Raw genomic sequence first — 243793 nt, 5'->3', positions numbered from 1 at the left:
AAAATAAGGCGTGTTGATATTTAAAAACATCTTGTTACAAAAAAAAAAATAGATACACCACAGTTTGGTGGGACTGTACAGCCATTGAGCTGTAGTAGCCCCCAAGTAGGGTTAAAAGCTTTCCAACACTGATCAGTCTCTGTCAGACTAATTTGGGAAAGTAAATAACTGAAACTAATCTCCTAGCTCTGAATCAATATTTTGTGATAACTTTAATTTATTTTTTTGCTATACGCAAGCAAATGGATAAATCCCTGGAAAGAATTCTGCCTGTTTACACCAGTTGCTCAGAGTAGGCCTCTGCAGAGCTGTCATGCTAGGGCAGGAGGGGGACAGACATGTAATGTTTTATCCTGTCATCTTGTGTTGCCATATGTAACTAAGAATAATGTATGAGTGTAGATATTGCTTTTACTCTTCACTACCCATTAAAAAAAACACCATGATTCTCACCCAGCTGGCATGGCTCAGTGGTTGAGCCTTGACCTATGAACCAGCAGGTCACAGTTTGATTCCCAGTCAGGGCACATGCCCAGGTTGCAGGCTTGCTCCCCAGTATGGGGCATGCAGGAGGCAGCTGATCAATCATTTTTCTCTCATCATTGGTGTTTCTATCTTTCTCCCTCCTTTTTCCTCTCCAAAATCAATAAAAAATATATATTTAAACAAACAAACAAATGACAACTCTCCTTGATTGCACACCACTATACAAATTACCGTGTCATTTCAGTTGGTCTCAGTCCAGTAGTTGTATCCTCGTGTGCCTTTTTGATCGCTAATAACTGACTCTATATAGAGTCCATGGGGATGAATGCAGGCTACATGGGATAATTACTTATCTTAAAGGTAATTTTAGAAAAGATATGCTATATGAAAAGAATTATCAGGATAGTTTATCTCAAAGAATAAAAATAAAATTTTAAGTTAATAAATGACCTAAATGATCTCCCTTTCTTCTATGATTAATAGACTAGAAACTAGCTACCTACTCCCACTCTCTGCTGCTTCCCCTCTGCTTTCCAACTGGGACACTGATACAAAGACTTTCCAGTCTCTTTGAGCCTGGTCCCTGGCTAAGAGATAGAAGACAAAGGTCAAAGGTCAAATTTGGCTTTGCATCTCTTTTCTTAAAAAAAATAAATCTTTATTTTATGGGAAGATATAGTAGGGCTAGTGAGTGCCATCTGCTAGGAGCTGATACTAAGTGGTACTTCTATATCATAGAGTCAATAATGAGCTTAATCAACATTTTCAGTGCTTCCTTTTTGTATCCCACACATCATGGAACACAGGTCTAACCTAAGGTTGACCTGTAATAAGTATGTAATGGGTTGAAATTGGTGTCCTCTTCCTCCTTTATCTGTGGTACGCAGAGAAATGGATTAGAAACCAGGAAAACAGAACTGTAATTGTGGATCTTTTATTAGTACATGATTTTTGCAAAATTATTTCACTATTCTTATTGTTTGAAATTATGTTGTTTGGATTAGATGAACTTCAAAATTCCTTTTACATTCATGATTTGTAATCTATAGATAATATAATAACCATGGAATGGTTAGAATAAGTGGTTTTCTGGTAAATATTATGGACGGGCTTTCAAAACAGAGAAATAAACAAATGGGTACAGTCAGCTCTCCCAACCACTAGGAGCCAGTTCCAACACAACATATGCCTTAAAATACTAAATTAGTCTACCTCAAAGAACTGAAAACTATGCTAATAGAGTTGTTGTGTGTCACAGGAAGTGTAAACTTGGATCTTGGAAAATTTAGGATTCCATAGTTAGATTGTGATATTTATAGCTTAAGGCTTAATTTCTCCTCTTAGATTGGCATTCTGTAATATACTTTCTCGTTCCTTTCACAGGACCCATTTTTAGTTTACATTATCTGCAGCATTTCAATAACGCTGTTCTATTCTAATGCTCACTGTGACCGATAAACCATGTGTAGATGGGTACCAGGGCACTGTATTGCCATTATCAATTCCCTGGGCAGTGAAGGTTAAACACTGCCCTGTCTTGGCTTAAGACTAATTTGGGAGCTATAACAAATGCATTTACAGCATTAGATCATATTTCTAAATATTGCTTTCTGCCACACTAAAAGATTCAACTTTTGAAAATATTACTGACTGTCCTTGTATATATCTGTAACTTAAAAAAAAAATAGTACATATTCTATTCTTAAAAACTGTAACAATGGAATTGCAAGTTAAAACATTACCACCTGAGATAATCCATATGTTAATTTTTTTATTAATCCTAGAAACTTATTTTTGTTTCCCATTAGTAACAAGAAAATTACTCAGAAAATATAAAATGCATGTAACTTTTAAAAAGGATAGCTAACATTTTTTTTAAAAAAATCAGACTATAAACCTTCATCTACTTTAAAAAAAAAAAAATGAAGTTCTTGCCCTGACTGGTTTGGCTCAGTGGATAGAGCGTCGGTCTGTGGACTCAAGGGTCCCAGGTTCTATTCCAGTCAAGGGCATGTACCTTGGTTGTGAACACATCCCAGGTAGGGGGTGTGCAGGAGGCAGCTGATTAATGTTTCTCTCTCATCAATGTTTCTATCCCTTTCCCATCCTCTCTGTAAAAAAATCAATAAAATATATTTTAAAATAAAAATTTTGTTCTTTATTGTTTAATGTATTACATAAGTCTCCTTTTCTCCCCATTGACCTCTCCTCAGCCACCCCTAACCACCAGCACATGCCCTCACCGCCCCTCTCCCCCATTTGTGCTAATTGGTTATGCTCATATGCATGCATACAAGTCCTTTGGTTGATCTCTTACCCCTTCACCCCCTGCCTTCCTTCATAGGTTGGACAGTCTATTCAATGTTTTTATGACCCTGGTTCTGTTTTTGTTAATCAGTTTATGTTGTTTATTATATTCCACAAATGAGTGAGATCATATGATATTTATCTTTCTCTGACTGGCTTATTTCATTTAGGATGATGCTCATCCATGCTGTTGCAAATGGTAAGAATTATTTCTTTTTTTACCGCAGTGTAGTATTCCATTGTGTAGATGTACCACAGTTTTCTAATCCACTCATCTGCTGATGGGCACTTAGGCTGTGTCCAAATCTTAGCTATTGTAAATTGTGCTGCTTTGAACATAGGGGTACATATATCCTTTCTGATTGGTGTTTCTGTTTTCTTGGAATATAGTACTAAAAGTGGGATTATGGGGTCAAATGGATATTCTATTTTTAATTTTTTGACTCCATACTATTTTGGTCCTTTGCCCATTTTTTGATTAGATTGTCTTCCTTTTGTTAAGTTGTAGGAGTTCTCTATAAATTTTGGAGATTAATCTCTTATTGGAGATAACACTGTCACATATGTTTTCCTATGCAGTGGGATTTCTTGTCTTGTTGATGGTTTCTTTTGTTATGCAGAAGCTTTTTATTTTGATGTAGTCCCATTTGTTTATTTTCTCTTTAGTTTCCATTGCCCTAAGAGCTGTATCAGTAAAGATATTGCTATGACAAATGTCTGACATTTTGTTGCCTGTGGATTCCTCTAGTATTATTATGATTACCCATCTTACGTTTAAGCCCTTTATACATTTTGAGTTTATTTTTGTGAATGGTGTAAGTTGGTGATCTAGTTTCATTTTTTTTTTTGCATGTATCTGTCAAATTTTCCCAACATTATTTATTGAAGAGACTGTCTTGACTCCATTGTATGTTCTTGCCTCCTTTGTCAAATATTAACTGAGCAAAATGGCTTGGGTTGATTTCTGGATTCTCTGTTCTGTTCCACTGGTCTATATATCTATTCTTGCGCCAGTACCAGGCAGTTTTGAGAACAGTGGCTTTGTAATATATCCTTATATCTGGTATTGTGATCCCTCCTACTTTGTTCTTCTTTTTCAAGATTGGGTAGCTAACTTTTTAAATAGCGTATTTATAATATTTACTATCTATAATAATAAAAGTGTAATATGCAAATTGACCGAATGGCCAAACAGCAAGGAGATGGATTAATCAGGGGGTGGGTCCATGATTGCCCCAAAGAGGGAGGCCCAGGCTACCCTGCAGCAGCACTGTGGTGGTGGTGGTGGTGGGGGGGCAGGGCCTACCTCTGTGGGGTGATCCATTGCTGAGCTCCTGGACTGTAAGAGGTCACAGGCCAGTCTGAGGGGACCCCTGCCCCCAGAGTGCAAGAATTTGATGCACCAGGCATCTAGTTTCTAATAATAAATGAGATAAAACTGGATTGCAAAACCTAAAGATTGTGTGAGAACAACTGCATATGTTAAATTGCTAGTGTTTGTCAGTTAAGGTTGTAACATTTCTCTGTTGCTCTTCCATATAATATCTAAATTGGCAGTTGTGAAGGGTCTTTGTTTAAATACACACCAAAAATATATTTCAGATACAATCATTTGCTTCCACTCTTTGGCTTACTTAATGTTTATTCATGTAAAACTGCATTATTTGGTTAGCAACAGGCATTTGTAAAGCCAGCATGTATACCAGTGGGAGCACTATGACTCTGATAGAAGGAAACACTCCTCACCCTACAGCTGTCATCTCCCCTTAGAGTGGATTTGGCCGAGTGAGACCACTGTGTAAGATCCATTAGAGAGGATGCGCCATATTATTGTTTTTTGTAATTATTGGGAGGAGTAAAGAGAGGAGTCAAACAAGATCTGGCACCATCTACGCTTTCCACACGTTTGATGTAACTCACTGTGCTCATTTTTAAATAGATGAACACATGCCCTAAAGCCTGTTCCAATCCGGAGACTTACCTCAGCCTTTCCATTGAATACCTCCATCTGTCTACATCAGATCTGAATTCCGTCACTCAGAATACCAGACCAGGACAACCTCCCCTTGTAGCTTCCCGATTTGGTGGGAAGTTATTTCTAGTCATTTCAAGGAACAGAGTTCTTTGAGACTGTCACATTGTGGTCCTAATACCAACTCAAGGCTCATGGCTGTGTCTTCCAGGCCCCTGTGCATGTTAAAACCTCAGTTTTCAAGGTCTTATATTAATATCGGTTATCCTATGGGCCTGATAGTGTGTCAGTTTCTCTTTTGATCTGACATCAAGGAATTTCTGATTTTTTTCAACTTTGGTAATATTTTTAATATTATTTTTTAATTTGGAATTTCTTTGTTTTGGGAAAGGGATGCAACTAGTTTAGCCTACCCTGTTGCTGGAAGTTATCTGTTTCAACTTCTAGGATTATAACATGTTAGAGCTGGGTGGTACATTAGAGATCCTTTCTTCACTCAGTGAATTGAGTTTTAATTTATTTTTCTTCATTAGATACCAGGTAAGTTTGACACTTGAAAAAAATTACCTGGGTTGCTTTAATATTTTTCTATTTATAAGAGATCCTAAAATCCCAAAGCTAGAGATTCCATTCAATTCACTTTTACATTTATCAAGCATCTCCAATGCAATGGTTGGTGAAAAGAACAAAGAATTGTACATTATGGTCTCTGACCTTAAAGGAGCTCATATTTTAATATCAGGCCCAAATGTGAACAGATAATTGCAAAATAATGTAATAAGTCTATTATTACTAGGATAAATGAAACACTTTGACAGATTTGAGGCACTTAAGGTAGCATGGGAAAGTCTGCGTCTAGAGGAGATGCTGCTGATGAAGAATTATGAAAAGGGAGACAGGGTGTGTGTGTTTATGGGGCTAGTAAAGGTCTTAAGGGCATTCCAGGAAGAAGAGACTGCCAATGCTAGAAAAATAACAAAAAACAGTGACAATGATAGTGTAGAAGTCAATAATATAATTATAATTAACTCTATAAATTGTTTATACAGTTTAATTCAACAAATAATTGTTGAGGTCAGTCAATATTGTTGAAACCATCTGTTATCAAATACCATGCTCTGTATGTACACCTGGCAGTGAGTTTATGCTATTTCTTATTTTACTGTTGAGAATATTAAATGTTTTTTATAATATGAATGTTTAGTAACCTTCCATTTTTTTCAGCACGTATCAAGTTTTAAGAAAGATCAAATGCAAAGTTGTGATGGTTAGTTACTATTATCTTCTCACACAGCTCTCCTCCAGCACAGGGTCTTTAATTCTCTCTCACTACCTTCCACCCATGTAATCCAAATTCCCACCCCTCTATCCTTCTGCTTCTCCAGTAAGGCTAAGTTAGGACTCAGACCCTCTTTCTAAATGATCACCAGTGCTGCCTTATGACCATGAAGCCACAGAAGTCATCAAAGATGGAAGGAAAGGATAAGAGGATTTAACACTTCTCTAACCAGGGAAGATGACAGTCCAAAAATGATGTTAGAGAAACTGTGGCAAAATTTTGTTTTCTCATTTATTCTTACAATTTTTATTTGTATATAATGTAGGATATCTCAGAATAATTATTAGTTATGTCAGTGTCTTGCATATACTACTAGTAGATATCAAAACATATTTGGTGAATTACTATAATTTAATTGAGAAAAACAAACAAAATGAAATGGCCTACGGGGCAACTTGATACCCACATGCAAGATTAAAGTTGGAAATCAATTGCACTTTATATACAAAAATTAAATCGAAGACCTTGGAAAGGGTTAAGGGGGAATGACTGCTAATAGGTACAGGTTTTCTTTATTGGGGTGATGGAAATGCATTGGAATTTGGTGGTTGCACAATTTTGTGAACATACTAAAAAACACTGAGTTGTACGTTTTAAAAAGTGAATTTTATGGTATGTAAATTATCTCAATAAAAAAAAAAATACAGAAACTCAATAAAAACAGCAACAATAAAACCATGCCCAGAAAGTTGAAGTGAGGCTCTTATTAAAATATTGTGCATAGGTAGTTCTAACACTAAAGAGGAACATAAGTTAAAGATGAAAGAACATGTTTTAGTTAGATCAGTGGTCAGCAAACTCATTAGTCAATAGAGCCAAATATCAACAGTACAACGATTGAAATTTCTTTCGAGAGCCACATTTTTTAAACTTAAACTTCTTTTAACGCCACTTCTTCAAAATAGACTTACCCAGGCTGTGGTATTTTGTGGAAGAGCCACACTCAAGGGGCCAAAGAGCCGCATGTGGCTTGTGAGCCACAGTTTCCCAACCACAGAGTTAGACTATATTCCTAGTTTTCCTTATAGGTAGGTGTGGCCATATATCTAAGTTCTGGCCAATGGTATATAAGTGGAAGTAACATGTGCAACTTCTGGTTTTTGTTATTAGAGAAGCACATTTCCCCTTCTTTTTCATATTTTCTTCCTTCCTTCTTTCTCCCCTCCATATTTTTTTTCCTTCCTTTCTTCCTTCTAAAATGCAGATGTGATGGTGAGAGCTGAGCACCCATCTTGATCCATGAGATGGTAACAGTGTGTTGGGGGTGGTAAAACAATGAGAAAAGACACTTGAGTGATTATGAAAAAGTATACTATCCCTAGACTGACTAAGCAAGAAAGTTCTAGTTCGTTTAACTCACTCTTATTTGGGGTTTTCTGCTACAGAAGCCGAACAAATATTTTACCTAATTTGAAAGGTTTCATTCTTTCATTTTTTTTGGTAAGTAGATTATTATTACTTTCTTCAATGAGCTACATTCTTTTTCCTCTAAACATGCACACACACACACACACACACACACACACACACACACACACAACTTGTCTGGGCCAAAAATGAGTTACCAAATGCAGCATTTACTTATAAGGAATGCATTATGAACAGCCTTTCACTTTTCATTACCATGGAACGATGATTTCAGCTCACATTCAACCTATATTTCCAAATGCCCTTGTTAGGGCTGTCTCTTCAGTGCGATGGGAGACAGCTCTTTTAGTGCAAGTAAGATTTCTTGATAATGCCAAATCTGCCTTGTCAGCCAATTCCTCTGGCTTATTGTCGCAATGTGCTAAAAATACATGATCAGATTTCACTGTTAAGAAAATTCTTTCAACACATGTTCAGTCAAGTTTGTTGCTTGGTAGTTGAATATCTGGGTCATGAGATTAAAAAAAAAAAAAAAGTCTCCTGACAGCACTATGGAAAGGTAACACTCAGGAAGCCGACTTCTGTCTTAGAGTGGCCAGGCTGTGAGGGGCTGGGCTGTGCTGCTGGGAGCTGATGCCTCTCCGTCCTTTTGACGGTCATCCTCTGGGCTCTTCATATTTGAGGAGAGGGGACGGTGAGGAGGCCTGTTGGCTTGATCTTATTAATGCCACCATCTAGAATACAGATTCTTGGATATTTCATCTTCACAAGATGTGCTGCAAACTGGAAAAAAAAAAAAAAAAAAAAAAAAAAAAGAGGCCGGTTTTATAGGGGATATACAAAATTTGTATTTGCCCAATCCCATGATTTTTCTCAAGCTGTGAAAAACAAAACTAAAAATACTATTTCTGTCACTGTGGCAACGTTAATTTGGTTTTAAATAAAAATTAAATTACCACATGTTGACACACAACTTCTTTATGCTATGAAATAAATGTATCTCTTTAGTTCTCTTTTAAACTTGTTTGGATAGGCAATAAATATTCATGTAAACAATTCAAACAGCATAAAAGGGTATACAGTGAGAGGTAAATTTCTCCTACTTCTGTTCTCAATATCCCTTTCAAGAGGTGATTAACATTCCTATTTTTCATGTATGTTTCCAATGACAGTCAAAAAATTCTCAAATCTATATTTAACATTTTTTTATCCTCATCCAAGGATATGCTTTTATTGATTTTTCAGAAAGAGAGGAAGGGTAGGGGGAGAGAGAGATCTACATGAGAGAAACATTGATTGCATCTCATACACAACCCAACCAGGTATCAAACCCACAACCTAGATATGTGCTTTGACCGGGAATTGAACCTGAAACCTTTTGGTATATGGGATAATGTTTTAACTAACTGAGCCATCCGGACAGGGGTATATTAAACAATTTTTTATATTATTGCCAACTTGTTAGTTATGGAAATTGAACACACAATGTCCCAGAAAGAACCTATAAACTGGTTGTAATATGTTTTTGGAGCAACTGCAATCAACAGTTTGAGACCATAAACTTGAATGAATTTGAAGGGATTCTTCTAGATGTCTAGCAAAAAAAGGACTTTGAAGTTATGAAGACATCCATATGTCTCCCCAATCTGGATCATGTCTACTTACCCAGGATCACTGATTCTTTTTCTCCATTCCTCATACCTTTGGTTGTGCAGGTCACCCTGTTGGGAACATGCTCCATTTCCCACCAACTCCTGGCCCCACCTTTATTTCCTCCTCAAAAGCTCCCCCACCCTTACCTGTCTACCTAACTTCTTCCTTTAAAAAAAAAAAATAATAAAATATATATATATATATATATATATATGAGTGTGTGTGTGTGTGTGTGTGTGTGTGTGTGTGTGTGTGTTTTCTTTATTGATTAAGGTATAAGGTATTACATATGTGTCTTTACCCCTTACCCCCATTGCCTCTCCACCTGCTCATGCCTTCACCCTCCTAGTGTCTGTGTCAATTGATCTCTACCCCTCCCTTCCCTACCTTCCCTCCAAGTTTTGACAGTCTGATCGATGCTTCTCTGTCTCTGGATCTGTTTTTGTTCATCAGTTTATGTTGTTTATTATATTCCAGAAATGAGTGAGATCATGTGATATTTATCTTTCTCCAACTGACTGATTTCGCTTAGCATAATGCTCTCCAGGTCCATCCATGCTGTTACAAACGGTAGGCGTTCCTTCCTTTCTATAATACATCAATGTAGTATTTCACTTATGTACCACAGGTTTTTAATCCACTCACCTGCACTTAGGCTGTTTCTAAATCTTAGCTATTGTAAATTGTGCTGCTATGAACATAGGCGTGTATATGTCCTTCTGATTGGTGTTTCTAGTTTCTTGGGATATATTCCTAGAAGTGGGATCACTGGGTCCAATGGGAGTTCCATTTTCAGTGTTTTGAGAAAATGCTATACTGTCCTCCACAGTGGCTGTGCCGGTCTGCATTCCCACCAGCAGTGCAGGAGGGTTTCTTTTTCTCCGCACTCTTGCCAGCACTCGTCATTTGTTGATTTCTTGATGATAGCCATTTTGACAGGTGTGATTTGGTACCTCATTGTCGTTTTGATTTGCATCTCTCAGATAATTAGCATGTTTTCATATGTCTCTTGGCCTTTTGTATGTCCTCTTTTGAAAAGTGTCTATTTAGGTCCTTTGCCCACATTTTGATTGGGTTGTTTATCTTCCTTTTGTTAAGTTGTATGTTTGAGAATAAATGTTGGAGATTAAACCCTTATCGGTGATAACATTGGCAAATATGTTCTCCCATGCAGTGGGCTTTCTTGTGGTTTTGCTGAAGGTTTCTTTTGCTGGGCAGAAGCTTTTTATTTTGATGTAATCCCGTTTGTTTACTTTCTCCTTAGCTTCTGCCAGAAACCGAAACCGAACTTTGTCACTGGTAATAAAATGTAAAGGGAACTGGCCAACCTTGATGGCTCTGAATGGCCGAAGCTATTAACTCATTGACTCTAGTTTGAGTCACTAGTGGTAAAATGTAAAAAGAGCTGGCTAACCAAAACCAAACATTGTTCCCTGGTAGTAAAATGTAAAAAGAGCTGGCCAACCTTGATGGCTCTGAATGGTGGGAGCTCTAGGTAGTTGAGGCAACTTTGTCAATCATATGTAAATTATTGTTGATTTTCTGTTGTTGGAATTTTCTGTCTAAGAGATGTCTTTGTCTCAGAATCTCAATAAAAGGAATGGTAAAAGGCCAGAGCATGGAGTAGTCCTCCCCTAGAGGTGGACTCCTGCCTGGCCCTCATTTTCCCAAATTAACTATTTTCTAGCTTCTTCATTTTAGTGTGTGTCCACCACTATACTGTTCCAAAGCAGGTAGTCCATGGACAATATTTTGAAAAATATTTTCTTAAGCCAAAAGCATAAAGGTATCGGCATGTAGGGTGACTAGATGCTGCTGGACTGGGACTCAGTAGTCTTTGAAACAACTCACATAAACGGGTCCCCATACTCCTGACCCTGCCAATCTTCTCCATCTTCTCCAGTGCCTTTGCAGAGATTCAAATGGCTGTTCACACTTCAGATCCTATACTCCTTACAGCCACAGAGGGAATCCTTAATGGTAATTAATGCTGAACAGCAAGAATGCATCAGTATTTCAAAAGGTACCAAGTTACCTAGAGTGAGCTGCTCTTCATCCTGTTCTCGATATTTCTCTTTCTACCCAGTCCTTAAGAACAGAGGCACCGGGCTCAGCGGCCCGAGTCATGTGCTGGCAGCACAGCCTCTGGCACCATATGATTATTGAAACACCTTGGCTTCTTTCTCCCATTTGTGTCAGTACAATTACCATTGAGGGTGGAATTCTAAGATAAACATGCCATCACTCAAAATGCCTTGTGGATAAGCAGTCTTAGTGCTCAGTACTTTCACAACACTGAAGAAGTCTGAAAAAGAGTAAGCAAGGACTTGCTGCGCATTTACCTAATCTCCCTTAAACTATGCGGTAGAGCTGGGAAGGGTACCCCCAGTTGCTGTGAGGAGGACAGAGGATGGGCTGCAGAAGCTGGAAATGGGGAAGACAAGGGCAAGCAGGGCGCTGCTGTGTGGGGTCTAAGAAGAAAACCAGAGACGGAGTATAAAGACGTAAGAAAAGGTTAGGTGCCTTGAAGAAGAAAGCAAAGTTGTGCTCAAGTAATGAAAAAGAACAAGCGTTACTTAACAAAAAGATAAACAACCTAATCAAAAAATGGGCAACTCACCGGGACTGGTTTGGCCCAGTGGATAGAGTGTCGGCCTGCGGACTGAAAGGTCCTGGGTTCGATTCCGGGCAAGGGCATGTACCTTGGTTGCGGGCACATCCCCAGTGGGGGGTGTGCAAGAGGCAGCTGATCGATGATTCTCTCTCATAGATGTTTCTAACTCTCTATCCTTCCCCTTTCCTTCCTCTCTGTAAAAAATCAATCAAATATATATATATATTTTTTAAAAAAGGGCAACTGACCTAAATAGATACTTTTCGAAAGAAGACAGAAGGAAGGCCAAGAGACATATGAAAACCTGCTCAAGGTCGCTAATCATTAGAGAGATGAAAAAGAACAAATGTTGAGTTTTCAGGTTAAAATTGTGAGTTCTGCTCCTCTGATCCTCTGCGTGTGGTTCCATATGTGTGTTCCATATGGGCTTGAACAGCGAGGCCATCGCTTCATCTTTTCCACTCCGATCATGCAACAGCTCCTCTTCTCCAGCTTGTCATTCATTTGCTCATTCAGTTATCAATCACACATTCAGGGAGCACCTACTAAGGACCAGGCGCTGCTCCAGTTTTTGCAGTGCTTGTAGTTTAGTGGAGGAGCGAGTAACAAGCAATATCGCGTGGAATGGATGGCTACTACGGAAGCAGTTCAGGACTTCTGAATTCATCAGGAATTAGAAGAGACGTTCCCCCTTCTCCATCCTCTTTCATTATTGACACCTGAAGGGAATGAGGACCTGGATGTGGTGGCCATGTGCAGTGATTAGGTCACTCGTCTCTGTGGCTATAGCCTGGCAGGTCAGGGAGGAAGAAAGGGCTGGGAATGTACGGGGGTGGTTTCCATCTTGTGAAAAAAGCCACGTTACCCATGGAGAAGATATGGCGGAACACAGGCGAACCAGGCATGTGGAGTTCAGGCTGCCGTCTACCTTTTGCTCTCCATCAGGCAGGGCTTTGGCAGCGTCAGTGAGTGAGCCTGCAAGGTACCGGACTGGCTGGTTAAGGTCCTAGTGTAGACTACAAAGCTGCAGCTTTGGGAGAGGCCTGAGGGCAAATGGCAATGATGAACCTAGAGGCACTGAGCATGCTCCTGGTGGAAGTGGCAGGATACCATACTGGACCAGGGGTGATGAAGTCACAGGATCATCAGGGTGCTTTTGGAAAAGAGTGATACTCTGGGCCAATAAACAGTTTCTTAGGATGGAGCTCCAGGTTTTGTTCTTCTTGTTGTTTGTTTGTTTTTAAAGCCTGCCAGGTGATTCTATTGTATAGTCAGCATTGAAAATCATTTTATTAGATAACGGGCATCATTTGCTGGTTGGGTGTGTCTGGGACCTCAAACTGCAATTTTTATAGGTATAGTCCCGTGTGGAGAGTAAGTTACTTTGCACTAAAGAGGCTAACAGTTCGTAGGGCTGGGATTGGTGAGAGCAATCCTAGGCGGAGAGAATGGGGCGCCTCAAAAGGCACAACCAGCAGAGACAGAGGGCCACATCCATGTGGGTCATGATTTGCTGGGACAGGTTTTGGGATCACGACTGCAGGCTCAGCTGCATTTGTGGGTGGCACACCCGGGTGGAGGGGCAGCACTCTTGCATTTCTGTCATTCCTCTGGTTAGTAGGCTTTGGTGGTAGTATTCATGTCTAGGGCTGGGGTTGGCACACCTCAAAACAGCGCTGTCTGGAAGTGGCAGGCTCTCGTGGTGCCACTCCATCGTGTTTTCTGTGAAGAGGCTGGTAGGTGTGTCCAGAGGAAGTCAGGAGAAGGATGAAGGAGAGGGATTTCTGATCTGCCACAGAGAAGTGCAGGGTAAGGCCAATTACCGAAAAGCTGAGAACAGGCGAGGAGAAACATGTTTGTCTCCGGGTGTCCTGGGACTCAGGTTCTGGGAGAAGCAGGAAGCTAAGAAAACTGGGCTCAGCAAGATTCTGCAAGGAGCACGAAAAAGATAGCTAATTTTCTTGATGTGAAATTTTGGCCTTCGTGAGTTTTAAGTTCATAATGGGGACTGAACAGTTGGCGTGAGTCTGCTAATGCTCTGGTGAAGCTCAATCTAAGAAGTCTTTTTCTCTCTCCCATTTTATTTGTCCACTCCTTTTTCCCCCCAAATAATGCTAAATTTTGGATATTGAAATGATCACTTTTGGTTGGGCATGGAACTGAATACGGGAACTGGCAATTATCATTTGATAAGCAGCTATAGTAATTTTATTTTTCTTGACTTTATGGATGTGAAGCTGATGCTACATTGTCTTATGTGAGCTCTTGACCCTATGAGATACTGGAAATACGGTGCACATTTATTATTTCTCACACTGTGTGGTTGGGGCTAGGCTAATAGATGCAAATCATGTATCTATGTCTAAGAGTTGACTTAGCCAATTCAGATAAGCATATTTGAGATAATAGAATATGAGGTAATTTTTCCATCTAGACAATAGTGTGGTCTTGGGTTAATATAACTTAAGTGCTGTCATGTCCTAATTATTTAAGATATTTCTGGGGTCATTAATAAAATTTTTGATCATTTCCATTTCCCAACTCCGAGATTCCAATTAGGGTCTAGTAATAATTAATGTCGTTTTTAAACATTCGTTTAAAATCTTGCTTGGCGTTGACTTGTATTGACACAACCTTCAAACACGTGGTATCTACAGAACGTGTGAAGTGCAATTAACAAGTTTTGCTTGAAAAAGTTTGTGTTTGGTTTGGTTTTTGTTGCAAAACTAGGGCTAAGAAGATGGCGGATGAAGAGCATATTCGGCACTGTATGCTTTACGAGTTCCAATTAGGAAGAAAAACAAGTGAGGCTGCAAAAAACATCTGTAGTGCTCTTGGTCAAGATGCAGTTAGCGCCAGAAAATGCCAGCATTGGTTTGAGAAATTTCGCGAGGGAAATTTTTCGTTAGATGACAAGAGTGGTCGAGGCCGTGTGTCCAATTTTGATCAAGAAGCTCTTCAAGCTCTTTTGGTGCAAAATCCTCAAATTACCCAACAAGAGCTTGCGACAACTTTAAATTGTTCACAAAAAACAATTTCCAATCAATTGCGTGCACTTGGCAAAGTCCAAAAGTTTGGAAAATGGGTTGACCGACAACAACCGTAATCCGAGTCACAATTTGCAGTTCGCTCCTCTCTCGTCAAAACCGTTTGCCGTTTTTAGAGCAAATTGTTACCGGAGATGAAAAATGGGTGCTGTATATTAATTTGAAAAGGCGGCCTCAATGGTTGGACAAAAATGAGGCTCCGCAGCCCATGCCAAAACCTGACTTGCATGCGAAAAAAGTGATGTTGTGTGTTTGGTGGAATTTTAAAGGAATTCTTCATTATGAACTTTTACCATCTAACCAAACCATTACAAGTGCAGTGTATAGTGCCCAATTGGAAAGGTTAGCCCAAGCTTTAAGAGAAAAAGAACCCACGCTGATTAATTGGAAGGGCGTAATTCTTCACCACGATAACACACGACCGCATACTGCAAGAATCACTGCTGAAAAACTGCGCCAGTTGGAATGGGAAGTTCTCCCTCAGCCTGCATATTCTCCTGATATTGCCCCTTCCGATTACCATTTGTTTCGTTCTTTGCAAAACTTTCTTCTTGGAAAAATATTTAATAATGAAGAATGCCTCAAAAATGCATTGACCGAATTTTTTGCATCAAAATCACAAGAATTTTACAACAGAGAGAATAAAATGCTTCCTGAGCGTTGGGCACAAGTAGTAGAAAACAACGGCAACTATATTGTTGATTAAATTTTGTTGTATTGTTTAAATAAATTCGATTTAAAAAAGTATTAGAAAACGACATTAATTATTATTAGACCTAATAGAAGCACAAGAACTATGGCAAAAATTATTACGAAAGAGGAAGGGATTATTATCTAATACTTACTGATCTCTTCCCTTAATGATATAGTTAAAAATAATGTTGAGGTTTATTTTAAGAGTACTATCTAAGATTATTTTCTTAAATAAACTACATAAAGAACCCTCTCGGTGCTGTTGGTGGAAGTAAACTGGTGCAGCCACTATGGAAAACACTATGGAGGTTCCTCAAAAAATTAAAAATAGAATTACCATATGATCCAGCAACCTACTAGTGGGTATAAATCCAAAGGAAATCAAGTCTGAATCTTTTTTTTTTTTTTTTTTCAATGTCTCCCCATTCACAATTCAGACCAGACAAAGAGCCTGAGCTGAGGTGTATATGGGGTAGGTTTACTCTGCCTCCTATTTCTGTACAGTCAGTGTAAGCACACAGCCTGTGGTAAGCACCAGGAGGCCCAAATCTGAATCTTGAAGAGCTATTTGAACTTCCTTGTTCACTGTAGTATTACTCACAATTGTCAACATGGAAACAACCTAAGTGCCCATTCATGGATGATGGATAAAGAAAATATAACACACACACACACACACACACACACACACACACACCCCATAATGGAACGTTATCAACTTAAAAAAGGAAATACTGCCACTTTTGACAATATGGGTGAACCTGGAGGACATGATGCTAAGTGAAATAAGCCAGATTGGCAAAGACAAATACTGCATGATCCCACTAATATATGGAATAAAAAAAAGTCCAACTTACAGAAGCAGAGCAGAATGATGGTTGTCAGGAGCAGGGGTAGATGGAAGAGATGGCAGATGTTGGGGAAAGGGTACAAAGTTTCAGTTATGCAAAACAAAAAGGTTCTGGAGAGCTAAGGTACAGCAGGGTGACTGCAGTTACTACATACAGCAAGTGTAACAATATTGTATTGTATACTTGAAGACTGCTAAGAAAAAGGAAAGAAAACAGTAACTGTGAGGCGATGAACATGCTAATTAGCTCGACTGTGGTGATCACTTCACAATGTAGTCATATATCTAAACAAAGCTGTACACCTTCAATTCTCTTTCATTGAGTTGTCTTTATCAGGTTTAGGTATTAGAGTGATGGTGGCTTCATAGAAGGAGTTTGGAAGTGTTCCTTCCTCTTGAATTTTTTGGAATAGTCTGAGGAGGATAGGTTTTAGTTCTTCCTTGAATGTTTGGTAAAACTCTCCTGTGAAGCCATCTAGCCCTGGGCTATTGTTTGCTGGAAGCTTTTTGATGACTGTTTCAATTTCTTCCCAAGTCACTGCTCTCTTGAGATTTTTAGATTCTTCCTGATTGAGTTTTGGAAGTTTGTATTTTTCTAGGAATATGTCCATTTCCTCCAGGTTGTTCTGTTTGTTGGAATAGAGTTGTTCGTAGTATTTTGTAACAATCCTTTGTATTTCAGTGGGATCTGTTGTTATTTCACCTCTTTCATTTCTGATCATGAACATAGATGCCAAAATCCTCAACAAAATTCTAGCAAATCGGATCCAGCAGAGCATCACGAAGGTCATACACCATGACCAAGTAGGATTTATTCCAGGAATGCAAGGTTGGTACAATATCCGCAAATCAATAAACATGATACATCACATAAACAAATTGAAAGATAAAAATCATATAGTCATATCAATTGATGCAGAAAAAGCATTTGATAAAATCCAACACCCTTTCCTGATAAAAACTCTCAACAAGGTGGGAGTACAAGGATCATACCTCAACATAATAAAAGCTATATATGATAAACCCACAGCCAACATCATACTCAATGGGCAAAAACTAAAACCATTCCCTCTAAGAACAGGAACAAGACAGGGATGCCCACTCTCGCCACTCCTGTTTGACATAGTACTGGAAGTACTAGCCATTGCAATCAGACAAGAGGAGGAAATAAAAGGCATCCAAATTGGAAAAGAAGAAGTAAAGTTATCCTTATTTGCAGACGACATGATATTGTATATAAAAAAAACCAAAAGACTCCATTAAAAAACTAATTGACTTAATAAATGAATTTGGCAATGTAGCAGGATACAAAATTAATGCCAAGAAATCTATGGCATTTCTAAACAACAACAGCGAATTTACAGAAACAGAGACTAAAAAAGCAATTCCATTTACCATCGCACCAAAAAAATTAAGATACCTAGGAATAAACTTAACTAAGGAAGTAAAGGACCTATACGCGGAAAACTACACGACACTGAAAAAAGAGATAGAGGAAAATGTAAACAGATGGAAGAACATACCATGTTCATGGATTGGTAAAATCAACATAATCAAAATGTCCATTCTTCCTAAAGCAATCTATAGGTTTAATGCACTCCCTATTAAAATACCAACAGCATATTTCACTGACCTAGAAAGAACTCTCCAAAAGTTAATTTGGAACAATAAAAGACCCCGAATAGCCACAGCAATCCTGAGAAAGAAGAGTAAAGTAGGAGGGATCTCAATACCAGACTTCAAACTGTATTACAAAGCCACTGTTCTCAAAACAGCCTGGTACTGGCACAAAAACAGACATATAGATCAATGGAATCGAATTGAGAACCCAGATATCAATCCAAATCACTATGCTCAATTAATATTTGACAAAGGAGGCACGAATGGAATCAAGACAGTCTCTTCAATAAATGGCGTTGGGAAAATTGGTCAGATACATGCAAAAGAATGAAACTAGATCACCAACTTACACCATGCACAAAAATAAACTCAAAATGGATATAGGACTTAAACATCAGATGGGAAACCATAAAAATACTAGAAGCATCCACAGGCAACAAAATCTCAGATGTATGCCAAAAGAACTTCTTCACTGATACTGCCCCTAGGGCAAAGGAAGCTAAAGAGAAAATAAACAAATGGGACTACATCAAAATAAAAAGCTTTTTTACAGCAAAAGAAACCATCAACAAAACAACAAGAAAGCCCACTGTGTGGGAGAACATATTTGCAAATGTTAACACTGATAAAGGTTTAATCTCCAACATCTACAAACAGCTTATACAACTAAATAAAAGGAAGATGAATGATCCAATTAAAAAATGGGCAATGGATCTAAATAGAATATTTTCAAAAGAAGACAGAAAGAAAGCCAAAAGGCACATGAAAACATGCTCAAGGTCACTAATTATCCGAGAGATGCAAATCAAAACAACAATGCGGTACCATCTCACACCTGTCAGAATGGCCAACATCAACAAATCAACAAAGGACAACTGTTGGTGAGGTTGTGGAGAAAAAGGAACCCTCGTGCACTGCTGGTGGGAATGCAGACTGGTGCAACCATTGTGGAGAACAGTGTGGAGTTTCCTCAAAAAACTGAAAATGGAACTCCCATTCGACCCAGTAATCCCACTCCTAGGAATATATCCCAAGAAACTAAAAACACCAATCAGAAAGGATATATGCACCCCTATGTTCATAGCAGCACAATCTACAATAGCTAGAATCTGGAAACAGCCTAGGTGCCTGTCAGCAGATGATTGGATCCAAAAACTATGATACATCTACACAATGGAATACTATGCTGCCATAAAAAAGAAGAAATTCTCATCATTTGCAGCAACCTGGATAGAACTAGAGAACATTATGCTGAGTGAAAGAAGCCAGTCAATAAAAGAGAAATACCACATGGCCTCACTCATTTATGGACATTAAAAAACATTATAAACTGACAAACCAAAAGATAGATATAAAGACAGTAAAGCAACAAGCAGACTGTAAAATTACACCAGGGAGAGTAGGGAGATCTGGAGGAGATAAGAGATCAACCGAAGGACTTGTATACATGCATATAAGTACAACTAATGGACACAAAACTCTGGGGAGGAAGGGTATGGGAGGGCAATGTTAAAATATGTACAGAGATAATAATTTAATAAATAAAAAAAATTAAAAAAAAAAAAAGCTGTACACCTTCAATATATACAATTCCTATGGGACATTGTACCTCTTTAACACCGAAAAGAGTACTGCCGGCATAAGGTGTGAAGCCGTTTCCATAGTAATAAAACAGTGGCTGCCTTACTTCCTTATTTCACTCCCAGAAGTTAAACCAGCAGCAGGGCTAAAGCAAGAAGGTGAACACAAGGTGAGTAATCATCTTGCATCCTCCTACAGGCACTTGTGACAAGGAGTACAACAGGGAATTCCAGGAAGTTATACACTGGAAAATGGTTAAATTTGATAAGAAAAAAATTGGGAGTTTACAAAACACTATTATGTGGTCCAGGTTTTCTAAACACTTAACCATGTTTATTTTAAGGACAACTATTCTCATGGTGCCTGGGATATTCAGAATCCATGCTCTGGTATATCTATAGTCTTCTATTTTTGGAAGCATTATTTGAGATTAGGAAATTTGATAGTGTTAGAGATCTTAATTTTTTTTTAATTAAATTATTATCTTTGTACATATACCATTGCCCTCCCCCCCCCCCCCCCCGAGATCTTAAATTTTAAAAATAGTTTGTGTTATATAAGGGAATATATAACTAATTATAGTGCATTAACTCAACTGTTTTCTGTTGCCTATAGTTTCTGTCTCCGTTTCATCTCTTCCCATTCTGTCTCTTTAATTTTTTATTAGAAAAAATATAAATATATATATATATAAACCAGACAATCAGATGCTAGCCCTGCATGTGCTGTGCATATTGTAATTTTATTAAAATAAAAAGTTGAACTGCATATTCAAAAAGAACCAGACAAGAATGGTAACTAACACCCGGTTTCAATAATTATAACTCATAGCCAGTTAATTTCCTTTATTACTCCCATCACTCCTCTCAACCACATTTATTGTTTTCATGTAAATCCTGTAAGTCATTTAGTCCATAAATGTGTCTTTGAAATAAGACCTTTAAAATATATCCATAGTACCTAGAAAATCTTAACAATAACCACTTAATATAATGAAATATTCAGTAAGTGTTCACATTTCCAATTACTTCACAAATATCATCTATTCATCTATGTATCATTCATTCATTTAATTATATTTACAACCTGTTTATTTGCATTAGGATCCAAAAAGTTCCACACACTGTGATTAATCGATATCTTAAAATCTCTTTTAATCTATAGCTTTGTGCTATCTCTTTTCATTTCTTTGCAAGAAGCCTATTCTTTCTCAAATCCATCCTAATCAGACTTTTGTCTCCAATCATTCCCCCCAAATACACATATAAAGCTCAACAATAACCCTTCTATGTCACATTGCCAAATCTAATTTTTAAAAGTGAATTTGAATCTGTTTGACCCATCAGCATCATCTGACACATTTGATCATACACCTCCTTTTCAAAATCCTCTTTCATTAGCCTTCAGTATACCACTCTCTCCTACTTCTCCTGCCTTTCTAGTTGGTCTTTCCAGTCTCCTCTGGTGGGTTTTCCTTATTTTCTTGACTTCCACCCCATGCCTGTCTTCTGACTTTTTCTTTTTTGTCTCTGCATTAATCCCCTGTTAATCTAGTCCCATGGGCTTTAAGTCCCATCTATACATTGATGACTTTAAATTTATGACTTTGGCCTCTAATTAAGCTTCTCAAATTTAAGCTTCAAAAGAGAACAATTGCCTGGCCACTGTGGCTCAGTGGTTAGGAGATGAGAAAGAGAAAGAAAGAGAGAGAGAGAGAGAGAGAGAGAGAGAGAGAGAGAGAGAGAGAGAGAGAGAGAGAGAGAGAGAGAGAGAGAATGTCCATGTGAGAGAGAAACATCCATCCTTGCCTCCCGTATAATGGAACCTGAAGCCTAAGTATGTGTCCTGATCAATATCAAACCTGTGACCTTTATAGTGCACAGGACGACACTCAACTAACTGATCCACTTGGCTGGGCTCCACTTTCAACAGGCACACAGCTGAGTCAGTTCTCTCTGTGATTTGTCTTGGATCCATTTCGTCTCTTCCATTCCCTGCTTCTACTCCATTTTAGACCCCAATTACTCTTGAACCACTTAAATGGCTCTTATGCTTTCAGTTTACCTGCACTTTGCTACCTACATGAGAAAAGACCCTCGGGAGATCTTGAGACCCCGGTCACTGTTGTATACAGTTTTTTTTTTTGTTTTTTTTTTTCCTTCTTAGGGCCATTGTCCTTAAGCAAAGTGAGTCAGGACCTGTGGGTCCCTCCCAAGAAATGCCTTGCTTATTTACCTTCAGAAAGAACAATGGGTAGGTAGTATCTAAGAGCTCGTAGGGGAAGTTTCAATAAGAAACTTTCCAATGGTATCTAAAGTTTCTTTGCATTTTGAGGACAGAGAAATTCTTTATTTCAGACCTACCATAAGTTGCTTATATAAATACATGCATTTATATAAATACATGCCAAATAAGAAAGAGAGGACAGTACCAGGATGCGATCAGATGCCTTGAATCCCGTGATTCAGCAGTGAGGCCATTTCCCTAATCTCCTCTAAAAAGTTGCAGAGCTTTGGCTGTCAGTCTCAACAAACCCCTTCTGTGGTCTTTCCCCTGAAGTAACTGGAGTTTGCTAGCACTGGGAGCTTAGAAACTATTTAGATAGTGGGAAACTGCAAGCTTCTGACAGAAGATCAACATAAAGATAAAATTGGAAAGAACCTTCATTGAGTGAAATTCTTAAACTGATCTTTAGTTTTTGGCGTTTTAAAATTCCTATTTCACTGGGATCAAGGGTAAAAGGGAGAGAAGACACTTTAAAAGTAATTTTTCAAATGACTTACTAAAATATAGCTGATTGTCATGTTTCTTCTTAAAAACCTTTAATAGCTCCCACTGTAAAACCATAAACTCCTTAGCACAGCTTTCAAGACCACCCTTCACCTGACTCTCCACCCACCTGCAAACAGCCTTACCTGCGGCCTGTGCTCTTTCCTTTGCCTGGAATGTTCCCTCTTCACTTTGGTCCTTGTCCCAACACTTTTCCTTACTGAAATTCTACCCATAATTCAAAGGGTAGGTCTGTCATCACCTTTTTTATGAAGCTTTAGGAATCCCTCATTTAACTGGAAGAAATTTTTCCTTTCTCAATGATTTTCTAGGACTTTATAAATTTCATATAGCACATGCCACATTCTGCTTTAAGTTTTAACCAGTTGTACACATGTCTTATCTTATTAATTAGATCGAAAGTTTACTGAGGGCAAGGGACTATGTCTTTCTCATTTCTGTTTACTCAGTGTTTGCTGCCTTGAGTTAAACTACAATAGTACTGATTTCAGTGTATTTTTCTTTTGTCTTCCTCTTTCTATCAATTTCTGCAAATGCATATTTGACAGAAAACTACTGTTTTCATGTGTTTATTTATGAACTTAGTCATTAATTAAACCATCAATATTTATTGAGTGCTTACTATTTGAAAAGCCCTATGCTAGGGGTGAGAGGGTGTAACAATGAATATAACATAATCCCTGTCCTTCCTGACCCTGGAGTTTAGTGGGAGAAGCAGATGAGTGAACAGGCAATTACAATGCCATTTGACAAATGTTACACAGAACCACCATATGGCTGTGCAGACTGTCTGCATGAGAGAACACTGAAAAGGGGCAAGTGGAGCATGAAGTGTAGCCCATCCTCTCCAAGCACTGTGCCCTTACACAGTGCTCTTGTTCTTACTGGTAAAGGAAGGATGGGTTTTTATCTAACAAACAGAGAAACTCTACATGTGATAGTAGTCCTACTGACATTATAAGAGTAAGTAAAAGGTTTTCTATGAGCACTTGGGAAGGGTACTTAGTTTCAGGCATGAGGAGTTAAGAAAGAGTTCCATGAAGAAATGCTATATAAACAGCCTTTCAAGACAAACAGGAGTTACCCAGTTGAACAGAAGTGGGAAGAATGCTCCAAATAGAAGTGCAAAAAAAACCCCCACATACATATACTAAATTGCAAGTAGTTAATTATGGCTGGAATCTAGAGGGTGAGGGAAGCGGTGAGGGATGGAAAACAAAGCCGAGTCCGGATCACAAAGAGCCCAGAAACCACGATTAGGATTTGAATTTTATTTTGGAGGCTGTGGGAAGTCGCAGAGGCATTTTGACAATGATTGTATTTACTTTGAGAAGGTTCACTCTGGTTGTAGGGTACAGCCGGAGGAAAGAAGGGGACTGCAGGCAGGGACAATGTGAAGCTGCAGCAAGTCAGGCAGGAGATACTGGCGACTTGAGTAAAGATAGCTGGGTGCAGGGGATGAGAGAATTTCAGATCGAATTAACAGGGTGATAAGACAAACAACAACTTTTCATATAATTTGTTGCCATTAGTCAAGCAGCTGAGAGAATTCACTGTTTCATTCAAACAGTCTGGGTGGCAGGAGGAAAGTGGAGGAACTTTGTAGCTAGCACAGGGTTTGAACCAGGGTTCTGTCACTGTTTAGCTGTGGGTAAGTCACTTATTAGCTTTTTGGCCTTAGTTTCTTCACCTGTCAAATGTGCAATAATACTCCACTTCAGTGGCGTACTTAAAGCATTTTGGGGTGGATTGGATTAGATATCATATGTTTAAATGCTTGACTCGGAGCAAATACTCACTATAAATTAGTTTCCTACTTTCCCCCCAATTAATTCTTGGATAGGAGAGCCACTTACACCTTGCAAATATATAGCTTAAATCTTAAGAAGGAGATTAGTCTGCAATGGGGACAAATCAGTGTTTATGTGAATTGCCATTAATGGAACAGTAATTGATATGTGACTCTTACCATTTACTAGATCACAGATACTTTTGGTAAACAGATGATAGCTATAGATGTATCCTCTCTATCAATAAAAGGCAAATATGCACAACACTTTACATATAATTTCAATTATATCAAAGGCCTTTTAAAACTCATGATAAACTCTAGGTTAAAATTTTTTTCCTTTATACTAGTTCATTTAATTTTAAAATTTATGATAGTTGATTGTGACCTAGTGTCTAGGCATTGGGATCTTCCTATAGACTTACAGATTAGTGTTTATCAATATGTTATGCTGTCAAACAGTCCTACCAGGAAAGGCTACCTGGAAAAATTTTAAAGTTCATATTTAAAAAGATAAAGGAAAATTTTTAGATATGACAAAATTTGTTCTAATAAAAAAAAGTACCCTGGCTCACAGTAGATAACAAGCCTCTTCTGATAAAATTCCATCATCTGATACCATCGTGGGGCAGGAACTAAAGAGCATTCTGTACATTTTCCTCTGATCTGTGATATATGGGGCTAGAATTTCAGCAACCATCCTTCATTAACTTCTGTTTACACTAGACAACAGAGAACAGTAAACTCATACTACATCCAAGCCACTAGTTATATTCCATGCAGTATACTATGCTCTGAAAAGAATGTACCGTATTTTTCAGACCATAAGACGCTCCGGACCATAAGACGCACCAGTTTTTAGAGAAGGGAAATGAAGAAAAAAAGATTCTGAAACAAATAGTGTCCTTAAATATTTTATGTGCATTAAAACCCAACATCACAGTCATAAACACATGTAATCAACCCTGTAAAGTAAACAGCAGCATTTAGAACCATTTTAGAGCCGGGCAAGCACACAGAGACCACACATAGCCGGGCAAGTAAAAAAACTTTTTTTTTAAAGTATATGTGTAGGCTATATTTGGACCATAAGACGCAGGGACTTTTCCCCCCCACTTCTGGGGGGAAAAAAGTGAGTCTTATGGTCCGAAAAATACGGTATATAATAAAAACTCAGATTCAAAACAGTTACGGCTACGATGGATCACAGCCAAGTTCCAACCTCTGTAGGGTCAAGCGGGAGGGCGACTATGGTTAGTTTTTATTCAGCCACAAACATTCCTGCGGTAAGGAGTAATTAATTAAATGGTGGGCTGTGGAGGGCAGGGTGGGTGTGTGGAATAACACATAATGAGACAACATAACTTTCATCCTCTGATGGGTCATGAATATAGGTGCCAGAGACCACAGCATTCACATGATGACTTGGCAGTTTTTCCAGGGAATTGGAAATGACCTCCCTCTGTCTTTTTAAAAAATTCTTGTTCACAAAATAAATTTAGTAAACAAGTTAAAAAACAGACAACCAAAGTCAGGATTAGGTGTTTTAAAGTCCTCTTTATAACAACTCCTATCTTGCCTTTTATTCACATAATATTTGAAAACTATGAGAATAGGGACCTACGGGGCAGTTCTTAATTTAGTCCATGGGTCTTTTAAAAGTTAACCCCCCTCACTTAACAAATGCAGTTATATAGGATAATTTGTACTATAAAGCCTCATATGATGTCCAGTGTGCTCAAATTGCACTAATAGGTAAAAGGTTTCCTTATAATCTGACATAAACCCACAGACAAAAACGTTTGCTGACAAGAAGACAAGGAAAAAGTCAGGAAGAAAGCCAAGTTTAACCATGGCTGGTGATTATAGGTCTAACAAGACGGGGAAAGAATTCCTTGCATATCTGGAACTCATAAAGGAGATTCACTTCCTATTCCTTATCAAAATGCAGAAGGTACCATTATAAAGAGGCCTAATACATTTTCTGACAGGAAAAAGTCCTCACACAAAATATCACATTGATCTGAAGAACTAGGTAGATACTGTCTGGAGGCAGAGAAGTTTACTGTAGAGACAACACACACGATTGATTGGTTTTCAGAGACACTTGGTCCCCTTTGAGCACATACCGGATTACGATTGTCTCTGATGCTCAGGACCAAAAGCTAGAGGAAGCGCTTGAGCAAAGAGAGACAGCAGACAGGGCTAGAGAGAGAAAAAGGGATCATAAAACATGATTTAGCTTGGTTAAGGGATTCGGGAAGTAATGGGGTGGGACTGCAAGGTGGCAGCCTCCTATTACTGCTGTATAGACAACTTCCAACCTAAAATCCAAACTAAATTACCTTGGCCCTTAGAGGAGTATAAAGAAACACAACTGGACTATTATCTTATTTTTAAAGTAGCTTCAAAGGCATGCTTTATTGTAAATCTGAAGATTTTCAGTTGAAAACGATGCCATATTTTAAATTTAATCCTTACATGCCATGTGTAGAAAGCACCAGCCACTCACACTGTTTAGTCACAGAATCTCCACAAAACCTTTCTTTTATCTAGGTTTTGGAATCAAATGTTAATCAGAAATATATGTTTTGTTCTTTTCTTTTTTTGGGGGGTGGAGGTGAAGGGTTGCTTTCCTTTGTTTTGAAGGAAAGAGTAATAACACACATGACATTACTTGGCATTGACTTTTATGTTGTCAGATGAATATTTCTTTAGATGACAAAAAAAGTGTTGATTTAATGCCAAGAATATAACATTTTAAGGGTAAAATTAGCTGTGCCTAATATTTCCCAAAGGATTGACAAGACAAGTACAGGCAAGGAAGACATCTTAGTAGTCAGATAACCAAAAAAAATATAATCTTATATAGAGAGCAATTATTTTTAAAGTCTTGTGAGTTTCTGTGACCAACACAGCAATATGATGTTTATGATTTTTTCTTAAAGACTCAATAAAGGTGGAGAAACACCAATTGGAGTTGCATTCTGTGCTGGTCCATGTGGTTGGCCATTTTCCAGTCTGAGACCTATCACTAGCTCTGGAGATGGATCCATGGGGGAGAAAAAATAACTCAATACCACGTTACCGTATGCCATCGTGCTAAGTTCTCATTCTTGCTAAACATTATAATTTACTTCTAGGAAGGAGGCGGGTTCATTATGGTGTTTTGTCAAGCCAAGATAATATTGCCTTCCTCATAGTTAGATACGGGCTAGATTAATTCAGCACATTTCAGTTTTGTAAGAATTATCTTTCGTGGGGCTTTCTGTACATATCATGCTGGCATGTGTTCCCTCTATACCCAGGGAATGTAATGCTAGTTTAACAATCAAAGATGCAGTTTCTCATCTGAGTTTTAAAAACTCAATGAGACAAGAGTAAGTCCTTGACACATTTTCCATTTAAAATGTGATACAGAGCTTGAATTGGCTCTACTCTTGTTTTGACACAGAGGTCTTCCTGCTCCCATCAACCCTACCAACAGATGAGGTCTATATTTGTTTGCCTTGTTCAGTTAAACTTGGCCAGGCAGCAGCAAGGATCGGCACAAAACCTGATCCCGCCTTCCGCACACCATTAGACTCGGGACTCCACTTCACCTGCATGAGACTGTCAGACTTTCCTTGATGCGGACTTAACATTGTTCACAAAATATCTGAATATGCTTTATTATCTAATAACTCACTGCTTTATTTAACCTGTTGGATAATGTGAATTAGATATTAACTGACAAGTGATCTTTAACAGGATTTAATTATGGCATAGAGAAGAATCTACATGGGACCCTAACTAAAATGAGATCTTTGTAGTCCTCCTTTTTTGCCCTCTCCTGGGATTTCAAAACTATGAGAGAATAAATTTCTGTTTTTTTAAGCTACCCAGTTTGTGTTACCTTTTACCATAGTTCTGAGAAATGAACAGATATTCCAACTTTGATATCTTTTATTTATTTTTTCTTGCCTAATTGCTCTGGCTTGAATTAACAGCAATCCTTTCAAACTCTTGCAACACACATAAGAGGTGGGAAGACTTCCTCATGCTATGAGGCCAGCATAATACTAATACCAAAGCCAGACAGACCCAGAGGGCTTCAGACAAGTACCCCCAGTAAATACTGATGCAAAAATTCTCAAAAAAAAAATACTAGCAATCTGAATTTAGGAGAATATTAAAAGGATTATACATCATGACTAACTGAAATTTATGGTAGGAATGCAATAGTTGAACATATGAAAATCAATCAGTATAGTATACCACATTCATAGAAAGAAGAGAACAAAAACTCATAATCATCTCAGTTGATGCAGAAAAGGCATTTGAAAAAATTCAACAACACTTCTTGATAAAATATTCAATAAACCAACATGAGGAAAAAAATTTTTTACATGATAAAAGCTATATATGAAAAAGTCCAACTAACAATACTCAATGGTGAAAAGCTGAAAGGTTAGGAAGAAGACAAGAAGGCCAGCTTTTGCAACTTTTATTCAACATAGTACAGTTTCTATTTGCTAATGTTTCTACAAAGAAATAGGATAGCTCTGCCTACTCTGCCATTTTGTTGGTGTTACTTCCAAACTCTAGAACTTTTATATTGTCATCATACATAAAATAGTACTTAAATTCAGATATATGTAAATAATAGCACTGGAAAATAAAATTAACTATTAGCTAACAAATCACATAAAAATAATTTAGATACCATGTCTTTATTTCTAAATTAAAAGATGTTTTCGTTTACTTAAAATTGCACATTAATCATTAATTATATGGAGTTTTTCTGAAATAAGTGTGTTTAGATTTTTCCCTGTCAGACACTGGATATATAAAATAGGGGTGAGAGATTCATGATTTTTTACTAATCATTAATGAAACTTGAAGGATGACTTTCATTTAGTGTCAAAACTCAATATTACCATTAGCCCTGTACTTGTGAGATAAAAATGGCCTACGTCCAAAAGTATTAAAGTTCTCATCTGATTACATTTCCAGTGTTCACATTTCTGGATTATTCTGTTTATTCAGACATAAAGGAATGTACATTTAGAGGGGGAAATTGTAGCTCTACTGCTAATTCCTTTGAGGAAAAAAATTTTCTAAGTATATCGATATTATTAACCTTTCTTTTTGTCTATTTTCTCTGCTCTGGGAAGTGGAGAGATTGGTAAATCTGGGAAGGCTCAGTCCTGCCTCTCTTTCTCTTGGGAATAAGCTGCCTGCAGGGAGAAAACCACCTCTTTGACTTTTCAGACTCTTCCTTCCCTTTAGAAAAAGGGCTGTCCTGGTTTAGTGTTGCCTACATCTAGATGTGTTCTCTAATTCTGGAGGCTTTGTGAGTAGGCTCATTTGGCTCTCATATTATACTATATTTTTCAACTTGTCTTTTATAAAGGTGTTTTTTATTTTTTATTACTACCTAAAATTAAATCTCCTCTGTCATCATACAATATATTTGACCCCCTTTACCCTTTACTACCACAATGTAACTACAGATGACATATTATAGAACTGTATACACGAAACCTATATAATTTATTATATATTAACCAATATTAACCAATGTCATTCTAATACATTTAATAAAAAATGAAGGTGATATCTTTGACCTTCACATTCTTTGTTTTTCAGTTTGTTTAGAACATAGCCAGGGAAGAGGGAAGTCATTTTATTGTTTCACTCACTCCTCTCTAAAGTTGATATCTTTGAGCCTATAGTAACAAACCTGAAAATCCAACCAAGTCTACCAAGAGTTTTCTTGACTCTCTTATCAAGCTCCTATGTTTTTCTCCATTCAAAAGAATTGAGGCTACTTCTTTGCAATTTTGAAAAGTAATTTTTTCTTTGAAGAACACTTTAGGCTATTAGGTTATCATTTGGATCTTTCTAAACTTACTACTGAACCTGATGTTGCACACTGAGGAAGAAAGCTTGAATCCTTTTACTGGGAAAGGCTGACAAACTCTTCTATGTAAGAATATAGGTAGATCTTCAAAGTTCACTTGATATGCGATCTACTCTTGAAGAAATAAACTTTTAGACAATCTGTTCTAGGCAGGTAAATAACTCATTCTGCACATATGACATTTCTGAGTACACTTACCTCTGCTGTGTACTTTGCAGAATTCCCCACGATGACAATGACCTTTCCTTTGAAGCTTTGGAGCACAGAGGTGTGAGGGCCCTGGGTAAGTTCCCCTTCCGAGGTGAATGCAGTGCTGAATGGAATGTTGATGCTGCCTGAAATGTGACCCCGAATAAAACTGAGAAGGAAAGTATAAGGAAAACACTTGTGTGCAGATTTGAGAGAGACAGAGAGAGAGAGAGAGAGAGAGAGAGAGAGAGAGAGAGAGAGAGAGAGAGAGAGAGACAGGTAACTGATTCCCAGAAGACAGTATCGTAAAAATCAAACACAGAGACCAGACTTGAAAATTCCCTGAGTGGACAAAACTGGTTTGGTTTAGTCATACAAGTATACTTAATTTAGCTTATTTTCCAAGACAAGTGACACTAACTTGACCTGGTTCACTTCTTGCCTATGTCTCTGAAAACCATAAGTGAACTCAATTTGTTCCCCCAAATTGATAGGAAGTAACCCAAAGTTAAACTATTCCAATTCCCTTTCATTAAAGAAAATTTGAATACTGTGACCAATAGACAGTTATTGCCTCCACACTGTATAAGCTGCATTATGACAATAGACTCTGAACCTCAGTATTTGATGTTTTTGTCTGAGTGTTCTTGGTTTGAAAACTCTTTGGTGTGCACAATAAATTGCTACTAATTACTATTTTGATGATTCATTGGCTTTATTTATGAACTTTTGGCAGTTCTAAACATCTTCCATGCTTACATGAGTATTTTATCCTCCAAGGGGAAATAAAAGTTAAATGTGAAAATGTAATGAAAAAGAGAAAGGAAGATGACTAGTCAAAGATGTAAAGAATTTCCTGATTAAATGAAGCATTGTGAAAGTGGTCAGGATGCAGCAAATCAAGGCAATCGCATGGGCCACATAATAATCATGCCTTTAAGTTCATTACTACTACTATGATTACTCCTGAGCTCTGAAAGTAATATAGCCAAGCAGATATTCCCAGATATAATTTGATACTGCAAAAGCCTATCTACTTTGAGTAAGCGATTGCTAAATGGAACTCTATTTAGAATTGTTAAGGTCAACAGCACTGGTTAGAAACAGTTCTGTTGTTAGTTTACTTCTCAAGTAAATTTAGCTGACATTTCCACTCTTCAATTTTATGGTCTCTAAATGGACTGATGCCTATTATATTTGTGCTTTGGCAGGGTTCTGATGATTTCATCATTGACTATAAATTTTATTTTCGGAATGAAAAGCATATATTTGCTTAAAATATTTAGAAATACCTTAATATTTTAAAGAAAAAATATATTCCCTCCTTAGTAAGTAAAAAATACAATTAAAAAAGTACAACTAAAAAGATAATTATTTATATAGAGTCTATAAAGATATTCTTAAATATTATTATCCATCTAATAACTATTCATATAAATAAAACAACTATAAAAATAGGTCTAAAGGAGATATATATGATGCCTTGGTAGGATATGTCCATTTGGAGAGAACAGGGAAAGTTTTCACTGAGAAAGTAAGTGATGGCCAAATTAAAATTTGAAGAATTAATAAAAGTTATTTAGGTAAAGAAATTAAATGAAGGCAGAAGAAATTTGAGACTCCTATTCCCAAAAAAGATGGTGTAGACTGACCACATACTTTATATTTAAAATATTTAGGTCAGATGCTTCTTCCTCATTTTTCCTTTAAAGAAGAACATTTGGCATTAATAAGGACTATAAAGAGTTCTGAAAATGAAGAGAAAGATAGAATAAACATTAGTATCTCATTGTTTAGAGTCTTCTAGAAAGGAAAGAATTTATGACCATTGGCAGATCTTCCTTGGTTTTCATCAGTACTACTCTCTCAAACATTTACAATTATCCAATGTTCTCAACTTCAGGTTTTTTTTTTTTACTTTTTTTAAAAAATTAAATTATTGTCTGTGTACATATTTTACCATCGCCCGCACCCCCCCCCCCCATACATAACCACCCTCCCCAGAGTTTTGTGTCCATGGTTGTACTTATATGCATGTATACAAGTCCTTCGGTTGAACTTCAGTTTTCATGACCAGTAATGACTTTGTTCTCAACATGTCACTAGTCTGATAGTACCTTTATTTTCAGTAAGAACATACCTTAAAATGAAAATTTTTGATAACATAAAGAACCTAATGACTCAAATATCATTTGCAAATGTATATACATCTACCAAACTGAATCAGTTGCCATATATTTTATTTATAAAAAAGCCTTTAGCCCTTATCAACAATGAAAACATATATATATATATATAAGTTTTCATATATATATATATATATATATATATATATATATGCAGTGTTTTTATAGTAGCAAAAACAATACAAACGTATCTTGGTCAAATACGACAGCAGACATGCTTGATGCCTGTCCCCCATTCTCTTGCTGAAAGGGCGTCAACTACTGACCCTGATGAAAGGGTGAGCCTCAGCTCTCACGTTTGTATCAGATGATCCTGCCACAATCATGACTGACAGCACAGTAGGGAGAGAAAGGGTGAAGGGTTATCTGATGCAGGCTGAGCCAATCAAGTTCTCTTCTTTGAAAATCAGAAATAAAGATAAAATACAATGATTAGACTATACTAAGCTCTACAAACTAATGCCACATTTGAATGTCTTCTATACAACTTGTTCAGCAACATTTTAGAAAATTGGTGACTATGGAATAACAGTAGCTATAAAAACATCTAGCTATTATAGCAGTCATCTGGTCAGGTGTTTTTAAATAGAGCTGTTTACTACTCTGATAGACTCTGTGATCTGCAAACATTTTTCCTCTGGTAATTGGAGACTTTATGCTATTGCAGTAAGCTGTTTATATATATATATATTTAGAGGCCCAGTGCATGAATTTGTGCATGGGTAGGGTCCAGCCAGCCTGGGCAGGGGTCGGGGCCATGGATGATTGGCCAACCTGCCTGCTGGTTGAGCTCCTGGGTGAGGGGACAATTTGCATATTAGCCTTTTGTTATATAGGACATACACTGAGTGGTCAGATTATTATGTGTTCAGAGATCATAATAATCTGGCCACTCAGTATATCTCTATCCAAAGCATACCAGCATTTTTAACTTGTTTGTTGCTATGTTAACTAATTACAATTAGTTAAATAGAGCCAGCCCAAAGTAAAGGTTACACCTTTAGAATATCAACAGGTACAAGGCATATGGAATTAAAATCATGCCTTTCTCATATATAATGTAACTAAATAGCATTAACTGATGTAAAAATTACATCTTTAGATATCATCATTTTTCCTTTCTAAATCTATTGCTGCTTTCTTTGAATGACATCACCATCTCCCATATCAGCCTAAAACTTCATTTTTGACATCTCACCAGTGGCAATATCTAACATCCTGTTGCATTAATAAATCCCATCCTCTCGCCTCTCTATTCCCATTACCACTTACTGGCCTATTTCAGACACTCATTTATCTTGAACTTAGACTACCGCATCAAATTTGTTTTTTCCCAACTCCCATTTTGCCACTTGGAAATCCATTTTATTGGATTAATTATTTTAGTAATAGTCTTTAAAATGAAAACAAAGCATATGCTAGAATGCTATGTTTTTTGATAATTTTATTAAAAGCTATAACTAAAGTTTCAACCAAAAGAACCATAAGCTAAAGAATTGAAAGTATTTTAAGCCTTTGAAGTAATGAATAGATCAGGGGTCCATGACCAGTCAAATTGAAATTAATGCTTGTTTTGGAAGTCAGTGCACTCACCTACTCTGCCAAAGAACTTCCAGTATCCATGAAGCCTAAACAATCAGATACATGAGCATTTATACTCTCACCATACTCAGGGAACTCACAGTTTTGGGAAAATAGAAAGTAGTAACTTTTCAAAAAGGGGTGGGGATATATAATTTGAATTAGTGGCCTCTCAGATTATATTTTCAGTAATAAAAGACTCTATGACTTGCTTCAGAAGTTCTGTAAATGTATAGTTTGAATTCATTTTAAAATTGATTAAAAATATTCACATGAAAATTTACATGACAATTTTAGAATATGAGAAAAACCACTAACCTGCTAACACTCACATATTAGCCTCATTTATAGTTAGGAAATGCTATAAATGTTAATTTATAAAGAATCCTATATAATAAAAAGCCCAATATGCTAAGTGTCCAGTCGTCTGTTCAAACAATCAAAGTGCAATATGCTAATGATATGCTAAGATCGTTCAACAGCCTGCTATGACATACATTGACCACTGGGGGCAGATGCTCCAAATGGCAGGTAGGTTAGCTTGTTGCTGGGGTATGGCTGATCATCGGGACTGAACTAGATGGGCCAGATATGCCCTGTGGTCCTTCCCAGGTTGGCCAACTTCCTGCATCCCTCCCTGGCCTTGATCATGTACCGGTGGGGCCCCTCAGCCTGGCCATGCCCTTTGCAATCCAGAACCCCTTGGGGGATGTTGGAGAGCCGGTTTCGGCCTGATCCCACAGACTAGGCCGAGGGACCCCACTGATAGACGAATTCGTACACTGGACTTCTAGTATTAATTATAAAAGTCTTCATTTATATTTTATATATTGAGTTTCAAAAAAACTTTATTTGAAAAGGGAGTTGCTGTGTTCAAAAACAAATTTGAAAATCTACTAGATGAAAAAATAAGGAGAAAGATTGAATTGTTATTATTTTATACCTGTTTATACTTTAATGCCAAGCAAAATCATCAGAAATTATAGAACATTTAATGTCAGTGAAAAATACTTTAACATGTTCTCTATAAGTCAATATTTTGAAAATTATAATAAATTTAATGATGAGGTCTGGCAAACTCTCTCTAGCCTATGAGTTAGACCAGGTAAATACTTCTCATCTTTGCTAAAATTTTAGCCACAGCAAGAAGGATTAAAATTCCCCAAGAACAATACACACCAGAGAAACACAAAAACTAACAAAATACCCCAACATTCTGGTTTTGTTTGGAAAGCATTTTTGGGCCTCTGGTATGTAATATTACCTTATGAAACATTATGCAAGTCTACTCTGGCATCCGGTTTGAGAGTTACTTAGCTATTGGAATTCAGAGGAATCCCAGATACGTTCATTGTTTTTACCACAAGCCCTGTAAATGGAAAGGATGCAATATGAATAAGGCAGGACCACCCTCTAAAACCGCATGCACAAAGGATACTCTTCGCTATTCCGGATGTCAACCACCAGGAGCTTCGGTTTACTGGACTTGGTCTTCTTGGTGGGTGTTTTGAAGTGGCCCGTCACTGTGAGCTCACACAAGTCAATCAGGTCCTCTGCTGAAATCCGGGGAGAAACTTCTGACTTTAGGTCATTTAATGGGATGGATTCTCTTGACTGAAAGAAACATACAAATCACACACATATTGAGAATATTAAAGAGACAAACTGTAGCCAGTAAAAATATTTTCAGGCTCTTGATATCAACCACTACTGGTATAACATACAGAACAGGAAACGATCTCCCAGTCTACAGTGTAACTGTGCTCTTACTGAGGTTTACACATTCATTAGTCACAGATGTAGAAAAACATTAATTACTTTTTGACTACCAAGCTCTTGGTTCAAATGTGATAGAAAGAGGTGAGGAAGATTTTTCCTCATGAGAGAACTGTGTATCTTTAAAAGCAGTTATTTTATTTTATTTTATTTTATTAATTTTGGCTCTAGCTGGTTTGGCTCAGTGGCTACAGTTTCAGCTCATGGACTGAGTTTAATTCTGGTAAAGGGCATATATCCTAGTTGCAGGCTCAATCCCTGAGCCCCAGTTGGGACATGTGTAAGAGGCAACCAATTGATGTGTCTCACATCAATGTTTTTCTCTGTCTCTCCCCTTTCCTTCCACTCTCTCTAAAAGTCAATGAAAAAATATCCTCAGGTGAGGATTAACAAAAAAATAAAAATAAACAAAAGAATCTTAAAAAGTGATTTGAGCAATTTATTGATGTAGAAACAAAATTCTAGAGGTAGGTTGGGCTTCAGGAACAGGCCAACCAGGGCTCTGAGCCCGTTTCACAGCATGCTCAGATTTGCCCTTCTCCATGTTGTTGTAATCTTTAGACTGGATTCTTTCATACTTAAAAAAATAAATAAATCTTTCTTTTTGAAAGTATTACAAATATCCCTCCTTCATTCCACCCCACCCCCACCCCCACCCCCACCCCAGGCCTTCACCACACTATTGTCAGTGTCCATGCTGTTGCAAAGGGTAAGAGATCCTTCTTTTTTATAGCTTCATAGTATTCCACTCATGCTTTTTTATTCCCTCATGTACCGATGGACATCTGGGCTGTTTCCAGATCTTAGTTACTGTAAATTGTGCTGTTATAAACTTAAGGGTGTTATAAACACTGGTTGGTGTTTTGAGTTTCTTAGGAAAAGCAGCTCTTTTAGCACATTCACTTTAAGTATAAATGACTGTTATTATGAATTGCATTAATTACAGCTCTGCTAATATGAGAAATTGCATTGTAACTCAATATACTAATTAAAGAAATTAGTTCTAATATATGCATTGGGCATTGATAACCTAATTCGTGTTACATATAAATGGTTGAGTGGAAATTAGATTATCAGAGATGAATGATGTTTTCTTGGATAGTAAACCAAATTGACAATTGTGGACAAAAAAGGTACCACACATCTGGTATTGTGATCCCTCCAACTTTGTTCTTTCTCACATTGATGTGGCTATTTGGGGTCTTTTTTTGGTTCTATCTCAATTTTTGCAATATGTGTTCTAAATCTGTGAAATATGCCATTGGTATTTTAATAGAAATTACATTGAATGTTTAGATTTGGGTAGTATAGACATTTCAATGATATCAATTCTTTTAATCCATGAACATGGTATATTCTTCTTTCTTTCTTTCTCTCTTTCCCTTCCCTTCCCTTCCCTTTCCTTTCCTTCCCTTCCCTTCCTTTCCTTTCTTTCTTTTTCTTTCTTCTTTCCCTCCCTCCCTCCTCCCTCCCTCCCTCCCTCCCTCCCTCCCTCCCTCCCTCCCTCCCTCCCTTCCTTCCTTCCTTCCTTCCTTCCTTCCTTCCTTCCTTCCTTCCTTCCTTCCCTTTTTGTATATTCCTCTGAGATATCACCTCACACCTGTCAGAATTGCTATCATCAACAAATCCTGGTGACGATTTGGAGAAAAAGAAACCCTTGTGCACTGCTGGTAGGAATACAGATCGGTGCAGCCACTGTGGAGAACAGTATGGAGTTTCCTCAAAAACTAAAAATGGAACTCCCATTTGACCCAGTGATCTCACTTTTAGGAATATATCCCAAGAAACTAGAAACACCAATCAAAAAGAATATATGCACCCTTATGTTCATAGCAGCACAATTTATAATAGCTAAGATCTGGAAACAGCCTAAGTGCCCATCAGCAGATGAGTGGATTAAAAAACTGTGGTACATCTATACAATGAAATATGTGGTAAAAAGAAGGAATTCTTACCATTTGCAACAGCATGGATGAAACTGAAGAGCATTATGCTAAGCGAAATAAGTAAGTCAGAGAAAGATAAATATTACATGATCTCACTCATTTATGAAATACAATGAATAACATAAACTGATGAACAAAAACAGGTCCAGAGACAAAGAAGCATTGATTAGAGTAGACCATCAACCTCATAGGGAAGGTAGGGGAGGGTGGGGGTAAAGAGGAGAGATCAACAAAAAGACTTGTATGCATGCATATAAGCCTAACCAATGGACACAGACAATAGTGGGGTGAGGGCATGAGAGGGGGAATGGAGGGGGGTAATGAGGGGATAAGGGCACATATGTAATACCTTAATCAATAAAGAAAAAAAAAGCAGACAAAAAATTAAAAAAGGAACTAATGATATCAATAATAATAATAATAATAATAATAACAACAACAACAACAATAATAGAAAAGGAAACCCTAGTATACTGCTGGTGGGAATGCAGATTGGTGCAGCCACTATGGAATTGAGAGTGAAATTTACTAAAAAAAAAAAAAAAAAAAAGGAACAACCGTTTGGTCCAGCAATCCTACTTCTAGGAATATATCCTAAGAAGCCCAAAACATGAATCAGAAATAATATATACATCCCTATGTTCATAGCAGCATTATTTACAATATCTAAAATCTGGAGTGCCCATCAGTAGATGAGTACATAAAAAAGGTGTGGTACATTAACACAATGGAATACTACGTAGCTTTAAAAAAGGATAATTTCTTATCCTTTGCAACAGCATGGATGGACCTGGAGAGTATTATGTTGAGTGAAATAAGCCAGTCAGAGAAAGACAATATCACATGATCTCACTTGTAAGTGGAATCTAATGAACATAATAAACTATGAACAAAAAGGAATCAGAGACATGGAGGCATGGAACAGACTGACATATCTCAGGCAGGGGAAGGGTGGATAATAGAGGGAATGGGAAGAGAATAACTTAAGAACTCATATACATACAAGCATAACCAACGGACACAGACAACAGTGTAGTGAAGGCCTGGGGTTGGGAAGGGGCTGGAAGGAGAGGAAAAAAGGGGGAAACTTGGAGGACATCTGTTATAATATCAACAATAAAATGAAATCAAATAAAAAATGTGGATTTTTATCAAGATCTAGATTAGGTGAAAATTGAGAGGTTTGTTCTATTCATTATCCTCTTTTTTCTTTTAGTCTTTCTCTTCTCACTACTCTTCCTTGGCTTACAAAATATCCAATATTTTTCCCATCCACAGTGGAAAATAAATTAAAATACTATAGCAAATTAAAAAATTACTCTCCAAGAGGTGGGTTTCCCTTTGCTACTAATCCTCTACATTCTCATCTTTACTTTGGTCTTCCCATCCACTCCTGAATCACTGCAGCTTGGTTTGTGTCATGATACAGAATAAGGAGTGGACCACTGACAGGGGAAAGGAAGAAAGACCCAGGAAAGGCACTAAAAGGAAACAGATAGAAGATAAAGGGTAGGGTTGAATAAATGATGGTTCTTATGTGCTGAATATGGATGACTGGGGAAAAAGGAGATAGTAACAGTGACAGACAGTAGATAAGGGGAAGACAAGTTCATATTTAGATATGTGAAATTGAGATTGCATAAGGTCTACCAAGTTGAAGTGTTGAGAATACATTTAGAGACAGAAACTGGTGTTTGGGGGAAGTCATGGCAGGAGGATCATATTTCTGGAATTATAAGCATAGAAATCGAAGTTTAAGTCGTGAGAAAGAGTAAGCAATTTGAAGAAAAATGAAAGAAAAAAAAAAGGCAGAAAGAAATCCTAAATTTAGCAGGTGCATCTATACAGTCTGCCAAGAAAATTATGCAAACTATTAACAGGAGTGGGAAACACATAAAGTTGAGATTTTTAAATGAAATATCTATCAATTTTTATTTTTCCACAAGTCTATAATACATAGACTCTTCTTTCTTAGTGCTAGATACTTCAAGCTCACATAAGAGAGACAGAGTTGTGAATGGCACAGACATTAACTATCATCTCAAAGGAATTTTAACAGTGAAAAACACAGAAACTATCAATCTACAAGGATCTATTCATCCATATACTTAAAACAATAAATTGTTTCAGTGGCATGTTGGTGTTTTTGTTTCTCCCTCTTGGTTTTGGAGAAAATAGGGGGAGCCTGCTATTTCTATTATAGAAATGTAGCATCTGAAATGGAGTTTGAAATAAAACCATCATGCTCTGGAAGCTGCATAATGTAGTTCTCACACTAGAGAGATATTTCTCTCCCTCAAATAAAAGAGATCATGTACATGAATATGAATCCCAAAGAACAGTGGAAATAAAAGTTTTTTTCAGTGATAAAGAATTTTATGTTAAATTTTTCACAGATGTAAAAAATTATGTATAAGCTAAATTTCTGTAAGGAGAGTAATTTTCCCTTTGGTATATAATAACATTTTAGAGATATTTCATCTCTCTAGCTCTCAATTATCTCATGTATAAAAGGAAGGGACAGGGGTAGGTATCTTATATATACTTTAGCTACAGAATTCTATGGCTTTATTTCTGATTGATTTTTCAACTAGCAACAGGTGCAAAAAATTCCTGCTTACCTCCTGGGACAAAAGTTAGAAACCTGTACCTAATACTTAACATCACCAGAAGAGTTTCTATTAAAGGGAGTCAAGAGCAATTCAAATTGTGAAGCTTAGCAAAATGTTGTTCAAAAAGCATAACATGCTTATATAATCTCAAATTGAAAAGAACTTATGCAAGTACCTGGGGAATATTTCATAGTTTTAAACTGCTTAACATGACAGCAACTCCATTCAGCTGAACTAAAAGTGGATTTTGTGATACTTCCTTCAGGAATGCGAGAGAACTGCAATTCCACATAGAATGTAATGATCAGCTTTCTTTTTTTTTTTTTTTTAAATATATTTTATTGATTTTTATACAGAGAGAAAGGGAGAGAGATAGAGAGTCAGAAACATCGATGAGAGAGAGTCATCGGATCAGCTGCCTCTTGCACACCCCCTACTGGGGATATGCCCGCAACCAAGGTACATGCCCTTGACCGGAATCGAACCCGGGACCCTTCAGTCCCCAAGCCGACGCTCTATCCATTGAGCCAAACCGGTTCCAGCTAATGATCAGCTTTCAAGGTAGCAGAGATTCAGGGTACAGCCAGCTGGTGACTTAAGAGGTAACAGTATTTTAATAGTCTCACTGACATTTTCATCCAAAATCCTGACTTTCCAAGGTAGAGTCTTTACTTGAATTGGGGTGTTTATTGGATCACCCTTCTCTCTTACTCCTACCCGTTTCCTAGTAGTGATACTAATAAATGCTACCATTTGTGTCCAGGTTTTCCTTGTTACTTGGGAAATTGTCCCATCACTTCTCTCACTATATAACCAGAGAATGTCAAATAAATGACCAAATATTATATGGCTGGAAGCCTCAGTGAATCCCTGTGGAAGAATGTGTGGACATCTCCCTCTCCCACAAACATAATGCTCTTCAAGTCTAGTCAATTGTTTTCTAACTCCTTCCCAAATTCACAGGGTTGCCCATTTTATGAACTCTCATGCTATTTCCATCCAATGGCAAGCAAAAACCTTAAATATAACTGTGGCTTAAACTAAAAATTTGGCAGTTTCTGGGAGGACTGATGCCCTCTGCATAGAGAGACTACATTTAGAGCTGGTTCCCAAAGCTGAAACATAAGACAGAATTCAGGAGTCCAAAGTTATGGCTTATCTTAAACTCCTACTGAATATCAGAACATATTGAAAAGACATTTAATAAAACTCAAGAAATCAGAATTCATGATCTTTTCATAAGATGAGAAAATTTCTCCAACACAAAAAATAGCAAAACATTACAAACATCCTAAGCATAATATTAAGATATCCACCATTATCACTGTTCTTTAACACTTTTATGAAGAATTGGGTGAAGCAATTAAATAATAGAAATATATAAAATTGGAAAAGAGGAAAACTTATCAGTAATTTGCAGATGATACATAACTAGAAACACTGAAAAACTTATAAACAATGGGAACAACAATGTGCCTGACAAATGACAATGATGATAATTAATGATAATAAAAACTTACAGTGTGTAGTATATGCCAGCACTGTTCTACATATATTAACTAATTTAATCCTGTATAATTCTATTAAATATTTAATATTATATCTCTATTTTATGTACAACAAAGAAAACAATCACATAACCACACAGCTGGTGTGGCAGAGCTGAAATTAAAAAAATCATGTCTGCATTCTTAATCACTACACCAAACTTCTTGTAAAATCAACAATCTTTCTATCCATTAAAAAACTAGAAAATATAATAAAATAAAATATCTCAATAAAAATAGCAACAGAAAAGCTAAAATATGAATAATACTAATAAGCATAAAAGAAAACTATAAAATAAACAGTTTATTTTCTCTACATATATACATTTAATTCAATCACTGTATACATATATATATAGATATATACATATACATATACATATATATATATATATATATATATATATATATATATATAATTTTTCCCCAGGGGAGTGAGAAAAGACATTCTATAATTCATGTAAAAACATAGTGCCAAATGTATAATATTATTTTAAAAACTTCTGGGTACTAGAAAGGAAATAAAATAAAACAAATATAAATGAAAAAAAGAATTCAGAAATGAATAAAAATACATGTGGGAATCTAATTTATCATAAGGGGTATTTGAATTTAATGGGAACCATTTAGTTTAGAAGAGAAAACAAACATATTAATCTTAAATGAATTCAAACATATATTTGATAAGTATAAATTTTAAAATCTATCAATTAAGTCAATTCTGTAAGACCCTGTTTGACTACTGTTTGTGCAATGTTTACTTTACTTAATTTACTGAACAATAAACTATAATTCATACTGATATATTCTGGAATAATTCCAGTTTAGCAATTTAAAAAAAATTAGTAATAACTTTTCTTTTTTTTTAGCAAGGTTTTTTTTGACTTTGGGGGAAAGGAAGAAATAACCTTCAGCAATGATTCTGTGGAAGATGTGAGAATGTTGCAGATAAAAGCTGTCTTTTCTTTTTTCCCTCTATACCTTTGTTTGTTAAATCCTGTGTTAGTACCTGTAGAAATCAGGTTAACAAAATGAATTTTTAGTAGCAGGTTTATTTCCCATATAACATGGCTTGTTTATCTAGTTTGCATATGTTATAGGGGAGAAGAGCTGGAATAAACAGGACATTTATACCTTGGGGTTGTAAAAGTCATTGCAATGACTCCTGTATATAATAACTATGTCTGTTGTTGCTAGCTTTTCTGCAGAATTGTGCCAGAATCCATTTCTTTCTAAATGCCATGGAATGTCATTGATACACAAAAGGACATCCCTGTATTTTGGGGTTGCAAAGAAAGATCACAGTGCAAGACCCAGAAATACATTAGAAGTTGGAATTATCCTATCTGTGCCCAGGACTCTTCATGAAGAAAATGTATTTTATAAACGCTCTGTGGAAAAAACATTGCTACAGAAGCTATCTCAAATCAATAATGAATTAAATCTGCTGCAAAGGAATAAAAAAACTGTCATAACATAACCTTCCTAGCAACTGTTATGTGGACATGCTAATGCTGATTCAAAGCATCCTGTAATGTCTGTTGGAAGTGTGAGCTGTCCCCTCAGATCAGTTCAGCTACTAGCTTGGGCCAATCCTAACCAGGATATATTATACCAAATACAACAATTGTTATTTTCACCAAAGATGACAATATTTATTTCCTTTTGTGTTTCCCATCAAGAACTTCACCCCCAACATCCTCCTACCAAAAACTTCTAAACATCTCTCTTTTCTTCCCAGGACCGCCCCCCCCCCCAAAAAAAAAATCATCAATATAACACTCTAGACATCTTCTAGTGCTCATTCAGTCACAATTCAGTTTTTGTCTGGCTCTGGATGTTTTTCTCTGCTCGTTTCACTTGCGATTTACAGGGCACTACTCCATTCAGAACAGACTTGTGCACAACTGAAATGTCCACATTCAGAAAAGTGGCATTTAGTAATTTGATGAGTTAGGATAAGAAGACCCAGAGATTTCTATAACTCAGAGGAAGAAACATTTTTAATATGCAACTACAAAATTTGATTTCCCAGGATAACTATACAAAAAAAGGATAATAATAAATGTTAAAAACATAGTGACATGTATTTAACATATAAATGTTTCAAGCTTTATACTAATGCAGCTAAACAATTAGATCTTTACATGTGAAAAGTAAGGATAAAAATGCATCACTGATTTACAGTTTCTTTACCTAGAAGTAAAGAATGACCCTTGTGTGATTTCGGTAATTGTATTTATTTTTAACTCTTTCATTCTACGAAGGATTTGAGATTTTGGTCCAGTTTACCCTTTCAAACAACCTAAGACATGTTTTTACCTCTTCCCGATATAATATTTCTACCTGCCAAATAGTTTTCTGGTAAGTTGAATTACATTACACCCCAAATTTGAACTTATATACTGGGGAAAAGGCAGTTTATATAAAATGGTAACAACTTTGCTAACTCTGCACTTGGCAACCTCTGTTTTAAATGACATTTGGAACTGGAAAATGAACATTATGGTGATCATGGGGACAAGGCTGGGCATTGCTGATTTTCTTCCCACTCGTCTGAACTGAAGATCTGTTCTCAACCACCTTTCTTCAAGCACCCTCAATCTGCAGTCCACACTACTAGGAAATGAAGACCTCTCTATACCTGTAAAGGCCTTAAATTAAATTACCAAGTGCTTGGGTAGGTGCTTAATAAATGTTGCGGAACGAATAAAACTTAGTAAAAATTCTTTTAAAATGATGAGGAAAAATGAAAAAGAAAAATTAAAGACTTAAAAAAAATCATTGTCCTCCTGCTTTTCCTTAATCCTTACGAATATTTCTCTCGCTTCTTCACATTTCTTCTCTGGAGGCAAAATTGCTCACATTATTAAGTTTTCAGGAGAGAGAACAGTTTATCACTTTCAATTACTGATGCCTTCCATGTTATATGCCAACTGTGTTTATACTCCTATATTAACACCCTGCACTTATTACCAAGATCACTATATTCATTCTGACTTTATATAATAGGGCTACCTTTTACTGATTTCAAGAGGGAAGTCATAAAGTGTAATGTAGTAGGAAACAAGTTTTTTGAGTCCTGGGTGAGTTTCGCATTCTAATTTCTTTCAACATGAATAGCTTTCGAAATACGATGTTGTAGGTAAGTTCCTCTGACTACAGGACAAGAGGGGTGGGGAAGCCAGGAAGAGAGAGATTTAGAAGAGAGCTTGTCCTTGGCAGTAAAAACAAAGAGGGGTTCAGAGAGCGAGCAGGCTACGACTGCAGAGTTGTGAAACAGGTGGTGGTTTTGGTTCAAGAAAGGAGAGTTAACTTGCCAAAAAATGTTAGATGTAAATAACTATAAAACAAGTAGATTAGTATAAAAGTATGCAAAGAATAAATACAAAAATAACAATTAACCATAAATATGAATATCTTCTCACTGAGTCTCCTCCCATGAATAAACATTTCTGTTTAGCTGTAAAGGCATGAGAAAATTGTGTGCACATATGTTATGAATTGTGCCAGGACCTTAGTAAAAACAGAGAATCCATGAGTCAACCCTCAGAGATTGATTTAGTAGATATGGATGTTTGTGGAGACTCAAACATGCATTTTAACAGGTATTATGGAACATTTTGAAGACCATCTTTCAGAAACATTATCTATGGAAACAAGAGCTCGAAGAGGCCAAGGAGGATTCTCACCTCCAGTTCTGCCAACACCTGGTTTTGAACTTTTAGCCTCTACAAGTATGAGGCAGTGAAATTATTGTGGTTTTAAGCAACAATAAAAAATAAAAAATAAAAAGGTTAAATGTTATGCTAGTTGAAGTCTGAAGAATGGATCCAGGGAGGAACAAGAATGGATGCAGGAAACTGTTGTAGAGAAAAATGCAGATAAGAGATGATAGTGAACTTGACTAAAATGATGGCATCAGAGCTAGCAGGAAATAGAGATTTATGAAAAGGGCTTTCTGATTGATTGAATATGGAAGGAGAAGCAGGAGTCAAGGATGAATTTAGAGACTGACTTGAGTAGGTTGGGAAGTGATAATGGTGATTATTCATACAGGGAATTCTGAAGGAACAATAGCTTTAAGGGGAAAAGAAAATAAATTCCATTTGGACATGTTAATTAGAGCACGCTTGTGTTGCGTAGACATTGGCTGTATGGGTCTCCTAGGGCTAACAGGAGAAGCTAGAGCTGGAGCTAATAACGGGCTCAGGGCAAATGTAAGATGCAAGTCTATAGGACTGTCTAATAGAACCCTGTGGGAGAACAGGAGGTCTGCACAGAACCCTGAGGATTACGACATATAATGATATGGAAACAGATGAAGACAGTGAAAGATACTGAATGGAGGTAACAGAGGAAAGAGGAAAACAAGATCAGGGTATACCAAAATCCTAGGAAAAGTCATGTTTGTAAAAGGAACAGTTAACTGTTCTGAAGGTTCCTAAGAGATCAAGTGGGAGCACACAGTTGAAAAGAATAATTTGTGACATCCACTCAGGTGAACGGAGAAGATAGAATGTAAAGTGAAGTGGCATAAAAAGAAGGTTATTTTTGCTCTGGTTGGTGTGGATTGGTGATTAGAGGGTCAATCCATGCACAGAAAGGTCACGGATTCAATTCCTGGTCAAGCCACATACCTGAATTTAGCCACATACCTCTGGTCCCAGTGGGGATATGTGCAGGAGACAACCAATCTCTCTCCCTTTTTCTCTCTTTCTTTCTCTCTCTCTTCCAATCTGTCCCTTCCTCCTTCCCTCCCCTTTTCCATTCTCTCCCAAAAAGATAAAAATGAATGGAAAAATCTTCTGGTGAGGATAACAACAACAAAATAAGGGTTTTTTTTTTGTTTGTTTTTCTTGCTTGTTCATTTGTTGATTTCAGTTTTATGTTTCTTAACCTTTTCACTTAGTGTATAATCTTATTAACAAACATCACCCCAATAAATGAATAAAAAGAAAAAGCCAAAGCTGCAATCATGTTAATGGATAATGTTGAAGAAAAAATACTTTTTCAATTAAGTTTTCCTAAGAGAAAAAAAAAAAAAGTTGTACTAGAGGGTAAGATACATAGATTTTGTATATGTGAATGTGTATACATAACAGAATAATTTAGCCATGCAAATATAAGCCTATTGTAGAATGGTGATATTCTCTATCTTTAGATTTATATGTAATTGAGATAATAATGTGATATTCTTGCAATCATTTACTCCTTCTTTAAGGATATGAGGATATTTAGTACCAACAATTTGTCTGGAAATTTTAATGCCGCTCTCAGGATGAATAGTTAACAATAATAATTGGATAGTTTCATAATCTCATTAGCATGAAAAATGGATAAAATATGACAGGGTATTATAAATAATACACAAAAGACAAATAATATGTAAATAAAGCAATTGGCTAAATTATTAAGCACTAAAAAATAACAAGCACCATAAATTCTAAAAATAATAAGCCTATTTCCATTAAACATCATTTTCCTCAATATGATATTAATAGATACAGCTTTTCCACATAATTTCAAGCCAGCCAGTCCTTGATTCTGACAGACTACTCAACATCAGCTATTTGATTCCTTAACTTGAGAAACAAGTTATCACTAGCTCTATCCAAGTTGGAGGAGTTCTTTTACTGACCAACAGAAATAAAGCCCTGACTTAGCTTAGAGACAGGTCAAAGATATTATCCTCTGAGGATCAGCTCTGCTTATAAATTATTGTTCATAGCAATATTCCCTTTTTAACATTAGATGGACTTTTGAAATCTTGATGGTATGCTGTCCTCTCAACTAGCCAAGGCATTTCTTGCCAAAGACTCAGCTTCCACTAACACCATTCTTCTCAGTATATGGGCTCATAATTAATTAAAATACAGAATAATAAATCAAATTAAATTCACAGAGTTTAAGAATATGCCTCCCTGGCTTTGCCATTTCTTTTGCTCATCTTCCCCCTTTCTTCCTTCAGCTATTTACATAGTCTTATTTTATATATGGAGTCATATATTTTCCACCATGATATTTACAATAGAGCAGAATATATCAACGAAAGCACCGATAAAATGTAATAAAATTAAATACAACTTGTATATTCAATATGGTGATATCAATAATAAGAAGAAAGGATCTCTGATAGGCTTAGACTATAAAACTCAAGAAAGGTATATTCAAAGTAAAAGATGATTACATATATGATTAGAGTAACTACATTAAGTTATTTAAAATATAACTTTAGGCCTGTATATTTAAGAACTCCTTTATTTTACAGTGAATAATTACAACTGCCCAGCTTCTTTCAACTCTTTAAAAATTAATATTCTAAGTCACAAGCTGAGCGTTATCATAAAATCTTGGCCCCTGCATACTTAATACACCAAAACATTAATAGTAGAACTCCATAGTTTTGTAAGTTCCCTCATTAGCAGAGGAAACGTGAACAATTCCAGTGAATGGGCTCTTTACCAAAGCACAGTATACACAGGAAAGAGCAAGTAAAACAAAATTAGATAAACATGTATCATTATTTTTATTTTCTATGAATCTTTTATTAGGGTGGTGTTAACATGTCTCATGGTGATTAAAAACAAATTATTTTCTCTATATCATCACTAGCACTAGTACACTACGGTGGAAATGCAGATTGGTACAGCCACTATGGAAAACAGTATGGAGTTTCCTCAAAAAATTATATATGAAACTGCCATTTGACCCAGTGATCCCACTTCTAGAAATGTGTCCTAAGAAACCTAAAACACCAATCAGAGAGAATGTATGCACCCATATGTTCATAGCAGCACAATTTACAATAGCTAAGATCTGGAAAAAGCCCAAGTGCCCATTAGTAGATGAGTGGATAAAAAAGCTATGGTACATTTATACCATGGAATACTATGTAGCAGTAAAAAAGAAGGATCTCTTACCCTTTGAGGAACCTGGAGGATATTATGCTAAGTGAAATAAGCCAGTCAGAGAAAGATAAGTATCACATGATCTCACTCATATGTGGAGTCTAATGAACAAAATAGATTAAAAAAACATAAAAGCATGGACTGACAAATCTTGGAGGGAAAGTGGGGTTGGAGTTGGGGGGAAGAGATTAATAGGGAAACTTACATGCATATATGCATAGCCCATGGAGACAGACAATAGTGTGGTGAAGGCCTGGGGTTGGGGGGCAGAGTAAAGGGGATTATTGGGGGGGGGAAGGGGAGGCATCTATAATACTTTCACAACAGTAAAGATAAATTAAAAAATTACTGACCTCCTATCTATCTTCCAAAAGCTAGTTGAAATAATATAACTTGCTAAAGACAATAAATATCTACTATGGGTAAGGCATTGTAAAAGTGATGAGAAATACCTATATTAGCTGTATCCCATAGGTTCTGATGTATAGGGTTCTCATATTATTTTCTAGATATTATAGAAATTTCATTTGGAATTTTCAAATGGGAATATCCTCCATTTCTGAAGAGTTAAAAAAGAGGGGATTGTGTATATTCTACTTTGTTTTATTTTGGAATTTGTTTATTTTTAATTTATAGGTGATAAGAAATATTTTTATTTTTACTATTTCCAATTTGACTAGATAATGATCTGAGAAATATTGTCTGTGTTAATTCCACTTCTTAATATTATTTTTGTGAAGCTCCATGATCACTTGAAAATTACTTCTGAATACAAATGATAACAATATCTTAAACATAACCTCTGTTCAATAATTATTATATAAATAGAACAACAGTAATATCTTTTCACCACATGCAGGTGGTAGTATTATGAGGACTTAAGAACTGAAGGACTGCATTGATTCTGTAATAACTGCTAAATGATTCTAAGAATGTTTTGAATCTCAAAATAAAAATGGAAGACTATAGCAAAAGTACAATGCAGTAGCTTTCACTGTTATAATATTATGTACTCTCAAAAATAATCGAAATCTGACAAGTCTATGTAACCAAACAGAAAACAGCAAATTCAATAACACAAATGACCTCTGGACAACACACAGCCACCCACATGCACAACAATTCTATTGGGTTTAAAGACCTAATGTCTCTGACATATTTTTTCTTTAGTATGTCTATAAACTTGAAATTGAAAATCACACATGTAACTCTAGTGCTATTAAAGCTTGTGTTGAAGTGGAACAAGAAGCAGTTAATTCATCAACAATTCAGTGGTGTTTATAAGGCACTGCCAGGCATCTCACTTGAAGAATTCTAAAAATTTCTCTCCTTTCCCTAAATCTAATGGTCACAGCATTGGTATAATGTCTACTCCCCTTCCAATAATTCTACTTAATGTTTAAATATATATCTGAATAGACAGGCATATATATGTTTAAAAGAACAAAGCAGAGCTTTGGTAAATAAACTTACCAAATAATAATAAAAGCATAATATGCTAATTAGACCAGGCAGCTGAATGACCTACTGGACATCCTTCTGGACAAAGCTGTGACAGCAGGAGCTGAAGCAGAGGCAGTTAGAGGCAAGCGAGCAGTTAGGTGCGATCAGGCAGGCAGGCTAGGGGTGATTAGGCAGGCAGGCAGGAGAGTGGTTAGAAGCCAGCAGTCCCAGATTGGGAGAGTGATGTCTAACTGCCGGTTTAGGCCCAATCTTGCAGGGATCCCTGTGAGATTGGGCCTAAATTGGCAGTTGACATCCCCTGAGGGGCCCCAGATTGTGAGAGGGTGCAGGCTGGGCTGAGGTTCTCCACGCCCCCTCATGCACGAATTTCATAAACCGTGTCTTTAGTAATGAAAATAAAGGCCAAAGAATAACTAAAGGATGAAATTTGCTCTTTTAAAATGTAGATGGGTAAAAGGACAGGAAGAAGATGTTGGTCAAAGATATTAACAACTACAGATTATCTATATACCCTAGGGAGACTTTGGTGGTGAGAGACAGAGGTTCTGTTACAAATTGACAATCACTATATATCCTTTGTACCTCTACTAGCAGAGAATATAATTTAAGTTTACTCTCATTGTTTGAATCACAAAAATTTTCCCCAGATTAGGAAATTATTAATCTAATGCTGGGTATGCATCTCCCCCTCATTAAATGTGCCCTTGAGTACCATTTTTCCATTCCTCTTCCCATCTCAATTCCCTTATAGCCTAAGCTAATTTTCAACATGATAACCAATGTCATGATCCATCTAGTTCTCAACCTTTATTTACATAACTAGGAATTCTTGCCTCATTTAACCAGCAACAGTTCATTAGTGAAGATGGTTGCCATCTGTACAGAGAACAAAACAAAAAGTGAAGTGCCAAAGTCAAACAATGTTATTGGTTAACTAATTTACTGATTATGTTTATCCTGCAATCAACTATTTTAAGAATATAGAAACCTCTCCTTTTCACTAGCAAATTTTGCCCACTATAATTTTAAGAGGTGATACTGTTAAACCTCCAGAGCAAGGATAAGGGGGCAAGTATAGAAACTCACCAGGATAGAAAGCTCTGGATGTCTAGCAAGGGGCAAAAGTGGGAAAACAAGAACCGCACCTGCAGACTAACCTATCCTCCCCCAGCATATTGCTGGTCATGTAGTTTGGACCCTAGATCTTTCATATAGCTGGTCAGGTGGTTTAGATGCCTGACCTTTTCCTCCCTAATGATAACATTTAAGCCTCAGTTATATTTCATCTCCATGGCCAGAAAAGCAGCAAAACCAGACATGTGGCGCCATGGCTGCCTCAGGACCAGCTACATTGATTAATGACCTCCTGCCCTGGCACCAACCAATCAGTGCAACCAGGATCCTGATAGAGCACACCTGGAAAGCTGATGAATATTCTATTAAGACACTCCCCTGACACTTCCCCTCAGATTTCCAGGACATAGGTCCCAGTGTTTGCTCTCCCTCCAAGGAGCATGCTGTGCCATTCCTCCATAACCATGTATTCCCTAACCTCAAGAGACCCCACACGATTTGCTACCAAGGGAGCAATAGGCAGCAGCAGCTTATCCCTGGCTAAATCCTGAACCTGTCTCCATGGCCCCTTTTTTCTGTGTAGTCCTTCCCTTAGGATATCCTCATCTCCCATACCCTTTTTCTTAAATAAATTTAATTTTCTTTAATTACCATCTAAGATATCTATTTAGCCTGCCCATACACCACCAACTTTAACCTTTACCCATTAAAATTTGATTTTTTTTTTTGTGATCAAAAAAGCAACTGCCTTTCTACTGCTGTCCATAAAGAAAATCCTCTACTTTTATAGAAGATTTGAGAGGAAGCAAACATTCTATGCCAAAGATGTTCAAAATTATAAATTTCCAAATTATTTACTGAATTCTTTTCATATGTTATAAATTCAGCAGTACTTTGAATATATCCTATATAATAAAAGCCTAATATGCTAAGTGTCCTGTCGACCAGTCAGCTGTTCAAGCAATCAAAGCCTAATATGCTAATGATATACTAAGACTGCTCAATGGTTTGCTATGATGTGCACTGACCACCAGAGGGAAGACTGTTTGACCAAAAGGTTAGCTTGCTGCTGGGGTCTGGTTGATCAGGACTGAACGAGATTTGCTGAACATGCCCTCGAGCCCTCCCTTGGTCCCTCCCCAGCTGGCCAACCTCCTGTGTCCCTCCTAGCCCCAATCGTGCACCAGTGGGGTCCCTCGGCTTGGCCTGCACCCTCTCTCAATCTGGGACCTCTTGGGGGATGTCAGAGAGCCAGCTTGGGCCCGATCCCACAGGCCAGGCTAAAGGACCCCACTGGTGCACGATTTCATGCACCAAACCTCTAGTAGTAAAAATAAATAAAAAATGCCCTTGAGAAATGGAATCAGCTGCTGTTTGTTTCTTCTTAAATCAGTACTCAACAATGCTTTCTTTCCTTCCACTATTAAAAAAGTAAATTCTCTAAAGACTATCCAAATTTTATTAGTAGACCTGTACACAGAGTATATGAAATATATACTAAAGTCAAATAGAAATTATTTTTACATTATATTTCAGATTGCTTATTTGCCTAATACCTTTTTTCCATTATTATTCATATAATTCAATGTTGGTATTATATATACATAATGCTTTGTATGTTTATGTTGTCATTTAAAATGTGAAAAATATATTATGCAAAAATTAATCTTTGTTATTTGGTATCAAGTTTAGAGTTTAAAAATATTTTAAATACAAAATTATGTAATAGTATGTTGCCATGTGGCCCACTCAGCTGATTGTTATAGGAGTCTAAATTATAAAAATAACTGTTGATAGTGTGCTTTGAATTTTTAATAAGTTCCTTAAGATGTCAATCTAAAATTTTTTTTGCCTTTCTTATCTAAAGTTGGACTATGAGAGAAAAATTCATATTTTAGCCAAGTAAATAGAGTTATTTATATATCTTACCACAAAATTTCCACTACCCCTTATTGTCTCATGCTGGCTTTTTTTTTGGCTTACTTTTACTCTGAGGGTGGGTACTAAAATACATTATACACATTTATGGCATAAAAAAAAAAATTTAAAAGATACTGCTTTCTATCAAACTTCTTTATTTTATTTACCTTTTATAGGTCTGACCAATTCTATATTTAGCTACAAGGATTTCCAGTCTTCATCTTTTACTAAAATTATATCAACTCTATTGCTTAAAGTTCCAGATTGCTTATCGATAGATCATTGGATACTGATATTACAATATAAACAATAAAGGAAATAGATGCAAAGCTAAACTTTTTGTTCTTGAATCATCTATTGCTCTGAATAACTTTGGGAGATGGTATTTAGCTCTCCTTCAGATTTGCATTCTAATCTCAACATAATCTATAAGTAAAACATATCTGTTTCTCCTTATACCATATTGTAAAAACATTTCAACTTATTTAACAGCAGGAATGTTGGTGATTGCATGAGTATAGCAAGCATAATATGCATTAGGAAAATAGAAGAAAATAACAAAAAAAAAATGCTTGAAATTTTATGACTGCAGTGATGTATATTAATGTTTACATTTCAATAAATACCAGGGAGTAACACAGCATGTACACTACTGATAAAATGGCAACTTAAAATTTAACTTGTATTAAGTAGTCTTCTGAATTTCCTCAACTCTAAAATGGGGGCAAAAATACTTTCTTCAAAAATAAAATAATGTAACTGTACCTGAAAATTATGATGCACTGTGGTATTATTTTTAAAATATTCAAACTATAAAAGGCAGTGGTGTTACTACATATATTAAACTGTAGACTGGTATTTATATTAGACTTCTAAAAGCTATTCCAACCTACAGTATACAAATGTACTTTAAAGTTTTTATCTATAGTAAATTTATAGTTAATCCACATTTAAAGTACAACTGTAAACTGAGGATAACTAAATGACCATTTTGTTTACTTTATGACCGTACCTGCAAGCAGTTAACATTATATAAATAAAATAAAATTTACTTTATTTAATAACATTCCAGGCTAGTGTTCATAATCAAGAACTAAATAATTCTTGTTTATTCATAGTGTACATATAACTTATACCAGTCCTGAATAAATTAATAGGGTGACTATAATTTAACAAAGAAACATGAAATAGTTCCAGTGTTGACCACATCCTTTTTTAAAATATATTCACTATAATAAATCTATTTCATTCTATTTGTCAGTTATAATATATTATATGTTATATATATATATTTCAATTAATAAGCAGTGGTAGGATTGTTGAGCAGAGTTTTAGCTACTTCAGGAAAAGTCGATTGGATAGACACTAGCACTAGATAAAATAATTCTTTTGGCAATTCTGTAGTTTCTTCAAGATCAAAATAGTTAAAACTAAGATACAAAGGTCAAAGTGAAATCTTACCCTAAAATTACCGAGGTAAAACTGCCTGAAAGATTCCTTATTGAAGAGCCAGCCTCTCTCCCTTGCTCCCCTTACTTCTAAATGTGCAGTGATAGTAATAGCTGAGGGGAAATAGAAGAATACCAGAAAATCTCTTCTTTTGTACAAATTCTTTAGATACAAAACACTGTCATAAAGTTCTTGGGTATTTTTCAAAGTTGAAACATTTAACCATCATTTATTAAAAAAGAAATGATGATTATTACCAGGGTTTTACATATATCATTCTTAAAACAACCCTGCAAGGTAGGAATTATAATAATTATGCTCACTTTTACAAATAGGGAAATAGAGAGGTCATATAAATGATTCAAGAGTATAAAACCAAAATGGAATAGGGTTGAAATTGTAAACCAAGTCCATGTAGTTCAAAGTTCATACTTTTTCTACTACAATGGTCTGCTTCAGGGAATAAATATGATAGATGCATGTAAAAATTAAAAGTTAACTGAAGTTTTCTTCTCATAGAAGTTTTCAAACTTCTATTATACTAGGTACAGAATGTAATTTATGTTTCACTTTACAAAAGCTATTATTTTAGCTGGTATAGAACCTAACATAGACTATATAATATATAAATCTACATTGTGATGAACCTAAATTTAATGAATATGTTTTTATAGGGCATGCATGAATTAATTTTCTTGTACCTACTTTCTATCATACCAAGAAAACTTCAAATAAACAAAATTAGGAGAAAAGAGGGACAAAATTTCAGATAAAATGCAAAAAAATAAAAAAGCTATTTTGTATAAAGAATTATAAGAATATAAGAATTAGAAAAATAAATACTTTAAAATAGGATTTTGATAAAGTAAGCATGGTAGTTAAATGGATATTAAAAAACCTCTCAGATGTAAAAACTGACTCAGAAGAATAATTAAATATCTCTCTGATTAAAAGACATTGGTGTCAGATAGTTTTATAGATAAGCTTTTTACTCTATAAGAAACTTTATAAGAAAAATATAAAAATCAATTTTTATACAAATTGATTACACAGCAGAAAAAAGAAGAAATATAATTTTAAGATCAAAAACTGACAAGGACAGATGAAAAGAAAATTATAGGTTTATCTCATCTATCAACATAGATGAAAAAATTCAATACCAGAAATACTAGCAAATCAAATACAGTCAGTTGTTTCTTTCTCTCTGTTTCTCCCCCTCCCTTCCACTCTAAAAATCAATGAAAAATATCCTTAAGTGAGAATTCATAAATACAGTAAGTAATTTTTTTATTAAGTAGCTATTTCTTTTGTCATTCAACAATCAGTAAGTGTATATTCTTATTTTATCAACAACTCTTAAGTCTTTATTTTTATAATTCTTTCTTTGCTTTCTGTAATTTTCTCAGTATAAAACAAACTGATATATAAACAGATATGATTGCATAGAAAAAAAATGAAACTTGTTACTTAAAGAAATATGTTAAACCAATCTTTCTACCCATATAACCAAATAGACACAAAAATTTTCTGAAATAGTTGCATGAATAAAGTCAAATATTAGAAAATAGCTATGTTAAAAGGACCTAAGTGATATTATTAGGAGCAATAACAATACTGCAGTTTATTAACTTTAACATACATTTTTTAGAATTCATAAATCTTCAAATACAAACCAGATCTGTTTTTGGAGTATCTGGACGCTCCGAGAAATAAGATGTTGAACTTCTGACTCCACTGTTATCAGAAGTTGGCTTTGGAAGTTGAGCATGCTGTCTGTAAGTAGCACTTTTAGGAGTCCAACAAAACAGGTTGATTGATTCTCGTACACAACGTTCAATGTCAATTTCTAGATAGAAAATTGAAAAAAAATATATAAAATTTGGATTGCTATGTTTATTAAAAAAACACAACCTTTCCTAACTGCATATATTGAAACATGGCTAAAATTATAACTAATTAGAAAAGATTTCAACAAAAAAATCATGTATGCATTAATTAACATATTTTTAACTGAAATGTTAGGGGTATTTTGTATTATAAACACACATATTAATATATATTTGCATATGTCAATTCATGCATATATCTATGTGTGTTTCATTTGGTACTATCAACACACACACACACACACACACACACACACACACATATATATATATATATATATATATATATATACACACATTTACACATATAGGTATATTTCAGTATATAATTAATTAAATTCAGTATATAATTGATTAAACATCATGGATATAACATAGCTCCTACTTAAGAATCTGCTTCATATATTCTGATTATAGTTTTACTTTTCCAAAGTAAAATTGAGGTTGAGGAATTTGGGAGTGGGCAGGCAAAAGATTCAGAAGGTGATTCATTATGACTTCTAGTAAAATGTACTAAAAGTTTCATTTCCAGTTATTAAAGAAGATATAAAATAATCAGGGAAAAATTTATTAAAATCTCAATTCAGTACTTCTCCTTTTAAAAATAATGAGTTAAATGCAGAAAGGTTTAAATAAAGATTAAATGAACTTGATTAAAAAAATTTCATAGAAGATTTCCTTTTCTTTTTCAGATTTGAAATATAAGCATAGTTTTAAAAAGTAATACATATTCCAAACAGGTACAATGTTACATTTTGCTGATATGTTATGATGGCAAGCAGCTCTTTGGGAGGTCACTATTCTGATGAAGAGTAAGCCAGTCCTGTAGAGGGAGTGGTGACATCACAGAGGGGCAGTAGAAATTCAGCAAGTTGACTAGGATAAAGAAGTTTAGCATGGACTAGCTTTTCCATTTCTGTATTCCTAACATCAGTAAATGGCAGATATTCTCAATTCCTCTGTGAAAGTCCACGTGTGTCAGTTCAGATAGGCAATGTAGAAAAATTGAGCATGTGTTTTAAATTACAAAGAGATAAAGTCTCAATTTCTCTTTTGAAATAAGAAATGCATAGATACACTGATTGGCCAGATTATTATGATCTCTGAATGCATAGTAATCTGGCCAATCAGTGAAGGCTAATATGCAAATTGTCCCCTTGACCAGAAGTTCCACCAATAGGAAGGCTGGCCAACTGCCCATATCCCCTCCTCTTGGCCAGGCTGGCTGGAACTCACCCATGCACAAATTCCATGCACTGGGCCTCTAACACACACACACACACACACACACACACACACACACACACACACTGAGTGGCCAGCTTATTATGAGTTCAGAGATCATAATCTGGCCACTCCGTATATATAAAGGGGAAAACAGCCACTCAAATTCTGTGGATGGTACATGAGCCATGCATTTAGAATTGCCTGCTTTTTTGTAAGGTGGAAAATCCTTGGAGGAAAGGGGGAAATTGCACACTTTCTGAGCATCTGTTATGTGCCAGGCATTGTATTCTTTCACTTAGCTCATTTAATTCTTACAATGATTCTAGTAGACAGGTATTGTAACCTTCCTAACTTCTGCTGAAGATGAAGAAAGTAAGACAAACAAGCATTGTGAATAAAGCATGTACACTGGATTATGGTTTCCCAGGATTCATTCCAAGCTTTGTGAAGTACTTTGTGAATCTGACCGAAATAATGCCTCTAAATCTTAGTTTCTATATCCTCATGCATTTAGAGCTGTCTTTTTGTAAAAACCCAAGCCTCCCTCCTGCTCTCTGTGGCCGCAGCCATCTTGGTTGGTTTATTTGCATATTTGCTCCAATTGGATGGTGGGCGTGGCTTGTGGGTGTAGCAGAGTGATGGTTAATTTGCATATTACTCTTTTATTAGGTAGGACTAGGTTAAACTTTTTTTTAAATCAAAATTTTATTTGCTTATCACTGAGAAAGGGCTCACACAAATGAAAAATGGCTAGTATTTTACTTGAGGGTTTTATCTACTATCAGTTATTGCCATTTTTGTAGTTAAAAATAAGCTTCTGAGGAAATCAGAACTGAACTGATGAAGCTACTAGATTGAACCATTTGAAACTACACATATGGAATTGTTCTGACCTACAAAAACTTACTTTTGTAAACAAAATAATACACTATCTTGTATAGTGAAAAGTACTGCATTTGGACTCCAAATACCAGTTACTAACATATAATAACTAGTGACCTGTTGCTGGAAATTGCATGAGACCCAGGACCCCTCAATCTTGCTGTGCTAAGGGACCACCTCAAGTCCCGGAGTCCTACTCTACATGGCTGGCACGCAGCAGGTTGGCCTTGAGTCCTGGAGTGCTGCCCCAATGCCCTGCCTCCAGGCTGCATGCAGTGGCTGCCCCGCCCCTCCCCTGCAGTGCGCACATGAAGCCGAGGAAACCCCAGCAGAAGTCTCACAAAGTGGCCGCTGGGACCCCTGAGCCCCCACTGGACTGCAGGAACCCGGATGGATGGCGTGTGGAGTGGGTGCTGGCCCTGCCCCTGCTGTGTGTGCTGCCATCTTGTGACGGTGTTATGGCATGAGGTCAATTTGCATATTACCTATTTATCATAAAGGATGAGCATTCCACTAGATCACTGTATCTTGTTACCTCAAGAGCAAAATGGAGATAAGAAAACCTTCTTATTAACATAGCTGCGATATTTATACAAGATAAAATATTTTAAAATCTTTGTAAACTCTAAAAGTGATCCAGAGTTATTATAACTAGAGATTATTGACATTGCCCAAATTTCCTACTCACAATCTAGCTTCTGAAATGAACTCACTACATGAGACTTAGCAATGTACAAACTTAGATTTAGGGCCAAATGATATTTCTCTATGCAAACAGATCCATTAAAGCCACCCTACTGTTTATTGAATTTAATTAAATAAAATTAAACTTACTATATTTAAGGAATGGTAAGTGCTGAGGGATCATAAAGATGAGTAAGTGTTGAGAGGTGCTGGAGTCTGGAGTAAGTGAGATTTGACATTGATCACCTTGGGGATTTAGTTAAAGACCTCAATATGCCACATTGATGAATTAAGGAAAGAATTAAAAGATGCTAAAACCAAATTAACATAAATAAAAGGACCCACCAATTATTTTAATTATCTAGAATAAAACTTAACACTCTTTTAAAAGATACTCCTTGAGATGTATCAATATGCACTATATAATAAACAATAACTAAATATGCAAAGCAGAAGAATATGATTTATAATGAAGAAACAGAAGTTGATAGAAATAGACCCACAGGATGATCCAGAACTGTAAATAGCAGACAGGACTTTAAAGTAATTACTATAAATACATTCAAGGACTTAAAGGAAAATACAGTCAAAGTGAATAGTCAGAGAAATACAAACAATGTATTCTCAACTGAAATCCTAGAATAGGAAAGTATATTATTTGAAATAGATATTTACTGAAAGGACTTAAAAGCAAGATAAATACAAAGAGAACTACACTGGAGAACAACCTGCTAAAAACCAAAATATAGAAGAAAAACAAATCTACAGGAAGGAATAAAGAGCATTAATTATGGTAAAATGTGGTAAATACAAAAGATTTTTTTTTTTGCTTCTTTTCATATGTTTAATATATTTTATTGTTTTTGTACAGAGAGGAAGGGAGAGAGATAGAGAGTTAGAAACATCGATGAGAGAGAGTCATCGATCAGCTGCCTCTTGCACACCCCCTACTGGGGATATGCCCGCAACCAAGGTACATGCCCTTGACCGGAATCGAACCCGGGACCCTTCAGTCCCCAAGCCGACGCTCCATCCATTGAGCCAAACCGGTCTCAGCTCTTTTCATATGTTTAAAAGACAATTAACCAAATAACATTATATTGTATAACTTATTATAAATGTAGACATAAAATATATAACAATGGTACAAGATACATAAGGTAAATAAATCACACTTTTGCAAAGTTCTTACATTTTCTATAAAATTGTACAATATTGACTCTAAACTGTTATAAATTAGGAATGCAGATAAAAGTCCCTCGAGCAATAAACAAAATAATTCAAAAGGTAAAATTCAAGAAAGGTATTAAAATGAAATGTTAAAAATATTTAACCCAGAGAAGTCAGAAAAGGAAAAAGAGAAATACAGAGCAGGCAGGACAACTAGAAATAAACCCAACCATATGAATAATCATATTAAAGGGAAACAGACTAAAACACTATCTAAAAGGGAGAAAATATTGGATTGAATAAACAGCACAGGAAATAGCTACATGTCTAAATTAAGATATGTTTAGACAACTATATATCAACTATATATCTTAAAGTACTTTGAACATCATAAAGGTCTTAAAAAATACCTTCTTCCACCAGAGAAAATGGAAAACCAGGCATTTACAAATATGCCCGGATCATCCTGTTCTCCTTAACAAAGCCTCCACTCACGGGAAGTATTTTACCCGAGCCTAAATGACCCAGGGGAAGGGAAAAGCCCAACTCTGGCTCCCTCCAGCCTTCCGGTCCCATCTAAGGGGCAGACGCTAAGAAGCACCTGAGAAGGTCACAACCCAGAGACAGTAGCTTCATGAAAGCCTGAGACCTAATTAGAGTATTATAAAACACATTCCCTTCCCTAGAGTTTACCTACATATCAATAGGGCTCCTGTTTAATAAAGGGTAATACAAATGAAAGAACTTATTTAAAAAGGAATCTCTAGGGAAACCCAAAGATAACAAGGGAGACAAAAAAGGATACTAGAGGAAATTTTCATCTGACTAATCTTCAAATTATATTTGCCATTTTGTCATTCAAAATCTCTAATAGGGCCTCAGTTTCTCAATCTAGGTCCCATAAACATCTTAAGCACACATCTAAAACTTTATTTATCTTTCCTAGTGCCATGCCCACTCACCGATTTCCTAACTTACTCCCCACTCAGTACCTTATTTAGGGCATAGGAATATATCCACACACCTAACAATCCACTGGATTCCAAATCCTATTGATTCTACAGAGCAATTCTTGAGAGGGAAGCTGAATTGCCTCACTGAAAAATTAAAAAGAACTAATGCATCAGCCAGGCAAGAAACTTACTGGAAGTAGAAGGTAATACCACATGTAATTAAGATAAACAAAGTTAGAAGTGTCAGCCACAGTTACAGGAAACCATTAGATCACCTTTAAATGATTATGCATGACTGCTTTGGGTCAGTTAAAAAAAAAAAAAAAGATAAACCAGAAATGAGATTATTAAATTATAGACTAACACACACATAAACTTATTATAAACACACATTCCTTATGGAAATTGTGTGAGTATTTGTTGAATAAATGAATGGATATATTTAAAAAACACAATCTTGGTTATGTAGTTTAAAGGGGAAAAAATGATAGAATATGTTACTGGCTCCCTTATTCACTCAGCCTTTTAAATCCATGATATATCATGCCATTAATGGCACAATTTCCTAAGCATCTATGATCTCTGCTACTTAATGCCTACAATGAAGTGAGAAATAAATAGGAAATGCAATAAGCATTAAGGAATAAAAAACCAGGAAAGGCAGCAGGATTTTTCTTTCTCTTGAGAGTACTTAATAAATATATACCTTAATGTACTTTTGTTTTTTTTTGTTTTTTTAGACAAGTTTATGTTGAGTAATTTTAAGTGTTTATTATCAGCAGTCACTGTATTTGCCTGAAAATATAGAGATCAGAAATAAATTCAGCAGAAGGACTGGAGCCAATAAAATGCTTTTTGAATAAAGTAGAATTCTACCTGAAATACATTTTGGTTTAGTATTTTCCTCCACAGATTATTATATCTTAGGTAACCATGTTACTTTCATCTTTTCAACCATTTCTATACTTAAGCATTTAACTCCTAAATTTATAAACTCCTCACCTGTGAACACAATATATATACCTTTAACTTACTATCCTGTATTATGGATGGAGTTTCCCTACACTGTGACTGGCCCTCCCAAGAAGAAATTGTTTCCTTTCCTAAATCTGTCAAATTGTTAGCAAGACGCTATCAATAGGAGAAAGCAAGTTTCAAGTGATTTACATCTTTGTATACACAAAGATTCTCAAATACCTTCCAAGTGGTCTTTATTTACTCTCTACCAGCGGAAGTTAAACAGGTCTGTCCTAAGCAAAAAGGAAAACAGGGCACTACTCTCGGCTCTTGTACCCGTTTGATGATATCACCGACATGAAAGTAAACCAGAGTGAGCTGGAATGCCCCTGTTTTGTATCTACAATGCTGGGCCCGTGGAAGAGGCAGTATTTCAAGGGAGAGACTATACAGACTCTGCCGGCAGGGGTCCTCAAACTTTTTAAAGTGGGGGCCAGATCACGGTCCCTCAGAGAGCTGGAGGGCCGGACTATATGAACTACTAATTCCTACTGTAACACCTCGGCTGCGCTCACTGCCCAAAAAACCTGGCGGGCCGGATCAGACTCCTCTGTGGGCCGAATGTGGCCCTCGGGCCATAGTTTAAAGACCCCTGAGCGATGACGAGGCTCAAGCAGAAGAGCTTCTGAGGGCTAAGCAATGATTATGCAAATTGGCATAAGAAAGTTTCATTATCTTATAATTAAATTTCATTTAGTGATTCCATTTATTTCTAGATTACCTGGTAGATCAGAGAAGAGAAGAATGCACTCATTAAAGCCATTGGCCAAAAGCCGGTCCCGCAGCTGCTGAAGAATTGCTACTCCGATACAAAATGGGAAAGAGGAATTTCCAAGTAGCAAGGTATCCCAGAGGTGAAAAATTTTGTGCAGTGGAAATACATCTGTACAATGACAAAATACAATAACAACAAAAAAAAATTATTTACAATAAAAAACAAAATAAAAATTAAAACAATAACAAGCAGCTTTACTAGACATATGACCATAACCTTATGGTAAAAATTATTAAGAACATGTACTATCAAACTGTTTTATAAAATGTTTGTTTGGCTTTGTAAATTTATTGCTTCCTTGGTCAAAACATGACATTTTCTAACCTTTATTATGAATGTTGGTGTAGTTGTCCCATACAATATACTTCTTCCTAGAATTTTCTAGGTAGTTATATTATTCTCATAAGTTTATTCAGCCAATTGAACTTTAATATTGTTTCATTTCTATTATGTGCTCTAAATACTTTCTTTATTAAATTCACATTAAAAACTCAATTAGCAATTTTCTATTTTTCGCAATTTTTTTTTCATTTACTAATACTGTAAATATTTTCTAAGCCAATACATACAGACTTATCATGTATGTATATTTAAGCAGAATGATCATTGCATTGATATTTTTAATTAGTAAAAGCATTACATATTTATATAATTTGTTTAATTTCTAAAGGAATTCTAGTTTAGGAAATAAGATAATTGTTATTAGAGAATCTGTAAAAAATTAAGCCTAATGTGGTTGTAAAAGTAGCCTTCCAAAACTTAATGTAAATCTTATAGTTAATATTAATTGCTTTTTCAATAGAAGGAATAAATTATATGAATGTCACAATATGTAAACTAGGTTTTAATTTAATAAAATACTTTTTTATATTCAGCAGTCAGATTAATATTATTTTCTACCAGGCTCTATTACATTAGAAATACATATGAATGATTATGTAATTAAATCTGCTGATACTACTATTATATACTATAATATACTGGAGAAGGATGGAATTATTCTTTAGCTAACACAATAGCAAAAGGAAAGGGAAAATGATACTTACGAGTAAACATGGTAAGAAACCAAGGGATAGCATAGAGCTGTAAGTGGAAAAAGGGGTAATGGGGACGGATGGATAAAGAGGAGATAAGAGAGATAATTAGAATGATTACTAATAAACTGAATGGTAAAGAAATATCTATTACATTAATTAAAGTAAAACAGAATGTAGATCACTATAATTATTTATATATATTATATTAAATAATGGTATCTATTACAAATGCTGCATATAACACTTATATTAAGGATTATTCAACATAATGCCTTCATTTCATCAAAGATACACTCAAGACCATGCCTAATCCAAACAGAACACTAGCATGCTAATTTCAAAGGTGTGCTTTTCAGGTAGTACAAAAATATTCCTGAGATTTAAGTGGTTCTCATTATTGTTAAGTTACCTTTACTATTTTTGAGAATTAATGAGATATTTAATAAATGCCCAAAATGTCTTATAAAAAGGTGTTATAAAGTATATGCTTTCTGTTATAACTTTTTAAATTAATAGGAAGCTTCAAAATATAATAGACTAAAAGTAATAAGATCTAGGAATGAAATAGTTTGGTTCTTTAGCTGAGTGACAAATTTATTTTCCTAAGTTTATTGTCTAGGAATAAAAATAAATACATAAAAACACACTTTCAACTAATTTTGTGAGATTATGGAAGTGATAAATCATTTTTAATTCTAAAAGTAGAGTACAGTCTTCTTTGTCAAAAGCAAGTATCTAAAATCAACAATAAGCTATTAAAAATCTGAAAAAGCTCCAATTGTACTTTCTTTGTCAATATAGGCTCCTATTAAACAAAGATTTCTATGCAATTTCTAGAGTTAAAATAAATATTTTACCACCTACCTATTATGAGTTTATGAGTACAATTGCAATATGCCTTTGCATTCCACACAATTGAGTATGTATGCTTCCAAAATGCTAGTCAAGAACCATAAATATAATGACATGCTACATTGATATCTAAGTACTGTACATGAAAGCCCACTGCTCTCCACTAGATCATCATTTTTATATGTTAACACATAGAAATCCTTTCAAGTGACATCACAAGTGGTGAACTGAGGAGTACAAAGATATATGACTTCAATGTAAAGAGTATGGACTATAGAAAACAATAAAATATAACAAAATCCAAACTCTTCAATATAATTTAAGTTAAAAAAAATAAATTAATTACATCACTTGTATTCAATTTAATTTCTTTTAAAGACAGGACATAAATTAAATTTCCCTCTACCCTTCTGATCAAAGTCAATTGTTTGACAGTAGGAGTTTTTCTGGATTACTTTAGCAACTAGCTAACAACCCATTTTCCCACATACTGAAGAAGGCACATATTTGAGGAAGATGTACAAAACAGGGAAGGAACCACTTCAAAGACTCAGAGGGAAAGCTTGCCGGGCCCACATAAATCCAGGAATAGTTCAGTTTATCACCAGCCAGGATAAAAATAAATAAATAAATGAAACAAAACGCTGTAATACAAGGTATCAGGGTACTGACTTAGTAATGGGGAAAATTATACTCCCAAATTATGCTACCATGGTCTCACTTAATAAACCTTAAAAGCAAGCCTGGAAAGAATCATACTGTTTGAATGTTACTTAACTGCACCCCAAAATAAAGCTCAAGAACATTTATTGTACAATAATGTAAAACTATCTAATACACAACAAAGCAAAATTCACAATTATAAGACTCCAAAAAAAAAAAAAAAGAGAGTAATGCAAAGCAGCAGGAAAAATGTTTTATAATGAGGACCAAAATCATTTAATCAAAATGGACACAGAACTGATATATTAAACATTAAAATATTTTTATATCTGTATTCCATATATTTAAAGAGCTAAAGAATGATTGGATATATTGAGTAGATTCATAGCAGGTACAAACAAAAAGAAGAAATAAGTCAAAATTTTAGAGATGAAAAAGAAAATGTTTGAGATTAAAAAAAATACACTGAATGAGATTAATAGATCAGACATCCCAGAAGAAAAGATTAGTGAACTTTAAGATAAAGCAATAGAACAAAGCATTAAAACAAAGAGGAGGGGGGAAAAAACAAAAAACATATGCCCTGTGCATCAGTGAGTCTCCTTTGGAGACTACAAAGGAGCGAAGACAGGAGAGGGAAATAATAGCTGAATATTTTTAGAATTTGATGCGGGGGTGGGGGGGGGGGGGGGGTGGGGAGGGAAGAGAGTGGAGGGGAACATACACTAATAGATCCCAAAATTTCAAAAACCTGAAACATAAGAAACATGAATAAAACTACACTTAGTCTCATTATACTCAAAGTTCTCAAAATCAGTGGTAAAGGAAAGAAACTTACAATTTTAGCCAGAGGGAAAAAGACATCAATGAGATTAATATTTTTCATTGTTTTTGAAAACAGTGCATAACAAATGGCAGTGGAGCAAAAACTTTAAAATATTATGACTCAAAAACATATCAACTTCCAATTGTATGCCCAGCAAAATATCTTTCAGAGACAAAGGTAAAATAAAGGCTCCTACACATAAATGGAAAGAATTAATCACCAGCAGTTCTGCACTACTAGAAATGCTGAAGAAAGTACTTCAGGCAGAAAGAAATGATATGAGATAAAAATCTGGATCTACATAGAAGAATGAAGAGATTCAGGGATTATAAATATGTGGTAAATAAAAAATACTTTTATTTTAAGATATTTCAAAGTAATTGACTCCTTAAAGCAAAAACAATTCATTGTGGGGCTTAGAACATATGGAGAAATAAAATGTAGGACAACACCACAAAGGCCAGGACAACTGTTGTAAGGTATTTACACTATATGTGAAATGATATAATATTACTTGAAAGAATAAGTTGAAGAAGTGTAGTACAGACTGGAATTTCTTAACCGCACCATTATTCACATTTTGGGTTGGATTAACTCTTTCTGGTCAAGGAGTGGAGTCACTGGACTTTGCATTTTAAGATTTTTGCAGTAACCTTGCCTCTACCTACTAGATGCTAGTAGCACTTGTGCAGTTTTGTCAAAAATGTCTGCAAATATTGCCAATAATCCCTGGGGAGGAAAAACTGCCCCTGTTTGAGGGCCACTGTGTAAATCCTAAAGAAACCAATAAGAAAATACAATGAAGAGTTATGGCTAACATGCGAAGCAAGGAGATAAATGGAATCACAGGGGGGGAAAAATCCAATTAATCCAAAGAAGGCAGAGAAAATGGAAAAAGAACAAAGAACTAGTGAACAAATAAAATAAAAACAGCCAAATGGCGGGTTTAAAGAAAGCAATATCAATAATCACATGGTTCTATGGTGATTAATTTTATATGTCAAATGACTGGGCTACTGGATGCCCAGATATTTAAACATTATCCTGGGTGTGTCTTTGAGGGTGTTTCTGGAAAAAGCCAACATGTGAGTCAGTAGACTGAGTAAAGCAGATTGTCCTCTCTAATGTGAGCAGGCCTATGCAATTTGCTGAAGGTCTAGGTAGAAGAAAAGTCAGGGTAAGGGAGAATTCAAGCTCTCTGCCTAACTGACAGGAGTGAACAAAGCATAATTCTACCCTGAAAGGTACTTGCACTTCATTAAGAGCAGTAGTTGTTCATTAAATATTCTCTCGGTTCATTACAATTACGTTCTTGCCTCCACCTCTGCTGGAAACCAAATCAGTTTCACTGAAAAAGAGATGTTGACAGGAAGCCAGGAAGGCTGGTCAACAGCCTTAATTGCTCTAACTTTTAGTTGAGATTTTGTTAGCTGAAGCAGAATCTACCTTATTTGTCCTGTGTTTCTGTTATTTCCTGCCTAAGGGCTACATGTAAATTTCTGTTTATGTTGCTTAAGATGTTTTCCCCAAAGCCTCAATAAAAGGGGATGGCAGGGCCAGAGCAGTAGTAGTTCTCCCACTAGAGTTGGACTACCGCCTGGCCCCCCAAATCGCCAAATTGAATTTCTTCAAGTCTTTTCATTTGTGTGCGGCCCTTCTCCAGAAGCTGAACCCTGAATTGGAACTCTTTCTACGCGGGCCGTGAAAGAGAAGCCTATATCTGGTGCCTTCAACGCGGGACTTCTGGAGGAGAAGGTATTTTTCGCCTAGAGCGAAGGAGGAAAAATACACCGAGAAAAGGTGTGGAAGATTCACCAGAAAAAAGGTGAGGGAAATTCACCGCACTCAAAGCCCACGGCCAGCTGCAGAGTCGCGAACTGTAAGTAGGGTGGGAACGTCCTTTTTAACCAGGCTAATGGGGAAGAATTAGGTTATAAATTTAAAGTAAACTTTATTATAGATTTTTGTTTTGTAAACTTAAAGAATGTGGTTTCTTGTTCAAATTAAAATCTTAGTTTGTATTTGGAATTTAAAATCTGTAATAAGAAATGAGACTCCACTGCTGAAACCGCCTCTGGTGCGGAGAAATTCAAAGGTGGCAGGAGAGGGCAAAGCTATCTGCTCTCCTGCAATGAGATTACTTAAAGTTTTCTTTAAAAATTATAAAAGAATTCGCAGGGAAATGCTGATCTTGGCCAAATTGGGTGCTAGTTATTACTTCAGAAAGAAAAAAAGAAAGAAAAAATTTAAGACCTGTCTTTATCTTTTAAGCATGAAAAAATGTGTGGCCAGATCTGTTGAAACTTCTCCCAAAGTAAGCTTGATGTGGGGGAAGGAAAGAGACACAAGGCAATCCTATAAGGAAGACCACTCTCCCAGTAAGCTAAGGAATGTGGTAACTTGCATTTGAATGGCTACAAACTTCCTCCAAATTCCTGTGGCAAAATTTTTGTGGAAGTTTGCTTAATTATAAAAATAAAGTTTAAATTTGCCTCATAAAAAATCTAGAGGACAGAATGGAAGTCTTAATTGATTATGTTTTGTATTTTTCTTAGAAATGTAAAGTGTCATTAATCTAGGACATGCAATATATATTTGATTTGCCAGCTTTAAAAGTTCAAAGTGCAAATTAAATTGGAAGAAATTATATAGTTGTGGTAATTAAAATACCTAAAGTATAACTTGTTTTTGAGAAAATAAAAAGTGTGTTTTCTCTAATAGGAATTAAAAATAAGTTGCTTATTATTGGTCTAATTAAAAAAGAGGATTAATTCTGTGATCTCCTCAAATATTTGTGATCAACCAAATATTTTCTATGCAAAAACTAGTCTAAATTTAATTGATATTTTAAGATAATAATAAAAGGTATTAAAATATTTAAATCATATATGGATATAGATATTTGTTTGATGGTTTTTTTCATGTTAAAATTTCAAGGCCTTAACAGAGATGATTCTTGGAAAGCTCCAAGGGCCCGGAGAAATACAAGAAATTTATTCTCTTCTTAAATGATTTAAAACAGATTTAGTAAACTTGAAATTGCATGGAAAGCCTTATCAAATAAAAATTAATAAATATAAATATTTTAGAAGGTTTATAGGCATGTATTGTTACTGGCAAAGGAAAGCAGTTAACTTTCCTGGCGCATGGTGAAGAAGACGGTACAGACACCTGACATCTGAGAATGTCTTTCTTGCCATGTTAGCAGTAATCATCTGTACGGTAATATTACCTGGGACAAATGTGGAAGTGTTTAGAACTTAAGTTCCTGACCGTTCATGGGTAAAAGTCCTTATGTGGGCTGATCCCTTGCCTAATGTAGTCACCAATAATACTAAACACCTTGGTCATCCAGGAGGAAAATGGGTGGGGCAAGGAAGTATAATTACACAGGTGTTGCCACCCAGCTTCCCTTTTTGTATGACACAAAATCAAACCAATGTTCCTTTGTGTATGAAATTAAAGAAAGGTTTCTGGCTTGCACCAAAGTAGAGGAATATCACTACTTACTCCTGGGAAAGGTGCAGAGAATGTAACTAAGACCTTGTCTATACAAAAAGAAATTGACAGCCAGTTTGAATTTGAATTGCCATTGGCTTAGAACAAAGAATATCCTTGCACGGTATTATTCTACAATGTCATTTATAATTTTTGATATTTTACAACAGCATATTGTACAATTATTCCAAACAAAATTAAAAATCTAAATTTTCGAATGTTTGGCAGCAATTTAAAAGGACATGAAAGGATTTAATCCCTTCCACTGTGTGGAGGGCCTCACTGGGAAGGCACTTGAGCATTCTATATTGGCCTTTCTTGCCTTATTTGCGAAGAGGGACCCTCTTGTCACAATCCAATTGCCCACAGCTGTTGCCAGAGTTTTCAATTCATACTGAGGTTAAAGCCTCGTGGTGGCTGGTACCATGGATCCGTCTCTCACAATGGCGTGAGCTGGGACCTCCCTGGAGAAGAAACCTGGGTTCCCCAAGATATGTGATCAATGCTGGGGCCCCGCCAGCAGGCGAGGGGATCCCAAGGCAGGTACTGGGCATGGAGGCCATAGGGGCATAGGCTACAAGGAGACAGAACTGAACCTCACATCACACTGCTTGGCCCTGGAGGATGGCTGGTTAGCCAATGACGGGTAAGATTCCTCAAGGGAGGGACAACCTAAGACAGGCACAGCCGCAGAGGGCCATCAGGAGAGAACTTGGGGACCAACAGAGGTGGGGCACAGATCCTCACCCCCCCCAACGCTGCAGGGGCTTGAACACTTGCCCTTTTGAGGGATGTCTCCTGCCCCTTGGCTGTTTCACGCTTCCCATACCCAGCTCAGATTGGAACCCAGGCAAAAAACAGATTTGGTCCAGCTCAGATTGAGACCCAGTAACAAACAAGAGACTTGGCACAGCTCTTATTGAGACCAAGCAACAGAGAAGTGGCTAATGGTGACTGTCCTACATCTAAATCCAGCCTAAATCTACGAGTGCTCAGGGCTTTCTCAAGGATGCATAAAATCCTTTCCATTAATATTTACAGAGTAAACTAAAATTGTTGTTAAGGTACTAATTTGACAGTAAAATAGTCAAGTTTTCAGATTAATTTAAATTGGCTAAATAAAATGAGTTAATATTCAAGAAAATTTAATTGTACAACAGGCTGTTCCTAAAGTATTAACCAAAATTTCTATTGGTAGTCCATTTCATGGTAAAATTGTTTAACATACAATAATCCCTAAAGCAGTCATAGTTTATGTACAAAAAATTAAAATTTAAAAGTTATCAAAACAGCATTATAAAAATTTTTCCAAAAGCCTCCTAATAATTAAATAGAAAAAAGGGGGATAGTGGAAAATACCATGTAAGAAAAAATGTCCTGTAAGTAAGTTACATCTAGAAAATTTTTTCTTCTTTTGAAAACCAATTTTCATTTGTAATGATAACAGTAAGATAGCCATGAAAAACACACATAGTACCAAAATAAGTCAAAGAAAAATTGTTTGGGCAAAGAATTAAAAGTATCCCAAGTAAAATTTATAGAAAAGATTCCTTTATTTTGGTCGAGATATGTTTGTATATTTTCAGAAAAAAACTCCAAGACCATGTGGATTCCTGCAACAAAGAAGAATTGACAGGAATACTCCAGCCATAAAGATGAGGAAAAACAGACCAGAGATGGAAGATGCTGACGACGCCTTGCCATACTAGCAGTCGGCAGATGTGCGTCGCTGCAGGTTGTCCAGGACCAAACCAGAGGTCGGACCTGCATTGCCACCATTTTTCCACCATCCGGATGCCATTGCTGACATGGACTCAGAACTATTGGACATTAAAATTTGGACTTGAAACTTTTGGAAATTGAAATTTGGACTCAAAAAACTGTTTGACATTGAATCTGGGATTCAAAAACTGTTGGCCCAGAAAGAAATGTACTGCAGACTGATTTCATTTGACTCTCAGCATAGCCATTGTTGCTTATTTCATTGTTTATTTCTAGTCTGCTTATGTAAAATTTTTAAGGAAAGAAAACGGGGGAGATGCTGGAAACCAAATCAGTTTCACTGAAAAAGAGATGTTGACAGGAAGCCAGGAAGGCTGGTCAACAGCCTTAATTGCTCTAACTTTTAGTTGAGATTTTGTTAGCTGAAGCAGAATCTACCTTATTTGTCCTGTGTTTCTGTTATTTCCTGCCTAAGGGCTACATGTAAATTTCTGTTTATGTTGCTTAAGATGTTTTCCCCAAAGCCTCAATAAAAGGGGATGGCAGGGCCAGAGCAGTAGTAGTTCTCCCACTAGAGTTGGACTACCGCCTGGCCCCCCAAATCGCCAAATTGAATTTCTTCAAGTCTTTTCATTTGTGTGCGGCCCTTCTCCAGAAGCTGAACCCTGAATTGGAACTCTTTCTACGCGGGCCGTGAAAGAGAAGCCTATACACCTCACCACCAAAACTACTCTTATTTTGTACACGAAAGATTTGCTAAATCTAATGGCCAATTTTCATTCTCAATCTTTCAGCAGTTTGACATAATTGAGTACCCTCATCTCCTCAAAACATCCCCCCCACCCCCGAAGTCTGCTTCCAAGACTTCACATTTACCTAGTTTTCAGGTTTCTTTTTACTTTTCTGGCTGCTCCTTCTCATCTCATTTGGTAGTTCCTCTTCATCTCCCTGACAAATAATGATGTGCCCATGATCAGTGTTTGAACCTTTTCTCTTTTTCTCCAAATTACTACATAGTGTGAGAACTCCTGTATTTATAGCTCCATCCCAATTTCTCCCCTGAACTACAAACTCTTATGTCCAAACTCTATTTGTATGTCGAACAGAACATATCCCAAACTAAGCTCCTCACACTTTTTCCATAATCTGTGCCTTCAAATACAGTCTTATCTCAGTTAAGAGCAATTTTATTCTTCCAATTGCTCAGGCAAAAAAATTCTGGAATCATTCTTGACTATTCATACTCCTACACTGTACATTTGTTACCAGTAGTTATGTGGGCTCTACTTTCAAAGTATATCCAGAATATGAAAGCTCCTCACCACCCAGACTCCCAATTTCCTGATTTAAGCCACTCTCATCTCTTGCTCAGAGTATTGACATTAGCCCAGGAGCAGCCCCCTAGATTCCATCCTTGCCCTCCTTAGGTTTCTCTGACCATAGCAGCCTGAATGATCTTATTAAAGCACATGTGTCAAACACAAGGCCCGAGGGCCAAATCCGTCCTGCCAGGCCTTGCAACGTGGCCCGCACCGCGCTGTCATCACTGCATTCCACTGCGTTTCCATCACAATGACAGTTTATGACTGTTCAGTAAACCATTCGGCCCGCGATTTAGGCTGGATTTTAGATTTTGGCCCCTTCTCTGATTGAGTTCGACACCCCTATATTAAAGTGTTTAGATCAGAACATGCCACTCCTCTGCGCAATGGTGTCCAGTAGCTTTCTGCCACTGACAATAAAAGCAAAAGTCCTAACTCTGACCTATAAGACTCAGTGTAATCTGGCCCTCCAATTACCTCTTTACCTCACCTCCTCCTTCACTGGGCTCCACTCAGTCTCCTGGCTGCTCCTTCCATGTCCCTGGCATGCTACCATTCCGGGCCTGTAGCACTTGCTGCTACTTCTGCATGAACTACTCTTTTCCTCAGTTCCTTAAGGCATTTATTCAAAAGTCACCTTTTCTGTAAGACTTTCCTAGACTACTATACTTAAAAATTCAATTCTTCCATGTGAGTATTTAACATTCATGTTTTTATTTTAGTTTATTCCAACCTCTCTTTAAACTTACCACTATCTTTAAACATATCACATAGTATGTTTATCTTCTTTATTGTCTGTCCCCCACTAGGTTATGAGGGTAGAGATTATGTCTTTTTTTTTTTTTAATGATGTACCCAGGGTCTAGGAAAATACCTGGCACATACATAATAGGCACTCAAATATTTGTCAAAACAATGAATGAAATCCTATATAATAAAGAGATTATATGCAAATTGACCATCACCCCAACACAAAAGATGGCCACCCTCATGTGGTCAAAGATGGCTGCCCCCATGTGGACACAAGATGGTCGCCTCAAGATGACCAGCAGGGGAGGGCAGATGGAGGCAACCATGTCAGCAGAGGAGGGCAACTAGGGGCAATTAGGCTGGCAGGGGAGCAGTTAGGCATTGATCAGGCTGATAGGCAGAAGTAGTTAGGGGCAATCAGGCAGGCAGGCAGGCAAACGGTTGGGAGCCAGCTGTTCTCGATTGTGTGAGGGCAGTCAGACATCCCTTGAGGGGTCCCACATTGGAGAGGGTGCAGACTGGGCTGAGGGACACACACCTTCCCTGTGCACAGATTTCATGCACTGGGTCTCTAGTATATAATAAAGATAAACAAAAGGGATAAATTAAAAGTTCCAAATAACCATGAAATTATACATTTTCTTGAGGAATTTTCAATACACATCAAATAATGAGAAAAGTAGCAAATCTCCCTTGGTCAATACACTTAAAAATCTTTTATATTAGTCAAAAGTATTAAAAAAAAAACCCTTGAAATTTTAAGTTATATACCTAAGTTTTGACAATAATTAAAAAATATATATTTTATTGATTTTTTACAGAGAGGGAGAGAGATAGAAAGCTAGAAATGTCGATGAGAGAGAAACATCGACCAGCTGCCTCTTGCACACCCCTACTGAGGATGTGCCCGCAACCCAGGTACATGCCCTTGACCGGAATCGAACCTGGGACCCTTCAGTCCACAGACCGATGCTCTACCACTGAGCCAAACCGGCTTCGGCTGACAATAATTTTAAAAAGAATCATTAAAAGTAAGAGAAATGAGGTTCTGGCAAGGTAGCTCAATTGGTTATTGGTTAGAGTGTCATCCCAGTACACCAAGGTTAAGGGTTTGATCCCAAGTCAGGGCACATACAATAATAATCAATCAATGAATGCATATAGAAGTGGAACAAATCCATGTTTTTTTCTCTCTCTCATTAATAAAAAATAAACATATAAGTAAAATTAAGCATATTTAATATTTGAAAACTAGTAATTCGTTGAATTAATTTCTTAAATATAATATATAACAACTCCTAGATGTTTAGCAACAAGTCACCTCTTACCAACTAAATTACTGTGAGATAAATACATAGCTAATATATTCTGTGAGTTTGTAATGACTGTTATTTATTCTTTCTATATTTCTTTATTTTAAATTCTTTATTGTTTAAAGTATTACATATAGCCTGAATGATCTATGTTTCCTTTTTTCCTACTGACCTCTCCCCAGCCACCCCTACCCCCTATATTTTTTTATTTTTAAGACTGAAACAATCTTAACTGATATTTTCATTTTAAATAATTTCTTAAAATCTTAGTTATATCTTCATAAAACAGTTTGATACACACAAAAACTCCAGCAAAATAAGATAATATTGAATACTAGGCTGGTTCAGGTTTTAATTTTTTAAATAACAAATAGTAAGATTTTTATTGCAAATACAAAAATATATAAAATCAGTCTTATCAAGTTAGAGATATTAGCTATTTTCTGACTTCAAGTTGGAAACTGAAACCCAGTGAAAAGATATCATACAGACACTGACTATTTTCTCTAGATTATAAAATTAGATACGCTTGCTAGTCAGCTAAAAAAGTCAGCTGAGTAAATACTGCCCCCTAGCAATATCAAGAAAGAATAATGATAGTTAGCATTTCATGATGTCTTTTCCATATGAGCTGGTAATATCAAAATCTTAAATAATACAGGGAAAAGAAAGCTGGGGGCTCATTAATTTGATTTTGAAGAGAAGAAAGTTGTGGCTCAAAAACTATAAATGTATAAGAGTGAAAGATTTAGACAATATTTCTTATAAACTCTGTATGAATCTTTAAAATTTTTTTGTTATTGTTTTGTTTTGTTTAAATTTTAGATATGTTTCCTTTTCCCACAATTGATCCACCCTCTCAGCCATTCCCCCCACCCCCCGCAAGCTCCCACTGCCCCAGTGTCTGTGTCCATTGGTTATGCTAATATGCACGCATACAAGTCCTTTAGTTGCTCTCTAACCATCCCTCTCCTACCATTTGTCTCTAGATCGATCTATTCTTATTCATCAAATTATGTTCATCATTATATCCCACATATGAGTGATATTTATCTTTTTCTGACTGGCTTATTTCACTTAGCATAATGCTCCCCAGTTCCATCCATGTTGTTGAAAATGGTAAAATTCCTTTTAAAATTTCTGAAGGGAGACGAAAAGAGAGACAGAAACATTAATGATGAGAAAGAATCATTGATGAGCCTGTAACCCGGGCATGTGCCCTTGACTGGAATCAAACCTCGGATCCTCCAGTCTGCAGGCTGACACTATCGGCTGAGCCCAACCAGCTAGGGCTGTGCTTACTTCTTAAAGAACTGACACACAGTTTTCCAACAACTTTACCTTCTGTTATAAATTATTTTGCTGATAACATTTTTTCATTTGGCCTTTACTGTGTTTGTTAACCAATACCAAAGAAACATCATCATGAAATTAGTTCTGTACATTTAATTAATGGAAAAGGTCTACCTTGCTCCTACCTTGGTTGGAGCATCATTCCGTACACCCAAAGGTTGTGTTCAATTTCTAGTCAGGACACATACCTAGGTTGCAGGTTGGATCCCTGGCTAGGAAGCATCCAAGAGGCAAACAATCAATATTTCACTATCTCGCCACACCTTCCCCCCCGCCCCTACTGGTCCAGTCAACCCTAAATGCCCTCTCTTGCCAGCCTGGTTGCCCTTAACTGTCCTCCCCTGCAGGCCTGGTTGTCTCCAACTATCCTCCCCTGCTGGTCAGATTGCCCCTAACTGCCCTCCCCTGCAGGCCTGGTCCCCAGAAACTACCCTCCCCTGCTGACCTGGTCACCGCTAACTACCCTCCCCTACTGGCCCAACTGCCCCTAACTGCCCTCCTTGGCAGGCCTGGTCCTCCTAAACTACCCTCCCCTGCCAACCTGGTTACCCCCAAACTGCCCTTCCCTGCAGGCCTGGTTCCTCCAAACTGCCCTCCCTTGCAGGCATGGTAACCCCCAACTATCCTCCCTGCAGGCCTGGTCACCCCTAATTGCCCTCTCCTCCAGGTCTGGTCCCCCCCAACTGCCCTCCTCTGCTAGCCCAGTCACCCCTAACTGCCCTCCCTTGCAGGCCTTGTCCCTCCCTACTGCCCTCCCCTGCTGGCCATCTTGTGTCCACATGGGGCAGCCATCTGGGTGTTGGAATAATGATCAGTTTGCATATTAGGCCTTTATTATATAGGATATGTTCATAATTAAAAGATTTATTGTAAGAAAGAGAGCTCAACAAGCCATACGTATTCAAGGGCCTTGAAGTATCTAAGGCACATGTGTCAAACACAAGGCCCGCGGGCCAAATCCGTCCAGCCAGGCCTTGCAATGTGGCCCGCACCGCGCTGTCATCACTGCACTCCGCTGCGTTTCCATCACAATGACAGTTTATGACTGTTCAGTAAACCATTCGGCCCGCGATTTAGGCTGGATTTTAGATTTTGGCCCCTTCTCTGATTGAGTTCGACACCCCTAATAAGGTTAGTAGAATGGGGTTAAGACTACTGTGATGGTCCCTCTAGCAGCGGCCAGACAAAAGGACACATCCTGGCACTCTTCAGATGAGGTAGGACAGATTATTAGGGACTCTTGTTTTGAAAGATTCTAAATAAGGTGCACTTTCTTAATTTATTCTGTAACCACATCTAAAATGCTCATTGTCAATAGTTTAAAATGTAAAATTTCTTTATGCAACAATAACATGAAGGTCAGGAATAAATGAACAAATGAGTAAACAAAGCAAACACTAAGTACATAAATATTTCTAAGCACTCCTTTAACATTGTCTATTAGCACAGATTCAGCTGAATATAATTTTGAAAATGACAATGGTCGGCTTTTAAGGAAGGAGAAAATCAGTAGTAGAATAGACACCCATTAAGCCCTAACTGGTTTGACTCAGTGGATAGAGTGTCGGCCTATGGACTGAAGGGTCCCAGGTTCCATTCTGGTCAAGGGCATATGCCTGGGTTGCAGGCTCAATCCCCATTATGAGGCGTGCAGGAGGCAGCCTGTCAATGATTCTCTCTCATCATTGATGTTTTTATCTCTCTCTCCCTCTTCCTTCCTCTCTGAAATCAATAAAAATATATATTAAAAAAAGATTGCAATTAAGTAAAAATGATTATGCCAGCCTATTTGTTAATTACTGAATTTATTTGCTTTATCTTTACGAATAATAATCGGTTCGAAAGTACAGAGAATACTGAGAAATAGCCCTTATCATTTCTCTTAAGGGCCACCTGACAACTTATCAAAATTTACAAGTTAAATGCTATTCATAGATTTCATGAAAACAGTATCTTTGAAAATGAAGAAGCATACTTTCCTGTTCTCATCTCAAAGGCCTGGTATATTTCCAGAGGCAGAATCATATACCAAGACAAAAATGATAAAAATCACCCTGGCCTCAACCTTGCCAAATATAGATTATTCACCCTATTTATATGTAAATCACATAACTACCATGACATATAAAATCTAAGCATCACATCAGTGCACAATATCCCTAACTATTCAGGCTTCAGCAGTGCTCAGCACTCAGAGCTCTGTGAAATGGAAAGAAGCCAGAAATTACCATCTTTCCTGCATGGGAGCCTGCATTTCAATGACGGAAGACTAATGAAGGCTTACTTTGAGAGGATTAGTTATTGAGCAGGAAACTCAGTTTGGGATCATATTACCTCTTCCCTTAATGAATCATTTGTATTGTTAGAAGTAGAGAAAAGTCCCCTAAACAATTATTTTAAATGTAAAACAATGAAGTCAATAATTCCAGGGGGGGAAAAAGGAAACATAGCACATATAAATTAATAAAATGCAACTAAAAATAAGTGATTACAAGAATAAGAACCTTGTTAGAAAAGTTCACCATTTCATCACACCCCTTACACTATTAACTGTCAACAGTTTCTTATATTTAAAATATCAAACCCCTCCAAAAATTAACATCAAGTCTGTTTTCAAAATTCAATTTAAAAATTGTTTTAATATTTTCAAATTATCTACTGATAAGAAACAGGACAATAAAACTCAATAAAACAAACAAAAATCAGGATGAAAGATTTCAAAAACAGTCTTCCTATTACAATTTAATGTTCATTTTTAACTACCATTCATTTGCCATTCTCTCTGACAAGAGAATAGTTACAGAGGAGAGAATTTTCTCCAACTTAAGATATACACTCTGTCCCTTCGTTTCTCTTTGTTTATTCTAGAATTCTCAATAGTGAGACAGAACCATTCCCTACAGGGTGTTTGGAAATACATGCAGAGTCATTTTTCAGAAATAGGTGTAAGCATTTCATTGTTACATGGTTAGGGGAGTGCTATAGACAATCAGTGGCTGGGGCCAAGGAAAGCACAGCATTTGCCACGTTCTCCTGTCCCACATGACTTAGTAATGTCTCATAAGATTAATCATACTATATATTAAAATCAATATTATTTTCATAATAATGCTGGTATTAAAGCATTTTTATAAGAAGTTATGCAAATATGTAAAGCAGAGAGGGAAGCATGAAAAGAATGATGATATTCTATCAAAATTATTAGATGATTAACTCACCCTGCATGCACATCTAACAAACTTCACTGTACTCAGCTATCCAGATTTAACAATGTTTTGCCATAACAGCTTCAAAAAAATTTTAAATCAAGTAATATATTATCAATAGAATGGAAGGCTTCTTTGTACCACTCTTCTATTGAAATTCTCTCTTTTCAAAATGTGTTGTACTTCGTACGAATTCTGCAAGAATTCCTTCCTAGATGGAAACTATAAAAATGGCATTCCACATTCATGTATTTCAGTCAATCTAGAATTTATTATATATGATGTGGGGTTGAGCTTTGATTCCCATTTCCTCTCCAAATAGCTACCTAATTTTATCAGGGCTATTTACTCAATAGTCCTTTCTTTTCTAATTGATTAATAGATCCCTTTCTGTCACATACAAAATTTTATATATTAGGGGGTCTATTTGTGTTTTCTTTTCTGTTTTACTGGTTTATATTAATATCATAGTATTTATTTTCTTTTTGGTTACCATTTGCCTGATATTTTCCTTATCTTTTTGGCCAATGTCTTTGTTTTTATCTTTTATGAATAGCACATACGAATGTATCGGTTAATAATGTGGATTTTGTAATAAAAGAAAACGCAATAATTTCAAAAGAAATATCAAAGGTGCTTTATTCAAAATAATGTCCATTGCTAGCTACACATTTCCCCCATCTTTCAAGTAATTTGTGGATACCGTCCCAATAGAACTTTTCTTATTTTGAGGCAAACTATTCACAGACCCAATTTTCCACTTCTTCAGACGTTTTGAAGTGCTGCTCAGAAAGTGTGTGTCCCATCCATCAGCGGTAATCTGAAGGAGCAACGTCTGGTGAATATAGTGGGCGGGTTAATATTATACTTCCCAGGCAAGATCTTTTAATGTGTCTTTAACTGGTTTTGAAGTGGTGATGGTGCGTCATCATGAAGAAAAATTACTTTGCCATGTCTTCTGGCACATTCTGGTCATTTAACCATCAAAGAGTGGTTCAAATTGATTATTTGTTGTCGGTAGCAATTAGTATGAATGGTTTCATTTGGTTTTAAAAGCGCATAATACATCACACCTTCCTGATCTCGCCAAATGCAGAGCACTGTATTTTTTCCAAAGCGATTTGGCCTTTCAGTTGATGTTGATGGTTGACCTGGATCAACCCATGATTTTATGAGTTTGGGATTCTCAAAATAAATCCACTTTTCTTTTCTTTTTCTTTTTTTTTTTTAATATATTTTATTGATTTTGTACAGAGAGGAAGAGAAAGAGATAGAGAGTTAGAAACATCAATGAGAGAGAGTCATCGATCAGCTGCCTCTTGCACACCCCCTACTGGGGATATGCCCGCAACCAAGGTACATGCCCTAGACCAGAATCGAACCCGGGTACCTTCAGTCCCCAAGCCGATGCTCTATCCATTGAGCCAAACCGGTCCCGGCTAAATCCACTTTTCATTGCCCGTCTCAATTTAATGCAAAAAAGACTTTCTTTCATGCCATTGAAGCAATATTTTACTGATGACTTTTCGGTTTTCCATTTGTCTTTCGTGCAGTTGATGTGGCATCCATTTTCCTTCTTTTAAAATCTTTCCCATTGCATGTAAACAACCGAAAATTGTTTGCTGAACAATGTTCAATCTTTCTGCAAGTTGTTTTTGAGTTTGACACACATCTTCATCCAAAAATGCTTGTAATTGTTGGTCTTCAAACTGTTTTTGGTTGACCTGGACATTCTTTGTCTTTCACATCAAAATCATCACTTTTAAAGCATTTAAACCAGCGTTCACAAGTATCTTAAGATGGAACATGTTCACTATAAGCTTCCTGAAATGTATAACTTTTTCTTCAAAGTAATGAAATAAAACTTCTCGCAAATGCTCTTTTTTTACACAAAATTAGACATTTTTAAGCTTAAAAATATCTATGATGTTAATACCTTTAGCAAATTTGACATATGATGTTTTGAAGCCTGCTGTCAATATAATAAAATAGCATATATATAAAATTGCATATATATCAACATATGTGTAACCTCATCTATTGAAAAAAATCCGCATTATTAACTGATACATCTAGTATATGGATTTATAAACTATCTGAAAATGTCTTTTATTAGGCAGTCTAATATTCCTTACATACTTTCTATATTTTTTCAGTTTTTTATAGGATTGGTTCACTTTTCTTTGTTTCATACCCCTTCGAGTGGTTTAAAAGTTATGTGCTTTCAGAGGGGCAAAAGGTGGGAGGAATGGAAAAGATTAGCCACAGAACATATATACATAGGCCATGGACACAGACAACAGGCTGCCAGTAGGTGGGGGAGGGGGGGAGGAAGGAGGAGGGGTCACTCCATGAAGGAAGCCAAGGCAGGGGAAATGGGGGACATCTGTAATAGCATCAACAATAAAAAATGTTATACCTTCTCTTTCTATTCTTCTAGTGAATACAATTAACATTTTAATATGCATTCTTGTACTTCTGCATTCCTTGTGAACAGAGACCCTGACTGTCCTTTATTCTTGATTATCTTTTTAAATATGAGTACACAAGAACAGCCTGGGAAAACTGAAACAGAATCTCCCTTTGCGGCAAAAGACAAGTTTGCTTATACCCTTGGAAGAAAAAGAAAGTGTTTTTCTCTCTCCAGAGGAAAGAAAAGGCATTTTAAGATTTCAAATTCCCTAAACTCAGAGTTTCTCTCCTATAATGTAATTCACTGCATATGCAAGTATCACCTAGACCCGTGGTCGGCAAACTGCAGCTCACAAGCTACATGTGGCTCTTTGGCCCTTCAGTGTGGCTCTTCCACAAAATACCACGGCAAGTCTATTTTGAAGAAGTAGCGTTAGAAGAAGTTTAAGTTTAAAAAATTTGGCTCTCAAAAGAAATTTCAATCATTGTACTGTTGATATTTGGCTCTGTTGATTAATGAGTTTGCTGACCACTGACCTAGACCCTTTACTTTGTCTCAATGGGATTTGTGGGCTAGGGCAATGGTCGGCAAACTTATTAGTCAACAGAGTCACAGTTTGCCGACTGCTGGTCGAGGAACCAACAGAAATATGTGAATGTTCAGGCCACTTGCTCTGCTGTCAGTGCAAATCCTTTGTCTCTGACACAGAAGTCTTGTGTTTGTCACCAACCTCCATTAAACAGTAACAGGCTCATTTATTAGCTTTTAAATAGGATAAAATCAAATAGTTTGAAAAACGTATTAGTGTTATGTTAAACTGTGCTTTGAAGGGTTTTCTCTTGGATTTTATGAGACTTGGGCCCAGTTTTGTAGAAGTAGGAAATCTGAACTTAGTGGATTCTTAAGTAGCTTCTGTGTTTTGCTTGATATGTTACCTTGGGAGCTTTGCCAGATTTTGGCTTAGTTCATTAACTTCTCTATAGTTCATATTAAGCTGAAAGTCAGAGTTGACTTGCAAAGGGTAGCAATGGTATGGCTTAGCCATTACTCACATGTAGTATGTGACAGGGAGTCAAGCCTCTTTTAAGTGGAAGTTAGACTACAGTATCATAGGTTTTTGAAAACCTCAAAAATTCCTTTTGAGATAGAGATCTCAAGTTCCTGGAAGGTAACCACACAGACTTTATAACAAAAGACTGTAATTAGTAGCAGGAACTTGTTCAGATTGGACTTCTAATGACAACAAAAACTTTAAAAACAGCACTCTTTCATGCTGCCAATTACTCTTTCATGCTTCCGATTTCTGCTTTATCTTGACTTGATGTTAATAATGCACCAGGTACTTACATCTGGAATAAATCCAATCTCATTGAGATGATTACTCAGCTCTGGATCATGGAATGCAATCATCTGAGAGAACACCGTCAAATACTCTGAAATGACAATCATATTTAAGGCAATCGTCATTTTCACCCAGTACCTCAAATAAAGCATCAAATTTATATACATTACAGTTTATTTATATTTTGAACGAACATAAATTTCTCCATGAATAAAACATACTTTAATAGATAATTTTGTTTTGTTACCACTTTAATCAGTTACTGCTAATCACCAAACAAATGTATCAACAAACTATGATATAGCTCACCTGCAGAGATCACAAATTATTCACTTGATGAATGATGTCTTCCTATTAATATCTACAAATACATTTAACTTAGTAATGTTAAATTGAATTTCTTTTATGTTTGGAAAGTGTAACAGAAAAATAAGCAGTCCCAAATAGAATAATTATGCCTCAAAATTGCTTATATATTCAGATATAGGCATTTGTTCCAGTTCTAATTTATGTCCACCTGAGATTCTACATTTGGCATATTTAGAAATAAGAATTAACATCATGTTAATAAGAAAATAGGAATACAGTAGACAAGTGTTAATTCTAATCCTATACTAAGTCATAGGGTTCAGTTACACTGTAAGCAATATTTTCTTACTTTTTTACATTTTTTCAACAATTTACTATCATTCCAATTTACTCACTATGTACTAATCTAAACAATATACTTGTAACAATCTACTCAAGGGGAAGTAAGAATCATTTTGTACATATTAAAAACAAAACAGAAGTAAAATGTATTTCAAAAATGACAGTAATCCAATGAAAGATTCTTCTTAATTAATAACCTCAACTCCTTCTTTCAATAAAGTTATAAATCTGTTTTCAAACCAATTATTTGGTGAAAATAACCTCTTAATATAATATCTACTATTCTCTTTTAGTTTTTAAAGTTCTTTACTTTTAAGTTTCAAGAACTAGTGTAAATTGTTGACAATCTGTTAGTACAAGTAGCCTTCCTCTATTTCCACAATTAAAATTTTGCTTCTAATTATTTTTATAACTAGAGGCTTGGTGTATGAAATTCGTGCATGGGAAGGGGAGTCACTCAGCCAGGTCTGCACCCTCTCCAATCTGGGACCCCTCTGGGGATATCTGACTGCCTCTCGCAATTTAGGACCACTGGCTCCTAACTGCTCACCTGCCTACCTGCCTGATGGTCCCTAACTACCTCTTCCTACATGATCACCCCTAACTACTCCACTGATGGCCTGATCACCCCTAACTGCCTCTGTCTTGCCCCACACCTGGGACTCAGAATTCCCGCCTTCAACCATTGCAGGCACCTGGGACCCGGGCTTCCTTCCCTCTGGCCAGCTGCAGGAACCCAGGACCCAGGTCGGCTTCACCTGGGCCAGCTGCAAACACAGGGGACTGTAGGCGGGCAGCTTCTCCAGGCCACAGTCGCAGGCGCTGGTGCCCAGGACCTGGGCAGCTTGTCCCTCTTCTGGGCCACAGTTGCAGGTGCAGCTGTTGTCGCCCGGGACTACAGGGACCACGAAGTGTGTGGCTTGTCTCTCTCCCGGGCCGCAGCCCCAGCCGCTGGTGCCCAGGACTGTGGGGTGGGCAGCTTGTCTCTCTCCAGAGCCACAGCCTAGCTGGTCTCCACTCCTCTCTTGCGAGCTCATTTGTATCTAGCTGGTCCCTATTCCTCTTTACCCAGTATTGAATGTCTAAGATGCTAAGGTGTGATGGAGTGATAACCATTTGCATATTAGCTCTTTATTATGTAGGATTATTTTCTTACTAGAGGCCTGGGGCACAAAATTCATGCACTGGGGGGAGGGGGGCGGGGTTCCTCAGCCCAACCTGCTGGGGGAGGGGGTCCCCTTAGCCCAGCCTGCCCTCTCTCACAGTCCGGGAGTCCTGAGGGGGATGTCCTACTGATGGCCTAAGCTGCAGTCTGGCCTCCCTCTGCGGGAAGCGACCAGCTGATCAGGAGAAGATGCCACCCCCATCACCCTTCTGCTGCTGCCACTGCCAGCCACTGCAGCTGCCAAGGTGTTTTCATCAACACAGATTCCAGTCCCTTCACCACGAAAAAAATGACAACTTTCTTTAGGCATTTTCAAGATGTCTCTTTCATAGGATATGACATTTCTTTCTTTTTTTTTATCCTCACCTGAGGCTATTTTTACATTGATTTTTAGAGAGCGTGGAAGAGAGAGGGGAAGACAGAGAGAAACATCAATGTGAGAGGGATACTTTGATTGGTTGCCTCCTGCATGATCCCTGACCTGAGCCCCGGCCAGGGAGGAGCCTGCAACCCAGGCACATGCCCTTGATCAGAACTGAACCCGAACCCTGTGGTCCGCAGGCCTAGGTTCTATCCACTGAGCCAAACCAACTAGGGCAGGAAATGGCATTTCTTAGCCTCTCCAGCAGTGGACCTTTGTTTTTTCCTCCAGAAGTGATGTAGAAAAATGCTAGATTACCTTCTTGGATTCTTATTACCCAAGTTTCTAAGAACACTGCCAATGGCATATAAGGAGCTTAGCCAATGAGCAGTAAAAAAAGGTGTTTCCTTTGCAACTCAAGTGCAGAGGCAGGACTGCTGGTGTGCTGTCTCCCAGCGGGGGTGGGCTCCCCCTGTGTTGTGTCTCTGCTCTGTGAGGGCTGCATGCAGTCCCCTCCCACCCATCTGCATGAGAGGCCTCCTCCTGAGCCAGTCGCGACTATTACAGCATCCTGGATAATTTGCATATTATCTCTTTTTATATATCCATATATAGATATAGATATATAGATATAGATATATGTAGACAGATAGACAAGCACTGTCACATGTTTTACAAAGAGAAGCTCCAAAACCAAAGAGAAAAGATGAGTAAGTACTGTATTCAACACCACAATAAAGCTAAATTCTATATCTAATGTGAAGTTTTACCCATGGGTACTAAATAAAAAATGAGTTAATACTTTGGATTAATACTTTTTCATGATTGAATGTTTATTTTACTGCAACAAAATTCTTTTCTCTATCCATTGTCTCATCTTTTCCTTTAGGAGAAAAAAATAGTACAATTGAATCAGGCTCAAGAGTTCCAGACTAAAGACCCAGGACAGCTACCAAGGTCCCAGGAAACTTTGGGATTTAAATGTTCTTTAACTACTTTTTTTCTCCTTCAAATTAGTGATGGTATATTTTTAGTCTTAATTTATACAAAACCCAGAGATATGCAACATCAACAATCATAAGAACTCAACTGCATGTTGATGAAACCATATAATTAGTAATCTTTTAAAAAGCACAGATGAGGCAATTTTCCATAACTAATCTAATTTACTAAATACCATTCTTTTTTGAGCTTGATAAAGGTAAGTACTATGTGGCATTACATGGCTAATTGAAGATTTAATGAAGAAACCTAATTTACCATGAAAACATTGTACTTATGTTCTGCCAAACGTTGATGGTTGCATTTATATATGTGTCTATAATATACTTGTGATATAAATAATATATACAAACAAGTACATGTATATATTTATTTTATATTATTATATGTAATATATTATTTAATATATAAAAATAAGTTGCATGTAAACGTCAGTTATAAATTTTGGTTGCTTGGGGCAGGCTTTAGATCATTTATAGCATGGCTTGTTATATTCAGAAAAATGTCTTGCTTCAAAGAGGTGATAAGACACATGATGCAAGACATTCTTGAAAATGTCAAGGCTGAACACTCAATGTATTCACTACTATTTCCTAATATCCCCAATATCAGATCATTAAGTCATTCATGACAAAGATGTGCATTAAACATTAAAAATATATACTTCACTGCTTTTCCAAATACATAACCTTTATAATAAAGTTGCATATTTCCCCTCTTTGTTATTGTTTGATGAGAAAGAAGTTTTAATTTCACATTTGACCACTAGACTTTGGACTTTGACATCTGTCCTCTTTCCTCCTTTTCCTCATAGACTTGCTGAATGTAGTGTGACCGTACATCCTCGTTTACCTGGGAAAGTCTCAATTGCCACGCATAGACTAGCATACTCAGTGCCCCTTTTAACTCTAAAAAATGTAACAGTTTAGGTTTATAGTCATCCCAGCTTTGGGTGGGACTAATGGAATATCACAAAGAAAAAGATACTGCCCTTGCCTTCAAAGGATTTAAAAAGACATGCAGGGAAACAAAAGATTAGAGAAATATTCACCCAATTTTCTTTCCCAGGTTTATATGGTATCCCCCTCCATCTTTTCTGTCCTGACTTTATATAGTATCTCCCTCCATCTTTTCTTTTCTGACTTATAGCCACCACATCTTACCATGCTCCAAATGTGAGTATGCCTTGGTTTTATAAACAGTACAAGAACATGTTTAATGTTGTGCCAAAATCCCTATTATTGTTTTTGGGAACAAAACCTAGTATAATGACTTCAAAGAACAGCGTAAAAGTTTTATAGAATAGTTTTCTAGGTTGCTCCTTTCTTAAGTGCAAAATGACATTAAAGTATAGTTGGGTTTTCCACAAAGGATTTATTCCCAATAATACTAATAGCTAAATGTCTGCCTCTTTATTCACTTGCCTAAAGCTGATATTTCTTTCTTCAATGGCAGAAAGTACGTGTGTCCTGCAAGTTATAAGCCTATTTTTCAATATCTCTAAAACTACATTCAATATATCTCTTTCAAGTACCATCTTTTACATCCACTCTAAGGCTTTATAACTTAGAATAATTTTAGTAATGTTAGGTAACAGAGGCCAAAACTCTGAGTTGTTAAATTAGTACATTAAATTTTAAAGTACTGTGTGTTGATATTTCATCAATTCGAAAGCAACATGCAGGGGAAAACTTGATAGTGCTTAGAATGATGAATATTAATTTAGGCTAGAAGTAACTAAATTTATTATCTTCTTAAAAATGTCTGCAGGTAAACAGTAAATAACACTATGGTTAACAACAACAATAGAAAACCCGGGATATCTTGAATAAATAAATTTTCTCTCATCAAAAGATGCAAAGCATTCTATGGTCCTATAAATATGCAAATTGTATATATTATATGAAAAACTTTAAATAAAATATTTAAAGTTGTTACTGAATACAGAAACTTTTGATTTCTGTAGAGATGCCTAAATAAATATGTAATTCTACAATCAGCCATTAATCAGTTTCATATGACATGCAAACTTTCCAAAAGTTGTGGAAGAAAAGGGTACATGTAATATTTATGTCAAACAAAGTCAATGCTACTTTAAAGTTTAAACCTTAAAACACCATAAAACAAAATGGTGGGGAAGGACAAAGAGGGAAACCAATAAAATGAGATTCAAATATTTCTAACCTCGAGCCTAAAATAGACACTTTGTAGGAAAATAAACCACTATTCTTCCATAAACTTTAGAAACCAATAATCAGTGTACGGTTTCAGCTCCTTCTTTTGCTCTCCATTGCTCTCTTTCCAACTCCATGTATCAGATTTGACTATTGGCTCATTTTCATGTTTTTATTGCAATGTTCTTACTTGTTCTTTTTATAAAGAATGTCCTTCTCCCTTTTCACCAAATTCCTACTCAAATTTCAAATTCATAAAACTTTCCAGTCTTTGGGACCAAAAAAAAAAAAAAAGGTAAAAAAAAACAAATAACATCTCCTCTTCCTCTGTTTTAATACAATAATATGTCAACTTATCTCATTACTTAAAATTAATTATTTTCACATTTATTTCCCATATTGTGCTATGAAATCTTTTGAGAAAGGATTAAATATTATTTATCTTAAGAACCTCAATTCCTTAAGCAGTGCCTGGCACAGAGTTAGTACAGGGCAATTATTTATTAAAAGATTAAAGTCACTGAAACTAGGAGAGGATCCAAGATGGCTGCTCGGGTAGACATCTAACCACAGCAGCACACAACAAATTCAATGGAATACAACTAAAATGTAGAGTGGACATCGCCCAGAGCTACAGGTAGTTGACTGACTGAAAATTCTACAGCAAGAAGGAAAGAGAAAACCAGAAGGAAAATCAGAGGAGCTGAAAAATAAAAGCCTAAGGTACAGAGACATGCTGCGCGCTCGCACGCACGCGTACGGAGAGGTCGCAGCCGGAGAGGAGGAGAGGGCTGGGTGCTGCCTGGTGTTCCCTAGCAGGAAGGAAATAAAACCCCCAGCCTGGGCTGAACCCCGGAACCGGCAGCGCTGAGCCCCAGATATGAGCCAGACCCTGGGGACCCAGGCTCCGGTGGGGGAGACAGGGCTGTGAGGCGGAATCTCAAGCGAGCAGCGAAAAGCAGGGCCCCCGGAGTCGCGTGCACACTGTGTGCAGAGGACTGAATGTTGACTCTGATGCTGGATTACCCTAGCGGGAAGAAACAAAGCCTCCGGCGGCGCTGAGCCTCAGTCCGGACTGCTCTGAACCCCAGTCCTGGACCAGACCCTGGGGACCCAGGCTCGGGCAGGGGGAGACGGGGCTGTGAGGCGGAATCCCAGGGGATCGGCGAAAAGCGGAGCCCCCAGAGTCGCACGCACTGCGCGCAGAGGACAGTCTGTTGACTCTGATCCTAGACTCCCCTAGCGGGAAGGAGAAAAAATAAAAAAGCTCCAGACTGGAGGAATGCGACAGGGAGCAGGAGCCCCTGCCGGACACAAGCCCGGGCCACTGGGCCCCCAGGCGGGGGGAGGGGGAGGGGGGGGCCGGGGGGTGTGCCCTTGAGCCTTCGACCTCTGAGCGCGGGCAACGGAGCCAAGGCCGGGGGCTGCTTCCTGGGCAGCGCCGACCCCGGCAACAGGCTGAAGCAGCGCAGGAGCCCGCGGAGAACAAAGGGGTGCCACAGGCCAACCTGCTGAGCTCCCAGGAGGAGGAGGAAGAAACCAAAGTTCTCAATGTGAAGAAATCAAGTGAGAGCAAAAGATAGTAAAATTACTTAAGAAAGAATACAAAGAAGATCATGAAAAATCAAAGACTAAGTCAGAACTCAACTCACCAGCCAACATTGCAACATAAATGCGTTTTTATTTTTTTATTTATTTATTTTTTAAATATATTTTATTGATATTTTACAGAGAGGAAGGGAGAGGGACAGAGAGCCGGAAACATCGATGAGAGAGAAATATCGACCAGCTGCCTCCTGCACAGCCCCCACCGGGGATGTGCCCGCAACGAAGGTACATAAGGTACATGCCCTTGACCGGAATCAAACCCGGGACCTTCCAGTCTGCAGGCCAACGCTCTATCCACTAAGCCAAACCGGTTCTGGCCATAAATGCGTTTAAAAAAAAAAAAAAAAAAAAAAAAAAGAAGGACAGAATGTTGGAACAGCAGCGGCCAGGCCTAGAGTGCCCAGGCACAAAGCAGTGGCAACCGGGCCCGGAGCAGCAACGGCCAGGCCCCAGAGCAGCAGCAGATAGAACCAGAGCAACAACAGCCAGCACTGGAGCAGCCAGACCTGGGGCAGTGGCAGCCAGGCCTGAGGCGGAGGCAGCCAAGCCCAGGGTGGCCAGTCCAGGAACACCCAGACCTGGAGTGGCCGGGCCCGGAGAAGCCGGGCCCAGAGCAGCTGGGTTGGGAGCAGCCAGGCCCAGAACAGCAGTAGCCAAGCCCGGAGCATCCATGCTGGGAGCGGACAGACTCGGAGCAGCCGGGCCCGGGGCAGCTGGGCCCAGAGCAGCCGGGTCTGGTGCGGCCAGGCCCGGAGCAGCGGCTGCCCCGGAGCAGCGGCTGCCAGGCTGGGAGCGGCCAGGCCCGGAACAGCTGGGTCTGGTGCGGCCAGGCCCGAAGCAGCAGCTGCCAGGCTGGGAGCAGCCGGGCCCGGAGCAGCCGGGCCCAGAGCAGCCGGGTCGGGTGCGGCCAGGCCCGTAGCAGCAGCGGCCAGGTCCAGAGCAACTAGGTCGGGAGCAGCGGTGACCAGACCTGGAGCAGCTGGTTGTGGAATGAACCAGAGCCACAGAGGCCAAGCCCGGAGCAACCAGGCCCGGAACAGCTCGCTCCTCGCCTGCCCCTGCCCCACAGCTGCCTCTCAGACATGGCTGGAAACTTTTGTGGGAACTTGAGGGTCTGCTGAATCAAACGATGAAGGCTTAGATCTGGATGTGTTGAGTTAGTATAGGACTGGGGTGTGGATCTGTGAGTGCCTTGGGTGGGGCCTGAATGAGGCTGGTTGACCTATTTGGAAATGTCTTTTGTGTGAAGTGTATCATTGGGCATGTGGAGGTATTATTGATATGAGAAAATGCTAAGTAACTGATTTACTATCTGAAAAGGGATTTACTATCGGGGAAAGGGAGGGAGGAAGAGACTGAACATAAACTGCACCTATGGATGAGGACAATGGGGGATGGGGAGGGGGCGGAGGGTGGGATGGGAACCTGGTGGAGGGGGGAAGAAATGAGGAACCTTTGTAACAATATGAACAATAAAGATTGATAAAAAAAAAAAAAAAAAGTAAGATGGGCAAAGGGAAGTATGAAATATGGACTATGCTTGACAAGTCTGTCCAGCTCTGGGGAGTAGGAAGAGGAAGCTTCATTAAGGATAACCCAGGAGATTTATTAAGGTGGAAGAGGAAGTATTTAACTCTGTGGGATCACTAATTTCTTTGGCATTCTGATGGAAAGGGGTGGATCTTGTTCCCCAGGGGAATAAACAAAATACAACAATTTTGGAAATTAAAAAAAAAATAATAATAAATAAATAAATAAAGTCACTGAAACTATGCTTTTTCTTATGTAATATTATATATATATCTGTATATATACACACACAGAGAGAGACAGAGTCAACATACAGAGTCAATATAAAAAACTGAACAAATGATTTAAAATACTATGTCTATTATTTTTTGGGAAAATATACATGCTAAATTTTTCATAATGTTAGAGAACATTTATTGTGGCTGTAAAAAGTTTCAAAATTAACTACCAATTCAAGATTTTAACACAAATTTATACAAATTATAACTGATAAAAGTATTAATACTTAATAATTATAAAGAGGTCTTTTATCATAATATTGAACTTTTAAAGTACATCACTGATTAATGAATCAAATTTAAAAAAGTTTTTTTTGGCCTTTCTGATCAGTCTCTCCAAATTCATATGGTGTACAATATGGTGTCTCTTGCATTTCATATATTAAATAAGATCTTGTACTAACAAAATCTGTAGTTAAAAAAGTGTGAAAACTTTTTTTGTGTTGAAAATTCATTATAATTAGATAATAAACACATTGATCTGCAATGTGAAACAATTACAGGAAAAATTAAACCTTTCAAAGGTAAATAATTTCTGTATTTTATTATTTATTTATTTTTTAAGATATTTTTTATTGATTTTAGAGAGGAAGGGAGAGCGAAGATAGAAACATCAGTGATAAGAAAGAATCATTAATAAGCTGCCTCCTGCACGCCTCCTACTGGGGATTGAGCCAGCAACAGGACATGTGTCCTTGACCAGAATCCAACTTGGGGCCCTTCAGTCTACAGGCCAACACTCTAGCCACTGAGCCAAACTGGCTAAGGCAATTTCTGTATTTTAAAATAGGTATCTATACAGAGCCAAAATAATAATTACTGTAATGGAAACTATTTCATATGACCCTTGAAAACTGGTCATCCAGATATTATCAGCCATCTAATAAATACTATAAATAATTCATTTTATTAGTTCTGTTTTAATTGGTTTTTGAAGGTTCTCCAAATGGCTACATCTCTCTTAAAGTATAGAAATCTAGCTAGACACTATGCTTTAATAGGGGCCTGACAAATTTGAAAAAAATATTATTTCCAGGCTTTTATATGAGAAAGTTCAGCTAATATTACAAGTTCACATTAACTTTAAAAATAACAGCATTCTATTGCTGACTTACATTTAACTGATGATTAAAGAATCACCTTTTTTGTTGCACAACTACTAATGTGATTACTTTTACCTTTAGTGCTTTCAGTTTGTCTTCAGTCACTATTTGACAAATTATTTACATTGTATATTGCCTCTGGTATCATCCAAGATGCTTTAAATCTACTCTTTTTTTTTTTCTACCAGCATAATATAATTTATTGCAAAATCTCTAATATTGTACAATAGCTACCCTCACATTTCACTCAAGAGTATTCTGGGATGGCAGAAGCAGGAGGTAGGGAATACAATAAAAGCGTATCATGTGAACACAGAGTGCTGCAGGGTAGACTTCATGCAATAGCCTACTGGTGTCCAATTATAACCAACTATGCTACCTTGGGCAGGAAGGAACTGAACGAGGCCATGAACCCTCAGTTCTCATTTGGCCAGTGCACCCCAGGTTTCTGGTGCTCCTTTGTGCTTCCTCACTCATAGTCTTATGGGGATTTGATAAGATCTCTAGCTGTCAGGCTTGTGGTGATACCAATTGATCATGAGGTCCCCAGTCTACAAGAGAAACCCTACAAGAACTTGGGCCTTCACTGAATCTTCTTTAGACAGGAATGGCTGGAATCTTTCAGAGTACATCGTCCATTGCAAAATAAATATCACTGATAAGCATAATAAGGCAAGTATGAATAAATGTGGAATGCATACCTATTAGTAAGATATAAGCCATGCTCTTAAAGTACATCACTTCATAAATTCTTAGAAGATAACACTGCATGACTCCTGAACTAACCTACAAGAAAAAAACAACTTCCTCCCCCCGAAATATACATTATCTTTAATTATAAAAAAAATCAAAGCAAAATCTTGTTGCTCTCTAGAAAATATCCTTAAATTAATCCCAACTTTATACAAGTCCACATTCTAGGAACATGCAGGGTATTAGGCATATCCATTTCAAAACATTTCTAAATACAAATATAAATCAATAGAATTTGCATTTCAAAATTAACAGAGAGACGCTGGGTCATTATACCAATTTCTAGTAACTAACTACATTGTAGATACAGAACACTGAACATGACTTGGTGTGCTTATAAACCCAAACAATATTTTATAAAAATTTAATTTATTGCCGAAACCGGTTTGGTTCAGGGGTAGAGCTCGGTCTGCGGACTGAAAGGTCCCAGGTTCGATTCCGGTCAAGGGCATGTACATTGGTTGTGAGCACATCCCCGGTAGGGGATGTGCAAGAGGCAGCTGGTCGATGTTTCTCTCTCATCGACCTTTCTAGTTCTCTCTCTCTCTCCCTTCCTCTCTGTAAGAAAAATCAATAAAATATAAAAATAAAAAAATGTTAAATTATTTTTCTCTATACTCAAGGTAAATGATGCTAGAAAATGTTTTTATGTGCTGCACTATTTATCCATATTCTTTTCTTCCTTCTATTTTTAGCCTCTTGATCTATTTAATTTACATTTCCATTTTTACTACCTTCCTAGTTATTTTCTCATTGTATTTATTTCTGATACTCTAACTTTATACTCATGCTAAATAAGTGAAAATATTTCTGAGATTCCACTTATTGAGAATGTTGAATTGCACACATAGCCTGTATTTGCTGCTTCATACATTCAAACTAAGTGAATTATATCAAACCATAATTATATAAATATAAATAAAACAAAGCAACAGTTTCAAATGTTGAAATATAGTTGAATTGATGACATACATTATAAATAAAAAGTTTAAATGACGGCAGTATCTGAAAAGTAGCATACAATTAGTAAATGGGAAAACTATGTGACCAGTTTTGTAGTCAGTCCCAAAGGAAATACAAAAGTATACGAAAATTTTCTGCCCTTAAAACATTTAGATTCTTATTTAAAGATAAGATTCTTATTTTGCTAATATTATTATCATGATAATAATATTAGCAAAATAATTTTAATAACAATAGCAGTAAAATAATAGTAACAATAGTAAAAACAAAATAAAAGTCATTAGTGTTATCGAAAGTTTCTATGTACCATGCATTGACATGTTTTATGTTTTACCTTTACAAGAACCTTTATTTTAGATATTAGGAAAATTATACATAGCAAACATACGTTATTTGTCCAAGATTACAAAATAATTAACCCAATTTACATCTGAAACAAAGTTGCCTGATTCAAAAGCGTTTATTATTAACTTTGGTTACATTGTACCAAAAAGGAGTTCAAAGAATTATATTAAAAGTTTGACTGTGGCTAGCGAGCATAGTCAAGTAAGAATGCACAGTGGGCTACGCTGTGACTTGAACTCTGAAGAAAGGTGTGTATTTTAAGAAAGTAGAAGACAGGAGAAGCATATTTTGGACCTGCGAGCATGGGGAATGAGATGAATGAGAAGTGTTTTTAATATTCTCTTTATTTACATAATTAAATACTGTTTTAACTTTTTACTAATTCATAATAAGCTTGGTCCATGGTGAAAATTTTTATGGGGAATTTTAATTGTAAGAGAGAGAAATAGCAAGACTTTTATTTTCTTTAACTAGCATGCCTAAATTTGAACTGAACTGAGATCAGATATTGAACAGTCATTGGGAAAAAACAACAACCCTAATTGAGCTTGGAATAAAGACTAAACTTAAGATCTCTTCACTGCTTTTAGTGGGCATTATCAACAAATTTTATTGTGTCAAAATCATACATTTAACAGAGTATTAGTTACAGGACATAGTATATTCCCTTAAAAAGAAGAAAAGACATTTAATGCTTACCTTGTATTACATGTGAGTTGTCTTTCAAGAAGAAGTTATACAGGTATTTGGGAATAAAAGCAGACATACACGCATATGCCAAGGCTAAGAAAGAATAAGGCAAATGCATACAACAAATTATTTAACTACTATTAAATAAGTTTATGCTAATAATTAATGGAAACACAAATTTAAAGGGGAAAAAAAAAAAAACATTTGCTCTTTAAAACAGAAAATAATTTGGACAACAAAAGATAACCACCTAGTAACTTTTCAATTTCAAACTACTATAGAAATTGTTATCCCACAATAATAAAAACCTTTATTATCAGAACATTACAAATTTTAAAAATATCTAATCATGGCCATTATTAATGAGCTATACAAATCCAAAGATCCTTATTTTTTGTTGACGCAAATAAAAAAAGCCTCAGAATTTGGATTTAGGAATCCTAGTCATAAATTATTTTTTCAAACACAGATTGCTTATTATTCTTAGAGCAATATGTGTAATAATGGCCTATGCCTAACTAAACATAACAAACTTGTAGTCTAGATAATGAGAAATGTCACAGAATAGTGCATTTTTAAACCAATTAAAATTACAAAATTTTAGTTCTCTTGGATTATGCTATTTCTACTTATTTCCAGTAACCTATGCAAAATTTGATATGAAATAGAATTTGAAAAAACAAAGATTTCGAGAATGAGGCTTCTAGAGGGTTACATAATATATGTGGTAAATACGTTCAATATGTGATATCATTACAGATTTGAGTCCATTAAGTATAACAAATATTTACTGAAAAATCTACTATAATAAAGGCATTATAACTGGGGAATAAAAAAACAGAAAAAAAAAATTCAATCATTAAACAAAGGTGCTGCTGCCCTGGTTGGGCAGCTCAGTTAGTTGCAGTGTCATCCCATATGCCAAGGTTGTGGGTTCCGTCCCCAGTCTGGGAACATACAGGAAGTAATCAGTAAATGCATAAATAAGTGGAACAAGAAATTGATGTCTGTCTGACCCTCTAAAATCAATCACTAATAATTTTTTTTTCAAAAGCTGCTAACCAAAAAAAAGGATTACTATAATAGTAGTAAGTAACTATAACACAAAACATACACAAATACTTTCCTGAAATACAAAGTGCTGGGTTTAAGAGGGAGAATGAGAAAAGTTTTCAGTAAGAAGGTAGTGGTTGAAATAATAGGCTTTGGAGATATAAGATTAATATGAATTCCTTTATAAACTGTTTAGGAAATATATATAGGCTAAACCTAATCTCTAAAGAAGTCAAAATTTTCTCTTATGTTTATAAAAATGGTTGCGAAAGTAGATTAATTTTTTAAGAATAATTAGTCAGAGTCTTTCTAAATCTCTAGTCACTGCCCGGTCACAACAGAAACTCTCCAATAATAAATTCTTCACATCCTCTAAAATTATACAACGGATTATCTCACAGATATTTATACTATCTCCTAGAAAGCAAACAAGATCCTTACAATAAAAAGAAAAACCTTTCATTGTTTGAAAAAAGTATTTTAGAATAATATGCACCACAATTATTTATTTGATAAATAAGCTTACCTTCATTATTGAAATTTAAATATAGGAATGGAGCACAAAGTGAGTCAAGACCTGATGGGGAGGGGTTGAAGAAAAGAATTCAAATAAACACAATTAAGTAGAACTGTAGATATATTCCTTATTCAGTTCTCTGCATTACCTCTTTATAGATTAAACATTATAAGTACTATTCATCAAGAAATATATTATCTATGGGTTACTGTGGGGAGTAACCGATAATGACTAGCACATAGTATGTGCCCAATAAAAATCAGATTTTATTATTATCAATATTATTATGAATTTAAGAAAGAAATATATTAATAGCAAAATATAAAGATGATAGAAGGCTTGGTAAATAGTCCCATTTCTGACCCTGTGTGTTCTTGGCAATGACTTAACATCTCCAGGCATATTTCCTCATCTTAGAGGAGATTTGTCTTATATGTTTCTCTGGTATCATGAAAAAAGACCCTTTAAAAATTGTGCAGTGAAATACAAATATGTGACATATTCCTTTTATTGATACTAATGCTGTTCATATACTGTCACACTGACAGACTATATAAATCTATCTATAATTGTTCAGAAGACACAGAACTCCTCTAAAATGGACAGAGCATAGAAAAATAATATCTTAATTTTAAGTTCGGCTAGAAATAGAGAATTTAAATGTTAAATAAAATAACAACACTGTCCATTACAATAAATTCAAATATAAGACTGGGTAAAACAGATTTCTCATGCATGAATTTATCAATGACCATAAAAAATAATGAGAATGGTAAGAATCAAGGATATTGAACATTAAAGATGTTTTTTTAAAGAGATAACAAAATAGTTTATTTGGTATCCTATTTCCTAATTTCCAATAAATAGGTTAAGCATAAATTGTAAGTGAATAAATGGTAAAATATCAACTAGCCCCAAACTATTCATGCTATAAAATTATTTATTTTCATATACACTGAGACAATGTATCCACAAAGATTACAATCACACAAAATATTCTTTCTACTTTCCTAATTAACATGATAGTAAACTGTCTCACTAAATATCAGGCCTTTAAATGATCTCTACTTGGCATTTAGGCAACGTTTTTTTAAAAAGTTCTCACATAAACCTTTCAATAAATGGATCATAGCTTTAGTATTGATTTTTCTCAAAGCCAAGGATGTTTTGATTATTTTAATTTTTAAAACTGTCAGTCATGCAATATGCTCCCTATACTTCAAAAAGAGTCTTAATAATTGGGGGAAAAAGTTACCTTGCCAATATACAAGATCAGGATGGGATACTACCCAGGCTTTTAACACACGCCTAAATTTTGCATGACCTTCTGGTGATGATAACAGTTCATCATACTGATGACAACGAGGAATATCCACTTCAATCTGTAAAATAGCAAAACAGTAAGATGAGACTGTGATTTCCAATAAACCCCAAGGTAAAGAAAATTTTTTTATTATAAATTTCATAATAGATCAATTGCATAATCCTGGTATCTAAAGTATTTGAATTTTATGTTAACACTCTGGAAACGATATAAAGGTTGTGCACTTAAGAAAAACAGACCATTTCTTTTGAAAAAGTACGTATCCAAAAAAATCTTCCTTTACAACCTTGTCTAAATAAAGGGTAAATTCTACAGATAAAAGAGTGCAATTACTAAGAAAAATCACTTGGCCTATAGTCCTTTTAGGGATAGTTCTAATTCTAACTTCTGATAGAAAAATTATGCTTACTCAAACAGCATATGAATATGATGGCTGCTGAGCATAATGAAAAGAAAATTCCCTCTTGCCTTTCTATAATTTAAAGATTTGGCAAAATTATCTTAGATTGTTTAAGAAAATCTAAATCATACTTGTCTATCTGTAGGAATTGGAGTATCTTTATCAATTGCATCATATTTGGCATGAATGGCCCCCTGAAAAAAATAAAAAGAGAATAATATTAATTTATCATATCCTCGATAAATTATTAATGTATATAAATATACTTTTTATAAACATCTATCTTTGAAAACCACCCAATTATAGATGGGAACATTAAAAACCAAAGTATACCTCTTGGAAAAATTCTTTACAGTTTTGGTAATCTGTGATGAAAATCTGGACAACTTGCCATTTTGTTCCAAAAGACAAAAGTGTTGGATGAGTCAAGTAGCAAATGAACACACTTAGTCACACACCCTAGCCTACACAGCACAATACAGCCTTGTTACTCTCTACTCATTGTTACTTCAAACATCCTCAATTTTGGGGGGGAAGGAAGCACAGGAGGCCATCCCACAAGAAATTTTCCTGTTAAAGTTGGTAATAAAAGCAAATAAAATGGACCTGTTGAAAGGAATGCTAGTTCAGCACAGGAAGCAGAAGTTTGAAATAAATTTAAGAGTAGAACATCACATAGGTATGGAATCACTAAGGGATTAAATGGATCATTTACACTTTTTAGTTATACTGGTATAGAAGAAATAACTGAATAAACCATTTCAAATTTAGTCATGTTCAATAGGACCAAAAATTGAACAATTTTTTAAACTTAGGTTTACTGTAATGGTGTAGAAAGAACCTCTAATTTGGGGTTCAAAAATTATGACATTACTTGCTGGTACATCAACTACTATGGTATGCCTATTTAATGACAGATGGATAACCTGACCTCAAAAGTCCTCTTGAACTTTACCATTATGTGGCTCTACAACTCTACCTATTAATGTATTATATGGAACAATAGGCATTCTTGTAAAGCAACCACTCAAACTCAAAGATGTTTGTAGAATCTCATGAAAAGAATTAGGAATAAATAAATAAAGTTCTTTTAACAGGGAGTTGAAAAGAATTAAAAATAGCTGAGGGAATTCAGGAAAAAATGCATGATTGGCTATTCATAAGACATTGATTGATAAGAGAATATCTGAAGGCAGGATGACAAAGAAATTGTCTGGAAAAAAACACACAACAACAACAACAAAAAATGGGGCGAGAATGTGACCCCTTATCATGACTGCTGTTACCAGAGTTCTCTGTTAGTACTGTAAGTCACTGTAATAGTTTTGTCACACTTCTCCTTTCCTCACTGCCAACAGATTAGGTTTTATACAAGACAAAGTAGTTTGTCTTGGCAACATAGTTCTTGTGGGATAGATGTGCCAAAAAAGTACTAAATTATGTTTAAAATACATATATTTTTATTAATTTCAGAGAGGAAGGGAGAGGGAGATAGAGATAGAAACATCAATGATGAGAGAGAATCATTGATTGGCTGCCTCTTGCACATCCCCTACTGGGGATCAAGCTTGCAACCTAAGCATTTACCTTTGACTGGAATCAAATCAGGGACCCTCCAGTCTGTAAGCTGACGCTCTATACACTGAGCCAAACCACCTATGGCTGTTAATGACTTTTTATAAGGTTCAAATTGATGGAGGATTTCTCCAAACTTAGAGCCATTTATAAATACGCAAGCCTATTCCTAAATAAACATACTTTATAGGCAGGATAATATGCTTATAACTGGTATATATAGTCTTAAAATAATCTGATTTAAAAATTAATAATCAAGATAATTTTTATGAGCTCCATTAAATGAAATATTAAATAATATAAATCTAACAAATCTTCAATTAAATGTTGCTAATCTATTCTTTTTCTTTAGTCCTTTCACTCAAAATTTCCAAATATTCTTAATGCTTATATTTTACTACATAACTTCCTAACTATTTGAAAAATATGTATTTGGAAAGTACTTTCCTACTTCTTCCTTCTTCCTTAGTACTATTATAGCCAACTTCTAACTTTCTCTTTTCTTTCTTACCTCAACTCCCAGAAGAGCAGCCCAGGTTAAACCTCTCATCAGTGGAGGAATGTCAACTCTTGCTTCTTTCCAGATTTGATTTTTTTTATATGGATAAGCCTACAGATGAAAGAAAGATATGAAAAATGTTTCAAATTATCAAATAGCATATTTTAGTCTAGAAAGTCCTGAATATAGGTCAGTGATAACGTTGAAAGAGATCTTAAATAAATTTCAAAGTATCTCTGTTGTTATTACTTTGGTATTATTAATACACTAAGTGGCCTGGTGTACAAAATTTGTGCACTTGGAGGGTGGGGATGTCCCTCAGCCCAGATGGAGAGAGGGACAGGCTAAGGGACCCCATCAGTGCATGATCAGGGCTGGGGAGGGACACAGGTTGGCAAGCCAGGGAGGGACCGTGGGAGGACTCCAGGCATGTCTGGCCCATCTCGCTCAGTCCTGATGGGCCGAACCCCAGCAGCAAGCTAACCTACCAGTCGAAGTGTCTGCCCCCTGGTGACCAGTGCACATGATAGCGATTGGTCAACTGGTTGACTGTCTGCTCTCTTGTGGTCAGTGCACGTCATAGGGAGCGGTTGAGCACCCTTAGCATATCAGTAGCGTTTTACGCTTTGATTGGTTGTATGGACGACTGGACACTTAGAATATTAGGCTTTTATTATATAGGATATTAAGTTGGCAGTGGAATGGTTCCCTATATTCTGTAAATCTTCTATAATACAAACAAAGAGGTGAGCTGATTCTACTGTTTTTAATTATTTCTATTTTGTGATATAAATTAACAAGGAGTCATGTGTAAATAATACTATCAGCTTCATATGGGTTAAATAATTTATGCATATATATATATAAAATATAAACTATTTATGCATATTTGTAAAATATCAGGTCATATAGAAAGTATTCAATAAATGTGTTATTATTATGGCTACTTCTATAACCTTGCATATAAATTTGTCCCTTTATAAATTTGTACTTTAGGAGAGAGTTCTAGAAAAGAATTATTAGGATAAAGGGTATGGACATTTTTAAGGCTCTTCATATATACTTTCAAATTGCCTTATGCACTGTTTCAATTGACACTTATTCCAAAGGAATAAGAGGTCCAATCTCAATATGCTTTGTTCACTTTACTAATTTGGTATAAAAAAATATATAACATTTTTCCATTCCTAGTGAGGATAAATATTTTGAATAGATTTACTGACTAGCTGTATTTCTATTATATTCTTTATCTTTCAATATTAGTACTTTTTCCTGTAGATTTTTAAGTGTTCTTTAAACAGTATGGATATGAATCTATTATTTAATATGATTTTACATATAACCCTACATCATTTTTACTTTTTTACATTTGTTTTTACTTTTAAGTTTTACTATGAACATGCATCATTTTTGTAATTAAATGTGTTTTTAAAAAACATATATTTTATTGATTTTATACAAAGAGGAAGAGAGAGGGACAGAGAGTTAGAAACATCAATGAGAGAGAATCATCGATCAGCTACCTCTTGCACACACCCCCACTGGGGATGTGCCAGCAACCAAGGTACATGCCCTTGACTAGAATCGAACCCGGGACTCTTCAGTCTGCAGACCGACGCTCTATCCACTGAGCCAAACCAGTTTCGGCTTTGTAATTAAATGTTAATCAGAAAAGATGAGCTATAAAGATTAGTTTTCTCATGACATCAAGATTCTCTAATAATTACAAATGAAATAAAAAACAAGGATTGTATATGGGCTCTTAGAACACTTTCCATATTAGAATCTCTACCTTGAGCAGCCTGTCGAAGAGAATGATCCTGTTAAGCTGGTACTCGGTGTCCCTCTCCCGGATGATTAAAGGCAGTGTGGCAGCAGCAGACAGTTCATTGCTGCTATTGGAATGAGGTAAATTAGACTGGCTGTAAAAGAGAAACAAAAGGTATAAAATTTAAAACAAACAAAACTCCATATTAAGTGTTTTATTTAGGAAATGCTCTTCATTGAACATATATGTTTGTTACCAATCTAACATAAACAGTGAAGAATATTAAGTGTAAAAGAAGACAAATATATACTCACTCATCTTCAAGTAGTGGGTAAAATGCTTCTCCACCAACATCTTTTAATCTCTGTGAATTAAAAGAGAAAATATTATGTTTGAGTTTCTGAGACAGAAACGCTGAACTGCACTTAAAAAGCAGCATAATATAACATTTATGAATTTGTGGGAAGTTCTGAAAAGTATAAAATTTAAAATCCATTCCTATCATAAATATACAAATATATTATGCCCCTAGTGATTAAGTTGAGCTCTGAAGAATAGTTTTTGTATGTTGATTATTTTTAACACCAGGTGTCTCTTGTGTAAGATATCTACTATGATATTTCCCAAATACAATTCAGGATTTCTGAAATTAGTATAAAATTTAATACATGGATAATATAGTTTTGAATTATACCAGAGGCCTGATGCATGAAATTTGTGCAAGAGTAGGCCTTCCTTCTCCTGGCTGCTGGCACTGGCTTCCCTCTGGCACCCGGGGCCCGGGCTTCCCTCCGGCTGCTGGAAGGCAACCTGGACCGGCTTCTCTCACAACCAGGCTTCATCTGGAAGATTGTCCAGAAGGACAGGACATCTGGTCTAATTAGCATATTATGCTTTTATTATTATACATGAAGGTTATTTTAAAAAGTACTTAAAAAATATAAATCCATTAATTTAAAACTCAATTTAATTTACTTATTTTTACTTTGTAATTAATACAAATAAAATAAAATTCAAAAAAATTTCACAACATATTTTGAATATGTATGATTCAAATATTAATGAGTTCAATTCTCTTAATTATCTTTTTTAAAAGTCATCCTAATAATGTTTCTCCAATAATAACATAACATGCAGGATGATAGGTATTCTTCAAAAACAGGCCACAGGGTAGTAAAATGAGACACATCTTAAGAGGGTGATTAATGTTATCGCTACCTTGCCTGCTGCAATGCTCTTCAGTGCAACTTCCAACCAGAAGGCAGAGTGCCTGCTCCTATGGGATTGACACAGAGGTACAAGCTCTGTGTGCAGCCGGCCCTGACCTCCTATTGATTAGAGTCCTTATGCACTTACATTAGCATTATTGCCAGAATTTTTAAAAGCCAAAGAAAATCTTTCATCCAACACTGAGAATCTGGCAAACACTGATTTTATGCGTGGCTTCTCTTTAAAATTTTGACATGCCATATATGCACTTATCCTATTTTGCCTTTAAATCCTTAGGTATTTCTTTCACAGATTAAAATTCTAAGTAGAAAACTAGTATTTTCCCAAGTTTCACTGCATTATTAATATATAATTTTTAAAGTTTGAGTTTTACTATTCTTTAAATCATAAATAGTACTCTTAAATATATTTTCTGCTGTTTTTATTAATTAAAATTTTAGCATATCAAAGGCAAAAAAGGGAAAAAATACCTGTACAGAAAGTATAAGGTAAGAGTTATTCTTTGGTTTCCAAATTACTTTAAAAATCAGCAACGTTAACATTTTTTCTAGTATTTATAGAAAAATGTTTTTATTTATTTTTGTATTTTTTGTTTTTGCAAATAAATTTTTATTGAAATCTTCTAGAAGAAAATATAGAACATTATACAAAATATATTGATAACTTTGGTATAACTTTAAATAAGTAACAGTAAATAAAATATAACAATTAAACATAGTTAACTATAAAACACTGATAAAAGAATCTAATTAATTAAAAGATACTATTAAAAAACTTAAAGAAGCCAGAGATTAAAAAAAATTTGCACCACATATAGCCAACAAAGACTCTGTATTTGGAATACATTTTAAAAGTCCTCAACTCAGTAAGAAATGACTCAATAAAAAAAATTGGCAAAAGATGAATCAGTCACACATAGAAGAGGTAAGCAAACAGTCAAAAAACATGAAAGAACTCATATCTATACTATAATCATGGAATTAAATATTAGTATTTAATTAAATATTAGTATTAGTAGTAAAATACCATTCTGCTCCTTTTGGAGCAATAATTTTAAAAAATTTGATACTATGTGTTACCAAATATGTGGAGAAATGAGAACTCTTATGATGGTAAAAAGGTAAACAAAATCACCTTTTAAGTAGTGAGACAATATATATACTAAAGCTGAAGATGTACAGATGCATTTCCAATATCGCTGTACATGGCCTCATACACTAAAGAGACCCTCTTTTAAAAAAAGAAAAAAAAGAAAAAGATCTCAGGCAAATTTGCTAAAATAGCAATCTTACATTTCTTAGCTGGCATAGTGACAATGTCACAGTAGTATCATCCAATAGTGAGCTTCTATCTCGACCTTGTCCAAAGCTTTCACCATCTTCAAAGAGAAAACTAGAAGAAATTTAAAAAAATTATTATTTTAATGAGTACACAAAATCCAATTTAGTGTTTCTTCTACAAAAGAAATTTTATTCTAAATCATGAATCCTTTCATGAAAGAAATTTAATGGGTTTACAAAAAAATACAACTGCTATTTGAAAATTCTCTAAACAACTAATTTTAAAATATGTGTTGAGTAAGTATGAATATAGTATATAAAAATAAAGCATTTTAGCAATATCAGAGTGTGACTTACACTATTTAAGTTAGGTTCAATACAAAAATTACTTTGCTACCCAAATGTGATCTTGAGAAAGTATGTATAAGTGAAGAATGATAAAGTGAGAAAAAAAGAAAAACCTTACATAATGATCGTGATTTCACAGGGGAAAGAATATCGAATATTAAGTGTATGAAATTTGTTTAGAATATCAGAAAATTACTTTGGAGAATTTATATACCCTTTAAAGTACTTATTCTTAGAATTTCTCTTATTTTATTTCTTAATTTCCACCTAATTCAATGTGAGCAGTATAATTGAAGTTAATATTTAAAATTAGTTTAAGAGAGAAAAAAAGTAGAGAATCAATGGTCTATTCAAATAATTAACCTAAAATTTAACATGTGAGGAAAAGAAATGATCAGCAGGTTATTTCTACAATAACCTACAATGACAAAATATAGTACAAAAATCTAAAATTAAAATGTTAGATAGAGCATTGGTGGAAACTCAAGAGATTCAGATTCTTATCTATAATATTATACACGAATAAATGTTAAGAGCAAGGAAACAGCAATAACCTTGGCCCTCAGGGTTGTCTTGTTATTTGTAGACTGTTATGTTATTAGATTGTATTCAGTCTAACTTACAGAATGGTGTCCAGGATCTTGTGCAGTTGTGCAGATTTTTCTCAACACTGATCTAGCACCTTAATAATCTCTAACGCAAGCAAGTACCTTTACATGTACGATTTGTAATTGGTAATAGAAAATAGTTTCTCATAATAAGCATGTTAGTTGATTAACTCTTGAATATTACTGTTCTTTCTGACTGGTATCTTTTTCATTTATTGAACATCAATTATTACAAGGTATTCCATAATAATAACTTCAAATGGAGGATAAGCATATTACTTGTGAAAACAAAACAAAACAAAACAAAAAACCAATACACCCTATCTGGTTTGGCTCAGTGGATAGAGCATCGGCCAGCAGACTGAAGGGTCCCAGGTTCAATTCCAGTCAAGGGCATGTACCTTTGTTGTCCATACATCCCCGGTAGGGGGTGTATAGGAGGCAGCTGATCAATGTTTCTCTATGATCGATGTTTCTAACTCTCTATCCTTCTCCTTTTCTCTTGTAAAAAATCAACTAAAAAAAAAAAAAAAAAAAAAAAAGGCCTGTGGTCGTGATGCTGTGGTCGTGATGCTGTTATAGCATCATGATCACAAGTGTTTTAAATAATATATATGTATTTATTAAAACTAATAAAAATATTGATGGGAACTTAATAATTAGACACTTCATTGAAAAAAGTAAGTTACTAACTTCCAATCGCTGTGATAAACACTTAGTTGTAATGGCTATCAAAATTGTTTTTAAAAATTCATTACTAATTTTTTATTTCCACCATTTATCTTTTCTTACTTGGGGAGTGTGCAGATAGGTGGTTTGGGCCGAATAATTTCCTTGTTCACAAGCTCTTTCTCCAAGTCACCTCCAGCTAAACACCAAAGGTAATACACTTCTTCAATTGATCTTTCTGCCAGGTAATCACTGCTTATATCTATTAGTGGTAAATTAAGACAATCACAGTTATCTCACCTTTTGTTTCTATTAAAAGGCGACAGACAATAATAGCTGACATTTTAAAACAGTAAAAACTTAAAAGCATAGTAAGATATCCTTAAGAATATACATACTATAAAATGCACAGAGTATGAAATGTACATGTAGTTTCTTGAGAAAAAGTGGAATTTTACCCTCTGGCTCATAGATATATCGGGTATATCTAAGATATCGAATTCTATGTAAAAGGATTAAGGGCAGAAAAAAACATAGAGTAGGCAAACACCACAAACTACTGTATCTTTCGTGTCTTGAGTCAATTGCTGCTTCTCTGGAGAAGTGATTCTTGATATCTCATGCAGGCTATGCTTCCATTCTGCTATGTTCATATAAACCTTCATTTGTAATCATAATTATGTGACTAAATTTCTGTCTGACTCACCATTTGGCATTAATGTTACTTGAAAGCACAGTGTGTGAAACAAAGTAGGAACTTAATAAATATTTAATTGAATGATGGTTAGTAACTATTTCTTGCTATGACTTATTTCATGATAACCTTCCAGTATACTAGTAAGAATAACTTACTAGTGTCACCAAAGCACACATTCTGAGATGTGTAATTGTCATAGAGATAAAAAGACAAAGCTGATATTCTCTTAAAATGTTAAGTATAATAGTATGAGTGTTTTATCAACAATACAATTTTCAACAATACAATTTTCAGAGATCATTTATAATACATTATCTATATATATAAAAGCCTAAGTGACCAAACAATCGAATAACTTGTCGACTGGTCGCTATGACGCGTACTGACCACCGGGGGACAGATGCTCAATGCATAGGATTGGGCCCCTTCCTGTCTGGATAGGGCCTGGGGGGGTTGGGCTCCCTTCTGTCTGGATCAGGCCTATAGGGATCGGGACAAAAACCGGCTATCTGACATCTCACAAGAGGTCCCGGATTTCAAGAGAGCACAGGCCAGGCCGAGGGACCCCACAGGTACATGAATCTGTGCACCAGGCCTATAGTATAATATATAAATGTAGATGTAGTGAAAATTCCATTGCGAATTAAAAGACCCAATTGTAGTATAAAGATTTGAGATGAAAATGGGACTTTGTTTTGCATAGTAAATTTTTGTGTGGTGCCACATCCTCTCCTTGATTCTTAAAGTTCTTGCTCAAAAGTAATTTGAATGGAAAGGATTAAAAGTTAGGTTAGTTATATAAAATGCTATGTTAAACATGCCTGGAGTTACCTCTTAATTTCAAGATAAGTGTCCATAAAGTCTCACTAATGTATTATATATATTGTTGATACATTCAAAACTAGGATATGGATACTCACTTTAAAAACAAGGCTTATATTATTGCTTATGTCTTATGTATCATTACCTTTACACAGCTGACTGATATCCTCAGGCAGAGTTAAATCAGCACATCTCAGAGAAGAGGAAAACAAACTGACAGGTTTCGTAAATGGGGTGTATAAAGGTGACACTTCACTGAACACCTTGTCCTGCATTAATTCATCTGGGGTTGGCCTTGAGAAACATTTAAAATACAGAGCATGAACGAAAGTCATTAGAATTTTCCTAGAATAATGGCAAGCATTCAAAGGAATAGTTAAAAGTCTTAAATACCTCATTAGCACATCCTATGTAGTAAAAGCCTAATATGCTAAGTATCTGACTATTCATTCAACCGGTCGCTATGACGAGCACTGACCACCAGGGGGCAGATGCTTCAACTGGTAGTTTAGCTTGTTCCTGGGGTCTGGACAATCAGGACTGAGTGAGATGGGCCGGCCACATCCTGGGGCCCTTCCTCAGTCCCTCCCTGGCCCCCATCATGCACAAGTGGGGTATAACCCTTAGGGAATGACTGCAGGCCAGGCCGAATCAGTGCACCAGACCTCTAGTAATATAATAAAGCCCTCCTTCAAGGAGTCTATAAGTATCCTATATAATAAAAGGCTAATATGCAAATAGATCGAATAGCAGAACGACTGGTCACTATGACTTGTACCAACCACTAGAGGGCATGAGCTTCCCCCTGATGGTTAGTGCACCCCCACAGGGGGAGCACTGCTTAACCAGAAGCCAGACTCTTGGCTGGTGAGCTCAGCAGTGGTGGCAGGAGTCTCTCCCGCCTCCGTGGCAGTGCTAAGGATATCTCACTGATGGATTAGGCCTGCTCCATGCCTAAGCTGAGGGACCTCCCCCCAAGTGCACGAATTTCATGCATTAGGCCTCTAGTATGATTATAAAACAATCAAGTGACTATAGGTAGTAAATGCTGAATTTTTTACCTTTGTTATACTTTTTACATTTTGTGATCTACCAAAATTATTACGAGTGTCTCAATTTTAGCTTGATTACCAGGTGTCTGCTTTACTGAATATATCTATACTAATAAAAGAGAAAGATGCAAATTGACTGTACCTTCGCAAGGCCCATCAGCCAATCAGAAGTATGCAAATTAACCAACAAAGATCGTGGGTTAATTTGCATACTCAGGTGCCAACCGGCCAGGGGCGGGACAAGTGTTCCACGCTGTCCCAGCTTCTCCAGGCCTCTGGGCAGGGTGGGAAGGTGGAAAGGCGGCTCCTGCCAGAGCCAGGAGAAGGAAGGCCCATTCTAGCACGAATCATTGTACATCAGGCCTCTAGTTAAATAATAAAATTGTACACTAACAATATCTCTTATTATAGTTTCTTCCTACCCTTAGTTTAATATGGCATATTTACCCAAAACTATGCTTCTAATATCATTACTTTCTTCCTACTATCCCTTGACAAAAATGTTTGTCTAAAGGCAAATTAGAATACATTATTATTATTTTTAAATATTATATACCTGAGGGGGTTTAGGGATAAGTGTATGGCTAACAGTGATATCATCAAATGAAAATAAATAATACAACCTCTAAGAAATCCTTTTATGTAATCAACAGTTGTTAGCTTACTTCACGGTTTATCCAAGTCTTTTGCTATAATATATAGTATACTGCCAATAAACTTTTGTTCTCATTTCTCTTCTATCATTTTAATTGAGGAATATGTATATCTCACAGTTTAGCTGTTTTTTTGTTTTTTATTTTTTATATTGGAGCCTAGGAAATGAACCAGTATCTTCTTTTGCTATATTCCAGTTTTCTGACTATAGCTTAATTATTTTTTCTTCTTTTCTTAACATATATTAAAGCCATTAATAACAGTTATTACTACATACTGTATATAAATATGCTTATTAAATACATTGGCATTATAACCATCAAGAAAAAAAGATTAACTACTTATATGATAAAGATCTGTGTAATCCCAAACTCTTAATATCAACCTCTTGGAAGGGTGGAAGGTGAGACATTTCTTCAAAAGATCTATCACATTTTCAGGAAGCTCCTGGGAAATCAAGAGAAAAACAAAACTATTTAAAATGATCAATTTTAAAAATAAATTTTAGGAGAGGGGCCCTAGAGGGTGGAAATGAGAGATACATATAATATCATTAACAAAAAATACATTAAAAATAAATTTTACTCAAATGTTTGCTAATGAAGGATATTTTGGTTTATTTATTTTTGTTCCAAAGATTTGTGTTTATCTGACAAACTCAAATGCGTTATTCTTTCATCTTTATTATTTTTTCTTTTTAATTAAATTTATTGGGGTGACACTGGTTAATAAGATAATACAGATTTCAAGTGTACACCTCTATGATACATCATTTTCATATTGCATTATGTTTTGATTTTTTAAAAAGTCTTTATTTGGACTTTTCCAAATAAACACAGCTTTAAAATAGCTTGCTATTGGATCCTAAATATGCAAAATGAACAAATTTTCAATAACAGATTAAATTACAAACCTTTATAATGTCCAGGCAACCATGTTCTTCAGCCAGAACTGTTATAGTGTCATCCACGCAGTCTATAAAACAAAAAAATTATAAGAATAAATGCTGCTATTCTAATTTATCAGACATACCGAGTACTGAGCTCTGATACTTTTAAAAAATATTGAGTAATGCTGTTATGAAACCTGGAATATTAAAATTTGTGACTTTTTAAACTTTCCTTAGGTATAGTGATAAAAATAAAGACTTCAAACACTAAATTTTAATTGAATCATAGCCTAATGAAGCCGCCTAATTGTAAGTGAAATAAAACAGTGATCAAAGGAGATAAATATTCTTGTTCATGTTTTTTTCACTATAGGTGTGTACTTTAAATGGTTTTATTATCTTTTCATGACTATATAACTTATTTTTATTATATACAATTTGGAGAATGTATACATTTCTCTGAGGACTTAAAGTATAAGTTTGGTCTGTAGATGACATTTAGAAATCTCAAAGACTCCTTAACAGCTATATTATCAATCTTTAAAACTAAATGTGGTAAATATGGTAAAATTTTATTTATAATTCATTATTATTAATATTCTGTACACATTATTTGTACACTCTATTAACCTGTATACCAATCTATTACTCTTTTACATAAAGTGCTCTATCACTCTTTTCTCTTCTTTTTTACTGTACATGCTTAATTTATTCCACTCTAAAGTAGATTACATTTTTATAAATTTGAATTGCAAATATTTGTATCTAATATACATGTAAAATATATGAACTTGTTATAAGAAAAAATAAACATTATTCTTGACTAATTCACATATGAATCATCAAATAGAAAGCTCCAAAGTTGATATAATATGTCAAAGCAAACTGCTAGAGAAAAATATAATTTTATATTCTCAAGTTTTGATTTCACATGTTAGTTTACTGGGCTAGATCATAAGGTTAATTTTACATCCATCCACAGCATAATTCCTCAGTAAATAAGGAAAGCTGTACTATAATTCATCAGATGCACTTCTTAAATTGTCCTGTTAACGCTTACCACTGAGCATTAGAAAATTAAAGAAAGCTAGGATATTTTAGTGTATTTGATTACTAACTCTCAGTAAAGATTATATTTATATTTGAAAGATAACTGCTAGACACTTACCCAATGTAAGCAAAAATTTTAGTCTTTCAGAAACATCCAAGCTCTGAAATAATTTTCTTCCCTAAATAAAATGGGAAAAGAATTTATGTAAACATTTGCATGTTTTTTCTTAGGAGGTGTTTTTTTCAGAGCTGAAAATAATTTTATCAGGTACTTCTATTTCTCTTCAGAGTTTTATTAGATTTTTAAAGTTAGTTCCATTAAAGAAAAATTATTGGTTAGGTAATGATTTTTTAAATATTACATAATATTTAACACTTAAACATTTTAGTTTGATCTCAAGCACTGTTCACTTTTGAGACCATACATACTTGAATGGATTCCAGGCTACCAGGAATGTTATTAAGAGTACAAGATTCCTCCTAAGAAAGATTCAGATTACCAAACTAAATTCTTCCTTACATATTATGATCCAGGCAATCTGTTATCTCTAATAAGACACATTCCATGACACTCTCTTTTCCGCAATAACTTGGCCATCCTTTGTACTCACAGATAATCTGGTATATTTATTTTAAGACACATACATTATATTTATTTTAATACACATACATTTATTTTAAGACACATAAACTCTTTAAAATATATATATATATATATATATATATATATATATATATATATATATATATATATATATAGTTTTATTGAATTCAGAGAAGAAGGGAGAGGGAGAGAGAGACAAAAACATCAATGATGACAGAGAATCATTGATTGGCTACCTCCTGCATGCCCCACACTAGGGATCAAGCCTGCAACCCAGGCCTGTGTCTGGACTGGGAAGGCACACTGGCCAGGCTTTAACTGTTTTCTTTATTGGCTTCAGGGGGCTACTTGGAATGCACTCTGGAACCAAACACTTAAAACTTCAGCGACTATATGCTGAACAACTACCGTATTTTCCGGTGTAAAAGACGACCCCCTAATTTTACAGTTAAAACACAGGTTTAGGCCTATATTCGCTGTATAAGACTACCCCCCACTTCCGAGGCAATACCAGTTCTTTTTCTAATAGACCGCCTCTTTGACTCTGGCCAATCTGAGCAGGCTTTTTACTAGAACACAGTGTAGTTTCGGGTACAGAACATGTATAATTTGCATGCATAAAAAGCCTGCTTGGATTGGCTGAATTAGAGAGGCAGTCCGAGCAGCCTTGCAGTGATTGGTGTGGGATCGAGTTGGAAAATTCGTTTAGCGGCATATTGAGATATACTCAGTGTATAAGATGACCCTCGATTTTCGGTTGACTTTTTCTCGTTTCAAAGACGTCTTATACTCCGGAAAATACGGTACTAGAATTGTGTGCCGAATTTGATATTCTACTACCAGTTATACACAACTTAGACAAATTGCTTAACCAGCTAAGCCTCACTTTTCTCATCTATTAAAATTGAATATTTACAGTAAGGGTTATTTACATATGTATAAAAATACATAGCATTTTTTGCACATAGCACAACATGGTTAGTATTATGTTTCTCTTATTATAAACAAATTAAAACTTATATGTCCCTTAAAGTAAACTTAGAATAAGAAAGCTTAAGAGGAGGTAACATGGCATTTATATAGAGAAGATCAGACTCTGATTTAAAAAGAAAAGAAAAAATTTTCTCAAATACTTATGAAATTAGAAATGCAGCCCTGGCCAATTTGGCTCACTGGCTAGAAAGTTGGCCCTAAGACTGAAGGATCCAGGTTCGACTGAAACTTATGCAGGCTCGATCCCACCACAGTCTGGGTGTATGTGGGAGGAAAACAATTGATGTCTCTCTCTTTCTGTCTCTCCCTCTCCCTTCCACTCACTTTAACAATCAATAGTGTAAATTCTTGTTTTTGTTTTTGTTTTTATTGTTTGTAGAGGTCTCCTATAGATGTTTGGTATTTCTTAGATATATAGTACTCATGTTTTAATATAGGATTCTACACATCATGTAGACTATGGGACTTTCTGGGTGGCAAAGTGGCTATAGTAACTTTCTGGTGATATGGCCAGAGATTCCTAGCAAAATGGTCTTGGTATAGCTTCTCATCTATTTCCCTAGAATTTCTAGTATAACCAAAGTTGCCTTTGTTAGCTGTTGGTATGTCGTTAATTTATACCTTAGTATTTGTTTGATGATGCAGAGGAAGATTTAAGCTCATGTTCAGTTTGCCATGCTTAAACTGTATAAACTTTGAGTAACACTTAAAATGTCATAAAGCTCACATAATGAAATTAATACTTCCTTTCTTGGTATTCACACAGCTCTCTGAGTTTATCTTCAAAGTTTATGGATTTGAATTAAATTATAAGCTCCTTCACAATGTGTCTTAATCACAGTTTATTCCTTGTTGCATTTGTCATGATGCTATACATACAACATATACATACAGTAAATACTTTTTAACATTTTTTAAATTGAAATATTCATATAAGACATGCCCAGATCATAAGAGTTTAGATATAGTTAGTGGTAATAAAAATAAAAAACTGTATATTTTACATTTATTATACTTTACTTTTATATTCCAAAATAATTTTTTAATTTGTCTATGATTTTAAACAATAAGATTTATTATTATTTTATACCAATGAAAAAAGTAAGATGGTCTAAACAAAGGATAGAAAAGAATCAGAAAATCTGACATTTTCCCTTAAAGAACTGCCAATATGTAAATAACAAATATAACTTTTATTACTATTATTATTTAATCCTCACTTGAGGACATGCTTAGAGAGGAAAGGAGGGGGTGGGGGGAGAGAGAGAGAGAGACAGACAGACAGACATTGATCAGTTGCCTCCATATGTGCCACAACCTGGTATTGAACTTATAACATAGGTATGTGCCCTGACCAGGAGTCGAACCAGCAATCTTTCACTGCACAGGACTATGCTCAAATAAATAAACCACCCCAGCTAAAATATTATGCATAATCCTATACAATAAAGAGCTAAAATGCAAATGGGCATCATGCCCTCACACCATAAAGGCTCAGACACTCAACACTGGGGAGAGAGGAATGAGGACCAGCCAGGCACAAATGAGCTGATGAGAGAGGAATGGGGACCAGCCAGGCTTCAGGCTGGGAGAGGGACAAGCAGCATGCCCCATGGTTCCAGGTGCCAGCACCTATGGCTGAGGCTAGGCCTATGGCCCGGGAGAGGGACAATTTGCATGCCCCGTGGTCCTGGGCACTAGCGGCTGTGCCTGTGGCTCAGGAGAGGGACAAGCCACCCACTGAGCAGTCCTGAGTGCCTGCACCTGTGGCTGCAGCCCAGGAGAGGGACAAACCAACCACCCTGCGGTCCCGGGCACCAGTGCCTGCAGCTGCGACCTGGACAAAGTCACCTGCCCATGGTCCCTTCGGCTGTGGCCAGCCCAGGTGAAGCTGGTCTGAGTCCTGGTTGCCTGGAACAAGCCAGAGTAGAGAATTCTGGGTCCCGGATGTAGGGCAAGGCAGAGGCAGTTAGGGGTGATTAGGCCAGCAGGGAGTAGTTAGGGGTGATCAGGCAGGCAGGCAGAAGTGGTTAGGGGCCATCAGGCAGGCAGAGATGGTTAGGGAAGATCAGGCAGACAGGCAGAGGGGTTACAGGCGATCAGGCAGGTAGGAAGGCAGGCGAGCGGTTAGGAGGCAGCAGTCTTGGATTGCAAGAGGCAGTCGGACATCCACTGAGCGGTCCTGGATTGAAGAGGGTGCAGGCTGGGCAGAGGGAACTCTGTCTCCTGTACATGAATTTCGTGCACCAGGCCTCTAGTTAATAGTAATAAAAGCTAACATTTATGGACTATTCAGTATGTAACACCCTGTACTAAGTACTTTATATACATTATTTCATTTTATTTTTCTGACAACTTTACAGTACAGACACTGTTGTTATTTATAGAAGTGGAACCAAGGCTTTGAAAAGTTAGTTAGCTACCCTAACTCACACAGCTATTCTTTGTAGCATCAGAATTTAAACCCAGTTTACTCTGACTACAGAAGCTTACCTCTTAACTATTATGCTTTACTACCTCTGCTTTAAATTAATTCTTAAATACATAAAAGAAAAATGTCAAACTAATTCTTTTTCAAAAATATATTTTATTGATTTTTACAGAGAGGAAGGAAGAGGGATAGAGAGTTAGAAACATCGATGAGATAGAACCATCCATCAGCTGCCTCCTGCATACTCCCTACTGGGGATGTGCCGGCAACCAAGGTACATGCCCTTGACCGGAATTGAACCTGCAACCCTTCAGTCCTCAAGCCGATGCTCTATCCACTGAGCCAAATCAGTTAGGGCCTAATTCTTAAATATAATAAATATTAGTGACTTAATTTTTCAAAATATTTTGAAAGTTCCTTGGAAGACAGCTATAATAGATAAATAATAAAAATTTCTGCATCAAATAACCTCGTAGTCCAAGTAAAGTAGACAAATTTGATAAATGCCAAAATAGAAGAGGAGAGCAAAGAAGATTGCTCAGGTGCCAAGTATGATGGATACCTATAATGATATGTTCATGCTCTCCAGTAAACAAAGGCTGGCAGATATATGAAGGTAGAATTGACAGATTGCTAGTTGCTCCTCCAAATCCATTTTCAACACCTTTGTCAATATTTATGTGTCCAGTTGAAGACAACATGTCCTAGTCTCCCTTATACCTATATGTAGCAACATGTAAAAATTATCACTAGTGAAAAGTCGAGTTGATTATTGCAACTTTTACTAGTAGATCACATCCTTAAATTGTTACCATGGAATCACTCTTCTCCTCTTTCCTCATGGCTTTAAAAAAATGTGATATAGAGAGAACTTTGGAAACTAGACACTGGAGCCATTCTTGATAGCCTTGGTTTCTTCATGACACCTATAATATAAGGGTAATATGCTAATTAGACCAGCTGTCTTCCTGACATCATTTCATTCCGGACATCTTTCCTGATGAAGCTGGGTCTGGAGGGAAGCCAGCCCAGGTCCTGGGTGCCTGCGGGTGGCCTGGGGAAGGCCAGGCCAGGTCCTGGGTGCCTGCGGGCACCCAGAGGAGGGAAGCAGCCCCTGTCCCAGGTGCTGGAGGCAAGCCGGTGCCAGTGGCTGGGGGAAGGAAGGCCTACTCTTGCACACATTTTCATGCATTGGGCCTCCAGTTGTAGAATAAAGCCCACCCTACCCTCAATAGACTATTACATGAGGGAGAAAAACATCTACGTTCTTTAAACTACTGCATTTTTAGCTCCTTTGTTTTTATAGCAGTTTATTATTTACCTTAATAAATACAGAGGATATCTGGGAAAGGCCTCATAAAAAGCCAACATATAAAGTGAGTCTTATAGGAAACATAAGAGAACATGAGAAGAGGAGGTATCTAAAAAAAGAAAGACTACCACAGAAGGGAGAGAGCATGAACATACCAAAGAATGTTAACAGTTTTATTATAAACATTTATACAATGTTTAGTTTTTAAACTTTGTATAGTGTAATTTTTTTTTTTACTTAATACAAGGGTAAAGGAAATAACAAAATAGTATTAACAGTTAGTAAAACTTACAAGTAGTAACAGTGTAAACATTTCTAGAGCTACCAAAATAAAAGGCAAATTAATTGTCAAACAGGATTTTCTTAAAAGTCAAATTGAGAATTAAGACATTTCTCTTCATATCTAGTCAATTGGCAAAGAAAAAGATATTATTACCAAATAGTTTTCCTATTAAAAATTTTTCTCTAAAAATACAATTTTTAAATTGTTAATTAATATTTTTATACCTACCACACAAAGCTCAAATAAAATGATTCCTAGAGACCATACGTCTGATTTGGGGCCAGAGGGCAATGGTTTTTCACTTGGCACATGATCAGTGGTTTTGGAAATTCCTTGTGCAATTACCTCAGGTGCCAAGTATGATGGATACCTATAATGATATATTTAAAAAAATGAGTAATTACTATGAACAACAACAAAGATAGGAAGAAGTAAAGAATATTTTATCTTTCAAAACAGTATTCATTATTTTGAATACCAGCAGGAATGTAAAAATATAATATATAAATTAAAAGCTAAGACTCTCCCATCCCTGTGCTCCAGTCACTTCCACATACTTAAGTACATGTAAACTTGACCACCCATCACCACTGCCACACAAGTCAGCATACTACTATACACAATACTCTGTATATTTTACAGAGATAATTCTACAACAATAAGTATAGCTTTGTCTCATTCTTTCTGAAAACTGTCAACGAGCCTACTGAGCAGAGAGCAGCGGAGGTGGCAGGCACAGTGGGGCTGGGATGAGTGGGAGCAGCGCCTGGCCTGGGCTTGGGCTCCTCCCAGGCCGCTGGCCACTTCACACACTAATACATCCCTCGGGGATGTTGGACTTTAGGTTTTGGCCTGATCCCCGCAGGCCACATGGAGGGACCCCACTGGTGCATGAATCCATGCACTGGGCCTATAATATCAAGTTGCTCTTTCAGGTTATATCAGTTTATATTCTCACTAAAGGCCAAGTGCAAAAAATTTGTGCACTGGAGGGAGGTGTCCCTCAGCCCAGCCTGCACCCTCTCCAATCTGGGATCCCACAAGGGATGTCCGACTGCTCACAGGGATCAGGGCTAACTGGGCAGTCGGACATCCCTCTCAAAATCTGGGATTGCTGGCTCCCAACTGTTCACCTGCATATATGCCTGATTGTCTCTAACTGTTTCTGCCTGCCAGCCTGACTACACCATAACCCCTCCCCTGACAACCTAATTGATGACTAACTGCTCCCCTGCCGAACCTAACTCCCACCCCAGCAGGCCCTGTCACTCCTAACTGCCCTCCGCTGATGGCCCGATTGCCCACCCCTGCAGACTCTGTCACCCCCTAACTGCCCTCCCCTGCATGCCTGGTCCCCCACAATAGCACTTCCCTGCTGGCCTGGTCACCCCCAACTACAGCCCTCCCCTGATGGCCTGGTCCTCCCTGGATGGCCTAGTCACTCCTAAGTGCCCTCCCCTGCCTGACTGGTCGCCCTTAACTCCCCTCTCCTGCCAGCCTGGTCTCCCCCTATTGCCCTCCCCTGCCAGTCATCTTGTGACCACATGGGGGTGACTGTGACTATCTTGTGCAAGGGTGTGATGGTCAATTTTCATATCACCTCTTTACTATATAGAATAAACAATACCTGAGAGGGATTATTTCCCCTTACCTTCATTCAACACCATAACAAGTTTTCTTGAAAACTGTTTTAGTAAATATTGAATAAATATTTGCTAAAGACAGGCTATTAAATATGAACAAAGTATAAAAAAATCTCTTTTATAAAGAAGTATAAAAAATTTACAAAGTATAAAAAATTCTCTTCATGGTATTTGTTTACGAATGAGAAGGCCTTCTCATACTTAGTGATTTTTCAAACTAAAGTTTCAAATTAATTAGTCTTTTATCTCATACTTAGTGATTTTGTTATCTTATCTAAATGATCTCCTGTGTCATTTTCTCAAAGTCAGATAATCTTTAATATTTAAGTTTCTTAATCCAACTAGAATAATTTTTTTCATAACAAGAGGTATTTTATTTTTCTCTCTACATAAATAACCAATTGTGCCCCGTTTCAATTATTATTATACTAAAGGCCCAGGGCATAAATTCGTGCACAGGTGGGGGGTCCAGCTGGTCTGGCCCCAATTAGGATAGATCAGGCCCAGGACTGTTGGGAGAAGACAGCGGAGGGTTGGCCAGCCAGCCAGTCCTGATCGGGGCCCAATCAGGGCCAGGCTGGCTGGTGGGGAGGGGCCACAGGTGATTGGCTGGTGGGTCCTGCCCCGATTGGTGTGGGGGTGGGGCCAGCTGGGGGGAGGGGCCACAGGCTGATTGGGGTGGTGGTGGCTGATCGGGGGTGGGACTGGCCATCATGGGGGGCTGTGGGTGGTGGAACAGCTTGCCTCACCCCTGAATGGAGTGGGGGTGGCTGATCAAGAGCCAGTAGCCAGGGGCAGGGTCCGTAGGCCATAGGCTGGCTGGTCACATCCCCTATTGGTTTGTGGGGGGGGGCAATCAGGAGCAGAGCTGGGTGGGGGTAGCGGCCCTGGGCCAATCAGGATGGTGGGGGCCCATCTGGAGTGAGGCTGGCCAGAGGGAAGTGCAACAGTAGTTGGCTGGCTGGCCTGCCCCTAATCTGGGCGGGGGCCAATGTGGGGTGGGGCCGGGCAGGGGGAGGTGCTGTGGGCCGATTGCGGTGGTGGGGGCCCATTCGGGGCAGGCCCTATTGGGGTAGAGAGGGCGACTGGGGGGGGGGGCTCGCAGGGGGAAAGGAGCCAAGGGAGATTGGCCACCAGCCCACTCACAATCAGGCTAGTTTGCTGGCTGCAGTGGGCATTATAACGACCAGTCATAGCATCCCAGGTGCTGTTATTTTATATATATGGACTATTTTAAATCTATAACATTATACTAGTAAAATAACTACCAAAAATGCTAAAAAGAGCCCTCCCAACACACAAACACATACATAGCCTTTAATTTATCTTCAGGAATGTCTAGGCCATTTTCTGATGTTTTATATATTATATATACATATTAGAACTTTCTTATAAAGTTCTCTCTCTCTCTCTCACACACACACACACACACACACACACACACACACACACAGTTGGACTTTTTAATGTAATTAGATCAAACTTGGAGACAGTTTGGGGAGAAATGGCATATTTCCAATATTGACCCTAACAATCTATGAACATGTTATATATCTATATTTATTATGGTCTTCCAGAAAAGATGTGTTTTTACCACAAAGTTATTGAATATATCTGATTAAATTCTTGTTACGTATTCATATTTTCTGCTGATTGATAAATAATTTTTTAAAACGTTTAAAATATATTTTATTGATCTTTTACATAGAGGAAGGGAGAGAGACAGAGAGCTAGAAACATCGATGAGAGAGAAACATCGACCAGCTGCCTCCTGCATACCCCCTACCAGGGATGTGCCCATAATCAACGCACATGCCCCTGACCGGAATCGAACCTGGGACCTTTCAGTCTGCAGACGACACTCTACCACTGAGCCAAACAGGTTTCGGCAATAAATAATTTTTTATTTAATTTTGTATCTAGCAACCTTGCTATACTTTATTTTTAAATTAATAAAAATTTTATTAAATTTAGAATTTTTAAAACTTTACATTACAGTCATAAACAAAAGAATGAAAACCTAAATTTAGCCACCACTTAAAGACCAATGGCTTATTATACAAATTTGAGGGGGAAAAGTTCTTCCCAAAATAATCTTGGAACTACTGCAAACATCATATACTTAATTAGTTTTTTCTATTTTCTCAGAAACTCAGAAGATATATGAGACTTTAAATTCAGTTGGAAAGTAAAGACTGACAGGTGAAATATTAACAAATGTACCTGAAAGAATCATTAATTTTTAAAATCTTTAAAAAGTATTTCTATTGTTGAGAGTATTACACATCCCCTTTTTCCCATCATTGATCTCTTTATTAATTCTAATAATTTTTAAAAGGATTCTTTTGAGCAGTTTTTATAGATAATCAAGTCATTTGTCAATAATGATATCATAAAATAACACGATGTCATATATAATACTATGGCCCGGTGCACAAAATTCATGCATGAAGGGGGTTCCCTCAGTCCAGCCTGCACTGTCTCCAATCCGGGACCTCTTGGGGGATTTCTGACTGCCGGTTTAGGCCCTATTCCAAAGGGATTGCTGGCTCCTAACCGTTCACCTGCCTGCCTGCCTGCACCTAACTGTCTCTGCCTGCCTGTGTGATTGCCCCTAAACCCTCTGCCTGCCTGCTTGATCACCCTAACTGCTCTCGCCTGATGGTCTGAACTTGCCCCCAACTGCCTTTCCCTGCCAGCCTGATCTCGCCCCCAAATGGCCTCACCTGCTAACCTAATCTTGCCCCAAACTGCTCTCACCTACTGGCCTGACCGCCCCCAACAGCCTCTACCTGCCTGATTACCCCTACCCATCCTCCCCTGAAGGCCTGATCCCATCCCCAACTTCCCTCCCTTGCTAACCAATTTGGTTCTGATTGGTCGGTTTCTATGCCAGTGTCAAAAGCTCTGCCTCCTAGGTGGCTATTGGCTCCTCACAGTTCACCCAGATTTTGTTCTGGTTGGTCGGTTTCTATGCCAATCAGAGTCAAAATCTCAGCTTTTATCAGTAAGTGTCTCTGGGCCTGATCACAGAAGCAGGGCTGATCAACAGCCCCCACAGAGGCTCGGAGAGAAACAGAGGTGTGGCTGCTGTTAAAGCCCAGAGAAAAAGAAAGAAGCAAAGACTGATCAAGAGCTGCCATGGAGGCTGCTGATCAGACCTTGCCTCTCTCTTCGGGCCTCTCTCTGGGTCTGATCCACAGCCCCCTTGGCAGTCAGTGCTGGGTTGCCACACCAGTACCAGCAGCAGTCATTCCTCGGTCGCCACAGCAACCCAGCAGTGACTGCAGGACTGACTTCCAGTGTACGGTTGGGCCTTCGGTTGTTTTGGATGTTACAGAGCCTGGTTTTTATGTACTGTATTTTCCGGCGTATAAGACGACCCCCTAATTTTACAGTTAAAACATAGGTTTAGGCCTATATTCGCTGTATAAGACTACCCCCCACTTTCGAGGCAACACCAGTTCTTTTTTTAATAGACCGCCTCTCTAACTCAGCCAATCCAAGCAGGCTTTTGATGCATGCAAATTATACATGTTCTATACCCGAAGCTACACTGTGTTCTAGTAAAAAGCCTGCTCAGATTGGCCAGAGTCAGAGAGGCGGTCTATTAAAAAAAGAACTGGTGTTGCCTTGGAAGTGGGGCGTAGTCTTATACAGCGAATACAGGCCTAAACCTATGTTTTAACTTTAAAATGAGGGGGTTATCTTATACGCCGGAAAATACGGTATTAAAATTGTTATAATAATAAATTTAAAAGTACCGGTAAATTATAAAGACTAAAATTTGTATTTAAACATTTTATGTGGCACCAAAGTCTTAGGATTAATGTTATCGTAGCTTATTAAAATATTTTGAAAGGTTTTCTTTAAAATATATTTCAGGGTATATATTATAATTATAATTTAAACAGCAACAAATTTAACCATTCTTTACAAGTTTGGTAGAATTATCTTGAGTCTGGTCCAGTTCTCTCTCTTAGGAAAGGCAACGTTAACTATGCTTCTGTAATTGGTGTTTTCAGATTTTAAAGTTCTCTTTGGTAAATTTGGTAATTTGTATTTCTTCTCCAATCAACCATTTCATCCTTCCTTTCAAATTTGCAGAATTAAACAAAATATTCTATTAAAGTCTTTTAATGTTCTCTAATTCTCTGGTTATATTTCTATTACCATATCTTCTTTGTGCACTTGAGTTCTCTGACTTTTTCCTGATTAGGTTAACTTGGTGGTTGGCAAACTGCGGCTTGCAAGTCACATGCAGCTCTTTGGCCCCTTGAGTGTGGCTCTTCCACAAAATACCACAGCCTGGGCGAGTCTATTTTGAAGAAGTGGCATTAGAAGAAGTTTAAGTTTAAAAAATTTGGCTCTCAAAAGAAATGTCAATCGTCGTACTGTTGATATTTGGCTCTGTTGACTAATGAGTTTGCTGACCACTGGGTTAACTAATAATTGTCATAGAAGTGTTGTTGTTTTATTCCTCTCTTCAACATAAACTGATGAACAAAAACAGTTCCAGAGACAGAGAAGCATCAATCAGACCGTCAAACCTCAGAGGGAAGGTAGAGGAGGGTGTGGGTAAGGGGGAGATATCAACCAAAGGATTTGTATGCATGTATATAAGCATATAAATGGATACAGACACCAAGGGGGTGAGGGCATGATGGGGGGGGGGGGGAGGTAGGAGGGTTTGGGGTAGTGGGGCAATGGGAGATTAAGGACACATATGCAATACCTTAATGAAGAAAATTTAAAAAATAATACTTTACACTATTTGGTTATAGATTCCATGAAAATTTCATATATTTTAATTTTACTAAAGATAAATATTTATATTTATTCACTACAAGAAAATTTTTAGTAGGAAGTTCAATGGTAAAACAAGGAAATTAGTGAGAAAATCATATTTGCTGCATAATTTTACTCATTTATTGTCTGGTTTAGTCATGAGCACAACCATCTAATTTTTTCGATTCAATGATATTAGCTTATTATGCCACGCTAAAATAATGACATTAACCAAAATATACTTAAGTATATGTAACATTTATATAATAAATGTAATACAAACACTCAATTATTACTTCCATTTCTCTTCCTATGTTTTTCTACAGCCACCTTCTCACACTATGATTGTCAATACTTCTTATTTATTTGTAAAATACAAGTCAATTAAGTCAGGAAGTATAACTTAAATTCAAATGGGCAAAATAAGTTTTTTAATTCCTTTTCATTTTAATACAAGAGTGATATTAACATATTCTTTTAATTTGTCCATGTATTTCTCTCATACACAAGTTTTATGGCATTCAGGGGTCTTCAAACTACAGCCCGCGGGCCACATGCGGCCCACAGAGGAGTCTGATCCGGCCCGCCAGGTTTTTTGGGCAGTGAGCGCAGCTGAGGTGTTACAGTAGGAATTAGTAGTTCATATAGTCCGGCCCTCCAGCTCTCTGAGGGACCGTGACCTGGCCCCCACTTTAAAAAGTTTGAGGACCCCTGTATCTAAATGAATGTGGGGTATCTCTTGAAACAACTGAGGTCTACTGGAAATAGCACTAGCTTTGATATTATAATACCTGTGCTCTAATCTCAGTCCTAACACATATTCTTTATATGATCTGGGTTTCTTAAACTGTAAAGTAGAAATGATAATGCCCACCTAATAAAACTGTTATATATTAGTGAACACACACATCTATAATGATAAAAGCATACTATGCTACTTAGACCAGACATCTTTCCAGACGACCTTCCGACAAAGCCACAGTGTGTGGGGTTTGGGGGGCACCAAGGCAGAGGCAGCCACTGCAGCAGCTAGGGCTAAGCCACTTGCACAAATTTCATGCATTGGGCCTCTAGTGTCTAATAAAAATGGAGAATGTGACACAAATGTAATGTATATTTATCATCACCATAATATGTCCAAAGGCAAATTGATCATTTTTAATCCGGATTCCCAACACATCTAATTCAGAAAATAATAGTATGGATAGTAAAAAGTCAAGCAACAATATAGATAAACTAGGGGCCCAGTGCACAAAATTTGTGCATGGGTAGAGTCCCTAGTGGCTGCCAGCCAGGGCCTCCCTTCCCCAGCTGTCGGCTGCAGGCTGGGACCTTCCTTCATTCTATGCCACCCCCTGGTGTTCAACACATGTCATAGTGAGTGATTGAACTCCTAGTTGGTCAAACTCCCAAGGGGACACTTTGCATGTTAGGCTTCTATATATATATAGATGATTATTATACCTAAAACTCTGATTGGTGATCTATGGAAGCATAGAGGGAGCCCTTGCTCCAATCAAGGATGATTAAATTAATTAATGAAAACAATAAGCCCGAAAGTTCTTCTTTAATGTAGATTATCTCCTTTTAACAAGTACCACTTCTTTAACACAGTATTTTAACTTGCAGAGAAAATTACCAGAACATTGCTATATGACTGGTGAGGTAAATATAAGTGACTTTCACCATCTGTTTGAAGTTTTAACAAGGTATTAAGCTACTGGCCCACTAAAATGAATGTCCAATTTCTAACTCTATAATATTTTGAAACAGATGTTAACATTTTACTTTGTTGTTCCTTAATATTTGTCTTTTGAATCAACTGTAAGCTTCTTTGGTGTAAATATTTTCTTTCATGCCTTAGCTTTTTGATCACTTTATTTTTCCTGGCTAATGTTTCATATTTTGCTCTTTGATACTTTCTGTTCAGAACCTTTGGGTCTAAGACTTCAAAGTAAGCCAGACCAAATGGCCACATAAGACTAATTCTATCCAAGCATTTTAGATTCAAATGTAGTTAAAAAATGCTTGGTGTGCTTTAAGAAAAATCACTTCCTTTTTTCTATTCATCATTATAACCTAAAACACCTTTAAGTAAAAGGTAACAAATTAAAGTAATATTGGTTTACGTTATACTAGTACTTTTGGGGTTCTCTCTCATGTCAGACAAAATGAAGAAACAAAAGGAATCACATTTGTTATAACTCTTTAAAAGCTACTTCAAAAGGTAATTATCACATATAATGAAGTTACTGAATAGAGCTTTATTGTGAATGTATTTTTTTATTATATTTAAATGTTTTTTAAAAATCATAGTGCAGGCTATTTTATTTTTATTTTTTACTTATTTTTTAATTGATTTCAGAGAGAAAGGGAGAAGGAGAGAGAGATAGAAATATCAATGATGAGAGAGAATCAATGATGAGAGAGAATCCACAGTGTAGGGGTTTGCAGGCAAATGCCTACACTGTGGATTGAACCCACAACCTTAACTGTAATCGAACCCAGGACCTTTCAGTCTCCAGGTCAAGCTCTATCCACTGAGCCAAACCAGCTGGAAAAGTATAGGATATTTTTACAAAATAAATTTTAGTGTTTGTAACAATTATTTGTTGCCTATGACCACAAGTTTTGAAATGCAAAACTTAAAAATTATGAATTTATGCACTGTTATTAAGTAGGCTATCAAAACAAAACAAAAAAAAGTCCCAATAAACCATGAGTCTTTTGAGGATAGGAACCTATTTTACTCATTTTTATATATCAGCAGCCAGAAGAGAAGGTGCTCAATAAATATTTTCTTGATAAATAAAGGAAAGAATGACTAAACAGTTAAACTCAAGATTGGCTATGTAGTAACAAATGAAAAATTTAGGTAAGAAATCTACAATTTAACTTTTAAAGATATAAGGGTAATTTATAAATGAGACCTTTTAAAATTATCTAATTAATTGTTTAAGCAGAAACACACTCCATTACTTCGATCTACAATTCTCAGTAATGGAGTGATAGAACTGATTTTATAGACTCCAAAAGCACCACACAACAACACTAAAGTATGATAAAGGTCCCTAATTATGTAATGGTATTATATCAATTTTAATTTCCTGGTTTTGATAATTAGTTTGTGGGATGTACAAAAAAATTTTACTTTAGAAAATACAAGCTAAAATATTTAGGTGTAAAGGCCATTTTAAACACTAATTACACTTAAATGATTAAAAACTATATTTATACACACATACATAAGTATGTATAAGAGGAAAGAAAAAGATACAGCAAATGTAGTTAAATGTTAATATTTGAGGAATCTGGGTAAAGGGTATATAAGAATCCTTGGTACTAGTTTATAACTTACATGTATCTTAAATAATATAAACTTTAAACACTGAAAAATTATATCATTAAAATGTTTAAAAAGCCACCACACAACAAATATAACACTAAGCTCTATGTCAAAAGCACACCACTGGGTACAGGGTGAAAAAACTTTCATTCTTGCCGAAGCCGGTTTGGCTCAGCGGTAGAGCGTCGGTCTGCGGACTGAAAGGTCCCAGGTTCAATTCCGGTCAAGGGCATGTACATTGGTTGCGGGCACATCCCCGGTAGAAGGTGTGCAAGAGGCAGCTGGTCGATGTTTCTCTCTCATCGATGTTTCTGACTCTCTATCCCTCTCTCTTCCTCTCTGTAAAAAAATCAATAAAATATATTTTTTTAAAAAACTTTCATTCTTTTCTTGGAGGCCTGGATAAACCTAGATTTCTATACCAGAAGGGATAGAAACTTAAACACAGACTTTCAGTTGTAGATTCTACCCCACTACCTCTGAAATATACAAAGATTAAGCTAGAATCTTAATATGCAGTTAACATTAAAAACATGGAATTAAACTCAGAAACAAAGAAAAATAATGTGAGAGTGATTTTTCTCAGTCTTTTGAGGAACACACATTAAGTGAGAATCATTAAGTGAGGTATGTTAATAAAAAAAAGCTATAATAGAGATTATAAATTTTAAGACAGAACTAAAATAAGAAAACATATTCTTACCCAATTGGAAAATCAACATCATCACCATGAGCTGTCATGTGATAAAGTCCAAATTTAGCCAATTTAACATGTCCCTATGAAAATAAAGGGGAAAAAATCACTATGAAACATTTTAATATTAGCAGGAAAAATAATATTATATATTCTATAAGTAAAGGAACCATTATATAGTCAGATACATTAGAATATATACATAAATTTACCACAATATTATTATAAACTTACTTGCCAATGTTTAGTCTACTTTACACTTCTTACAAATATAATGTATGTATGTAAATATACATTTATATGCATGTATATGCACACATATGTGTATGTATATACGTACACAAGCATAAAAATTTTTTGATTTTTGTACTTTCCAGGCTTTCTGACAAAGCAAAAAAGCAAGTCTTCTTGTTTGCCCTGAATGCCTACTTAGAATATTTTAGGGTAATTTTCACAAAATATTTTTTTTTAGGAAGTAGCAAGTCCATTCACAACATTATAATTTAACTCTGACATGAGAGTTCTTAGTTTGAAAACATCATGTCTGAAAACATCAAATATTAGTGAATCTGCTATATTTCCAACCATTTTTTATTTGCTTTAGAACAGTTATAATTCTCACAAAATTGAGGTTCTTAATAAAAGGCAAATATATTTTATAAGTCCCTTAAATTTTCCCCTTTTATATATTTAACACTAAAAAATTAAGTAGTTTTTAAAATTGGGTTGTTTCCTTTATCTCAGAACTTTATTTCTAAGCCTTTCAAAATGTTTATAATTTAAAGAAATTCAGGTTGGTTAGATATTTTACTGCTATAAATATGAAATTCATAAGTACCATATTCTCTTTTGGTTTTGTAATATCACTGGGTAACTGTATTGAAAGTCTGTAAGAAAAACTGGGAAAAAGAGCAATCCTACTAACAGAAAATAATTCCCCAGAAAATATTCCTTCAAAACTATTTTTATATACTTACGAAAAAGAATGAAATTATGATTATTTCCGAACATATATCTAACTCTCTTAGAAGGATTGACTAGCTTCTTACTAATCACCCACTAGATTTGCAAGTAGAGAAGCAGCACTCCAAAACAAGTGAACAAGTGGTAAATGAAAAGTAAAATATAGAAGAGAAAACAGGGGAAAGAAAACAAAGATGAGAAAATACAATGCAATTGTACTATGAGAAAAATATTCTATGAAAACTGATAGGCTTTCTTAAGATGAAAGCAAATTCAGAGCAGGCGTGGATCAAGAAGCTGCAATGCATTTTTTTTTTTTTAGAAACTGAATGGAAGAGAAAACAAAACGGATGTTAGAAACTGACTTTTTGGGAAAAAAGAATAATGCATGTGAAAAACACATGGACTTACATAATTTAATTACACTTGCTTTTTTCTAACACCACAGATGTTAGCTAGCTTTCACACAGTCTTTTCGTTATGAATAATCTTAAAACATATTCTTATCCTACTCTCTGATTAACTAAGTGGGCTTGATTTCAGTAGCTTTCAACCTCAAATAATAAACAAACATTTAATGTATTATTTGGCAATTACCTTTCGATCCAAAAGGATATTATGAGGAGACAGCGCCCGATGTACTATACCATGTTTGTTCATATACTGCAAGCCCTGGAGTACCTCAAATGCTATGCACAAAACCTTTGAACAGCTACAAAGGAAACAAAAAGTCACAGATCAATTACAAAGTAGATATAAAACCAATTTTAGTGAATGAGTTAAGGTTTTGTGACAAAATTCAAAATTATATTTACTGTTCCTCTTCTATTACGAGAGAATAGTCTATACATTTTCTAAAATATCCACGTGTAAATATTTTGCGTTTTATAACTATAATAGGATTATATCTGACAAAGATCTTACAGTTTCCTAAAGGCTACACTAATAGCACATCTGTTCTCTCCTGGAAGAAAATTTAATTGTGGTGGTGTGCAAATGACGTTCTGTAGGTTTAACTATGCTAAATTGTTAAGAAAGTTTCAGATAGATGGCAGATTGGTTCTACCAAGTCAATGAAAATCATCTATCTTGCTCAAAACAAAAAATAACTAAGTCCCTGAAATATAACTACAATATATTTTATGGCAGAGAGACATGATCCTACTTTTCATATCAATCCACAAAGCAACTTATAGTACCTTATATTTATCAAACATTTTTATTTAACTCTTATCTTATTCCCTCTCCCTAAGACATCTTCCATAAAGATGACCAGTTTCTTTTTATTCTTTCCCTCTTTATCTCTTTCCATTAAGAAAAAAAAGAAAAATCAGATATCATTCATGTGGGGAGTTAGAAATAACTCCAGGCGGGCCATGGGTGGCTGGGCAGTTGCCATCCTAGGCTTGCTTGTGCCTTGGGCTGGCCCTGGGGGGCTGAGGCGACTCGGGGACTCGGCCTTGTCATACACCTGCTGCCCAGGGCTGAGGGGACTGGGTGCTGCCACCTTGTGGCTGTGGGCACCACCATCTTTGAGGGCGTGACAACCAATTAGCATATTGCCTCCTTATTGGCTGTGAGTGCCACCATCTTTGAGGGTGAGGTAGTCAATTAGCATATTTCCACCTTGTTGACTGTGTGTGGGTGGCACCAACTTTAAGGGCATGACAGTCAATTAGCATATTCCCTCATTATTGGCTGTGGGAACTACCATCTTTGCGACAGTGTGAGGGTCAATTAGAATATTCCCTTTTTATTAGATAGGATAATTAGCTCTTCACTATGCATAATGATATAATTAATATACTTTTACAACCTTCCCATTTTCCTTTCCTAACTTCTGATTTTTATTATTTATACTGTCAATTTTTAAATGAGATTTAAAAACCTGCATTCCACTCTTGAAGACTAACCAAGTAAATAACTGAATATATAATATGACATATAGTGATCAAATGACAAAGAGAAAAAGTAGAAAAGAGAAGAGAGGATGTAGGATACCAGGTTGATAAAAATATATATATTAGAGGCCCAATGCAGGAAATTTGTGCATGGGGGGTTGGGGGTGGAGGTGTTCCTCAGCACAGCCTGAACCTCTCCAATCTGGGACATCCCTTTCACAAACCAGGACTGCTGGATCCCAACTCCTCACTGGCCTGCTTTCCTAATTGCCTGATCATTCCCTAACCACTCCCCTGCCAGACTTACTGATGCCTAAATGCCAGCCTGATTGCCTCTAACTGCCTTCCCCTGCCATCCTGGTCACCCCAACTGCCCTCCCTGCCAACCTAGTCCCTCCCAAGTGCCCTCCCCTACGGACCAGTTCCCCCCCCCCCCCCCCCCCCCCCACTGCACTCCCCTGCCAGCCTCATCATCCCTAACTGCTCTCCTTTGCTGGTCTGGTCCCCCCAACAACTGATCTCCCCTGCAGACATGGTCCCCCCACTGCCCTTCCCTGCAGGCCTGGTCCCTCCCAACTTCCCTCTCCTGCCAGCCTGGTCACCCCTAATTGCCCTCCCCTTCAGACTTGATTATCCCCAAATGCCCTTCCTTGCAGCCCTGGTCTCTCCCAATTGCCCTCCCCTGCTGGCCATCTTGTGGTGGCCATCTTATGTTCACATGGGGCAGCCATCTTCTGTGTGAGAGATATGGTCAACTTGATATTACTATTTTATTAGATAGGATACTAGAGGCCAGGTGCACAAAATGTGTGCATGGGTGCAGTCCCTAGGCCAGGCTGGCGATTGAAGCACAAGTGTCTGGCATGGAAGGGTAGGTTCCAGCTGACTGTGGGCCCTGGGCAGCAACTGGTCCCCTGGGACCCGCATGCTCCCCTCTGCCTGAGTCATGGCACCTGAGTCCTCATGCAGAAATGAAGTGATCATGGCCAGACACTGTGGGCCAGGGTGCAGCATGGGCCTCTGGGTTAGGGTCACAGTCAGCGGTTGAACTCCTAGTTAAAGGGACAATTGCATATTAGGAATTTATTATATAGAAGGGTATCTTCCATTGATTTCAGAAAAGAAGGGAGAGGGAGAGAGCAATAGAAACATCAATGACGAGAAAGAATCATGGATCGGCTGCCTCCTGCATGCCCCACACTGGGGATTGAGACCACAACCTGGGCATGTGCCCTGACAGGGAGTCAAACCTTGACCTCCTAAGTCATAGGTTGATATTCAACTACTGAGCCACATCCGCTGGGCTCTTGTTCACATTTTAAAGGAGAGAGAATTAACACTCCAGAGGTTGATTTGCTCAAAACAGCCAAGTTTCACAGTGGCACAGTTGTGATTCATGCATTGGTGGGGGGCTGGCCTGCAGGATTGCCTGCTGTGGGAGTGCTGCTCATCCTGGTCAACCAGGGGTGCTCCTACTGTGGGAACACACTAACCATCAGGGGGCAGCTCCTGCATTAAGCGTCTGCCTCTGGTGGTCAGTGCGTATCATAATGACTGACCAACCGATTGTTCTGGTAGTTCCACCAATCAGTCGCTGGGTTTTTATTATTTAGGATATCCTTAGCAACATTTTGATCCAGCAAAGCTTCATTAAGTAGGTAATATTTATGCAGACATCTAACGGAAGTGAAAGAGATATTCAGCTCTCTCAGAAATGTGTGATTCAGGCAGAGGGCACAGTAAGCAAGTCCTCAAGGTGGAGAATACACAATTCATAGGGGAAATTAATTTTAAAACACAGCATGTCTTCAAATATCTCACTCATGCCCTCAAATTTGGATTTCTTCATCGTCTTTGAGTGTTCTCCATTAATGTGGAGAAGTCTAATGTCCAGCTGATTCTCACTTTGTTGCAGGTACCATGTTATGCCTCTTTGGAGGCTTTCAGGATGGTTTTTCACTTTATCTTTAGACAAAATTTTAGCCCAATATGTCTAGAGTGTGGGCATTTGTGCATTTGTGCTAGTAACATTAGGTATGTCCTTTTAAGACCCATATTCCATTAATACAAAAAGTTGATTTGTATATTTTTCATTATTTTCACCTTCCATTGTATCTTTTAATTGAAACTCTTGGTGAGCAGAAGAAAATTGGATCTATTTTCTATATCAATTTTCTGTTTTATTTCCCATGAGCATGGCCTTTAGCCTATGTACTCTACTAATTAATTTAGGATCTCTCTTCTGATATCTAGTTATTCCTTGCCTGTGGCTTTGTTACTCTTTTGAGTCTCTCTGAGGATAGTTATTAGAATTCTTTTAATTCAGGAAGCAAAAAAGTATATTAGCTTCATTTTCTCTGGGTAAGACTGTGTGTGTTTTTTTCCCTTGGCTCTCTTTCTTTCAAACTATTTTTTTCCCCCCTTCAATTATTTGGTAATTTCTGGTTCTGAGCTATATTTTAAAATTAAAAAATAAGTTGATATTCTCTGTGAAGTGTTTAAAAAACAAACAAAAAAACCTTACTATTAATAAAGAATGCTATTTAAACTAACTTGTAAACTATGCCTCTTTATCAATAGTTTCTACCATGTTAAGTTGTCACAACAGCCAGTCCTAAGCAAATATGGAATGTGAGAAACAAGAACTTATAGTTTTCACTAAAATTCTCAAAAAATAAATCATCTACGTAAAGGAAAAGATTACAAACTTTAAAACAATTATAATTACATTAATAAAATGTGAATATGAAAGCATGACAACCCTTTCTTCTTTCTTAAAAACAAAGAAAGATTGATTAACAAATAAAAGCACCTAGTTTTTTGTTTTTGTTTTTAGCTCATTGTGTTTTATGCTGTCAACACTAAAGTAGTAATCACTCTTGTCCTTGTTCGTTCTCTCTCTCTCTGGCACAAACTTCACAAAATCTTAAAAGCTGGTGTTATATTCAGCTGTAACAGTAGAGGACCTCAGTTGCACACTACTTCAATACAAGCATCTTTCTCATGAAAATGAAAATTAAACTTTTAAAGTAATTTTCCACTAAACCAGTTCTGAAACAGCTAAACACAAAGGACTGAATATTTTACTTCCTGTATTTGCTTGTGCTAATTGATTATAAGATATAATTGGAAAATATTTGTAGGTTAAAAAGCACATTTATGCTATTTTCAAGCTGAAGAGCATATACATTGCATTAGTTTTTAAAAATTTAAACATAAAGCTGAAGCTCCTGGCATACCTTTTCTTAGCTATTTCTTAGCCATGATGCTTAATGGACTCATTACCCTTCAGTTCAAATAATATTTGTTGTGGATTTTTTTTTGCCTTTTTTATACTTTTAATATTTAGTTTTATAATAAAATATAAAATAAAAGAAGAAAAAAAGTTATTTTGAATAATTAGAAGAAATCAGTATTTGTGGAATTTTGCATACTTATTTGTTTTTAAAAACTTTATTCTTTAATATGGCAAATAACTTATACCATGAAATTATTTAAAATTTTATGATAGTTTGAAGTAGTTAATGCAAGTTTAATGCAACAGCAAGGTAAAAAAAAATCATATGCCCAGTAATAGTTAGTGCATTACAGTTTAATTGAAAAAGGCCTCTAGAAGGAGAGTTAAAATAAAAGAATGTGATTCACACACTTAAAAACAAATATTATCAGGGGACAACATGATTTTATTCTACACAATTCCCAAGTCAGAGTCTTGTTAATAAAGAAATCCATCACTAACCTGGAAAATGTAAATTAAACTTCAGGTCATAAAATAATCTCTTTTTGAAACTTGCAGTTACTATTATCAGTCCCAAAGACTGGGAGGGTAGCATTTCCTCTGTTACTATTGTCCCTAACAGTTTGAAAAGTTTAGTGATAATAAGAATCCTTGGTGATTGGAAATATATAGATATGACCAAAAGTAAGCTTTTAAAATAATATTAATAATTTACAATAAAGCAAAATCATATTTTAAAACACTTTTATTTATACTTTAACACAGTTATGTAGCTATTAACTGCTTAGCACTGTTTTAGACTCTATGGACACAAAGATAAAGAATTGGATCTCCACAATCACAAAGTTAATGGTATAGTTGAAAAGACAGATTTATAAATTCATATTTTCTTTTGTTAATCTTCACCCAAGAATATTTTTCCATTGATTTTTAGTGAGAATGGAAGGGAGGGGGAGAAACAGAGAGAAAACATCGATGTGAGAGAGACACATCAATTGGTTGCCTCTTGTACATGCCCTGATCAGGGCTGACGATTGAGCCTGCAACAGAGGTATGTGTCCTTGACCGGAATCAAACTTGGGACCTTTCAGTCATGGGCTGACACTCTATCCACTGAGCCAAACTGGCTAGGGCATAAATTGATAATTTTAATACAATTAAATTCAATAGAATTTCACTACAATGATAATTCAACAATTACCAAGCACATGAGAATTACCATCTTTTCCCTCTGTCTAATGGGAAATGAAAACCTGAAAATTTATTTATTAAATTGGTAATAAATAACAGACCTAAAAAAAAAAAAAAATCTTTAGAAAAATTAAAAAGTGAAAGAGAATATCATGTATATATTTTTATCCCTTTCTATATGTATTTCAAAGGAAATTTACAGTGTCCTTTTTATTGAATCATTCCTAAATTATCAGCAGCCATTTAGCTTGGTTGGCTAAGCCCAATGAGATCAAGGTCATGCGTTTAATTGTCTAAGAATTGGTTGGACTCACGTGTTCAAAGCCACAAATTTTCATCTCACTCCAGCAAATATCTACAAATATAGTTTGTTATAATGAGATACTGCTCTATCTCTCTTTATTAACATATCGATTTTCAACAATCTCCTATACTTCTCTGCTCATTCCTGAGAAGCTGCTCTTTATTTCATCAAGACCTTGAAACCCCTGTTGTGTAAGACTCCTCTGTATCTCAACTAGCCTCTTTTTGATATCCATCTTTATTCTAGAACTATTTTACTATTTCCTTTTTTTTTTTTTTTTTTTGATAGAATCCATAATGGCTTTTCATCCAATGCCTCCACTCAGGTAGAACTGTGGTGATGTTTTCATAGGTGTATGCATATGTCCAAATTCAACAAATGTATATATTAAATGTTTATAGTGTTTCTTCTATATCAATTATAGAACCTCAATAAAGATGTTTAAAAAGCACAAGAAATTCTTATCACCCTCAAAACATCAGGTTTTTGTGTGTGTTTTTCAGTTTCTTGCAATGTTTCCAAGAAGAGAACCATTTAAAAAGATTGCAAGAAATAGAGGTGGGGGGGAAAGAATGGGAGATTAAGGTTGCTGAGTTAGATTTGGAAGTCATTCCTGTATAGGTGGTAATTAAAACCACACATGCTATTTCCTCAGATCTATAATCCATGATATTTCTAAGGGCCATTCCACAAGCCAAAATACCCATATTGTCAGCAAACCAAGGGAGGAAACACATTTCTGGATTCTATGAGTTCAAGATGTTCTTTCACCTTATAAAACCTGATCATTCCAACAGATAGTTTCCTTTTGGTCTAAAACTTTCTTACTTGGTATCAGCCTGAGATAAATGTTAAGGCAGAGCAGATAAAATATAGTAAGCTACTGTGTGACTTAAGAACTGGAGAGAAAAAAAAGTACTAGTGATTAATGTGATCTCTAACCTAAATTCTTCTCTGTAACTTCAAGACAAAAGAGCTCAACCAGCATATAACTTTTAATGATTCAATTGGTTTATAGTTACAAATTTTGGAGAGGGAATGCTTTTAGTGATTAACTAGTGTCTTTGAGGCTCTTAATTTGCCACTTATAATTCACTAAATATTGTTTAAAATATCACAATATTTAACACAGCAATTTTTTTTTTCTAAAGAGAAAAAAATAAAGTTTTGAGAATTGGAAAAGAAAATAATTCATCTCACTATCCGGCACACATTTTTTTAGCCTGAAATGACACTCATCCATGCTAAATTTAAGAATTTATTTGTCTCAGATTCAGATGTTTTAAAATGGAAATTTCACTGATTAGCTGCTTACCTAAAAATTATTTTGCAACAAGTAAAAAAAAAAAAAAAATCAGTGTATTGTCCTTAAGTTGTGAAACTGGGCATATTTTACAATTCAATTCTCACTCCAAAATAACTAAAGTTAAAAGCTGTAAGTCGGGGAAATGACTAATTCTCAACAGGACAAAATAAATTGGATAATTACCTTTCATCTTGAATACCAGGTACCTTTCCTTTCTCAGGAGAAAATTAATTTGATAAGATCAAAAAACATATGAAAAGCATAGTCTAGTGTTTGAGGTTCAGATATAAAGCCAGGAAACTATCATTGATTTGCTATGCTTGAAGAATTTTCCAACTTCATCCTGCCCCAGTTTTCAAATTTATAAAGTAGGGACTACAACACCAAACAGTGGCTAAATAGAGATCAATGAGTTATTGGCTGTGTACAGAATCCTGGTCAACTTAAAAGCAAAATAAAACAAACAAAAAAGTCTAATTCCCCCTCAAAAAAAACCCCAGGGTCTTTTAATAAACTATATAATACAGTAAATCCTCCCTTAACATCATTAACAAGTTCTTTGAAACTGTGACTTTAAGCAAAACAACATAAAACCAATTTTTCCCATAGACTAATTTATAAAAACAAGAGATAAATGTTAATGCAGAACAGATAGTTCTGCATATTTCTGGTCACAAAAACATCACTAAATTTCTAAGTACTCAAAAACACCTCTAATATCAAACATTTAAATAAATGTGAGCTATGTATCCATTTAAGAAACATTAATAAAAACAGGTAAGCTAATTATGTTCCAATCTGCTTTTGCAAGTGGCTGGAGCCTATCCCAGCAGCTCAGGGTGCAAGGCAGAAACTCACTCTGGACAGGATGCACTTTATCGCTTTATTGAAATTTTTTCTCTACTAGAAGCCTGGTGCACGAAATTGGTGCATGAGGGTTGGGGTAGGAAGGGGTTAGGGGTGTCCATCAGCCCAGCCTGTACCCTCTCCAATCTGGGACCCCCCGAGGGATGTCTGACTGCTCACCGGGATAGGGCCTAAACAGGCCATTGGACATCCCTCTCACAATCCAGGACTGCTGGCTCCCAACTGCTCACCTGCCAGCCTTCCTGATTGCCCCTAACCGCTTCTGCCTGCCAGCCTGATCACCCCCTAACCACTCCCCTGCCAGCCTAATTGATGTCTAACTGCTCCCCTGCCAGCCCATTTGCCCCCAACTTCCAACTTCTGCCGGCCTGGTCACCCCTAACTGCCCTCCCCTGCAGGGTTGATTATCCCCAACTGCTCTCCCTGGCAGGCCTGGTGCCTCCTAATTGCCCTCCCCTGCTGGCCATCTTGTGTCCACATGGGGGCAGGATCTTTGACCACATTGGGGCAGCCATCTTGTGTTGGAGTAATGGTCAATTTGCATATTACTCTTTTATTAGATAGGATAGAGGCCTAGTGCATGGGTGGGGGCCAGCTGGTTTGCCCTGAAGGGTATCCCGGATCAGGGTGGGGTTCCCTTGGGGCATGGGGCAGCCTGGGAGAGGAACCTGTGGTGATTTGCAGGCTGGCCATGACCCCCTGGCGACCCAAGTGGAGGCCCTGGGATCTGGGATTTATTTATCTTCTATAATTGAAACTTTGTAGCCTTGAGCAGAGCCAAACCTCCTGCTTGCTCTGTGGCTGCAGCCATTTTTGTTGGGATTTATTTATTTTTTTTAATTGAAATTTTGTAGTGGAGGCCAAGGCAGGCCAGGGCTGTAAGAGCTTGGCTTCCTCCATCGCCGGAGCAACCCAAGCCTCCTGCTCTCTCCAGCTGTGTGGTTGCCACCGTTTTTGTTGGGATTTATTTATCTTCTATAATTGAAACTTTATTGCCTTGAGTGGATGCCTGGGCTTGGCTTCCTCCATTACCAGGGAAATCCAAACCTCCTCCTAGCTCCATGGCCAAAGCCATCTTGGTTGGGTTAATTTGCATACTCGCTCCTGATTGGCTGGTGGATGTGGCTTGTGGGAGTAGCAGAGAGATGGTTAATTTGCATATTACTTTTTTATTAAATAGGATAATGCTCCTAGAAGAAAACATGAAAATATATTCAAGACTTGGGAGGAGTCAAAGTTTGTATCTCAGAAGAAATACAAAAAGCAATAATCATAAAAGAAAACTTTTAAGACATTAAACCATCATAAATAATAATTTCTGCTCATCAAAATACAACTTAAAAATGAATAGATAAGCCAGACTAGCAGAAAATATTTGCAAAATATATCTAGCAAAGTATATGTATGAAGAATATAGAAACTATACAAAAAATGCCTATTAATCAATAATGAAAAGACAACCTACTGAAAAATAAGATAAAAAATTAAACAGATATTTATGTCATTATATGATGCCCAATAACTTTTTAGTCATCATGAAAATGAAAATGAAATCTATAATGAGAAATCATTATATAATGACTACAGTGGCTAAAAATTAAAAAAAAATGAAAAGACCAACTGCTGGCAAGAATATGGAAGAACCAGAACTCTCTCACACATTGTTAGTAATAATGTGAAAGGTATACTATTTTGGAAAAGGGTCTGGTAATTTCTAATATGAATCATATACCTACCCTAAAAGCTATTAATTCAACTGCCACCTATTTACCCAGGGATATAAAGACATTTGTTCCCCCCCTCCTTGCCCTTTGTTACGCGTGCGTGCGCGAGCACGTGCACACGCACGCGCGCACACACACACACACACACACACACATTACAAAAACAATCCCCAAACTTTAATTATTATAGCCAAAAACCTGGAAATATCCCAAAAGTTCATAAACAGAAAACAAACTGGTACATTTATAAAATGGAATATATTTCAGCAATAAAAGGAATGAGTTACAATGCAAGAAACCACATAGATGACTTCTAAGATCATTAGGGTGAGTGAAAGAAGCCTTACATAAAAGAGTCTATATTGCATAATTCCAATTCTGTGAAGTACTATATAAACAAACAAATCCAAAGTGAACAAAATTAGAAAAGTGGTTATGTCTGGGAGATGGAAATGGAATGAAAGGCAAAGATTTATTGGGAAAGGGCATGAGGGATATTTCCAAGATGCTGGTAGTGACCTAATTTTGATGTGTATATACAGGTATATACTTTTGTCAAAATTCATCAAATGATATGCAAGGTTTTGTACTTTACTGATTGTAAATTATACATTAAGAGAAAATATTAACACATATTAAATTCTAGTTAATGACTAACAAGCTGAAAGATTTAGGAATAACATACATGCAACTTACTTTAAAATGAGTTAATGACCAAATAGTGAGATAAATAGGTATATGATAAAGCTTAAGTTGGCAAAATTTTAATGGTAGAATATTAGTATGTTGTAATACAGTTCTTTCAATTCTGCTTTCTTAAAAACGCATTTTTAAAAAATAAAATTGTAACAAGAGGAAAATAATTTAAGGTGATATGAAGACATTTTCAGATGGCCAAATCTGAGAATTTGTCAGCATTGGACTTTCACTAAATGAAATATTGAAGGAAATTTTCAGGTTGAAGAATAATGATACCAGATGGAAGCCTTGATTAAAACAAAGTAATAAAGAGCTCAGGAAATGCTAAATACATGGTTAAATACAAAATAACCTTTTCATCATTGCTTAAGGTAAATTGTTTAAAGCACAAACAATAACAATGTATGACGAGATTTACAATATACTAGAGGCTCAGTGCATGAAATTCCTGCATGGGTAGGGTCCCTTTGCCTGGTGGGTGATCAGGGCTGATGTGTGGAGAGATTGGTGGGGCAATCAAGGGGCCCCTGCTGGCACTGCCTTGGCTGGCCTGAGGCCTGGGGGCAAATCCTGCGTTGAGCACCTGCCTCCTGGTGGTCAGTACACATCATAGCGAGCAGTCATTGTGCCATTCGGTTGATTTGCATAATAGGATTTTATTATATAGGATGTAAAAGAATATTAATTGCAAAATGTTGGAAAAGCTAAATAGATGTATATTGTTATAAGATTACTATATGTGGTAAGTTAAGGATCTATATTGCAATCCCTACTACAATCATTAAAAAAAAAGAAAACAGAAAAAAAAAGAAAACTATATAGCTAAAAATGAAGACAAAGACAAAATCCTATCTAATAAAAGAGTAATATGCAAATTGACCATCACTCCTCCATACAAGATAGCTGCCCCCATGTGGACACAAAATGGCTGCCACAAGATGGCCTGCAGGGGAAGGAAGTTGTGGATCATTAGGAGTGACCAGGCCAGCAGAGGAGGGCACTTAGGGGAGACCAAGACAGCAAAGAAGGGCAGTTGGGGGGGGACCCAGGCCCGCAGGGGAGGGCAGTTAGAAGTGACTGGGCTGGCAGAGGATGGCAGTTAGGGGAGACCAGGTCAGATGAGGGAAGTTGGGGGGGCCAGAACTAAAGGGGAGGGCAGTTGGGGGGGCAGGCCTGCAGGGGACAGCAGTTGGGGGGAAACCAGGCCTCAAGTGGTGAGCACTTGGGGGGGGGGGCCTAGGCCTGCAGAGGAGGGCAGTTAGGGGAGACCAGGCAGCAGGGGAGGGCTATTAGGAGGGGCAGGCCTGCAGGGGAGGACAGTTGGGGGGGCAGGTCTGCAGGGGAGGGCAGTTGGGGGGACCAGACCTTCAGGGAGGACAGTTGGGGGAGATTAGATCTGCAGGGGAGAGCAGTTGTGGGCAATCAGGCCAGCAGGGAGGGCAGTTAGTGTTGACTGGGCCAGCAGAGGAGGGCAGTTGGGGGAGACCAGGCCAGAAGGGAAAGTCAATTGGGGGGAACCAGGCCTGCAGGGGAGGTCAATTGTGGGGGGTGACGTAGGCCTGCAGGGGAGGGCAGTTGGGGAGTGACCAGGCCAGCAGGGGAGGGCAGTTAGGGGTGACCAGGCCAGCAGGGGAGGGCAGTTAGGGGCGACCAGGCTGGCAGGGGAGCAGTTAGGTATCAATCAGGCTGGCAGGGTAGTGGTTAGTGGGTGATCAGGCTGGCAGGCAAAAGTGGTTAGGGGCAATCAGGAAGGCAGGTAGGCGAGCAGTTGGGAGCCAGCAGTCCTGGACTGGAGAGAGTGAAGGCTGGGTTGAGGGACACCTCCTTCCATGCCCGAATATTGTGCACTGGGCCTCTAGTCTATATATATAAAAGGCTAAGTGACCAACTGTCCAAATGACCTGTACATATGATGTGCATTGGCAATTTAAAAATAAACATTGACTTGCGCATGTACAATACATATATAGCTCTCGCTGGTGCCAATCACATGCGTGTTTCGATTTGTTATTGTTGATCGTGTGAATTTGATTGTTTTTGTTTCAATTGAGACTGAAAGACAGCGGCATTGTCAACAGAATATGTCTGAAGACCATTAATAAATCACAAGGACAAACTCTATTCCTACCTGAACCCATTTTCGCACATGGTCAGTTATATGTTGCTTTCTCCCGAGTTTGAAGAGCAAGTGACGTTAAATTTGTAAATACTTCATAACCAAGGGAAATTAGTCAAGCACTCTGTAAGTGTTTTTACTCTTAATGTGCTATACAGGGAGATATTAGAATAAGTGTAATCAATTTATCAATCATTGTTTTCATCAATGTTGTTTTTATATCATGCTTTTGTTGTTTTTACATTATGTCTTTGTTATTTATTAATCAATTTATATATTATTTTCATATAGATTTTACTAATTTTCTTTCATCTCCTGACACTTCTATGACAGAGAAAGGGCGAATAGTGATATTAAAATATTTCTCCTACTTAATTTCCTTTCAATGTGCACAAATCTATACACCAGGTCACTAGTTAAGTAATAAATTTGTAATGTTTTAAGCTGACAAATTTGTGGCAAATATATTATAGCAGCAATAAAAACTAATACTCATTGATGAGTGAAAAAATAAAAGGTCTTTACACTAACACTAAATGAGACTGGTAACCATTAGTTTACAGTCATAACATCCCGCATGAATTGTTAGAAGAGGCTATAAAATCTACTTTAACACTTCCTCAAAAAGGAATCTCATCAATCTCAAACCTTCCTTGTTACCCAAATGTGCCTATTGTCCTAACTGGCCCTTTGTGTGCTCCTGGGAATTGTACTTTAGTAATTTTCTCACTAATAAGAAGGTTTTGCCCATTGGAAACCTTGAACCATTCTAGCTTGTCTAGATATTTTGTGCAAACAATGATTTATTGTATATTGAAGAATTGCTTGCTTTCTGGGGGGTCTAGAGCATCAGTAACAGCAGTCACACAGGCACCCAGTGCCTCTGTGACCAACCCCCAACAAACACCCTTGACTCACAGACTCAGGCAAGTTTCTCTAATAGACCACACTTTGCAAATGCCACATTAGTTGCTGGAAGAATTAAGTACATCTATAACTCTCCTAGGGAGGACTCAAAAAAACTTTGTGTTTGCTTTCCTCCATACTTAGCCCCATTTTCTTTTTTCATTATTGACTTCTCTTGGAACATTTTTGCTATAACAAAATGAGAACAATGTAACCAATTAGTACAATGACTTGTGAGTCCCCTGCTTGCTTCCAGCGACTCACTGAGCTGGAAGTGGTTTTGATGACTCCTGACACACTACAGCAAGCATGTCAAACTTATGGTCCATAATAAATATTTTTGTAGCCCAGCCAATATAATGGTGTGTAACTAAATTTTGTAACTTAATTTTATAATATCCAGTTATAAATAATTATTAATAATGAACTACAATGTTTGCTAATGACTACTATATTCATGTTGTACTCATTTCCCTTATGCACAGGCACACCATTTCTCTCCACTAATACTAGCAGAGAATATTTTAGCAGCCGATTGCCATGTCATTAGTTTTGTACTGACTTGTTTGATGCACACAACAGAAAATATTTCACTTTCAGAGAACAAGGAAAATAGGTTTATTTGTGTTATGCTTAATTTGTACAGTTATTCAGTGTCCGGTAAGTTAATGTTCAAGAAAAAATATTAGTTTTTATTAAAATGTTCTATTATTTTATGTTAACATTTACTCATTTATTTCAACCCTTTGTATTCAGCATGTCTCTATTGAAATAAACCTATGTTTCTATGAAAATTGAAGCTTTTGTTTTTTTGCAGCCCACATAAACTTAAGCCTTGTTTTTTTTGGCCCATGTTAGCTTGGAGTTTGACAAGCTTGCACTACCATTTCCACCATCTCAGCCACAATAACTTACTAATACAAACAAGAAAACCAAAGATCAAACTTATTAAGAGACTAAAAACTTTCCCCAAAATTTTACTAAACAAACTGTGATGCAGAATTCTAAGATGGCCCCCAAGATATCCGTTCCAATGTGAACCTTGCATAATCACCAAGACTATAAATATGACAGTTTTTTCTCCCCTGATCACATTATGTTATATGGCACAACTGACTTTAAGAAAGGCGGTTGTCTGAGTGAGCTTGGCCTTATCATCTGAGTCCTTGAAATTTATATCTAGAGGTTAGAGACAAAGGAAATGAGAGATTCCTGGCATGAGGGAGACGTGATATGAACAAGATTCTCCATTGCTAGCTTTGGAGATGCAGATGGCCTTTAGAAGCTGAGAGCAGTTTCCGATGGACAGTAATCACAATAGTAAACAAGGATCTCAGTTCTAAAATTGCAAGGAACTGAATTCTGCCAACAACCTGAATGAAATTAGAAGTGCATTCTTCCTCAGAACCATGGGAATGGAAGTCAACAAGTTGTTTCCTTTAATCAGTCTGTTTTTAAAAAGAAAAAGTATCTTCAATGGAACAGACAGACAGTTATCAGAGGCAAGGGGAGAGTGGGCACTAGATGAAAGAATGTGAAGAAAGTAACTAAAGAACATATATGCATAACCCATATATACAGACAACAGTGATTGATGGTCAGAGAGGAGGAGGGGCAGGGTCTAGGTGCAGGTGGGGAACAGGCTGGGGGGGGGAGAGATAGAGATATATGTAATAGTATCAATAATAAAAATAGTTTTAAAAATTTTAAGAAAATAATTAACAAATTACCAAAATAACAATTGCATAATATTTTCACCAAAAGTCATGTCTGGGAAATAAAATTATGGCACATAATTTAAAAGAACTTTAAAGGAAGGAGAATTCAAACTGTGTGACTAAACTAAAAACATATTTAGTTCATTAAAGTTAATTTACAGCACATTAACTACACACAAATTCTTATAAGAAGTTATTCGTTAGGACACAGGAAAATGAAAAATTATAGTATACATGTCAAAAGGGTACAGTTAATTAGGGAAGGTAAACCATACTTTCTTAATTCTATAATTGTAGGCAAACAATTATAAGCTAGAGGGGAAAGTTACATTGCAACTAAAGAGAACCAATATAATAAAAGAATTTGGAGAAGGAAAACACAATTTTTGCTTTGGTTCAGTGGTATAGTGCAGAAGGTTACAGAGAGAGTTAAGTGAGTTCCTTGAACAAGTGCTGTACGCTAAGGAATGAAAATACACTGTTGGACAAAAAGCACAGTTTTCATGGTATATTTAAATTCACTGGCACTCAATCTTCTCAAGTATATATTGGTAACAATAAAAACTATTTGTACAATTTAGACACTATTTGGAAATACAGAATTATACTGAAGTCTGTCTTATGACTATATAATGCATTTTCTTCACACATACATACATAATACACACACACACACACACACACACACACACACACACACACACACACACACACTGGAGAGCAGCCAAATGTTTCTGAGCAGGGAATGAAGTTATTTTTAAAAATATTAATATACTAGCAGAAAGTAGGAATGATTGGAATATGGAAAGACTAAAGGCAGGAAGACCAGCTGAGAGAAGGTTGCCATAGTCATGCTATTTGATGATGAAGAGCTGAACTAAAGATTGTAGAGAACAGCAGAGATGTAAGCAATAGCACCAAGGCTGTATTAATGTTATTTGACAATGAATAGGATATACCATAGGACACTGGAGAGGGTGAATGCAAAAGGTAGCTGCAGGATTCTAAGCCTGAGAAAAGGGCATCTTTTGGTATTATTTTCTCTCTTTATACAAAACAATAAAATAGGAAGAAAAACATACATAAATTATATAAATCTCTAAGTTATTTGACTACATAGCAATAACTTCAAATGCACTTTGAAACTAGAGCCCTTGAAGAAAGAAAATGTGCCTCAACTTCCACCATCAGGTAACATCTAAAATAAGGAGACTACTATCTATTTCCAATGACTATGCCATGTGGCTCATTATCCAACTCTGGACTGCATTCTACAATGTGTCTAAATTCTTTGGAATATCTAATTCAGTGAGTAGGCAATCTTTTAATAGGGACAAGTAAAACTTACTCATGTGAGTTAAGTCAGATCATTTTTTCCATCAAGCTCGTGAACAGCTGCAGGCATAACCTGCTTCCCATCAAAGTGTCCATGTACAACCTCTACAATGCTGAGCATTTTGTTATAGCATAAATTTTCAGAACCATAACCCTAAAAACATATGACAAACTACATGTTATTAAAGAAACATACCTGCACTACTCACCCTTCTTCACTTGGACATTTAAGGTCAATGCAGAAACTTGCTTGTATGTGCCAAAATTCTGCTGAGTATCTGTCTATGAACTACACTTGCTGGCATGTTTATATTATAGATTAAGCAGAAATTCATGCTCTGCATAACAGTAACAGAAAGGGAAAATACTTTCCAAATAGCACCTACACATGAAAAGGCCAACCAATTCCTCATGCTTCCTTTAATAGGAGTGATGAAGATATATCTGTTTTTTAATATCCTCTGGAAAATCTTTTAGAAAGGAGTTGAGATTTACATTTCTTCACTTTTCAATATCTTGAATCTGACTCAGAGTAGCAATTAAGCATATATTCAATTAAGCATATATGATTTTCAAACATATCTTCTAAACACTTTAGTTTTACTAGAAACCTACTTGTTATGGGAGTTTAATTTAATTCCATGCCTCTATGTTTCCAACAAATAATTTTGATCAGTTAACTAAAACTGGAGAGAAATATTGACAAAATTGAACTCTGGAACGAGCAACATTAAAAAAAAAAAAAAAAAAAAAAACATCGAGAACAATATTCTCCAATTATTAATTATTCCTATTCAGGCTTGAATAGACTCTTAAAAAATGATGAGAAGTTTTCTCTTTCAACCAGGTTATCAAACTGTCTACACAAATAAGTTTACAAAAGACTGACTCAATAATACCCCCCAATCATAAAAAAAATTATTTTGTTTGGATAACATGAATTCTTGAAAGGGTTCTACAGACATTAAACTTATAAAAAGAATGCCTAATTTTCTAGTAGGACCTGAAACCTCCAGATATTTTAATATATTTGTAATACAAATTACTACTACAATGTTTTAGGACATTACTTAGTTCAATGATATTAAATTTGTTATGAAAAAAGTTAGTGAGTAAATTGGCACAAAATTCTTCTCTAGGTTTTGTGCTTCTATTCCCCATCCAATCAATTTTACAAAAGACTTAAAATGTAAATCCAGTACGATATACATCTTGGATGATGTTTAAATTTAGCCAATCAACCGTAAGTAACTACCAGACAACTAGCAGCTTACAGTTTTGCAACAGTTAGAGGCAGATGGACAAGTAAAATCCATGGGTCTCAAATTGCAACCCCATCTAAATATATTTCCTGTTTACTCTGCATCAGCCTTTATTTTACAGGTGCAGTGTGTTTACTTTTGGCAGTTGGGGAAAGAAGTGATTTATAAGCCATAAGAACATCTTTTTACTCTCCATAAACAGGTTACAGAATTAATTAAAATTTCAGCACATCTACTCTGCACATGAAACCTACTCTGTTATTGGAGACTAATGCAATCCAAATATGTGAAAAGTCAGTTTTCCACAAAACTAATTTAGATGGATGGATCAGATAACAACTTAAAACTGACACTGACCGATACATTTCTACTCAAAGACAGTAAGTGTTGAATGTTGCATTTCAAAAAGAACAAGAAAAATATTGAATTTTAGTCTATGACCATAATGCTGAAAAAATAGTACTTTATTTACAAAAATTTATATATATTACACGAAGATATATACTATATATATATATATATATATATATATATATACACACACACACACACATTAAAGTTACTGCATGTGCTTTTATTTTTTTAAATATTTTAATTGATTTTTAGAGAGAGGGGTAGGGCGAGGGAGAAAAAGAAACACCTATGTGAGAACGGAATATCAATTGGCTCCCTCCATCATGCGCCTCACCATGATGGAGCTTGCAACCCAGGCATGTGCCCTGACTGGTTATCAAACCAGCAACTTCCCCTCCACCCTTCCCCAACCCCCAATGCACAGGACAAAGCCCAACCATCTGAGCCACACGGGCCAGGGCTGCATTTTCTATTTTATTTATTTACTTTTTTGTTGTTGTTTTTTAATATATTTTATTGACGTATACAGACAGGAAGAGAGAGGGATAGAGAGTTAGAAACATTGATGAGAGAGAAACATCGATCAGCTGCCTCTTGCACACCCCTACTGGGGATGTGCTCACAACCAAGGTACATGCCCTTGACAGGAATCGAACCTGGGACCTTTGAGAGTCCGCAGGCCTACGCTTTATCCATTGAGCCAAACTGGTTTTGGCTGAATGTTCTATTTTAAATAAATGAAAAAGACTGTTGTAAAATGTAAATAGCATAAAAGACCATATGAAATTTGCATTTAATGTTATTCATGTTTATCTACTTGCTCAAAGAATATGCTTTCACCTATAGCATTTTATCATCATGAAAACATATACAAAGGCATTGAAGAAGGTGGCTTTTTTATACCTTTACATTATTGAAACTATTGGTGTTCACTGTCATGAGATTTATCATCTCTAAAACAAGGATAATGAACACAGAAAAATAAAACATTTCATAAGCTAATTGATTTACTCTTATTGGCAAAACAATATAATGGCAAAACAATATAAACTTTATCCTTATATAGCCAAGTGAAAGTAAAAAGAACACACAAAATGACAGTTGAGGTAAAATAATGAAAATAGAAATTTCTGAGTAAACAGCTTCTCTTGTCTGCTTCAGTTCTTTTAATAAGTAAAGGAAGAAAACGTAGAGATCAGAAGGAACATTCTACAGTTTACCATCCTGATGATCAGAAAACTACTCTAGTAGTTTCAAAGTCCTTTGGAATGACTGAGAAAGCAAGACCATGAGTAACATCAATTCCAGTATAGAGCAATTCGGATAGTAGCATAGGTATGTCTGTGGAGACCCTATTCCAGCTCTAGTATATTTTCTTAATACTCTATCCTCTCCCTTCATAGGGTAAAGTACTTCATTTCTTCTGTCCCAAATACCATAAGTGAATACTGAATAATTTTGAGAACATTATTTCTTACCCACTAGGCTCCGACGAGGCTGTGGAAAGGCCATCTAGACAGAGAGGAACTAGTGACCTATCAACAAATGGCACAAAATGAATGAGCTATCTCAGAAATAGATCACCTGACTCCAGCCAAGCTTTCAGATGACTAAAGTCCCAACTGATATATTGATGGCAACCTCATGAGATCTTGAACTAGAATAACCCAGTTAATCCATTTATGAATTCCAGATCCAGAGAAATTGTATAAAATAATAAATGTTTATTGCTATTTTAAACCACTAAGTGCTGTAGTAATTTGTTAAGAAGCAATAACTAATTCAAATTATTTCTTCTTATAGAAAAAAAGAAATACACAGAAGTATGCCACTGGATCAGGCATCTTAATTAACAACATAATATTGTGGCTATATTATAGTAAAAAAATAACTTAACAGGCTTTTTTTTTTTTTTTTTTTTAAGGTATAGCCCAGTTTGGGTGACTCAGTGATTGAATCAACCCATGAGCCAGGAGGTCATGGTTTGATTCCCAGTCAGGGCACATGCCCAGGTTTCGGCTTGATTCCCAGTAGAAGGAATGCAAAAGATAGCCAACAGTTGATTCTCACATCACTGATGTTTCTATTTCTCTCTCCCTCTCTCTGAAATCAATAAAAACATTTTTTTAAAAAAAGAAGATATATCTCAGGGAGTTTTGACAAGTTTAAAAAAACACACACATACCATGTAATACCCTGATCAAAAAGTAAAAAAATTTCCATTACAGCATTCCAGTCCCTCAAGGCTACTTTAAATAAGTTCTTCTATTATCCTTTCCCCCAACCACTGTTTTTATATCTACCACCATGGATGAGTTTTGATTTTTCTAGAACATCATATATATAGAAGAATATAATCTATTGTGTCTGGCTTCTTTTGCTCAGCATAATAATTTTAAGGTTCATCATGTTGTTGCATATATCAGTACTGTTGATTTATATACCCTTCTTTGCTTACCCCACTCTCCCACTAATGGACATTTGAGTTCTTCCCAGTTTGGGGCTACTATGGATAATGTTTCTGGGACTATTCTTGTGCAAATATTTTGGTAGTCATGTATTTTTCCTTTCTCTTTGTTAAGTACCAAGGCAAGGCAGAGAATAGACTGAAGCAAATGAGGTAGCTAGGGCCCAGAATTTGAGCAGATCCTCCACCTAGGAGTAGGATTGCTGGACCATAAAATAGATGTTTATATAACAATTTAGCCTTTTCAATTACAGCACTATAATTTTACACTTAGATTTGATCACAGATTCTTCTGTCAAGAAATCTACCATTTAAAGGACAATAATAGGTTAATACGTATCCTATATAATAAAAGCCTAATATGTTAAGTGTCTGGTCATCTGGTCAACCGTTCAATCAATCAAAGCGTAATATGCTAATGATATGATAAGGTCACTCAATCACTTGCTATGATGTGCACTGACCACCAAGAGGCAGGCAGTTGACTGGTTGACCAGTCGCTATGACATGAACTGACCACCAGGGGGCAAGAGTCGACCAGTCGACTGGTTGCTATGACGTGCACTGACCACCAGGGGACAGATGCTCCAATTAGTAGGTTAGCTTGCTGCTGGGGTCTGGCAGATTGGGACTGAACGAGATGGGCCAGACACATCCTGGAGCCCTTCTGAAGTCCCTCTCTTGCTGGCCAACCTCCCGCGTTCCTCAATCCGGGACCCCTCGGGGGATGTCAGAGAGCCAGTTTCAGCCCAATCCTATAGGCCAGGCCAAGGAACCCCTCTGGTGCATGAAACATGCACCAGGCCTCTAGTACTGGTATAAGAAAACATAAAAATATGTACTTGTAAAGGCAATTGGTCAATATTATATTACCAAATGTAATGCATATTAAATAAAATATAAAGTTGAGAATAACACCCTTTAGAATGATTCCTATATCAAGTGAAACTCCTTGTTTTACAGATAAAACGATTAAAATAATTGTCCAAGGCTGACTAGCTAGCTAGAGATTTCCGCATCAAATATAACGAATTATACATTTTTATTCTAATTTAACCCAGCCTGAAATAAAATTAAGTGTTGTGTGGGATTTTTTTCAATAAAGATGTGGCTACAATTGGTTTTCAATTTTAATGTCAAATATCTTTCACAGCATTTGTTGCCTATAAAGAATAAATTTAAACTGGTGATCACAGAGTAACATATTCTTAAAAAATTTGTGTCATGCAAGAATTATAATTATAAAATACATATACTAAGTAAGAGTAAGTTATTTCTAAATATATTAAAAAACGACTTTTAATTCCTATGGTCAGATTAGACTTTCTAAAGAAGCAAATAAGGTAATAATATACTTGATATCTGCATGTTTCATGCCGGAGACTGCTTAAAACCAAATCATTTAAAAGAGCACCAAAAGTACTTTTATTCCATTTATTTGTTTTACTTCTAGTAAATTACTACCATTTAGTAAGATACATATTTTTCTCCCTTGAAAAAGATCTATTTTCATTTAGAATAGAGCAGCAATTAAAAACTATTCAGCAAAAATAATATTTTAAACTAAAATAAGTATAATCCTGTAAAGACTCCTGGAAAACACTTTTCATTGGTTTGGTATAGCTTTCTTTATGCATTAAATAAATATTTTTTATAATTTTAAGATATTTTCAGAAAAATCCACGAAGCTCATTTAATAGAATATTTATAATATAACTTAGACCTTATGCTCTTCTTGCCAAGAATGCCTGAAACTGAAAATAAATATACCAAGTCTTGAAATAATTGAACTTAAACTGTTGCATTAAATTTTACCCAAACCATGATATTATTTTTCTAGACTCTTCAACAGGGTCTTTAAATAACACAATTCATTGGGTCCCTAGGAATACTAGTATCCTGTATAAGTTACCAAGTACCCCTTTCAGGAAAATACTCTTAATCTCAGCTGCAGAACTGCTTCGTGCTAAAAAGATTTCAAATTGTCACATATATTCTGCATAGGCATTTTTTTGCCAAGTGCTTCAGAGAATGCCTGCTTCACAAAAGTTGAACATTGGATAATGTCAACAATAAATTTCTATGAGGTCTATGAATTAAATTTCCCAAAATGAAAATCTGCACCTGGGTTTTATCATTAAACAAGTAACAGAAGGAACTAAAACACTGCCATTACTAGTTGAAATGGCTTTTTGTTTGCCAACTTCTGCTTTTCATTCAATGTTTCTGATATTACATAGTACCTCACAGGTTTCCTTTCTTGGAGTAAGTCTTCCAGGCTCTGTTCACAGTGTTCAGCCACTACCACCAGTCTCTCTGAATAAAACAAAACAAATCCATTTTATATGTTATGAATACAACATTTTAATAACAAAATAATACATCTCACTAGTGATATTAACAGACAATACAAATGATATTTTAAGAGATTTTCAAACTCTATATTAATTACATAATATATATAACCAAATATATAGAATAACAGGATCAATGTGTAATAAAACAATACATTAAGTAACATCCTTTCATATTGTGTTTTTCTCCCATGGAAAACACATCAGGAAAAATAGACAGAAAGGCTTACCTTTGGAAAAAAGTGATCCTTCCCCTAACATAGACTAGGAAAAGAAAAAGGTTGGATGAAGATATAAAAAATATTTGAAGGGAAGGGAAAATTGGGAGCTAGGAACAGATTATTTCCATAGCCTGGGTCCAACAAAAAGTCTGTGAAATTGAGTTCAGAAACTTGACAAAAGTAGAAATATTCTGAATCATGACTATGGAGAAAGAACAGAAAATTGATATGGGATTGTTTGTAATATCCTGGGGCCTTCTAAGATTATGTAATAAAAATTTTGTCAGGCACAATCAATATTATGATGTAATTTTATTTTCTAACAGATCTATAAATGAGATAGCACAGTTCTGAGCGTGATACTTTTTCCTTCATCAGTAACCTTAGTGACTAACACATTGTCTGACATAGTAGCAAATGTATATATATTTGTAAATGATTAATATAAGAACAAGAGAAAAATACAACTGGGTTTACAAGTGGATGGGGTTTTAATAAGGTTATTTCAGAAGAGATTAAGGGTATAAAAGAAATTGCAATACTGTGAACATCCATACAAAATGGATTCAAGATTAGATAAGAAAGAAGATTATCACAAAATATAGATGGCAAAGATAAAAAAGTGAAGGTGTACCCTAGTAGCAGATAGAGTGTCGGCCTGTGAACCTAAGTTTCCTGGTTTTGATTCAGGTCAAGAGCAAGTACTTTGGATGCAGGCTCCTCCCAGACCTGGGTCCAGGTAAAGGCACTTGCAGGAGGAAACCAATAGATGTGTTTCTCTGTCTTTCCCTCTCTCTTCCACTCTTTCTAAAAATCAATGGAAAAGTATCCTCAGGTGAGGATTAAAAAAAAAAGTGAAGGTACAATGAGACTACAAGGAATAGTGAAAATTGAGATAGAAGATAGGAAAGGAGAATTTCAGAGTAGGAAAACCAGTAAAAGGAACTAACTGGGTAACAATTAGTTTAAGGTCTGGTCTCACATGGGGGAATAGAAATGGGAAAAGGTTATACACAGGCAGTCAAGTAAAATGTGAGGGCAGGATATGGAATGGTCACATTTTGGAAGTTGAAACTCTCAGAGAGGGTAGCAAAATACAGAATGGATTGAAACACTAAGATTAAAAATGCTCTAAATAACAGCTATCACTTTCAGATGAAAGACCCCATGTGACAAAACAGGAACTTTAAGAGAATTAAATTTGAAAGACCACTAAAGAAGAAAAAAGAGAATTGTAAAGAAAATCTTCAATTCAATTAATAAAAGAACATACAAAGTTGAACTCCAAGTAATTTAGCACAACTATGAAAAAAAAAAAAAAGGAAATAATGGTATCAGAAAAACAAAATCAAAAGCTGCATCCTTTGTTTTCCATCCAACCACACTTTGTAAGTTTTCCTTATAGCTGTCTGGCTATCTCTCTGAAGTTTACTCTGTAAACTGGAATCTCTCTCACCACAATTTTAAATGTTTCTAGTTCCCCCACCTAATTCTGGGTCTTCATATTGTGTTTTCTCCTTAATTTTAAATGTTTCTAGTTCCCCCACCTAATTCTGGGTCTTCATATTGTGTTTTCTCCTTATTATTACCAAGGCTGAACACCTCTCAGTTTTTATCTCAAGTCCAGAACTCCCTTTTAAACTCCAGGCTTATACAGACAATTTCTCACTTTAATATAAAAGTCATCTCAAACTCAACAGAACTGAAAATGAGCATATAGTTTGCTTCATAAGCCTGTTTCCTTTAGCACTATTTCAGTAAATAGTGCCACTACATTGGCAGCTTCTATAGTTAGAAATTTTGGAGCAATATCCCTTTCTCAAATCCAAACAATATGTTCTGGTATTTTTATCTCCCAACTGTTTGCAGAATCTGTATAGTTTGTTCCATCTGCTGGGTCCAAGCCAGCATCAGCTTTTATTAGATTAACACAACTGTCTCTTAATTGAGCTTCTCACACTCTTAGTCCCTTCCAATATATTTCCATATTAAAGTCTAAGTGATGAAATATTAATAAATCTAAATGTATAACTTCCTCTCTAGCTTTATTTTTTGTTATTTTATCTCTTGCTCACCAACTTCCATGTACACTGGCCTTCCTCCCTTCATGTCTTAAGGTATTAGCACATGGATTCCCATTGCTTAAAATTATCTTCCCCATTCCCTTCTCCCAGTCAAATTCTATCATTAAACATAGTGGTTAAGAGCACAGATTATTCTGTCCGGGTTCAATTTTAGGATTAATACTCATTAGTTCTGTGACCTTGAGGAAGTTTGCTAACCTCTCTATGCTGCAGTTTCCTTTTCTGAAAAATGAGGAAGTTATAGCACCAACCTCACAGAGTTATGCTGAGGTTAAAATGAGTTACCGTATTTTCTGGCGTATAAGACGACTTTTGAAATGAAAAAAGTCAACCGAAAAAGACGATAGGGCGTATAAGACAACCCCCTAATTTTACAGTTAAAACATAGGTTTAGGCCTATATTCGCCTATTTTCGGGATATACTCGGCGTATAAGACGATCCCCGATTTTTGGTCGTCTTATACACCGGAAAATATGGTAATATATAAGATCCTAGAATAGTGCCTGGCATATAGTAATCACTAAGTGTTAACTAGTGTTATTATCCATTCCTCAATTAAATGTGACTTCTTCAAGAAATATTGTTTTATTCCCCCAAAATAAATTTGCTCCATCTGTAATATAATCTAGAGGCCCAGTGCATGAAAATTCATGCACTAGAGGAGGTGTCCCTCAGCCTGGCCTGCCCCCTCTCATAGTCTGGGAGCCCTCAGGGGCTGGAAGCAATCAGGTGATCAGGGGAAGGTGACACCCCCATCACACTTCTGCTGCTTCCACTGCCTGCAGTGCAAACCTTGGCCAGCCCTGGCTACCTGAGCCTTGAACAGCCCTGGGTGGTTGGGCAGCCACCATCCAAGGCTTGCCTGCACCTTGGGCCAGCCCTATGCATCTGGGCAGCTCACATCTGAGGCTTGCCTATGCCTTGGGCTGGCCCTGGGCAGCTGAGGGTGGATCTGGCCACACCTCACACCTGTGACCCAATCCAGCAGGACTGAAAGGACTGGGGGACTCCAGCGGGGCTAAGGGGACTGGGCACTGCCATCTTGTGGCTATGGGCTTTTCCATATTTGTGATGGCGTGATAGTCAATATGCATATTCCCTCTTTATTAGATAAGATTCTACATTATACTATTCTTTTGTAGCACTTATCTCAACCATAAAAAAACAAAAAACTACATTTATTTTTATTTAATGTATTTGTTATCCACTACATAATGAGGGCAGGAACAATGTTGGTCTTGTTCAAATACATCACCAGTTTCTAGAATGGTACTTCAAAAATATAAGCATCTAACAGAAAAATACTCTTAAAGGAGTTTACTTATTAAATAAATGATCAAAGGCATGATATGGCCATTAGAAATGAATAAGAGTCTCTTATGATGACAATCATTATCTAAACAGAAATCTGTCCTGTGAGGAAAAGTATATGTTTATGTTGTACACTAGGCATTATAACACCTCAGTAGCACTGATTTTAACATAAAACAAAAACATCATAATTTATTAAAGTGTACACACTCCATTAACTAATAATTTTAATTTGGATATCCATACATATTGATATCCATGAGATATTTCCAAAGTGTTTGCCATCAAGCTTCTTCTGGAAATTTCTTCAAATTATCATAAAACAGAGTTTGCCAAAACTTTAGGATCCTATTGAGTTTTGAAGTATTATTTTAATGCAGCAGAGCCATGATCTGTGGTAGAATATCAAAGTTTCTCCCAGAGGTAATGAAGTGTATACCAAAACACTATTTCCAATACAAGCCAGGTTTTTCAAGAAATCATTAGAGTTTTCATCCTGAAACTCTGGATCGCTGTTTGAAAATAACTTCTGTTTGTTATAAAACAATATAGTTTCACATAATAAAATCTGACAAAAATATTTAGAAATCATGTGCCAAATATAAGTCGGCAATATAGTGGCAGTATTTATAAAAAAAAACAAAAACAAATGTAACACTAAGATAAACTTTAAAGAGAACATAAAAGAACTGTGAAATAATCTTCCTTCTAACAAATATCTGATGAATGCCAAGTATCACTATGTTGTACATACAGACTGAATTTTATGTTTGAAATCAATAATAAGAAATTGAAGAGAGCACAACATTAAGCAAAAGAAAAATAATAAAAGAGTTGAATAAGTAGAGGACTAAAAGAAAAATAATTTTTTAACAAAAAGTAAATTTGTAAATGTGCTCAGGTAATCTGAAAGGTTATTAGAATATAGTTACTGCATCATCCTTTTGTTATTCACAGTAAAAATTGAGACTAGCTCATTACATTTTAAATATAATATTTAAATAAATATTTATATGGTGCAACTGATGAAAATAAGTCAGTACTTAAGAAACAGCATTGTTACTAGGTCACTGGGATGGTCAGTTTTCTGAGTCAAGATAGCAAGGCTGCAGCCTCTAGTTATTCAAATTTAGGTGTTACCATGAAGGTATTTTATATGTGATCAAAATCTATAATAAGTTTACTTTAAGCAAGAAAGATTATCCTAGATAATCTGGGTGAGCCTGATTCAATCAGTAGTAAAGGCCCCAAGAAGAGAGAAGAAGCTACTCTAAGGAAGAAATTTCACCCATGGACTGCAGCTCAGGTCTCACTCAAGTGTTCAGACTTACCCACCCCGCCTCTAAAATCATATATGCCAATTCCTACCAATTAATGTATTCATATATATCCTGTTGGTTCTGTTTTTCTGAAGGAACTCTGAACTGATATAGACATTTCGGTTGAAATTGTATGCACCTAGAAATACAGAATAAATTATGTTACTGGTCCTTAACAATTTTATTATTCTCTACCTGAATTTCAAATCTATTTCACTAGCAATGACCAAAATATTTCTGGACAACAAATTCCAAATAAACTGGTATGCATTACAATTTATAATCTTCACTCAGCTTCTAAACACTGAAGAGATTTCAACCTCAAAAGAAAAACATTAAATTTGTTCAAGTATTTCATGCTATATTTGCCTTTTATATTTTAAAGATATTTTCCTCAACTTTACTTTTATAAACAAGATCTCAAATTTTAATAAAATGTTCACTATTCTTGAGATGAAATATTTAATCCTGTTGATTTAGCAAGAAACTAACATCATCTTGAGTCTGTTTTGAATGATCTACTGTATAGAAAACGGTGAAAGCCTGATTTCTGAGCTAATCCAACATGTGAAAACATAATGTTACTAAAACAGACCATATGTCACATGTGACTCTAAATACAAAGGGGAAGGTAGGGAGTGAGGGAATAACAATGACAAGATGTAGGATATCTGCATAGCAAGAACAGAATAAAGGGGAAAAAGAAACCAAAAACAAAATTCTTTGATAAGGCAATCAAGTGGAGTCCAAACCAAAATCATGTGTTGTTAAATTACTGAAAATTTTATTTGTTTGGTAAGAAAACTGTGTAGCCCTGGATACTTTGGCAAGTGATTAGAGTGTTGGCCTGCGGACTGAAGGGTTCTGCCCTGGGTTTGATTCCTGTTAAGGGCCCATATGTATCTCAATTGCAGGCTTGATTCTTGCCCTGGTCTGTGGGGGGCCCATGGGGTGGCAACCAATCAATGTATCTCTCTCACATCTATGTTTCTCTCTTTCTCTCTCCCTTCCATATCTTTTAGAAAAATCAATGGGGGAAAAATGCTTGGGTGAAGATTAACAAAAAAAGAAGATGGTTGAGTAGAAACTTTCAAAATTTTCAAATTAAATGCAACTGAAATGTCTGGGATACTTAGGAACAACAGACCCTTACGTAAATACATACTCAATTCAGTTATTTAATCCTTATACATACAATTTTTTAGGACAATGAGTACTGTCAATATAAACAAGATAATCAAATTTTCTGATCTTTTGATAATCACTGATATTTTCATTCTAAACAGCAAAACTTAAACTTTATAAATTTTATACATATCCCCGATTTATTTTACCCTAGAAGAGAGGGGTGCTGATATTGAGGAGAAGAGCAAGCAGGGGGAGCAGAGTAACTAGCAAGATGGTGCATAGGCCTAAAGGGACTACCCAGATTTATGAGTTGGTTTCAGCCCTAACAGAGATTCCTGTCTAAGGGAATCCATTCCTACCTGATATTGATAACTAAAAAGAAGGTTCCTGTGCAAAGTCATCAATAGTGATCTCCAGAGAAATACTATCTAATAAAAGAGTAATATGCAAATTGACCATCACTCCAACACACAAGATGGCTGCCCTCATGTGGTCCAAGATGGCCACCCCCATGTGGACACAAGATGGCTGGCAGGAGAGGGCAACTGTGGGCAATCAGGAAAACAGGGAGGACAATTGGGAGGAACCAGGCCTGCAAGGGAGGGCAGTTGGGAGCAACCAGGCCTGCAGAGGAGGGCAGTTGTGTGTGACCAGGCCTACAGAGGAGGGCAGTTGGGGGTGACCAGGGCGGCAGGGGAGGGAAGTAAGAGGTGACCAGGCAGGCAAGGGAGAGCAGTTAGGGGTGACCATGCTGGCAGGGGAGGGCAGTTGGGAGGGACAAGGCCTGCAGGGGAGGGCCGTTGGGGGCAATCAGGCCACCAGGGGTGGGTAGTTAGGGGCAACCAGGGTGGCAAGAAAGGGAAGTTAGGGGTGACCAGACCAGCAGGGGAGGGCATTTGGAGGCGACCAGGCCTATAGGGGAGAACAGTTAGGGGCAATTGGGCCAGCAAAAGAATCGTTAGGGGGTGACCAAGCTGGTAGGTGGAAGTGGTTAGGGGCAATCAGGCAGGCAAGCAGTTGGGTGCCAGTACTCCTGGACTGTGAGAGAAATGACTGACTGCCCATTTGGGATTGGGCTAAATGGGCAATCAGACATCCCTCTGTGACCAGACTTTCCAAAAATTGGCACTTTTTTAAAACACCACGGGACATGGGACAAATTGCTAAAAATCAGGACTGTTCCACCAAAAGCGGGATGTCTGGTCACCTTACTCTATAGGTCCCACAATGGGCAGTCAGACATCCCTCTACAGGTCCCAGATTGGACAGGATGCAGGGTGGGCTGAGACTGAGACACACACACACACTCACACACCTGTGCACGAATTTCGTGCATCGGTCCTATAGTTATATAATAAGATTTTTCCTGATTCAGCATTTACAGGGGCACATTTAGGTAAAGGAAGGAAAAGAAGGAGCTCAAGAAATACCTAGAATTATTGAGTCATTAACTCTAGAAAATAAAGCCTAGATAGAGGGTAAGATCCCTGTTACATGAACTAAAGTTCCAAACAGACTTCCAGACATAGTGAAAAGGAATAAAGGGCACTTGAGGATACAAGAATGAAAAAGTTCTAAGGATTGAGCAAAGTGGCAAAATTTTTAGAAGACAGGTGAAGACAGGCATATTCAAATTTGCAGATGTAAAATAAAAAAGATTGATTATGGTCCCTAGTTACAGATGATAATGAGTATATACTATTAGTATATTGTCAAACTTTCCTAGAGTGGTTTTGGAACTTAGCCAACCTAACAACTGAAAACTCTTTAGAATCTGTAATTTGTAATTGGATGGTGTGTACAGGGGTTATGGAGGGAGGGGGTGGGTGTTTGAGGCATTCAGGAATCGACAATATCAATTTTTTAATCATATAAAAAGTTTCAAATGATATCTATCTTTTTGTTGTTTATCCAAGGCTATTTTTCACATTGATTTGTAAAGAGACTGGAAGGGAGAGGAAGAGACAGAGCTTGAAAAACATTGATGTGAGACACATCCATTGGTTGCCTCCCACATGCACCCCAATTGGGGCTGGGGAACAAGACTGCAATCTATTGTAATTATGTGTCCTTGACCGGAATTGAACCCAAGACTCTTCAGTCCATGGGCCAATGCAACAACCACGATGGCCCTGGCCAGGTAACTTAGTTGGTTTGAACATCATCCTGATAAGCCAAGGTTATGGGTTTGATTCCTTGTGATGGCACATACAAGAATCAACCAATGAATGCATAAATAAGTGGAAAGACAAATAGAAGTTTCTCTCTCCGTATGTGTCTCTATATCTCCCCTTCTATCCCTCTCTAAAATAAATCATTAAAAAGAAAATATCGCCACCATAAGCATATTTATGTGTTCTGTAGATTGAGCATTTGTGTTCCCCTAAAATCCATAGGTTGACATCTAACCCCAACGGATGGTGTTTGGGGTGGAGCCTTTGGGAGGTGAGTAGGTCATGAGTGCAGAGCCTTCATGAATTGGATTAATGCTTTTGTGAGAGGCTTGAGAGATCTCCCTTGTCTCTCCTACCATGTGATGTTATAGTGACAAGATGGCTATTAGTGAAGAACTGCGCCTCACTAGACATGGGATCTGCTTTGGCCTTGGTCTTGGACTTTCTAGACTCCAGTACTAAATAAATGTTTGTTCTTTATAAGCTACTCAGTTTATGGTGTTTTGTTAAAGAAGCCTGAATTGATTAAGACATGGGATATGGAAGCACCCCATTATACTATAAAAAGAAAGTAAATATCTTCTTGGTAAAACATTAACTTTTTAACCAATAGGGTTAAACATTTCTATGTCAGTTCTCTACATGGAATCCTATATGAAAAAAGCATTTGGGGGGGGGGGAGGGGCGATAAGAGGAGGCTGGGAAAAGGTCAAGGGGGGAAAAAGGAGATATATGTACTACTATTTGTAATGCTTCAAACAATAAAAAATAAGTAAAAACAAAAAGCTATTGCAATTCAAAAAAAAAAAAAAGCAGCTCACTTTCATTCAAAGAGAGTCCAAATTATCTTCAACCATAAAAAAATACATTCCAATAAAGTATAAAGTTTCTAACATTAGAACATTCATTTCCTTCTTACAGAGGTGAATAAATATGTTTAAGGATAGGTGAATTCCCTGAAAAATAAAATTAAAAATCCTGGTTCTCAGACCTGTGATATATAAATCATTCAAATGTAGTCAGAAAACCTCAAATGACTAGAGCTTTGACTGACAGGAGTTTGGGCTAAAGTGAAGGGCAAAGGCACGCATGGACACATGTACTGTATATTTATAACCTAACCAAGGTAACAGAGCAAAGAACACAGAATGGATAAAAAATATCAACTCACCATGTTTTCCTCTAGAAATATCCACATATTGGCACAGTCTTGGATGGGTGATGGTCTTAAGGATCTGAAAGCGCCCTAAAATTTTGATGGAATTTGGTGTGAGAGGAAGCCCGTTGCTTCCACAAACATCATGTGGTAGAGCGGAGGCAAAGAAGGTAAAGGCACCCATTTCAACATCCTTCAAGGGAAACATCTCCGAGTCATAGATCTTCCAAGATAATCTGGAAAAGGAAAGAATTTTTTGACAGATCAACAAACATTAAACCAGTGTTTCCTTACCTTAGACATGATTAACAATCTATATATGTATAAAAGCGTAATATGCAAATTGACCAGATGGCAGAATGACCAGTTGGGTATGACAACACTGACCACCAGGGGGCAGACGCTCAACACAGGAGTTGACCTCAGCCCGAAGGCCCTGATCATCCTCGGGGCCTGTCAGTCAACAGTGAACTGGAAACTGGGTAGAGGATGAAGCGGGCAAGGGAGCGGCTGGTAGCAGCCAAGGAAAATCGGCCCTGATCAAAGGCCAGGCCTAGGGACCCTACCTGTGTATGCATTTCTTGGGCCAGGCCTCAAGTAAATATGTAACTTGGAGGGAATGTTAATCTGAATACTTCAAAGTAAAAAAATGTCAAGTTTAAAAATTCCAAGATAATATCAAAGAAGAAAAAAATACCAATCAGAAATTAACATTGCAGTTATAAATCTAAGTCAAACACTTTCAATAGCATTCAAAGAAAAAGATAGGACATTTCCTCTTCACTGATGCTTGACAGTACTGAGTTTAGAGATAGTTCATTACTGCATATTAATTTCAATAAGGCTCTTCCCTTTACCTAAAGCTTGAATAACCCTAGACTAACAAGAAATTTTTTTTTAGATGAGGCAAGGAAATAGGAAATAGAGATACTAACCAGACACTTTAAATAATCAAGGACTTTTATTATAATAGTAGTAAAAATTCAACTAGATAACAGAAGGCACTGTCATTGAAATGACTAATCAATTTCATTTTTGTGCTGGGTGTTTTACATGTGATTTGTTTTAGTCCCCGTAAGAATCTTGACAAACGTTATTGCCTCCAGGTTTGAGATAAATGTTCCATGTGTAGATCCTGAGGGGTCTTATTAGCATAGACTCCAAAACATATGGCGCCTCAGAGTTGTGCAATAGAGCAGCCTGGAGATTAAAAAACTTGCTCCAAAATCAATCTGACTTACATTAAGACAACCATGACAAAAAAGGTCCTGAATAAAATTTCCCCCCTGCCCAGGTGTATCATTGAAGAGACTTTCTACTGGTCAAGCACAGCAACCTTCCCTTCTCAGCTTTCACAATAAAGATCTGGAATTCTAAATTAAGGAGATATGCCACTTCTCATAAATACATCTGCCCAGAAATCTCAACAAAAGAATGAAAATATTTTCAAATATATAATCTCATAACAATAAAGAGAAAAGAGCCACAAGCTGATGAAAGATTTTAAGAAACTACTGTGAAGCATTTTGCATATGGAAGAGTACTATCACAAGAAACAGAAAGATGAAGTTACAACCTATAACATAGTGAAGAAGTTTGCCCAGCCCTTCAGAGACTTCAGATTCAGACAAAATCAACCTCCTCTTACTTTTGGAACTTGTAGGACCCCGTTAAGATCTGGCTGTCCACTCAATGATCCAAAAACAGAGTATGTTAATCAATAAGCCTGTGCATATGTGTAAAGTACCTAGACAGCTTTCCTTAATTTTTAAATAATGAACTGCCCAGAAATCACTAGATAGCTAAGGAAAAACTATAGAACAAAAGGCAAAAAATAAAATAAGCCAAGGAAAAAAAATCTGCTCTACAGGCAACCAAAATAACTTCTGTAAATAAAAATATCCAGCCCTAGCCAGTTTGGCTCAATGGATAGAGCATTGGCCTGTGGACTGAAGAGTCCTAGATTCAATTCTGGTCAAGGGCACATGCCTGGATTGCAGGCTCAATCCGCAGTGGGGTGCTTGCAGGAGGCAGCTGATCAATGATTCTCTCTCTCATCATTGATGTTTCTCTCTCTTCCTCTTCCTTTCTCTCTGAAATCAATTTTATATATAAATATTTTATATATATATATATATATATATATATATATATATATATATATTTTTTTTTTTAAATCCAAAACTCAACTCTAACATATTTAGAAAGATTTGAGAAGATATTACATCCCTTACAGAAAACAAGAGGTATGGAAAAACATATTTCACAAAAGAATAAAAAATAATTGTCAATATATATGAGTAGATAAATAACTCATTAATATTCAGGAAATTGTTCATTACAACCATATGAAATTTATATCTGTCAGATAGTAACAAGAAATCTGATTTTATATATATATATATATATATAATATATATATATTAATATATATATATGTATATATATAAAAGGCTAATATGCTAAGTGTCTAACCCTCTGACTGATTTCTATGACACACACTGACCACTGGGAGCAGACGCTCAATGCAGGAGCTGTTGTGATGTGTACTGGCCATTCACAAAGAAACAGCACCACGGACCTGGCACCCACAAAGCAACACGAGGCTTCCCCCAAGTAGGACACAGGCTCCACCACCCCCCCAGAGTGACACCCTACCAAACTGCAGTCAATGCTGCCAAGACCCTATGGCACAAAATGAGGCCCACAGCCCAGCCTTGCCCAGAAACTGTCGCTATGGACTTCAGGTAACACCCAGCTTCCTCTCCCTAGCAACTAGCCTCTTTGGAGTTTCTTCAGCGCAGGAATCCAAATTGCTTTATAGACAGGTGTAAACATTTTGCAGTTCAACCAAATGTTTGCAAAGTGTTTTCCTGTGCCTCATCTCATTTGATCCTCACAGAAGTCCTGGAGTAGGTAAATAGGAGACTCAATTGAATCCCATTTTCTTTTAATTAGTCAGAAAATAAAGATTTAGAAAGCTTAGAAACTTGACCCGACTGAAAAGAAGAAAGAAATGTTGGACCTTGAAAATAACTTCAAGTTTCCTCACTGAGCAGAATATAGTCAAACACTGTTGAAATTAAATATTTTACTCTTTATTCTCCCTGAGTGATCTACAATAATAATCTGCTTTGAGTTGATATTTACTGCTGTGTTGCTGAAAATTACCTGAAAGAGAAGTTGGGGTGCTTCACTGGGTTGGAAAAAGTTTAGCTACATCAGAAAATGGGTCTAATTAAGCAAGATTATTTTATATATCAGTATATATAAAAGGCTAAGTTAACTTGCACATGCGTGATACACGCTCTCGCTGGTGTCAATCCCATGTGTATGTTTTAATCTGTCATTGTTGATCGTGAATTTGGTTGACACTTCTATTAAAGAAAAAGGGCGATTGGCAATATTAAAATATTTCTTTTAATTTATTTTCAATGTGCAAGAATTCACGCACCAGGCCACTAGTACATATTAGGAGGATATAAAGAAACTGAATGAAAATTGGTAGAAAGACTATGGACCACAATTTAACAGTATTTAATATATATAAATTTCATCTGATAATAAGAAGCAAAAAAATAAACTGAGAAAACACGAGAAAGGATTAATTAAATGAGTGCTTGATGTGATTACCAAATAGTAAAAGCATACAAGAAGATAACAGACATGTGAATCAAGCAAAAGAATTACTTTAATGGGTTTCAAAAAAAACCCAAAAACCAGAAAAACTAAGGAGAATAAAAATACAATACAATAGGGGAAAATTCCCTATAGATGAAGGGAAACATAAATCTTAAAATGAAAAAGTCTTATAATTTCAAGGAGGATAAAAGAAAAAAGATTCACACTGAGTTATTTATTCTAGCACCTTTGAATGAGTTAATTCAAAGGAATTCACACCAAAATATATCAACCAGTTAGTGTGGTTCAGTGGTTGAGCATCAGTCTATGAACCAGAAGGTAGTGATTCCATTTTCTGTCAGGACACATGCCTGGGCTGCAGGCTTGATCCCCAGTACAGGGTGTGCAGGAGGCAGCTGACCAATGATTTTCTCTCATCATTGATGTCTCTATTTCTCTCTACCTCACCCTTCTTCTCTAAAATCAATAAAAATATATTTAAGAAAAATATATATCATAAAATTTTTTCAAAACATCACGCATAACTAAAAATTTTAATAATTTCTGAGAGCAAACAAATAATCCTAGCACCAACAAATTAAGATCTGACTGATATTTTCATCTTCTCATGAGCAACACTGGAGGTTAGAAGATGGTGAAGAGGTTAGAAGATGGTGAAGTCTTGGAAGATTTGGTTTCTATACCCAGCAAAACTATCAACCATAACAGCAATAAGATAATGTACAGCTACACAAATACTAAGAAATAAAATTACCATCCACATACCTTTTATAAATAAATTTCTTTAGAGGAGAAAACCAAATAATAGAAGATGTTGAGTTAAAAATTATTGCTACTTATTCAAGAGTTCAATGAATGTAACCCAGGAAAGAAGCTGCACAAAAGGACTAGAATAGAATCTATTCAAATTAAACAGAAAGTGATTGGGATCCAAGGAAAACATCTTCAAGCACAGAAATGAAATGGTAGGTTCTCATACTAAGAATGAGAATAGGTGGTCAAGAAAGTACAAGATGGAAGGACTAGGTGATGAAAGCATAGGCATCTCTTCCTCAAAAGAAATCAGAAAGTCTTTGTGAAAGTGCGGAGGGGTTAAAAACCATTTAAGAAGCACATTGGTCCAAAACATAAAGCATAATTTTTTTGTCATTGTAGAGGAAGTGAAAAAGAATCAATTTGCTATTAACATGACAAATCTTCTGATAGCCTGTAAGTAAAGGTCCAGCTCAGAGAAGGTAGGAGCAGATTTGGTTTCTGAAATGGTAAAGAATAAACTAGAGTCGCTACTTTTCTTCTTTTACCAAATAATGAGCCACAATATATTTTTGAAAATTGATGTGAAAAAAAATTGAGTTTACATTTACTTAGAACTAATCAGTATGAAAACTAAATATTATAATAATTATTCACAAATTTGTAGATGAGATGTTTGTGGATGATGTGGACTATCTTAAGAAGTCAATTTAAAAAATAATTAGTAGTTTACCTACCATAAGTATGCAACATTCAAATCTAAATTAGGTGAGGTTAAAAGTGGTTATTTCTGAAGAATAGGACTGAGAGGACAAAGGGAGACACTAAACTGTTGTATTTCATTATGCAGTCCTTCTATAATATTTTATTACAATTAGATGCCTCAATCACTTAAGACACCTAAAAATCAAATAACCAAATGAAGAAAATGCAAATTTTTCAGAAACACACATTAGTTAGCACAAAACATGTGTTTTGTGTTTTGCTTTAAATACCTCTTAGATTCCTGCATAAAAAAAAAAAAAATACAGATTTTCTCACTTGGTGAATGGAAGAATGCTAGTGGGGGGAGAGGGAGACAGCTGAGGTGAGAGATTAGTTGAGGAATAACAACAATGCAAGCACTTAGGTTTGAAAATTGCTAATTATAGTGAACAAAGCACAATCTGTGCCCTCAAAGAATCTGGAGTTGATATGACTCAAGTTGGGGAATAACGGGGGGAAATGGGCAAAAGATGATAAAACAGTTTGTACATTTCTTCAATGGGCGAATGAAACTAGTTCATTTATTTTATATACTTCCCCTCAAGAAGTTGTTTCTGTCCCAAACAAAAAACAGGGACATTGGGTCCTTGTAAAAGCACCTCGTTAGAATTGTAAAGTAACTTCCCCTTGTTCAATTTCTTCCACTCCACAAGGAAATCACATCTCAGTAACTAAACCTTTGCAAACCAGTAACAAACCAAAGCAGTTGTTGCCATCTGTGACGAGTAACACAGCCACGTGCACATTTTCTAACCTCCCCTTCAATCTTCCTTTGAAGCAGAGATTCCTTCCAGAGGACTCGGGTAAATGTGTGTAGGTAGAAGGCGGCCCCCGCTAGGGATGGGGACCAGGCAGGGCATCCAACAGCTCAATGGGTCCGCTCAACCTCTCCCTGCGGGTGGGCGTGGCCACTCGCCGCACCTGCCAGGCTTCACAGCCCCGCCCATTAGGACAGACACAGGAGGGAAACCCCCAATACCTGCCTCGGAGCCTGGGGACGCAGGACACAAAGACAAGGGGATGGAGCTTCTACACGGGGTCCCAGGGCTGTTTCTGTGGCTGGAGCCGCCGCTACTGCTTAGTGCCCCGGGCCCTGCATGTCAGGAGCCGCCACAAAGGGGGCCGCAGCGCAGACGGGTCCGTTGCCTGCGTGCAAAGTCAGCGGAGGTCCCGGGCTCAGAACCCTGGCGAAGCGCGAGCCCGTCCCTAGCACTGACAGGTGCCAGTCTCCCCACACCCTCCCCCTGGCCCGGCCGCTTCCTCTGACCTCACAGCTCCCGCGCCGCGCCACTGACGAAAGACCCCAACGTCTGGCGTCTTGCCCTTTGCCTTGCCCGACGGGACGAGAAAACGTCGCGACCAAAGAAAGAGGTCCAGGGAGGGCTGCATGGCATCCTGGGAGCTTAGCGTGGCTGCACACAAGGAGGAGACCACAGATTGGAAGGTGAATCCGTGGGTGGCTCAGACAGGCGTTTAGTTGGGACACCTCGTGGGGTCCTTTCTCGCTGCCGTCGCAGGAGGCGGCTTCCAGCTCCCGGCGAAGGCCGACTTGCTTCCAGGTCCCCAGTCCGCTGATTCATGTGAGTGACGCCTGCGGGGGTCTGGAGTGGTCCAGGTTGCGATCGTAGGGCCCCCCTTCCCTAACCTGCCTTCGGGAGATGAGAGCTGGCCTGCGGGTACGAGTGGGAAGTCCGATCTCGCAAATAGAATCTGGGTAGGAGGAAGTAGGGAAGAGCTGGGGGCGTTCTGAAGGAGCCAAGTGTGAGAAATGGGATGCGAGGCCGAGGGATACGATGCACAAACATCTTTATTTTAGTGCGTGCTCGTATGTGTCAAAGGACTGTGAGCGAGCTTGGTGACGTGGGGGGGGGGCAGACAGGAATTCATTCATTTACTGAGCTCCCACTGTGGCACAGGCACTGGTAAAAGAGCAATGAACAAAACAGACCAAAATTCACGCCTCCCCGGACTTCACGTTTTATTGAGGAGGACAAGTGCTAAACAAAGTTATGAAAAACACACCATATTTTAGGTTGTAATGATCGCTGAAGGGCAAAATAAAGCCGAGAAGGAAGATGAAGATCGAAATGTTAGTGTGGCCAGGGGAGGTCTTACTGAAAAGGTGACTATCCTATAGCAGAGAGAGGACAGAGGTGAGAGAATTAACAATGCAGAAATCTTGGTGAAGTGCAGTCAGGCAGAGCAACCAGCCATTGCAAAAGCAATGAAGCAGAAACTGGCCTGAACAGCAAAAATGTTGTGGGTCAGAGTTGAGGGAAGTTGTTAAAGCTGGAGACAAAAAAATCAGGGAAAGCAGGAGCAGGTCATTGAAGGATCTAGAGGGCATCTAAGCCATTGGCAGGGTTGGAGCAGCGGAGTGCTAGAATCTGACTTCATTTTTATTTATTTTATTTTTAAAATATTTTTACTGATTTTAGAGGGGGAGAAGAAGAGGAAGATAGAAACATCATTGATGAGAATCATTGATAGGCTGCCTCCTGCACGCCCCCCGCTGGGGATCGAGACCACAACGCTGGCATGTGCCCTTGACTGAAATGGAACAGAGGACTCTTCAGTCTGCAGGCTGACGCTCTTTCCGCTGAGCCAAACCAGCTAGGTCCTGACTTCATTTTTAAAAAGATCTCACTGACTGCTATCATCAGATAGACTGAACGGGGGGAGAGTGGCACGATGGAGGGAAGATCATTAGGAGGCTTGTTCAGCAATTCAGGGAGACATAATGGTGGCTTGAGGAGGGCTGGTAAGAAATAGCCAGTCATATTCTTAGTGTTTTTATCGCTTTCAGAGAGGAAACAGGGAGGGAGAGATAGAAACATCAATGATGAAAGAATCATTGATCAGCTGCCTCCTGTTCACTCCCTGCTGGGCGTCCTGCCCAAAACCCAGGCGTTTGTGCCCTGACCCGGAACTGAACCATAACCTGATTCATAAGTTCATGCTCAACCACTAAGCCATACCTGCTGGACATAGTCTTAGTGTTTTTAATTTTGATATGTAATAGTATTAGTGAATGGTGAGTTGATTATTTTTTTTAAAATTAGACTTGGGAAAGGCTTTTTAAAAATGAACTGCAGTGTGTCATACAGTGGCAGGCTGAAGGCAGTGTTGGTCTGACCCCTCTCAGGACCCCAGGGTAGGCCCCACCATAGCCTCTCTTCTCTAACTTCCTACCTAACAGATTTGTTCCAGGTCAGGGCAAATAGCCAGGTTGTGGTTCCTTCCCTGTTGACCGTGGGCAACTATTGATGTTTCTCATTCTCTCCATTTCCCTTTCTCTCTCTAGAATCCATGAAAAGCATATCCTCAAATGTGGATTTAAAAAAAATAATAAAAGAGATCTTTCAATAAATGATACAGATGTGACTAAGTGATAAGAAAACATTGAGTTATCAGCAGTGGCTTTTTTTGTTGTTAACGGTACATAAAATAATAGGGCATCGTGTTATTGGAGCCATTTTGCAATTGATAGTATCTTAGATTTGATGAAATGTGGTAAAGTATCTTAGAATATAAATTTTTTACCTAATTGCAATTCTGAAACAGTTGAATCAGATGTTTTGGAAAGCAGAGAGACAATTTCAAATATCTTTAGAGATCCTGTACTATAAGGTAAAATTTTAAATCTACACTTAAAACTTCCTTTTCAAAGCAATAGCTCACTTGTTTATATTTAGTTCCTAACTTTGAGAGCCTGGGGCAGGGGATTATTTAAAAGAAATTACTGGCAATTTAGAATCAGAGTGAGGAAGACCACTGAAGAGATTGCTGAGGTAAAGGGAAGTCATTCAGAAATGATAAGAATTTCAGAAATAATCTTTTATATGTGTGTTTTAATGATTAAGATGTAGGTTATATCCATATATTTGGTAAAATCAGTTTCAACTTCTATGAAATTTTTATTAGAACATCTTACCATAGCTTCTTAGGTTTGATGAGATGTGATTGTTATAGTTGGGGTTCCCAGCTGGGACCTCAGTTTTTCTGTTCTATGCAGAAAAGATTTTAATGTTTACAAAAATGAAAGTAAAGCAAAGTGGGATTTATTGAAGATACATTACAGTTGAGAGAGACAATAGCAAAAAGCAAAGTGGGATTTATTAAAGATTCTGCAATTGAGAGAGACAATAGCAAAAAGATGATATCAGGGAAAGGAGAGGAGAAACCTGGCTTCTTGCCTTCTTGAGAAAAATATTTCAAACAAGAGACAAAGTGTAGAAAAGCAAGCAAGAATTTACTGAACACAGCAAAAATATACTTAGGAGAATGAAACAAGGAAGGGCATAAAGGAGGCAACAGGAGAACCTCAGCTGGGCTGCTTTGGCCTATTCCCAGTCAGAGAATAGGCCAGGGACCTTAGACTGTACCTTCCGCCCAGCAGGGCTTGACAGGGCCCTCAGGCCACATCCCGGACTCAGGCACCCAGCCAGGGGACCTGAGGTCCCACTCCCCTGCCTGGTGGGGTTTGACAGGGGACCTGAGGCTGTGTCCCCCACCCAGTGGGGCTTGATGGGGGACCTCAGGCTGCACCTCCCTCCCGGCACCGGGCCAGGGCACCTGAGGCTGCACCCCCATCCAGCGAGGCTTGACAAGGGTGGGACCTGTCGGTTCTGGATCTAGCCCAATGTGGGGGGCCAGCCGGGGCTGGGTCTCACGCAACTTTGAGGTGCAATTGGGTGAGCAGGGACTTAACTATGGGTCCCATGGTGCACCCCATAATCTGACAGGAGGAAGATTTTCATATACATTTACTATTTTTGTTTCATCTCTGACACTTCTATTATAGAGAAAGGGCAAATAGCAATATTGAAGTATTTCCTCTAATCCCCTTTTAATGTGCACAAATTTTGTGCACTGGGCCACTAGTGTAAATAAAAGAACTGGTATGTAACAGTTCTCAGCTCCAGCTCAGAAGACAAAGCAATCCAGAATAAACCATACATACCAATTAGACATAGGCACACAACTGGCCATGAACACCAAAAAAAATGTTTTATAAGCATGATGTATATTCTGATTTAGGAAAGGAAAAAAAAATCACTGAATTCTTTCTGCCCAGTTTTGCTAAGATTCTAAAACAACTCTTAAAAAATAGTGTATTAAAAAAAATTTCAACAAAACATAAATTTTAGAGCACCTGAATTGGAAATTTGAGAATACTCTATATTCTGACTACTAATGAACAAAGTCCTAATTTGGTTGCACAATAATTAATAATTTTCCAAGTCTCCATAAATCATTGTGTTATACTAGAAACCCAATGCACAAAATTCATGCAGGGGGGTCGGCCCTTGCAGCCCCGGCTGCCCCTGCCCACTGGTCATTGTGGAAAGTCATTCCACCTTCTGGCCTAATTATCATATTAGCTTTTTATTATATAGGATAGCATAGTAATATTAGCTTTTTATTGTATAGGATAGCATAGTAATATTAGCTTTTTATTATTTAAGATAGCACAGTTCTTCATTTATTTTCAATTCTCACCCAAAGATATTTCTTCCATTGATTTTTTAATTTTTTTTAAAGAATGGAAGGGAGGGAAGAGGGGGACAAAGACACATTCATTGGTTGCCTCCTTCATGAGGTTCCCCCAGGAGGCTGGGGATCGAACCTGCAACTGAGGTGCATGCTCTTGACTGGGAATCAATCGAACCCAAAATTCTATGGTCCTCATACCATCACTCTAACCTCTGAGTAAAACAGGCCAGGGCATATTAGGTTACTTTTTGCTGCCACAATATCAACAATACTACAACAAAAGAAGCCCCAGTAGAAGAGTATCTTAGAACAGTAATTCCTCTGGCAATAATCAAGTTTTTGTAGCAAAGTATAATTTAAGAATAACAATAAAACACACCAGCTGCTAACCAGTGACTACTTTTTCTCTATTACTAAATAACTGGTTATCTTGGCAAAATTACTTATCCCAATATTTAAAAAAAAAAATTCTTGTCAGATATTTTAGATTAGTTCCTAGTCAGGTCTATGTATTGATACAATTTTTGTCAAATGCTTAGAGCTATTATTGTTTTTAGAATTAGGAGCTCTGGAAAGTTTTCTAGTACTTGTTGATTAACTGTTATTAGATTTTTTTAATAATATAAGTAGAATCCATTAGTTTATGCCAGTGTTTTCTAGTAATATGCAAATAATGATCACAAGCGCTGGCAGAAGAGTGTAGTTTTTTAGTTCTTTTGTGTGTTTTTTTAATCCTTACCCAAGGATATTTTTCTACTGATATTTAGAAAGAGTGGAAGAGAGAGGGAAAGACAGAGAAAACCATCTATGTGTTGAGAGAAAAACACAGATTGGTTGCCTCCTGCATGCACCCGACCAGGACCCAGACCCAGACTGGGGAGGAGCCTGCAACCAAGATACAAGTCCTTAACCAGAATCGAACCCGGGACCTCTGAGTCAAACCGGGTGGGGCTGATTAACCATTTTTAATGTAAAATATTTGGCAGTTTAAGCTAGCATGATTAACCTCAGAATTTTTGCTTATATGCATTTTTTTGTATGTGACAGTATATTTTCTAATTTCTATGAATTATTATACAATAAAATTAAAATTCATTTTCTTTTAAAAGGACACAGTATACATACTGACATTACTTCTAAGTAAACATATGATTAGTATTGATGTTTTCCTAACTGTTGATCTTTTAATATTTGTCTTTCCTAATCACGTTTCTCTTTAAAATTGTACATAATTAAGTAAATAGTGAGAATATGTAATATGCAAAAGTAACATATAAGAAGGAATTTAGCAATGCTTAGGAACACAGGTATGTTACTTGGTTGTACCTTAGTTAAGGTTATTGCTATTTTTCTTGAATATTTCTGTCTGCATTTAGAAATGCAAAACATTTCTAAAATGCTCTGCAATATTTTAACACTTTCTTTAAAACTTTACATCCTTAAAATTCTGTCTTTGGTTTGATTTGTAGGAAAAGTGGTGGGGATTTTTTTGTAATATATTGATCTGATACAGTAGAAAATATTTTTATTTTTAGACTGCTTGTTCACAGTGTCCTATAAAATAAATTTATTCCTTCTACAGTATAATTTATAACTTTTATATTTTAACTTAGGATTTTCTGCCGTTTCTTGGCAAAAATGGCAACCAATGATGCTGTTTTGAAGAGACTGGAACAGAAAGGTGCAGAGGCAGATCAAATTATTGAATATCTTAAACAGCAAGTTGCTCTTCTTAAGGAAAAAGCAAGTAAGAAAAATTTAAACTTTCTAAAAAGATACCTAAAATGAATTCATATGTTGACATGTTGACAAACCAAAAAAAAAAGTGTTTACTACATAAATTACTACAGTATCTTGATGATAACTTTTATATTCTTTTAATATTTTAATTTGCAGTGAAATGATAGTCTAGAATTAAGATATATTAGAATTGGTATATAGTGAATGTATGATATATAGAGAAAACAGTGTATTATTTTCAGACTTCTGGGGGAAAATAATGTTTAAAATAATTTGGCATAGCCGAAACCGGTTTGGCTCAGTGGATAGAACGTAGGTCTGCGGACTGAAAGGTCCAAGGTTCGATTCTGGTCAAGGGCATCTACATTGGTTGCAGGCACATCCCCGGTAGGGGGTGTGCAGGAAGCAGCTGGTCGATGGTTCTCCCTCATCGATGTTTCTAGCTATCTATCCCTATCCCTTCTTCTCTGTGAAAAATCAATAAAATATATTTTAAAAAATAATAAAATAAAATAAAATAATTTGGCATAAAATTATAAATTAAAAATGAAGAAAAATGGGTGAAATCAAATATGTACTGAAGCTTGTAATATGTACTGAATATGTAATATGCAAAAGTAACATATAAGAAGGAATTTAGCAATGCTTAGGAACACAGGTATGTTACTTGGTTATACCTTAGTTAAGGTTATTGCTATTTTTCTTGAATATTTCTGTCTGCATTTAGAAATGCAAAACATTTCTAAAATGCTCTGCAATATTTTAACACTTTCTTTAAAACTTTACATCCTTAAAATTCTGTCTTTGGTTTGATTTGTAGGAAAAGTGGTGGGGTTTTTTTGTAATATATTGATCTGATACAGTAGAAAATATTTTTATTTTTAGACTGCTTGTTCACAGTGTCCTATAAAATAAATTTATTCCTTCTACAGTATAATTTATAACTTTTATATTTTCACTTTATATTTTAGAAGAGAATGCATACTTAAAAAAAAATTTTAAGTTGATTTTAGAAAGAGAGAGGAAGTGGGGAGAGAGAAACATTGATATGCTGTTCCACCTGTTTATGCATTCATTGGTTGCTTTTTGTATGTTCCCTAATTGGAGATCAAACCTGCAAATTTGATGTATCAGGATGACATTAACCAGTTGACCTACTTAGCCAGGGCTGAGAATGTATATTTTTATATTACTCCTATGGCATTGTCTGAAATGATTTTTACTTTTTTCCCAATACTTCTTTAAATTTTACCTAGGAATTACTATGATGTGTAAAAAATATCAAATCTAAATTTCTGCTTGTAGGATTTAGGTTGACCTTTATTTTGTTCGTTTAAATTTATTTTTCAGTAACCAATGTTATTCTTGTAATGAAAATTCCAAAATCTTTATCTATTATATGTCAGGACATCTGGCATTCCTTGTCCCAACCCAGCAAATGCCAGTAATAACTCCCATTATTTTGAAAATCCCTCAGACTTAAAATTCCCCCTAGAGAGCACTACCAACCCCACTGAGAAGCATTGCTTTTTCTTTGATACTTTTGTATATCCAGTTGCTCACCTTTAACAAGCATCTATTATATTTTGAGCAAATTTTTGTAGCTACTTCACTCATTAAATGTTTGCTCAGTTTAAGCTTCGGAGGCATTAAGTATAAAGGGTTATTACTTTTACAAGGTACTGACCAAAAAAAATGAGAATAGTTTTTTTCTTGTTTGGTAATTAGATCTCAGACTTTTAAAAAATAAATAATTAATATGCCGAATATTTATCTCTCTTAACAGTCTTATCTGTTACTGACACTTTGAGCAAGATTGTTAAATTTTCATAAGCATCTTTACAGAAGCTAGAAAAATGATTCATAAAGCCTTTTCTGTTGTATTATTTCGAAGATTATCTTTCTTTTCTCTTTTTTAAATACCATGTTGTTTTAATTAGTAATACAAAACTCTGATACAAGGAAACTGGCCAAAAAGCATTAGCTTATTAGAATTATCCTGCCTATGTGTATACTGGCTCTACTCTCAAGTAGTATTCATAAGGAACCATTTAGAAAACACTGCTATACTGTACTTAACTAGATTTTCTTGATCTTAGTTTTGCAATCAACTTTGAGAGAAGAGAAGAAACTTAGAGTTGAAAATGCTAAATTGAAGAAAGAAATTGAAGAGTTGAAGCAAGAGCTAATTCAAGCAGAAATTAAAAATGGAGGTGATTATTGAAATGACAGTTTTAGTTACAATAGTAATTATTATTTCTTTTATTGTTTATTAATTTAGGTATTATGCTTTTTTAAAAATTTTATTTTACCCTCATAGCGTCCCTTCTTGCATATTTGTCCTCCTTTACAGAAGGAAAAATGGAGATAAAGAAAAGGCACATGACCTGGCCTGAGATTATGCAAAATATAGCAAAGCTGGGGTTCAAAAACTATGCTTTTAACTTCTATGCTATGCTTCAACTTGCTCATCACTGTTCCCTATTGAATAATTATTGAAAATAAGTCATAATAACATTTAGTTAATATTTATTGTTTTAATATATTCTAGGCACTGTGTCGGCAGTTGTTTCGCATACATTATGTATTTTATCCTTAAAATTTAGTGTATACAAATATCCTTGTTTAGATGAGGAAATTGAAACTTAGAAGTATAAAGTAAGTTGTATGAACTTGTACAGTTTTTCATTTATTAGTCGGTAGATAATTATTTCAACTATTATGTTGTAAATAAAATTAAACATTTTATTGAATTATTTTAAAGGAGTCTAGATGAACTTACATTATTATGAAACACTAATAATAATAGTCCTATTACAATTTCAAAGGATCATACACAAAGCCATTTGGCTATATGATAGAAAATTCTTCCTAGGTGAGTTAAGGAGTTTCAAGTATACTTACTACATTCTTTTGACCATTATTCTGTAAGTGAATTACTTTGAATACTGTAGTTTGAACTCCTCTACCCTCAGTTAGCTGAATAAAAGTAAGTAAAAACTAATAATGTATGCTTAAAACTCATCTAGACCAGTGGTCGGCAAACTCATTAGTCAGCAGAGACAAATATCAACGATCGAAATTTCTTTGAGAGCCAAAAACCAACTTCTGCGCATGGGCCACGAAGTTTCCATGCACGTGGTATTTTGTGGAAGAGCCACACTCAAGGGGCCAAAAAACAGCATGTGGCTCGCGAGCTGCAGTATGCCAACCACTGATCTATACTCTAGATTCTAGAGAGAATTTCATTTGTTAGTGAAAATTTGAAGCTAGTTAATGGGTTAATGGTTTCCATGACTAAGAGATTTGGAATATAGTAAAATAATATCAATATATTAAGAATTCAAATATTATCAATATAATAAAAGTTTTTAATATTGCTGAAGAAAATTTTTTTTTTTTTTAGAAATATTCTTTAAAAAGCATTAGTGACTAAATGAGAAACACAGCTACTGTATTCTTTTATTATGTTTAAAATTTAGTTAATTTTTTGGCAACCTTTTTATATCTCGGATAAATAAAGACCTAATAATCATATCCAGTGAATTTCTCTTTTTAAAACAATTCATATTTGTGATTCACAATTTCATAGTTTGTATCTTGTTTATTGGTTTAATGTAAATGGCATTACCTATTTTATTTTCTATATTAGTGAAACAAATACCATTTCCATCTGGTACTCCACCGCAAGCTAATTCCACGGTTTCTGAAAGTGTAATCCAATTTATACCAATCACACCCATATCTTCTGGTGCCAAAGGACAAGTAAAAGGAGGAGAAGGAGAAGAAAAGAAGGTGAAAGAGAAACTTGAAAAGAAAGGTATTTTACTTTAAGGTTATTTGGCTCTTGACTGGTTTATCGGATCTCAACATATTTTGTAATAATAATGATGTCAGAAAGAAAGTTCAAACTTTTCATGAACTAGAATAAAGTTAGAAACAGTATGATATTGGAACACAGAAGCTGGACCATCAATGTGGAAGGTTGATCAGGTCGACAGGATAAGAGTATGGCATTTGAGGTATAGGGACTAGCATAACTAAAAACATAGAATGTAGATATTAAGTATAAAAGCCCATACATAATCTGGTATGACTGAATTTTATTGTAATTTTGTGTGTGTGTGTGTGTGTGTGTGTGTAGGGGTTAATCAGAAAAGTCACAGTTGTAAAGTTGTGAAGATAGAAAAAGGATATTCCAGTCCAAGTATAATGTCTGAACTAAGGCGTGGGGTGTTCAAGTTTTAGAACACGCTCTATTATTATTTTATGCCTACTTCTTAATAAAATTTATAAAGTGGGAGAATTAGTTTGAATTGCTTTCATTATAACCATACCACCTAGTGATAAAATGATGTAGGAGAGGATGTTCAGCCCCTATCTACTTATACTTAGCAGTATGTTTAATTGACGAGAGAGACATTTTATCAGGGAAATTACATTTGTAGTTCATTCCATTAGGTGGCTACAGAGTATGGCATTCTTTCTAAATATAGTATGTTTCACTTTCTAAAGACTCACAATAAAAATTGTAAAGGATTTTCAACAGCTCTGTTTCAGGGAAATGCAAACTTTCTGCAAAGGACCATTTAGTAAATATTTGAGCTTTACAGGCTCTGTGACAACTAAGCACCTCTGCCATAGTGTAAATCCATCCATAGTCGAAATATATATGAACAAACATGGTTGTGTTCTAATACAACTTTGACAGAAACATCATGCTGGATTTGGCCCATAACCCATAGTTACCAACTGTTTGTCTTTCTTTCACTAGAGATAAAAGCAGTTATTCAACAGAAAAATAGCTAAAATAGGGCTCAAGATGCTATGACTTGGATAAATAATTATTTCCTTTATTTAAGTGAAGGTAGGATATAAACACTTTTTTCTTTCAAGTTCATCTGTCTCAATGTTATGAAGTGTTTTCTAGTTTATTTTTGTTTTACTTCTGATGTTTACCCATTTATAAATATTTTTTAGGAGAGAAAAAGGAAAAGAAACAACAATCAGCAGGAAGTGCTGACTCTAAACCAATAGATGTTTCCCGTCTGGATCTTCGGATTGGTTGTATCGTCACTGCTAAAAAACATCCTGATGCAGATTCTTTGTATGTAGAAGAAGTAGATGTTGGAGAAGCCGTCCCAAGAACAGTTGTCAGTGGCCTGGTGAACCATGTTCCTCTTGACCAGGTGATTTGTACAACTAACTTCTGCATACATATGATATTTTCATTTCGTCTCTCTTTAGATGTTTTTCCATATAATTTTGTATTAGATGACCAACAACAGGAGCCAGTATTAATTAGTTGAATTGATTAGTTTGAATGTGATGAATTACACAAACAAGTACAGAAAACTACTAAACTCTTGCAAAAGATCTATTCATTAGGATTGGATTCATAAGGACGAAAAGAAGATATAATTTTCTCAAACAATTTTTTTAGTTTGGTGTGTGTAAAATACTGTGTTTATGTATGTGTATCATCATTGTTTCTCATGGAATTTTATTATTCCTTGATTTTTTAAAATCACTATTATATAAACATAGGAAACACCAATCTAAAAGTAGAATAGAGAAAGAGAAGCAGCGATCAGACTCTCAAACCTCAGAGGGAAAGTAAGGGAGGGTGGAGGTAAGGGAAAGAGATCAACCAAAGGACTTGTGTGCATACATATGGGCCTAGCCAGTGGCCATGGACAACAGGGGGGTGGGGGCATATGTAGGGAGGGGTTTGGGATGGGAATGGGGGGATAAGGACAATTATGTGAGACCATAATCAATAAAATAAAATAAAAAATATATTAAAATAAATAAAATAAAAGTAGAATAGCCCTGGCTGAGTAGCTCAGTTGGTTGGAGCATCATCCTGATACACCAAGGTTGGAGGTTCAATCTTTGGTCAGGGCACATACAATAATTTATTTATTCAATTAATGCAGGAATAAATGGAACAATAAATTAATGTTTCTCTCTCTTGCTCTCTCCACCCCCCTCACATCCCCTTCCTCTTTCTCTGTCTCAAAATCAATCAAAATATTTTTAAAATATATAAATAAAAGGAAAAGAACAGGTTTTATTTCTTTGTAACTAAAGAAATATTTTCATACTAAGAGAAAACATGAGAGCCCTAACCAGTTTGGCTCAGTGGATAGAGCATCGGCCTATGGACTGAAAGGTCCCAAGTTCGAATCCAGTCGAGGGCATGTACCTTGGTTGTGGGCACATCCCTAGTAGGAGGTGTGCAGGAGGCAGCTGATTGATATTTCTCTCTCATTGATGTTTCTAACTTTCTATCCCTCTCCCTTTCTCTGTAAAGAATCAATAAAATATATATCTAAATAAAGAAGAGAAAACAGGTGAGGAAAACATGGAGATTGAACTGCAAATTTTAATGTTAATCCTTTAGTTGTTAAAAGTTGGATGACTTATATCATTTAGGTATTTAAAAGCATAAAAGACTTTTATACACTCATATGTATACAGCATATGTATATGTGTGGAGATACATATATATGTGTATTTCCCATGACAGTGGCATGAATTAAAGACAGTAATAGTTTTTAATTTGCTCTTTCAAGATATCTTATGGGTAATTTTAATGATCTATCTATTTCCTCTTAACATGGTACTTCAGGTATATTGCAAAGACCATAGACTTCAACATGGAGATAGTTCTGCCTCTCTGTTCATTGCCAGCTCTGTTGATTATTGGATTTGTGAGCTTGGATAAATCTTTACATTTATTAATTCATCTTTCTAGTTACAAATATTTATTGAGCTCCTGCAGGGTACCAGAAACTATATGCTAGAAAAGGGACAAAGCAGTTATATCAAGATGAAATTAAGATGCTAGATTTGTTTGTGTTCGCTTTTTAAGTCCTTTTGTGAGGTTCACATTCCTATGGGGACATCAGAAAATCATAATACAATAATATCCTATATTAGAGGCCCGGTACACAAATTTATGCACAGGTGGGGTCCCTTGGCGTGGCTAGCAGTCGGGACCATTGGGGCCATCTCACCCAGTCTGGATCAGGGCGTGCTGGTGGCAGGGAGAGACCGTGGGAGGTTGGTTGTGGGAGCACACTGACCACCAGGGGACAGCTCCTGTGTTGAGTGTCTGCCCCCTGATAGTCAGTGCACATCATAGTGACTGGTCATAATGGTCACTTAGGCTTTTATATACACACACACACACAACACACACACACTAGAGGCCCAGTGCACGAAATTCATTCACTGGAGATGGGTGGGGTCCCTCAGCCCAGCTTGCAATCTCTTCAATTTTGGACCCCTTGGGAGATGTCCAACTGCCAATCTTTCTCACAATCTGGGACTGCTGGCTCCCAACCACTTGACTACATGCCTTCCTGATTACCTCTAACCACTTCTGCCTGCCAGCTGATCACCCCCTAACCTGATTGCCCCTAACTATCCTCCTCTACAGGCCTGATCACCCCTAACTGCCCTCCCTTGCCAGCCTGGTCGCCCCTAATTGCCCTCCCCTGCAGGCCTAGTCCCCCTCAACTATCTTCCCCTTCAGGCTTGGTTCCCCCAACTTCCCTCCCCTGCTGACCATCTTGTGGCAGCCATCTTGTGTCCACATGGAGGCGGCCATCTTGTGTATTGGGGTGATGGTCAATTTGCATATTACCTCTATTATATAGGATAGATCAGTGGTCAGCAAACTGAGCCTCACGAACCACATGTGGCTCTTTGGCTCCTTGAACGTGATTCTTCCACAAAATACCACGGCCTGGGCAAGTCTATTTTGAAGTGGTGTTAGAAGAAGTTTAAGTTTTAAAAATTTAGCTCTCCAAAGAAATTTCAATCATTGTACTGTTGATATTTGGCTCTGTTGACTAATGAGTTTGCCGACCACTGGGATAGATAATGAAAGCCTAATATGCTAAGTGCCTGGTTGTCCAGTTGTCTGTTCAACCAATCAAAGCGTATTATGCTAATGATATGCTAAGCCCGCTCAGCCACACACTATGATGTACACCACGTGTCAAACACAAGGCCCGCGGGCCAAATCTGTCCCGCCAGGCCTTGCAATGTGGCCCGCACCGCGCTGTCATCACTGCACTCCGCTGCGTTTCCATCACAATGACAGTTTATGACTGTTCAGTAAACCATTCGGCCCGCGATTTAGGCTGGATTTTAGATTTTGGCCCCTTCTCTGATTGAGTTCGACACCCCTAATGTACACTGACAACCAGGGGGCAGTAATCTTGTCGCTATGACATGCACTGACCACCAGGGGGCAGACAGTCAACCAGTTGACTGGTTGCTATGATGTGCTCTGACCACCAGGGGCAGAAGCTCCAATTGATAGATTAGCTTGCTGCTGAGGTCTGGCTAATCGAGACTGAGTGAAATGGGCTGGACACGCCCTGGAACCCTCCTTTAGTCCCGCCCTGCTAGCCAATCTCCAGTGTCTCTTACCGGCTTCAATGGGGTCCCTCGGCCTGGTCAGCGCCCTAACAACCCGGGACCCCCTCGGGGGGTGTCAGAGAGCCAGTTTTAGCTTGATCCCGCAGGCCAGACCAAGGGACCCCTGCACAAGGCCTCTAGTGTTAAATTATAATAAATATCAAAAAAAAATGAAATAAGGAAGAATCTAGTTTATTGAGGCTAGGATAATGATGTCATTTTATATAAAGTAACTCAGAAGGGCCTTATAAAGAAGTGATATTTAAGTAAAAGGTCTGAGAAAATAAGTCATGTGTCCATGTGGTGGTGGAGCATTTTAGATTGCTGAATTACCGTATTTTTCGGACCATAAGACGCTCCGGACCATAAGACGCACCAGTTTTTAGAGAAGGGAAATGAAGAAAAAAAGATTCTGAAACAAATAGTGTCCTTAAATATTTTATGTGCATTAAAACCCAACATCGCAGTCATAAACACATGTAATCAACCCTGTAAAGTAAACAGCAGCATTTAGAACCATTTTAGAGCCGGGCAAGCACACAGAGACCACACAGAGCCAGGCAAGTAAAAAAACTTTTTTTTTAAAGTATATGTGTAGGCTATATTTGGACCATAAGACGCAGGGACTTTTTCCCCCCACTTCTGGGGGGAAAAAAGTGCGTCTTATGGTCCGAAAAATACGGTAAATGCATGCCTGTGATACTCACTTCGGCAAAATGAATAAGGGGGAGTACCATGCGAGATGAAATCAGAGGTAAGTTTGCCAAATAACATCGGGTCTTATAGTTCATTGTAAAGACTTTGGCTTTTATTCTGCAATGAAAACCATTAGAGGTTTTTTGAGCTAAGGGGTAACATGTTCTGCCTCATATTAATAGGACCTAGCTGCTCTAATGAGGGATGAGTGAAGGTAATTCTCTAAATGTTTGGATTTGACACATGTATGTATGGTCTTTTTCTCTTTATATTGATCTTGTATAGGATGACGACCCCTTTATAACTACTTAGGAATGTATGTTGGAGAAAAGAACCAAATGGTCATAAGCCAGATAAATTGGAAATTACTTCTCACTGGGGCTTTATCTTTTTTGTTCTCACAAGTTGCAGACTGTTTCTATTCCAAAAGCTGTCATTCACAGCCATTAGCAAATCTCTTTATACACATCTCTATCTAACTCATGAAGGCAGCACTACTAAACATTTATAAAACGAACATTTAAACCCAGCCCCCCTAAATTGCATACAAAATTTTGTAGTTTGGTATATTTTTTAAATGTAAAAGTCCACAAATGTCATCTGTTTTTTAAAAGGTTAACTCTGTTGTTTTTCTTATATATAATTGTATATAACATTTTTTAATATGTGGCATTTCAAGTTATTTGTTGAAAATGAGTCTTATTCATGAAGACCTCCAAAGGGGGGGGTGGGGGGCTTTGGAATTTGAAACTTTGGTCTATTTTTAAAAATTCTTTATTGTTGAAAGTGTTGCCAATGTCCTCCTTTTTTCCACTCATTGCCCCCTCTTCCTGGTTCTTGCCCTGCCCCAGGCCTTCACCACTCTATTGTCTGTGACCATAGGTAATGCATATATGCATAAAAGAGCTTTGGCTAACCTCTTCTCAACTTCCCCCTTCCCTCTGAGACTCCTCATTCAGTTTCATGTTTCCATGCCTCTGGTTATATTTTATTCATCACTTTATTTTGTTCATTGGAATCTTTGTTCATTTATTTTGAGTTTTAGATACAACTGTTAATAGATATGTATTTATTGTCATTTTATTGTTCATATTTTTTATCTCTTCTTCCTTTTAAGAATATCTTTCAACATTTCATTAAGTATTGATTTGGTGGTGAACTCCTTTAGCGTTTACTTTGTCTGGGAAGCTCTTTATTTGACCTTCAATTCTAAAAGATAGCTTTGCTGGATATAGTAATCTTGGTTGAAGGTCCTTGTTATTCATCACTTGGAATATTTCTTGCCACTCCCGTCTGGCCAGCAAAGTTTCTCTAGAGAAGTCAGGTTATAGTCGAATGGGCATTCCCTTGTAGGTAACTAACTGCTTTTCGTTGGCTGATTTTAAGATTCTCTCTTTGTCTTTAGCCCTTGGCATTGTAATTATGATGGGTCTTGATATGGGCTTCTTTAATTTTTTGGGGAACTTTCATACTGTTTTCCATAGTGGCTGCACCATTTTACATTCCAACTAACAGTGCATAATGGTTCCCATTTCTCTACATTCTCACCCACACTTATTATTTGTTGACCTTTTGATAACAGCCATTCTGACAAGTGTGAGGTGGTTATGTCAAGTTATTTTTTATTTCCCTGATGATTAGTGATGTTAAGCATCTTTTCATATGTCTATTGTTCACTGTATGTTTGCCTATTTTGAAAAAAATTCTGTTCGGTCATCTACCCATTTTTTAATTGAATTGGTGTGCTGTATTATGTTGAGTTGTATGTATACTTAGTACACTCTTTATAACTTTATCAGATGTAATGTCATTGCAAATATCTTCTCCCATTTGTTAAGTTGTATTTTCATTTCTTGATGGTTTCCTTTGCTATGCAAATAATTTTTAGGTTGATGTAGTCCTATTTGTTTATTTTTGCTTTTATTGCCCTAACCTACAGAGACATATCCAACAAAATATTGTTAAGATTGAGATCAAAGTGTTCATTGCCTATGTTTCAAGGAGTTATATGGTTTCAGGAATTAACATTTTAGCCTTTAATCCATTTTGAATTTTTTATAAGAAGTTGCCCAGATTCTCTTCTTTACTTATCTATCCAGTTTTTCCAGCATCAAATATTTGTGTCCTTCAATTTTAGTGAATTTATTAGTTTTAAATTTTTTCTTTGGAGTCTTTAGGGTTTTCTATTTATATAGTATTATGTCATTTACATATGGTGATGGTTTTACTTCTTCCTTTATGTATTCTAATAGAGTGTACCTTAATGTATTCTAGGTATAATCACTCCAAATTCTATACATCTTAATTATCTATTTGTTTTTCATACAGATGCAAAATCGGATGGTGATTTTACTTTGTAACCTAAAACCTGCAAAGATGAGGGGAATACTATCTCAAGCAATGGTAATGTGTGCTAGTTCACCAGAGAAAGTTGAAATCTTGGCACCTCCTATCGGGTCTGTTCCTGGAGACAGAATTACTTTTGATGCTTTTCCTGGTAAGTATCTATTAGCCATTATTGAAAATCATTTGGGAATTAATGTTCACAAAGTGTTGCTTATAATGTTTACGGTTAAAATTAAATCCTGAGTATGATTTACTATGCTTTACATTAAAAGATTATTATTACTGAGATTATTGCTACTGGCTCAAGATGACATATTAAGTACAAACATCTATCTCCCACCCCATTAATGCATTAATATACACATTACATAATACACCAGAGAGTTTTTGCTTTAGGTAAAATACTAAATATAATCCCTACATAGCAGAAAAATGTGATGTGGACATAAAACAAGAAAATGTGCTACAAAATTATTTAAGCTGTAGATTATTTCAGAATGCAACACATAAATGCGAAGAGATGAAAAGCTGACATGGGGGAAATGCATATAATTCTCAAAGTTCATCTAATATATTTATATATGCTTTTACTTTAGGATATAGAGAAAATCTATAAGTTAAACTTCATATTTTGTTTTATTTTTAAGTATACTTTTATTGATTTCAGAGAAGAAGGGAGAAGGGGAGAGAGGGATAGAAACATCAATGATGAAAGAGAAGCATTGATTGGTTGCCTCCCACACATCTCCCATTGGGGATTGAGCCTGCAACCCAGGCATGTGCTCTGACTGGGAATTGAACTTTGACCGCCTCGTTCATAGGTTGATGCTCAACCACTAAGCCACACCGACCAGGACATATCTATTTTAATAATCTGAAAGGAAGTTTCATTTATATTGCTTGCTTTCTCCAGTCAAATGCTCCTGAGACTGATGAAGCTTTGTAATGCATGAAAAAGTTTTTTTCAAACAGGTCTTTGAAGCAGAAGAGAAAAAATGCTTGTAGGTGTAGAATAAAGTTTTCTTTCATTAAAGAAGGAGGACCTTATAAAGAGGATAAACAGAAATTAAAAGATTGAATTTACTTAAAGGATATTCATTTAACTAGAATAATGGGAGGAGAAATAAATTAGGGTAACAAGTAGAATTAGGTTATAATTTTACTCAGATGAGGACTCTAATGCACAAAATAAAATAACAAACAAAATAGAAGTAGATTCATAGAGAACAGACTGACAGCCTTCAGAGGGGAGGGGGTTTGCAGGGCGGGGGGAAAATGGTGAAGGGATTCAGAAAAAAAGAAACACCCGAAAACTCTTAGGCAAAAACAATAGTATAATAATTATCAGAGGAAAAGGGAGGTGGGAGGGTAGAAGAGGGTATATGGAGAGATAAATGGTGATGGAAGGAGACTTTACTTGGGGTGGTGGACACAAAATATTATACAGATGATATATTATGGAATTGTACACCTGAACTTTATATGATTTTATTAACCAATGTCATCCCAATTAAAAAAAAAAAATCACCACATTCATACCAAACCAGATTACTACCAAAGTTTTTTATACTTAGTAATTTTACAGGTGAATGATAATATCTCATTTAACATACCACTCTGATTACTAATATGATCTCAACACCTTTTTAACTATTAAATATTTTAGCAACCATATCATTTTCCATATTAATATTGAGATGTACATCTTTTTTGCTGTTGATTTACAAGAATGCTTTTTAATTAAAAATATGATCACTGTCACATATTACTATTATAGTCTTGACTTCTAGTTTAACTCAGATACTATATAATAAACATATATCAACTTTAAAAAAGACAATTAGGTTTATAAGTCAGAATTGATTTGGAGACATATTTGTAGAAAATGCTGAGTTTTCATTTAATAGCCAGACTGATGTGATTATGTAGGCCTGTTTTTTATCCTATGTCATTTGTGTTTGATGAAATATTAGAATATGAAGAATTTTAACATTAGAATAGGATAGACAATGCGGATGAAATTATAGTTTCCTTGAAACTAAACTACCCCTTCCTAATCAAAAGTAGACTAATCTAAAGGGATTGTTTAACAAGTACCATAATTTTGAATGCCTCTCTTTATCTTGAAGGTTGGTAGATTCAAAACCATAATGGTCTGTGCTTTTTTTGGTAAATTGGTTTTGGGAAAATCCCAATCTGAATCATTTCTCAAAGCAGCATGGTGGCTTTAAATTCTAGCAACATATCATCATCACTCTTTTCCCAGAAACAATATCAAAACATTTCCCCAAACATCATATTTTGGAGTAAGTCTGTACCTGACACCTAAAATTCTGGTTAGAGGTTTAATTCACTAAATTGGAATAGAACAGTAATAAAGAGATCTTTTCCTTTAGGATTCAACACATATTGGAAAAAAACAACAAAAATTGGTTTACCAGATTACCATTTGCCTTTCCTTTTATTTAAATACTTAAGATGTACAATTTTTGAATTTTCTTTTTTTTTAATGTAAATTGTAGAGGCTTGTATTTAGAAATGGGATAAATCAAATCTTTAACTCACTGTTTTACATACTTGGAAACTGGGGCCTGGTATAATTTAATTGCTTAAAGATATGCAGAATTAGTAAAAGCATTAAACAGATGTGTCTGAATCACTAATACTATAGCATTTTTGTTTGTTGATTTTTGCTTACTGAAAATTATTCTGGAATATTTCATTAATGAGGATATATAGCTCCTATTTCAATGACACATTTCATTCCCTTACTTCATAGAATTAACAGGGAAATATTTTAGCAGTTGAGTCCATTATTATTTGGATGTTTCTGATGACTAAATTGAAAGTAAGTTTTACTCAGTGGTAGCATTAGAGACTATAATAGCCCAAATGGATTTCTTTCCTTTGCTACATTCTTCACTCTCTGAGGTGTTTTTTTTTGTGTGTGTGTGTGTGTGTGTGTGTCTATATTTACATTGTTCCAAAGCCTGGTATTTCTTTTAAATTCATAGTTTCCCCTTGTGCCTTAGCTCATGAATATGTTAAGATATATTTGTAAAATGAAAGAAGGGAAAAATATTTGTAAAGTGAAAGAAGGGAAAACCTAACTTTATTTTTTTAAATATGTTTTTGTCTATTTCAGAAAGGAAGGGAGAGATAGAAACATCAATGATGAGAGAGAATCATTGATCAGCTGCCTCCTGCAAGCCCTCTAATGGGAACTGAGGCCTGACAGGGAATTGAACTGTGACTTCATAATTCACAGTCTGATGTTCAACCACTGAGCTACACCAGCTGGGTGGGAAAAACTAATTTTAAAATGGCCCATGAGGTTGCTTGAATTCTTATCACTTACAATAGGCTGAACCGAGCCAAACAGCATTGAATAATTGATAAATTTTGGGACATGAGGTCTGTTATTGTTCATCTTGCTATGGTTCCACATCAGTTACTGCTTCTGTAGCAGTTAATCTGAAAGGAAATAACAGCTAATACTACACAACACACCATTAGTCTTATTTTTTTCTTTTCAGAAAGAGCCATGATTTACCAGTGCTTCCCCCCTTCCCAGCATCTGTTTTGCATTTTAAAGCTTAAGGTGTCTGCTGGTACATGTTCACTTGATGTGCTCAGTGTCTAAAGATTTACATTTCATGACACTTAAGTGTGGTATAGAAATTGCAATTGGGGCTCAAACCTTTGAATTACTATTCAGCCTTGGAAAAGCTTTTATACTTAGCAACTTTTTTTCTCTAACTGTAGAACTGAAAATGTCCATTGAGTTTAGAAGATGCCAAGTAATATATATATTTTTAACAATGACTAAAAAACTACCCCGCACAATACTTATTTTAATCGTAAATGTGTCAAGCTATAAATTTTAATATTTAAAAGTGGTAACTGGTCCCTAAAGCACCAAGCAGAATTAACTTGAAAATAATGTTATAGATAGAAGATAAAGGCAATGACAACCTTTTCTCTTTTTTTTTCTGAAAAATGCACTGATTTTGCTCTAAAACTAAATGAAAATTTGCGTTCAAACTTTTAACTTCCAAGACTATGTTTATTTCTCTTGATATTGAATCTTAATTATAAATATAAGTTACAGTTAATTATAAAGCCTGTATGGTATGCAAATGTTTCACTTTTGTATCCATTTATTCTTTAAAAAGACAAAAATCTTGTTTATATTTTATTCTTCTCTCTAAAACCTATTTCAGTCAGTTTCTCTCCTCCTTGTTCTATCAGAACTGCTCTGATCAAGATCACTAATTACTCTCTAGCTAACTATCCATGGCTAGTTCTCAGTCAGTCCTTTTCTTGATTTACTTGACATCTGGCTTCACTTTCCTGGTGGTCTCCTGCTTCACTGGCTGCCTTCTCATCTCCTTTGCTGATTCCTCCTCAGCTGCATAACTTCATAACATTGAAGTGCCCAGATCTTGGTCCTTTATTTCTCTTTTTTTCCCCACACTTGTCTGTCTGTCTGTCTGTCTGTCTCTCTTTCTCTCTCTCTCTCTCTCTCTCTCTCTCTCTCTCTCTCTCTCTCTTTCTCTCCACCTCCCCCCCTCCACATTATTTCCTTGGCTATTTTATTCTGTCACGTTTCTAGCTAGCTGCCTTCTGCACTGTCTGAAGAGAGAATACATATCCCAGTCTTCCCCCCAGAATTCCCATTTTCCATATCATCTGACCAGAACTCCATTCTCTCAACTGCTATTTATTTTTTCATGCAGCTTCTCCTTCAGAAAATAATACTGGGTATACTGAACATACCCAGAATTGTTCTCATTATCTCCACCACCACCACTTTGGTCTTAGCACCAACATCCTTTATCTAAATCATTGCAAAAGCCTCTGACTGATTTCCCTGCTTTTGCCCATGCACTTTGTCTGTTTTCAGTTATAGTAGGTGGAGTGATTTAGGTCAGATTATATTTGCTTCTTTGCTTAAAAGCTTCCCATTTGACCAGAGTGCAAGCTAAGTCCTTATGGTTGCCTTTCATTAACTGCACGGAGTCTCCAGTTTCTTCCTCACTTTAATTGAGCCGCTAACTCTTTCCTGAGATGTCTCCATTGCTTGGTCCCTCATTCTGTCCAGATCTTCAAATGTCATCTTTATTTTTCTCCAAAATACTTATCATCTAGTATACTGTACATTGTTTAATGCCTGTTCACACAGATATATAAGCATCATGAAATCAAGATTTTTTCTTTTTGTTCTTATTCTCTGCTATATTCCTATCATCTAGAGCAGTGGTCAGAAAACCACGGCTCACAAACCACATGCGGCTCTTTGGCCCCTTGTGTGTGGCTCTTCTACAAAATACCACGGCCTGAGCGAGTCTATTTCGAAGAAGTGGCATTAGAAGAAGTTTAAGTTTAAAAAATTTGATTCTCAAAAGAAATTTCAGTCATTCTACTGGCTCTGTTGACTAATGTTGATATTTGGCTCTGTTGACTAATGAGTTTGCCAACCACTGATCTAGAAAAATGCCTGGCGTAGATTAGGAGCTCAGTAAATTGGTTAAAGAAAAAAAAGAAATGTAGTAGTAAAACATGTTAAAAACAACAACAAAGCAGTATTTAAGAACAGGCCTGAATATTTGCCTTCATTATTGTAAGATCATTCTGATCAAACCACCAAACCACTTTCCCCTGTTGATTAGCTTTGTCAAATTAATTGACCCCTACTTGCCAAGTTATACTTTAGTTTTTGTGCAATAGTTACAATTATTATAGTTCCAAAACGCAGTTTATCAAACATAAGTTAAGTAAGTTAGTACTAGGCTTTTAATGGCCATCGTAGATATCAAAGAGAAGCTGGTGATCCAGGAGCATTTTATACAAAAGAATGGCCCAATTAAAATGAAATCTCTGGTTCTTATTCTACAATAGATTTGTGAAAGCCTGGGACTCTGGAATTTGTATTTATTGCTTTTTGTAGGATTTAAATGCTGAGAAGGTGATCACAGCTTTTTGCATCTTACAAACTCATCGTGAAATAGTTCCTATTCCCTGTGCATTTTGTTTAAAATTAATTGGCCTAAAATAATCTCTGAATGATTAGTTCTCTTACAATATATGTAACCATTTCCAAATGGTGATTATTGGCATGTGTTTAGCAATTTCAGAGGTTCTGTAGTTTTTAGCTTGAAGAATTTTTATTGATATCATCACTTACCTTCTTCACGTAGCCGTGCCAAAAAACAGGGGGAAGGGTAAGAAAGGAAAGAAAATTAGAAAAATAAGATTTAGAAGGATATAACACACAGGAACGATGAAAGACTTCTCTGGAAAAGATAGTTCATTAAAAATTTGTTTAAAATATTAGAAATGTTTTCCATAGGAAGAGATTTAAACTTTCCAGCTAGCTTTATACCCTACCAAATAGTGTTTTGTTCAAAAAGATACTTAATAAGCCAGAAGGTTAACACTGCATCCAAGATTTTGTACTCTGATTTATATTCAGTGATCGTACTGTGACAGGTTTTAATAATCTCAAATTTTTGTTTCATTTATTGATTTATTAAAATCTAAAAACTACATTCAGAGTGTTCAAGTATTGAGTCTTGTTTGTTAAAAGACAACAGTTAATCTTTGGAGGTTCCTCTTATTAGTTCCGAGTTTATTTTTAGTTCAAATCTTTATTACTTGAAAATTATTAGTCTTATATAAGAAGTTTAAACCTTTCAGATCTTGGCTCCACACCTGGGAACCTTTCCAAGTCCCAGCCTTTTCATTTATAAGAAAGTGGTTTTTGTTTTGTTTTTAAAAAGTGATATTGATTTTTTATAGAGATGAATGGAGAAGGTTAGAGAATTAGAAATATTAATGAAAGAGAAACATTGATCAGCTGCCCCTGCACACCCCTCCACTGGAGATGTGTCCTTGACCGAAATTGAACCTGGGACCCTTCAGTTTGCAGCCCCAGGCTTTATCCATTGAGCCAAACCCATTAGGGCAAGAAATGGTTTTTAATGGTATCTATTTCATGTGTTTTGTGAGGTTTAACTTTTGAAACACTTAGCTAGCTGCCCTTTTTTTTTTTTTTTTTAAGTTCTTAGTTGTAACTTTGGGCCTTAATTTCCTCACCTATAAATTGATTGTAATTAATCATTTTATATGCTTTATTGAGATAATTAAATAACTAAATAAATGTAAAACAGTCCAGTGATGGTCACATAGTAAGCATGATATGTATTATGTATTATTATGAATATTATTGTCTATACATTTCAAGAAGCTTAATTTTCTGCTGCACCACAGCTTTTTGTACTTGGGGCTTACATCTACATTCAGCAAGAATTTACTACACAATCTGCTCTTCATAAGATACTTTTATACAAGTCTGGGACACTCTGCTTAAACTTATTCAACATCAGTTAGCGAGCATCTCTTTTTTGTGGGGTGAGGGGGATTTGGGGTTAGTACTCAGGCCTCCCTGAACAGCATTTCTACCTCCAGCTTTTCAGAATTCTGGAATGCTCACTTCTCCACATGATTTGTGCACAAGCAAAGTAAGATTTTGCTCTTAGACTAGGGATGACTTAAAAACAAAAAAAAACAAAACAAAAATCTTATAGATACTTAATATATTCTTATTTTTTCCTATTCTATTTATTAATTAATAATAATTAATGTCCATCTAGTGGTCTTAAGGTCTAAAAGAAATCCTCACTTTTATAGTAGGTCTTTCAGTTTTAGTTTCATTGCATGTTCTTTTACTGTGAATACATCATGCAGTTAAATCTCTGTTATCTTTGAAAATCTGCATATCAGAGGACATTTTTGTATGTTCTTGCCAGTTTCATGGCAGTTTATGAAGAGCTAATAAAAGAACAAAGCTACCATGGCCAACCAATTTTCTGTTTTGTTATTCCTATATGAGTAGAGAATAAACAGTAGATAATAAGATGTAATAAAGATATAAAATAAAATTAGTTCCAGTAATGTTTAAAATATTCTTTTTAAAGTAATTCCAAGAGATTTCAACTTGGGAATCAGTTAAAAAAATATATCTAGTAAGTTATATTTCTATGATTACTGAATTATACTTCAGTAATATTTTTTTATTACCTCCAGGAAAATCCTTTTTCATTTGAAGCAAATGCTTAAGAGATACGTTACTTTTTAAAAATTGTTTCTTGAGCCAGGACTGGTTTGGCTCAATGGATAGAGCGTCGGCTTGGGGACTGAAGGGTCCCGGGTTCAATTCCGGTCAAGGGCATGTACCTTGGGTGCCGGCATACCCCCAGTAGGGGGTGTGCAAGAGGCAGCTGATCGATTCTCTCTCATCGATGTTTCTGACTCTCTGTCTCTCTCCCTTCCTCTCTGTACAAAATCAATAAAATATATTTTTTAAAAAATTGTTTCTTGAATGGAGTCTTCATTCCAAATGTCATTGAATATCCTAGGTATAAAATGCTGTTATATTAAACTTTGTTCTCTACTTCCTTATCATTCATTAAATGGAGAGTTGCTTGGTATATTGGCTTTCTTTAACCTAGGCAGATAAATTCTACAGTTTGTCTTTTATTGAACATAAACTTAATACTGTGAATTACTATAAAGAGAGGGGATGGGGCATTCCAATGTCAGAATGTTGTTTCTTTCCTAAAGCATAGTTTATTATATCAGGAAGCAAAGTGCTCTACTAGCAGAACAAAAGTTTTAGTGTCGAATCTTTACTTCACTTGTTAGTTGTATGATTTATCCTCTCTGAGCCCAGTTTCTCTATATTTGATATTAGAATAAGTGTTGTGTGAATTGCATGCAAGAGCATATATTCCTGGTTTTTAGAAAATGCTAGTACTTGTCTCTTTGCTACTTTTTTTTTTGTCTCCATCTCACCAAATGGAATGTGCAAAGCAAGTAAAACCCAAGGTAGTTATATTTAGCTAGATAATCCCAACATGTAAGCCATGCTCTAGTATTTATAAGAAATCTTTAAAAACTATCGCAACAATCTAGACATTTATTTTGTATAATGAAACATACAGAAAAGCATACGCTGCATCTGCAACATTAAAAAATATAACACATTAAATCATACTCTCATTGCTTCACAATTTTTAAGAGTATCTTATATTTTAAAATTTGTGAAAAATTTATTGATCTATATACTTGAAAAAAATGTAAGAGTGAAAAATAAGATCTTTAATATTTATAAGGAAATGACAAAATACATTTTACTAATCAAGAATATGAATTGCTTACATTAGGGGTGTCGAACTCAATCAGAGAAGGGGCCAAAATCTAAAAGCCTAAATCGTGGGCCAAATGGTTTACTGAACAGTCATAAACTGTCATTGTGATGGAAACGCAGCGGAGTGCAGTGATGACAGCGGAGTGCAGTGATGACAGCGCGGTGCGGGCCACATTGCAAGGCCTGGCGGGACGGATTTGGCCCGCGGGCCTTGTGTTTGACACATGTGGCTTACATCATAAAAATAAATGTTAACAGTATGTGCTAAAATTCTGGTCAGGTCTAAAGATCAGAAAGAAGTGTCAAGACAATTCACTGGAAATGCCCATGGACAATTTATTAGTTTATTAGTTATATAATTTTATTTTTCCCAACAGGAGAGCCTGACAAGGAGCTGAATCCTAAGAAGAAGATTTGGGAGCAGATTCAGCCTGATCTTTACACCAATGATGAGTGTGTGGCTACATATAAAGGAGCTCCATTTGAGGTTAAAGGGAAGGGTGTGTGTAGGGCTCAAACTATGGCCAACAGTGGAATAAAATAAAATTACATCAATATTCTTCATTTACTGAAATGCATTGGAAAAAAACTTTGATGCCAATAAAAAGAAATACATTTGTCACTTATGCCTAAAACGTAACTGGCTCATTTGTGTTATTTGTTGTCTAGATTGGACTTGTCTGTTACCTAGTATATTTGTTTTCAATTGATTGGAGAAACTCTATATTTTTACCTATGATTTTTGACCCTTTATAATGTAGGGAGGAAATGCTCTATGTTTTGTGGTGATTTATTTTTTAGCAAGGATATTGATGTTAGCAGATTTTTTCTTTATGCATTTTTAGATAACTTGAACTAGATTAGCACTTAGTTTCTTATTTATAGGCACATGATACATGAAATTTCAGGTCCTTGAATCTTTAGTATATTGTATATCTGTGCTATAAGTGTCCTCTTAAAAAATGACAAGTTAGAAGTTGTGTTAGGTTTATCAACAAATCATCATATTATAATAATACTGAAAATGAGCAAGTGTTGATTCTTGAGAGCCAAACATCATAAAAGCTAGGAGACATGCCATTTGAACATTATTGCTATTTCTTGCCAAAGTAACCCAGACCTGTATATTTAAGACAATTTTTTTTTAGATTTTAGACTGAAATTTCCAACTGTGTGTAGAACTTTTTATTGAGCAAAGTAAGTAGTAATAATTTTGACTATGAAACATAAATACATTGTGAAGTGTTGCCAGTATAGTTTCCAATAATTGACCCTAAAAGCAGCAGCCTATTTTTTTACTCTAGCTGACCTAAAAATTCCTTGGGTATCTAATAAAACATTATTAGTAGCTCTTTATCTTTAGAAGAGCATGTAACATTGATAGAGTTTGCTTTGTCATGAATCATCACTGATCATATATTATATTAAAACAAATGGCAGCCAAAAACTTAATATACATTAACGTATCTGTTGCCTATTTTCACTCACCTTCTTGATGAGCATATGTTGATAACTAAACACAAATGAGTTTTTAAAGTTATTTTGTACTCAAGATCTATTATTTTTTGAATAAATAATGTGACAAACTATTTTGTGATTCTATATTTTCTCACTTTTCTTAATTATAACAAATTTATTTAAATAACTAATATAATTTATTCCTAATTCTTAGAGTTACATAAAAGCATTACTTAATTAAGTTGATCAGTGTAGCTCCATTCAATAGTTGTTTTTTAAAATGTTTTTTTATTGGTTTTAGAGAGAAGGGAGAGGGGGAGAGAGATAGAGACATCAGTGATGAGAGAGAATCATTGACTGGCTGCCTACTGCATGCTTCCTAATGGGGATCATGCCTGCAACCCAAGTATGTGCCCTGACCTGGAATCGAACCATGAACCTCCGTGGGTTAATCGATGCTCAACCACTAAGCCACACCGACCGGGCTATTCAATCTTTATTTTTAAAAAGAAAACTTAATTTTGTTTTCTTTGTATTGCTGGTATAAGAGAGCTCTTTGAGAATCAACAACAAAAGATGGTTGGTGAGCTGGGCATAACTTTTTTGGCTTTTAAATGGTAGTGAGTTCTTTAAAGATTTTAACAATAGGACATAGTGTTAGGTCACAGGATAAATAGTTAGTGCCTCTTAACATCTATTTCTATGTTGCAAACTAAACCAGAACAAAATCTGACCTTACCTTGATAGTTTATCATCCAGGTTGGCCCACTATCATACATGAATATTGGGAGTACTATTCTTATATTTATAAATTCCATGTATTTTCTTTTTTGAGATGAGTCATTTTCAGGACATGTTGATTTTAATATAAACATTAGAAACATTTTTTTTCTGCCTTGTTTCTAAGCTTATCAAGCAAATTGGTGTCACTTTTTTAAGATAATGTAAATTCCCACTTAGACTATTTACAAAATATTCAAAGTAAATCATGGAAGTTTAATAGGAAACGTGTCATCAGAATAGAAGGTATGACCGACCCTAGCCAGTTTTTTGCTTAATGGATAGAGTGTTGGCGTGTGGACTGAAAGGTCCTGGGTTCGATTCTCATAAAGGGCGTATGCCCGGGTTTTGGGCTTGATCCCCGGGTGTGTGTGTGTGTGTGTGTGTGTGTGTGTGTGTGTGAGGCAGCCAAGCAGTGATTTCCTAAAATCAATAAAAGATACATTAAAAAACAAAACACAAAGCTAGAAGGTATGAATAGGGCCTCATGGAACAACATTAATGAGTTTAACCAGGTCCCAGAGTTTGAGGCTTAGCATTTCAAGCCCCAAAATCTGCATTTGTAGATGACGAGAAATCCATGGAGCCTAGTATTATTGGTTTTAAGGCCAGATTACCTGGTTTTTATTACTACAGTAGCTCTACAACTTAACTGTCTGTGTGACCTTGTGTATTTGTTCAGCCTCTATATACCTTATATATCTCATCTGTAACATGGATATAAATAATAACAGTATTTACCTATAGAGTTGTGAAGATTGTGTAAGTTAGTACCCCTAGAATACTTAAAACAATGTCAATAATATAATGCACATTATGTTGATATGAGTTTATGATAGGGATGTTCTTTTCCAGAAACAAGTGTTTTGGAAACATTTCCTGAGAAGTTGAGTTCTTGTTGAGATTACTTGGTGTACATAAATTAGAGTATCTTAAGGAATGTTAGTTACACACAGGTTGTGACCCTGTCTTTCCCAACAGACCTGATGGTTCATCTACAATACATCAGATGTAATATCTCTTCCTTGATAGCAATGTTCATTACTGAAACTTTCTCTGCATTCCCACTGAAATTGATTTTTTTAGACCTTTAGACCCTGGCCAGCCCTCTTCATTGATGTTCTTTCTCTGATTTAATATTGATAAAGTGTAAAATAGCTTTGCCTGTTTTTTAGACTAGCAAGACTATATTTTTAACTGTTGTGTCTAACACAAATAGAAGCACTCATATTTTCAAGGTTTTAGTGGGTAACGAAGCACCTCTCTATTGCTTATAATAGAGGCATTAAAGGAACGTAAATATGCCTCCTCAATTTTCCAGGGAAATTATATATTGTACCTTTAAAAATGTAAAAATATCAAAAGTGCACAATATGAGCTGTGTACTGTAGCTACCTAAATTGTGACAAAAATCCTGGTTCTAAGTGCTGTGAGTGGTATGAAAACTAACTTTATTACCATGGTACAAAATAAAAACTAGTGAAGCAGGTTAAGCGACTCAAATTGCTTTCTTGTGGAGGAAGCTTTGACCTTCCAATTTTTAGTTAAGAAATAACTGCGTTTTCCTCACAAGGGTGATATATTAATATCTGTCTATTGTCATGAATTTCATTTTATAATTATTAAGATATTTATGTTTTATAGCTAACTAGGGGCACAGGGCACGAAGATTTGTGCGAGGGGGGTGGGTCCCTCAGCTCAACCTGCACCCTCCAATCTGGGAACCCTCAGAGGACCCCTCTCCAATCTGGGAGTTTCTGTCTTTGCAATCATATGAGTGAATTGTCCGAGACCCCAACCCAGTTTGGTTTTATTGCTCACAGAATATTAGAGGTTTTTTTTTTTTTCTTTGCTCCATTGGTGGAGATTTCCTAGAAGTTGCAGGATATCTTCCCTTTAATTTTTCCTCGACTCTCTGACTTTACTTAAGTCTCTCACCTTTGCTTTCCCTCCATCCCCCACCCTCAACAGTAACCTGCTCCAGGCTCACTTTGCTCTAGTGTCTATTAGATCCCGCAACGCATCTGCCACCAGAACTATGATTCCCAGCATTCCTGGTGCTCCTCATGCTCTTGGTTTCCACTTCTGGTCCAGGGGCTGACAGGACCAGACTCTCCAGTGGAATCCCTGGGACCCTGGCTGCTTTGCACCTGTGCACATGCATGCTGGCTATAGGCTCAAAGTGGGCGGGGTCCCAGGGATGCCTACCACATCACCCCAGCTACAGGTGGGCATCCCACCCTGCTGCCCTGACTATGCAGAGGGTGGATGGGTGTCCTGCCCATCCCTGGCCGCTTGGCACTTGCGCACATGCATGCTGCCCATAGACCCACCATCTTTGTTGGGTTAATTTGCATACTCACTCCTGATTGGCTGTGGGTGTCATGGAGGTATGGTCAATTTATATATTTGTATATTATTAGTATAGATAAAATACTTTCACAAGTCTTAACCAATTTCTTACCTCCCTAGAGGTACACCAGCCATTTTACCCCAAAGAATCAACAAAAGTTAAATAAATGCCTGTGCTAAGATAGAACTAGCTGACCCTAGGTCTGCCAATTCCTGTTAATTCTGTGCTCTTATCCATTACAATTCACTTGGTTTCATGTCAGTTCGTCACACGGTTTCTTTTCTGTGAATGAAAAATTAAGCTTTTGTTTAAAATGTGGGGAAAGATAGTGATAGAAATAAAACTTAAGCTCTATAGTTCATGTAAGGAGAGTAGGGTAGCTTCTTCAGTGGGACATTTAAGAAATTCCCTGAAAAGTCATTACAAAGAGAATTGATCAAGTTTTTTCTTTTTTTTTTCTTTTTGCTGCTGAAATTACTTGGCAAAACCAGGCTGTTGCTGCTAACAGCAGTTGCCTTTCTAAAGAGCCACGTGCCTTTGATTCTTTGAATTGTGTACTGTTGAGGGCACTGTTCCTATAATGACAATTCATCCCAAATTTCAACCTATGAGAGTAGGCACTAAGGTAGATGATAGATAGATGATAGATAGATAGATAGATAGATAATAGGCAGACATTTTAACCAGGAACAACTCTTTACAGTTAATACCCCATTTGCAGTCCTACTTGGATAACAACCCTGGAATCTATATATATAAAAGCCTAAGTGACTGTTAAAACCAAATGACCAGTCGACCAGTCCTATGATGCGCACTGACCACCAGGGGACAGACACTCAATGCAGGAGCTGCTACCTGATGATCAGTGTGCTCCCACAGCCAGCTGATGGCATCAGTGTCCAGCATCCCTTCCTTCCGTGCCTGGCCAGGTGACCACCGCCTCCTCTCCCAATCCCTCAGGGGCCTTCGGGCCCCGGGCTGGGACGGAGAACTGGGGGTGAGTGGTGGTGGATGTAGCCCCGTTCCCAGTGAGGTCAAGGGCTGGCTCCCTCCTTGGGGCCAGTGTTCCCCGGCCAGCAGGCCCCAATCAGCCTATGGTCCCTCTACCCGATTGGCCCTGCCCTGATCTGCCCTGTTCACTGGCCAGGCCTAGGGACTCCACCCATTCATTACCGGGCCTCTAGTTTATAATAATAATGAAAAGAAGAATAGTTACTGGTGGCTGGTATGCCTCTATACAAAACTGGTTCTTCAAATAACAAATTATTGGCATGGGAAAGAGTTAGTGACTTACACATCCTTGCTTATTGCACTTTTTACAGTTACGGTTTTTCCTTCAGATAAATCTTAGCATAATTCATAGGAGTATAACTTCAAAAATTGGGAGAAAAGGCCTTAAACAGTGAAATAATTGTTAGTTTGAAAGTGAGCCATCTGCAATTTCAGAGTGTGAATTATTATATATTGTATTTTTTTTAACCCTTATGTATTCCCTGTTTTTTTCCCTTGTGCCTTATTCCCACCCCTCTTCTAACACAAGCTATTCCCAATTCTCTGGATTTTGAGTGAAATAATGTGTGTGTTATTTTATGTCTTCATTAACAACATCCTTTCCTATCTGGCAGGCTAAAATGCTAACAGCAGCAGAAACAAGCCAGGGGCTTAATACTTGCAAGAAAAAAGAAAAGTCCTTTCTAATGAAGGGATATTTTTCTTGCCTTTCCCACTGTTACATGATGCCTATGGAATTGTTCAAATAGAAATTAATAAATCTACTCATTTCTATTGTGGCGTTTATGTGTTGCCCCTTCATATCAAGGCTGCTCTGACAAAGTTTTACAAATTGCTTCATTAGAATATTACATATCCCAGTGGAGAAATGCTCTCAATACATGCATCCACTGAACTTTTCAGATATAAGATTACATATTTGGTTGATACTTGTTAATTTAAAACATCACTCAACTTTTCACACCTGGGAAATTTGGAAAGAATGGTGCATGAATCATCCAGAATCAACACCACAATTTGAATTCTCTTTGAAAAAGATTAATGAAAATGCAAACTAAAAGTCACTTTTGATAACTTTAGCTAAAGAGAGTGATTTTGATAGAAATAACTTTTTAAAAACCTTCAGTTTTCATGTGAAAGGATAACTTTCTCTTAAAAAATTATTTTTAAATAAGTCTGGGAAATAGCAATGCCAATATTAACATTAAATAACAGCCTTTTAAAAATAATTTGATATTTCTGAAAATCAATAGAACAGGAAATTAAGAATATCATTTAAATAAGGCAGAGTGTAGATAAACATAACTAAAAAAAGAAAATCTGAGCTTGCTAATTGAGGTGATATGTACCTGGTAAGAATCAGACCTGGTAAGTATTAGGAGTGAGTTAATAATGCCCTAAGATGATACATACTTAATGAGACTCTAACCCCAGCTGCACAGAAATATCATGTGCTGTCTTCCAGTTCTCTAAAATGTTCAAAACACTTCCGAATATAAAATTTGTTATTATTCTTTTTTTCAATGTTTTTATTTTTATTAAATTTATTGGGTGACATTGGTTAATAAGATTATATAGGTTTCAAATATACATTTCTATGATACTTAATCTGCATATTGCATTGCATGGCCACCACTCACAGTCAAATATAAAATTTAGTAGAGACTTTTTGTCTTCTAGTTAAGAACAGCATATAGATTGGACATCTGGAGGAAAGATTGTAAATTATAGAGTCTAAAGGCAGGATACCAAAGATGAACTTCCTGGACATTTTTACCTAGAGCTAGTTCTGGTCACATGGGTCTTTTGTTGCAAGTTGTAATTATCTCCAATAGTAGTGAATTTATTAAATGGATATACTGTTGTCCAGAAAAAGCTGACAACAGCTTCAGGTGGAGCACAGCACAGATGTTCACGCCATTGCATCACTGTTCTTATGATTCAACTATTCCATTACCAACTAACAAATAATTCCCTACATCCATGATGCTGATTACTTTGAGGAGCTAGATTGCTGTTGCATAATGGTGCAACAAAGAGCATATAGAATTTAATGTGTTTTGGATACTCTATTAGAATTTTACTATACTTGAATTCTGAAGATAGGATATTAGGAAAATACATTAACCAAAAAGATAACAAAAGATGGAGGAGATGAAGAGAAAAATAGTGAGGAATGGACTTTCTAATTTTACATATTAAGGTAAAAGAGATAATGATAAACTACCATGTAAATGGTAAAAGAGAGGACTTTTAAAACAGAAAGAGCATCTGTAAGGGGAAGTAAAATAATTAAATATCTTAGCAAATTCTGGTAATAAGGGGAAAGGAAAAGGATTCCAAAGACTTCTTCACTAGGGGTTGCAGGGGAAGGAGAAAAAGGGAGATGAAAGTGTTCTAAGGATCCTATTTTCATAGTTGAGGGGATAATGCAGTGGGGAATGAAAGTTCTTGGTTAAAGAAATAGTAGTTACCTTGTTATCAAACAGTAGTAGAGAAGTATATTCTTGGTTCTGAATTCAGCAACAAGGGAATAATCTTTAATGGGTATGAGAACTTCCAAATTATCAAGAAAGAAAATTAAAATGATAGAAACTTTATCAAGTCAAAACAGAAAAAAATACAAGAACTATAGTAACATAAAGTAAATAATAAAGTAAAATGGAGAGACATCCTGTATGCTTGCATGGGAGGATTTAATATCACAAAATGTCATTGGTCATAAAAACAGTCACTAAAAAAAGAAATATTTTTTTTTGAAATTAGGAAAAAAGATCTGAAAATATAAATACAAATGAATGCCTAAGAATAGCCAGAAAATATTTTCAAAAACATAAGGGAAACTTGATCTTTTATATATCAAGCAATGATATACAATTATTTTAATTATTCTAATATTGACAGTACTATGAATAAAATTGTAATGGCAAAGAATTAAGAATCCATAATAGATCTAGAAATAAAGGATATATATATCCATACACCTAACTCAGTCTATCTACCTTTCATAAGTAAGAAAAGGATGGATTATTTAATAAGTAAAGCAAATATAATTGACTATACATCTGAAGAGAAATGAAACTAAAATCCTACCTTATATCATGTACATAGAAATATATGACCAGAAGAAAATTTACAAATTTAATTTGAAACAAGTTACTATAAACAAAGTTAAAGGATAAATAATATAATTGAAAAAAAATGCATCATGGAGGACAGATAGAAGACTATTATCTACAATAAAGAGCTCTTCCAATTTGCCAAGCAGGAGGTGTTCAAGAAAAAAAATATTCAGTGACACTGTTAAAATTGGTAAGGCAAACCTGATGGTAATACCAATATAGATATAGGAACCACAATGGGATTTTACTGTGGGGAGAGAGATTAGGGAGTTGGAATTTATAGCCAAATACCAGGGTGGGGATCTGTGGATGGACAGTTACCAACAGAAAGCATCAAGGGTCAGGGGAGTCTGGCCACATCGACCTAACTGGATCTCTGCTGCAGACAAGCAAGGGTGATCAAACATCACCAGGAGAATAATAGAGGATGAGAAATCCAATCAGAAAAATGAAGGTAGAGGATTCTGATTAAACTGACTTAGCAGGGTTCTTGCTAAAACTAGATTTTAGAAGGCACAGATGGGCCTAGAGAGGTTCAGGAGCCTTTCTAAAGTTTTGGTTAAACACAATCTTTGTGAGGAGTAATCCAATAGAAAAAAAAGGACAAAAAATATGAACAATCAATTCATAAAAGAGTAAATCTAAATGACCAACATGATTACAAAAAACAACAATTCAATTCAGTAGTAGTGTGGGAAATGCACATTAAGGTAACAGTAAAGTATGACTTTACATTGATCAAATTGTTGTTAGCAATAGGTGTATAAGATGAAAACACCAATCAAAGACAAGAATAGCCCTGACTGGCTTGGCTCAGTGGATAGAGCTTCAGCCTGTGGACTCAAGGGTCCCAGGTTTGATTCCAGTTAAGGGCATGTACGTATGTACCTTGGTTGCAGGCACATCCCCAGTTGGGAGTGTGCAGAAGGCAGCTGATCAATGATTCTCTCTCATCAATGTTTCTAATTCTCTATCCCTCTCTCTTTCTCTATGTAAAAAAAAAAATCAATAAAAAAAATACAAGAATATATGAAAAAGGTACTCAACTGTTGAAAATCAAGTTTGTGACAACACTTATGGAATATGTTTGGCTCCTTGCTTTCAGCATTATGTTTAGGCAATTCATAGATACTGTTAACATGGTGTTTGTTCATTCCCATCACCACACAACATGTTATTGTGTAAAATACCACAATTTGCTTATCCATGCTATTGTTGATGAACATTTGGGTAATTTCCATAGTGTTTATACCAGTGTCCTCTTTTACTGGCAGGATATTAGAATTCTCGTGGTTCACATCCATTCTAACAAAGGCACTTTTGAAACCAAGTTTCTGGCATTAAAACCCAATGTTATTTAAAGGTAAGAACTTGGTAACTATTTTCTCTTATAAATTCCATTATTTTTTCTAAGACTTTTATTCTTTGTGCATTAAGTGAGTCTCCTTTTTTATGCTGGAAAATATATCTGTGCTGAATAGAGTTTAGAAGGGTCAGCAGTGTATCGGAGGCCTCATGTAAGTATTCGGCTTCATTGAACCCAGCTTCTTCTATTTTTTCTGCATGGGTGAAAAGAATGGCCATATAATCCTTCCAGGCATGTCCCAGAAGTTCCTGAAAGAGATAAGAAGTTAAATGGTTATTTTCCTTGGACTATATTTCTCAGAAACGAACAAAGGAGTTGTTATGGTCCAACAGAGATAATCAACAAATACCCATGTATAGCGTGGTGTTTCTAAAAGTTGATATATGTAATGGGAAGTGAAGAAAGGGTCAGATAATGTAAGCAAATGAAGAGAGAGAGGTATGGGCTTTGTAAAAAATAAAGGCTTTAGTTTGCCCAGCTGGAGTGGTTCAGTGGTTGAGCTTCAACCTATGAATCAAGAGGTCACCGGTTTGATTTCCAGTCAGGGCACATGTCCAGGTTGAGGGCTCCATCCTAGTAGGCAGCATGCAGGAAGCAGCCAATTAATGATGTTTATCTTTCTTCAAAAATCAAGAAAATATTTTTAAAAATAAATTTACGAGGCTCTAGTTCTCTATTTTATTTTACTTATATAATTTTATATATACATCCTCAAAACTGCATATTACCAATGCTGCAGATGACGCACAGCTGTCCCCTCTTACTCATGGTTTCACCTTCTGCATTTTCGTTTATCCCCAGTCAATCCTGGTCCAAAAAGATCTACACTATTCACTTCACTTCATGTCATCATGCAGACAATGTATCATGTCACATCATCAGAAGAAAAAGTGTGAGTACAGTACAATATAATTAAGAGAGACCACATTCACATTAAATTTTATTACAGTATATTGTTATAATTATTATATTTAATTATTGTTAATTTTACTGTATCTAATTTATAAATTAAAATTTATCATATATGTATAGGAAAAAATAGTATGTATTTTTGTGATTTCAAGTATTCACTGGGGGGGAGGGGGTAGATCTTGGAGCATATCCCCTAGGGGTAAGGGGGACTACTATATTTATATTTACAACATTTAGCAATCATTTTCATTTGCCTATCTACCTAAATCTTTTAGAACCATTTAATTCCTTTCAGTCAATGTATCCTGGTCAAGGAAATTGCCATATTTTTGTTGTTACTGCTGTTGAATTGTGTTATTATCATAGCTAAAAACATTTTTAAGGATTTACTATTACATAATCTGGTTACATGTCATGGAAAAGCTAAGATCAAAATACATTTGGTAATTTGGAACAACTACAAAATGTTGCTGTGATTCTCATCCTCTTCACTTCACATGCCTAGAATCAAACACAATTTATCAGATGACTTCCTCTAATGTGGTTGAAAAACACTGAAGACTGGTGTTCCTTTGTTTAGTAATCTGTGGAAGTTGGTTATGTAATAAATTCTTGTTTGATTAGTGAAAATAAGCAGAAGGAACAGCATGTGGCAAATTTTTCATGCAATATGAAAGGCATCTAGAAATAACCCCTTAACTTTTTTGAATATTTTAAGTTATATGAAATCATGACAATCTGACAGTAAAATAACATTCCCTCCATTCTAGACACTCTCATTATCAAAATATTTCCAAAGCAGCTATAGTTTGTAATAGCCAGGAAAATAGAAAATGCTTAGGAATAAAACCAAGATCTCTAATAATCAGAAGAAAGAGAGATCACCTAATATTTATGCCTATATTATTATAAGCACATGAACTCTTTTGAAGTTCAAGGTATTGCTTTGTGGAAAATACTATAATTATCAAAATTATGATATGGAGAAATTGATGCTTAGAGAATACAAACCCATGGAGAGGTATTAGTACAAACTGTTTTTTTTAAAAACAATCAAAAGACAATTTGGAAACTTCAATGTATATAAATATAGGACTAGTATTTATAATATGAAAAAAAAAAAGACTATAGCCAAAGAATAAAGGGAGAGATGGAGGAAGAGAGGCAGGGAGGAATGAAGGGAAGGAGGAAGGAAGAAGAAGAAGGAAGGAAGGAAGGAAGGGAGGGAGGGAGGGATGGAGGGAGGGAGGGAGGGAGGGAGGGAGGGAGAAAGGAAAGGAGAGGGGAGCAAAGGAGGGAGGAGAGAGGAGGGAAGAATCAGGACATATAAATTTAATGTGAAAATACAGGAATTTAGGGACAATATTTTAAAATTAGGAACATCTTGAATCTATGGTTACTCCTAATACAGCCTGGCCTTTATCAGAGCTATTTATTTACACATCCATCTTTATAACTTGACTATGAGCTCTTTGAAGACAAGGTCATATTTTTATAAATCAAAGCCTTTAACACATTGTGAACTCTTAATTAGTATATTTTGAATTAATTTGGAATTTGGACATGCACCATCATCTTAAATATAAGGTTTAGGGTTTTCTTTATTTAGTCTACATTTTTAAAACTTAATTTTTGGTACACATAATTGTACTTTCAGGTAAAACTTTTGTTCTGTAGTTCATTATCATGGATTTTCCTAGAGGCCCCAAATTTTTCCTCATATCTGTTCAGAATTTGTCTGTCTTCACCATAGAATAATTGTATATTTCTAGTTTAAAAATGCCCTGCTTTTAAGAAAATCTGATTTGAAGTTTCAAGATCAGTACAAGAGAATAATTATTTTAACAGAGATTCTAAACTTTACGCAAGGATTTTTCAAAGCAATACTTTAATTGGCATATTCTTATGTGCCTTTAAAAACATAAATTAGCAAAACTTTAATTAGCCCATCCTTTAAAGAACATAATTCTTGTGTAAATTTAAGTATATATGTAATGCCAGCATCACATTTTAGCTAACAATGACATAGCAAAATTAGCAGACCTCTTCAGAGTTTGTCATATATTCAGTATACTATAGCACATTTCTCATGGGAGAGGAGTCAGAGGAAACAAAATAAAAGCTGGTGTTATGAGTTGAATTGTGTCTCATGTGTTGACATTCTAACCTCCAATACCTCAGAATGTTACTCTATTTGGAAGTGGGGTTCTTGCAGATGTATTTAGTTAAGAGAAGCCCATAGGATGGGCCTTCAAACCATTGTGATTTGGTGCCCTTCTAGACCAGAGAAATGTGCGCAAAGACATGAATACAGGGATTTCACAATGTGAACATATGGATGGCCATCCATAAGCCAAGGAGAGACTCCTTGGACAGATCTTTTATTCACAGTTCTTAGAAGGAACTAACCCTGATAATATCTATTTCAGACTTCCAGCCTCCAGAACTGAGAGACAAATTCCTGTAGCTTCAGCCACTCCATCAATGGTAGTTATGGCAGCCCTAGCAAATTAATACAAGTGGTTGAAAAAAAAATTAATGAAATGCTAAGTATACCGAGTCTAGGTTCTAAGAATAACAAGGTTCCTGGGTCATTTACAAGAGAATCATTTTTATTTTTTATTTTTATTTTTTGTTAATCCTCACCTGAGGATATTTTTCCATTGACTTTTAGAGAGAGTTGGAAGGGAGCGGAAGAGACACAGAGAAACATCGATGTGAACTGTCATGCTCCCTGATTAGGTTGGAGAATTAAACCTGCAACCAATATAAATGTCCTTGATGGGAGACTAGAGGCAAACCCAGATCCTTCAGTCCATAGGCTGATGTTCTATCCACTGAGATAAAGTGGCTAGAGTGAGAACCACTTTTTATGTTTTAGGGATGAAACCTGGAAATCTGAACTTTTACTAGAACTCTAGGAGATTTATTCATTCTGCAAATATTTATTGAGAGTCCACTTTGTTCCACTGTAGAACAAGAGAGATACATTTCCTGCATCTAAGTAGTGGAGATTCTTGTGTATTAACTAAACTTAGAACTGAGGAAGTGGGACAGACACAAAAAATAATACTTACAATTTAGTACAATTGCAATTGTGATAGAAAAATATATTGTTTTTTTACTGTAGAAAATTAATTATCATTTGTAATGCTAACAGCAAGACACCCACGAAAATCACACATGGTGTCAAAACAAGCCAAAGGAAAATCATTTGGACAAAAATAAAAAGGATCCAAAGTCAATTTTATGGAAAAGATTCCTTTATTAACTTTTGGTCGAGAATATGTGTATATATTTTCAGAAAACTACTCCAAGACCATGGGGATTCCTGCAACATAGAGGAGTTGTCAGGTCTGCTCCAACCACAATGACAAGAAGATAAATAGTCCAGACATGGAAGACACTAACGACTCCTGGCCAGGCTAGCAGTTAGCAGCTGTGCATTGCTGCAGGTTGCCCAGGACAAAACCAGAGAGGGTCAGATCTGCAGTGCCATCTGTCCATCATCCAGATATCATTGCTGACATGTACATATCGATATAAGGAACTATTTGATATTGAAACTGAGTCTCAGAACTGTTGGACACTGAAATTGGGACTCAAACGTTTTTTTTTTTTTTTTTTGTTTGTTTTTTTAATTATATGCTTATTTCTAGTCTGCAGTTGCAAGATTTTTCAAAGAAAAAAAATGGGGAAAAATAGTTATAGAGATAAAGAACCATTGCCACATGTGTCAAACACAAGGCCCGCGGGCCAAATCCGTCCCGCCAGGCCTTGCAATGTGGCTCGCACCGCGCTGTCATCACTGCACTCCGCTGCGTTTCCATCACAATGACAGTTTATGACTGTTCAGTAAACCATTCGGCCCGCGATTTAGGCTGGATTTTAGATTTTGGCCCCTTCTCTGATGGAGTTCGACACCCCTAGTAGACTGTCAAACTATAGCGGGAAGGCAAGGGAGGTTGGGGGCAGGGGGTTGTAAGAGATCAACTTAAGGACTTATATGCATGCATATAAACATAACCAATGGATACAAGACATGGGGGGATGGGGAAGGTGAAGGCATATGTGTGTGGGGGGATAGGGGAGGCTAGGGGGAGGTCAAGGGGGGAAAAAGGTGTCATATGTATTACTATTTGTAATCCTTCAAACAATTAAAAAAAATTAAAATAAAATAAAATATATTGGTGTTAGAAGGGCAGACATTTAGCCCAGTTTGGGGGGGGTGCATGGAAAGTGGGGGTAAAGAAAGGGGTCAGAAAAGTTTCTGGCATGTGATGATGCCTTGAGCACAGGAATTAATGAGAGAGTTATCAGGTAGTGAGGACACGCCAAGTAAAGAGAGGGACTGAGCAGTATTAAGATTTCTTTCTATACAACTATTGATCTTTCATCACTCTTGTCTCTGAAGTTCCTCAAATTTAGAGCTAGATCTTATATTCATCCAATATGTTATAAATATGTTTATATGGATTGTCCTAATATTGACATGTGAAATACAAGTTAATAAGTAGCTCCTGCCCTTAACCCCTTGATGCTACCCCCAGACCCCACCCTCTCAATATTGGTTGATGCATGAGCTATATTTGTCACTAAGTATTTTAAAAAATCACTATATTAACATTTATGGGGCCTGATTGGGATGGTTTACTTGTTTAGGCATTGTCCAATGCACTAAAAGGTTGCTGGTTTGATTTCAGGTCACAGCATATGCCCAGGTTGAGGCCTCGATCCCTAGTACAGGGTTTGCAGGAGATAGCTGACACTAACACATTTCCTTTTTGTCACCAACACATACTTTAAAGCATACTATGATTCAAGAAAAATGAGTAAAAGTACTTAAAGAAAATAGATTTGTGAGTTCATTGTCATGAGTCCATGTGTTTAGCTATTGGGAAGTTTTTACATGTAGATAATTATGTATGAAAAGATATTTATATCCTGAACTGTGAGAGAAATTGTACTTTTGAATAACTGCTAAAAATAGAAGAGAATGGTTTATTTAGCTTATAATATTTAGGTTGATTGTTGGCCAGAAAATAGTTGACTATTTGAAAATAGTGTTGCTTCATGTATAGTCATCGTGTTAGTGGCCAAAAGTGCTCTCTATGGACCCAGAGAAAAAATAATCACGGTTGATTGATATCTAACTTGAAAATTCAAGAGCAAGATAAGTTAATGTAAGTTATCTGGTGTTAATAATTTAAATAGAGTAGTAATCTAGATGGAAAACTTACAATCAATTATGAATTTATTGGTTTCAGAGTGCTTAATGGGTAAGAGAGTCCTTTTGGGACAACTAGTTAGGATATAGACTTTGTTTTCCAGAAATTGTATTCATTTCCCAGGACCTCACCAGCCCTGCCCCATTTGTTTGTGGTTGATGAAATCATAGCATCTGGATTTTTTAGGGGGAAACTTTAAAAAAAGCCAACTATTACATCAGCTGAGAGAGAAAAAAAAAATATCATGAAAAAGGAGGACAATAAGGGCCATTCTTATATTTTATGCTATTCCCTTACTCTCATCCCACTTAAAGCACTACATTTTCCTTCTCAAAGAGCCAAAGCTGAATGATAAGACCTCGTTAGATCAGATTCAGAGAATTTTCAACTTTAGAAATCATCTGTCCAAGTTGCCTTATTCACAGATGATGCTGTTGAGGCTGCAGCTGATTGATGGCAGGCTTGGGCTGTAACAGAGGTCGTGGGCTTCCAGGCCCACGTCCTTCCCATAAAATTGGGGCTCCTCAGTTTTACCTTAATAAGCCGGTCAATTTTCTTCCCATGTTTTTTTCTTCTTCTTTTTTCCCCCCTAAATTAATAAGGAAGTTCTTCTAGTTATGAATCAGGGCCATGTAAATTTGATTTCAGTCTTACTTTCTTTTGTAGCCTAGCAAGATAATCCCAAAGAAGGCTACAAAAAAAAGTCCTAATTTTAGAACAAGACAAATTCCAACAATACAATCATAATGACCCCACAGCTAATATTTATTGTATACTTGCCATTTGCTATTGTGTGAATATGACATTATCCCAAAAGTACTGCAGTAGACACTATTATCTTTCCCAATTTATCAATAAAGAGATGGAAGGTTAGAGAAGTTACTTGCCCAAGGTCACAAAGCAAGTAAATAACTAAGTAGGGACTTGAGCACAGTATATCTTAATTCAGAATCCATGTTCTTAACCTCTAAAATGTGTTGCTCATAGTTACTAGTATATTTGAATGGTACCCATCACAATAGGAGTAGTGATGATAACAATAACAGTAATACTAATTTTCATTGAACCTACTGTATAGTTCAGGCACAATGCCAAGCACATTACATTTATTAAATATAAGCCTCAGAACTCTTTAACATAGGTAAAATTATCTCCATTTTATAAATGAGAAACTGAAGTCAAGAAAGTCTTAATAACATTTATAGCCACATACTCAGAATTATAACAAGGCTTATTTTCCAACTAAATTTCATCAAAAACCTACGCTGATGGTATTTGCTTAGTGTTTTTCAGGTCCTGCATTGGCCTTTCTCAGCCTTTGTATACATATCCCGCTATGCCATTAATAGTCACGTTGTTCGTTCTAATTAAAAATAAATCTTTAAAGCCTGATTATACACAATAATAATACGTGATACCATGACAGTGGCAAGAAGATGGTTGTAGTCAATTCATGGATTCCATTCTTAGTGTTTGCTGCATGCTAGCACTTTCCTTAAGATAACTTTACTACATCTACTCTGATCCATCATTTGTGTGTGTGTGTGTGTGTGTGTGTGTGTGTGTGTTTAACATTCAAATTATATTCAGATAATATTTTAAAAAATCATTTTCTTTATTTCTCAATTTTTGGTAGATGGCTCATGGCATTGCTACCATTTTCCTGTAAAGTAAGAAAGGCCCAACATAAATAAAGAAGAAAGGATTATGAAGGGAAATATTTCAGTTGTCACAGCTGGCAGCCTATAATGCATCTGCAAAATATTGGAGCACAAATGGAGAGAGACATGTAAGGAGACAACAGGGAGTTACAGAAAAGAAAGGGGCACTTCTCTGGCATTGGCCTTCAGACACCTTCCAGGGCAGGCAGCAGTACCCCCAGAAAAGGGGAAAGAAAAAGGCTGGTGGCCGATGTTCTGTTCCCCATTTTTTCATCAGCTTGAAAAAAAAAAAATCCAGGGCATGTCTGCAACAAGAGGACCTTAACAATTCCTTGTGCTTTCCTAACAACTGCTGGTCCTGTTGAATATTCAGACATCCTGCAGCTGCTTCCAGTCTGTGAGCACATCCAGATGGCTGCCACCAGTATCTGAGGCACCTTCAGGAAGAAGATCATAAACAATGAGCCTGTGCTTGGGCGGAAGATCTTGGTGGAAGACCAAAATAGGGCTGCAATGCCTTGCAGGGGTGGAGAGCCCCTCAGGATTACCAAGTCTTTTTATTTATTTATTTATTTATTTTTTTTAAAGAATTTTTTTGAGTTCATTTGAGCCAAACTGTCAACATATGCCGAGAAGCAGAACCTTAATGAATTGAGATAATGCTCCAGAGAATGGTGGGTTACACCTGTATTTATACATTACAATCAAAGTAAGAGACATAGGTGAGTTACATGAAATCCATTGGTGATAGACTAGAGAGGCCGGAGAAAGCAAAGCGGGGAAACCCCTGGGATTGGATACCAAGTCTTGAATGCAGAGTTTTCCTGGGAGAGAATGTGTATCTTCTCGAAAAAATTATTATGGACCTGAGTTTGGCCCTAGCCCATCTTCAACTCCTAACTGGACACTAACTTAAGGAAGGCAGCCATAAGAGAAGGCCGTATGCCAGATACCACTTAAAAAGATCAGAGACAAGTATTATATGAATCTAATTTACTTCTATAAAAAATTTAGGGGATTGTAAAATTCTTCTATATATCAAAACGGGAAAATAAATCTATTTTAAAAATGTATGTCTTTTAAATACCTCTTGTGGCTCAGTATAAGACTAGCATAAAGAAAAATTTGATGACATATGTAGTCAGGTTAGATTTGAGAAATATTTGTTTGTGCATTTATCAAATTATATCCACCTATAGCTCAATCTAAATTCTTATTTAATAGCAGCTTTAAATGAACTTTAAAAATTGTTTCAAGCCTGGCTGGTACAGCTCAGTGGTGAATATTGACCTAAGAAGCAGGAGGTCATGGTTTGATTTGGGTCAGGGCACATGCCCTAGTTGTGGGCTTGATCCCCAACAGGGAATGTGCAGGAGGCAGCCTATCAATAATTCTTTCTCATCATTCATGTTTCTATCTCTCCCTCTTCCTTTCTCTAAAATCAATAAAAACACATTTTATAAAAAAAACTCTTCAAAAATTACACTGATGGAAAGCCACTGGTCCCTCCCACCCTTGATTTCTCACCAGAAAATGATGCTTTAAATGCAGGTTTTAATAGTTTGGGAGAGGTAAATTGGCTTTCTTAGATTCCACATTGTTTCTTAATTGCAATAATCTTCTCTTTTTATTTGCTTTTGTGCAGCATGTCCTTGATTTTTCAGAAGTCGGATGATGAGGATTATTTTTTATTCTCTTGTCACCCTAATTTTTTCCACTAGTTTCTTGTGATTACACATATGGATTTTTTTTTAGAAACATGCACAGTTACTAAAAAGTAAAATGTGTGTCTGTGATTTAAAACAATCTTATGCCTTTACTAGTTACTGGGGGGAAATCTTTTTTTAACGCAAAGTGTACTCTCTAAGTGTAACAGATCTTATATCAGCATGATCAGAGATGGACCAAAAGAAGAGCAGCATTTACACAAACTTTTCTTGAGTAAAAAATGTCTGTTCTCTATTCTCTGTGTACTTTACCTGTGGAGCTTCCAGTAGAGATGAGCTCTCCAAGCTTAGTGACTTCACAAAGCTACTGAGTAATTCTAGTCAAGTTCAGCAGTAAAATTTGGGTGGTCTCAGATCAGAGAATCAATAAATTGAATAGAATGGAGCAGTTCAATGAGCAGTTTCCAGGAATTGTTGATTGTACCTAAGACTTGCACATAACTATAATAATAAAAGTGTATTATGCTAATTAGACTGGACAACATTCTGGACGAAGCCATGGCTGCAAGGGCCAAACCTCTTACATGAATTTTGTGCATCGGGCCTCTAGTGTGTGTGTGTGTGTATAGTGTATGCAGGTATTACTTCCTCCATACTTCCTCCATCTTCTAGCTGTGGCCATACACAGATATTCTCCCCTCACCCCAGCTCCTTTCCTAGCCTGGCTAAACCTCCACCTTAGTGACTTACAATAAACAAACAAACAAGGACCACAAATGTGACAGATGTCATTCATGTATACCCTGAGGTCCCCTTGGTCTTTTTAAGGCTGGAATGGAGCAGTTTCTGACACTCTACAGATTGTGAGGCAAGCAAAGTATCTAAATTTCCTGATTTCTGTCCCATAACTAGAGTATAGATCTCTTCTGAATGTTTACCATGATGTAAGTCTCAGTGGAGTCTTCTTTCCTCCTAGTCATACATTACACTACTTTGGCACTTAATGCATTGCCTTATACTTGTTTATTTATTTGTTTCTTCCAGATTCTAAGCTTTTTTGATGGAAAGGCTCATATATTATTCACCAATCATTATGCTCTATGCAATTATTAATAGTGTTCAATGAATGAATACCAATTTGTTGGTGAACTCTAACTGCTAGTCTCCTTGATGTTACATGGATGCACCTTAGTATTTTAGTTCAGTAGTTCTTTCTATACAGAAAGAAACTGGACTCTCTGGCATCTGAGCAGGAACACGGGGGTGGCTTTCTTCCAGATGGAGGTGCTTGGAGTGGTCATTATTCCAGTGCTGGGACATCCTCATGCAGGGCTGACTGGCAGCCATTTCTATTTGCTCTGCCCTGGTGAGTCCTTGAGAGCTTTACCAATTTACAATCTTACCCAAGCTGTGGGCAGCAGCTTTTGCATATGAATGGTCTGTCCTTTCTTGGGATAAAAAATTGTCAAACAAACTGCAGCTGGGTCAGGGAGCTCCAAACCTATTAATAAAAGCCCCCCCAAAATGGCACCAGCACAAGCACCAGCCTGTCTTGCTTCACAGTAGGGCCTTGTCTGGGCACTTCCAAACTCAATACAAAGAGGACGAATCTTCAGATCTCTCTGTAGCTCCTGCTGGGTGGCCCCAGGCAGTGGCTGACCTTGCACCTCCCTGGAGATCCAAGAGCCAGTTTACTAGTGATCAGTGTGAGACCATACTGGATTAGAACTCTTCACATCCATAAGTGACACACTCAAGGGGCAGATTCAGTGAGCACCAAAGCCCCACTGAAGCAAGTCCTGCCCCATAAGGGTGTCTCCTGCACAGCAGCTCTCCCACTATAGTTGCAGCTAGTCCCCACAGCCAATTGGCCTGGAGGTCAATTCTTCCCAGTGACACCAACAGCAATCAAGGCTCAACTACAACAAAAACTGTGCACACAGCCCACAAAGGGGTGCACCAAGAGTGTCCACCTCTGGTGATTGGAGAGGCTGAGCCACTGGGCCCTATAGGACACCTACTACACGAGGCCACTCTATCAAGTCAAGGAGACTTAGCAGCTCTACCCAATACATAGAAAGAAACACAGGGAAGCAGCCAAAATGTGGAGACAAAGAAACATGTCACAAATGGAAGAAAGCAAACTACTGGATATAGAGTTCAAAACGACAGTTATAAGGTTACTCAAGAATCTTCTAGAAACCTCCAAGGAACTTAAAAAAAAGTGGGGGGGAGGAAGGACCAGTCAGAAATTAAGCATACACTGACTGAAATAAAGAGTAATATTCAGAGATTCAACAGTAGATTAGAGGATCCTAGGCTCAAATCAATTATTTGAAATACAAGGGAGCAAAAACACCCAAGCAGAAAAGCAAAAAGCAAAAAGAATCCAAAAATATAAAGACAGTGTAAGGAGCCTTTGGGACAACTTCAATCGTACCAACATCCAAATTATGGAGTGTCAGAAGAAGAGAGAAAGCAAGATACTGAAAACCTATTTGAAGGAATAATGACAGAAAAAATCCCCTACCTGATAAAAGAAATAGACTTACAAGACCAGGAAGTACAGAGAACCCCAAACAAGAGGAATACAAAGAGGACCCAAGACACATCATAATTAAAACCCCAAGGGCAAAAGACAAAGAGAGAATCTTAAAAGCAGCAAGAGAAAAACAGTTACCTAAAATGGAGTGCCCATATGACTCTCAGCTGATTTCTCAACAGAAACTATGCAGACCAGAAGGAAGTGGCAAGAAATATTATATTCAAAGTGATGAACAGCAAGAACCTACAACCAAGAATATTCTACCCAACAAAGCTATTGTTTGGAATTGAAGGTCAGATAAAGAGCTTCACAGACAATAAAAAGCTAAAGGAGTTCATTACCACCAAATGAATATTATATTATATGAAATGCTGAAGTGTATTCTTTAAGAAGAGGAAAAAGAAGAAAAAGGTAAAGATAAAAAATATGAACAACAAAGTGACAACAAATACATATCTATCAACAAATGAATCTAAAAATCAAAATGAATAAAAAATCTGATGAACAGACTAGACTGGTGAATGGAATAGAATCAGGAGCCTGGAAATGGAACAGACTGACTATTCTCAGAAAGAAAGGAGTGGGGGGGGGGGGTGCAGGAAGAGATTAAACAAAGATCTTATATGCATGTATGTATCACCTAATGACACAGACAATAGGGTGTCGAGGGCCTGGGGTGGAGTGGGAACTGGGTAGAAGGGAGCTATGGGAGAAAAAAAGAGGGGCATCTGTAATAATCTCAACAATAAAAATTTTAAAAAAAGCAATATATGGAAAGTTTATGCAAGTGCAATTATGTAAGCTCCACTTTTTAGATTCTGTTTCAAAGGGGCTTGGATGAATCTGCACTTTCAACAAGGAGCCCCATTGATTCTGATGGAGAGAATCTGGGGGGCACATTGCAAGCTTATTCAGGTGTACATTTCGTAGAGGTCTAAAGCTTAGTTATACTCTAAAGTTTAATATCTCTCTTTTTGTCCAATGACCCATTTGTAAAATAACTGACTAAATTCCAGTTCTTGTTTTAAATTATTTGTTTTGTATTTACTTTAAACTACTCTTTTAATCATTTTTTTTCCAAATTATAAGAGAAAGTTTATTTAGAAAATCACAGATGTAGAAAACGTGAGCCAGCTGGGCTGTGTGGGCTCCGGGCACGAGTCACAGAGGCAAGAGAAGGGCCCTTGGAGCTTACGGAAAAGAAAGGCAAAGAAAACGTGCCTCAGGGAAGGAGGGGGTGAAAGACATGGGACATGCTTGAGAGAGAGAGAGAGAGAGAGAGAGAGAGAGAGAGGAAGAGGAGAGAGCTGTCTCTTTTAATGGGTTTTTATAGGTTTTTTTTTTTCCTATTAGGATGATGACCTCCAAACAGAAATGATGGCATTAGCATAATTGCCTCCATGTATTACCTGGATCATCTGGACTGAGGGAGATGCCTCCTGTCCGCAGAGAGGCACGTCTGCTCTCTGGACTAGCAGTGCAAGATGGAGACCCTCTTGCCCAAAGTGATGTTCCAGGGCCTCCTTGATCTCCTGTTTCACATGCTTCTTGCTCAGCTTGCTGTGCGGATAACCTGGAGTGTCCAGCACCCGGACCTGCAGGGTTATCTCTTGCCCCCCTCGACGCATGAAGCCATGGAGGTGACAGCTGCGGCCCAGACTACACTCTTTGGTCACAGAACATGGAGCAAAGCTGCTGTGGAAGTCCGTGCTTCCTAGAAGGATGTTGCCAGCAGAACTTTTTCCACTCTGAGTCATGCCAAAGAGGGCCAAGTTGATGATCATCTTGTTGGAGTCCGTCATGGCTGTGAGTAACCAAAAGCTTAACATAAGCAGGTAGGCTTCTATGTTCACCCATGCAAAGCTTCTTACCTGCTCTGGAGCACTCCAGGCATTGCCTTTAATTTGCTTTCCCCTCATTCATAGTGACTAAAGGGTGCAGGAGTGATTCACCAAAGTGGACAGACCCCAGTGAGGAGGGAAGATTGAAATAATATTAGTAGTTTGCAGTAGGAGAGGAAAGAGAAGTCAACTATAGATAAGGAAGGGAAGAGGAAGCAAGAATTACAGGACAACGAGAAGAAAAAAACACACCCACAAACCAAATGACATAATAATGTAAACCATATTAACTCATCAATGTGGTAAGTGAGTTGGTTTAGGAGTGGGTACTGAAGTTCCTAGGTTCAAGCTAGCAGCAGTATTTGAAAATTATTCACTCTTGGGGGAGAAGTAGAAACACAACCGTAGAAGAAACCCCATTTATTGCATTTAAAAAAATGCCCCCCACCATTCCCCTGCTTGAATACACAAGTGGCATCTGCAAGAAATCATCTTTCCGAACTTCCTGACTACTTCTTTTCTATGAAACATGAGTAATGTTAAAGAAAACTTCAAGTAAAGTCCAACCCTGATAGTGTGGCTCGATGGTTGAGCCCTGACCTATGAACCAGGAGATCACAGTTCAATTCCAGGTCAGGGCACATGCCTGGGTTGGAGACTTGATTGCCAATAAAAGGGCATTCAGGAGGCAGCTGATAAATAATTCTCTCTCATCATTGATGTTTCTATCTCTCCATTCCTCTCTGAAATAAATACAAATATATTAAAAAATAGGAAGAAAGTAAAGTCCAACAGATTGTGCAGTTCAGTTAGGAGGAAGGAGAACTTTGGGAGATTCTATTCCATTTACAGCTCCCCTAAATTGTAGTTTCTCTTTTAGGCAGAACAGAAGCCCCTGATAGCATTACAGGGGCTTCTGTTTTCATTAGATCAATGAGGCAGTGCTACTGGCCAAATACCGAAAGTGCTATCAACTACCAATTCAGAAATAGACATTTTAAATTGCATATTTATTATTTTTGCTTATAAATTTTATTTTTATTATACAGTTTCTGTGTTATATACATAGAAAGTCTTTCTTGTCCTCTAATGCCCCTCACCCCAGTCTACCCAGACCCTAACATTAACACCTTGAAGGAACCTCACATCTCCATACAAAAACACTCCTTTTTGGGGTCCCTCAAAGTGACCCCAGCTCACCAAGATCATTCAGCTCTGTTGGCTGGAATTTAATCACTCAGATTATATTTTTAATCCTGAATTAGATGTGTGATTTTAAAAATAATATTTATGAAATCCCAATCCATTTGCTGTATGTCACGTACCTTTTCCAATTTTAAAAATGCTTTTTCCACAAAGACTTCTCTTGAGCTGGTACAGGCATTCTTTGGTATGAACTTTAGACTTTTAACATTATTATTGTACCACTCTGGGACTGATACTGTATGCAATTTATTTAGTTAATCTGTTACTAGGATCCTCTCTATAAATGATTAATTGTTTTTAGTCAGCACTGAGTTTTTCATGTCACCTGACAGATCTGTAATCTCAATAGGTACTTCCTGAAACTTCTATAGCTAGGATTAAATTCTTTGTTTTAGGACTTTGTTAATATGAACATTTTTTCTATCACCTAAAGTAATGCAATGTCTAATTTCTGTTTAACACAAACTAGACATTAGAAACAAAATGTCTAGACAGAAACTAGACATTCAAATAAAGTTATATGTTTCTCATTGTATTTAATGAATACCATTACTTTATGAACATTTCAATAAATTGATATGTAATATATGTGAAATAAATAGGTACTGACTTCAGAACAGTATTAAGTTTATAAATTCAAAAATTCTTTAAGGAAACTCTCTTGGCTAGTTCCATGTAATTGAAATTTATTCTTTTATTCTAATTGATACAGTTGCTAGCATGATTATATTAGCATGTGCTGTTTTCATATCAATTAATGATAGTCAGTGAGTATAATTTACTATAACTTGAAGCCAGATAAATTTTTATTTAAACAGGGCTTTTATTTCATTACTGAAAGCTTACATTATATTTTCCCACTTCTTAGTATGTAACCCATACTTTCTCAAGATACTTTCATGTGTTTAAGAGGTAAAACCTTCAAAACCTCTGGTTCAGCTTCTCCTGTACTCCTCAAACAGTCTGTGAAATATGTATTTCTGCATGGAGGAATCACAGGGGCATCTGGAACACCTTATGATTTCATGGGCAGAAAGTTAAAGTCTTCTTCCTGTGTGAATACGACAAGGAAAACGTGAACTGGATTCATTCATCTGACAAGCACATTTGGCTTTTCTTGAATGAAGTAGGAAGAGCCTCCCCCAGGTGGCAGCAGCAGCCTGTTTCCTAAGAAGTAATTTTGAACTAGAATTTATTTTCATTTTCTTCCTGAAACTATAAACTGACATTCTTCAACTAGGCCATCTATATCAACACATAGCACTTGTGTGGAAGGTCTTTTGAATAAAGGCAAGACTGAACCTTCTTTCTCATGTTCCTTATAAAAAGTGGCACTCGTACAGGTTCTTAGTTTTTAAACTTTCTTCCACTTTGAAAACATAGTTTAATCATTTATTGAATGCAACATTTGACTGTTTAAAAAAAGTTTCAGAGTTTCTACATATGGTTAAAAATCCAAATAATTTTCAAGACATTTAGTGGAGATTTCATACCTAAATCTACTTAGAGGTCATAGAGGAGAGTCATGTGTTAAAATTAGATGATATTAAATGATGGGTGTTAATTATTATATTTCTGAATTAGGGTAAAAAAACAACTTGAAAAATCACCTCATTCTTTTCAGTCTCTTGACTAAATATAATGTATCAGGGATAAAACTGTATAACTTTAACAGCTGGCTCCAGGATTCTCTGAGAAAGGGAACCACCTCTGTTTGAGGATAGTTTGATTAACTATTTAAAGCATGGGGATCCTGAGAACATGAAACAAACTCATAAAATAGCTAAATTGCTGGGGATGAGGGAAGGGCCAAGAAAAGAGTAGGAAAGATTACATGGGTATATAGATGTGGGGGAGGGGGGGAGAAAAGGAGGAAAAAAAGGAGGGAGGGAAGAAGGGAAGGAGGAAAAGGTGGAGGGAAAGAGTGAAGGGAGGGGGGGAGGAGGAAAAAAGGAGGGAAGAAAGGAGGGAAGGAGGAAAAGAGAGAAGCCAGAGGAGGAAGAAAAGGAAGAGGAGAAAATCTCTCACTTGTGAAATGGCTAAGGGACTATTTTAGAGCTATTTTATTTAGCAGTAAATAGTTCCTAATTTAGAGCAATTTGATTTAAAGATTCACGGTTTTAGATAAATTCCAATTCACATTGCCTTGAACTGTGAACCCGTTGCTAGTATGCTAGCTTTTCATAACAAAGAAGACCCTTAGAGTAATAACCAGAATCTTTATTTATGATGTCTCAATGACCTTCACCTTGGCCAATACTGCTCTAAGTTAAGGGAAATACCAATAAACTGATTAAAGTTGGTGGTAATTTGATTGGCCTAGTTTGAGGAGGTTTTAGAATAAGACATTATATAGCACCTTTCAAAACATTTTAGTGAACAGTGGTCATCAGATTAAACTTGGGGACAGATGATCCCAATTTGAACACAGTCTACAGGTTCTTGGAACAATGAAGAATGCCCATGTCCAGGCAGAAATATTGATGGGAAAAGGAAGCTTCAGTCCAAACTTGGTTGGTTTCATATTTTAAAGACTCTACTACTCCCATCACCACACAAGAACACTCACGTTTTTTTGGTGATGGTGTGGCTGTTGATTTTTGTTTGTTTGCTTTTTTGTTTTTCTTCTGAGTATTTCTAATTAGTTTTTTAGAATTATAAATGAATGAAGTATGCACACTTCAAAGCATTCAGGAAATTCAGAAAAGAACAGAGAGGAAAATAGAATCACTTTTAAATCTTTAATACCTAGGTCCCCTTGGGCTATGGCTCCTCCTGGGGACTGACAAAGTGAGTACATTTCATTTTCCAAACTACCCATTTCCTCCCTCTATTTACTGCCCTTCCTTAAAAATCACTACTGTAATGAGAGGCATTACTAATGGGATTATGTTTAGTATGTGAACTGTGTGACTCAAGAGTAATTGTTGGCAATCTGGGTATGGTATTTTGCTATGCTACTGCATTTAATATTCTAAGATTTATTTATAATTTTAGCAGCTTTACTAATAGTAGACTGGTTTGTAGCTTTCTATTTTCATCCTATATTTATCAGGTTTTCAGATCAGGAATATGCTAACTTCTTAAAATGAATTAAGAAATTTCTTTCTTTTATGGTGCTCTGCAATAATTTAGACCTCTTGGCAATTATAATATATATCCCTGGAAGGTTGGAATAAATTTTTGGGAGAACAGCTAGGCCCAAAAGTCTTGAACAACTTTAAAAATTTCTGTCATTGTAATTTGACTCTTCTTGTATCAATATTGGTGATTTATAGTATTTATTATTTTACCCATATTTAAAAATTTTTAAAGTATAATCATCTCTATTTCTGGTTTTAGATTCCCTTTTTGTTCTGAGATGCTTATATAACAGGTTTGGCTTTATGTACTTAATAAATGTCTGCATATGCACCCGTGTGTGTATGCAATTAACTTTTGCACTTTTATAGTCTGAAGTGGATTTCCAAGAACATAAACAAAATTTATAATCTGATGCTTCTAAGACATAATAATTTTATTTATAGAACTAAACTGCAGCCACCAAATCTGAGCCAATTATTGGCCACCAACTCTGAGGCATTATTGAAAAGATACATTCAGTCTTGAAAGCAAGAATAAAATCAGTAAAGTTTTAACTTTATAATTACTAATGGAACATTAAATGTTGAGAAAATAATGTCAGCACAATAAACATACTCACTTCTGATTCTCAAAATTTGTCAAATAATCTCTAAGTTCTCAAGCCTTATTCTTGAAAAATGTGGTAAATTTTATTACCTTAATTTAGATAATCATTGATAAAAACCTGCTTTGTCCATTTTTGAGAAATAAGATACAGACTATAACACAAAATACCATCAAATATATATTAATATAAAATAATTTTATAGGTCAAAGATTTATATGTTTTAGTCCTCTTACCTTAAAAAATAGCATGCACTTAACCTACACAGATAAATATATTTTATTACAAAAAGGCACAGAAGCTGAAGGTGTCATAATGATTAATAAAGCTACTGACCTCTTGGCCTCTAACACAAGACAGTAGACTGGCTTCAGTGTCTTAGAGAGTCTAGTTATGCCACATACGTTACTCAATTTCAAACTTCTATGAGTTATAAATTATAAAAATGTATTTGCAAGTACTGGAAACTTCTCTTATCATGATATAAAGCAGAGATTTTCAACCCTTTTCATCTATGGCACACATAAACTAATTTCTAAAGTTTTGTGGCACACCAAAAAGTAATTTTTTGCCAAACTGAAAAAAATGGCATAATTTTGATTAATTCACACTGGCCAGCTACTGTTGTGTTGGCTGTTGTCATTTTTTATTTGACAATCGAAAAATAGGTATTGCATGTTTTAAAAATTCTTGCAGCACACCAGTGTACCTTGACACACTGGTGGAAAATTGCTGATATAAAGCATCATGAGTGCCATAAATAGTAGTTAAAAGATGCCACATCCAATTCCTCTTAAGTTTGATGCCACAAAAATACTCCATTTTATGGGAACAACTTTTTTCTTTGCAAAACAATTTAGAATTTCAAGTTAATAAAATATATCCTACATTATAATAGCTATGCCTTTTCTAATGTAGATATAATCTTCCTAGGAACCTAGTTTTTCTTTTCTTTTTTAAAAAAATATATATTTTATCGATTTCTTATAGAGAGGAAGAGAGAGGGATAGAGAGTTAGAAACATCGGTGAGAGAGAGTCATCGATCAGCTGCCTCTTGCACACCCCCCATTGGGGATGTGCCCTTGACCCAAATCGAACATGCTCTTGCCCTTGACGGGAATTGAACCCAGGACCCTTCAGTCAGCAGGCCGACGCTCTATCCATTGAGCCAAACCAGTTTTGGCATAGTTTTTCTTTTCTTATATAAAAATAGTAATGTTTCTTTTCTCTGAGCAATAGTTGTGATATAGAACTAACTTCCTAGCTCCTGTCACTCAAATTTGCTGATAGCAAAATGCCTGAAGTGCTAGACTGACAAATGATACTACTAATTACAGAAAGGCCAAAAAATTCTCTTAGTTATTTGGTATCTTCCCATCCCATATTGAGATTTGTTAGGGTGTATGTGTGTGTGTGTGGGGGGGGGGGGGGGGGGGGTGTGTGTTTGTGTGTTTGTTTATGTGTGCATCTGTGTATGTTCTTTGTCTAATCTTGGACTGCAATCATCAACTAAGCTATGCAAAATACATCATTCATAACAAGAGGACAATTTTATCATGCTCTTATCAGAGGGCCAGCTAATGGGTGATATAGTGCTTAGCATTAAACTCAGTTCTTAAGTATTTCCAGGGGATAAAATATTGGATGGCAAAGCTCTAGTATATAGCAGCCTTTTATTTAACCTTAAAAGATAGAACAACAGCAGATCACCAAATGTACTTTTGTGACCTGGAAAAGGAATTTGAGATTTCCAAATTCCTAACTATATTGAGGAGTGACTGAAATACTAAGAAGAATTAAGTATTTGTCTTTCATTGCAGATTTCTATGCAATCCAGAGTCCTAAGAACACATTGTAGAAAGGGAATAGAGTGATGCAGAAAAGAAAATGTCAGTTTTATGTTTCTGGGTGTGTGTGTGTGTGTGTGTGTGTGTGTGTGTGTGTGTATGCAACGTTACATGCAAGTTCAGCATAATGTAATAGAAAGCTAAGACTTTCGTAGCACATTGTTCTAGGCACTTTATTAACTCACACAAGTTGCTGAGGTTCGAAAAATATATATTTATATATTTTTGATGACATAGGACTTTCAGGCACAGAGAGGTTGAGTAATTGCTCATGACCATACAGTTGGTAAATGGCAGAGTTGGGTTTGCTCTTTCTTTTCAGAGTGGAGTTGTAGCTACTCATTTGCTCAGCTACTTGCTATTTTCATTTCAGCTTGCCATGGGCACCCTGGCTCTGAGTGTAGTCTTTTCTATAAGTCACTCCATGTCCTGACCCCAGATAACATCAGGGTTGCCTGAGGGAGGCTAGGATCCTAGTGGTTACTTGGCTCTCTAGGTTCCCGACACCAAGTGCCAACAGTGAGCCAACACAGTAAGAGAGTATGCTGTCAACTTAGCTTTTATTACTTTCATGTTTAATCCAAATTACAAACACATCACAACACACACACACACACACATACACACACACGTATTGGGGGTTAACGAACCGAAAGTCCAAGTGTCTAACCTCTGGTCAGGGTTATCAGCAGAGTGGTAGGTACCGGTCACTCAGAGTCACACAGCCTTGGTGTCCAGGAGGTCCACATGTTGCAAGAAGACTGCTGAACTAGTTTGAGACAGCAAGGCCCTGGGATTATCAACGACCACAAAGCCAGACACATGAGCTGTCAGCCCGGCTCATTCGCAGGAGGGTGAATAGTAAGTGTCACTGCTCTTTGTTTCAGTTTTATCCTTCTCATGGATGTGTCTCCCTTCATTTGTTAGAGTAGCTTGTGTCTCTGAGATTAGCCCTCGAAGTCCAAATCAAAATATTTGGCAACGTCTAGGAAGATGCTTGGTCATCCTTAGCACTTGAACCTGTGGGTTGCTTCCCTTTTGCTGGAAGCCTAGAACTTGGCTATTGGCCCAGACCTGTATGTGTTCAGATGATGAGGTTCAAATACAAGTTGGAGTTAGTTTTACTGCTTTCCACAAGCTGCAGCACTTGGCCGGAAATACAGGGTTGTAGCCAGAGTGTAGGGAAGAGTTGAGAAGGGACACTGGAGGAAGGCAAAGCAGAATGGGGAGTTCAACTCATCAATATATTGATATGTAAACTGGTACTCTATTTTTATGATTTTTTTCCCCTAAAAAAGTTTTGGGAAAACATTTAAAACATAAAATCAAGAAATGTTGAATATTCTAGAAAGTTAAAGTTAGTTTTAGGCAATAATAGGCTTTGCTTCTGCTTTGGGACTAATCTTGTTGATCTAGAACACTTTAATCATAAAGACTCCCTTGTCCCCCTCAATCTCAACCATAACGATAATAATAATCATAATGATATTAGTTGTACTTAATGGGTAATTATTGTGAACCAGGCATGTGCTAAGTGCTTTATGTGAATTTTTTCATATACTCTTCATAACAAGTTTATGTTGTAAATATAATTATTATCACTTTCCCAGTGAGGAAGATGAGGTTCCAGAGAAAAATTCTCCCAAGGCCACACAGCTTAGAAATAGCAGCAAGGGAAACCCAACCCAAGCCTTACCTGAGTCCAGAGACTGTATATTTATTATATCATAAAGTGAATATACACACAAAAGGAAAATGCTAAGTGCTTAGCACAAGTCTTTTGCTTATGTTTTGCTTAATTCTGGTCATACCCAGTATCATAAATAACCACACTCTCAGAGTCTTATACTGACCTGGTATTGTACCTCTGTGATCATGGTCCCACACAGTACATCATATGCTGCTTGTCAGCCAAGTTTCTGCAGAAATTAACAAGCATGATTTAAATGCAGAGGCAGAGCTGGCGAGAGAGTGGGTGGTAAGTTTAAGAATGGTTTTCAGGTGCTCACCACATGAGCTAAGTGCAAAGAAGACAAATGCTAAGGTCGATACGTTGTGTGGTCTATGAGAGATGAGGTCAATAATGCAACACTGTAGTGGTAAATTTTGAAGAGAGACATATGATATTTACATAATTCCTAAAAGGTGAAATTAAATAGGTCTGGATAAGAACCACTATTGTGCCAAGCCTGATTATATGAAATTGAAGTCATTGCTTTACAGTATTGCTATAAAATTGCTGGGCTCAAAAACCAAATGTAGGCCTGCAGTATTTGGAGACATTTATCTGAAACATATTGTTGTAAGCTTAGATGTGGTGGAAGAGATGAATTTGTTCTTCTGGCCAATTTGGGAAGTTATGCAGGATATTACAAAATAGAATAAAGATCATGTTTACATAGTCCAATAGTAAACTTAATTTGGCAAAAGAAATGGCAAGAAGTAGATTGCATGTATAAGAGGCAAACAGCTTTATGACGCAGTCCTGATTTAAAATAGCAATTTCTAAATTCTGTGATGTGCACAAACTTACATTATAATCAAAAGACAAAAGATAACATTTAGAAAAGATGTTATGCTAAATAAATGCATAGATGGCATGCAACCTGGTGTAACAATAGATATTATAAATGGTGTTTTCTCTTCTATAAAATAGAATCAATATAACTTTGTGGGGCTAGTGACATAATGGATGTCAATTGAATGGAATACTATATGTAAAATGCCCTAGTGAAGTGCTTGATACAAAGGAAGTATTGATGAATATTCAACATGTCCCAAATGGAAACGATTATATTTGCTCTAACTCACTTCTGTTCTCTAGCTTGGTGAGTAGCACTCTTCAATAGGAACCTGGAAGTTATGAATAATTTTTTCCCCCTTTATTTCAACCTAAATGCTTCCAACTGGTGAAGAAATATTACTGATTTTTCCCTTTAAACATCTCTCCAATGCACCCATCCCTCTTCCCTGGTCCCATTGCATGGTTTTACCTCAGGCTATTTTGATTGGTTTGATATAATGAGATAATTTCTGAAATTATGTCTCCACCTTCCTCTCAGTCTCCCAATTTATTCATATGTGTGCTATAAAGATCTTTCAGGGTCAAATATGATCATGTATAAAGTCTTCACAAGCTCCACATTTTCATAGGGTAAAAGAGAACTCCTTAGTCCTAGATAACCCCTCTCTCTTCACCCCTATTGCTATAATGTTCTAGCCAAAGCCATTCCTGTTTCCCCCAATGTGGTCATGCTGTTCCTCTTACATGTCCACTATGCCATTATCTCTGTCTGGAATGTTCTGTCTCACACTTGTATCTCACTTGAACCCTTTCTCTGGCAAATACCTATTCATCTTTTAAAACTCAAAATATTTATTGTTAAGGATAAAAATTTTAAAAACAGAATACAATTCAGAGTGCCTAAATAAATTCATATGTTTATAGTAATTTTCTGCAAAGTGTTATGACATTCAAAGGGGGAAAGAATAGTCTTTTGAACAAATGGTGCTGGAACATGATATCCACATAAAGTAAGTGAAGTTAGACCCATACCTCACATCACATACAAAAATTAACTCAAAGTAAATCATATATTAAATATAATAGCTAAAATTATATAAATCTTAGAAGAAAATATAGGAGTAAGTCTTCATGATTTTGAGTTAGGCACTATGGTTTTAGATATGACAGCAAAAGTGACAAGGAAAAGATAGATAAGTTGGACTTTATAAAAATTAAAAGCTTTTGTGCTTTAAAGAACATTAATAAATACTGTAATAAGATAACCCACAGAATGGAAGAAACCATTTGCAATTCAGATATCTGACAAGAGACTTAACCAGAAAAAAATATAAATATCTTACAACTCAATAATAATAAAAGGACAATGAAATAATGGACAAAAGATTTGCATTAACATTTCTCCAGAAATATACAAATGCCCAATAACCACATGAGAAGATGTTGGACATAATTAGTCATTAGGAAAATACAAATCAAATCCAAAATGAGATATCATTTCAAACCCATCTTGGTGGCAAAAATTAAAAAAAAAATAGACAAATAACAGTATTACTGAGGATATGGATAAATTGGAATCCCCATACATTGCTGGTGATGCAGCCACACTGGCAGTTCCTTAAAATGTTAAACACACAGATTTATCATGTTTTTTTTTTAATAAATCTTTATTGTTCATATTACAAATGTTTCTCATTTTTTTCCCCTCCACCAGGTTCCCATCCCACCCTCTGCCCTTTCCCCACCCCCCATTGTCCTCATCCATAGGTGCACAGTTTTTGTTCAGTCTCTTCCCGCACCTCCCACTTCCCTTTTCCCCAAGAATCGTCAGTTCACTCCCCTTCCATACCTCTGATTCTATTATGTTCATCAGTTAATATTGTTCATCAGATTTTTTTTTTAAATTTCCTTGGTTTTTAGATTCACTTGTTGATAGTTACGTATTTGTTGTTCATAATTTTTATCTTTATTTTCTTTCTCTTCCTAAAGAACCCCCGTCAGCAATTCATATAATTCTGTTTTGGTGGTGATGAACTCCTTTAGCTTTTTTTTATTTGTGAAGGTCTTTATCTGGCCTTCGATTCTGAGTGATAGCTTTGCTGGGTAGAGTATTTTTGGCTGTAGGTTCTTGTTATTCATCATCTTAAATATTTCTTCCATTCCTGTCTGGCCTGCATGGTTTCTGTTGAGAAATCAGCTGACAATCGTATGGTGTTCCTTTATAGATAACTACCTTGCTGCTTTTAATATTCTCCCTCTGTCTTTTGCTCTTGGAATTTTAATTATGATGTGTTTTGGTGTGGTCCTCTTTGGATTCCTTTTGTTTGAGGTTCTGTGCGCTTCCTGGACTTGTAAGTCTATTTCTTTCACCAGGTGGGGGAAGTTTTCTGTCACTATTTCTTTCAATATGTTTTCGGTGTCTTGCTCTCTGTCATCTTCTGGGATCCCCATAATTCTGATGTTGGTTCTCTTGAAGTTGTCCCAGAGGTTTCTTACACTATCTTCAACTTTCTGGATTCTCTTGTCTTCTTGCTTCTGTGGAGGAGTGTCCTCTGGCTCTTTGAGTTCCAAATCTTTGACTTGATTCTTGCAGTCTTCCATTATGTTTTTAGGAGTCTGTATAATATATTTTTTTTTATTTCAGACAATGTATTCTTTATTTCTAGTTGATCCCTTTTTATTTCTAGTTGATCCCTTTTCATATCCTCATAGGTCTCATTTATTTTTATTGGCCTTTTCTAGGAAATTCTTAAAAACCTTATAAGCGTGGTTTTGAACTCTATATCCAGTCGCTTTTTGTCCTCCATTTCTTTTTTTTTGTGATCTGTTTCCTTGTCTTGGCATTTTCGCTGCTTCCCTGAATTGGTAGGGTGGCTTTGTGTGTTAAGGTGTCTTATATGATTCAGTGGGTCAGCCTCCCAGTTACCTGAGGCGGATACTCTTGGTGCACCTCTTTGTGGACTGTGTGTACAGCCTTATTGTAGTTAAGTCTTAATTGTTGTTGGTATCACTGGGAGTAACTGACCTCCAGCTTTATCATATGTTCCCAGCATTCCACTTGAGAGATTAGCTAAGCTATTCCATGGTACTTCTACCTTGTATCCACTTTGTTTGTCCAAGTGACCCACAGGAGCCTTAATCTGACACTAGCCTTCTTATGCAAGCTTGTATTCTAGATAACAGCCAATAGAGTCACAAGTAAATGTAAGTTCCTGATATGATTCCCCAGCAACCCTGGTAATAGTCTCCCAGGTCTGCCAGTGCCTTCATCTGAGCATCCTATCTAATAAAAGAGTAATATGCAAATTGACAGTATTTCCACTACACCCACAATCTACACCCACCAGCCATGCCCACCAGTCAATCAGGAGCAAATATGCAAATAAACCCAACCAAGATTTGCTGCGACCATGGAGAATTGGAGGGAAGGTTGGGTTTCCCTGGCAATGGAGGAAGCCAAGCTTTCCACCTGCCCTGGCTGGCCTAGGCCTCCACTCCAGGCTACAAAGTTTCAATTGTAGAAGGTAAATAAATTCCAGATACCAGGGCCTCCACTTGGGTCACTGCGGGGGGACGGGGACGGGGGAGGGGGGGGTGGTCATCCTGCAAACCACCATAGGCCCCTGGCCCAGGCCACCCCATGCCCAAGGGAACTCCCACCCTAATCCTAGACACCCTTTAGGGCAAACCAACTGGCCCCCACACATGCATCAGGGCTCTCTCCTATCTAATAAAAGAGTAGTATGCAGATTAACTATCACTCCAACACACAAGATGGCTGCCCCCATATGGTTAAATATCCTGCCCCCATGTGGACACAAGATGGCCACCACAAGATGGCCAGCAGGGGCGGGCAGGGGGCGGACAGTTGTATGCAATCAGGCCAGCAGGGGAGTGCATTTGGAAGGGACCAGGCCTGAAAGGGAGGGCAGTTGGGGGCAATCAAGCCTGCAGAGGAGAACAGTTAAGGATGACCGGGCTGGCCGAGAAGGGAAGTTGTGGGTGACTGGGCCTGAAGGGAAGAGCAGTTGGGGGGGGACCCAGGCCTGCAGGGGAGGGCAGTTGGGGGCAAACAGGCTGGCAGGGGAGCAGTTAGACATCAATCAGGCTGGCAGGGGAGTGGTTAGGGTGATCTGGCTGGCAGGCAGGCGAGCAGTTGAGAGCCAGCAGTCCTGGATTGTGAGAGGGATGTCCAACTTTAGGCCCAATCCCAGTGGGCGGTTGGACATCCCTTGAGGGGTCCCATATTGGAAAGGGTGCAGGCTGGTCTGAGGGACACTTCCCTCCCCCCACGCACGAATTTCGTGTACAGGCCTTTAGTCTCTTAATATGACCTTTGTGGGAATTCCCCAAATTTTGCTCTTTTGGCTTGAATTGACCAATCTGACCTTAGCTCAAGGTTCCCAAAGAACTCTGCCTATGGACCCTAATAAAGTGCCCCACATTCTCTCTGTCTTTCTCTCTCTCTCTCTCTCTCCCTCTCTCTCTCTCTCTCTCTCTCTCTCTCTCTCTCTCTCTCTCACTTTCTCCCTCTCTCTCCCTCTCTGTATTCTGTCTTGATCTCCCTGTGTGGTCCCTGGATGTATACCAGGTACTTCTTCAAGGACTGTGAGTAACAAATTTCATAGCACTGCTCAAAGATATATACTCATGAGGAAGGAAAACATATGTCCACACAAAAACTTCTACATCATTGTTTATAATAACACTAGAAGCCTGATGCACGAAATTCATGCACTGGGCGGGGGGGGGGGAGGAGAGTGGGAGAGAAGTTGGCCTTCAGTCCAGCCTGCACCCTCTCCAATCTGGGACCCCTCAAGGGATGCCCCACTGCCCGTTTAGAACCTGTGGGATCAGGCCTAAACCTGCAATGGGACATCCCTCTCACAATCCAGGACTGCTGGCTCCCAACTGCTCGCCTGCCTGCCTGCCTGATTGCCCTTAACCACTTCTGCCTGCCAGCCTGATCACCGCCTAATCACTCCCCTGCCAGCCTGATTGATGCCTAACTGCTCCCCTGCTGACCCGGCCACCTCCAACTGCCCTCCCCTGCTGGCTTGATCTACTACCCTCCCTTGCCAGCCATCTTGTGGTGGCCATCTTGTGACCACATAGGGGCAGCCATCTCATGACCACATGGGAGCAGCCATCTTGTGTGAGGGTATGGTGGTCAATTTGCATATTTCCTCTTTATTATATAGCATTATTCATAATAGCCAAAAAAGAATAGACAATAAAAATGTTAAATCTGATACACAATGCAATACTTAGCAATAAAAACACATGAACTACTGATATGCATGACATGTATCAACCTTAAAAAGATGATGCTAAGTGAAAAAGGCCAGTAATACAGGATTATATATTGTATGATTCCCTTTACATGAAATGTCCAGAATAAGCAAATCTACATAGATAAGAAGTAGATTAGCAATTGCCAGAAGGTGGGGTGAGTGTGGAAATGTGGAGTAACTTAACTGCTAGTGAGTATGAGGTATCTTTTGGCATGATGAAAATATTTTATAATTAGATAGTGGTGATGGTTGCACAACTTGGTAAACACGCTAAAAATGTGCAATTGGGCACTTTCAAAAGGTGGATTTAATGGCATATAAATTATATCTTAATCTGTTATTAATGAAAATATAAGCTAAAAATAATCACTTATTTTTTTCCTATTTACTTCAGTAGTCAATTCTAGTCACATCCTCATGGAGCCTTTTCCAGCCTTCTCCATGATGTGCTAATGACAACTGTCTTTTCCATGCCTGGTGAAATTTCAATTTCCTTGGGAATAACATATTGTAATTATTTATACAACTGCATCTCTCTGTTTGACTTTAAGTTCTTTTAGGATATGGCTATTGTGTAATGGATTTTTATATTCCTATTGTTGAGCACAGAACTTAGTATTCAGTGGGGGGATTTGATAAATGTTCACTAAAAGAAAAACAGAAATATTAAACATTAATTCCCATACTTCCTTGTCCTCTCCATTTATTTATTTATTAATTATTAATTAATTTTTTTCCATTGTGTTCTTTATTATATTTTATAATTTATTGTGGACCTTTATTATATTAAACTAGAGGCCTGGTGCACGAATTCATACATGGGTGGGGTCCCTTAGCCTGGCAGGCAATCAGGGCTGATTGGGACGGCCCGATCAGGGCCTTTTGGGGCCAGCTGCCTGGAGGAGGGGCTGCGGGAGGTTAGCCAGGTATGGATGGTTGGCTGTGGAAGTGCACTGACTACCAGGGGGAAGCTCCTGTGTTGAACGTCTACTCCTGGTGGTCAATGTGTGCATCACAGTGACCAGTTAACTTGTTATTTGGTCAACTGATCTCTTGGGTTTATATATATATATATATATATATATATATATATATATATATATATATATGACACTATACTTTTAACTTGCTTTTTTTTTCCCTCTATGCAATGAGTATTTATTGGTTTGCCTTTTATAATTATCAGTGATTGCTGGAAATCAGTTCCAGCATGTCATAATTATAAGAGTTTCATCAAAACGTTGATGAAGCTTGGGGACTCAACAAAGGCTGAGCCACATATGTGATCATCTGTTGGAGTGGCTAAAAAGCATCTCCTTCAAACCTGAATAGGATAATCATTTGCTGTCAGACAGTTCAGGGCATCTTAATCTACATGTTATTGCCTCCTATTGGCCAAACACCTGAACAGCTGTAGGTTATTCCCCAATCTGACAATGCTTCTGTAAACCCTACCCTTTGAAGTGTATGTCTCCACCTTGCCTTAAGACAAATTGTGTTAATAAAAAGCATGGGGTCCTGAGGAAAGAACTAAAAACTTAGAGTCTTTATCTCCTTTATCTGAAGCTCCTTTGACCCCCCAATGCCTTTCAAAACTATCTTTCATCTTTTGACTTCTTATTGAATCTATCCACAGCCTTTCTCCAGATTGCTGAACCCTTTGTAATACTGGGACAAGAACCCTAGCAAATGCTGGTACATACATGACAGAGTGTAATGAACCTTAAAGAGCACTGACTTTGGAATAAGATCCTTGTAGTTGAGTTTTAATTCAGCCATTTACAAACTCTGGCACTTTGGATGACTAACATAATATTTTTTGAACCTTGATTTTTTTCATAAATAAAATGTGGATAATAATAAGCAATATATTTTAAAATTACTTTGTTAGGACTGTTTAGTTAGTATATTATGGAAAGTACTTAGCTCAGTGCCTTTATACATGTGCTCATAAATGTTATAAAATACATACCCACACATACCATACCTGATAATATTCCCTGAGGACAAGTGTACATATATCCCAACAGACACACAAACACACATGCTTGTCAAACACACTAGCCATTTATATTACTTTTTCAGTTACAAGTGAGGAAATATTCCTTGAAGTTATATGTGATACCTCAAAATTTTAATATTTTCTTCATCATTTTAGTTAATTTACAAACTGCATAAAATATTATGCACAACAATATCTCTTTGGTTTTATTTCTTTTTTAAAGTGCATATGGAAAAACTGAGGATTTTGGTCCCATGATTATATAACTTGTGCATCACAAACAATAATTGAATGAGAGAATGAATGAAATGTAGCAGCAATATTTCATACTGTAGTCAGCTTTTATTTCTTTTTTTTTTTAAATCAAAGAGGTGTTGCTTTTCTATTTAAATGCAAATGCTGTTTTCTATAAATTTTCCTAAAAATCAATATAATCAACTAGCTGATTAGTCCTTAAACAAAACCATCAATGTGCACAGGGAATCCATTCTGCATGTAATGGAGTATAACCAGACCTTCTAATATGTGGATCTATCACTATGTGCTGTGATGTGGAGATGTAAATGGATCATGTAATCTGCTCTATGTGAGAAAGAACTCAGTCTTCTTGTTTTGTTCCCTTATTTGTTAATTTATTTCAGGTTGCACCCAAGAATGCTACCAGGAGCTGAATGTATAATTCATTGTTCAGCCACTAGGTAAAAAAAAAATCATACTCCAAATCTTAGCTTCTATAGCCTATCAGAGATAATTCTAAAAATGTCAACTTTTATCTGTTACTTTAAGCACCTCACAATCTACTTCGGAACTTCCATGTTCCTGGAATGATTAGAAACAAAGATGTCTGCCAAAACCAGTTTGGCTCAGTGAATAGAGCATCAGCCTTCGGACTGAAAGGTCCTGGGTTCAATTCCGGTCAAGGGCATGTACCTTGGTTGTGGTTACATCCCCAACAGGAGATGTGCAAGAAGCAGCTGATCGATGATTCTCTCCCATCGATGTTTCTAACTATCCCTCTCTCTTCCTCTCTGTAAAAAATCAATAAAATATATTAAAAAAAAGAAAAAGAAAAAGAAAAAAGAAACAAAGATATCTGAGGAAGTGGAAAAAATGGGCTGGAAGGAAGCTTTTCTGAGAAGGATTCTGAGATCACATCAGAGCTCAGTGAGAACAAGTACCATAGTCAATTACTGAGGTTACAATAGCTATGGTGAAGAGAGGGCAGAGGTACTTGAGCCATTTCTTTATTTTTTTCTTATGGCCTTAGATCTTCTATATAAAGTAGGTGTCTTTGGAATTAACTGATCCTTATTCAGTAATCAAAGGAAGATTTGGAGTTAAGGTAATAGGAAAGGAAGTTGTATTTATTAAACATCTATTATGTGCCAGGCACTATGAAAGCATTTCATATTTAATCCTCACAATAATTCTTTGGAGTAGTTACTATTATCCCACTTTAAAAGTTCAACTCTCTTATGTCACTTGCCTTAGTGTAGTTGTTGGTTGTTTTTTTGTACCCTTAGCTTATATACAAAATGCCATGTTCTTCTTACTTAGGTCAGAATCCAGCAGGAAATAGATGACATATACAAATGGGACAACTGAGGAGAATTACTAAGGGGCCTATTTGTAAAGGTATGGGCATTGATGAGAGAAACCAACAAAGATGAGATGGTTCCCTGGGACTAGCAAGAGTGAGGGGCTACCTGCCTAGAGTGGTTAAGGAAGGAAGTGGTCATTAGAGAGCAGGTGTTACCTGACAGGAACACTGGATTCTAACAGAGGATGAACAAAAGCTCAACCCCTGGTGACTCAAAGGGAAGGGAGAGGAGTGGGTAAGTATCCACCCTCACTCTCTTTTCACCATCTTCTCTCTTGCTGGTTACTCTCATTGGCTGAAATAAACTGGAAGCCCGAGGACAATGGAGTCTTATTGAGAAAGTCCAAGATGGCCAGTCTTTTTGCAAATACAGAAGGCTGAAGTAGAAGGGTCAGAAGATCTTGGAGCAAACAAACTGTATAGCACAACATTCATAAGATAAACAGTGATAGATTGTGGTACTAGGTACTTTCTTTGGACTTTCAATTCAGCAAAATAATTTATCCACAAAGCCTAATGTAATTCATTGAAAAAAGCGGTCAGGGAAAGAGGGGAGATTCAACCATTGAAGACACTAGTTTTTCTTACATTTGCAGAAGTCTGGAGGTCAGGAGCCCAGGGCTGATTCAGCCTTTCTGTGATGTTATCAAAAACATCACCTCTCTTTCCTTCTCCTCTCTCAGCAGTTCCCTCCGTGCTGGTTCTTCTTATTTGTGGCTTATCATTGCCAAGTTAAATGGGCCCCACCATAACCCCAGATCAAAGATATGTATATATAGGAAGCCCAGAGCCAAAAGACAAAGGCTTTCTCTTTATGAACCTTTGTCTCTCAAACCTGATACAAAATATTAACCAGAAATCTCAGGAAGACATATCTTTACATCTTATTGGTCAGAATTGGGTCATGTGCACACCCTTACTGCAATGGGATTTGAGAAAGCAAGTATACAACAAAGGGGAATTGGAGCCTTTATTATCAGCCTTGGGCCTCAGCAACTCATGGATAGTAGAAACTATCCTACTCACTATTCTCTCACATGTATTTCCTAAATTTAAAATAAAATAAATAGGATCAGAGATATGAAGTGACTTATTTAGAGTCACAGGGCTAGTAATTGAAAGAATTAGGCTTCAGTCCTATACTATCTGACTTAAAAGCCTATGTCTGAACCTTCATATTATATTGGTATCCCAAAGAGAAGAGTTTTCTCAGTGAGAATGTAAAGAAAAAAAGCATAACACTGCGGGCTAGGCTATTTCCCACAAATATTCGCTATTCCTTCTCTCCATTTTGTCCTGTTCCATTAGCTAAGCTATTCATTTAGATTACTTTGATCTCAAGACACTGAAAACTGTGCACAATGGGACTTAGAGAGTAAAGCATCTCAGAGTTTTCATGGGAATTCCTTTAAAAAAATGTTTAGTCATTCACTTTCCAATAAATCTGAGAAGTATATGGAAAGTTTCCATTTTCCCACAGAAGAAGCTGAGACATTAAGTAATGCTAAAATTGGCAATGCAGAAGTCACAATACTTTGGAAGAACTGAACTTTTTAAAAAATGCTTTAATGCTGGGGCCCCAAGAGCCACTTATTACATTTTTAGTGCAACACCACTGGGTATTCCATATATATATATATATATGGCAATTTTATGTATTTCCAGAAGCCAACTTTTCTCTAAAACCAATGAGAATTCTAATATCTAAATAATTTTATTCTTTTTTTCTGGCTTTCAAAAGAAAAAAAAAATTCTTTCTGTCTCTAAATGCACCCACATCTGATCTTCTGAAAATCATGTTTTGTATGATCTAATTTGAAGAGCCCATTGAGAAGAAAAGAAGCTAGAAGAGTAGTAATTGATTACAGTCAACTTCTCATAATTTGTAATGTCTTAATGTTTAATCTCACTGTGGAAGAAAACTTCCTGTTTCAAATTTGGATGATTGAATAGTGACTTCATGTGCAAATTGACAGTGATCATAAAAAAAAAAAAATTCCATCATGTTAATGATTAAAGTAAAAGGGCTGACTTTTATTTAACGTCTCCTTTTCAAACTTTGCCAATCACACTAGCTTTTTCTGATTTCTCCAGGAATAGGTGGGAAAGCTTTTGCTACTCATCACCCCATTGTTTGTTTTAAAAAGTAAGACTTTATTATGGCAACAGTTTTAAGAGAATATTTTGGGGTATTGTTTAAAAAACAAAAAAGATTTTTAGAGAGAGAGAGAGGGAGAGGTAGAGGGAGGGAGAGGGAGAAACATTGATGTGAAGAACTACTTTCTGCATGCCCCCTACTGGGGATCGAGCCCCCAACTCAGGCCCTGACCAGAAATCCAACCAGCAATCTTTTTGGTGCACAAGACTATGGCCCAACCCACTGAGTTACATGGACCAGGGCTAAAAGCATGTGTTTAAAGCTTTATATGGTGGAAATGTCTTCTCCCATTGACAGGACTACTGTTAATGCTACTCATAACCATAACATTAAGACCATGTCTTCTAAATTCTTAACTCGATTTACCTCATCTAGCCTAGATGTCTTTAAACTTCAAGTGGTCCTACAAACCAGAAGAATTCCCTACAAACTCCTCTGAGAGGAAGAAATGAGATGCTAGCCCCTCATCAGCAAGAAGAAGCTAAGAGCAGTTGTCATCCCTGTTCATTGTAACATCCTGTAGTCATGGTACCACAAAGCTAAAGAAAAGCTTTGGGATGGGGGGGGAGGGGAGGGGAGGGATGAAAAGGCTAAAAGGCTAATTACAATGTAATCCTGATATTGGGGGGAGAGGGGGTGTCTAGCAATCTAAATCTGTGCCAGCAAGCCCAGTGTACATTCTTGATAATCTATAATTAAGTTACTACCTCTTTCCCAGAAACTGGTTTTGCAAGACCTTTTACCTAAATACAGAGGCCATAAGCTATGAACAGTGCACAAGCCCAAAGGGGGAGGTTATTAGTACTGTTTCCAGGCCAGACCATTTGATATGGTCTTAAGACCCCCAACATCTGGGGCCTTTTTTGCAAAGCCTTTGAAAGGACTGGAAGCATAATCCATATTTGGGGGACAAAACCCCCGGAAAAATATAAAAGCGAAGCTCCCTGCATGTTACTCTGCTCAGACTTGGGAAATTATTCCACCGAGTCCGCTGGTGTAATAAACAGTGCAACTCCTTTTCTCTGAAAGCATTGCTTGATTTTTCTCTGGTCTTCTGCGATAATATGGTGCCCTAAATTAGTTGAAACATGACTAATGTTTGTGTGCATGCTTAACATTCCTGCTATTTTAGCTATATCAGGATTTAATAGACCTTATTAAAGCAATATAATAACCATGCACTGCTGGAATACCCACTAGCTAGCATCCTAATCCTTGTTCTTGAGTTAATTACTCAAAGCCAAAGTGTTCATATTCTTTAATTTTATAGTGAAGCAGATGCCAGAAGTCCCGACTCTCGCCCTGGTGTTGCTGCTACTACCAGGCTCTTTAAAATAAAGCAAATCAATGTACTTTTCTGAATTTGACTTTCCCTAATGAGGAACTTGAGAAATATGAACTAGATATTTTTTTAAGTTACTTCAAGCTTTAGAATTATAATTCCAGTATTATAGAAAGACAGTGGTTATCCAGATTGAGGCTCAGAAACTAATAGAGTTTGGCTGGTTTTAGCTGCCATAAGATAAATAGGCAAGTATCTAGAGTAGGTATATTAAGAAAATCCTGATTTCCACAAAGATGTAACTTAGACTCTAAATTGATACCAATGCCTATTAAATAGAGGGAAAAGAGAAATATCTTTCTCAATATTGGAAAATGATGTTTGGTAAATGTCCTATAAATTCCTTCTTGGTTTTTCTCCCCCCTGATCCATTTGGCTTCCTTTTTCCCACCCACCTCCCATCAGCACCTTGCTGATGCAGAACTGTCAGCTGCTGGGAGTTAGTGGTGGGACTAGGGTTTTGCAAATGACCTCACCTTGTTTTGAATTTCCTGTTTTCCATCTACTTTTGGCAAACATTGCTGCATTTTTAATAAGTCAATCTACTTTTAATATAATTGATGAGCATTCCATTTCTCTCCAGTGTAATACTGAGATTTTTTTTTATTTTTTATATTGAAGAACCATGAAGCCTGGCCTACTTTCCCACAATGTCCCCCTGGCCTTTGCTGCCATTCATAAAACAATTTAATTTACTGTAGTTTACTTTCGCCTTTATCCCTCCACTTAGACAACATAAACCTTTTCCTGTGGCCCCATTCTCTGGTTTGCAAAATACATTTTCTCTATCCTCCACTATATTCTTCTCCCCTTCATCACTCTCTTCTCTATTTCTGGACTTTGTCATCAAATCAAAAGTGTGTATGAATCTGGCTGGTGTGGCTCAGTGGTTGAGTGTCAACCTATGAACCAGAAGGTCATGGTTGGATTGTCTGTCAGGGCACATGTCTGGGTTGTAGGCTTGATCCTCAGTAAGGGGCATGTGGAAGGTAGCCAATCAATGATTCTCTCTCATCATTGATAATTATATCTCTTACACCCTCTCACTTACTTCCTGAAATCAATGAAAATATACTTTAAAAAAAAGATGTGTGTGAGCCATGGAGCCCTTACCAATTCTCTTCAGGTGGACAGATTGCACAGGGGACTGGCATGGGCCATGTGCAGTAAAACCTCTCATTTGAGGATCTTCCTGGCCCCTCTGCCTCTCCCTATAGTTAGGAGAGAGAACCATTTTCAATCATTATCTCAGGGATTCTCCATGGAGGGGTGTGTTTTTGTGTGTGTGTGTGTGTGTGTGTGTGTGTGTGTGTGTGTGTGTGTGTGCTTATTGGGGGCCGTTGGGGATGGTGGGGATGGTACTGAAAGTGTCATACCTCAAATAATATGGTTGGTTTCTTGGCAACCAGCCTCAATCGATAGGTGAGATCCAAAAGTCACCTCATAACATAACAAAAATTAGTTTTATCTCCCTTACCACTTAGAAAGCTCCAAGGGTATTAGGAGCCCTATGCCAGAATTGGATGAAGACCAAATGCATATTTCTTATTATAAATCACAACATCACTGGGAAAGACCTTTCCTTCTTTCCAGAGAGCATTCTGATAAACTTACATAGATTATGGGGGACATTTTTCTAGTTAGAAATCCAAGAAGCCCAAACCAAGAATTTCATAACTTATGGGGATAACATTTCTCAGGGAAAATAGGGTAGATTTCTGTGCATTGATTAATTTTCTGGCTCTGAAGAGAACTGTTTTGCTTGAGGGGTGAACATTTATTTCTATGCAAAATTATTTGCATAGAAATAAAATGGAAAACGTACATAAGAAATGTAAGGAAGACCTAAGAAGCACTTATTCCTCTCTATATTTTAATAAATGCCCCCCATGAAAGTTTTGTATTACAAATGGTCTTATTTTGAATACATGTTAGAAATTACTTAGTTGAATTATATGAATATTTAAAGGCAAAACATACGCTGAAGCAATACAAAAAAATAATTTTCTGTATGTGTTCTCACTTTTAATCTCTCTTGTAAAGTGAGCAACTAAAGCCAATTGGGGAAAATTGAGAGTAAAATATATAGAGAGTCGGTTCATAGAGATTTCTTTTTATTTTTTAATTAGACTTATATTTGAAAGAAATTGTGCTTTCATAGTCCAAACAACACACACATGAAAATCACTTACATGTGCTGGCAATATTTTTATTTTTCCATGTTTTCTCTAAAGGAAATAAAAATAACTAGATTGCTAATTTGTATTTTATATACTAAAATTGTGGCTTTT

The 243793-nt window shown here is 36.6% G+C and overlaps 3 protein-coding genes and 1 non-coding gene across 8 annotated transcripts; 1 reads left to right on the top strand and 3 right to left on the bottom strand.

Annotated features, from left to right (window-relative positions):
* Nucleotides 1-6597: 6597 nt before the first annotated feature.
* Nucleotides 6598-169091, bottom strand: TBCK (TBC1 domain containing kinase). Of its 3 annotated transcripts, none has more exons than XM_045589220.1 (27): nucleotides 168951-169091; nucleotides 162827-163047; nucleotides 153307-153379; nucleotides 150075-150131; nucleotides 130273-130387; nucleotides 128722-128795; nucleotides 118470-118611; nucleotides 112737-112797; nucleotides 111593-111654; nucleotides 111065-111126; nucleotides 109119-109267; nucleotides 107578-107716; nucleotides 105842-105941; nucleotides 103634-103683; nucleotides 103344-103473; nucleotides 101564-101662; nucleotides 99609-99671; nucleotides 99009-99135; nucleotides 97763-97813; nucleotides 96193-96276; nucleotides 83566-83651; nucleotides 64310-64346; nucleotides 63210-63371; nucleotides 56343-56515; nucleotides 35409-35584; nucleotides 30213-30372; nucleotides 6598-8255 (listed from the first exon to the last, which is right to left on the bottom strand). In XM_045589220.1, the coding sequence occupies exons 2-27, from the start codon at nucleotides 163017-163019 to the stop codon at nucleotides 8145-8147; spliced, it is 2736 nt and encodes a 911-aa protein (XP_045445176.1). In that variant the 5' UTR covers nucleotides 163020-163047; nucleotides 168951-169091; the 3' UTR covers nucleotides 6598-8144. The 3 variants fall into 3 exon arrangements, with proteins under 3 accessions (XP_045445176.1, XP_045445174.1, XP_045445177.1); XM_045589218.1 differs by having other exon boundaries at nucleotides 168955-169091; XM_045589221.1 differs by lacking the exon at nucleotides 150075-150131 and having other exon boundaries at nucleotides 168955-169091.
* On the bottom strand, nucleotides 15892-16023 carry LOC118710620. Its single transcript, XR_004985461.1, has one exon. It is a non-coding gene; the product is annotated as a small nucleolar RNA SNORA51 (small nucleolar RNA).
* A 304-nt stretch (nucleotides 169092-169395) lies between the features above and the next one.
* On the top strand, nucleotides 169396-196531 carry AIMP1 (aminoacyl tRNA synthetase complex interacting multifunctional protein 1). 2 transcript variants are annotated; one of them, XM_036409730.2, is made up of 7 exons: nucleotides 169396-169551; nucleotides 175081-175214; nucleotides 177307-177420; nucleotides 178860-179027; nucleotides 180188-180396; nucleotides 186668-186836; nucleotides 196274-196531. In XM_036409730.2, coding segments are annotated over exons 1-7 (963 nt in total). In that variant the 5' UTR covers nucleotides 169396-169549; the 3' UTR covers nucleotides 196441-196531. The 2 variants fall into 2 exon arrangements, with proteins under 2 accessions (XP_036265623.1, XP_045445191.1); XM_045589235.1 differs by lacking the exon at nucleotides 169396-169551 and adding an exon at nucleotides 169713-169732.
* Nucleotides 196532-205659: 9128 nt separating this feature from the next.
* GIMD1 (GIMAP family P-loop NTPase domain containing 1) lies at nucleotides 205660-221258 on the bottom strand. Of its 2 annotated transcripts, none has more exons than XM_036409744.2 (3): nucleotides 221162-221258; nucleotides 219409-219873; nucleotides 205660-206234 (listed from the first exon to the last, which is right to left on the bottom strand). In XM_036409744.2, the coding sequence occupies exons 2-3, from the start codon at nucleotides 219826-219828 to the stop codon at nucleotides 205974-205976; spliced, it is 681 nt and encodes a 226-aa protein (XP_036265637.1). In that variant the 5' UTR covers nucleotides 219829-219873; nucleotides 221162-221258; the 3' UTR covers nucleotides 205660-205973. The 2 variants fall into 2 exon arrangements, with proteins under 2 accessions (XP_036265637.1, XP_036265642.1); XM_036409749.2 differs by having other exon boundaries at nucleotides 219409-219803; nucleotides 221166-221246.
* Between the last annotated feature and the right edge of the window lie 22535 nt (nucleotides 221259-243793).

Source organism: Pipistrellus kuhlii, unplaced genomic scaffold (genome assembly GCF_014108245.1).
Source record: "Pipistrellus kuhlii isolate mPipKuh1 unplaced genomic scaffold, mPipKuh1.p scaffold_m20_p_1, whole genome shotgun sequence".
NCBI classification, from domain to species: domain Eukaryota; kingdom Metazoa; phylum Chordata; class Mammalia; order Chiroptera; family Vespertilionidae; genus Pipistrellus; species Pipistrellus kuhlii.
This window is presented reverse-complemented; position numbering and strand designations above follow the sequence as displayed.

Excerpts from the sequence above, each read along its gene's own strand:
- TBCK (XM_045589220.1), bottom strand. The coding sequence starts at position 163,019 with ATGTTTCCCTTGAAGGATGTTGAAATGGGTGCCTTTACCTTCTTTGCC. Across the intron at positions 112,798-118,469 it reads TTTTATTTGAGCTTTGTGTG|GGAAGAAAATTATTTCAGAG; the intron begins GTAGGTATAAAA and ends CATTTTATTTAG. Across the intron at positions 83,652-96,192 it reads CAACTCACATGTAATACAAG|AGTATTTGACGGTGTTCTCT; the intron begins GTAAGCATTAAA and ends TTGTCATTTCAG.
- AIMP1 (XM_036409730.2), top strand. Across the intron at positions 179,028-180,187 it reads AGAGAAACTTGAAAAGAAAG|GAGAGAAAAAGGAAAAGAAA; the intron begins GTATTTTACTTT and ends AATATTTTTTAG. Across the intron at positions 186,837-196,273 it reads TACTTTTGATGCTTTTCCTG|GAGAGCCTGACAAGGAGCTG; the intron begins GTAAGTATCTAT and ends TTTTCCCAACAG.
- GIMD1 (XM_036409744.2), bottom strand. The coding sequence starts at position 219,828 with ATGTTAAGCTTTTGGTTACTCACAGCCATGACGGACTCCAACAAGATG. Across the intron at positions 206,235-219,408 it reads CCTCAGTCCAGATGATCCAG|GAACTTCTGGGACATGCCTG; the intron begins GTAATACATGGA and ends TATCTCTTTCAG.